This window comes from Bos indicus, chromosome X (assembly GCF_029378745.1).
Source record: "Bos indicus isolate NIAB-ARS_2022 breed Sahiwal x Tharparkar chromosome X, NIAB-ARS_B.indTharparkar_mat_pri_1.0, whole genome shotgun sequence".
NCBI classification, from domain to species: Eukaryota; Metazoa; Chordata; class Mammalia; order Artiodactyla; family Bovidae; genus Bos; species Bos indicus.
This window is the reverse complement of record NC_091789.1, coordinates 63,831,736-64,120,093: the sequence shown is the minus strand read 5'-3', so window position 1 is coordinate 64,120,093 and position 288,358 is coordinate 63,831,736. Positions and strand designations below refer to the sequence as shown.

General features: G+C 42.3%; 1 protein-coding gene, 2 long non-coding RNA genes and 1 other non-coding gene across 6 annotated transcripts; 2 read left to right on the top strand and 2 right to left on the bottom strand.

The window, feature by feature from the left end:
* The first annotated feature begins 29,186 nt into the window (after positions 1-29,186).
* Positions 29,187-29,849, top strand: LOC109555441 (protein FAM209-like). The gene has a single exon (XM_019956334.2). The coding sequence runs from the start codon at positions 29,187-29,189 to the stop codon at positions 29,847-29,849; it is 663 nt and encodes a 220-aa protein (XP_019811893.2).
* A 70,569-nt stretch (positions 29,850-100,418) lies between these two features.
* On the top strand, positions 100,419-107,458 carry LOC109555396 (uncharacterized). Of its 3 annotated transcripts, none has more exons than XR_011565328.1 (3): positions 100,419-100,789; positions 101,854-101,921; positions 104,371-107,458. It is a non-coding gene; the product is annotated as an uncharacterized lncRNA (long non-coding RNA). The 3 variants fall into 3 exon arrangements; XR_011565329.1 differs by lacking the exon at positions 100,419-100,789 and adding an exon at positions 100,796-100,963; XR_011565327.1 differs by lacking the exon at positions 100,419-100,789 and having other exon boundaries at positions 100,974-101,921.
* On the bottom strand, positions 104,077-220,329 carry LOC139181332 (uncharacterized). Its single transcript, XR_011565326.1, has 3 exons — positions 220,036-220,329; positions 170,102-170,197; positions 104,077-104,497 (listed from the first exon to the last, which is right to left on the bottom strand). It is a non-coding gene; the product is annotated as an uncharacterized lncRNA (long non-coding RNA).
* TRNAW-CCA (transfer RNA tryptophan (anticodon CCA)) lies at positions 126,656-126,727 on the bottom strand. The gene has a single exon. It is a non-coding gene; the product is annotated as a tRNA-Trp (tRNA).
* Positions 220,330-288,358: the final 68,029 nt, after the last annotated feature.

The following is a 288,358-nucleotide window of genomic DNA, read 5'->3' as shown; positions in this document are numbered from 1 at the left end:
TTTTCCCTCTTCCATGGAGTCTTCCTCCCTGTACACAAGTACCTCCCAGACTAAGTTAGAAGCCACCTGCTCTGAACTTCCAGAACTTGTTAAGAGTGGGGGCTTGAGAGTCAAACCTGTGTTTGAATATCACAGCTGTACCCTCCCAGTTCTGTGATCTTAAATAAGTCACCGATCTTTTCAGGGCCTGATTATCCTTATCTGTAGAATGGAAATAAAATTATATAAGATATTTCAAAACACCTAACTGAAAGTGAGTCAGTTTTTTTATATCAGGTGGCCAAAGTATTGGAGCTTCAGCTTCAGCATCAGTCTATCCAATGAATATGCAGGGTTGATTTCCTTTAGGATTGACTGGTTTGATCTCCTGGCTATCCAATGGACTCTCAAAAGTGTCCTCCAGCACCACAGTTCAAAAGTATCAATTCTTCGATGCTCAGTCTTCTTTATGGTCCAACTCTCACATCCATACATGACTACTGGCAAAACCATAGTTTGAGTATACGGAACTTTGTCGGCAAAGTGATATCTTTGCTTTTGAATATGCTGTCTAGGTTCATCATAGCTTTTCTTCCAAGATGATCTGATTTACTATTGTCTAATATCAATAACCTCAGATATGCAGATGACACCACCCTTATGGCAGAAAGTGAAGGGGAACTAAAAAGCCTCTTGATGAAGGTGAAAGAGGAGAGTGAAAAAGTTGGCTTAAAGCTCAACATTCAGAAAATGAAGACCATGGCATCTGGTCCCATCGTTTCATGGGAAATAGATGGGGAAACAGTGGAAACAGTGTCAGACTTTATTTTGGGGGGCTCCAAAATCACTGCAGATGGTGATTGCAGCCATGAAATTAAAAGACGCTTACTCCTTGGAAGGAAAGTTATGACCAACCTAGATAGCATATTCAAAAGCAGAGCCATTACTTTGCCAACAAAGGTCCGTGTAGTCAAGGCTATGGTTTTTCCAGTGGTCATGTATGGATGTGAAATTTGGACTGTGAAGAAGGCTGAGCGCCGAAGAATTGATGCTTTTGAACTGTGGTGTTGGAGAAGACTCTTGAGAGTCCCTTGGACTGCAAGGAGATCCAACCAGTCCATTCTGAAGGAGATCAGCCCTGGGATTTCTTTGGAAGGACTGATGCTAAAGCTGAAACTCCAGTACTTTGGCCACCTCATGCGAAGAGTTGACTCATTGGAAAAGACTCTGATGCTGGGAGGGATTGGGGGCAGGAGGAGAAGGGGATGACAGAGGATGAGATGGCTAGATGGCATCACTGACTTGATGGACGTGAGTCTGAGTGGACTCCAGGAGTTGGTGATGGACAGGGAGGCCTGGCGTGCTGCGATCATGGGGTTGCAAAAATCGGACACGACTGAGCACCTGAACTGAACTGAACTGAATATAGCTCTTGCTGCTATGTGGAGGGCATGAGTGAAAGAAGAGAAACAACTTCAGGGTGACCTAAACTAAGCTGGTGCCTGATGTCCCTTTCCATTTAGACAGAAACCTGAGAGCAAAATACAAATTCTGCTCAGATAAACACAGACTCAAGGCCACTGTTTTCTGGAAACCTTCCCAAAGCTATGATTCCATAGATTGCTAGCTCTGTGACCAGTGGCTCAGTGGTTGGAATATGTATGCCATGTCCAGCCCTACGGACAAGGCCCCCTTGATCAGTAAGGCCCCCTTGATCAGTTAATGGGAAAGATGGTTACTAACAAGAACACAATACAGTGATAAAGAGATTTTAAGATGTGATAGCAGCATTCATTCATCGAAATTTTAAAGAGCCCCACTAATCCCCAGCACTGGGTCTTTTATGCTTTCTAGTTGGTAGGGTGCTAGGTGCTAGGGAGGAGAAGAAAGAGAGAATGGGAGAGAGAGAACTCAGCTCACAAGGGAGCTTATACATTAGAGGAGGAGATCAAGACATGAACACAAACAGAAATCACACAAAATATATTGAGGTTAAGTATCCAAAGGGAGATAGAAATACAATAAATAATTGTCATTTATTTAACACTCAATGTATGTGAAGCACTGTGTTAAGTTTTACATACATTCTCCTGTAAGAGTCATAAGTCTATGGAATAGGTAATATGATCACCCATGATGCTATAATAGCAGCTAACATTTATTAAGTGCTTTATATCAGCCAGGCATTGGGTTAGGTGTTTTGAAATATCTTATATAGTTTTATTTCCATTCTACAGATGAGGATAATCAGGCCCTGAAAGGATAGGTGACTTATATAAGATAACAGAACTGGGAAGGTACAGCTGTGATATTCAAACACAGGTTTGACTCTCAAGCCCACACTCTTAACATGTTCTGGAAGTTCAGAGCAGGTGGCTTCTAACTTAGTCTGGGAGGTACATGTGTATAGGGAGGAAGACTCCATGGAAGAGAGAAAGTGTGAAGATGAGAAGGAAAGAAACTATACAGGGCCTGGCAACTGGCCTCACTTGGCAGAGCTGGCGGTATGTGATGGGGAGAACCTGTCTATCACTCCAGACTTGGTCTTGGGGTACCTTGGTTCTTGGTTCTCCTAAGGCCCCAGAGAGTTCAAACATCTTTAACTACCCTTCAAAGAAGGATAAGGTTTAGATTTGCAAACTCAAAACATGATGAGCAAGGAGTTGGCAGACCCTTCTTTAGTTTATGTCTTCGGTAGAAGCAGCCTTTGACATTCATAACATTGAAAACAAGATCCCAGACGGACAGGGAATCCAGGGGAGGCAAAACCCAGCAACCAACACCACATCTCAAGCCAGCAAAGAAAGTTCATCATGCATCACTGCTTACACAACAGCAAAAATTCGCCAGTGATGTAAAGCTCCATCAATATGGGATTGATGAGTTAAGTTAGGATGCATCTGCAGAAAAGAACACTGTGTTGTTCAAAAGGATGAAGTGAAACTATATATTCTGACAAAGAAAGACATTTCCAAAAGCTTATAAGGTAAAAAAGTAGGTCACACAACATTCTCTGTAGCATGATTCGATTTATATCACAGATCTGTGTTTATGAATACACAAAACCATGAACCACAGTTATCCAGAAGTTGGTCATCACAAAGAATTACAGAAGGACTTTCTAATTCATATACTTTTGAATGCTGCTGACCTTTACATGCTTATATTGCTTTTATCATTGGAAAAAGTACAATAGTTTCCATTTTACAAAACAAAAGAAACCTTCTTGGATCACCTTCCATCCATCCTGACTTTTGTAACTACAACATATCTTAGGTTCATCAGTGCATCTGAAATTATATCCTACCACTTTCCCACAAATGACTTAAGACAAGACAGCGATATATTAACCAGGTTATAACACAGGTGAAATAGACTGGCAATTGATCAAAAATTTTACACAAAACATAGGTAGCAAGCAGGAGAAAAGTCACCAGAGAAAGGCCACAGGGCTTTTCCACTTTTACTAGTAACTTAGATCAGTGATCCCCAACCTTTTTGGCACCAGGGACTGATTTCCCAGAAGACCATTCTTCCATGGACTAGGGAGTTGGGGGGCGGAATAGTTTCAGGATGAAGCACGCACATAACATTTATTGTGCACTTTATTTCTAATGTAATGGTGCTGCTGATCTGACAGGAGGCACCAGTCTGTGGCCTGGAGGCTGGGGATCCCGGACTTAGATGACACAGAAAACGTACTTACCACGTCTGAAGATGACCCAAAACTGGCGGGGATATCAAATTTGTTGAAGAACAGAACTGAGATTCAAAATGAGCTCAGAATGGCTGGAGTACAGGGCTAAAATTAAAAGAAGTAATAAGGTGAAAATTATAAGATAAAGAAAAATATTCTCAAAAATTTAAAAGTCTATTTTGTGAGGCCAGAATAAGGGAAGCATGGCTTGGCAGCAGGTCACATAAAAACAGGCAATTCAAAAAAGATCTAGCAGTTCAAGTTGACCCATAGCATAATGTAACTAAATTATGTAGCTGCTAAAAATGGAGCAAATTTTAGGTTGTATTAATTAAAGTATGGCTTCTAGACCCCAGAATATAATTGTCACACTTCAGTCTCTGCTGTTCTCTCCAGAGTCTCCTGTTCCAACCTATGCCCCACATTGCAAGAGGATCATTAACAAAGGGAAACATCTCCAGAGGATGGTCACGAACTTGACAAAGGAGCTGGAAACCATCCCATAACAAGAGTGGCTCTTGAAGGGACCAGAGACACAGGGTCTAAAAAAGAGAAACATCCCATATAGGATACCCGCATGCTTTCCAATCTCGGAAGCATTCCCATATACGTACTTAACTGGGTTGCTCAGGTGACAGAACTAGGACTACTGCCACCTAGTGGTAGCAAGGAGGCAGATTTTTCAGTAAACCTGTCAAAAAAGGCTTTCTGACCTTGAGAGGGTCCTGCAGGACGTGGAGTAGCCTGGTAAGACTGTTATTTTAAGACAAGGATGGATGAACAGATACCCAGTGGCAGAATCACAGTAACCAGGGCCCTTTCAGCTTTAAAAGATTACATCTTTCTCCTATGAGATCGCCATGTCCTCCCTGGATCAATGAGCCTCTCTCTGTGGTCTACAGAGTGGTAAGGACAGCTGGACAGGAACTACTGAGGCTGTCCCCTCTTGCTTATTGTTATCCAAGACCTGGGTGGGCAAAACTCACTGCTTATCTTATATTTTTATTTGACTTATTTAGTTTTGTTTCCTATCCTCATCTAATGGGCTATAAGTATAAGCAGGGATCCTGTATGTCCTGTTTTTGGCTAACTCTCAACCTCTGGAATATCAGTAGCAGATGGTAGGTGCTCAGTAAATATTTAACGAAATGAGTGCTGCTGCTGCTGCTGCTGCTAAGTCGCTTCAGTCGTGTCCGACTCTGTGTGACCCCATAGACGGCAGCCCACCAGGCTCCCCCGTCCCTGGGATTCTCCAGGTAAGAACACTGGAGTGGGTTGCCATTTCCTCCTCCAATGCATGAAAGTGAAAAGTGAAAGTGAAGTCGCTCAGTCGTGTCCAATTCTAACGACCCCATGGACTGCAGCCTACCAGGCTCCTCCGTCCATGGGATTGTCCAGGCAAGAGTACTGGAGTGGGGTGACATTGCCTTCTCTGAACGAAATGACTAGTGCATCCCAAATTGACATCATTTTCAGAAGTTTTAATTTTCTCAATAAAAGACATTTCAGATTTAAGAACCAGATCTCACAATAATAACAAGCAGTTGTATCTTAGTAGTAGGATTCCAGGTGATTTTGTTTGTTTCTCCATTTCCCCAATTTTTTTTATGCAATCATATTGCATTACCTAGCCATCGTCATTGTAATAGCTAACATCTACTGAGTGCTTTCCTTGTGCCAGGCATGGGGATAAGCACTTTACTTGGATTAATTCATTTAAGCTCACAATAGCCTTTTCAGTTGGCACTAGTATTACTCCCATTTTAAAGACAGGAAACTGAGAAACAGGGAGTGATATGACTTGCCCAAGGTGATGCAACTAATATCAGGCAGAATTCAAAGGCCATGTTATTACCCCCTGACATCAATGTAAGATGAAAAATGATTACGATGAGAATGACAACTAACATTTCTTTAGTCCTAATCATGTATAATATGTGTTAGTCACTCAGTCATGTCTGAGTCTTTGTGACCCCATGGACTATAGCTCTCCAGGCTCCTCTGTCCATGGGATTCTCCAGGCAAGAATAATGGAGTGGCTTGCCATTCCCTTCTCCAGGGGATCTTCTTACCCCAGGGATTGAACCCGGGTCTCTCACACTGCAGGCAGATTCTTTACCATTTATTTGTATAAGGTTCTGTGCTGTTTCCAAAACATGACCTCCTTCAATGCTCAGAACAGTCCCTTAAAGTGGGAACTATTATTATGACCATTGTACAGTATCAGCCCCTTCTGTAACGTAATCAACCATGTCCACTGCCCCACCTGGACTCTATTTTGATTTCATGAGAATCATACTTTTCTTGATTGTCTCTTCTGCATTCCAGCCAAGTGAAGAAGTGATTATCTGCCAGTCACTACTTGAACCCTCCACTCTATGGAGATTAGGTCTCCAACATAGATAACTGTGCTGTTGTCCCTTTCTAGAATGTCCTTCTTTCCTCTTTCAGCACAATCCTACTAATTTTTTTTTCCAAACACAGCTCAAATGCAACTCCCTCCAGGAATCCTTCAGTGATCAGCCCTTTCCACCACAATCTCTCTTATTATACAGCCTGTACATTTCATTCAGCCTGGTCATCTCTGGCTTGGTAGTGCTGGCTCTCCTTCAACTCACATATGTCCCTTTTTCTCAGTTAGACTAGAGCTCACAGAGGCAGCTAGGTCTTGAGTTTCTTGGCATGCCCTGAATAAATGGTCTCTTAGCTTCCCCTTAGTAGGTGCTCAGTAATTATTTTGCTGATTTCATAATGATAATCTCACCTCACAGCTGTAAAACATTGTCTTTTCCAATAGGTCTCATACATATTGTCTCACTTTTGCTTCAAAGGAGACAGACAAGATTTTACTTTTCTCATTTTCACAGTAAAGTAAGTTGAAGGCCAGGGAGGCTAAGTAAGCTGTCTCAGGTCACACATCTCAGAATTCAGCCCAGCCCTCTGGACTCGAAGCCCCAGATTCTTTATCCTAGAACACACTGATTCTACTGGAAGGTACCGCTGGCTGGGAGTAATGCTAATAACATTCCTATAAAGACCTTATCTTGATCCTATCACTGGAGCGAAAGCAATAAAGAGTGACAAGAGGCCGTATCCACGGTTGAGATTGGGAAGGCAGGTAAATTCACACACTCTGTGCCGAGAAGTGCCTGGTGCTTATCAGATGGGTGGTGATGACTGTGTTATATCCCCTGTGAGGAGGACACTTGGGACTGAACAAAACATTGTCCTCCACAAAGGCCAGCGTGGCTCAATCCTCAGCAGAAGTGGGGCAGTCCAGCAGGCACGGGGTGAATGAGAGAGAGCACTAAGAAGCAAGAAAGGTGGGTTCAAGATCCCGCTCTGATCCTATCTAGCTGTGTGACCACAGGGAAGGTGACCAGCCTCTCTGAGGCTGTACTTCCTTCCTCACTAGTCGATGTCCCATGACAAAGCCTCTCATAGACCCTGTGTTCCACGAACTGGTGATCCACAAACCAAATTTGGGCCAGGAACATATTTTCTTGGGCCCAAATACTGTTTAAAATTGTTTTGATCTGGTAAGCAACACTTAAAAATCAGAAGATTTTATAGAAATATTCAGTTTCCAAGCTTTCTAGAAAAAAATAGGAAGACCTGGCAACATTAAAAAAGTGGAAGACTTTACATAAAATTTGATTTCCAGTCTTTCTAGAAAACAATATCTGGATATACGTGATTATTTTTGTACATTGTTTATTCTTTACAATATAACATGATAGGTTTTGATAAGTAGCACAGAGAAAATATAAAGCAGATAGGGAGTTCTGAAGTAGTAGGGCAGGGGAATCCAGCAAGGCCTGCAGTTAACAGAAGCTGCTCTGAGAAAGCCTCACTGCCAAAGGAAGCTATTCCCAGGACCACAATGGGCTGGAGTCCAGGTGTTTCGGCTCCCTTTAGATGGCGCGTGTAGGGAAAGGTTTAGGAGTGCTAATGCCCTTTACATACCAAGTAGGGAGTAAGAAGACACTGACCTTGGCTGATGTGAATTGAAACACAATTTTAAGCTTATTTTTTGATTTCACAAAGGCAACAAAAGAGTTTCAAGTGGTAAAATAAGTATCAAAGTCTGAGAGAAGGAGACAAGCAAATTGTATTTACAAAGCATTCGCTAATCAAGAGCAACTAAACACCGTCATTCACCCAGATGCATTTTCTGTCTAATGGGGGTCAAAGCAATTAGCCTGATACCTGTAGCAATATCCTGCCTTGCCCTTACATCTCAAGCCAGGGCCATTACAAGGTATCAGAACTCATTCTAATCAGAAAACAACCAACTCTGTCAACCCAAGCACAGCATGGCAGAGACGTGAAGAGGAGAAATGGATCCTACTCCATTCTCTTGTTGGCCATTTATTGTCTGGGCTGGGACCTGACAGGTGATTTCTCTGGATACCAGTGTTTCTAAATGGAACATAGCACCCATTAGTACACTCCAACATTTTGGGTCATGATCTACAGTAAGAAATATGTTTGTCATTCATATAGCACACATTACTAAACATATATATATATATATATATGTAGATAGACAATAAACATATCATGAAGCAATCCTTACCCTTATTGTGTGTATTGTGCATTATTATTTCCCGGTTCATCCCCCCCTCCTTTTGTTAATCCTGATCACTACTCACTAAATTGATATTCTTAGCCGTGGGTAATAATTGGCAGCTTGAAAAACACTGCTTCAGACTAATGGTTCCCAAATCTGGTGCCACATCAGAGTCCCTTGGAGTCCTTGTTAAATACATATACTTCTGCTCCCTTCCAAACCTACAGAATCAGAATTTCTTCAGCGTGAGACCTAAGAATCTATATTTTCTTTTACCAAGGACCAGCCATACACTGGCATTAAGACATCACAGTTCTCCTCAAGACGTAGAAGCAAATAACAGCAATCACAGTCATTACTATCAAACACCTACTTCATGCCAGTGCTGCCAGCATAAGCACTTTCCATTCATTGACTCACTTAAATCCTCAGAGCAACTCCACTTTATAGATGAGGAAACTGAGGCTCAGAGAGTCTCCACTTTATAGATGAGGAACTGAGCTCAGAGACATAGATAGAGAGGTCAAGGAAGTGGTGGGGCTATGATTCATGGGGGCTCTGTTTCCATCCTTACTGATCCCTCCACCCTCTCCCCTCTGTAGCTCCAGAGACCTTGGATCTATGCTAGATGTTCTATACCAATTCAAGTTCAAGACCATACCCCAAGGGTTCCAACCAACAAAGGCAAGAAAAGGTGTAAAACAAAACAATAAGAGTTGCACTTATATTGAATTTTGACTGTCCAAAGCATATGTGTGTCTATTTTCTCCACATTTATTCCTTTCAGGTATCCTGTGAGGCAGAAAGTGTTAGTCAAAGTGTTAGCTGCTCAGTTGTGTCTGACTCTTTGCAACCCCATGGACTGTAGCCCGCCAGGCTCCTCCGTCCATGGAATTCTCCAGGTAAGAATACTGGAGTGGGTAGCCATTCCCTTCTCCAGAGGATCTTCACACCCCAGGTATCAAACCCAGGCCTCCTGCATTGCAGGCAGATTCTTTACCATCTGAGCCGCCAGGGAAGATGGCAGAAGAGGCAGAAAAAAAAATACAGAGACACAAAGAGGGGAAGTGACTTACCCAAGGTCTGACAGCAAATCAAAGAAAAGCTATCCCAGGCAGGGTCTACTACTGACTCCCCAGGCAGGGTCTACTACCGACTCCCCAGGCAGGGTCTACTACCAACTCCCCAGGCAGGGTCTACTACTGCTCTTGGGCTGGCTTTCTCCAGGGTTTCTAGATCCACCCCACTTCAAGTCTATCTCCCTTTAAAGTAGAAAAGGAAGAAGACCTGGTACTTTCTGCCTCCCTCTTTACAGGATTTACTATCAACTTCTGAAATGAGCACACTCTGTATACACACTGCCTGAGGGACAGGTTGCCCCAAACCGCCTACACAAGGCTGTACTGAAAACTGGCAGTATTTCTGTTTTTGCCATATAATTTGGAAACAGAAAACTCTGCACCATGCTTCAAAGAAAACTAATGGATTCAAGGATGAAAGGAAAAGGCATTATCCCTCCCACACAAGGTAAATGCCACCAGCCAAGAGTGAGGCAGTGGTTGGAAGTCACTGCCGAGCAAAATGTTGTGAGCCCACAGAAAGCCAAGGCGGTGGACTGGATCAATCTCTGTGATGGCAGAAAGGGGCTGGAGGGATGAATGACCCCCATTTAGCTTCCGTGGCTGAGACCCTTCCTCTGTTGAGAACATCCCTTCTGTTTCTGCCACAGAAAGGGGTGTTGTTCACAATGTGTATACATTTATGTGACACATGACTAGCTCTTTATCAAACACTCTTATTGATTCTAACATTTTTCTTCACCCCTTCCCCTTCACCATGCAGGTTGTTCCCTCTCTCCCCTTAACAAATCCCAAGGATCATCTAACACACACACTATTTGGTGAAAATAAAAGCAAGCCATCCTTCTCTTGGCCTCCATCTCCCCATCTCTAAAGTCAATTATTGTTGCTTAGCAGCTAAGTCATGTTCGACTCTGTAACCCGCCAGGCTGGACTATACCCCGCCAGGCTCCTCTGTCCATGGGATTCTCCAGACAAGAATACTGGAGTGGGTTGTCATTTCCTTCTCTAGGGGATCTTCCTGACCCAGGGATCGAACCCGAGTTTCCTGTGTCTCCTGCACTGGCAGGCAGGCTCTTTACCATGCACCACCTGGGAAGCCCACATAAAGTCAATGAGTTAAACCAAATGGTCTGTTAGGTCCCTTCTCTAGTTCTAGGATGCGGATAAAGTATGTAGGTAAAGCCCTACATATAGCCCACAAATGTGACTCAGGATCTGAGCAGGGAGGGGCAAACTGATTTCAAATTGTGTTTTAAACAGTTGTCTTTTGTTAAAGGGGGTCCAAAAGGTGGGATAAAGAAAAAAAAGAAACATTTCTACCATGCCCATGATCGGGCTAACATCCTAACAACGAAGGTCACTCTCCTTTTTTCTGTCTCTTGCTTTACTTTTTGTTCTCTCTACACGTGGTTGCAAAGCCTGCCTAGTCAGTTGCCTCTTCCCTGTGTGTCAGTTTCACATCCCAGGTGAAGGTGCAGGGAGCAATCTGGCCCTGTAATAGCCGAGGTTACAGCCACGCAGAGCTTCAAGTTAATGCCAGTCTCACCTCCACAGAAGCACTCCACTTGATGTCAGAAAAATTGGAAGAGGTGTTAAATTTGCTTTGTGATTGCAACTCCTTTTTAGTTGGGGGAGGCTGGCTTAGGATTTGATGGTTTTATAGATTTCAATATCAAGAAAGTAGAAAAGATCTCAGCTTTTTAATTTACATTGTCAATCACCAAAGTGGCTCCTTCCCCAAGGGGATGCTAACTAGATCAGCACTTGCTGCGGTTTTGCCAACACAGCATGGGCACCTCTCCCACCTGCTTCCTGGGGCTGGGTTCAAGATGATGAGACTGCATAAGGGAAACAGTTCCAGGGCATTTAAAAAAAAAAAAAAACAGAGGAAATAAAAATACTCTCACCCTTCCACAGTACAGCAGATGCACTTCAGTCAAACCGCCACCATTTGAATCAAGTTACAGACTCTCCTGGGTCTCAGGTTGCTCATCATCAAATGGGAATAATATTAATAATACCTCCAAAGGTTATTGTGGAGAGTAAATGGGTAAAGTGCCTAAAGCAATGCCCCACCACATGCTAATGCCTCAATAACTGCGGTTATGCTGACTATTATAATTTCTCTTGGCCAAACCAGTCTCTAACCAGCATTTTCTGGTCATCTCATTTCACCTGAGTGAAAGTCACTCAGTTGTGTCTGACTATTTGCGACCCCATGGAATAGCCCATGGAATTCTCCAGGATAGAATACTGGAGTGGGTAGCTGTTCCTTTCTCCAAGGGATCTTCCAACCCAGGTCCCCCACATTGCATGCAGATTCTTTACCAACTGATCCACCAGGGAAGCCCTCTCATTTCACCAGAGGATCTAAAAGCACACTAGCGATGAGGTTGAGCTGAAGTGCATCTTGGAGCCATTTGGGTGGGTTGAAGCTGCCCATTTTCCAGTTCCTGCCCTGCTGTTTATTCACTCAGCAAATATTTATTGACCACCTATTACACGGCAGGCACTGTACTAGGTGATGAGATACTAGTGAACAAGATAAAGTCCTTGCTTCATAGTGTAAACACTCTAGAAGGGTCGGAGGGGGTGCACGGTATGCAGACAAGAAATACAATGAATGAGACAGGGATGAGCTCTCATGATCCGGAGATCTAAAGCCAGTAAGGCTGGGGTGGGGGTTGGGGCATGGGAAAAGGGTGGTGTGAGATGAGACTGCAGAGGAAGGCAGGGGCCAGATCAGTAGAGCCTTTCAGGCCAGGTGAGGAGTTTTATCTTCATCCTAAGAACACTGGGAAATAAATGGAAGATTTCAAGCAAAGGGTCAATACACTATGTGTGGCTGAGAGGAAGAGGAACATTGTAGGTGAAAAATTATAAGTCGTGCTTTGAACAGTGCATCGACTCTGGCTGCCCAGGTAAGCAGCTGATCTGTCAGTTTCTGTATCTTAAGTTCCTTCCCGCTGAGGATCTCAAAGCATGAGGGGCCTCTGGAAAATTGGTAATCCCTGCTCCTTATCTTTGGCTCAGCAGGTTTCTTTTTGTGCCTCCTTTGGCCGAAGATGAAATAATGATTTCAGTTTGTTCCTACCAGTTTTCCAAGATTCTTCATTTATTTACAGGATCCTGATACTTCTCAATCTCTCTCACATACATGCACATGCTCACGTGCGTGCTCACACACACACACACATTTATCATTTCCCAATGTTGCTTTTTATCTGATCACTCTTTGTCATGACCTGAAAACCTTCCACTTTGGGGCATACACCTTCATTCAAGGACAAGGATTCTCCATCTGCTGCCACCAAGAAATCGCCCAGAGTTTCACAGCTTCACCCTAACCCTCTCCCCGTGACAGGAGAAAAATATGTGGAGCAGAGCCAAGTGAGCTGAGAAAATGAGTCTAGCACTGAGAAATTAAAGAAAGTAATGTTGACTGGGGCAGGGGGATTAATCAGGAAATCTTAAGGTCACTGTGATCTCTTTGATTGCATTAACATCCAGTAGCAGAAGACTACAGATTGATCAGTGTTACAGCAGCAGGGAGGGGGAATGAACCTGGAAGTCTAATGCCCAGAGCTCCATCTTCCTAATGCCCACTAGCCTTCAAGCCAGTGGCTCAGCTGATAAAGAATCCACCTGCCAGTGCAGGAGACTCAGGAGATGCGAGTTTGCTCCCTGGGTTGGGAAGATCCCCTGGAGAAGGAAATGGCAACCCACTCCAACATTCTTGTCTGGGAAATCCCATGGACAGAGGAGCCTGGCGAGCTACAGTCCATGGGGTCACAAAGCCAGACATCTTCCATAGGGAGAATTAATGCCAGTAGATGAAGCCAGATCTCTTCATTTCTGAGCCGGTCACACTCCCTTAGAACCCACTTCCTCCCTAGAAGTGTATCAGGTCATCTATGCTCCATGCTAAATCATTTCAGTCATGTCTGACTCTTTGCGACCCCATGGACTCCTCTGGCTCCATGGAGCTCACCAGGCTCTTCTGTCCGTAGGGAAGAATGTTCTCCAGGCAAGAATACTGGACTGGGTTGCCATGCCCTCCTCCAGGGGATCTTCCCAACCCAGGGATCGAACCCATATCTTTTACAAGTCCTGCACTGACAGGTGGGCTCTTTACCAGTAGGCACCAGATAGCTTTCATTAAATTGCCCCCTTGCACACTGCGCCCATTCTTCACATTCGATCAGACTATCCTTTCCTCCAAATAGCCCTTTCTCCAGATGGCTTAGGGAAGACTCTTGAAGAACTAATCACTCATGGTGAGCCAAGTACTGGGTTGGCCAAAAGGTTCGTTTGTGCTTTTCCATAACATCTTTATGGATAAGTCTTCGGGGCCTGCCCTTGCTCCATCAGCTCGGACACTTACTTCCTAGAGTCTCTTGCACCTTTTTCTTAATTTGTCCATATTTCCAGAAGAGAAAAGCAGTCTGCCTTCTGCAGTGACAGGTTGTAGACCTGGCTCCCATAAGCAGAAGACACCAGGCTGGTTTACCTTTGCCTCTTTCTAGTCAGCAAACCACAGCAACCTGAACTGATCTGTACAGGCCTTTGAGGAGAAGGGTTACTTAATGAGGACAAGCACATGAAAGGAAATATCAATCAATAACAATTGTAGGTCTGGTTTCTCCAGCTCCAACCATGTGCCAAGCACAGGGCTAAGAGCTCTAAACAGATTAACTCTCATAGGAAGGCAGGTGTGGTGCAGATCACTGTTTCATAGTTGCAAAAAATGAGGCTCAGAGACATGAAGGAACTTGTTTGAGAGCCCACAGCTAGCAGTGAGCAAAGCTGGGGTTTTAAACCCATACCTGTCTGATATCAGAGCAAGTACTCATAATCAGTTGAGTGTGCCATGCTAGAAGTGGGAACACCCTTCTGTTTTCAGCCTTTCTTCCCTTCACATGAGATGTATCCAGAATCATTGTGATGACTCCCACATCTCTGGCTCCAGCCTTGACCTATTTGGTGTCAGTCTTAACTAACTCCTTTCTACTGGATAGTTCCTTTCCACTCATGTCGCCTAGTTACTCAAACTTAACATGCCAAGAGGTTATTTTTTCACCAACCAGCTCTCCATCTCAATTTGCCTCTTTCTGTCAGTTAATCCCCATTCCCAAGCTCCTACCTTCAGGATTCTCTCCAACTACTCTCTCTGACCTCATGTGTTCTGGCACCAAATTGTGGTGATTTCCTATCTACACTGTCTCTTGAGTCTACCCCTTCTTCCATTTCAAATGCTTGTTACACATGTGTGCATGCTCAGTCATGTCCAGCTCTTTGCAACTCCCATGGACTGTAAGCTGCCAGGCTCCTCTGTCCATCGGATCCTCCAGCAAGAATACTGGAGTGGGTTGCCATTCGCTTCTCCAGGGGATCTTCCTGACCCAGGGATCAAACCCACATCTCCTGTGTCTCTGGCAGTGGCAGATGGATTCTCTACCACTGAGCCACCTGGGAAACCTCCTGTTGATTGAATTAAACACACACACAGACACACAATGTATAATCTCACAGTTCCCATGCGTGAGTCTGAAGTCCAGGCATGGTACACCTGGATCTTCTGCTCAGGGTCTCTCTGGGCTGAAAAGGTGTCAGCCAGGGTTGTGATTCTCATCTCAAGTTCTACTAATACAAAGTGTAGAAGCGTAGTATAAAGAATTTTCATATACTTTTCACTCAGATTCCTCAAATGTTAACATTTTCTAACATTTGCTTCATTCTTTTCTCTTTTAATGGATATTTATACTCACATACACAATTATTTTTTTCCGAACCATTTGAGAGTAAGTTGCAGGCATCATGCCCCTTTATCCTTAAGTAATTCAGTGTTTATTTTCTAAACAAAAGAAGGGTAATTCTCTTATGTAGCCACTGTAAAATTATTAAAATCAGGAAATTAATATTGATATAACATTATCATGTAATCAAAAACCTTCTTTCAAATTTCATCAATTATGCCAATATCATCCTTTAAAACAAACAAACAAAAATAAAACCAAAATTTTTCTGCTATAGGACTCAATTTATAATATAAATTTATACATCAGATCAGTTCAGTTCAGTTGCTCAGTTGTGTCCGACTCTTTGTGACCAAATGAACTGCAGCATGCCAGGCCTCCCTGTCCATCACCAACTCCCAGAGTCCACACAAAACCATGTCCATTGAGTCGGTGATGCCATCCAGCCATCTCATCCTCTGTCGTCCCCTTCTCCTCCCGCCTTCAATCTTTCCCAGCATCAGGGTCTTTTCAAATGAGTTAGCTCTTCCCATCAGGTGGGCAAAGGATTGAAGTTTCAGCTTCAACATCAGTCCTTCCAATGAATACCCAGGACTGATCTCCTTTAGGATGGACTAGGTTGGATCACCTTGCAGTCCAAGGACTCTCAAGAGTCTTCTCCAACACCACAGTTCAAAAGCATCAATTCTTTGGTGCTCAGCTTTCTTTATAGTCCAACCCTCACATCCATACCCGGCCATTGGAAAAACCGTAGCGTTGACTAGATGGACTTTTGTTGACAAGGTAATGTCTCTGCTTTTTAGTATGCTGTCTAGGTTGGTCATAACTTTCCTTCCAAGGAGCAAGTGTCATTTAATTTCATGATTGCAATCACCATCTGCAGTGATTCTAGAGCCCAGAAAAATAAAGTCTGACACTGTTTCCACTATTTCCCCATCTATTTGCCATGAAGTGATGGGACTGGATGCCATGATCTCAGTTTTCTGAATGTTGAGTTTTAAGCCAACTTTTTCACTCTCCTCTTTCACTTTCATCAAGAGGCTCTTTAGTTCTTCTTCAATTTCTGCCATAAGGGTGCTGTCATCTGCATATCTGAGGTTATTGATATTTCTCCCAGCAGTCTTGATTCCAGCTTGTGCTTCATCCACCCCAGCGTTTCTCATGATGAACTTTGCATATAAGTTAAATAAGCAGGGTGACAATATACAGCCTTGACATACTCCTTTTCCTATTTGGAACCAGTCTGTTGTTCCATATCCAGTTCTAACTGTTGCTTCCTGACCTGCATATAGGTTGTTCAAGAGGCAGGTCAGGTGGTCTGGTATTCCCATCTCTTGAAGAATTTTCCACAGTTTATTGTGATCCACACAGTCAAAGGCTTTGGCATAATCAATAAAGCAGAAATAGATGTTTTTCTGGAACTCTCTTGCTTTTTTGATGATCCAGTGGATGTTGGTAATTTGATCTCTGGTTCCTTTACTTTTTCTAAAACCAGCTTGAACATCTGGAAGTTCACGGTTCATGTATTGCTGAAGCCTGGCTTGGAGAATTTTGAGCATTACTTTACTAGCGTGTGAGATGAGTGCAATTGTGCGGTAGTTTCAGCATTCTTTGGTGTTGCCTTTCTTTGGGATTGGAATGAAAACTGACCTTTTCCAGTCCTGTGGCCACTGCTGAGTTTTCCAAATTTGCTGGCATATTGATGCACCACTTTCACAGCCTCATCTTTCGGGATTTGAAATAGCTCAACTGGAATTCCATCACCTACAGTAGCTTTGCTTGTAGTGATGCTTTCTACGGCCCACTTGACTTCACATTCCAGGATCTGGCTCTAGGTGAGTGATCACACCATCATGATTATCTGGATTGTGAAGATCTTTTTCTGTGAGGTTAGGTAATACTATTATTCCCATGTTACAGATAAGGAAACAGAGGGTAAGAGAGAATAAATAATTTGATTTGCTGAAATCATGACAGCTACTATGTATCAGATTTACACTATGTGCCAGTGTTAGTCACTCAATCATGTCTGACTCTTTGTGACCCCATGGTCTGTAGCCCACTGGGCTCCTCTGTTCATGGAATTCTCCAGGCAAGACTACTGTAGTGGGTTGCCATTTTCTTCTCCAGGGGATTTTCCCAACGAAGTGATTGAACACGGCTCTCCTGTATTGCAGGAAAACTCTTTACTGACTGAGCCACCAGGGGAGCCCTTACACTATGTGCCAGGCACTATCATAATCATGTTACCTGCTTTGCCTGATTTTAACTGACTGTAACCTGTGGTGAGCTGTGCTTAGTTGCTCACTTGTGTTTGACTCTTTGCTTCCCCATGGACTGTAGCCCACCAGGCTCCTCTGTCCATGGGGATTCTCCAGGCAAGAATACTGGAGTGGGTTGCCATGTCCTCTTCCAGGGGATCTTCCCAACCCAGGGATTGAACCCAGGTCTCCCACATTGCAGGTGGATTCTTTTACTGTCTGAGCCACCAGGGAAGCCGGTAACCTGTGGAGATGGGTATTATTAATATTTTAATCTCCATTTGTAGATGAAGAAGCAGAGGCACAGAGAGGTTAAGCAACTTGCCCAAGATCACACAGCTGGTAACAAGCAAAGCCAGGATTGAAAGCTGGGCACAGTGGCTTCAGGGTTGGCATGCTTACACACAGTGCATGTGGCCTCCTTAAGAAGATATGCTGTCATGTTAAATCACTTCAGCCACATATGACTGTTTGCAACCCTATGGACCATAGCCACCAGGCTCCTCTGTCTACAAGATTCTCCAGGCAAGAATACTGGAGTGAGTTGCCATACACTCCTCCAAGGGATTTTCCCAGCCCAGGCACTGAACCTACATCTCTTACATCTCCTGCATTGCAGGTGAGCTCTTTACCACTAGCACCAATGAAGCACATAAATAAGAGTCTTAAAGCTTTGAGCCTCACAAATGCTGAATTCACACAGAACCACTGCTGGTGTGTCCTGGCTAGAACCTCCTCTGTCAGAGCAACTTTGACACCCCCAAATGCTTTCCTGTGTCCCACAAATCCCTCATGCTAAACCTCTGAGGCCAGCTGACATGCCTGCTGATACTCAGCGGCCAGCTGCATGACCCAGATCGCATCACGGGAATTGCTCTGCAGACTGCTCTCCTCCAGCCCTGCCAGGCTACAGCCTTCTGGCATTTCAATCCCTTGATTGGCTTCTTGTGCAACCTCTGGACCTTAAACTTGGGTTTGGTACTGAGTCTTTCTAGTATCCCACCTTTATTGTTCTCCGAAGGAACCCCTCCCAGGTGGTTCTCCAAGTTTTGTGGTCCAGCTTGTATTAGCAGGAATGGCCACTCTCCGTCCAGGGCTGCAGGACCAAACCTGGGCTGCTTTCCCCTCTTCCTGGGTGGGCTGGTCTCCACCTCTAAGTCCCATAGAATGGGGACTTGAATAAGTTGCCTCCAACTCTGGGCTGCTTTGCAGAGCTTTCACCTGCCGTCTGGGGAGAAAAAAAAAAAAGTCCAATTTCTCTTGATGGTGCTTCCTCCTAACAGCTCAGCTGGCCACAGATTGGCCAGAGCTGCTCCTCTGCGGGTGGTGACGCCTCAGAGTGCAACCGCCAAGGGACCTCAACCTTGCCCTTACTCCACCCTCACGCCACCCTCTGGAGAAAAGAGGAAGTGATCTCAGGGGGGAAAAAAAAAAGTAAAGAGAATCTAAAGCTGGAGCAACATCTGGCCCCCTGCCCCAGCTTTCCCACTTTGTGCAGGAGCCTGGAATACAGGGGAATAAGAAGCAGAGGGTGGGTGTTGTTCTAGTAACCAGTCGGCTCCCTTTCAGGGCATTCTGTGGATTTCTAGATCCTCCTCTTCTAGGAGCTTGCCTGAGAGGGGTTAGCCAGAGCTGCAATCTGCAATTCCTGGCTCCAGGATGTTCTAATACAGGGCTTCTTTTTTTATCATTTTATTTTATTTATTTATTTTGGGCTGTTCTGGGTCTTCATTGCTGTGCAGGCTTTTTCTCTAGTTGTGGTGTGCAAGGGCTACACTCTAGTTGCTGTGTGTAGATTTCTCATCATGATGGCTCCTCTTGTTGCAGAGCACCTGCTCTAGGATGCATGGGCTTCAGTAGTTGTGGCACCTGGGCTCAGAACCAGCTCCCTGGCTCTAGAGCACAGGCTCAATAGTGTGGCACATGGGCTTAGTTGCTTCATGGCACTTGGGATCTTCCCGGATCAGGGATCGAACCTGTATCTCCTGCATTGGCAGACGGATTTTTCTTTTTTACCACTGAGCCACCAGGGAAGCCCAGTGCATGACTTCTTAACCTGGCCTCCAGACACGGGATTCATCCACAGAGAGGATATGATAATTTGGGTGCAGAAAATGCATCCTTGTCATCACTAATCTCTAACTTCAATTTCCTTTAATTCAACGTAGCATTTCCTTCGGTTATAAACATAAGCAACAACCCACAGTGGTATTAGCAGTACCTGGGACTTTGTCATCAGTGGAAGTCACAGATGGTTGCATATTGCATTACAACAGCTGCAGATCTCTTCAAGTAATGTTTGTGCTCATCACTGCTTTGAAAACATGGTAGTAACAAGACCTTCCACTAGATATTGTTGCTTAATGTGTCATAAAGAAGCACAGATATTGGTATATCACAAATTCATTTTCAATAGTTTATAACTGTATTTCAGTATAATAGGTTTTCTTTTTATTTCTATATAGTTTGTCTTATGCATTTAAAAACATGGTTCTATCTTTCTACATTGTTGGTGGGAATGTAAATTGGTGCAGACATTATGGAAAACAGTATGGAGTTTCCTTACAAAGCTAAAAATAGAGTTGCCATATGATCCTGCCATCCCATTCCTGGGCATATATCCTGACAAAACTTTAATTCTAAAAGATATAGGCACCCCTATGTTCATAGCAGCACTATTCACAATAGCTAAGACATGGAAGCAACCTAAATGTCCATTGACAGATGAATGAATAAAGAAGATGTACAAATATACAATGAAATACTACTCATCCATAAAAAAGAATGAAATAATGCCATCTGAAGCAACATGGACCTAGAGATTATCACACTAAGTGAAGTAAGTCAGACAAAGACAAGTATCATATAATATCACTTATATTTGGAATCTAAAATATGACACAAATGAACCTACCTACGAAACAGAAACAGACACAGACTCGTGATTGCTGGGGGCGGGGGTGGTAGGGGAAGGGATGGACTGGGAGTTTGGGATTAGCAGATGAAAAATATTATACACAGAATGTATAAACAACAGGTCCTATTATATAGCACAGGGAACTATACTCAATATCTTGTAATAAACCATAGTGGAAAAGAATATTAAAAATGTATATACATACATAAATATGTGTGTAACTGAATCACTGCTGTAAAGTAGAAACTAATGCAACATTGTAAATCAACTATACTTCCATAAAATTAAACTTTAAAAAATGGTTCTAAACAGAGGTTCTGTCAGGTTCATAGGTCTACTAAAGGTTTCCATGGCACCCCAAAGTCAAACTCCCAGCTCTTAGGAATTCTGTGTGAGTCTGGCCCAGGAACTAGATGGATGTATCTGTGCTTAGGGCTCATGCTGGGTGCTGGGATGCTGTGAAAGGAACAAGTCTGCAGGCAGAACAGAATAGAAACTCAGGTGTGGAGCTGACCACCACACCACAAGGCCAGGCCTCACCTCCTCACCGTTGCCATAGGAGCCCATCTTCCCTCCTCCAGGAAGCTGGAACAGCTCTGTGGCAGGTTCAAACTCATTCCCCATGGCACGGCATATGCCACCAGATGGCACCATTGTAGGTGCCCGTGGCCAGGAGGGGCTGCCATGCCAAAGGCTTTCATAATTGTAATCCAGTCTAATACAGTCACTGTTCCCAAGCTGTTGGGCTTGTTGTCCAGGCCCACTTAGGACCCTCAGAGACCTGAAAGCATGCAAAAGACTATGATGTCTACCTCATATGCAATTTAAAACAAAAGCAAAACTAAACTGTAAATGATTCTGCTGAACTTCCAGTGACATTTCCAGATTTCCTGAATGTGAAATTCCAGTCTTTGAAGTTGAACTTTCTTGTGCCCTAGATGTAGCAAGTCTGCCCATCAGGAAGACCAGCCCGTCCTGCTGGCAAAGGGTTAACCAAGCCGAATCCAGCTCTGGATGCCAACAGAGACCTAGCATCCCTCTGCCCTCAGTCACAGTGTGTCAGACACTGGCACATCCCAGGATATATGGTAACTACTTCCAAATTTCTGATAGACTAAAAGGTTTTGGAACACTCTGTGGACCCTGCCCAGCCAATTCACATGGTTTAAACCAGCCCCAGTGTGGGTGAACCCCACTCTATGATTCAGAAAAATAAGGATCACTGAGGTATAGCAAGGGGCTTGCCCGGTGGCTCAGTGGTAAAGAATCTGCTTGCAATGCAGGAGCAGCAGGAGATGCGGGTTCAATGCCTGGGTTAGGAAGATCCTCTGTAGGAGGAAATGGCAACTCCAGTATTCTTGACTGGAGAATCCCATGAACAGAGGAACCCGGTGGACTGAAGCATCATTTCTCCCATGAGGTATAGGAAAAAGTTCACATGTGGCATTATGCAAATGTTCTGGCTAGATATCGTGTCACTTGCAAACTTTATCTCTCAGCTCCACCCTGCTTCTTCATCCCTGACTTCCTCTGACTATAAAGCCAAACTTCTACCATCCTCAGGGCAACTGCATCCTGTACATCTCAGGATTTTGCTCACATTTGCCTCCACAAACATTCCAGCATGAGTTTTTGCCAATCTTCACCAGATCCTCTACCTCCCCAGAAGGTATACAAAGAATATATACAAAGAATAGTCTTTGTAGAAAGAAAAATCAACAACTCTGACTCTGGTGGCTCAGTGGTAAAGAATCTGCCTGCCAATTCAGGAGACTCAAGTTCGATCCCTGGGTTGGGAAGATCCCCTAGAGAAGGAAATGGCAACTCACTCCAGTATTCCTGCCTGGAGAACTCCATGGACAGAGGAGACTGGTGGGCCCCTGTCCATGGGGTCGCAAAGAGTCGGATACAACTGCAACACTAAGCACCTAATTCTGCCAGAACTCTGTCTGCAGTGTCAGTTCTGTAACCATATGGAAACGTTCTCAATTTTGTTAATTCCCAACTTCCCAGACAAAGCCCCATGGGATCCAAGGCTATGCAGAGTTAGACTTCCAGGTCACTGACACCCCTGATCAAATCTCGGAGGGTGACCAAAACCCTCTGCTATTTCAGACAGTTCCTGCATCTGATGACAGCCTGAAGCTTGCACAAAAGCTTTTCAAACAGCTGATGAACCAGATCTCATGAGACCCCCTGTATTCAGGCTTCATCTTTACTGCTTCTCTACACCATCAAATCCTTGGCTCAGGCAGCTGTGGACCTGCCACAGCAGCACTCGCACTGGTAAATGAATGTTTGACAAATGGAGAACTCCTTGGCCTCTTTCTGCCTGTCTAGGGCATCTGTGTGGAGTCTGGCAAGAAAGAATTCCACTAATCTGGAAAGGGATCCCCTGAACCCTTAAGGGTAAATGGCAATTCCCGCCTGCCACTGGGTACTATTTCAGTTTTCTACTCATACTATCCTATTGCCACCAAGTACCAGAAGGCAATTTAGTTGGGATGAAGAGTGTCCTGGAGAGGACCATGGCCTATTATCACATGAACCTGGAAAAGACTGCCCTTAGGAGAGCTGGAAGTCAGAAGGGTGACAGGAGTGGTATCTAGTCTGTTGCAACCTGGAGCCTTCAAGCCAGTGCAGCTTCTGCCCCATGCCAGCCACTATCAGTGACTGAACTGAACTGAGAATACTTGTACATGAATCCATGTCTTGCAGTGGATAAGTCGCCTCATGTGTGTCTGACACTTTGCGACCGCATGGACTGTAGCCTGCCAGGATCCTCTGTCCATACGGATTCTTCAGGCAAGAATACTGGAGTAGGTTGCCATTCCCGTCTCCAGGAGATCTTCCTGATGCAGGGATCGAATCCTGAGGGGTCAAATCCCAGTCTCTTATGTGTCCTGCATTGGCAGGTGTCTTTACCACTAGGGTCACCTGGGAAGCCCTAGTGTTACTATAGGTATTATCATTTTTATTATGTACCATAGGAGGTATTAAGAAAGTTGGACACTTGTAGCCATAGTGTTTTATCATTTTTAATATGTACCATAGGAGGTATTAAGAAAGTAGGATACCTGTAGCCATAGTGTTTTCAGCTTCCCTGCATGTCTAATGCAATCAGTTCAGTTCAGTCTCTCAGTCATGTCTGATTCTTTGTGACCCCATGGACTGTAGCACATCAGGCTTCCCTGTCCATCACCAAATCCCAGAGCCTGCTCAAACTCATGTCCATCGAGTTGGTGATGCCATGCAACCATCTCATCCTCTGTCGTCCCCTTCTCCTCCCACCTTCAATCTTTCCCAGCATCAGGGTCTGTTCTAATGAGTCAGTTCCTTGCATTAGGTGGCCAAAGTATTGGAGTTTCGGCTTCAACATCAGTCCTTCCAACGAATATTCAGGACTGATTTCCTTTAGGATTGACTGGTTGGATCTCCTTTCAGTCCAAGGGACTCTCAAGAGTCTTCTCCAACATCATAGTTCAAAAGCATCAATTCTTTGGTGCTCAGCTTTCTTTATAGTCCAACTCTCACATCCATACATGACTACTGAAAAAACCATAACTTTGACTAGACGGACCATTGTTGGCAAACTAATGTCTCTGCTTTTTAATATGCTGTCTACGTTGGTCATAGCTTTTCTTCCAAGAAGCAAGCATCTTTTAATTTCAAGGCTGCAGTCACACCCTCGTCCAAGGTAAGCAGCAATGGCTGCGCTTTGCTGGAGCAGCCGTGAAGAGATACCCCATGCCCAAGGTAAGAGAAACCCAAGTAAGACGGTAGGTGTTGCAAGAGGGCATCAGAGGGCAAACACACTGAAACCATACTCACAGAAAACTAGTCAATCTAATCACACTAGGACCACAGCCTTGTCTAACTCAATGAAACTAAGCCATGCCCGTGGGGCAACCCAAGATGGGTGGGTCATGGTGGAGAGATTTGACAGAATGTGGTCCACTGGAGAAGGGAATGGCAAACCACTTCAGTATTCTTGCCTTGAGAATCCCATGAACAGTATGAAAAGGCAAAATGATAGGATACTGAAAGAGAAACTCCCCAGATCAGTAGGTGCCCAATATGCTACTGGAGATCAGTGGAGAAATAACTCCAGAAAGAATGAAGGGATGGAGCCAAAGCAAAAACAATAACCAGCTGTGGATGTGATTGGTGATAGAAGCAAGGGCCGATGCTGTAAAGAGCAAAATTGCATAGCAACCTGGAATGTCAGGTCCATGAATCAGGGCAAATTGGAAGTGGTCAAACAAGAGATGGCAAGAGTGAATGTCGACATTCTAGGAATCAGCGAACTGAAATGGACTGGAATGGGTGAATTTAACTCAGATGACCATTATATCTACTACTGCAGGCAGGAATCCCTCAGAAGAAATGGAGTGGCCATCATGGTCAACAAAAGAGTCCCAAATGCAGTACTTGGATGCAATCTCAAAAACAACAGAATGATCTCTGTTCGTTTCCAAGGCAAATCATTCAATATTACAGTAATCCAAGTCTATGCCCCAACCAGTAATGCTGAAGAAGCTGAAGTTGAACGGTTCTATGAAGACCTACAAGACCTTTTAGAACTAAAACCCAAAAAAGATGTCCTTTTCATTATAGGGGACTGGAATGCAAAAGTAGGAAGTTAAGAAACACCTGGAGTAACAGGCAAATTTGGCCTTGGAATACGGAATGAAGCAGGGCAAAGGCTAATAGAGTTTTGCCAAGAAAATATGCTGGTCATAACAAACACCCTCTTCCAACAACACAAGAGAAGACTCTATACATGGACATCACCAGGTGGTCAACACCGAAATCAGACTGATTATATTCTTTGCAGCCAAAGATGGAGAAGCTCTATACAGTCAGCAAAAACAAGACCAGGAACTGACTGTGGCTCAGACCATGAACTCCTTATTGCCAAATTCAGACTTAAATTGAAGAAAATAGGGAAAACCACTAGACCATTAAGGTATGACCTAAATCAAATCCCTTATGATTATACAGTGCAAGAGAGAAATAGATTTAAGGGCCTAGATCTCATAGATAGAGTGCCTGATGAACTATGGAATGAGGTTCATGACATTGTACAGGAAACAGGGATCAAGACCATTCCCATAGAAAAGAAATGCAAAAAAGCAAAATGGCTCGCTGGGGAGAGAGAGCCATTACAAATAGCTGTGAAAAGAAGAGAAGCGAAAAGCAAAGGAGAAAAGGAAAGATATAAGCATCCGAATGCAGAGTTCCAAAGAATAGCAAGAAGAGATAAGAAAGCCTTCTTCAGCGATCAATGCAAAGAAATAGAGGAAAACAACAGAATGGGAAAGACTAAGGATCTCTTCAAGAAAATCAGAGATACCAAAGGAATATTTCATGCAAAGATGAGCTCGATAAAGGACAGAAATGGTATGGACCTAACAGAAGCAGAAGATATTAAGAAAAGATGGCAACAATACACAGAAGAACTGTACAAAAAAGATCTTCACGACCAAGATAATCACGATGGTGTGATCACTGACCTAGAGCCAGACATCCTGGAATGTGAAGTCAAGTGGGCCTTAGAAAGCATCACTACAAACAAAGCTAGTGGAGGTGTTGGAATTCCAGTTGAGCTATTCCAAATCCTGAAAGATGATGCTGTGAAAGTGTTGCACTCAATATGCCAGCAAATTTGGAAAAGTCAGCAGTGGCCACAGGACTGGAAAAGGTCAGTTTTCATTCCAATCCCAAAGAAAGGCAAGGCCAAAGAATGCTCAAACTACCGCACAATTGCACTCATCTCACACGCTAGTAAAGTAATGCTCAAAATTCTCCAAGCCAGGCTTCAGCAATATGTGAAGCGTGAACTTCCTGATGTTCAAGCAGGTTTTACAAAAGGCAGAGGAACCAGAGATCAAATTGCCAACATCCGCTGGATCATAGAAAAAGCAAGAGAGTTCCAGAAAAACATCTATTTCTGCTTTATTGACTATGCCAATGCCTTTAACTGTGTGGATCACAATAAACTGTGGAAAATTCTGAAAGAGATGGGAATACCACACCACCTGATCTGCCTCTTGCGAAATTTGTATGCCGGTCAGGAAGCAACAGTTAGAACTGGACATGGAACAACAGACTGGTTCCAAATAGGAAAAGGAGTACATCAAGGCTGTATATTGTCACCCTGCTTATGTAACTTCTATGCAGAGTACATCAGGAGAAACGCTGGGCTGGAAGAAATATAAGCTGGAATCAAGATTTCCAGGAGAAATATAAATAACCTCAGATATGCAGATGACACCACCCTTATGGCAGAAAGTGAAGAGGAACTCAAAAGCCTCTTGATGAAGGTGAAAGTGGAGAGTGAAAAAGTTGGCTTAAAGCTCAACATTCAGAAAATGAAGATCTTGGCATCCGGTCCCACCAATTCATGGGAAATAGATGGGGAAATAGTGGAAACAGTGTCAGACTTTATTTTTCTGGGCTCCAAAATCACTACAGATGGTGACTGCAGCCGTGAATTTAAAAGACGCTAACTCCTTGGAAGAAAAGTTATGTCCAACCTAGATAGCATATTCAAAAACAGAGACATTACTTTGCCAACAAAGGTTCGTCTAGTCAAGGCTATGGTTTTTCCTGTGGTCCTGTATGGTTGTGAGAGTTGGACTTTGAAGAAGGCTGAGCGCCGAAGAATTGATGCTTTTGAACTGCGGTGTTGGAGAAGACTCTTGAGAGTCCCTTGGACTGCAAGGAGATCCAACCAGTCCATTCTGAAGGAGATCAGCCCTGGGATATCTTTGGAAGGAATGATGCTAAAGCTGAAACTCCAGTACTTTGGCCACCTCATGCGAAGAGTTGACTCATTGGAAAAGACTGATGCTGGGAGAGATTGGGGGCAGGAGGAGAAGGGGATGACAGAGGATGAGATGGCTGGATGGCATCACTGACTCAATGGACGTGAGTCTGGGTGAACTCCGGGAGTTGGTGATGGACAGGGAGGCCTGCCGTGCTGCGATTCATGGGGTAGCAAAGAGTTGGACACCACTGATCGACTGAGCTGACCTGCAGTCAACTCTGCTGTGATTTTGGAGCACAAGAAAATAAAGTCTGTCATTGTTTCCATTGTTTAATGTAGTTTTAATGTCTGGTGTTATAAAGAGGGCCAATAGCTTCATTTAGAGAAACAAAAGCTAGCATGTTAAGCACTTACTATCTTCCAGGAGTAAAGGCCTGGCATACATGATCTCATTTAGTCCTCACAGCAATCCCATGAAGTAGGTACTGTTTTTCCATTTTAAAGTTGGGTATGTGAGGCTCAGAGATGTTAACTAACTTGCCCAAGGTAACACAGTAAGTCGTTAGCATCAGAGTTTACCAGCAGGAGACTAGCTCTAGGATTCTGTATCCTTATCTCTGTGCTAAAAGGCGTTTGAAAAAGCACACTCAAGACACACATACCCCCAAGTGGTAGACGTGGATCTCTAAGAGGGAGACACCAGTTTCACCCTTTGGGCTCCATACACGGCTGGCTGTAGGAGAAGACCCCCAAGCAAGCGGACCACTCCAGCTGGGAGTGATTGTGGAGAGAAGTGGGCACTTGGATGCTTGGGGGTGGGGTGCTGTGGGAGTATCTGGCTTCCCAATTGGGAAGACTAGGCTCAGGACAAGAGTGACAGACCAACTCTGAATTGCAGAAACACCCAGAGTAGCAGTTACCAACTTCATCGCATCCTTGTGCCTGTGAGGCAGCTACAGGCACAGAGAGGTGCTGAGGCTTGCCTAAGGTCACACAGCTCGCAAGAGGGCAGGTGCAGTGTAGAACCCTGGTCTTTAGGCTCCAGTTCGGTGCTCTTGCTGCCACTCCACTCCCACTGGCCCCTCAGGTCCAGTGCACAGCAGTCAGAGGGAAGCCACGTCTTTGTGAGTGAAGCCATTGTCTGGAGGGTGGTTCTCAGTGTTGCCCAGAGACCTGCAGAAGTGGCAGTCTTCAAGTCCCACCCAGGACTGACTGAGGACTGAGATCCAGCAATATGGGACTTTGCAAGCCCTCTAGGTGACCCTGATACACACTCAAGTCTGAAAACAACCAGCCCAGACAGAAAGGCAAAGTGCCAAGTGCTGCAGCCATACACATGCATTCGGACTGTCAACTCGCACAGCACAAAGAAGGGTCGTCTTCCTAGAGAAGGAAGGAACACAGCTCTCAAGCCACACCTGCAGAGCAAGGTCACCTTCAAACACATGTGGCAGTTAGACATGCACAGACGGGGAGGAGGAGTGCAGCCAGTACTTGCTCATCCACAGGTGCATCAGAGACAGTGTAGTTTTGCCAACTCAGCAACTCCCAAGAGATGTGCCAGTTCCACTGCTTGTTGCCCAGGAGGTGCATCCCTGCCCTCTGGGAAATTGCCATGCAGGATCATAGAACCTCTGATCTGGGAGGGATCTTAGAGAGTACCTACCTCATTGCCCACCCCTACTGCATCACTGGTGATGCCCCTGACTTTCCTTCTCCAGAGGAACCTGGCAGGCTACAGTCCATGGGGTGGCAAAGAGTCAGACAGGACTTAGCACTGAGCACAATCATTTTTAGGACAGTGGTAGGCCACACAAAACATCAGTGGCTCCTAGTTTGTGGCCTCTGGTTTAATATCTTTCTTTCCCACTTGGCTTTCTGCTCCACAGGGGCACATGCCCCTAGTTCTGCTCTGCTCACCACAGTGTCTGGATTCAACAAATGGAAAAATAAAAATAGAAGATGGACCCACCCTCCCAGTAGAACACCAGGTTCAGAAAGAATACACTGGCATGGGGATGGCACTCTGTCACTCCTCGCCTCGTTTTCAATTGCCCACTGGAAATGTCCCCATGTCCCTCTAAACCCTACTCCCGGTTGACCCCTGCAGGCCTCCTTACCCTCTGCCCTGAAGTCATACCCTGGCCACATGGGTTCTGGTGGGGGTGGGGCCCTCTGTGATGTCACCAAGGGCCAGCCCTGCCTGGTCCTCAGTCTCCAGGTGCCAGCGCAGACCAGCGCACCAGGAGCCACTTGGTCTCAGCTCACGATGCGCTCTGTAATATGGTTATTTTTTTGGCCTACGTTTATCTCATTTGTCTTTGCCTATGTGTTTTATGTTCTGAGAGATGAAGCCGAAGAACTGCCGTGGATGATGCCCAGTGGAAAGCACTTCCGTGTTCGGCAGAATCAACCAGAGCATGTCTCAGGCTGGTTTGGGAGCAAGTCACACTGGCTGTTAATCTTCCTCATGTTTTTGGTGATCCTGAAATTTCCTGGAGGCGATGACAAAAGTATCGCGGGCACTCCTCCTGGCCGTCAGGGCTGTTCATCTGGCTCTCCAGGAAGAAAGAAGATAAGGGCTTCCCCCTACAAAGACTCTATGTGCGGTGCCTTAACCCAGGTCGAGACGACACTGGTGAACCTTGTGTCCAGGGTCCGGAGTCTGAAACTCACTGCTGCAACCGGTGATCAACGACAATGTCCCAATATCCAGGTTCTTGCTGCCGGATGGAATAACATTACGATATATGAGATATGGGACACCCGAGCCCCCGATGAAGTGGATTTTCGCATCAAAGAAGAAGAATAGTTGAGTGTTGACAAACTGTATCCAAACTAATAAAAGTATTTTGCAGCAAAAGGAAAAAAGCCTCTGATATTTTTTATTCGCGCTACAGTTTTACCTTTTCCAGAATGTGGTATAATTGGTATCATGCAGTGTTTTCCAGACTGAGAGACCTGCGTTCGATACCTGGCTTGGGAAGATCCCCTGGAGAAGGGAAAGGCTACCCACTCCAGTATTCTGGCCTGGAGAACTCATGTGCATGTTTTTGTGTGGGCATTAGCTTTCAAATCATTTGGTGAACTATCTAGGAGCAAAATTGCTAGGTCATAGGGTATGACAGTGTTTAGCTAAGTAAGACATTGCTTCCAAAAATGACTGTACCATTTTGCATCCCCATTAACAATGAATGAGAGTTCCTCTTGTTCAGCTGAACAATAGCAAGGCTGGCCTATCACCCACCGAAGTACAGAGTAGTACCCCACTCAGGGTGCCCCTTTAAGTGCCTGACACGCTGATCCACAGAGTAGGACCCCAGCAGGGGGGCGGGGACCCTCTATGTGCCTGACATTCAGATCTACAAAGTAGGACCCCACCCAGGATGCCCCTTTAAATGCCTGACGCGCCAATCCACAGAGTAGGACCCCAGTGGGGGCAGGAGGGGGTCCTCTATGTGCCTGACATGGAACAACAGAGAAGGACCCCAGGCAAGGGAACTGTCTAAATGCCTGAACCCGCAGAGCTATGGAGAAAGACTAGCCAAAGAGGCCTTCTGATTGCTAGCTACCAGAGGCTCAACAAACAAACAAACAAACAAAAACAAACTCTGATAGGGCCATAACTCCCGTGGCTGAGGCAGTCTGTGTCCCTGCAGATTTGGTGTCATCAGGGTCCCCGTGACCCAAGCAGCTGCATCACCTTCATGCTCAACCCTCACTGGGGCAGAGCTTCCACAGGCTCTGCATCTATGCACACGGTGTCACTTTGGTTGTGTCCACCTCTTTGAGACCCTGTGGGCTGTGGCCTGCCAGGTTTCTCTGTCAGTGGGGTTCTCCAGGCAAGAATACTGGAGTGTATTGGCCAATACTGGTTCCCCATAGTCTTCTAGAGTACTATACCTCCTGCTGCCCTAGCTGCCAACTCCCCTGAGTATCTGGTGCTGCCAGAACCCCTGTGACCCAAGCAGCTGCACCACCTCCATACCTGGCCCTCACTGGGGCTGACCCAAGTCCTCCAGTGCAGCCTCAGGAGTAAAGTGCAGTGGACGACCCACCTGCAGAGGTGGAAATAAAACCACAATTGAAACCCAGGGGCAGTGTGGCTAAGGAAGACCCAAAACCATCCCACCAGCTGTACAAGCTGCAGATTAAATCCACACAATCAACTAGGCAGATTCTCTGTCTACGGAATATATAAAAGGACCCTGAGAGCTCCTACATAAGAAAATGTGCTAGTTCTGACAGCTGTGGACATTGGAAGCAAGCAGACACAGGAGTAGGACCAGATTAGAATCTAAGCTGCCCGCATAGCAGGCCAGAGATCAACACAGTGTTGAAGGGCAACCTACGGAGGTGAGGTGGACTGTGTCCCTATGAGATGGCTGGATGGCATCACTGACTCGATGGACGTGAGTCTCAGTGAACTCTGGGAGTTGGTGATGGACAGAGAGGCCTGGTGTGCTGCGATTCATGGGCTCACAAAGAGTCGGACACGACTAAGTGACTGAACTGAACTAATGATCCCGTTGCCATTTACTTTATTGTTTTGGGTTTGAGTTTATACACCCTTGTTGTGTTTCCTGTCTAGAGAAGATCCTTTAGCATTTGTTTGAGAGCTAGTTTGGTGGTGCTGAATTCTCTCAGCTTTTTCTTGTCTGTAAAGATTTTGATTTCTCCTTCATATTTGAATGAGATCCTTGCTGGGAACAGTAATGTGGGCTGCGGGTTATTTTCTTTCATCACTTTAACTATGTCCTGCCATTCCCTCCTACCCTGAAGAGTTTCTATTAAAGAAAGATCAGCTGTTATCATATGGGAATCCCCTTGTGTGTTATTTGTTGTTTTTCCCTTGCTGTTTTTAATATTTGTTCTTTGTGTTTGATCTTTGTTAATTTGATTAATATGTGTCTTGGGGTGTTTCGCCTTGGGCTTATCCTGTTTGGGACTCTTGGGTTTCTTGGACTTGGGTGATTATTTCCTTCCCCATTTTAGGGAAGTTTTCAGCTATTATCTCTTCAAGTATTTCCTCATGGTCTTTCTTTTTGTCTTCTTCTTCTGGGACTCTTATGATTCGAATGTTGGGGCGTTTAACATTCTCCCAGAGGCCTCTGAGATTGTCCTCATTTCTTTTAATTCATTTTTCTTTTTTCCTCTCTGATTCATTTATTTCTACCATTCTATCTTCTACCTCACTAATCCTATCTTCTACCTCTGTTATTATCCTGTTCATTCCCTCTAGAGTGTTTTTAATATCATTTATTGCATTATTCATTATATATTGACTCTTTTTTATTTCTTCTAGGTCCTTGTTAAACCTTTCTTGAATCTTCTCAATTCTTGTCTCCAGGCTGTTTATCTGTGATTCCATTTTGTTTTCAAGATTTTGGATCATTTTCACTATCATTATTCAGAATTCTTTATCAGGTAGATTCTCCATCTCTTCCTCTTTTGTTTGGTTTGGTGGGCATTTATCCTGTTCCTTTACCTGCTGGGTATTCCTCTGTCTCTTCATCTTGCTTATACTGCTGTGTTTGGGGTGGCCTTTCTGTATTCTGGCAGTTTGTGGCGTTCTCTTTATTGTGGAGTTTCCTCACTGTGGGTGGGGTTGTATGGGTGGCTTGTCAAGGTTTCCTGGTTAGGGAAGCTTGTGTCGGTGTTCTGGTGGGTGGAGCTGGATTTCCTCTCTCTGGAGTGCAATTAAGTGTCCAGTAATGAGTTATGAGATGTCAGTGGGTTTGGAGTGACTTTGGGCAGCATGTATATTGAAGCTCAGGGCTATGTTCCTGTGTTGCTGGAGAATTTGCATGGTATGTCTTTCTCTGGAACTTGTTGGCCCTTGGGTGGTGCTTGGTTTCAGTGTAGGTATGGAGGTGTTTGATGAGCTCCTGTCGATTAATGTTCCCTGGAGTCAGGAGTTCTCTGGGGTTCTCAGGATTTTTACTTAAGCCTCCTGCTTCTGGTTTTCAGTCTTATTTTTACAGTAGCCTCCAGACTTCTCGATCTATACAGCACCATTGATAAAACATCTAGGTTAATGATGAAAATTTTCTCCACAGTGAGGGACACCTGGAGAGGTACACAGAGTTACATGGAGAAGAGAAGAGGTAGGAGGGAGACAGAGGTCATCCGGATGAGATGAGGTGGGATCAAAAGCGGAGAGAGCAAGCTAGCCAGTAATCACTTCCCTATGTGCTCTCCACAGTCGGTATCCCTCAGAGATCTTCACGGAGTTACACAGAGAAGAGAAGAGGAGGAAGGAGACAGAGGTGACCAGGAGGATAAAAGGGGGGAATCAAAAGGAGAGAGACAGAGCCATTCAGTAATCAGTTCCCTAAGTGTTCTCCACACTTAGGGACACTCCAGAACACACAAAGAGATTCACAGAATTGGGTAGAGAAGAGAAGGGGAAGGGAGGAGATAGAGGAGACATGGTAGAGAAAAAGGAGAGTCCAAAGGCGGAGAGAGCAATCAGGCCAGGGATCTCGCTCCCAAGTAAAAATGGGTAATGAAGATTGGGTTCTTAAAGGTACAAAATTGATAACAAATACAAAAAAGCAAAGATTAAAAATCTAGAGTAGAGGTTGGTTTTTCAAAAATACAATATTAAAGAAAAAAAAAGAAAACAAAGTCACAAGAATTATAATATATATATATATATATATATATGAAGTTTGCTTTAAAAAATAGGGTCTCTCTTTTTTTTTTGCAAAGTAATAGGAGGTTATAAAAATGAAAATTAAAGGAGTAATATAGGACTTAAAAATAAAAAAATTAAACAATGATAGTAAAAATATATCTAGGACTTTCTCTGGTTTGTTGTGGGCAGTGTGGGATCAGTTCATTTTCAAATAGTTCCTTGATGCAGCTTATATTTCTCAAGAGCTATAGGCCCCTTCCTATGTAGTCTGTACTAACTACAGGGTTTTAATTGCACCTGTCATTTCCACGAGGTTCCCTCTGTTTTAGCTTCTTCTGTTTGCTGGTCTCTTCAGTGTCTAACTTCCACTCTGACACAAGGCGGTGGTGGTGGACACTTTTTCAGGCTCACTTATTCAGTCGTGCTGTGGGGAGGGAGGGACGCTGCAAACGAATAACACCGGCACATGCTCCCAGTGTCTCAGCCACACTGGCTATGCCCCCGCTCACAGCGTGTGTGCTTTCCCTGTCTACACTGCTTAGGCTCTAGGTTGCTCTGCAGGGAACTGTCTGAGGCCGGCCCTGGGTTGTATGCACTTCCCAGGTCTAAGCCACTTAGGTTCAGGTACTCGGGTATTCTTCAAAGGCGCAGACTCGGTTGGGCCTACGTTTTGTGTCCTTCCCAGGTCTGAGCAGCTCAGGTTACCAGGTGTTTGGCGAGCATGGTCGCTGCAACTTATGGCCTCCCCTGTCCCTGTCACTTGGTTTTCTGGGTGTACAACCGGCGCACATTCTCAGGCGGATGTTAACCATCCAGAATCCCAAGAAGTCTTGGTTAGCAAAGAAACCTGCTTGCAGTTTGGTAGATAATGCCTCTCTGGGGCTGCTATTGCCCACTTCTGGCTCTGGCTGCCCTCCCCTGCCTTTCACCAGGAAGGGGGATGGGCCGGGCTAGCTCTGCTCAGTCCTTTGTTCTGTGAGTGGGCCTGATGGTGTCTTGCTGCTGCTACTGCTAAGTTGCTTCAGTCATGTCCAACCCTCAGCTACCCCATGGACTGCAGCCTACCAGGCTCTTCTGTCCATGGGATTTTCCAGGCAAGAGTACTGGAGTGGGGTGCCATTGCCTTCTCCAGATGGTGTCTTAGGCTAGGGCTTTTCACGTGGTAGCTATCCCACAGTCCGGTTTGCTATACCAAGTTGGTTCCCTCAGATTGACCTTGGGGCATTCAGGCCCGGTCCTTACTCTAAGCAATGCAGCCCACGCCTCCCTGCCCAACCCCCACTTGCTAGTGGCAGATGCAGGCATCTGCGCTGCTTCTCCACTGGGGGAATTACGGTTGGGTACGTAATCTGTGGGTTTTAATTATTTACTTATTTTTCTTCCCAGTTATGTTGCCCTCTGTGGTTCCAAGGCTCGCCACAGACTCGGCAGTGAGAGTGTTTCCTGGTGTTTGGAAACTTCTTTCTTTTTTAAGACTCCCTTCCCAGGACGGAGCTCCATCCCTACCTCTTTGTCTCTCTTTTTATCTTTTATATTTTTTCCTACCTCCTTTCAAAGACAATGGGCTGCTTTTCTGGGTGCCTGATGTCCTCTGATGGCATTCAGAAGTTGTTTTGTGGAATTTACTCAGCGTTCAAATATTCTTTTGATGAATTTGTGGAGGAGAAAGTGGTCTCCCCGTCCTATTCCTCCGCCATCTTAGGACCACCCCCGCATTTCTATTCTTTCTATCTTTCCTTTCTTTTTCTCACCATATTCGTTAGTTTTGTTTTCATTGCTGTATTCCCCAGTTGACACCTTGCTTTACTTTTATTTTCCAGTTTGTGCTTTAGTTAGTTTGTTCTTAACTGGTGGATATCATTTTTGGTTTCCTTTGTTCACTAGGTCAATCTATTGTGCTTTATTTTTGTTGGACTGTTTTGATTTTGACTAATGGGTGTATATGTATATGTATATATTCCATTATTTTAATTATTATTTGCCTGATTTTGTAACTGCCATTTGTCTGGCGCTCATCTTTCATTTCTCATTTTTGGGTATTTGTTTTAATCTCTTTTAATGCCATAACAAACTGCCTGTTGAATCTCCATTTCTGGCCAGAGATCAAGCCCTGACCTTTGGAGTGGGAGCACTGACTCCAAGACACTAGACTACCAGAAAACTCCTAACCCTAGAGAGTATCAAGTAGTGAGAACTCCCACAAATGAAACCACTTCAGTACAAGACCTGGCATCCCCCAACCACCAGTAGCACTCTGTGCAGGACACCTCATCCAAACAACAAAGAAGACAAAAATACAAACCCAATCATCAGCACACAGGATTACCACCTCACTCAGCCTTGCCCATCAGAGAAAAAAAAATACTCAGCACAAATATCATCCTAAATGAAGCTTACACATACCACGGGACCAATCTTAGGAGGGCAGAAACCAAAAGGTAGAAAGAATTCAACCCTGAAGCCTGGGAAAAGGAGATCTCAATCACAATAAGTTTTAAAAAAGTAATGAAAAGTCAGAGAAATACTGCACAAATGAAGGAACAAACTAAAAGCACTAAAGTCCAAATAAATGAAGAAGAAATAGGCAAACCACCTGAAAAAGAATTCAGAATAATGATAGTAAAGATGATAAAAAAAAAAAAAACCTTGAAAACAGGATGGAGAAAATGCAAGAATCAATTAACAAAGACCTAGAAGAATTAAAGAATAAACATACAGAGAACAACACAATTACCGAAATTAAAAATACTTTAGAAGGAATCAATAGCAGAATATCTGAAGCAGAAGAATGGATCAGTGAGCTGGAAGATAAAATGGTGGAAATGACTGCTGAAGAACAGAATAAAGTAAAAAGAATGAAAATAACTGAAGATAGTCTCAGAGATCTCTGGGACAATATTAAATGCACCAACATTTTGAAAATTTCCCCAACATGGAAAAGGAAATAGTCAAGTGATAAAGAACAATCTCAAGTTGAGTCTATCTGGACTACGTTCCCTCTGCCATGGTAAGAGGACAGTGAAAAAGTTGGCTTAAAACTCAACATTCAGAAAACTAAGATCATGGCATCTGGTCCCATCACTTCATGGCAAATAGATGGGGAAACAGTGGAAACAGTGTCAGACTTCATTTTGGGGGGCTCCAAAATCACTGCAAATGGTGACTGTTGCCATGAAATTAAAAGATGCTTACTCTTTGGAAGGAAAGTTATGACCAACCTAGACAGCATATTAAAGAGCAGAGACATTACTTTGCCAACAAAGGTCCGTTTAGTCAAGGCTATGGTTTTTCTAGTAGTCATGTATGGATGTGAGAGTTGGACTATAAAGAAAGCCAAAGAATTGATGCTTTTGAACTGTGGTATTGGAGAAGACTCTTGAGAGTCCCTTGGACTGCAAGGAGATCCAACCAGTCCACCCTAAAGGAAATCAGTCCTGAATATTCATTGGAAGGACTGATGTTGAAGCTGAAACTCCAATCCTTTGGTCACCTGATGCAAAGAGCTGACTCATTAGAAAAGACCCTGATGCTGGGAAAGATTGAAGGCGGGAGGAGAAGGGGATGACCGAGGATGAAATGGTTAGATGGCATCACGGACTCAATGGACATGAGTTTGAGTAAACTCTGGGAGTTGGTGATGGACAGGGAGGCCTGGTGTTCTGCAGTCCATGGGGTAGCAAAGAGTTCGGCACGACTGAGCAACTGAACTGAACTGAATTAAGTTGAAGGCTAACCACAATTAGACATCTTTGCCACGATGAACAAAATAATTTTGCCAATTCTCTTGCCACTCTCTAGTTCATTCTGTGATAGTCTAGGCAAAGTCCATCTTCCTTGAAATCACCAAAGATATCAAGTCTGACATTTTGGGACATGGCAATTCTTCTTTGAAACCTATTTTCACAAAGAAAAAAAAATGTTTCATGTGTTATGAAACAAAATAAGAAGCTTACTTACAATTAGTTCCCCAGTGACTGCATCAAACCCCACGTGAATCATATGTTCAAAGTCTGAAGGATGAGAAAGATCGCTATAATCTCTTCAAAAATTTTCTCATACCCTTTCTTTTTCTCTTCTTCTGGGACCCCTATAATTCAAATGTTGGTAGTGCTGGGTTTTCTTTGCTACATGTGGGCTTTCTCTAGTTGCAGCAAGCAGGGGCCACTCTTTACTGCAGTGCACGTGCTTTTCATTATAGTTTCCTCCCTTGTTGCAGATCATAGGCTCTAGGTGTGTGGGCTCAGTAGTTGTGGTGCACAGGCTTATCTGCTCTGTGCAAGTAGAATCCTCCCAGACCAGGGACCGAACCCACGTCTCCTGCATTGGCAGGCAGATTCTTATCTACTGGGCCACCGGAGAAGTCCCTAAAATTTTTAAATATTTTAACAAATATTTTTCGCAATGACTGTGTGCCAGGCACCTTTCTTAGCCCTTCACATATAATAAATCGTTTTATCTTTACCACAACTGTCTGACAGAAGTAATGTTTTAATTTCCATTTTAGAGATGAGGAAACTGAGGCACAGAGAGGTAAAATAAATCACCTGAGGTTCAACAGCTAGGAAGAGACAGAGTCAGAATTCAGACCCAAGAAGCCTGGCTCCACATCCTGAGGGCTCATTCACTATCCTGTGCCACTCTTGTGACAATACCCTTGGCTTCCCTTTTAAGTTCTAGTCCACAGCGCCCCCTTGCGTTCTATTTATTCCCAACCATTCTGAATAATTGTCCTGCCTATCCCCCACCAAGACTTCCTCCAAGCCGAGTTCCAGAACTGGTAGTCCCTCCCCTCCATCAGGTGTAGCCAAGCTCCCAGGATGGGATCCAAACACAGGTGAGTGATGGTGATGGGCTGAACTCGCAATCATATCTGGCCATTATTTTCCTGGCAGTAAAACTGTCGACTAAAAAATACAGTCACAACCTGAAAGTAGAGAGTTATTTTATTTGGTGGGAATGTTTAAGACTCCAAGCCTGGGAGACAGCATCTCAGTAGCTCTGACAAAACTGCTCAGAGGAGTTTGCAGGAGGGGAAGTCAGGCTATATACAAGTTTGCGACAAGGAGAGCAGGCAGTCTGATCATCAAAGATCAGGTATCAAGTTAAGGAATTTAGCATTCTTTTTTTTTTAATTTTATTTTATTTTTAAACTTTACATAATTGTATTAGTTTTGCCAAATATCAAAATGAATCCACCACAGGTATACATGTGTAAGGGCAGATGCAAGCCTCTGGGCTCGCTGGATTCACTCCCTTCACATGCAGCTCAGCCTTCGGGGGCAATCCTGTGTACTTGTTCACCTTGCTTCTTGCACCCCCAGTTCCTCAGCAATCACGGTGGGGGTGGCAGCATCCCCTGGTTTGCAGTTTTGGAAGCCCTCATTCACATTTGGAGGCCAGAAATCGCTGATGGCTGTGACATTTCTTGTTCATTAATATGGCTGAGGTATTTTCACTTTACAGTCGGATCAGCGGTAAAGAATCCGCCTGCAAACAAGAGCCTCAGGAGACACAAGTTCTATCCCTGGGTTGGGAAGATCCCCTGGAGAAGGAAATGGCAACCCACTCCAGTATTCTTGCCTGGAGAATCCCCGTGGACAGGGCAGCCTGGCAGGATATAGTCCATAGGGTCACAAAAGAGTTGGATAGGACTGAAGCGACTTAGCACGCACAGGGAAGAAGGAGAGGCAGCAGATACAAGAGGAACTTCCAAGGAAAAATCAGCAGTATTGTGAGGCATGAGGAAGTAGAGGCTCCTTCAAGGCCTGAGTGACTGGGCAGGTGAATGGTATTGCCACTCACTGAGATGCGGGTACAGAAGGAAGAGCAGGTGGGCAGGGAAGGTAGTTATAACAGCAGGCATCCATGGCGCATGCATCATGGGCGGAGCAGGCAGACACTGATCACTGTGCTCACTTTACTGAGGAGGGAGTGTGAGGTTCTGAGACCTGAAGAAACTTTCCCAAAGTCACAGAGCGAGTAGCAGGGTTGGATTTGAACCCAGGTCCTTCTGACTACATGTCTGTGCTTTTAACTGGTTGGATGAAAGGCAATCAGCCTATGCTCAGACCCTCTTCCCTTGTTCTGCCTGCTATTTCAACCCTGATTATTGTCTGTCTTCATGCCTCCTGATTTGCTGCCTTTCTAGAACTTTAATTTTCTCTTGGGCTCTGACCCTGGCTGCCAACCTCTCCATGACTCTCAGCCTTTCTTTAATCTTCAGGGTTTAGATAACTGCCTTCCCACCACCCCATCCCCCTGAAGGCCACACTCTACCCTCTCCCCATGCATGCTTCACCCAGACACATGACTCAATTGACTCTACAGCTTATAAGACCCTTTTCCATTTCCCGTCCAACACTAAGTCTCCATCCCCGGATTCCTGTCTTCTAGTCTCACCCTGTAATGAACAGCAGGGCTGTGACTCAGTTTCTACCTTGAAATTTTGTGTCAAGAGATTGTTGAATTCCATGCTCTGCACGCATGTGAGTGTGTAGAGATTGGTTCCATATACTAGCATTTCGTGGACAGAGGCTGGATGTCCCCAACATGCTGGACAGTCTTATATAGTGAAGAATGCCCTGGATTCTGCCTAAATTTTGAATGCCACCACCCCCTACCCAGTTTTTCATGTAGCTGAAAAAAATCTATTTATAATGATCTATGCCTAGAACATAACTCTGCTTTGCACATTAAAGATTTTTTGCATGGTTTGAGTATTTGCTTGAAATTTCCAGGAATACAACTACTGTGTAAATGGAAAGAAAATTGGATTTTGTTTTGTTCAGAACTCTCCCAAGAGTTGTTTACCATTTTTGAAGATCAAGTTGCTGACAGCAATGCTGCTCATGGTAAGGGAGTCACTAATGCAATGCCCTGGAAAGGTCTGTATTTGTAGCATAATTTGCCCCTATGGGGTTTCTACACAAAGGTGCATGTTTCTGCCTATTTCCTTAAATCTTCTAATGTGGTGCCACCTGAACCTTTACAGATGGATTAATTACAAACATTTTCCTTTCATTTCTCCTTAACACCATGGTTAGGCCTTTCTGTCTGTCTGTCTCTATGGGTTTCCCTCTGTCTCTCTCTCTCTCTCTGACACACACACATAAATACATAAATTTGTGTATATATTAGATATATTACATTGTCCATGACTTTCCTTGTTTCCTTGATTCACTGTTTTCAGGATAGCAAATTATTTGTTAAAAAGGCAAGCACTTACTAAAGTGCCCAAAGCTGTTTCAAATTCTTTGTATGTATATCTCACTTAATCCTCACAAAAACCGAATGAGGTAAGGCTAATTTACACTTTTATTTTGCAAATGAAGAAACAGAGACACAGAGAGGTAAAGTAATTGGCCAAAGTCACACAGCTGGCAAGTGATGGAGCTGCAAACGGAACCCAAATCTGTTTGACTTCAAATGCAGTGTGCATTCAGTTGCTGGATATGTGGTAGATTATCTGTCATGCTTCTAATCAGTGTTAGAACGGACTCAGAATGATTCTAAGGGCAATATGTTCCAAAATCTTTGAGGGTTCCTAGAAAAAGTACATAGAGCTTCAGGAGGATGGCAAATACTCTTGTATACATCTGGGTATGTTTGCTTGGAGGCTTCCCTCAAGGCTCAATGATAAAGAATCCACCTGCCAATGCAGGAGATGCAAGAGACACAGGTTCCATCCCTGGGTCGGGAAGATCCCCTGGAGAAGGAAACAGCAACCCACTTCAGTATTCTTGCCTGGGAAATCCCATGGACAGATGAGCCTGATGGGCTGCAGTCCATGGGGTCACAAAAGACTTGGACACAACTTAGCAACTAAACCACAAGAACATGTTTGCTTGCCACTCACATATCCAGTCAACTGATCTGAGTCAAGTTGAATGGTGTCTTATTCCTTAACTGCTTCTTGTATCCAATCAGATTGTATAAGGCCCAAGAGTAGCTCTGGGCCAACCATACTTTCCATTTGAAAAAATAACGTACAGTATTTGACACAGAATACGGCAATGGGACCAAAGAGGTTCCATCTGGACTCCTAAATCCCTACCCTATCAGCAGCCAGCCAACTTTATAAGACTTGGTGACTACTGAGATACTCACACCTTTATTTTTCTCAATTAACAAGCTATCTCAGGTGAAAACGCATGTTACGTATCTGCCTTATTCAGAGAAACGGGCCATCCGTCGTGCTTTGTGTAGGTGCAGCCTTCGCACCCCATTGAGAACTACAAAGCTCATGTTCCAGCAGCTCTGACGTCCACCACGAGATGGCAGCGTTCTCCAGGCTTTGAATGACAGAAAAGGCCAGCTTCGTTTAATGCCAGTTTTTCATGAGTCATAGGTCAAATGAACCATCTTTCCTCCCACTAGAAGAATGCCTACATGTTTTCCATGCTGCAGTTTCTGGAAAGGTAACTTGCTTTTGGCAACTTGTTGACATTTGAACAATAATCTGAAGCCGGTTCCGGTACAGCTGGGTCTCCTCTGTTTTAGTACAAATATTCATTGACCACATGCTGCTGCTGCTAAGTCACTTCAGTCGTGTCCGATTCTGTGTGACCCCATAGACAGCAGCCCACTAGGCTCCCCCGTCCCTGGGATTCTCCAGGCAAGAACACTGGAGTGGGTTGCCATTTCCTTCTCCAATGCATGAAAGTGAAAAGTGAAAGTGAAGTCGCTCAGTCGTGTCCGACCCTCAGCGACCCCATGGACTGCAGCCTTCCAGGCTCCTCCGTCCATGGGATTTTCCAGGCAAGAGTACTGGAGTGGGATGCCATTGCCTTCTCCTATTGAGCACATACTATGTCACAAGTGCCTTCACTACCGAGGGGCCTGGGTTCGATCCCTGGTTGGGGAACTATGATCCCACAAGCTGCATGGTGCAATGGGGGAGAAAAAGGAAGAAAGTCACCGTCTCATTGGGGACATTGATCCCTGAACAAAAAATTTCTATGATAACATCGTAAGCACTGTGATGGAGTAAGCAGAAATGTGGTACCTACCTCAATCTGGAGGCTCAGGGAAGTCCTTCTGGAACAGGTGACACTGAAAACTGAATTGTAAAGAAAGGGCAGTTAATAGCCAGGGACGAATGTGGGAAAGGGGATTTGAGATAGAGGAAACAGACTGAGCAGGAAGCTTGCGACAGGATGATGTGTGCTGAGGAAGCAGGTGGGAGCTAGTGGGCACAATAAGAGAATATGGAATGAGGTGCAGGGTAGGTAGAAGTGAAGTTTAGAAATGCAACAATGATATCACAACCAGGAACTGATACATAAAACCATGTTCTCTTTCCAACTACCTCTTGAGATAAGACCGTCACAATCTTACCTTGAGAAAGCACAATCTCTTCATTTCTCACAATGTCACGGTGCAACTCAAAATAACTTTGGCAAACATTTATTCAACCTCTACTAAGTACTGAGCACTATGCTAAGAGCTGCTTCGTGCATTGCAATAATCTAGGCGATGGATACTTTGAGGCTATTATTATTCTCATTTTACAGATGAGGAAACCTAGGTTCAGAGAGGTTAAGCGACTTGCTCAGGATCACATAGCCAACAAGTGATGGAGCAGGAATTTGAATTGAAGCATGAATTAAGTACAGAGGAAGTACAGGAAAGAGAGAGAAACACAAATAATGTCAGTAGGCATGGGCTGAGTGACAAGGAGGACTTTCTGACACAGCCAAGGCCCAAGATGGGTTAAGTTAAATGGATAATAATAATAGAGTAGTGAAAACACATAATGTTTTTGAATATGCATAGGCTCTGTACTGTTTCCACTGTTTCCCCATTTGCCATGAAGTGATGGGTCTGGATGCAATGATCTTAGTTTTCTGAATGTTGAGCTTTAAGCCAATATTTTCACTCTCCTCTCACTTTCATCAAGAGGCTCAAGAGGGACATAAGGGTGGTGTCATCTGCATATCTGAGGTTATTGATATTTCTCCCGGCAATCTTGATTCCAGCTTGTGCTTCATCCAGCCTAGTGTTTCTCATGATGTACTCTGCATATAATTTAAATAAGCAGGATAACAGTATACAGCCTTGATGTACTCCTTTTCCTATTTGGAACCAGTCTGTTGTTCCATGTCCAGTTCTAACTGTTGTTTCCTGACCTGCATACAGATATCCCAGCAGGAAGGTCAGGTGGTCTGGTATTCCCATCTCTTTAAGAATTTTCCACAGTTTGTTGTGGTCCACACAATCAAAAGCTTTGGCATAGACAATAAAGCAGAAGTAGATGCTTTTCTGGAACTCTCTTACTTTTTCAATGATCCAACGGATGTTGGCAATCTGATCTCTGGTTCCTCTGCCTTTTATAAATCCAGCTTAAACATCTGGAAGTTCATGGCTCACGTATTGTTGAAGCCTGGCTTGGAGAGTTTTGAGCACTAGTCTACTAGCATATGAGATGACTGCAATTGTGCAGTAATTTGAGCATTCATTGGCATTGCCTTTCTTTGGGATTGGAATGAAAACTGACCTTTTCCAGTCCTGTGGCCACTGCTGACTTTTCCAAATTTGCTAGCATATTGAGTACAGCACTTTCACAGCCTCATCTTTTAGGATTTGAAATAGCTCAACTGGAATTCCATCACCTCCACTAGCTTTGTTCATAGTGATGCTTCCTAAGGCCCACTTGACTTCACATTCAAAGATGCCTGGCTCTAGGTGAGTGATCACACCATCGTGATTATCTGAGTAGTGAAGATCTTTTTTGAATAGTTCTTCTGTGTATTCTTGCCACCTCTTCTTAATATCTTCTGCTTCTGTTAGGTCCCTACCATTTCTTTCCTTTATTGAGCCCATCTTTGCATGAAATGTTCCCTTGGTATCTCTAATTTTCCTGAAGAGATCTCTAGTCTTTCCCATTCTATTGTTTTCCTCTATTTCTGTGCATTGATTGCTGAGGAAGGCTTTCTTATCTCTCCTTGCTATTCTTTGGAACTCTGAATTCAAATGGGTATATCTTTCCTTTTCCCCTTTGCCTTTCACTTCTCTTCTATTCACAGCTATTTGTAAGGCCTCCTCAGACAACCATTTTGCTTTTTTGCATTTTTTTTTTCTTGGGGATGCTCTTGATCCTTGTCTCCTGTACAGTGTCATGAACCTCCGTCCATAGTTCATCAGGCACTGTATCTAGTCCCTTAAATCTATTTCTCACTTCCACTGTATAATCATAAGGGATTTGAACTTCCAGATGTTCAAGCTAGTTTTAGAAAACGCAGAGAAACCAGAGATCAAATTTCCAACATCCGCTGGATCATGGAATAATCAAGAGAATTCCAGAAAAACATCTATTTCTGCTTTATTAACTATGCCAAAGCCTTTGACTGTGTGCATCACAATGAACTGTGGAAAATTCTGAAAGAGATGGGAATACCACACCACCTGACCTCCCTTTTGAGAAACCTGTATGCAGGTCAGGAAGCAACAGTTAGAACTGGACATGGAACAACAGACTGGTTCCAAATAGAAAATGGAGTACGTCAAGGCTCTATATCGTCACCCTGCTCATTTACTTATATGCAGAGTATATCATGAGAAACGCTGGGCTGGATGAAGCACAAGCTGGAATCAAGATTGCCAGGAGAAATATCAATAACCTCATATATGCAGATGACACCACCCTTATGGCAGAAAGTGAAGAGGAAGTAAAAAGCCTCTTGATGAAAGTGAAAGAGGAGAGTGAAAAAGTTGGCTTAAAGCTCAACATTCAGAAACCGAAGACCATGGCATCTGGTCCCATCACTTCATGGGAAATAGATGGGGAAACAGTGGAAACAGTGTCAGACTTTATTTTTGGGGGCTCCAAAATCACTGCAGATGGTGAGTGCAGCCATGAAATTAAAAGACGCTTACTCCTTGGAAGGAAAGTTATGACCAACCTAGATAGCATATTCAAAAGCAGAGACATTACTTTGCCAACAAAGGTCCGTGTAGTCAAGGCTATGGTTTTTCCAGTGGTCATGTATGGATGTGAGAGTTCGACTATGAAGAAAGCTGAGCGCCGAAGAATTGATGCTTTTGAACTGTGGTGTTGGAGAAGACTCTTGAGAGTCCCTTGAACTGCAAGGAGATCCAACCAGTCCATTCTGAAGGAGATCAGCCCTGGGTGTTCTATGGAAGGAATGATGCTGAAGCTGAAACTCCAGTACTTTGGCCACCTCATGCAAAGAGTTGACTCATTGGAAAAGACTCTGATGCTGGGAGGGATTGGGGGCAAGAGGAGAAGGGGACAGCAGAGGATGAGATGGCTGGATGGCATCACTGACTCGATGGATGTGAGTCTGGGTGAACTCCGGGAGTTGGTGATGGACAGGGAGGCCTGGCGTGCTGCGATTCATGGGGTCTCAAAGAGTCGGACACGACTGAGCGACTGATCTGATCTGATACGTTTAAAGTGTAGGATATGATGATTTGATGTATGTACACATTGTGAAATGACCACCACAATCAGGTTAATTAAAACATCTATCACCTCACATATTTACCTGTGTATATTTCTGTGTGTGTAGTGAGAATGTTTAAGATCTGTTCTCTCAGCAATTGTATTTGTCCTTCTCTGTTTGGCTTATTTTACTTTAGCATAATGTTCTCTAGTTTCATCCATGTAAATAGCAGAATTTTATTTTTTATGGCTGAATTATGTGTGTCTCTGTGTGTGTGTGAGTCACTCAGTCATGTCCGACTCTTTGCACCCCATGGACTATAGCCCACCAGGCTCTTCTGTCCATGGGCTTCTCCAGGCAAGAGTACTGGAGTGGGTTGTTTCTTTATCCATTCATCTGTTGATAGGTTGTTTCCCTATTTTAGCTATCAAGAATAAGACTGCAAGAAACGTGGGAGTACAGTTATCTCTTCAAGATCTCTTCTTTTTCTTTTTTAAATGTTTATTGGAGTATCATTGATTTAAGATACTGATTTCTTTTCCTTCAGATAAATACCCAGAAGTGGTATTTATCTGGAGGAAATGATCCAGGATTGCTGGATCATATGGTAATTCTATTTTTAACATTCTCAGGAAGCTCCATACTGTTTTCCATAGAGGCTGCACCAATTTATACCCCACCATCAGTGTATGGGCGGAGGGGTTCGGGTTCCCTTTTCTCCACATCCTCGCCAACTCTGTTTTTTCTCAGTGTAAAGTGTGAGGTATTAGGTGATTGATTTGCATTTGTCTGATGATTAGTGGTGTTGAGCACTTTTTTGTGTGCCCATAGGCCATTTGTATGTCTTCTTTGAGGAAATCTCTTTGGGTTCTCTGCCCATTTAGTTACTTGATGATGATGATGATGTTGCTATTTTGTTGTAAGTTCCTTATATCCTCCTATCAGATACATGGTTTGGAAATATTTTCTCCCATAGATTTCTTCTTCACTCTGTTGATTGTTTCCTTCTGCTGTGTAGAGCCTTATTATTTTGATGTATTCTCACTTGTCTGTTTTTGCTTTTATTGCCTCTGCTTTGGTGTCATATCCAAAAAATGATTGTCAAGACCAATCAAGGAGCTTTACCCTTGTATTTTCTTCTGGAAGTTTTATAGTTTCAGGTCTTGCATGCAAGTCTTTAACCCATTTCAAGTTAATTTTCATAAGTGGTGTAAAATAGAAGCCCAGTTTCATTATTTTGCATGTGGATATACAGTTTTCCCAATACCATTTATTCAGAGACTACTCTTTCCCCATTATGTGTTATTGGGCACCTTGTCAAAGATTTTGCCATTGTTGTTGTTCAGTTGCTAAGTCATGTCCGACTCTTTGTGACCCTGTGGACTGCAGCACACCAATCTTTTCTGTCCTTCACTATCTCCTGGAGTTTGCTCAAACTCATGTCTATTGAGTCGGTAACTCAATTACCCCTTCTCTGTTACCCCTTCTCTCCTGCCCTCAGTCTTTCCCATCATCATGGTCTTTTCCAATGAGTCAGCACTTCCCAAAGTGTTGGAGCTTCAGCTTTAGAGATTAATTGACCATATATGTCTGATTTTATTTCTTGGCTCTTCATTCTGTTCCATTGGTCTATGTGTCTCTTTTTGTGCCAGAACCATACTCTTTTGATTACTGTGGCTTTGTAATATAGTTTGAAGACAAGATGTGTGATGCCTCCAAGTCTGTTCTTCTTTCTCAAGGTCACTTTGGCTATTTGAGGTCTTTTGTGATTCTATACAGATTTTTTTAGGATTCTTGGATTCTTGCAAACTCTTTGTACCCCACAGGTTGTTGTGGGAGTGACTCTACATGAGTCCTGAGGCTAGATCAGAAATGTGAGTCCTGAGGCTAGATCAGAAAAGGTCCTTTCATTTCCACTTTGCTTGCTGGAACACTTACTCTCAGAGCCTTGAGTCACCATGTAAGAAGTTTGACTACCTTGAAGTCACTGTACAGTGTGGTAGCCAGTCATGTGGACAGGACACAGGTAAGCCCTTTGGTTGGCACTTCTAATCTTTGAGTCCTCCCGGCCCAGGCACCAGGCATGTGAGTGAATAGGATTGTAGATGATTCCAGCCCCTGGCCATCAAGTCACTCTCGGCCTTCAAGTTTTCTACATGTGGAGCACAGAAAGCTTTCCCCATTGTGCCCTTTCTAAATTCCTGACCTGTTGATTCCATGAGCATACAGTCATGGTTGTTTTAAGTTGCTAAATTGGTTGGTCATTTGTAACAGCATGTTTGACATAGTTTGTAATTTTTCCCATTCTGTATTTATTTTTAAATTGAGGTATATAATTGACATATAACATTATATTAGTTTCAGATGTGCAATATAATGATTTGATATTTGCATATATTGCAAAATGATCACCACATTGTCTAGTTAACATCCATTGTCATACATAGTCACAAAAATTGTTTTCTTGTGATGAGAACTTTTAAAATCTACTCTCTTAGCAACTTTCAAGTATGCAATACAGCCACCATGCTGTACATTACATCCTCAGGACTTATTTATTGGGAGTTTGTTCTTTTTAATCATCTTTACCCATTTTGCCCACCCCTCACTTCTTGCTTCTGGCAACCACCTATGTTCTCTGTATCTAGTTCATTTTAAAAACTACTGTTATTTCATAATTTTTTAAAAAAAGAGATCAGTAAAAGGGTCAGCCCCCCATCATGCTGCCACCTTAATTAAGATTTGGACAGGAGGTAAGAACAGTGAGTCATGTTGTGATGTCATTTGAAGGGCATTAAATCTCCAAAACCCATAACTCCATTCTAATGTCTAAAATGCCCCCAATCAAGATGTTTGAAGTCTTTTACTTCCAAGAGTCCACTATTAACACATTATTGACCTGAGATGTATTAACACTACAGGCATTAGTTTCTGCAAAAATCTCCTGGACAATAATGTGTTAAAAAGTAGTTAACCCCCTCAAAAGGATGGAGATGGGGAACAAGGAAGGAGGGCATTTAACCTGGGCAATGAATTCACAAACGTCTTCAACTTTAGATTTTTGAAGTTATCCCTGAGTGAATTTCTCAATATACGGTGTTCAGTCATGTGACAAAAGGAAGATATTCATCATATTTGTTGTTCAGTTGCTAAGGTGTGTCTGACTCTTTGTGACCCCATGGACTGCAGCTTAAATCTTTAAACTTTTGTCTCATCACCTGGTCCACTACCTGTACTGCACTGTGAATTAATTTTTAAAATAAATCTGGCAATTAAGATGTGATTAGCAAAATACTATTGTAGAACATTGCCATCTGCCATGGAACATTTAAATTAGAACTGTGTTATAGCTTATGAGTTATTCATGGTCATCAGCCAAACCCCTAATTGGCATAATAGTCACTGTTATATTAAATATCCCATGACATTATTTAGCTGCAAAGATTCCAAACTTTTGCATCAGTCACAAGATACAGTAATTATTAACTCTTAGTGAGCAGATAGAAACAAATGGATGTGTATATATTTTTTAAAGTGTAATCATGTGCTATGTAAACATTGAAAATATAGCCCAATTTGAGCTATAAGTTTGGTATTTAGAATAAGTTATGCATGAAGAGGGGGCTTCCCAGATGGCGCTTGTGGTTAAGAATCCGCCTGCCAATGCAGGAGACACAGGAGACGTGGGTTTGATTCCTGGGTTGGGAAGATCCCCTGGAGTATAAAATGGCAACCCAGCCCAGAAATCTTACCTGGAAAACTCCATGGGCAGAGGAGCCCAATGGGCTACAGTCTATGGGGTCACAAAGAGTCGGACAAGACTGAGAGACTGAGCACATATACATGTATGAAGAATCTTAGTTTCTGGAAATTGCCATTGTGAGTTTGGCTTGCTGAGAGGCCCCAGCTGATACTAAAACCTATCATTTGGGGAGGTGTAGGGCATTAAGAATGCTCAAATTACCGCACAATTGCACTCATCTCACACGCTAGTAAAGTAATGCTCAAAATTCTCCAAGCCAGGCTTCAGCAATACGTGAACTGTGAACTTCCAGATGTTCAAGCTGGTTTTAGAAAAGGCAGAGGAACTAGAGATCAAAGTGCCAACATCCGTGGGATCGTCAAAAAAGCAAGAGAGTTCCAGAAAAACATCTATTTCTGCTTTATTAACTATGTAAAAGCTTTTGACTGTGTGGATCACAATAAACTGTGGAAAATTCTGAAAGAGATGGGAATACCACACCACCTGACCTGCCTCCGGAGAAACCTATATGCAGGTCAGGAAGCAACAGTTAGAACTGGACATGGAACAACAGACTGGTTCCAAATAGGAAAAGGAGTATGTCAAGGCTGTATGTTGTCACCCTGCTTATTTAGCTAATATGCAGAGTACATCATGAGAAACGCTGGGCTGGAAGAAGCACAAGCTGGAATCAAGATTGCCGGGAGAAATAGCAATAACCTCATATATGCAGATGACACCACCCTTATGGCAGAAATTGAAGAGGAACTAAAAAGCCTCTTGATGAAGGTGAAAGTGGAGAGTGAAAAAGTTGGCTTAAAGCTCAACATTCAGAAAACGAAGATCGTGGCATCTGGTCCCATCACTTCATGGGAAATAGATGGGGAAACAGTGTCAGACTTTATTTTTTGGGCTCCAAAATCACTGCAGATGGTGATTGCAGCCATGAAATTAAAAGACGCTTACTCCTTGGAAGAAAAGTTATGAGCAACCTAGATAGCATATTGAAAAGAAGAGACATTACTTTGCCAACAAAGGTCCGTCTAGTCAAGGCTATAGTTTTTCCAGTGGTCATGTATGGATGTGAGAGTTGGACTGTGAAGAAAGCTGAGTGCTGAAGAATTGATGGTTTTCAACTGTGGTGTTGGAGAAGACTCTTGAGATTCCCTTGGACTGCAAGGAGATCCAACCAGTCCATTCTAAAGGAGATCAGCCCTGGGTGTTCTATGGAAGGAATGATGCTAAAGCTGAAACTCCAGTACTTTGGCCACCTCATGCGAAGAGTTGACTCATTGGAAAAGACTCTGATGCTGGGAGGGATTGGGGGCAGGAGGAAGAGGGGATGACAGAGGATGAGATGGCTGGATGTCATCACTGACTCGATGGACTTGAGTCTGAGTGAACTACAGGAGATGGTGATGGACAGGGAGGCCTGGCATGCTGAGATTCATGGGGTCGCAAAGAGTCAGACACGACTGAGTGACTGAACTGAACTGAACTGAACTGAGGGCATTAAGATAAATGTTGGAGTTTGATGCAGGAATTACCTTTGAGGTCTAGTAATGTTGGAGTCAATAAAGCCCCCTGGTGGAGTAATGTGAGGTGTAGGAAGGGGAAGGCTTAGAGACTGTAGAATTTCTTCTGTCCAATATTCCTCTCTCCATGTTTGCCTGGGATTTCCAGAGGGAGGGGGCCCAGGAGCTGGGACAGACTGGATCCATCTTTTCTGAATGTGGCTGTCCTGATGCAAAATTCAGGACAAAATTCTCTCCCTTCTGTGAATCCAAACAGGGTAGCCGCATACAGGGTTACCATGGCTACTGCTCTACTGCACAAGCTCCCCGCTTATGCCAGGAAAGGGCATGTGCAGACTGAGGCTGGCCTATTCCTTGCAGCTCTAAGCCGGCCTCAGCCTCAGAAGCTCTCTGATGGGCTGGGCAGTGCCAACAAGCAGAGGGTGCCACTCAGCCTGCTCTCCAGCCCCAGAGACAGCCCTGAGAAGCCTCACCCTGACGTGTAACTGATGCTGCAGCTGCTGCCATCTTGTGTCCAGCTCCACCTTTCAATGGGAGAGAGCAATCCCAAGACAGGGTTGTCTCCTGTCTCCCACTCCCACCTCTCCCTGCACCAACTGGGTCCTCCCAGAATTGCTGGGTGAGGGCTACCCTCTTCGATGTGCCTTTCTTCTCTTCTCATCCCTGTTCTTCCTCTTACTTCTCTCTTCTGAGCTCTTTGCTTCTTTCTCCACTAGCTTTCTCCTTCCCATCTACCTCTTGGACTTCTCACAACCCCTCCCCCTTCCCTCTTGTATTGCCCTTTATTTGATCCTTCACTCTTTTTTGACTTTTTTTTTGGGGGGGGTAGCCAGGTTTCAGGTTCTTAGTTCCCCCCACTAGGGATTGAACTCGGGCCTTCAGCAGTGAAAGTGCCTCAATCCTAACCACTGCCAAGGAAGTCCCTACGTCTTTTATTTTTTAATGTCTCCTTTCCTCTCTTTCTTGTTCTCTGATTCTTTATTTCTCTCTTCTTCATTTCTTTTTATCTGCCATTCTTCATCCAAAGGTTGCAAACTGGTGACTGGTGAGCCAAATTCAGCCCATAATTGGGCTTTACTTGGCCCACAGGGTGGTTTATTTTTCCTAGTATTTTTTTTTTTTTTTTTTGCTAACATTAAACAATCATGAGATTTTCTTTTTTAAAAATAATCTGGATTTTGAACTTTACTTGAAAAACAGAAAATGTGGTAAACCTGGCCCACATTACTACAAGGTGGCCATCAGCTGGAGCTGAGTCCAGCTGCCTTTAACAAGGCAAACACTCTTCAGGGCCCACAGGCCCAGCCAACCGCCTCCTGAGCATCTGTTCCCTGATGATCCCCTGTACATATGAGGATTTCAGGTCCTATCCCCAGCATCTCTTCTTCTTCCTTCTCATGGCTTCTGTTGGGAGGTAGTAAGCCAACTGGTTAAGCTCTCAACCTTTAAGGTTACTCAGATCTGGGGTCAAAACTGCATTTTATCAAGCTGTATGACCTAGGACAAGTCTCTCAATTTCTCTGAAGCTCACTTTTCTCGTCTGTAGAATTTGGGCCTATTAATGCCTATCTCTTGGGTTTATTGGTGGGGGAAGAGGGTTGTCACATGAGAAAATGCTTATTAAGAACTCAGCACAGTGTCTGGAATACAGTCCAGTTCAGTTCAGTTCAGCCGCTCAGTCGTGTCCGACTCTTTGCGACCCCATGAATCACAGCACACCAGGCCTCCCTGTCTATCACCAACTCCCGGAGTTCACTCAAACTCACATCCATCAAGTCAGTGATGCCATCCAGCCATCTCATCCTCTGTCGTCCCCTTCTCCTCATACCCTCAATCCCTCCCAGCATCAGAGTCTTTTCCAATGAGTCAACCCTTTACATGAGGTGGCCAAAGTACTGGAGTTTCAGCTTTAGCATCATTCCTTCCAAAGAACACCCAGGACCGATCTCCTTCAGAATGGACTGATTGGATCTCCTTGCAGTCCAAGGGACTCTCAAGAGTCTTCTCCAACACCACAGTTCAAAAGCATCAATTCTTCAGCGCTCAGATTTCTTCACAGTCCAACTCTCACATCGATACATGACCACAGGAAAAACCATAGCCTTGACTAGATGGACACAGTAGGTCCTCAATTAGTTTTGTTTTGTTTTTTACATATTATCTTTCTGCTCTTATTTGCATCTTCACTTCTTTTCAGCCTCCCTTCTTTCCTTTTCCTATATAATTTCTTGTTTTTCTCTCCCTTGTCTCTCTGTCCATTTATGTTTGTGTATGTTTCTAAGCTTTATCATTCTCCTTATTTTCTGCTCTTATTTCCTTTCATTCTTTTTATTCCCCTTCATCTTTGGAGCTTATTCAAGTCTTTCAGTCTTTCTTCCCTCCTTACTTTCTGTCTGGTTCCCTACCTTGTTCTCCCACCTCCCAATATATACAGGCCCCAATTCCTCATAGGTTTAGAAGTATGCTGTTCAGTCACTCAGTCATATCTGACTATTTGCAGCTCCATGGACTGCACCATGCTAGGCTTCCCTGTCCTTCACTGTCTTCCAGAGCTTGTTCAAATTCATATCCATTGAGTCAGTGATGCCATCCAACAATCTCATCCTCTGCTATCCCCTTCTCCTCTGGCCTTCAATCTTTCCCAGCATCAGGGTCTTTTCCAAGGAGTCAACTTTTCTCATCAGGTGACCAAAGGATTGGAGCTTTGGTTTCAGCATCAGTCCTTCCAATGTTTATTCAGGGTTGATTTCCTTTAGGATTGACTGGTTTTATCTCCTTGCAGCCCAAGGGACTCTCAAGAGTCTTCTCCAACACTATAGTTCAAAAGCATCAATTCTTTGGCACTCAGATTTCTTTAAGGTCCAACTCTCACATCCATACATGACTACTGGAAAAACCATAGCTTTGAATATATAGACCTTTGTCGACAAAGTAATGTCTCTGATTTTTAATATGCTGTCTAGGTTTGTCATAGCTTTTCTTCCAAGGAGCAAGCATCTTTTAATTTCTTGGCTGCAGTCACCGTCCTCAGTGATTTGGGAGCCCAAAGAAATAAACTCTTTCACTGTTTCCATTGTTTGCCTATCTATCTGCCATGAAGTGATGGGACCAGATGCCATGATCTTAGTTTTTTGAATGTTGAGTTTTAAGCCAGCTTTTTCACTCGCCTCTTTCACCTTCATCAAGAGGCTCTTCAGTTCCTCTTCACTTTCTACCATAAGGGTGATGTCATCTGTATATTGGAAGTTACTGATATTTCTCCCAGCAATCTTGATTCCAGCTTGTGCTTCAGCCAGCCTGGTATTTCTCATGATGTACTCTGCATATGCAGGGTGACAATATACAGCCTTGACGTACTCCTTCCCCAGTTTGGAACCAGTCAGTTGTTCCATGTCTAGTTCTAACTGTTGCTTCTTGACCTGCATACAGATTTCTCAGGAGGCAGGTAAGGTGGTCTGGTATTCCCATCTCTTTCAGAATTTTCCACAGTTTGTCACGATCTACACAAAGGCTTTAGCGTAGTCAATGAAGTAAAAGTAGATATATTTCTGGAATTCTTTTGCTTTTTCTATGATCCAACAGATGTTGGCAATTTGATCTCTGGTTCGTCTGCCTTTTCTAAATCCACCTTGAATGTCTGAAAGTTCTCAGTTCATGTACTGTTGAAGCCTGGCTTGGAGAATTTTGAGCATTACTTTGCTAGCATGTGAGATGAGTACAATTGTGTGGTAGTTTGAGCATTCTTTGGCATTGCCCTTCTTTGGGATTAGAATGAGAACTGACCTTTTCCAGTCCTGTTGCCACTGCTGAGTTTTCCAAATTTGCTGGCATATTGAGTGCAACACTTTAACAGCATCATCTTTTAGGATTTGAAATAACTCAGCTGGAGTTCCATCACCATCACTAACTTTGTTTGTAGTGATGCTTCCTAAGGCCCACTTGACTTCACACTCCAGGATGGCTGGGTCAAGATGAGTGATCACACCATCATGGTTATCCGGGTCATGAAGATGTCCTTAATATAACTCTTCTGTGTATTCTTGCCACCTCTTCTTAATATCTTCTGCTTCTGTTAGGTCCATACTGTTTAGAAATATGAAGTTCCAGAATTTGGGGATATGTGTGTACATAATATTATGGTACTGCTCACTGCCAGACCTTGAAAGGGATTTAGAATAGCCAAGAGGAAATAAAGACTATAAATTGAAGGATTCTCCCTTGTGAGCAAGAATGATACACTCCCACTTCTAGATTCTTCAGACCTTAGTACAGTAAGCACAGTGCTGCAGGCTGATCTCTCTCCTCTTTTTAAGATAGCACAATCCCTAGGAGAACTATTATTAAAAAAAAAAATTCAACAAATATTTATTTATTTATTTATTGGCCATACCATTCAGCATGTGGGATCTTAGTTCTCTGACCAGGAATCAAACCCATGTCCCTTACAGTGGAAGCACAGAATCTTAACCACTAAACAGCCAGGAAAGTCCCCGTAGGAGTCCCTTTAAAATATGTATTGTGAAATATTTAAGATGTAAAAAAGCTGAATGTACTTTCTTGTTTAACCACCAACCAGCTTAAGAAATTAAATATTATCAACATAGTTGGAGCTCCCAGTGCACCTTTTTCCAATCACACCCCCTTCTCTTCCTCCAGAGGTTACTTCTATCCTAAATCTGGTGATTATCTTTCCATGAATTTCTTTATTCTTTTACTACATATGTATGTAGCCACAGTAGCCTTTTTAAGGGCTTTACCAAATCCCTAGTAGCATGTCCTCATCATTTGGGCAGAAATGACAGAAGAAGGAGGTTTTGGTGATAATTTGGGGCAGATGGCTTTCAGCTTCACACACAGTCTAGACGCTGCAGACTGCCAGTGGTTAGCAGACATGTGATGGTTAAGAGCATGGACACTGCAACCACACTGTCTGGGTCTGAATCCCGATGCTGTACTATTGGTTATAAAACCTTATAAAGTCATCAGGACAGTATCTGGCACATAGAATTGCTCCATACTTGTAAGCTGTTGATTATTAATAGTGAAGGGCACTTGCCAGACAATGAAGGTGGGAGCCTTCTTATTTTGATATCAGCAAAGAAACTTCAGCTAGATATCCAATGGTCTCTGGGACTCCAGATAGGAAAAGAAATGTCATGGATCTGGGTGAAATTGAGCCTGAGTGGGAGTTGTTTGGGGCTTCCCAGGTGGCACTAGTGGTAAAGAATCCACCTGCCAGTGCAACAGACATGAGACACGGGTTTGATCCCTGAATTGGGAAGACCCCCTGGAGGAGGGCATGGTGACCCACTCCTGTATTCTTGCCTAGAAAATCCAATGACAGAGGAGCCTGGTGAGCTATAGTCCATGGGGTTGCACAGAGTCAGACTTAGCAGGCATGTAGGAGTTTCTGGGGACTTGCCCTACCCCAGCTGATATCTTATAAGGTGTTTTGATTCTCACAACAGAATTTCTCCAGACCCTTTCATATTTCCATCTAAGAGTGCATGCCTGATAAGGGCTTGGAGATGGTGCTGTGATAATGTCTATTCATGATAACAAAGCAAGCTTTGGTGTACCACTCTCTCCCTCCTCTGGGGGGAAGAAAAACCAACCACAAAAAACAGCAACAACCACAACAAAACAGAAACAAACAATGGATTCTTCCTAATTTGTCACTGTGGACTTTGAGGTTTGATTCTGGGATCCTGGAGGTTATGGTGGCACCACTAATATATGTGGAGAATTTGATGTGGGGAAACAATTTAGAGTGAAAGATGCCCCTAAGTTTAGATCCTTTGAGCTGAAGATGAAGATAGTGACAGATTGTGTAAATGAAAATGCTCTCTAAACAGCTCTGTAAAGTAGGAAACAATTGCTCCGTTTGCTAATTGAGCAAATAAGCGTTCAGGCAAATGAAGTAATTTTATCAAAATAAAGATCAATGGTTCTACAATTTTAGTTTGTATCTATTGGTGGTGATAGGGCTCAGAGATATGCATTTTACATAGTATTTCAAGTGACTCTGCTACACATGGTCTTTGTAAAGGGCACACTGTGAAAATTCCAAATGCATACTGTGGGAGGACTTTCATCTCATGAAGATGGTAGAGTCTCAAGATGATGCAAGAGGAAGTGGGTCACAGACCAATCTGGCCAGCTCCTCACAAATGTTGGCTAAGGAGCAGCCCAGGCCAATCAGACTTTTGGCTGATAAGTGTGCCTAGTGCCTTCCTTCCTTTTCAATGCAGTCTTCTCTGGTCTGACTGGGTAAAAAGATCATCTGTTTCCTTGAACAATTAAGTCTCATCTTTGGTTGTTGGTGTCTGGCTTGGGGGATATGGGGAATAATCAGTACAAGGGGAGTGTTTGGTGCATTGGGCTAGAGCAATTGGAATGGAGATGGAGATGTGGGCTCTGAGTTTTGCATTGAACTTTCCCAGGATAACAGTCTCAAAGCTTATCACTTTGAGAGATATTGGTCTCACTCAGGATAATAGATCATTATTATAGATATACATTTCAGAGATATTAGCAAGATGATAGTTATACCTCCACTACTTGAAGTGAAATGATTTGGCAACTACACTATTTATTTTTCAGTATAGACAAATGATCTGGATAGTTCAGGCCATTCAGAAGGATTGTATGAACTACATAATGGCCAACTCACCATCTCACTTCAGATTATGGTAAACATGGTTCCAGTTACCACTCGGCAACATTGCCTTGGGAAAGATCAAGTGAAAAGTGAAAAGATCCAGATAACGTGAGCTGTGCTTGAAAAGCCGTGGCACTGAGGGTTGTGATGAGATTGTAAAATCAAAGGCACGCTTGGCCAAAAGAGGCATAGACTGGGGGAGGACAGTTTGAAGCTGTTTAAATTTCTGGAGGGACCAATAAAAACCAACTGACTTCTTCCCTTCCCTATAATCCACAAACAAAGGGGTCACTCAATGAAATGGATGGCAAATAAACATGGAAAAAGTAAAACAGATTATGTCTTCTTGTAATATGTCACCCTCTGTGCAGGGCACTACTGCAAGAAGCTGCAAGTGGAAGTGTCGGGACCATACTTTAAAAGCAGATTGGATAACTTCATAATCAGCTCTAATAATATTTGCATCTTTGTCCCAAGTTGGGGAGAATTCATCTCCAGGCTTCAAGTTCCAAGCCATAACTTGGTGGGTTGGGGGAGGTGTGCAGCTTTAAGAAAGATTCATGTCTCCTAAGAAGAGCAATATACATTTAGCATGCACTCTGGGTTCTCTTTGGCTGGTTTGGGTCAGTGTGCAGGAGGTTAGATCAACTTGACTTTCACTTCTCTTGGAGATGCTTTTAGCTTTGCTGAATTTGTGATTCATAGAACCACAGTGCCACACAATTCAGAGTTGGAAACGAGCTTAAAGACGACCCAGTTAAACCCTATCATTTTTCAGATGGGATTCAGAGTGAGGAAATGACTTGCTTAAGATCATAAACCTGGTTATATGCATGGACAGAGGTAGCAATGTATTCAGACTAGTTATTTAGTGTGGTACAGATAAAAGATTCAGATGCTTATCTGAACTGAGAGCGGTTCTCAGCACTGGCTGCAGAAGTGGCATTCGAAGTATTTAATAATGGGCACAGTACTGGGCACTGACTATTTAGAATGAAATCTGGCTAAATGCTGAAGCAGGGTTCTGAAGGACTCTTGCTGGACAGGCATTAACCATTTAATAACTGATTGTGGGAATGTCTGGGGGCTCTGGGTGGAAGAGATGAGGTGTCCAGGGCACTCAGGTCTCAGGGCATTTAACAACTTCATCGAAAGTATTTCTCAATATCTTCACAATGGGTATGGCTATACCAGTTAATCCCAATGGGATAATCCAACTTGTTTGCCCTGCACACTAGAATCATTTTGGGAGCCTTTAAAAACATCAGTGCCCAGGTAATTTTAATGTGTAGCCTAACAGAAGCAGAAGATATTAAGAAGAGATGGCAAGAATACACAAAAGAACTATACAGAAAAGATCTTCATGACCCAGATAATCAAAATGGTGTGATCACTCACCTAGAGCCAGACATCCTAGAATGCAAAGTGAAATGGGCCTTAGGAAGCATCACTACAAACAAAGCTAGTGGAGGTGATAGAATTCCAGTTGAACTATTTCAAATCCTAAAAGATGATGCTGTGAAAGTGCTGCACTCAATATGCCAGCATATTTGGAAAACTCAGCAGTGGCCACAGGACTGGAAAAGGTCAGTTTTCATTCCAATCCCAAAGAAAGGCAATGCCAAAGAATGCTCAAACTACTGCACTGCTGCTGCTAAGTCACTTCAGTCCTGTCTGACTCTGTTCGACCCCATAGACGGCAGCCTACCAGGCTCCCCCGTCCCTGGGCTTCTCCAGGCATGAACCCTGGAGTGGGTTGCCATTTCCTTCTCCAATGCATGAAAGTGAAAAGTGAAAATGAAGTCGCTCAGTCGTGTCCGATTCTTTGCGACCCCAGACTGCAGCCTACCAGGCTCCTCTGTCCATGGGACTTTCCAGGCAAGAGTACTGGAGTGGGGTGCCATTGCCTTCTCCAAACTACTGCACAATTGCACTCATCTCACACACTATCAAAGTAATGCTCAAAATTCTCCAAGCCAGGCATCAACAGTACGTGAACAGTGAACTTCCAGATATTCAAGCTGGATTTAGAAAAGGCAGAGAAACCAGGGATCAAATTGCCAACATCCACTGGATCATTGAAAAAGCAATGAGAGTTCCAGAAAATCATCTACTTCTGTTTTATTGACTATGCCAAAGCCTTTGACTGTGTGGATCATAACAAACTGGAAAATTCTGAAAGAGATGGGAATACCAGACCACCTTACCTGCCTCTTGAGAAATCTTTATGCAGGTCAAGAAGGAACAGTTAGAACTGGACATGGAATAACAGACTGGTTCCAAATCATGAAAGGAGTACATCAAGGCTGTATATTGTCACCCTGCTTATTTAACTTATATGCAGAGTATATCATGAGAAATGCTGGACTGGATGAAGCACAAGCTGGAATCAAGATTGCTGGGAGAAATATCAATAACCTCAGATATGCAGATGACAGCACCCTTACAGCAGAAAGCAAAGAACTAAAGAGCCTCTTGATGAAAGTGAAAGAGGAGAGTGAAAAAGTTGGCTTAAAACTCAACATTCAGATAAAGAAACTGAAGTTGTGAACTTGGGTGATTCACCCTAGTAAGTAATAGAAACAGTATTCAAACTGAGACCTGTACCTTTCCAGTGTCCATATTCTTTAAATTTTATGCATTTATGAATACATAAATTTTAATGTATTTTATGCATTTATGAATACATTAAATTTTATGTATTTTATGCATTGATGAATACATAATATTCTTTAAATTTTATGCATTTATGAATACATAAAATTTTTCTATTTATGAATATAAAATAATTTTGTAAAACTTTTATACATTAAAAAAATAAATGGAATAAGTATCTTGATAAAATAAAAAATATTTTAATAAAGTTCTGTTGAAATTGCAAGGTAACACCCTAAAAAGAAAAAATAAAACTCAACATTCAGAAAACTAAGATCGTGGCATCTGGTCCCATCACTTCATGGCAAATAGATGGGGAAACAGTGGACACAGTGACAGACTTTATTTTGAGGTGCTCCAAAATCACTGCAGATGGTGACTGACTGCACCCATGAAATTAAAAGACGCTTGCTCTTTGGAAGAAAAGCTATGACGAACCTAGACAGCATATTAAAATGCAGAGATATTACTTTGCCAACAAAGGTCCATCTAGTCAAAGAGATGGTTTTTCCAATAGTCATGTATGGATGTGAGAGCTGGACTCTAAGAAAGCTGAGTGCCAAAGAATTGATGCTTTTGAACTGTGGTGTTGGAGAACTCTTGAGAGTCCCTTGGACTGCATGGAGATCCAATCAGTCCATCCTAAAGGAGATCAGTCCTGAATATTCATTAGAAGGACTGATGCTGAAGCTGAAACTCCAATATTTTGGCCACCTGATGCAAAGAACTGACTCATTTGAAAAGACCCTGATGCTGGGAAAGATTGAAGGTGGGAGGAGAAAGGGATGGCAGAGGATGAGATGGTTGGATGGCATCACTGACTCAATGGACATGAATTTGAGAAAACTCTGGGAGTTGATGATGGACAGGGAGGCCTGGCATGCTGCAGTCCATGGAGTCACAAAGAGTCAGACACGACTGAGTGACTGTACTGAATTGAACTGAAGGGTATGAACCACTGGACTAGGTGTTCTGGCATCCAGTTCTGGAGGTTTTGGAGACTTATTTCCTTTTGAGTTGACTCACAACCATCACTCAGGAACATAAAGATGAGAACCAGTGATCAAGCCTGTTGGCTTTGTAAGACCTCTGAACTTCATCTTGGTTCCTAAACAAACGTATCATGGTTTGTCTGGGAGGGCCCTGTGGACACTACCTGGACCCTGATTTCTGTACAGTCTCTGAAATAAACTGAGGTCAAATGCTTGATCTAGATATAAGGTAAAACAAAAGCCCCACACAAGGACATCTTCAACTGTACAGGCCAAGATGGATGCTTTTGTGTGTCCATTGCGATTTCCTCTGCACTGTGAGCTTGTATCTCTGCAAGCTAATCCTTTTCAGTGGGAGCCAGGGAGCACTATTGGAGCCTGAGCTGGGAGGTTCCATCCAATGGGATAGTGTCCTTGGAAGGGTCCAGTGGATAAGTTGATCACATCCCTTATCCGTGGATATTCTGAAATGGAGTTAGTGAGGGAGATGTGAGTTATGGGAAACACTGGGGAGTGAGAAGTGTGAGGGTACAAGCCATAAGCCAGGAATAAAATAAGAGAGGGCAATTCAGATCCTAAATATGGGTGAGCGTTAAGAAATCAGACAGAGGAAGAGATGTGGGGAGATAAGGGACATCTGGATAAATCATAACCACCATTATTTTGTCTCTAATATTTTATTAATATTTAAAAGCAAAGAAGTTGAAAGAATTTCACAGTGAACACCTATATATCAAACACCTATATTCTACAGTTTATATTGTATTATCACACACTTCATCTCTCTATCCCTCTATCATTTATCATCCTTATTATTTTGATGCATGTCCAAATAAGTTACAGATGACAATACACTTCTTCCTAAATACTTCAGCATTAAACTAGAGTTCAGCATTGGTTTAGGGTACATTTTTTTTTATATTAAAGTTACATAAAAATGAGATGCATATATCTTCATTAAACCACCAGTGAGAAATGAAAAATTAATATACATGTAACCTGGACCTCTTTCATGATATAGAACGTTACCAAAACTTCAGAAAGTTCCTCATGCCCCTCTGCATTCAATTCCTCCTCTTATCCCTGCCTGCGTTTTGTTTGTATTTTTATCATAGATTAACTTTGCCTATTCTAGAACTTTATGTAAATAGAGTCATGAAGTTTATACTCTTTTGTTTTAGGATCCTTCATTCAGCATAATATTTTAAAGTTTCATCCATGTGTTGTGTGTATCAGTAATTCATTCCTTTTTATGCTGAGTAATATTCCATTGTATGACTATACCAGTTTTTCACCTACTACTGGACCCATGAGTTATTTCCAGTTTGGAGGTATTATGAATAAAGTTGCTATGACCATTCATATACAGGTTTTGTATGGACTAATGATTTCATTTCTCTGCAAGATACTTTTCCAAAGTGGTTCTACCAATTTACACTCCCACCAAAAATGTATGCAAATTCCAGTGGCTCCAAATTCTTGACAACTTTTGTTGTTGTCAGTCTATTTAATTTTAGCCATTCTTGTGGATGTGTAGTGGTATTGTGGTTTTATTTATTTTTTCATTGTGATTTTAGTAAATGATTTCCTAATGACTAATGATGTTGACTACATATTCATGTGTTTATTGGCCATTCATATATCTTATTTTGTGAATATTCTGTTCAAATATTTTGCCTGTTTTATTCAATTATTCATCTTTATATATCCCAGATATCAGTCCTTTATCAGATACATTGTAAATATTTTCTCCTAATACGTGGCTTATGGGCTTCCTTGGCGGCTCAGTGGTAAAGAATCCATTTGCAATGCAGCAGCCACAGAAGACATGGGTTCATTCCCTGGGTTGGGAAGATCCCCTGGAGAAGGAAATGGTAACCCACTCCAGTATTCTCGCCTGGAGAACCCCATGGACAGAGGAGCTTGACAGGCTACAGTCCACAGAGTTGCAGTCAGACACGACTGAAGCGACTTAACATGCACACACACATGCAGCTTATATGTATTTTCTTAATAGTATCTTTTGGTAAAAAAAATGTTTTTAATTTTCATGAAGTTTCATTGATCAGTTTTTAAATTGTATGATTATTGCTCTCTGTTTCCTATCTAGAAAACTGTTGCCTACCCCCAGGTCATAGCGGTACACTTCTGTGCTTTCTTCTAAAAGATTTATGGATTAAGTTGTTACATTAAGTATATGTACCTACTCATATAAATTTTTGAGTATGACTTGAGATAAGGATGGAGGTCTACTTTTTTTCTGTTTGGATATCCAGTTTTCCTTAACTTTTCATTGTCTACTTAGACATAATCTTTTGTCTTTTCACATAAAATATAGAACCATTGTAGCTATTTAAGTCAATTTACTTCAGTTCCCATCTGTGTGCTCTAGTTATCAGATACATTACACCTCCATACATTTAAAATATTTTTAATTGAAATATAGTTTAATTTCAATGTTGTGCTAATCCCTGCTGTACAGCAAAGAAACTTTACACGTATAGACATTCTTTTTTTTTAATTTAATTTTATTTTTAAACTTTACAATATTGTATTAGTTTTGCCAAATATCGAAATGAATCTGCCACAGGTATACCTGTGTTCCCCATCCTGAACCCTCCTCCCTCCTCCCTCCCCATACCCTCCCTCTGGGTCGTCCCAGTGCACCAGCCTCAAGCATCCAGTATCGTGCATCGAACCTGGACTGGCGACTCGTTTCATACATGATATTATACATGTTTCAATGCCATTCTCCCAAATCTCCCCACCCTCTCCCTCTCCCACAGAGTCCATAAGACTGATCTATACATCAGTGTCTCTTTTGCTGTCTCATACACAGGGTTATTGTTACCATCTTTCTGAATTCCACATATATGCATTAGTATACTGTATCGGTGTTTTTCTTTCTGGCTTACTTCACTCTGTATAATAGGTTCCAGTTTCATCCATCTCATTAGAACTGATTCAAATGTATTCTTTTTAATGGCTGTCCATACATTTTGCATCCAACACAATATAGTCTTTGCTTTAAACAGCTATATGTTTTTAAGAAACTAAGAGGGAAATAGTTTTCACATTTACTAGATATCTACCATTTCTGAAATTCTTCATTCCTTTCTGAAGATTCCAGTTTTTATATGGTATCATTTCCCTCAACCTGAAGAACTCCTTTTATCATTTCTTGTAGTACAAATTTGCTGGACACAAAATCTTAGTTTTCTTCTCTGTAAAACTATTTTCATTTTACTTTTATTCTTTTTTTTTTTTTTTTTTTGGTCTTTGTTTTTTTTTTTTTTAATTTTATTTTATTTTTAAACTTTACATAATTGTATTAGTTTTGCCAAACATCAAAATGAATCCATCACAGGTATACATGTGCTCCCCCTCCTGAACCCTCCTCCCTCCTCCCTCCCCACACCATCCCTCCAGGTCGTCCCAGTGCACCAGCCCCTATTCTTGATGGATAATTTCTCTGGATATATAATTCTAGGTTAAGAATTTTTTCCCTTTTAACACTTTAAAGATATTATTCAACTGTCTTTTGCACTCCATTTTTTCCCTGCTAATTCCAACATATAGATCATTTCTAGATTATTGAATCATTAGTCCCCTATATAATGCATCATTTTCTTTGCCTGTTTTCAAGATTTTTCTCTTTATCTTTGATCAACCAGTTTGACTATGATTTTCCTAGGAATGGCTTTCTTTGTATATATCCCTCTTGGGTTTACTGAAGTTCCTGAATCTGTAAATGTATATCCTTCAGTAAATTTGAGATATTTTCAGCCTTTATTTCTTCAAAGAAGCTTTTCCCCTGCTTCACTCTCCCTCTCCTTTCCTTCTGAAACTCAAGTTACACAAAAGTTAGATCTTTTGATATTGTCTCACTGACCCTTGAGGTTATGTATTAGTTTATGGGCTTTTATTTTCCATTTTTTTCTTTTTTCTTCAGATTGGATAATTTCTATGGGTCAATCTTCAAGTTCACTGATTCTTTCCTTTATCACCTACACTCTACGCTTGAGTTTCTTTACTATTTTATAAAATGTTTTTGATATTGTATTTTTCAGTTTAAAGAATTTAATTTATAGTTTCTGTTTCTCTGTTGAAATTCCCAACCTTGGCATTCATTTTAGGCATGTTTTCCTTCATTGAGCATAGTTACAATAGCTGCTTAAAAATCCTTGCTTACTAATTTGACATGAGTCATTTCAGTTTTGGTCTTCACTGAAGGTTTTTTCTCAAGAGAATGGGTCATATTTTCCTGATACTGCATCTATCACATAGTTTCAGATTGTAACTTGGGTTTCATGAATGTTAGATTGTGGGAACTCTGTTTAATGTTATATTTCCTTGAAGAATGTTGATGTTTTTGTTCTAACAGGCAATGTTATTGGCTGAACTTCAACAACAAACTCTGACTCCTGAGTGGCAGCTTGATCTCAGATCCATTCTTTATCCTGAGCTGAACTTCTTGGAGTCTATGTTGTACCTCTAAAGTTCAGTAGTCAACAGAAGAATTTATACACAGAATTTGCACCTTCTCTTTTCAACTTTCCTTTCTGAGAGTTGTCCTGCACTTTCTAGCAGCTGTGGTTGCCCCAAACTCTACCTTGTGGTTCCTCAATTCTGAAAACCTTCTAGTTTTGTATCAGAGTATTAGTTGGCTCAATATGGCAAAGACGAGGGCCTGCCCTCAGCCAGAAATTGTAAGAAAGGAAACATCCTCTGTCATTTTCTTTGACCAAGTATTAAGCCACCAGAATCTGCTCGCTTTCTGTTGCATTTTAGTTGCTTGATGGAGTTGTTTTTCAAATTTTGTCCAGAGTTTATATTTTTATCTTCAGGAGGGTTGGTCCAATAGGCATTTAGTTGGTCTTTACCAGAAGTAGAACCTATTAGTTTCTCCAAAAACTATTTTAAATTACAGATATAATACATGGCTAAATCCATTATTCTCCTTATTAACTTTTCAAATCATAAGACAGAATGAATGATGTCCCTCTTGGCCTATGTCATCTCAGTTCCACAGTCCAAGATAACCACCATTACCAGTTTGATACACATCCCTCCAAATCTTTTCCTGTGAAGTAAAATATATATGAATATATACTAATATAAAAATTGAGGGTTTACTTGTGTAAATGATGTAAGTGGTATCATAGGAAAGTTAAAAGCATAGGTTCTAGTGTCAACCTGCCTGAATTCAAATCCCCATTTTAGCCCTTACCACTTATGCATCATTAGAGAATTTCCTCAAATATTCTTTGCCTCCATTTTATCATCTGTAAAGTAAGAGTAAGGATACTGCCTACCTCAAAGGCAGGGATGTAATGATGGTAATAATACTTGCTAGGGTAATAGGCCTAGCAAGATCTGGTCCCACTGCAGTCCTTATATTCCACTACATTCCCCATCTCTCATTCTGCTCTTATCACACTCAGCCTATTTAATAGTGCAAATCACCCTTTGACTTCAGCACTCCTGAGAGTAATAAAGTACTTGGGACAATGTCTAACATACATTTACCCCTCAGTTAATGCTAGCGATTACTGTTATTCTGCAACTCACTTTTCCTCCTTAAAAGTGCCCTGAATATTTTATGACTCCACTCCTCCCTCCAGCTATGGCTCTATTTTTCCCCCTTATAGAAAAACTCCTTGGAAAGGGTTGTCTCTACTCTCAGACCCCCATTTCCTTCCTTCCATTTTAATAACGCATTGACTCCCTCTACTTCTTTAAAACTGCTCTGATCAAGGTCACCCACTGATGATGTCACTCATCTATATTATTAAATCCGAGGATTATTTCTCAGTTCTCATCTTGCTTGACCCCTGAGTACACTTTTTCACAAATGGTCACTCACTCTTCCTTGAAATGCTTTCCTCACTTAGCTTTCAGGATGCTATACTCACTTCTATATCCCCTTACTTCAATGGCCACTTCTCAGTTTCCTTTGTTGATTTCTCCCCATCTTCCTGTCCTCTAAATGTTGGAGTGCCCAGGGCTCAGTTGTGGTAACTCTTCTCTCCATCTACACTTGCCCCTTAGAGGATCTCATTCAGGGTGTTAATTTTATATATCATCAATACAGCACTGACTCCAACTACCTATTTGACATCTACACTTAGATGTTAGTTAAGTATTTTAAACTTAATATGTCTAAATGCAGTTCATGATCTTCCTCCCCCAAACCTACTCTTACACATCTCAGTAAATTCACATCTCAGTAAATGGCAACTCTTTATTCCTTCTGGTAAGATCCAAAACCTTAGGGGTAACCCTAACAGCTGATCTATCAGAAAATTTTTTCAGCTCTACCTTCAAAACTGATTGAGAATCTGAGCACTTCTTACCATATTCTGCCATCCTGGTCCAAGTCACCATCATATCTCTCATGGATTATTACAATAGGCTTCTAACTGATGTTCTTGCTTCAGCCCTGCATACCGTAAGTATATACTCAACCTAGGAGCCATAATGATTCACTGAGAACACAAATCAGATGACACTCTTCTGCTCAAAATCCTCTAACAGTTCAACATCTCCCTCATAGTTAAAATCAACATTCTGATTATGATTTCCAAAGCCCTCCATGATCTGGCCCTGTTCCCTCTATGACCTCATCTCGCTACCACTTTCCCCCTCAGTCTGTCTTCTCCAGCCACACTGGTCTCCTTGCTGTTCCTTGACCACACCAGGCACTGTCTCACCTTAGGGCCTTTGAATTTGCTACTCCTTCTGCTTGGAACACTCTTCTTCTAGATATCCACATGGCTCACTTTCTTGACCTGTTCAAATGTCATCTTCTCAATATGGTTATCCTAAGATTGCAAACCCCACCCCCACCCTCATTGTATACGTTTCCTATCTCCCTCTCTGCTTGATCTAATATAGTATATTTTACCATCTCTAGAAGGTATTCTAATAAAGTATATTGCACCATTGCTGCCCTGCAAATAGGTTCATTAGTACCATTTTTCTAGGTTCCATACTTATATGTGTGTGTGTTAATATACAATATTTTTCTCTTTCTGACTTACTTCACTCAGTATAACAGGCTCCAGGTTCATCCACCTCACTAAAATTGACTCAAATTCATTTCTTTTTACTGCTGAGTAATACTCCATTGTATATATATGTACCACAACTTCTTTATCCATTCATCTGTTGATAGACATCTAGGTTACTTCCATGTCCTAGCTATTGTAAATAGTGCTGCAATGAACATTGGTACATGTGTCTTTTTCAATTATGGTTTCCTCGGGGTATGTGCACAGTAGTGGGATTGCTGGGTTATATGGTAGTTTTATTCCTAGTTTATAAAGAAATCTCCATACTGTTTTCTATAGTGGCTATATCAATTTACATTCCCACTAACAGTGCAAGAAGGTTCCCTTTTCTCCACATCCTCTCCAGCATTTATTATCTGTAGATTGTTTGGTGATGGCCATTCAGACTTGTGTGAGGTGATACTGCATTGTAGTTTTGATTTGCCTTTCTCTAATAGTAAGTGGTGTTGAGCGTCTTTTCATCTGTTTATTAGCCATCTGGATGTCTTCTTTGGAGAAGTGTCTATTTAGGCCTTTTGCCCACTTTTAGTTGGGTTGTTTGTTTTTCTGATGTTGAGCTGCATGAGCTGTTTGTATATTTTGGAGATTAGTCCCTTCTCAGTTCCTACATTTGCAGTTATTTTCTCTTATTCTGAGGGTTGTCTTTTCATCTTGTTTATGGTTTCCTTTGCTGTGCAAAAACTTTTAAGTTTAATTAGGTCCATGAGTCCTAATTTAGATGTCCAGGTTGAATGAACATCTGACCTAACTGGAGCTAGGTATCAGAAGCCAAGTTCTTTGACTTTTTGTAGGAAGTAGTAAACAAAGTAAGAACTTCAGCCACCATGATCTGAGTTCAAATATTAGGTTTACCATTATATGACCTTGATTGAGCTATTACTTAACCCATTTGAGGCTTAATTTCCTTATCTGTAGAATGGGGATAAAAAGGGGAGAGTTGGAAATTCCCTAGCCTCCCAGCGGTTAAGACTCTGTACTTCCATGCATGGGGTGTGGGTTAGGTCCTTGGTTGGGAAACTAAGATCCCACAGGCTGAGCAATGTAGTCAAAAAGAAAAAGAGGGAGTGTTTTGAGAGTAAATGAAATCAAGCATACTTAGCTCAATGATGGTGTATATTACTATCATAATTATAATTATTCCATAACCATCATTCTAGCACATATGCATTTATTTGGAACCCTACTGCCTAATAAATATTAGATAATGCATAAATATTATTTAATGTATGAAGGAATTCAAATTTGAGCCAAGATGATCTGCTTATTATCACATATCTAGAGCCCATCAGCAACAATTATTTTTTCTTTTGCACTTATGAGCTGTAACACAGACACCAAATGTACCTTTCGGGAGCACTGGGGGATAGGAAATCAGTGAGGATAATCAGCATTTTTATTTATGCTACTGAAGCAGCTGAAAAATGGGTCAAATCATTAACATTTCATGAAAGGAGATAAGAAATACAAAATAAAGACCAAACTATTTACTGTAATTAGAGTATTTTCAAATCAACTGAAATCTATCTCACATCAAATATATGTTGTGAATGGAAGATGGGGGGAGTCCATTTTCCGTGGGAATTCTTAGTGGTGCAATCTCCTTGGCTATGTTAATACAGAATTGGTACACAAATAGGCTCTTATGACCTCCAAACAACCAAAAGATCTAGTCAATACAATGAAAAAGTCACTTAGAGCTATTTGCTTGGTTAGACATAGTCAAAGCATGTATTTGATTTAATTTTTCACTTCTCAGCCAATTCCTTGGGTGATGGGAAGACAAAGCCCAAATTTGCTTTTCTCTTCTTTTCATTTTATACATCTGATGCCTTGTTTCGGAAATGGAAACATCTAAAATCTTAACAGGTCACAATCAATTTGTCATCTTAGCACAAGCAACACAGAAAGCTTGAGACATTTTTGAATGAAACCAAGAATGCCAACATTCAGCTTTGAGAACAAAGCTTGATGGAGAATCAGCTCAGTCTGATTGGCACATAATCACCTTCTTACTCTTATTAATAAGTGGACCTTGCCTAGAATAGCTTTTCCATCCCTTTGCCCCTAAAGGAATCTTCACATGTGTTATCTCATTTGCTTCTCAAAGCAATTCCTTGAGATGAATAAAGTTAAGTAAAACTCTCCAATTTTATAGATGATGAAATGGAGGCAGAGAGCCAGTGAGTGAATTCTAGAAGGTCACATAGGTGTCAAGTAACAGTGTTTAGACTGAAACTCAAATTCACTAACTGCTGGTCCAAAATTTCCTCTAAATCACTGTGCCTCCTTACACCATGATTACTTTACACATTTTCCTGAGCTTGGCCTGCATGGTGATCCTCAGGGAAAAAGTCCTTCTGACAAAACTATACAAGATTATCGGACTCGTTTAGAAGTCTCCTCTAAATACACAAAGATAGAAAAGGAGAGCAAGGGAAAAAATGGGAGATGGAGGAAAAGGAAAAAGAGAAAAAGAACAGAAGGGAAGGAGGGAAATAAAGGAAGGTGGGTGAGAGAGGGAGGGAGGAAAGAAGAAACTTTGCATTGGGGTCTAATCAGGGTGTCAGGATAGCATCACTGACTCAATGGACATGAACTTGAGCAAACTCTGGGAGATAGTGGAGGACAGGGAAGTCGGCATGCTGCAGTCCACGGGATCACAAAAAGTAGTACAGGACTGAGCAACCGAACAACTAATCTGGGCGTTACAGATAGGAAGATTCGTATATTTTTGTTTCCTACTCTTGAGTTCATGGTGATTTTTTTCTCTCTCTCACTTGGCTACTGAGATGGAGATTTCCTGATAGTTATTTACCTGCTAAGGTAAGATGGAGATAGTCCAACAAAAGAATTTTTTTTTTCCTGCATCACTTGTGAAATTTTAGTCCCCTGAACCCAGGCCCTTGGGAGACAGAGTGTGGAGTCCTAGCCAGTGGACCACCAGGGAATTCCCCCAAAGAACTGTTCTTGGTGTTAACAAAATATTGTTAACTGGTATGGCAGTAGAGTCAGGGTAGGCAGAAATGAGGATGGGTGCTCTGAGAGTCAGGTGCAATTTGGATTCATTTTGGGGCTCTTTGTATTCTTCTGCATTCTTGATAACATTTGTGGCTCCTTAAAAAATATGAAAAAAGCCTCCTTTAATTAATCAGTTAGCTAATTATTCCCAACCTCCCATCACCCGCTCTTCCTTACTGTCATTCCCTGAGAAATGCACACAACTGCAAAATCCAATGAGTAATTTGCTTTAGGAATGAAGGGCCTTCTCTCAACTGTTTCTCTAATTTGTTGGTTCTTTCCATTTAAAATACATATTTCTAACTGTGAGGTATCCTGGATGGATGCCTGGAACTGAAAAAGGCTATTAGTTGAAAAACTGATGAAATATGAATAAAAGCTGAAGTTTATTTAATAGTAATATACCAATAATATTAATCTCTTCATTTTGGAGAATGTGCTATAGTTGTGTAAGATACTGGCATTAGCGGAAACTGAGTGAAAGCTCTATGTGAACTCACTGTGTTGTCTTTGGAACTCTTATGTAAATGTAAAATTATTCCAAAATAAAAAGTGCATTAAAATATACTTACAATAATACAAAGTGTTTAAAACACTGTACTTGTAAAGGTATAGTAACTTTGAAATTAATCTGTATATATTATCACTCTGCTGACAAAGGTTCATATAGTCAAATCTATGGCTTTTCCAGTAGTCATGTATGAATGTGAGAGTTGGACCATAAAGAAAGCTGAGCTCTGAAGAACTGATGCTTTTGAACTGTGGCATTGGTGAAGACTTTTGAGTCCCTTGGACTTCAAGGAGATCAAACCAGTCAATCCTAAAGGAATTCAATCCTGAATATTCATTGGAAGCACTAATGCTGAAGCTGAAGCTCCAATACTTTGGCCACTTGATGTGAAGAGCTGACTCGTTAGAAAAGACCCTGATGCTGGGAAAGATTAAAGGCAGGAGCATATGGGGACGACAGAGGATGAGATGGTTAGATAGCATCACCAACTCAATGGTCATGAGTTTGAGTAAGCTCCTGGAGATGGTGAAGGACAGGGAAGCCTGGCATCCATGGGGTTGCAAACAGTCAGACGCAACTTAACTACTGAACACACACACACACGTCTCTCACCCAGAACTGTGTGTGTGTGTGTGTGTATACACACACACACACACACACACACACACACACATATATATATATATATATATATATATATATATATATAATACATATTTATCATTATCAGTAGCATATTTCTATGAGTTGGCCTAAAAGTTTGTTTGGGTTTTTCTGTAAGATGTTGTTGAAAAACCTGAACAAACCTTTTTGGCTCACCCAATATTTCTCCCTCTACTTTTTTGGTAACTCCTTGTTGGTGAGGGATGAATAACAAATAGTATCCCCCGATAATTTTTAACCCTTTTTCTCCTCTGAAGCACCTATTTGCCAACAAATGCCTCTTGGAGCTGTAAGTTCATGGTGTCAGTCTGAAGAATAAGCTTCGTATTGACATTGGAAGTTAAATTAAAGTAGTAGAAATCAACAGCTGGCTACGCACTGGCTGAAGAAGATACACAGTGAGTATCATACACCCCTCCCTACCAACAAGTTGCCTGATCTTTTCCTTGAATCAAGTTCATAAGCCATAGACTAAATGGACAGAAGATCCTCACAGCAAACCCCATCTTTAATTTGGTAAACCATATAAGCCACCTTCCTTCCTTTTATAAACATATTTCACACCCAGAATCTTCAGTAAAATTCTTCATTTTCAGTATTTTGACTCTAAGTGACACTTTTCAGTATCAAGAGATACTTAATTGTGACAGAGAAAGGGAAATATGTTAAGAAATCAAGATTGGGTTGCATTGGCACTAATGATAGTAAAACTTTAGCAGAGTCAGTGTTCTTTAGTAAATGGGGAGATAATCTAAAACATGACTAAAGGATACTCATGGTAATGGAGAGCCAGGAACCACATTCTTTCTTAAATTTTCCCTAAGCCGCCTAACCTGACTTCTGAGCAAAATTGTCAGGAGAAGAAAGACGAGGAGAAAATTGGCTAAGTGATATACTGTATTTTTACTATAAATATTCTATTCCTACAAAATAAGTTCTCAGTACCCAGGCTCAGCTTCAAGGAACCATCCCTGCCCCCTCCTCTCCCCCCACCCCTTAGATTCTTCCTTTTGACCAGTGAATGCCATGCTTAGGGTTTGATTAGGTAAAAAAAACTTTGCGTTTGCATCTGCATGTATTAACCAAAGTTGCATTTTCCATCTAGGTGTTTCCTGTTATTCCATTACCTTTCTCTCATTCATGCTGATTCGCTCAGCCTCAGTATCCATTGCTTCCAAGTAGGAACACCACAGCATAAATAGTAGATGAAGGGAAAGAGTCAACTCCTGGCTTTTAAAGTTCACATAGAAACAAACCAAATGGCTGTCACTGTAGCGCCTAGATGAGTAGGCTGTCGTATTCTTCACATGGTGAAACATTGTGCAGCCATCAAAATAAATGATCTAGAGTCATGCACAACAATATCGATGAAGTTAGCAATATATTAGGTGAAAAAAATGAAGTCCAAAAAGATTTTCATAAGACATGATGCCTTTTTCATAGAATTAAAAACAGTCATGGCTTTAGAGGTTAAGTACTTTCTATCATACATGTAAATGTATTAAAGTTAAATCAACAAAAATGCAAAAGCATGATGAGCATGGGATTCAGGATCATGGTCACATCAGGTGAGGTTGGCAAGGGGAAGCAGGGATACGATGGGGGGAGGGTCACATGGCTAGATGTAGGTTATTATTAAGGTTCTAAATTTCTAGTGTTTGTTTTGAGTGGGGGTGTTTAGAGTGTCTATTACCATTATTAAAACTAAATAGCTAGTTAAATCAAAGAGGGTCACATGTGGAATGATGATAAGGTGTTACTTAAAGCAAGGATATTGATGAATCCATTTCTGTGAACTTAAGGACACAGAGAAGACAATGGCACCCCACTCCAGTACTCTTGCCTGGAAAATCCTATGGATGGAGGAGCCTTGAAGGCTGCAGTCCATGGGATCGCTGAGGATCGGACACGACTGAGTGACTTCACTTTCACTTTTCACTTTCATTCATTGGAGAAGGAAATGGCAACCCACTCCAGTGTTCTTGCCTGGAGAATCCCAGGGAAGGGGGAGCCTGGTGGGCTGCCATCTATGCGGTTGCACAGAGTCGGACACGACTGAAGTGACTTAGCAGCAAGGACACATTAAAAATATTAAACAGCAACAAGCTCACAGAAGACATAACCATTTGAGAGAAAGAGGTTTAAAAAAAAACTTTTTATTTTGTATTGGGGTATAGCTTATTAATCACAACAATGCTGATATAGTTTCAGGTGAACAGCGAAGGGATTCAGCCGCACGAATCCATTCTGCCCCCAACCCCCCTCCCATCCAGGCTACCACATGACATTGAGCAGGGTTGTCTGTGCTATACTGTAGGTCCTTGTTGGTTATCCATTTTAAATATAGCAGAGTGTAAATGACTTCCCCAAATTCCCTAACTATCCCCTCCCCCCAGCCTTCCCCCAACCCCAACACCAGCAGCCATAAGCTCTTCTAAGTCTGAATGAGAGCAAAATGTCTTGAATTTCCTTATCCCTTGGGCTGAGACTTTGGACATTAAACAGAGGATATGGGGGCAAGACTCTTCTGTCCTCCCACATCAATGTAAAGATCTTCCAAATGGGGGAGTCAGAGATGCAGTGAAGAGACTGGTAGTGAGTCAGCATAGCAAGCCCTGCATGAGGATCCTGTGTCTGACACTTCACTGAGAGGGATCCTGGGGGCAGGAGGAGCCATGAACTTCCCCACTAGTTTAGGGAACCCAAGAGGAAACTGGTCCTGTGGGTCTGGGAAGGGCATAAGAGTAGTAGTTTGCCATAGTCCACATTATGTGGAATTGGAAGAAATGTCTCCAAATGGGTCTGAGGCAGCCTCTCTGAATTTCTTGAAGCTCCAAAGAGACAAAGGGGGACATCCTGTGTCCCATGGGCCCGAGGGATATGGAAGTAGCTGAGAGAGCTGGACCTGGGGGATCCTGGTGGTGGAGAAGAAAGGCCAGTGCAACAGTCGCCTTGAATCCACAGTCAAGGACCAGAAAGGATGCTGCACATGTGAGTAGAAGCTAGCATCTCCACCCCTACCCCCCAGCCCACACATCTCCCCAGCCCCATTCTGGGCAAACTCTGAAAATCCTCTGAACTTGCATACAACTCAGGAGGAAGAAGAGGGCTGGAAATGACTGAGAGAACCAGAAGTGACTAAGATTGAGAGTCTACTACTGGCCTGAAGGAACTTTTGATATAAAAATTAGGTTTCATTATGGAAATTTTAGGAGATGTAAGTAGACATGGATTCAATCCCTAGGTCGGGAAGATGCCTTGAAGGAGGGCATGACTACCCACTCCAGCATTCTTGCCTGGAAAATCACATGGATGGAGGAGGCTGGCAGGCTACAGTTCATGGGGTCACAGAGTTGGACATGACTGAAGTGACTTAGCATACATGCATGCATGGGAGATTTAAGAAAATTACTTTTCCTACACAACGGGGATTCCCTGGTGGCTCAGATGGTAAAGAGTCTACCTGCAATGTGGGAGATCCAGGTTTGACCTCTGGGTCAGGAAAATCCCCTGGAGAGGAAATGGCTACCCACTCCAGTATTCTTGCCTGGAAAATCCCATGGATGGAGGAGCCTGGCAGGCTACAGTCCATGGGGTCTCAAAGAGTCAGACACAACTGAGTGACTTCACTTTTACTTTCACACAACTGAGCTTGTGACCTGAGATAAGAAACCCCTGCATGTATACGTTATCTAGTCAATTCCTTTGGCTACCTGGGAATATGAGCTATGGAGGCAAAGCATACATATCAACCCAGCCTTTTTCCCATCTTTGGCCTTGTGACCTTTGACAAATCTCTGGGCCTCAGCCTCATTCATATAAAACAAGGGTGGTAAAGTTACTATACTCTAATAAAAATTAATTTAGAAATACAAATAATTTAATTTAAAATAAGGGTGATGGCTGCAATTCAGGTCAAGGTCTGACTCTGTCAGTGGCTCAACTGTGTGACTTTGGATGGGTCTCTTTCCTTCTCTGGGTTCTCCAGTTCCTCATCTGCAATACAAGGGAAAGAGGTGAAAACTATATGTTCCTTTTAGCTGCAACCATCTAGAACTTAAATTTCATATAGGCTTCTTTGGACTTTGAATGCACTAGATACAGCTAAAAACCCTGGTTTCACTAACTCTTAATATGAAGATAACTCCTTTTTTTTTCCTTCTAAGAAGCAGACAGCCAAACTGAGTTTATGGAAGATCATTTACCCATATCTATAGCCTGTCGCTCAGATGGCTAGAAACAGCTGAGATATTAATATTTAGCCATGAACAAGCAGCAGGGTTCCATTGCAGAGCTAAATGCAGTCATTTTTTTGGTTATTTTTCTAAATATTACTGGTTTGGCTGTCTCTGCTTGAGAATGGTTTCTGGATAATGAATATATTCAGACATCCCTCTTCTTCTAACCCAACCTCTAAAGAGAGAAGGTAGGAGGTGGTCCTAAGATGGCAGAGGAAAAGGACGGGGAACCACTTTCTCCCCAACAAATTCATCGAAAGAACATTTCAACGCTGAGTAAATTCCACAAAACAACTTTTGAATGCCGGCAGAGGACATCAGGCACCCAGAAAAGCAGCCCATTGTCTTTGAAAGGAGATGTTTTATCAACGGTGCTATACAGGTGGAGAAGTCTGGAGGCTACTATAAAAATAAGACTGAAAACCAGAAGCAGGAGGCTTAAGTAAAAATCCTGAGAACACCAGAGAACTCCTGACTCCAGGGAACATTAATCGACAGGAGCTCATCAAACGCCTCCATACCTACACTGAAACCAAGCACCACCCAAGGGCCAACAAGTTCCAGAGCAAGACATACCATACAAAATTCTCCAACAACATAGGAACACAGCCCTGAGCTTCAATATACAGGCTGCCCAAAGTCAATCCAAACCCACTGACGTCTCATAACTCATTACTGGACACTTCACTGCACTCCATAGAGAAGAAATCCAGCTCCACCCACCAGAACACCAACACAAGCTTCCCTAACCAGGAAACCTTGACAAGCCTCCTGTCCAATCCCACCCACAGTGAGGAACCTCCAACAATAAAGAGAACGCCACAAACTGCCAGAATACAGAAAGTCCACCCCAAACACAGCAATATAAACAGGATGAAGAGACAGAGGAATACCCAGCAGGTAAAGGAACAGGATAAATGGCCACCAAACCAAACAAAAGAGGAAGAGATAGGGAATCTACCTGATAAAGAATTCTGAATGATGATAGTGAAAATGATCCAAAATCTTGAAATCAAAATGGAATCACAGATAAACAGCCTGGAGACAAGGATTGAGAAGATGCAAGAAAGGTTTAACAAGGACCTAGAAGAAATAAAAAAGAGTCAATATATCATGAATAATGCAATAAATGAGATCAAAAACACTCTGGAGGGAACAAATAGTAGAATAACGGAGGCAGAGGATAGGATTAGTAAAGTCGAAGACAGAATAGTAGAAATAAATGAATCAGAGAGGAAAAAAGAAAAACGAATTAAAAGAAATGAGGACAATCTCAGAGACCTCAATGACCATGTTAAACGCCCCAACATTCAAATCATAAGAGTCCCAGAAGAAGAAGATGAAAAGAAAGACCATGAGAAAATACTTGAGGAGATAATAGCTGAAAACTTCCCTAAAATGGGGAAGGAAATAATCACCCGAGTTCAAGAAACCCAGAGTGTCCCAAACTGGATAAACCCAAGGTGAAACACCCCAAGACACATATTAATCAAATTAACAAAGATCAAACACAAAGAACAAATATTAAAAGCAGCAAGGGAAAAACAACAAATAACACACAAGGGGATTCCCATAAGGATAACAGCTGATCTTTCAATAGAAACTCTTCATGCCAGGAGGGAGTGGCAGGACAAACTTAAAGTGATGAAAGAAAATAACCTACAGCCCAGATTACCACACCCAGCAAGGATCTCATTCAAATATGAAGGAGAAATCAAAAGCTTTACAGACAAGCAAAAGCTGAGAGAATTCAGCACCACCAAACCAGCTCTCCAACAAATGCTAAAGGATCTTCTCTAGACAGGACACACAAAAAGGGTGTGTCCTGTCGAACTCGAACTCGAACTCGAACCCAAAACAATAAAGTAAATGGCAACGGGATCATACTTATCAATAATTACCTTAAATGTTAATGGGTTGAATGCCCCAACCAAAGACAAAGACTGGCTGAATGGATACAAAAACAAGACCCCTATATATGTTGTCTACAAGAGACCCACCTCAAAACAAGGGACACCTACAGACTGAAAGTGAGGGCTGGAAAAAGATATTCCACACAAATAGAGACCAAAAGAAAGCAGGAGTAGCAATACTCATATCAGATAAAATAGACTTTAAAACAAAGGCTGTGAAAAGAGACAAAGAAGGACACTACATCATGATCAAAGGATCAATCCAAGAAGAAGATATAACAATTATAAATATATATATGCACCCAACATAGCACCACCATATGTAAGACAAACGCTAACAAGTATGAAAGAGGAAATTAACAATAACACAATAATAGTGGGAGACTTTAATACCCCACTCACACATATGGATAGATAAACTAAACAGAAAATTAACAAGGAAACACAAACATTAAATGATACAATAGACCCGTTAGACCTAATTGATATCTATAGGACATTTCACCCCAAAACAATGAATTTCACCTTTTTCTCAAGTGCATATGGAATCTTCTCCAGGATAGATCATATCCTAGGCCATAAATCTAGCCTTGGTAAATTCAAAAAAATTGAAATCATTCCAGGCATCTTTTCTGACCACAATGCAGTAAGATTAGATCTCAATTACAGGAGAAAAACTAGTAAAAATTCCAACATATGGAGGCTGAACAACACGCTGCTGAATAACCAACAAATCACAGAAGAAATAAAAAAGGAAATCAAAATATGCATAGATGAATGAAAATGAAAACACAACAACCCAAAACCTGTGGGACACTGTAAAAGCAGTGCTAAGGGGAAGGTTCATAGCAATACAGGCATACCTCAAGAAAAAAGAAAAAAGTCAAATAAATAACCTAACTCTACACCTAAAGCAACTAGAAAAGGAAGAAATGAAGAACCTCAGGGCTAGTAGAAGGAAAGAAATCTTAAAAATTAAGGCAGAAATAAATGCAAAAGAAAAAAAAGAGACCATAGCAAAAATCAACAAAGCCAAAAGCTGGTTCTTTGAGAGAATAAATAAAATTGATAAACCATTGGCCAGACTCCTCAAGAAACAAAAGGAGAAAAATCAAATCAATAAAATTAGAAATGAAAATGGAGAGATGACAACAGACAACACAGAAATACAAAGGATCATAAGAGACTACTACGAGCAATTATATGCCAATAAAATGGACAACTCGGAAGAAATGGACAAATTCTTAGAAAAGTACAACTTTCCAAAACTGAACCAGGAAGAAATAGAAAATCTTAACAGACCCATCACAAGCACGGAAATTGAAACATTAATCAGAAATCTTCCAGCAAACAAAAGCCCAGGTCCAGATGGCTTCACAGCTGAATTCTACCAAAACTTTAGAGAAGAGCTAACACCTATCCTACTCAAACTCTTCCAGAAATTGCAGAGGAAGGTAAACTTCCAAACTCATTCTATGAGGCCACCATCACCCTAATACCAAAACCTGACAAAGATGCCACAAAAAAAGAAAACTACAGGCCAATATCACTGATCAACATAAATGCAAAAATCCTTAACAAAATTCTAACAATCAGAATCCAGTGACAAATTAAAAAGATCATACAGCATGACCAAGTGGGCTTTATCCCAGGGATGCAAGGATCCTTCAGTATCTGCAAATCAATCAATGTAATACACATTAACAAATTGAAACATAAAAGCCATATGATTATCTCAATAGATGCAGAGAAAGCCTTTGACAAAATTCAACATCCATTTATGATAAAAAAAAAAAAAAACTCTCCAGAAAGCAGGAATAAAAGGAACATTCCTCAACATAATAAATGCTATATATGACAAATCTACAGCAAACATTATCCTCAATGGTGAAAAATTGAAAGCATTTCCCCTGAAGTCAGGAACAAGACAAGGGTGCCCACTCTCACCACTACTCTTCAAAATAGTTTTGGAAGTTTTGGCCACAGCAATCAGAGCAGAAAAAGAAATAAAAGGAAACGAAATTGGAAAAGAAGAAGTAAAACTCTCACTGTTTGCAGATGACATGATCCTCTACATAGAAAACCCTAAAGACTCCACCAGAAAATTACTAGAACTAATCATTGAATATAGTAAAGTTTCAGGATATAAAATCAACACACAGAAATCCCTTGCATTCCTATACACTAACAGTGAGAAAACAGAAAGAGAAATTAAGGAAACAATTCAATTCACCATTGCAAAGAAAAGAACAAAATACTTAGGAACATATCTACCTAAAGAAACTAAAGACCTATATATAGAAAACTATAAAACACTGGTGAAAGAAATCAAAGAGGACACTAATAGATGGAGAAATATACCATGTTCATGGATCGGAAGAATCAATATAGTGAAAATGAGTAAACTACCCAAAGCAATCTATAGATTCAATGCAATCCCTATCATGCTACCAACGGTATTTTTCACAGAGCTAGAACAAATAATTTCACAAATTGTATGGAAATACAAAAGACCTCGAATAGCCAAAGCAATCTTGAGAAAGAAGAATGGAACTGGAGGAATCAACCTGCCCGACTTCAGGCTCTACTACAAAGCCACAGTCATCAAGACAGTATGGTACTGGCACAAAGACAGAAATATAGATCAATAGAGCAAAATAGAAAGCCCAGAGATAAACCCATGCACCTATGGACAACTTATGTTTGACAAAAGAGGCAAGAATATACAATGGAGAAAAGACGATCTCTTTAACAAGTGGTGCTGGGAAAACTGGTCACCCACTTGTAAAAGAATGAAAGCAGAACACTTTCTAACACCATACACAAAAATAAACTCAAAATGGATTAAAGATCTAAACGTAAGACCAGAAACCATACAACTCCTATAGGAGAACATAGGCAAAACACTCTCAGACATAAATCACAGCAGGATCCGCTATGACCCACCTCCCAGAATATTGGAAATAAAAGCAAAAATAAACAAATGGGACCTAATTAAAATTAAAAGCGTCTGCACAACAAAGGAAACTATAAGCAAGGTGAAAAGACAGCCTTCAGAATGGGGGAAAATAATAGCAAATGAAGCAACTGACAAAGGACTAATCTCAAAAATATACAAGCAACTCCTTCAGCTCAATTCCAGAAAAATAAACGACCCAATCAAAAAATGGGCCAAAGAACTAAACAGATATTTCTCCAAAGAAGACATACAGATGGCTAACAAACACATGAAAAGATGCTCAACATCACTCATTATCAGAGAAATGCAAATCAAAACCACAATGAGGTACCATTTCACCCCCGTCAGAATGGCTGCTATCCAAAAGTCTACAAGCAGTAAATGCTGGAGAGGGTGTGGAGAAAAGGGAACCCTCTTACACTGTTGGTGGGAATGCAAACTAGTACAGCCACTATGGAGAACAGTGTGGAGAGTCCTTAAAAAACTGGAAATAGAACTGCTATACGACCCAGCAATCCCACTGCTGGGCATACACACCGAGGAAACCAGAACTGAAAGAGACACGTGTACCCCAATGTTCATCGCAGCACTGTTTATAATAGCCAGGACATGGAAGCAACCTAGATGTCCATCAGCAGACGAATGGATAAGAAAGCAGTGGTACATATACACAATGGAGTATTACTCAGCCATTAAAAAGAGTACATTTGAATCAGTTCTAATGAGGTGGATGAAACTGGAGCCGATTATACAGAGTGAAGTAAGGCAGAATGAAAAACACCAATACAGTATACTAATGCGTATATATGGAATTTAGAAAGATGGTAACGATAACCCTGTATGCGAGACAGCAAAAGAGACACAGATGTATAGAACAGTCTTTTGGACTCTGTGGGAGAGGGAGAGGGAGAGGGTGGGATGATTTGGGAGAATGGCATTGAAACATGTATATTATCATATATGAAACGAATTGCCAGTCCAGGTTCGATGCATGATACAGGATGCTTGGGGCTGGTTCACTGGGGTGACCCAGAGGGATGGTACGGGGAAGGAGGTGGGATGGGGGTTCAGGATGGGCAACAGGTGTATACCCGTGGGCGGATTCATGTTGATGTATGGCAAGACAAATACAATATTGTAAAGTAATTGACCTCAAATTAAAATAAATAAATTTATATTTTTTTTAAAAAAGAGAGAAGGTGGGTCTATTTTTTAGGAGCCAATGTATGATTTTTGGCTTCCTGCCTATTCTATTTATTTGCCTGTGAAACACCAGGAAGATGGGGAGGTGGTGAGTGAGGAATCTTGAAATAGGAGAACCAGAGAATTCACTATCAGGGAGTGTGGGGAAAAGAAAAATAGAGGCATTGGTGCAAACCAAGACGTGTGTAGACACATAGCCTGCAGTCTTGGACACATGGAGCCACAGCTGAGGGAAAGTGAGGAGGTTAGAGCATGGGTCTTAGATTCAGCAGCCATGAGTTTGAGTCCTGGTTATACTTCCTACTATACCTATGTTACCATCCAGATTTGTAAAAAATCGGATGACAACAGTAATACTTACCGCATAGGGTTGTTTTGAGGCCATTTAGAATACACGTACATGAATCCTTGTGCAGCAGAGGCTAAGTCGCTTCAGTCGTGTCCAAGTCTTTGTGACTGCATGGACTGTAGCCTGCCAGGCTCCACTGTCCATAGAGATTCTCCAGGCAAGAATACTGGTGTGGGTTGCCGTGCCCTCCTCTAGGAGATCTTCCCAGCCTAGGGATTGGACCCACGTCTCATGTCTCCTGCACTTGCAGGCGAGTTCTTTACCACTAGCACCACCTGGGAAGCCCATGAATCCATGTAAGTCATTCAAAATGCATTTTGAATACATTCAAAAGAACACATGGAAAAGTATTTGGTTGGCCAAAATGTTCGTTTGGGTTTTTCCATAAGATTTGGCCAACCAATGCTTAGCATCACACCCAACACACAGTGAGTACCTGATAAATTGAAGGTAGGCTTCTGATTAGGCTTCCCTGGTGGCTCAGATGGTAAAGAATCTGCCTGCAATGTGGGACACCTGGGTTCTACCCCTGGGTTTGGAAGATCCCCTGGAGAAGGGAATGGCAACCCACTCCAGTATTCTTGCCTGGAGGAGTCCATGGATGAAGGAGCTTGGCAGGCTCCAGTCCATGGGGTCACAAAGAGTTGGACACGACTGAGTGTTCTAATTATTAATTATGATGATTAATCCGTAGAATTTCAAAGCCAGAAGGAACCCCAGATATCACTTAACTCAGTCCTTTGATGATATAGGTGAAGAATCCAAGACCCAGGGAGATGAAGGGACATGTCTGAAGTAGACAGCTAATGACAGCACCAGGACTAGTTCTGGTCTTCTGATGTGGGTCCGCAAGACATTTTACCCCAAGGCACATACATAATTTGACAGCATCATGATTAGGTCACTTTGGTCTTTTATGTCCTTCCACCCATCCTTTCCCCATTATGGTCTCAATCAAAAGCCCAGGTGATTCCTATCTGGGATATATTTAAGTCCCCCCAGAGCTGGCCTACACTTAAGGAAAATCATGGCTGAGGAGAGTGGCAAGAGCAGCTTCCTCAGCAGCTGAAATTACCTGCTACCATGCACACCTCAGGAGAAGGCAATGGCACCCCACTCCAGTACTCTTGCCTGGAAAATCCCATGGACAGAGGAGCCTGGTAGGCTCCAGTCCGTTGGGTCGCTAAGAGTCGGGCACGACTGAGCGACTTCACTTTCACTTTTCACTTTCATGCATTGGAGAAGAAAACGGCAACCCACTCCAGTATTCTTGCCTGGAGAATCCCAGGGACGGGGGAGCCTGGTTGGCTGCTGTCTATGGGGTCTCACAGAGTCGGACACGACTAAAGCGACTTAGCAGCAGCAACAGCAGCAGGAGCATGCACACTTCCTGCATACTCACTTCCGGCCAGCCCTTGTACTAGATGCCATGCTCTCTACCCAGGGAGCTGGTGGCAATGCCAGTGCTCATGGCTTCAGGGCTGCCCTGAGGAATGAAACAGATTCCTGGTGTTTTTCTCATGAAGATCCTGAGGGGCTTTTCTCAGTATGTTTCTCCTCATCACCACCAGCAATGAAGGTATCATTTTGTGATGTGCTTAGTTGCTGTTGTTCATTTGCTAAAGTCGTGTCTGACTCTTTGCAACCCCATGGACTGCAGCACACCAGGCTTCCTTGTCGTTTACCATCTCCCGGAGTTTGTTCAAATTTATGCCCATTGAGTCAGTGATGCCATCCAACCATCTTATCCTCTGTCATCCCCTTCTCCTCCTTCCTTCAATCTCTCCCGGCATCAGGGTCTTTTCCAGTGAGTCAATTCTTTGCATCAAGGGGGCAAAGGGATTGGAGCTTCAGCTTCAGCATCAGTCCTTCTAGTGAATGTTCAGGACTGATTTCCTTTAAGATTGATTGGTTTGATCTTCTTGCAGTCCAAGGTACTCTCAAGAGTCTTCTCCAACATCACAGTTCGAAAGCATTAATTCTTCTCGCTCAGCCTTCTTCATGGTCCAACTCTCACATCCATATATGACTACTGGAAAAACCATAGCTTTGACTATATGGACCTTTGTCAGCAAAGTAATGTCTCTGCTTTTTAATATGCTGTCTAGGTTTGTCATAGCTTTTCTTCCAAGGAGCAAGCGTCTTAATTTCATGGTTGCAGTCACCATCCACAGTGATTTTGGAGCCCAAGAAAATGAAGTCTGTCACTGTTTCCATTGTTTCCCCATCTATTTGCCATGAAGTGATGGGACCAAGTGATTTCCAAAATACTTACCTTCTGGTCCAGCTTGGGCAATAACCAACCAGAAAAGATGCTGGAGGACCATGGGTACAGGATACTAAAGGCCTTCTGCTGTGCCAGCCATTTACCCTTTAGCTGTGGATCATAGAGAATGCTCAAGGGTCCCAGAGGAGGGGCAGAAGCAGTGGAGTCTGCAGGGGACACTTGGGGAAGCCTGAGATAGCTGCACTGTACCCAGCGTCTAGGAAATACTTCAGTGCTATAACAATGGTACAATTACATAGGAGCATACTGCTTAGTTGGGCTTCCCTGGTGGCTCAGACGGTATAGCATCTGTCTGCAATGCAGGAGACCTGGGTTTGATCCCTGGGTTGCGAAGATCCCCTAGAGAAGGCAATGGCAGCCCACTCCAGTATTCTTGCCTGGAAAATCCCATGGACCGCGGAGCCTGGTAGGCTATGGTCCCTGAGTTCGCAGAGTCGGACACGACTGAGCAACTTCACTTTCTATACTGCTTAGTCAGCCTGGATGTGGAGCTGACAAAGAAAACCAGTGAGAGTGGGTCTGGCACTCTGGAAGCTTTCATATTAGACCACTATGCCCATGCCAGGGCTCTAAGACAGCTGAGTAGAAGTGGAAACCCCCCACCTGCTGACAGCTGAGCACTTTATAGCCATGCCTCGTTCCCAAGCTTGAGAAGTCTCCTTGCTGCCACTGTCTCTGCCTTCAAGGGTGTTGACTGGGAAACACTTTGGGAGTCTTTAGACATTGTACTTAATACTTTTAAACAAGGAGTCTTTTTTTAACTGGAGGATAATTGCTTTACAATGTTGTGTTGGTTGCTGCCATACTACCACATGAGTCAGTCATAACTATATATATATATATAGATATATAGATATATACATCCCCTCCTTGAACCTCCCTCCCACTCCCCTATCCCACCCCTACACTAGCTTGTCACAGAGCACCAGGCTGGGCTCCCTGTGCTATTAATACATAGCAGCTTCCCACTAGCTAGCTATTTTACATTTGGTGATGTATGTATGGCAATACTACTTTCTCAGTTCGTCCCACCCTCTCCTTTCCCCGCTGTGTCTACAAGTCTGTTTTCTACATCTGCATCTCCATTCTTTCCCTGAAGATAGGTTCATCAGTACCATTTTTCTAGATTCCATATATACATGTGGGTGTTAATATATGATATTTGTTTTTCTCTTGCTGAAGTCACTCTGTATAACAGGCTCTAGGTACATCCACCTCACTACAACTGACTTAAATTCATTTCTTTTTATGGCTGAGTAATATTCCATTATATATATGCACCATAACTTCTTTGATCTATTGATGGACATCTAGGTTGCTTTCATGTTCTGGCTATTGTAAATAGTGCTGCAGTGAACATTGGAGTACATGTGCATTTTGAATTATGGTTTTCTGGGAGTATACACCCAGTAGTGTGGTTGCTGGGTCATATGGTAGTTTATTCTTAGTTTTTAAAGTAATTTCCATACTGTTCTCTGTAGTGGCTGTATCAATTTACATTCCCACCATAGACAAGGAGTCTTTTTATTTTTAATTTTTATATAGTATAGCTGATTTACAATACTGTGTTAGTTTCTGGTGTATAGCAAACTGATTCAGTTACATATACATTTATTACATATGTATATATATTCAGATTCTTTCCCATTGTACTTTATTACAAGATATTGAATATAGTTCACTATGCTATACAGTAGGACATTGTTGTTTATTTATTTGATATATAGTAGTTTGTATCTGCTAATGCCTAACTTTTAATTCATCCCTGAGCCCGCCCCAGGAGATGAGGAGTGTTTTTTGCAGTGGATTGGTCTGGCATGGTTTTGAACAGGAACTGAGAAGGTACTGGTCTGTGGGGGACACCAATATCTTCTTGTTTTTAATATTTATTTGGCTGCACTGGGTCTTAGTTGTGACAGGAGGGATTCCTAGCTGTGGCATGCAGGGTCTCTAGTTGCACCATGGAAACTCTTAGTTGTGGCATGAAGGATCTAGTTCCCTGACCAGGGATCAAACCAGCCCCTCCCCACGTTGGGAGTGGGGAGTCTTAGCCACTGGACCACCAGAGAAATCCCCAGTATCTTTTTTGACCCCAACAATTTACCCTAGAGTCACTCTATTCCTCCTCTTATGTGGTAAGTTGCCCCGAGAAACCACAGTAGCACTGGCTCTCCAAGATGACGCTCCAAATGGGGGGCCTGAAGCCCAAATTAAATTAAATTAATCCCAAGCACTACCATTATGGGATTGGCTGATTCCATAGGTAGCTAAGACACACTGACTACCATTTTCCCTGCTGGACACAGTGACATTTTGGTTAGGGATGAATACGTAGTAAGAGCAGCACAACCCTGTGCACAGAAGGAACTCTTCTTTATGTGTCCTGTAAATCAAGAGGCAGGACGGAGGCCCTGCGTGTGCTCTGGCCTGCTGCCCCTTTCCCCCGCCCTGAATGCTCCTGACTGTGCTGTGCCACAATTAATCAGGCTTTCTAGGTTTTAGTTAATTTCAGGACCCCAATAAATTGGTTTGTACTGGCATTCGTCCAGCCTTGATAATTTCACAGCCATGTGCTTAGGAACTGTGGCAAGTTTGCACAGGACTTAGCAAGCATGGAGCAGAGGGGTAGAAGGAATAAAAGGAACTCTTGTTTGGCTTAAGTTCCATTAATATTGGGGAAAGCTGAAATCTAAATGACAGAAAAGCATGGCTGAGCACGTGGGCTTTGCAGCTGGGAGCGGGGGGGTTTCTCTGTGTTTTTTCCACCCTCCCTCCCAACTCAGGGTGGATTTGAAAACATTAAAATTAAATAAACCCAAACCTTTGCTTGACATTTCTCTTTGTCTGATTGTTGTCAAGTTTTTGTCTCTGATTTCATAAGACTCCCCTGAGGAATAAGCACTGGAGCCCATAATCTAGTAAAAGGTTCATTTGGGTTTAGGCTTTTTTATTTTTTAAGATACGATTCTTGGAGAATTTTTTTTTTTCAATTACAGGCGGCTTTTATGACTGAGAGGTTACCAGGAAAATTCAAAGGCAGTGAGAGGAGAAGTCTGTCATGAGTACAGACATTTGGGGCCTGTCTGTATAAATTAGCTGCTGTGGAGAATAAGCCCAACAAGCAGAATTTCAGAGGTTCAGCCATATATCTGGCACTTGGCTTCTAGAATGCTCTGTGGCCAAGAAACACAGGTTGGAAGAGGCCAACAGGCTGAGTGACTGGGCACCCAGAATATGATTTTACAATCAAAGAGCTTGAAGGAACAGATGGGGAAACTGAGGTCCACAGGAAGATCAGGATATGACCCATCCAAAGCAAAGTCATGACTGGAGCCCAGAATCCTGATCTCAGTTCAAGGATCCATCCAGGTTCTGATGCTTCTTCTCTTGTAGCAAGAACATATTTTCTCTAATATGAAAAAGGCAAGAAAAAAAAAAAAAGACTTGGACACTTGGTTATAGGGCTAATGTGAGAGTGGCTGTTTAGATTTTCAGATTTTCTTGGCAAAACTCCCTGGACGTGCAGCTTCTCTGCTAGGTTTTAAAACCATCCAAACACAGGGAAAACTGGAGATGAGTGTTTGACTGTGTCTACATGATGCCTAAACAGACAGTTGATTCAGTCAAAAAATATTATTCATGTTGCTGGTTTGGCAACACCACCCATTTGTGGACTGAATCTTTCACTTTTTAACTCCTTGAGAGACAGTGTTTAGTAGAAAAAAAGGTCTGAGCCTGGTGGTCAGAAAACCAGGCTTCTAGACCCAGCTGAGCCACCTACCCACTCTCTGCCTCCTCCCTGGGCCTCAGCTTCTCCACATGTAGGTTAATCAGATTTGGATTAAGTTGCCTTGAAGGTGTGTAGAGTTTTCACCTTCTAGAATACTGTTCTAAGCATGGGGTGTGAGAAGAGGATGTCCCTATTTGTGGTCTTTGCCCTCTGCATTTGAGGTCAGCAGCCCTGCAGTTCTGGTGTGAGAAGAGGTTTCTGGATGTAATTCACAGCCTATTTCCCTTTCACTGCCAACTTGGCTTCTAAATGGGTAGCTCACTGCCCTCCCTGGTCCCCTCCCTTAGTCTCCTCATAAGGAGAAAAGCAGTGTACTATTCAGCTGAAAAGAACGACTCAGCGGCACTGTCAGGGGGCCTGTATTTTGTCATCTGACCTCATCAAGCTAGTGCCAACCCTTCATCAGTCCACACCTCCCTTGCATATTACCCATGCTCCCAAACTGGATAATTTGCCTGTGGGATTTTTAAAAAGAGGTAGGGAACAAGGAAGAAGTGTTGACTTAATGATGGGTTCCATGTCAGGTGTTGAACCTGACTTTTTCTGGTTGATTTCTGACTCTTAGCCTGTGAATAAGAATTCCTAGCTCACACCCTGGTCATCCCACTTGTTTTGCTGAAGCTTTTTTGAGTGGGTTCGAGCCAGCGGTGTTCTGATGCCAGCTCCCATCAGCTTGGGAGGGGCAATTATGTGCATCTCTTAACCGCTCTGTGTTAAATGACAACACATTGGTAGTTTGAAATCGGCCATATTGGGGATATTTATATAACAGAAATCGGAAATTGTCAGTTTTTTTCCCTAGAGAGTCACTTGTTAAACAGTTATCACTGTACACCATGGTTCAAGTTTGAATGACTGTTGGCCTTCCCTGATGGCCCATTGGTTAAGAATCCGCCTGCCAACGCAGGAGACACAGGTTTGATTCCTGGTCTGGGAAGAGGCCACACGCTGCAGAGCAACTAAGCCCATGTGCCACAAATACTGAAGCCCACATGCCCTAGAGCCCGTGCTCCACAACAAGACAGAAGCCACTGCAATGAGAAGCCTGCAGACTGCAAAGAAGAGTAGCCCCCACTCACAGCAACTAGAGAAAACCTATGCAACAATGAAGACCCAAAGCAGCCAAAAATAAATAAATAAAGTTTAAAAACTCCAAATGGCTCTAGAGACTAGAAAAGTAATCTGAATGAATAAAGCAGGCCTGAAGGTAACAAAAGGGACACAATGGGACAGGTAGAGACTGTGGCAGTTGATGAGCACATATGCTATGTGAAAGTAGCAGCCACTCCTCTGTTCCAGAGTATGTTACTAGGCAGAGATATCAGCCCATTGTTGCCAGCAATTCTAATTTTTCAAGAGGAAGTTGAGACCAAGGTTTTATGTGAAATATCCTAATAATAAACACTAAAGATTGTTTGGAACCAATTCAAATTTTGAAAAAAAAAAAAATCTCTGTTCAGTCCAAGCAAAATATGTGTGCAGGCTCTCGTCAGCCTTTGGGTCAGCATTTTGCCATCTTTGCTCTTTAGATCTTCTGTTTCCTGCCCTTATTCCCTGGGTTATAACTGATGCTGAGTTGTCAGCATCATTTCCTAATGAGAAACAAACTTTCTTTCCTTGAGAACTGGAAGAACAGGGAATTCGGATGTGAGGATATGCAGGTGGCTTCTCATGATTCTACTCTGGCCTGTGTCTTGTTTTCTAGTCCATGTGCCATGAAGCCAGAGAAAAGGATGTTAGGCCCAAATCTGCATCGAATATTTTATGATGTTCTCCCAGCACCAGGACGATACCCAGTGCTGATGCACCTGTGTGTGAGGACAGAGTGACTTCCATTTTGGCATGTCTCTTGACTATTCCACTTGAAGGCATGTTGGCATTCTACTCCCCAACTCACTCCCTGCCTGTAAGAAGAAGGTGGAAAGTTGGACTAATTATTGATGTATTCTTCCTGCTTTTATCCCCACTCTCTTCTTCAGACAGGGAACTAAATCTTAAGTAGCTAATAAAGGACTTTACTTAGTGTGGAATAGCTCTCACATTTGGCCTAAGGAATGGGGGCGGGGAGGAAAAGTGGGGATGGAAAGAACTAACGGGCATTATGTAAGGCATTGTGCCAGGCCCTCCTCATACATTAGGCCACTGAACCTCCATAGCAGCAATAATATCATCTTCTTTTTACATAAAAGGAAACAGACTCAGAAAAGTTATATGACTTGTTGGGACTCAAACTCAGAAATGCTTGATTCTAAAACCATGTGAAGATCTTCTGGAAAAGGGGATGGCAACCCACTCCAGTGTTCTTGCCTGGAGAATTCCATGGACAGAGGATCCTGGTGGACTACAGTCCACGGGGTCACAAAGAGTTGGACATGACTGAAGTGACTTAACACGCAAAGCACCAAAGACAATGAAACAGTCACTTCTGTGGGTTCTACTAAAGAATAATAGTGGATCACTCTATTCTTGCCTGGAAAATCCCATGGATGGGGGAACCTCGTAGGCTACAGTCCATGGTGTCGCAAAGAGTTGGACACAACTGAGCGACTTGACTTTCTGCTCCCTAGCTTTGTAATAAACACAAATACTGTGAGCAGTTCATGGCAGTTCTAAAGAACTGTGGGTACCTTGAGATCCTATTGTAAGCTATTTAAGCAAAGACAATTTAAAGTGATTAAATGCTTTATAGCAATAAAGCTACTAGGGAGGCAATTTTTATTCCACCAGATTGCATTTTTCTATACACAGTATAACACTTGCACACACTTGATCTTCAGTTTATTTTTATGATGTCCCTAGTGAACAAAGTTTGCATACCTTTATGAGACTGCTTGAAAATGTAATTAAACTACGTGAAGAATCCTCAACCAGAAGTGAATGTATTTTATGTTCTACCCATTTGACTCACTCATGGTGATTGTGGGCATGCTATGATTTTGAGTCAAGAATACACTCCCTTTCATCTTTTACATATTTACTATAATCCTGCACAGTGTGATGAGTTTAAAATACATATGTTCCTGAAATTTCCTATAAACCAAATCTTGCTTTTTCAGTGGCTTTATGATAAATCTGGAGATGTGCTTCTTTGGGAAGAGAATGATGTAAAATTCTCCCATAATTCTCTTAAAGTCAGTTAAAAGGAAAAGCATTTCTATAAAATGATATTCAGATATAACACAAAGCACAAATCAAAAAATTCCTTGGGTAATTGTTGTTTGATACAGTAACTGAAAGGCATAAATGGAAAATGACAGCTTAGCTAAAAAGAACACACAGAACCAAAAAATAATGACTTCTATTAACTCTGTTTCCAGGATTCGATAGGCTGCTCTGTTTACTTCTCTGGTTTTCACAAAATACAAGGAAACAGAATTGTTTTTACTGGTGGTATCAGTCAGAATTGGACAGATTACACTGCAAAAAGAAGCAACCTCCAAATCTCAGAAGCTGTGCTGCACAAAGTTCCATGTATCACACACTTTTGATTTCCAAAATAATTCTGCTGGGATCTTTGCTCATCTTAGTCACTCTGAAACTCAGGCTTCATTTCAACATATGAATGGAACAAATCATGCACTAACTCTTTATTCCCACACATCACTTCTCCTAAGATTTCAATGACCAAAGCAAGCTATGGTTTTCCCAGTAGTCATGTACAGATGTGAGAGTTGGACCATAAGGAAGGCTGAGTGGTGAATAACTGATGCTTTTGAATTGTGCTCGAGAAGACTCTTGAGAGTCCCTTGGACTGCAAGGAGATCAAAGCAGTCAATCCTAAAGGAAATCAACCCTGAATATTCATTGGAAGGACTGATGCTGAAGCTCCAGTCCTTTGGCCACCTGATGCATAGAGCCAACTCATTGGAAAAGACCCTGATGCTGGGAAAGATTGACGGCAAAAGGAGAAGGGGGCAGCAGAGGATGAGATGGTTAGATAGCATTATCAACTCAATGGACATAAGTTTGAGCAAATTCCAGGAGATAGTGAAGGACAGGGAAGCTTGGCATGCTACAGTCCATGAGGTTGCAAAGAGTTGGACTCAACTTAGTGACTGAACAACAAAGCAAATCAGATGGTGGTGCTCATAGTAGGAGGTGAGGGTAAAGTTCTACATGAATCTTAAAGAAAGAAAGATGGAAATATTAGGTGAACCACACTATTGACAGCCAATTCTGTGTTCTAGCACTTAGAGTACATCATGAAAAACGCTGGATTGGAAGAAACACAAGCTGGAATCAAGATTGCTGGGAGAAATATCAATAACCTCAGATACACAGATGACACCACCCTTATGGCAGAAAGTGAAGAGGAACTAAAAAGCCTCTTGATGAAAGTGAAAGTGGAGAGTCATTTAGAAATGACTAGCAAGAAGAAAATATAACAAAGACAAAAATTCCATAACAAACATGAATACATACAAGTGATAAATGGGGTCATATTAAGTGCAGCTTAAGGGTCCTCAAAGGTCAACTTCTAGATACTGAATCAAGTATTTGATTAATACAAACTTCAGGTTGGTCTGATTTTCTGTATAAAGAAGTAAACATATGCCATAATTTGCTGTGTGCTGTGCTTAGTCACTCAGCTGTGTCCAAATCTTTGTGATCCCTTGGATTATAGCCTGTCAGGCTCCTCTATCTATGAAATTTTCCAGGCAAGAATACTGGAGTGGGTTGCCATTTCCTTCTCCAGGGCATCTTCCCAACCCAGGGATCAAACCTGCGTCTCTTGTGTCTCCTACATCAGCAGGCTGATTCTTCACTGTGCCACCTGGGAAGCCCCATGCCATAATATACTTCTTCTTAATCTCTATATGCCCTGCTAGTTTTTGAAAGATCATCAAATAACCAGATTTTCCAGGTTCAGATAGGATGAGAAGGATTTAAAATGCTAAAATCTATATTCTCAGAACATTGATCAATATTATTCATTCCATAATGCTTCCATTTTTACATTCACTTCTTCTACTTTTGACAACATGGATGGACCTTGAAGGCATTATGCTAAGTGAAATAAATCAGACAGAAGAAGACATATACTGTATGATCTCATTTATCTGTGGTATCTTTAAAGAAAAAAAAGCCAAACTTTGGGACTTCTCTGGTGGTCCAGTGGCTAAGAATCCTGGCTTCCAATGCAGGAGGCCCAGGTTCGATCCCTGGTCAGGGAACTAGATCCCACATGCTACAACAAAGATCGTACATGAGGCAATGAAGATCTCCAGTGCCACAACTGAGACATAGTGCAGCAAAATAAATTTTTTTTAAGCCAAACTTTGAAACAGTAAAATGGTGACTGCCAAGAGCTGCAGGATGAGGGAAATGGGGAGATGATGGTCACAGGGTACAAGCTTCTAGCTATAAAATAAATAAGTTCTGAGACTCTAAGGCACAGCATGGTGACTACAGTTAGGATATAATTAAATATATAATATAACCCTCTTATATACTTAAAAGTTGCTAAGAGTGTAGATCTTAAAAAATGTTCTCACCATAGACCCCAAAAATGTAATTATGTGAGGTGATGTGAGGTGATGTACATGTTAACTAACATTATTGTGGCAATCATTTCACAATATATACATGTGACCGATCATCATGTTGTACATCGTAGACTTACACAATGTTCTAGGTCAATTAAATTGCAATAAAGCTGGGAAAAAATAAAGTGACTGTGTATTCTACAGCACACTTTATACAAGATTAGCACACAACAATCAATTGCATTTGTATATACTAGCCGTGAACACTGGAAATCAAAATTAAAACCACAATAACATTTGCAATTGCTCCAAAGAAAATAAAATATGTAGGCATGAATCTAACAAAATGTGTACAAGATCTATATGCTGAAATATAAAAAGCATTGATATATGAAATTGAGAAAGACCTACAGAAATGGAGAAACATATTGTATTCATGGATTGGAAGACAAGACACATGAAAGCTGTCAGTTCTTCCTAAATTGATCTGTAGGTTTAATGCAATTCCTAGCCAAATCTGAGAAAGGATTTTGTAGACATAGATGAGCTTATTCTAAAATTTATACAGAAAGGTATGGGACCCAGAATAATTAAAACAATCTTGAAAAGGAAGAATAAAGTGGGGGAACCACTCTACTTGATATTAATCCTACTATATAACAATAAAAACTGGATGCTGTTCATAGAGGGATAGACATAGAAACTGATATAAGGAAAGAGACAAACTAGGAACGGACCCATACAATACCCAACTGATGTTTGACCAAGGTGTAAAGGCAGTTCAATGGAGGAAAGATAGTTATTTTTAAAATGATGCTGGAGCAACTGGACATCCACAGGCAAAAAGTGAACCTCAATCAAAATCTCATGCCTTATATAAAAATTAACTCAATGAATCACAGATTTAAATGTAAAACTTAAAACTATAACACTATAAAATATAGGGGAAAAATTGACCTAGGGCTAAACAAAGCATAACTTATATGCAGAGTACATCATGAGAAATGTTGGGTTGGATGAAGCAAAGCTGGAATCAAGATTACTGGGAGAAATATCAATAACCTCAGATATGCAGATGACACCATCCTTATGGCAGAAAGCGAAGAAGAACTAAAGAGCTTCTTGATGAAAGTGAAAAAGGAGAGTGAAAAAGTTGGCTTAAAACTCAACATTCAGAAAACTAAGATCATGGCATCTGGTCCCATCACTTCACGGTAAATAGATGGGGAAACAGTGGAAACAGTGACAGATCATTTTCTTGGCTCCCAAATCACTGCAGGTGGTGACTACAGACATGAAATTAAAAGACACTTGCTCATTGGAAGAAAAGTTATGACAAACTTAGACAGCACATTAAAAAGCAGAAACATTACTTTGCCAACATAGGTCCGTCTAATCAAGGCTATGGTTTTTCCAGTAGTCATGTATGGATGTGAGAGTTGGACTCTGAAGAAAGCTGAGTGCCGAAGAATTGATGCTTTTGAACTGTGGTGTTGGAGAAGACTCTTGAGAGTCCCGTGGACTGCAAGGAGATCCAACCAGTCTATCCTAAAGGAAATCAGTCCTGAATATTCATTGGAGGGACTGATGCTGAAGCTGAAACTCCAATACTTTTGCCTCCTGATGCAAAGAGCTGACTCATTGGAAAAGACCCTGATGCTGGGAAAGATTGAAGGCTCGAGGAGAAGGGGACGACATAGGTTGGATGGCATCACTGACTCAGTGGACATGAGTTTGAGTAAACTCTGGGAGTTGGTGATGGAAGTCCATGGGGTCACAAAGAGTCGTACAGGACTGAGCAACTGAACTGAACTGAACTGAAACAAAGCATTCTTAGACTTATTGTCAAAACACAATCCATAAGAGGAAAAACTGACTAATTGGACCTCATCAAAATTAAAAATGTTTGTTCTATAAATGCTTAGGGGAAGAGGATGCAATCTGGTGGAAAACATTTGCAAACCATGTATGCAACAAAGGATCAGTACCCAAGTAAAGAACTCTTAAAAATTGACTGTAAGAAACTATTCAATTAGAAGATGCCAAGATATATGAAGAAACATTTCACTGAAAAGGATATACAGATGTTAAATACACACAAGAAAAGATAGCAGCTGTCATTAGGCATTAGGGAAATGCAATTTAAAACCACAATGATATATATCACTGTACTCCCATCACAATGGCTAAAATGAAAAATAATGACAACAACAAATGCTGACAAGGATGTAAAGAAACTGGATCTCTCATTCACTTCTGGTGGGAATGTAAATAGTGTAGGCACTCTATAAAAGCATATGGCAGTTCTTACAAAACTAATCATGCACTTGCCATACAATCCAGGAACTGTACTATTGGGCATTTATTCAGGGGAAATGAAAATTTAGGTTATGCAAAATCTGTAGACAAATGTTCATCGCCCCTTTATTTGTAATTGCCAAAATTTGGAATCAATCCAGATATCCTGCAATACATGAATGGTCAAACAAGCTGTGATACCTCCATACCATGGAATACTCCTCCGCAGTAAAAAGAACAAACTCTTGACATTGGAACAACTTTAATAGATCTCCGGAGAATTATGTTGAGTGGAAAAAGCCAACTTCCAAAGGTAACCTATGTATGATTCCATGTAATATTCTTAAATGACAAAATTACAGAGATGGAGAACAGTTTAGTGGTTGTCAGGAAGAGAGGGACAGAAGATGAGTAACAGTGGAGACCCTTGTGGTGTTGGCACTGTTTAGTATCTTGACTATGGTGGTGATCACATCAACCTACACGTGATAACATTTCTTAGAGCTGTACACACAGGCAGATGGATGCATATAGAATTGTTGAAATTGGAATAAGGCAGATAGATGGTACTGATGTCAATTTCCCGTGTGTAATATTGTACTGTAGATATGCTCTGCCAGGTGGCCCTGTGGTAAAGAATCCACCTGCCAGTGCAGGAGACATGGATTTGATTTCTGGGTTGGGAAGATCCCCTGGAGGAGGAAATGGCAACCCACTCCAGTATTCTTGCCTGGGAAATCTCACTGCCAGTAGTCCATGGGGTCACAAAAGAGTAGGACACGACAGTGACTAAACAACAACTATAGATATACATGATGTTATCATTGGGAGTGAAAGGTATTTGAGATCCCTGTGAATTATTTCTTACAATTGCATATAAATCTATGATTATCTCAAAGTAAAACTTCTTAAGAATGACTATGAGATGATCTATGCTTGATCCCCCATTTAATAAGTAGAGAAAAATAAAGCATAGAGATAATCATCAGTTCAGCTTGAAAAAGACCTGGTACGAAGTCTAGGTTAGGACCCACGTTGGAGTTCCCAATTCAGAAATCAGGACTGGAATGAATATAAGGACCACCAGCATTTACACTAATGAAGAACCTTTCAGAGCATTCCAGCACCCCCTTATACAGTTGCCAAGGGTACAAGATATCCTGAGCAAAAACTGCCCAGTTGAAAAGAACCATTTGATCATAATAAATCATTGGAAGCTTTTAAGCCACTAGGTTTGGGGATGGTTTGTTATGGAGTAATCAGAATACTACATCAAGCGAGGGGAGCCAGTGGTTGTAGCCAAATAGATGAGTTGTTAAATCTCAGTGAGTCTACGGATTTTTAATACTGGGATCTATGCTTGTCCCCGTCTGTTCCCTGACACCCATTTTCCTGAATACTCTCTAAGCACATTGGGAGTGATGATGGGGGTTGGGGGATGCAGATACAAAGGAAATTAAACAACCAGTCCTTGGCCTTGAGGAACTCAGTATAGTGAGACAAAACATCAGTGCCTTAAGTGGCATGAGAATGGTTATGAGGCAACAAATCAGCAAGTTCAAACTAATATAGTATAGCACAAATTGAATGCATGTGGTAATGTGTGGCTACCTAGGTAGCAGGATGGAGCTAGACATTTTGGGCCCTGAAGGCAACATTTCAGAAAGGGCCAAGTTTTCTTTGTTAACACTGAAATAAACATCCCCAGCAATTCAGGGCTAGTTGGATGATATTAACACTTGTGAAGAAAGAAAAAAAAAAAGACAACTTCCAGGGATAATTATTTTTGTTTTCATTCTCCTTTGTTCTCTCTTCGTGATATATGATATGGTTTTGGCAAGCACAACTGCTCTGAGCATCAGTTTCCTCATCTATAGACTGGCGATAACAGCCAGAGAGCAGTGGGTTGAAAGTCAGGAAATCCTAACTGGAAGGTCAAATCTATCTAGCGCGGCCTTCCATACATCAGGTCTCCGGCTCCCTCCTCCATCAGTTTCTTCTGTGACAGGAAGAGGTTGAGATGAATGGTCCAGAAGTTCCTCGCCAACTTCAACACTTGAGGCCACGGACAGATCATTCGGTTTGTTGTGAAAGTTTAAAAAGTAATGATGATGCATAGGAAAGTACTCTGTAAGCCATAAAGTGGCATGTTGATGTTAAGAGTATCAAATATAAGGCAGTTCCACCTTGAAAAAATCCTGCAGCTCTCCTTTAAATTTAGGAGCTCAAAATATAAATGGGTACTGTCTGTCAAGGCACCGCTTTCGGGCCCTTAGAGAATTCTGATAATTTGTACCTCTTGCTCATGGAATAAACTCAAATCTGGACTAGTCCATCTCGGGTTCACCAAGGGGTCAGCAGTGATATTGCGATTTCACGGATGGGTTCTTGGTGAGCCACTCCCAAGTTTTCTTCAAGACACCTAACAGTTACTGGAGACCCTTTCCCTGGGTCTTAGGAACTCTCTTGGTGAACGAAAGCAGATTTCTAAGTCGTCCCTTGTCCCTCCACAGACACACACTCATCGCCATCCTGCCTTGAAGGGCACCAACGTTTTGTCACTTTACTAGCCGCGATGTGGATTTGAGATACACCCCGAAATGATCAGCAGCCTGCTATAGGGCATCATTTTCGAGGCCAATTCATCCCGCGTCCCGCGCAACGGCTGGGGACCAGACCAGGTGCACGCAGAGCGGCCGTGGTGCCGGAAGAGAGGGGGCTGAGGGCTTCCAGCAGGGAAGTCGGAGGGCAGCCGGGGTCATCAGGCCGTGAGCAAGCGGCGGGGAGCTCCTAGGCGCCTCCAGCGCGGAGCGGGAGGAGGGGCCGGAGGAGATGTGCGGTCCCTTTAAGACCCTAACGCTCGCTTAGCCAGAGGAGCGGGGGTTGGGCGGGGGGGGGGGGCGGCTGGCGCTGCGTGATGGGAAAGTCTCCGGCTGAGCCTCACACTTTCTCCCGATTTCTTAACTTTCGGGTCGGGGGATAGGGGAGAAAGCGGCGGTGTCCGGGAGGCGAGGGGGTGCGGGCTTGCAGCTGCTGCGTGGTCGCGGACTTCCCTCCCGCGCCGAGCCGCCGGCCTCGCTGGCCAACTGGGGAGCGGGCGGTGGGCGGGCAGGTGGCCCCGGGCCGCCGCACCCGCGCCTTGGCTCTGCCCCCGGGAGCCGAGCGAACCGCTGCTCCCTCGTGGTGTGAGGGCGGTGATGTTTTTCCTCCCACCCACTTTCGAGTCCCCCCTCCCCCCTCGCACGCACTCTAGCTCTCGCCACAACCTGCGAATCCCAGACCTCGGAGGAGCGCCCCGGGGAGCTTGGAACGCCTGCACGGAGGCCGGTGGCCAGGTCAGTGAGAGGTGCCTGGCGCCTGCTTTCCCACTCTTCCTTTCCAGCCTTTGCGCAGGTGGGCCGTCTTCCCCCACGGCACCACAAACTTCCCCGAACCTGCCACCCCAGCCGGCTCCCTGTTCCAGCTGCCCACGGCCCGGCTGGAGGTGGGGCCCAGGGCGCTGCACCAAGGTAGGTGGGTGGATGGGGGGGGGGGGGGTCGGCTCCCTCCGGATTCGAACTCGCCACTCCCGCTTGGCCTGCTTAGTTCCAGGCTCTGGAGCTGCGGGGAGGCCCCTTGGGTAGCCATCTAACAGGTTCTGCAGTCCCCTTAGTGATCGCCTGTGTCCCGAGTCTTTTTTGCTTGCTTGCTGAAGTGCCCTGGACCAGTAGGTGGTTCCGAGGTACTCAAGTTAAGGAAACAGAGCAGAAGGGGCTGGAGGCGCCTCTGTCCTCCTTGTGGACATCTGCCTCATTTTCTGGCCCGGACCACTGGGGTCAGAGTTGGACCCGCTAAGCTCAGGGTGCAACGCAGTATTGCCAGAACTCAGGGCCTGGAAAGCCTGCCTTCTAGTTCCTGCCGGCCCTGCCACTAACTTTATGAGAATGGGCAGTTGAGTTCTCTGGGCTCCAGGATGCCCATTTTGAAGGTGGAGTTGTTGTGGGGAATCAAAAGGAAATGATAGATAGCATGGTGTTTTGCAAACCAAACTCCAGTCGTTGTTTGTCCGTCATAGCGACGAAGGCATCTCAACTCAGACCAGAGACACCCTGGCCTTGAAGCTGCCATTTTTCAGAGCCAGCCCACCGCCAGTGAATGGAGCTTTTCTTGTTGGGTGGTAGATTGGGGAGAGGATTTTAGCTGATGGACTCTGGCCTGCGACTCCAGTGTCCTCTTACTGTTTGTCCAAAAGAGAATTGTTACCCTGGGGGCTGTCCCACAGACAATAGTGCATGTAAGATTACAAGGGTAGTGAAGCCTCTAGGAAGGATTAAAGGAACACTGTGGGGCATGAAGAGCTGGCTGACCTGCCCGTCCTTTAGCCTTCCTTTGGGAATGTCTCTGATTCTATTCTACCCAGGAGACCTCTTCTGAGAACGGACAGAGCCTTGACACTTGGCGGCCCAGATCCCTTGCAGTCACAGCCAGGCAAGGAGCCCTTGATCCCCTCCCTTGTTGCAAATGAACTTGGTGAATGCTTGTTTTACGAAGGCACCTTAATGGGTACATTTCTTTAGGATCTTACGTGTTTCTTAGACTCCTGTAAAGCCCACTCACCCTCCCCAGCTCGGCAGCGTTGGTCTCAGAATTTTTGTTTTCTTTGTTGTTTTCTTGTTGGAGCCTGGCTTTCCCCCAGATATGTCAATGGCTACATTTCTAAGTAACCTGTAAAAGAGCCAGTGCAAGTTCAATGGCACAACGGCCTGTGTGAAGCAAACAGAGAGTTAATGCCGAAATAACTCCAGTTAACTGGGTCAAAGTATAATTTGAAAAATTAAGGACAGTTTGGCTCTTTGCAAGTGTAAGAGTCGGCATGTTTGCTGAGCAATGCTCACTCGTGTTTATTGCTGCAGCCCCAACAAATGTCTTGAACTGTTCTCCTCCCCCCAAAAGAAAAAGTTAAAGGGATAAAGAGAAATTTAACAGAGACCTGGGGAGGGAACTCTTCTAGGTTTATAGCTCCATACAGAACATAAAGGCAGGACTTCAGGATCTTGTAAAGCAAAAGTGATTATTTATAAAGAGATTCATTTTCTGATGTTCTTCAGCCCAGCCAGGGAGGCCACACAGATGACAGGAACGCCAAAAGAGATTAATTGCTCTCTAGTCACCAACTTTTCTCTTCGCTCATACCATTAGTTGAGACCCAAGAAAAGCAAAAAAAAAAAAAAAAGAAAAAACAAAAACCAAAACCTAAGAGCCGTTTTCTTGCCAGCTTGAGTTATGAGGCAATGCTACTGTTCACCAAATCACCCAACCATTGTACAAGAAAAACAATCCAGTTGGTTCTTGCATGGGGAGACCCGAAAACCATGGCTTCAGAAATCCCCCCTGAGAGCCATATGTGATTATGATAAATTGAATTTCAGTGGTTTAAGAAAAATCTTTCTCCTTTGGAGACTTGGGGGATAAGCTTATTAAAGAAGGCTCGGGAAGAACCTCACTGGGGTGAGTCGCTGTGTTAAAGCTGTTCATGGAAATGATTTGCTTCGAGGGAACCTGGTAACTCTCAGAGGACAGAGATGGACATTCTGAGTGATTGAAGAAGGGCCAGAAACTCCCAGACGGGATCTGGTCATCAGAACCCAGGTCTTTTGAAGGCTATGAACATGTCCCAGGAAAATTTAGTTGTCGTTTAAGGAGCAGGAAGGAGGTAGAGCGGCAAACCGGTCCTGCAAATCCTGGCTGATAGCATAAATTATTCTCTGTGACCAGTTCTGCTTTGGTTACATACTCTTAATTTGAAACCATGGATTTTAAATTATCTGGCCAACTTCATAATATTTAAAGTAAGAGTGGTGGCATTCACATCGTGGCCCAAGGACAATTCAGTTCTCCAGAATGATCATCTTGTATTCCATCCAGTTCTCTATACTCAATATTTAGGTTGGACCTGCTGAAAAGATTGTTGAACTCACTTCCCATCCAGTGTTAATCCCAGACTGAAATATGGTGTTTCTTGAATTATTTAAATATTTTCAAATCCCCCTTTGGAAGAGTTTTGCCAGCTCTAAAGTCGATGGAAATGACCTGTGGCTGGATATAATCTATAGCAAACCTTCTGTGTTCTAAGCCTCAAAAAGCTTTCCACTCCTGAGACTGGAAATGCAGTTCTCCTATTTTTAGGAATGATAGGTGCTTTTGGGGTGGTCTTTTGCGTGGTGATGCAATGTGAACATATTACCTACTTAAGTTTGCCCAATATTCCTTAAATGGTCCATTTAAAATTTCCATTTCACAGGGGACTTCATGTGAGAGGAGTATGTCTGAACCATTCAGGTGCTTACATCACATCCATTTGCTAATCACATCTGTCTTTTCCAACATAAGTAGCCAAACTGAAAATCCTTATAGATCTCATAAGAGACACAGGCGAAACACTGATCAATGCTTGCCCCATCCCTGAAGGATTAAAAATAATGGTAGTCTTGAAGCTAAGATCAGTTGACTTTGGTTTCAGAAATTGTTTGGGTCACTGCCTATTATTTTTATCTTGTTTGCCAAAATGGCCATTTTGCAAACCCCAGTTTCCCTTTCTCCCAAAGAAAATCTCTTGAGAAATCAACTTTAATTCCCTTAGAAATGAGGATTTCAAAGTTTATTTTTTCTTTCCTATGACTTGCCTGTAAGGATTTAGCCTTAGCGTTGGATAGGAATGTATGTTAGTCCACTTACATTTTCCTCCACAGTCTTTGCAAGGCAGGAGAGGCCTTTTCTTTCTTTGCAGGAAAACAGTGCTTATTACACATGTAAATTCCCCCAGCCCTTCCCGCCCCCCAGTAGGTTAGAAGCCTGAGATAAGAGGTCTCCATCGGTTGATCTGGTCTCCATCCAGTAGATCTGTTCTAAGTCTTTTTGTCTGCTTTCTTCCCAACAGCTTGAGTACACGGGGCCCTGAAAGTTTCAAGTTGCCTTTTGCACTGGCTGGAATGAGAAAAAAGTGGAAGATGGGCTGCATGGGAGGCATGAGATACATCTTTTCCTTGTTGCTGTTCTTTCTTTTCCTAGAAGGAAGCAGAACAGAGCAAGTAAAACATAAGTGTCTTGAATTAAAAAAAAAACAAAACAAGATACTTTCTTGTCATTTCTTTGAGAAGGTGCTTATAATCTGAAGAGATTGCGAGTTAGCCCAAATGTGGCCCTGCCACGAATCTAAGAAAGTGAATGTTACTGGTTTATGTGTGAGTTGATAAAAGGAGAGCTTTGAATCAGGCCAATGAATTTGGGGCTGTTTTTCTGATTATCATATAGTTTTCATCTCATAGAACACATGACACATTAGTTATTTTCCATTTCCTATTCTGAACTGTACAAATTTCATTCCATTTTACATAATTCTAGAAATATCTGACAGATGAGCTGGATTTTTTCCCAAATTTCAGACTCTTCAGCAAAGGATTTCACTTTATGAAAAAGAATAACACAGAAAAGAAAAAGAAAAAAAAAAGTAAAGCAGGCTCTGCCTATTCTCTTCTGCTGAAAAATGAAGAAGGAAAAAACCTTCACACGAGCTGGATTGAGATGAAAAATCCTTTGAGGAAATTGAGATTCCAGGGACCGTGAGCAAATTGGATGCCATTTGTTGAATGGAACGTCCCTGCAAAGCCAGGGAATATTTCTAGAAAATCAGTGATCCGTGTCATGGGCTGACACATTGGAGAAAGCCGAGTGGCAGGAAAGGGGGGTAATTAACCCTCCTTGCGGCCACATTTGGGAGACCTATGAGTAACCATTGACATCTCTGCCCTTGTTAGGAGCTGTCTGCCTGCCTTCGCCCACTGTGAGCCTCACCATCTTTGGGCCATTCGCAGCCACCTCCAAGGTGGACCCTGGCTCTGCATTTGAAGGAAAAGCCCTCTCTCTAGTTCCCCTTTTTGGCTGCATCAAAAGAAGCACAATGTGGAACTGGTCCAAGACGGGGCATTCTCTGCTCCACTGAACTTATTCATGAGAAGGAAGTGTGTAAGTATGCCTGGTAGGAACTGAAACAGCATCTGAAGCCCATCACTTCAACACGTATCCCCTTTATCAGCTTAAGTTAAATATATTGGGCATGAGGCTCTCTGTTAGGGAGAACAGTGCCGAATCTGTTCCACTGTTACCTGTCTTTCTGCTTCACTATGGTTTTCATAGTAAAGTGAGTCTCCTTCCTGGGAGAAATGGGGCTTTTGATTAGGCTTTTAAACATGAGTGATCCATTGTAATCTCGTATGATTGAGACACAAAAAAGGAAGTTTGAGCAGGGCACAGTAGGAGCAAGAGAGCTTAAATCAGCCTCTTCTCTTGTAGTCCTCAACCGACCTTCTTCTGCTTGAATACGTAATCCACCTCAGAACCCTCGTCTTCCAGAAGTTTGCCTTGATTTAAGTGGATGTGAGAGAAAAGTCCAGTCCATTCTCAGCTAAGCTCACAAGCAGCTGGACTTAAAACTCCTTTGTTTCTTAGGGAGAAACTTCCCTTATGGCCTTGTGGCAGCATGGGGAAGCTTGCAACTCTTAGGAGACAATCTTCTCTGGGAACCCTTCCATATTAATGAAGAATTGAGTAATATTGTCCATAGAAATAGACAATTAGAGCTTAATTGACAAACCAAAGAAAAAATGTGATTGAAAACTGATTGACAGACCCCAAACTATCACTCTCTAACATTTCCTACTGCCTGTGAGTCTGTCCCAAGCCCTTTGGATATTCAATTGGTGTCAAAATGATTATGTAACAGATGGCCTAAGGGACCAGTTCTGGGCTAGTATTTCCAGCTTATAGTCAGATAATGAGGCTTAGGTCATCGTCATTCCCTAAATGAGCCCTCAGCATCATTCTTTGGGGCCTGACCCAAGCTAACTGTCTCAAAGATATGTGCAAAGTTATCTCCACTAAAAGCAGACTCTAAAAGTCTATGCCTTAGGTATGTTGCCTCAGCACACATACACACTCACACACCCATACACTGCACACACACATACACTGCATGCACAGAAATTTATATTGCAGCTCTACAAGACATTAGAAACACTAGGAAACGGTTGCATAAATGATCCTTGTAATGCATTCTCATGCTACCAAACACTCCTTATTGCAAATGATAGCCCTGGAAAATGGTTATATTAGCTTATTTTGAAATTTCTTAAATTGTGAAATGAATACTACTCACTGAACAAAATGATGTGAAAGTATCTGAACTTCATAAAGAACCTGTTTCTCTCAACTCCCATTCCCGCACCTCAGGGATGACTGTTACTATTAATAATAGTAATAGTTTTCTGTTTCTTCCATGCTGTTTTCTCTCTGTGTTATCAAAACATACATATCTATAGGGATTTTTTCTTTTACAAAAATTGGATATTATATATATATATATATATATTTTTTCCTTATAACTTGCTTTATTCAGCAGTGTGTCCAGGACATCCTTCCATGTCAGAACATTTCAGTGTAACAGTACCATGTTCATTCTAATGCCTACATAGTACCCGGTTATATGAGTGTGCCATGGATTGTTTAGATAGTCCCTCTTTGTAGATATTTAGATTGTTTCCAGTTTTGTTATTACTATAAGTAAGGCATTAGTGAATGCCTGAAAGCACTTAAGCAAGTGTTTGTGAGTAATTGTCAGGTCAAAGTGTATGCTCAGTTTTAATCTTGGCAAAAACTGTCAAATTGTCCTTCCAAAAAAAGTATCAGTTTACACTTCCACCATATATGTATGCATGTCCATTTCTAATTCCTTCACTAAAAGTATTCTTAATCGCTATATTCATGGGCCAGTTTACTAGAGGAAATCCTATTTCAGTTGTGCTGTGAGAGTTTCCTGTTACTGGAGTGTATTTTCAATTACTTTTAATTCAATTGTATTTCTCCAGTGAATTGGCTATTTTTCAGTTGGGTTGCTTGTCTTATTGATTTGCAAAAGCTTATTTATTAACATTTTGTTATTTCAAATGTTGTTATTAACCTTTTGTATTTCACGTATTGTTTTCCCAGTCTGCCATTTCATTCAAACTTTGTATAAGCCGTATTTTCCCACATAGAAGTTTTAAATTTTTGTGTAGTCAGATCTGTCATTCATTTCCTTTATGGCTTGTGGATTTCTTCTTATTCCTAAGAAGGTCTTTCCTACTCCATATTCTTATATTTTTTCTACTGCTTCTGTAGTTTGGGGTTTTACCCATAGTTCTCTCTTCTACCTGAACTTTATATTCATGCTTGGTGCACAGTGAGGCTTCCCAGGTGGCTCGGTGGTAGAGAATCCACCTGCCAATGAAGGAGAAAAAGGTCCAATCCCTGGGTCAGGAATATCCCCTGGAGAAGGGCATGGCAGCCCCACTCCAGTATTCTTGCCTGGAAAACCCCATGGACAGAGGAGCCAGCCTGGCAGACTACAGTCGATGGGGACACAAAGAGTCAGACACGACTGAGCATGCACGCACACACATGGTGTGCAAGAGGGAACTAATTTTTATCTCTGGGTAGTAGTTTCATGACTGTTATTTTTGTTCATTTTTATACTTCTGTTTATTCCAAAGATTTCACAATTGGCAATATTACTTTGACAACAGGAAAAAGTCCTTTGAAGTAAAAGGAAATCAGGATTCCCATATTGTGCTGTTGAGTTCTAGAGAAGAGTAGGTATAGGAATGGAAGAAGCAAAATGAGGGGAAAAAAATAACAGAAAAACTTCAAGAAATGTGTAAGGATCATAAAGTTTCATGTCGCTCCTTGCTGCCTGATACTGTTTTACCCAAGGAAGCCAAGGTTTTTTCTCACTCATGGGCTGGTTTGAGTATAAGCATGTTGGTCAAGGCAGATGCTCGGTAGCCTGTTTGCTCTCGCATTTTAGGCATCAGGATGGAATGAGGGGTGATGCTATTATGGTCAAAGACACTCACTCAACTGGTGTAGAATCTGAGGAGGTCTGGAGGAAATGCTTTCAAAGCAGAAAGCTGTTTGCACAAGGAAAAGTAGAAGTGGGTGCTGCCACTTGCTAGTAGCTAATTAGCCAGAGTTACCTTGCTCTCACAGGAGGGAAAACCCGCTGAGGAACCCGGGAAATATGGACAGTGCCATCACAGTGGATGAATGAGCCATTTATGGCTTATATAAAAGTTTGTTCCTGTCCAAAAGCAGCGAGGATGGAGATCTTTAGCTGGGAAAGTGTCTTTCTATAATTCCATTATGCTCCATTGTTAAAGTTGTAGTCAAAAGAGGCCAGGAAGTTCTTTTGAAGTTCAAAGAAGCATAATATTCAGTGCATAATATTCATGCAAATGTAGGACAAAATGAGCTGAAGAGTTTGCCTCTTTTGGCACATCTGACTTAGGTAATGAACTATTGATCAAAGTGAGGTAGAATAATTGAGTTGTTAAGAATATTTAATTATATATTTCAAATGAACCAGCCTGTGCCAAGGCTGGCAAAAGTCCTTGGGAGAGAAATGGTTGGTGTATTTCATGGCTTCTGTGCCTGCTTTATAAGATGGGTTAGCTGGATCTTCCAAGGGACTAGATTCTCACTCATTTTTCTCCTTTGGATAAAAGCTTCTAACATTTGTATTTGGCTGAAAATGGGCCTCTGAACTTCCCAGGAAGGATGAGTCCCCAAAAGATTGCAGAGAAGGAAGAAGAGAGTGAAATTTTGAGACACAGGAAGCATGGTCTTATGGAGCCTACCCAGAGCCTCTTTATTGTGAAAGTCAAGGGCTTGAGTCCTTCACCTCCAGGTTATCACTTGGACATTTGAGGTGATTATTTGACAAGACAAAGAAATGAGCAGAAGAATAGACGTATTCACATCTTAGAAGTTCAGATAGGTAGAAGTAGAGTAAATGAGAATGCTTTAAAATTAGCTTAATGCCTTTCAAGGTATATTCTTAATTATTTGTTATGTTGGGAGGGACCAGTGGTGTTGGCTATGGAAACTCTGGAGTCCACTTTGATCCAAACCCCAGATCCACGACTTCCTTACTTACTTTGGGAATGTTGCTTAATCTCTCCAGCTTTAGTGCTCTTATCAGTACAGTAGGGGAAATAATAGTGTATTGATTGTAAACATGGTCATCTAAAGACTCGATCATATTGTGCACACAGAGGGCTGTGTGACAGTGGCTGGCACACAGTTTTTAATGAATGGTAGCTTCCCTGATGGCTCAGACAGTAAAGAATCTGCCTCTAGTGCAGGAGACCCGGGTTTGATCCTCGGGTCAGAAGGATCCCCTGGAGAAGGGAATGTCAACCCACTCCAGTATTCTTGCTTGGAGATTCCACGGACAGGGGAGCCTGGCAGGCTACAGTCCATGGGGTTGCAGAGTCAGACACGACTGAGTGACTAACATACGCACACACAGCAATTAAAGTAACTCTCTTACAGGCCCAATGATATTATCACCTTAATTTTCAAATGAGAAACTTGAAACTGAGTGAGGCCAAGTGACTTTGTACAAAGCCAGACAGCAAATCCAGGGCAGCACCAGAATGAAAACCCAGGTCTCCAGATCCGCTGTTCTGTTCACAACACCAGTTTGTGTCTAGCAGTTCTTTGAGGAAGCCAGTGCCTTCTCTTGAATAGAAGCCCAGTGCTTTGCACATGTGGAGAAGGAAATAGCAACCTACTCCTGTATTCTACCCTGGCGAATCCCATGGACAGAGGATCCTGACAGGCTACAGTCCATGGGGTCCCAAAGAGTCGGACACAACTGAAGTGACTTAGCATGGCATGCACAGCTTTGCACATGGCAGCCACTTAACATGTGAGATGATCTGAGTAGATGAATAAAGAACTTTGTAATCAGAATTCCAAAGACAGGCAGTATACTATTTGGGAGTTAAAAGATAGAGTCTAGGACTAAAGTTATTCTGGAACCTAAATAAGCTAAGCCAAAGGAAATGTGTGAGGGAGGCTAAAAATATGTGCCTTTATGTGCATGCTTCTTAGATTTCCCTGACTTATCAGAAGGATTGGAATGCCCTCATAGTCTAATGGAGAGGGAACTGTGCTCTAAGTCAGGAGACCTGGCTTCTGGTCAGTTCTATTGCTCACTGTGTGGTGTTGGTTGAGTCATTCACGCTCTCTCTGAACTAAAGATTCTCTACTCTCTGAGAGGAATTCTTCCCTTCTGGACAGCAAACTAAAGGATGGGAGAATAAGGGGTTGTGCAGCGGGGAGGGCAGGGGAAACCAGAAAAATGAAAGTGGAAGTGTTAGTCCCTCAGTCACGTCCAACTCTTTGGACCCCATAGACTGTAGTCTGCAAGGCTCTTCTGTCCATGAGATTCTCCAGGCAAGAATACTGGAATGGGTTGCCATTTCCTCCTCCAGGGGATCTTCCCGACCCAGGGATTGAACCTGTCTCCTGAATTGCAGGCACATTCGTTACTGTCTGAGGCATCAGGGAAACCAAGGCTCTGTCTTTAGTATTTGGAGCACACCTGGACTTTTATCATTGTCACAAGGTCTTTGCCAAAAGCCTTTTACTCATTTAAGATTTATAGCGTGCTACTTCCCAAAAGAGTAGTTATAGGTTATATATGAAAGAATGGGATTCCCTGGTAGATCAGCTGGTAAGGAATCCACCTGCAATGCAGGAGACCCTGGTTCAATTCCTGGGTTGGGAAGATCCCCTGGGGAAGTGATAGGCTACCCACTACAGTATTCTTGGGCTTCCCTGGTGACTCAGATGGTAAAGAATCCACCTGCAGTGTGAGAGACCTGGGATCAATCCCTGGGTTGGGAAGATCCCCTGGAGGAAGGCATGGGAACCTGCTCCAGCATTCTTGCCAGGAGAATCCCCATGGACAAAGGCACCTGGCAGGCTACAGTCCATGGGGTCACAAAGAGTCGGACACCCAGCGCATCACAGCATATATGAAAGAATAGTTGCAAGATAACTTTTTAAAAGCTGAAGCAAAAAAATAGAGGCCATCTGACCAAAGTAGAAAGGGTAGGTATTTTTAACACCTGATTTGGTATCATGAGGCTTCCCAGGTGGCTCAGTGGTAAAGAATCCACCTGCAATGCAGGAGATGCAAGAGATGTGGGTTCCATCCCTGGGTCAGGAAGATCCCCTGGAGAAGGAAATGGCAACCCACTCCAGTGTTCTTGGCTGGAAAATTCCATGGACAGAGGGGCCTGGTGGGCTATAGTTTATGGGGTCTCAGAGAGTCAGATACAATTGAGTGACTGAGCATGCACAAAGGTTGATACATTACAGTATTCATGTTTCTAAGTTGGTGTATGCTTCCTGAAAAGATAAAAAGAGAAGCTTTCCATTGGTTGGCAAGAGAAAGGTACAATTTCATCTACCTCCCACTTATTCAAATGGTATGAAAGAAGAATCATATTTGGCATTTCTCTATTAACCCTCTGTAAAGGAATAGGGCAAACATTAAATTATAGCTCAATATAAGTTTTTTTATAAGTGCTAAGTTAATGTAGTCCAGATAGTTTAACTTTGAATGATATAAGCTAATCGAAGGCTAGAACATGGAAATGTTATACATATGGTTGTTTAATATGTCTAGTAGACTGCATTGTCAATTATCAGATACCCTAAGCAAAGTTTACATCAACGTGATTTTTTTCTATTTAAAAATAGATGTCATTTTTCAACATTCAGAAGAAAATAAAAGTATTAGAGAAACAAAAGTCATTGGTAATCTCAACATTTATGTTAATCATGGTTAATTGGTATATAGACTTAGAGTCTTTTTTTTTTTTTTTTTTGCAGCTACACACACACACACACTCATATGTGAGCCTCCATGGTGGCTCAGATGGTAAAGAATCTGCCTGCAATGCCAGAGACCCAAGTTCTATCCCTGGGTTGGGAAGATCCCCTGGAAAAAGAAATAGCAACCCACTCCAGTATTCTTGTCTGGGAAATCCCATGGATAGAGGAGCCTGGTGGGCTACAGTCTATGGGGATCACAAAAGAGTTGGACATGACTTAGCAGCTAAATGACAACAACAACACAAAAAATTATTTTATAAAAATGAAGCACTCAGGCAGGGTATGTGCCCAGTAGTGGGATTACTGGGTCATATGGTAGTTTATTTCTAGTGTTTTGAAAAGAATCTCTATACTGTTCTCCATAGTGGCTGTGCCAGTTTACATTACCACTAACAGTACAGGGGGGCTCCCTTTCCTCCACATCCTCTGCAGCATTTATTGTTTATAGATTTTTTTTTTATGATGCCCATTCTGATTGGAGTGAGATGATACATCACTGTAGTTTTGATTTGCATTTCTCTAATAATGAGCAGTGTTAAGCATTTTTCCATGTGTTTATTGGCTATCTGGTTGTCCTCTTTGGAGAAGTATGTGTTTAGGTCTTCTGCCCATTTTTTGATTGAGTTGTTTGTTTTTCTGATATTGAGCTGCATGAGCCATAATTCAAAAAGACACATGTACCCCAGTGTTCATTGCAGCACTATTTACAATTGCCAGGACATGGAATCAACCTAGATGTACATTGACAGATGAATGGATAAAGAAGTTGTGGTACATATGTACAATGGAATATTACTCAGACATAAAAAGGAGCAAGCTTGAGTCAGTTCTAGTGAGGTGGATTAACCTAGAGCCTGTTACACAGAGTGAAGTAAGTCAGAAAGAGAAAAAGAAATATCATATATTAATGCATATGTATAGAATCTAGAAAATAATACTGATTAACCTATCTGCAGGGCAGGAATAGAGATGCAGACTTAGAGAGCATACTTGTGGACAGAGCAGGGGAAGGAGAGCGTGGAATGCACTGATAAAATACTGTTGAAATATATACATTACCATATATAAATAAGCCAGCTAGGTGGAAGTTGCTGTATAACATGGGGAGCTCAACCCAGTGTTCTGTGACGACTTAGAGGGGTGGGAGGGAGGCTCAAGAGGAGGGGACGTATGTATATTTATGGCTGATTCACACTGGTGAATGGCAGAAATCAACACAGCATTGTAAAGCAATTATCCTCCTATTAAAAATTTTTTAAATGAAGCACTGATTCATCATGGATTCTCTAAAGTGCACCTGTAGTGGAGATTTAGCCTATGTTGTCTGAAGTGAAAACTGGATAAGTTAGGTATCAGTTGTGGGGCACACAAAGTTGTTTCTGTTGTGAAAAGTTCAAGAGCACAACTTAAATTCTTGACCAAATAGTAAGTAAACCTCCTTTAGCAGAGATTTGTGCAGCTGAGGTGCTGATAGAAAGAACAATTTGTTTTTTTCAGACAAGAGATTTAATTTTTTGCCCAAAGTCCTATGCCAGATGACAAGAGATTATTTTAGCCAGAAAAATTATTCAGATCAGGTTTCACCAGTTGAGCAGCCTTTCTGTAAAAGTATCTCCCATGGCCTTGAGAATACCACCAAGTCTCAGTTATCCATGTTAATGGGAGATAGAAGGGCACAATGAATTGAAATTTCATGGAAAATCTTCATTTCTCAACTTAGCCAATGATGTTGCCTTGCTCAACTCTCAAACCTCTTCGAAATATGGACCTTTTCTTCTCATTGAGTTTGCCCACCTGCTAGTAGAAAAGCTAGTAGAAAAGGCAGGTAGTGGGAAGCCCAGGCTGTGCATAGGTCACTCAATATATATTAAGTTGAATTAATTTTGGACAAATGATCCAACAAGTAGGAATAAGATAATTAACTACCAGATAAAGAGAAATAAGCTGTATACTCAAAAGTGAAGGACTTGGGTTTTTCTTGACTTTCTGCTTTCACTGGCTTCGGTAGCCTGAAAATGACGTCTTAAAGCCCTGAGGAATTCTGACTGAGACTTCAGTTCTAGAAACCCAATTTCCAGAGAAATAGGACATTTTTTTTCTGTAATGACTGCTCCATCATGCCCTTTGTCCTGCTTCAAGTTAGATAAATGTCAGAAGAGAAGTACTTATGCTTTTAATTTTTTCTTCACTATTATAGTAGCCTTTAAAAAAATACTCCAAAAGGAATTTGTTTACTTGATTTGTCCTCTTATGTAATGAACAGCAAAGATTCATCTCTCCCTGTCCACTGACTGTGTGTGTTATAATAAAATAAATATTATTGTAGTACTTAACATGATGATGTGTCTACAGTAATAGCTCTTATCGAAAACTGTTCATGGGAATGTTTCTTGCCTTTAGACTGGTGATGAAGTTATTGAACTTTTGACCTGGTGCTCGGTGCTAGACAGTAATGGTTGGGGAAAACATTGATGGCATAGAAGCACATCTTTGTTGTTTACTTTTTGTCATCATTTCTGTTAACAGGGGCCCTTAAAGTATCAGGGATTATCACTTTCAATTAGGGCCACATGAACCCATTTGAAAAATAGCTGTGATGATACAGGTTGAAGGTCCATCTCAAATGTTCATTGAAATTCCCTTGGGACCAAGTTCTACTCTACAGATACCATGAGTCAGTGGTAAGTCATGAAGTCTCTGGACTTCGCAGGTGGCTCAGTGGTAAAGAATCTGCCAGTGCAGGAGCCACAGGAGACAAGGGTTCAATGCCTGGGTTGGGAAAATCCCTTGGAGATGGAATATGGCAACCCACTCCAGTACTCTTGCCTGGGAGATCCCATGGACAAAGGAACTCAGCAGGCCACAGTCCATGGAGTCACAAAGAGTTGGACATGACTGAGAGACTGAGCACTTGAAGTCTCCAGATGGTATCACTCAGGTACTGGCAAGTGATAAGTTTACTTTGCTTACTTGCGTCTCCTTCAAGTTGGTGAGGTATCACTGTTTCAATAAAATCAACTCACTTGTGCTTCTTGTCCAAGATAATATACTGGAACTTGAGGTGTGGTCAATGTTGCTGTGTAACTCATGAAAGTTTTTTAAAGTTCAGACTTACAAGAATGTGCTGAAATGGACTTTATCATAGTTTCTGAAAATTGAGCATTGTTCCATGCACTCATGGAGAAATCAGCTGTAATTCAGCTAAGCACCCAATCTTGGACAACCATGGTAAAACATGTCTTAAAGATTATAGTTAAAAAAATATATATATAGTGTTTACTTTTGCTATGTAGTTGAAATCAGTGTCAGTAATTGCAGAAGTGTTGTTTTATAGCACCAGTGATATTACCGTTTAGCTCCTTGTCTCTGCCTTCAGTTCCTGAATTTGCTCCTTCCAGGAATTTGTGGATTTCTCTTTGGAGCATAATTAGCCAAATCCCATGTTGCTGAGGTAATGAGACCAGAGTACTTGATGCAAACCACTATGTTTGCATTTATGGTCAGGTTTTGATGCATAGTTAGTTTTTGAGTGAGATGTTTTCATCCTCAAGATGCATAGTTGGGAAGACACTAGTATGGCGCTAGTGGTAAAGAACCCGCCTGCCAATGCAGGAGACATAAGAGACGTAGGTTCAATCCCTGGGTCAGGAAGATCCCCTGGAGGAGAGCATGGCAACCCACTCCAGTATTCTTGCCTGGAGAATCCCATGGACAGTGGAGCCTGGCGGGATATAGTCCACGGGGTCGCACAGAGTCGGACACGACTGAAGCAACTTAGACCTTGACCTAGTATTGTAATGTGAGATAAATGCCATGTATTGTGAGAAAAATGTTGATGGGTATAAAGAGAATGAAAAAGAACTTTTAGCTGAGTTACTCTTCTCTTCCCATCTCTATTTCATAGCTCTTGGAAGCATAGGCACTATGTCATACTTTATAGTCTGTCCTTGAGATAAATACCAAAAAATGCAAAATGAAGTCTTCCAGTTGTATCGTTTCCTATAGTCATTTGAGTATGACGTGTCTTCACTACGGACAACACCTGATTCTTTAAAAGGTGAGCAAAGCTGTGTTTCCAGGTAGGGTGGGAAGGGTGGTTTGAGAAAAAGTTAGGCAAGAATGTGTGGAAGCCCTTTATTTTTTAAGTTCTAAAAGTGGGTGACATGCACTTTACACTCATGTAGCAGGACAGGCAAAATGCTACTGTGGTTTCAGTCCTTGGTTCTGAGGCCAGCCTTCTTAGATTTGAATCCCACCTCCATACCTTGACTACTTAGGTCAACTTAGGCAAGTTACCAAACCTCCCTGTGCCTCATGTCTAAAATGGGGCTAATAATGGGATCTAGCTTGTAGGGTTGTGGTAAGAATTTTTGAATTCATGGATGTAAAACCCTTAGCTTATAAGACATGTTCAACAAATTTTGTTGTTATTTTTCTTATTACTGTTATCATCATGCTCAAATGGCTCAGTGTTCTTCAGGACCTGGTTTCTTGGCTTCTTTTTACCTTTATCTTCTACCTCCTTAGCCTTGAGCCAAATTTGGAGCAGGCAAATTCAGATCAGTCAGTTTCACACATTGTCTAACAGTACCCTGTCTAGAGGCTGAATTTGGGGCAAACAGAATCTGTTGGCTGAAACAAGTTATTTGGATCATCTGTGGTTGTCATGAATAGTGGTGAGCTCAGATATATTGAAAGGATCCATTTAAGAGTTTCTGTAAAGAAATCTATTTTAAAGATATTTTAGAGAGGTGATAGCAACGTGTTTAACAGCTGTAGATAAAGAATACCCTCCTTGTGGCATTGGTGTATACCGTTCCTTTGGAAATTGACTTGCCTGTAAGTTAGAATCTTAGCAATTTGGAAATGAGTTTTAAAATACGTAAATGCACATGAAACCCACATTTTGATAGCTTGCCTTATTTTGGTGCTTGCTTAGTCTTTCAGGGGTGGGTCCTTATCTTTTATTATCCCATCTCTTTATCATCCAGAAAGGAATAAATCACCCAACCATGCAGATCACATTGCTAATAATGAAAGCTCATCCAGTTTCATATTTGAAGTAGGTAGTTCTCATGTCAGCCTCTGAGGGAGCTGATTATTTCTGGCAAAATAATCCAGAATCAAATATGTAATACACAGGTTCCATCTTACTTTGCAATGTGAATTTAAATCAACAAAGTAATTTCCAGCTTACCTCCATCCAAGTATTAGCAATTGAAGAACCATACAAGGCAATTTATGCCAGCCTAATAATACCACCTAAATAGCCTCCTTCATGGATTTGCTTCTAAGTGTATACTCAGATTTTTCTGAAATGTCTAGGTAAGTTGTTGATATGAAAGGCAAATAACTTAGGTGTTTTAAAGATTATGAATTTATCAAATTTATTTTAGAGAAACGGTCATTCTCTTCTCACCAGTATGTGGAAGTTTGCAAAAGGTGCCTAATTTATGTTTATTTTGGGAAATTCATGATTTGTCTGTCTTCAGTTAAACATGCAGGGATTGTTAAAAATATTTCCTACTTCCTTCTATAACACTGTGGAGCAGAGGTCTAATTTGTGTATTTACCAAAAAAATTGTATTCCTGAGACTTGGGTGAAAAATATATAACTTTTGCCTACAAAGTAATTTTGATTTTTCGGAGTTCTTTTAATCAATAAATGGTCTTGAGCACTTACATTTAGTCCAGAATGTAGCTTAGGATAATAATATTAACAATAATAATGGTAATATCATAAAAAGAGAAATTAAAAGTTACTGATAAAAAAATATATATTGTTTCCATTTTCCCTCACCAAATTTGCGAAGTTATAAGCAATTAAAATATCCAGTGTTGGACATTTTCACACACTGCAATTGGGAAGTAAATTAGTGCAGCTTTTCTGGAAGGCAGCTTGACAGTATAGATTGGGAATTTAAAAGCGTTCATTACCTTTGACTCAATAAATCTACCTCTAAGAATTTATATTTAGTAAATAACCAGTATTACATACATTAGTGTATATGCAAGGATATTTATTTTTTGTTTATTTTTTGGCCACACCTAGAGGCATATGGCAGAGAAGGCAATGGCAACCCACTCCAGTACTCTTGCCTGGAAAATCCCATGGATGGAGGAGCCTGATAGGCTGCAGTCCATGGGGTCGCTAAGAGTCAGACACGACTGAGTGAATTCACTTTCACTTTTCACTTTCATGCATTGGAGAAGGAAATGGCAACCCACTCCAGTGTTCTTGCCTGGAGAATCCCAGGGACGGGGGAGCCTGGTATGTATGCGAGCCCCAGTGTATGGGGTCGCACAGAGTTGGACACGACTAATGTGACTTAGCAGCAGCAGCAGCAGCAGAGGCATATGGGATCTTAGTTCCTCGACCATGGATCTTCTACTGTCTCCTGCAGTAGAATCTGCACAGAGTCTTAACTACTGGACAGCCAGGGAAGCCCCTATATACAGGGATATTTATCATGGAATTTTTTTAAAACAAAGAAAAGGACACAAATTGAACCCTCAAATAGGGGATTGGTTAAAGAAATTATGTTTCAACTGTGTTAATGAAAAATCATGTCACTAGGCATGTAGTATAGGGGGAATATTTAATGGCACAAAAATGTACACAATGTGTTAACTTTAGAAGTAGTTTATAAAATGTATATTGTTATATGTTGTTAATTATATAAATAGAAAACTTTATATACCTTTATGCACAGAAGAGAGACTAGAAAGAGCTTGTAGTTTCTTAACATGTAAAAAGCTTAGAAGTTGTCACTCCAGTTGTCACAAGAACAAAGGCTTAAGGACATGAAAATCAGCAAGTCCTCTTAAAATCACAGAAAATTGAGGTCACAGGGCAAACTGCCTTGTGGTTTTTACCTTGAAAACTGGAAAGACAGGTGAATACAATCACCACTGCTGGATCCTGGTTGGAGCACTTAACGGGTAATCAGGTAATCAACTAATTGCTGGAGAAGGAGCATGTTCTAGCTTCAGAGAGAAAAACTCCTTTTTGTGAGTTTTTACCTTTAGGATCCCCACCAGGTTCTCAGGTTTGGTGAAAAACTTATAATTGTTATAGGTAGAGGAGGGGGAAATGTAACCATTTAAAATAAGCCTAGAGTTCTTTATTCTCATTAACTAAGGCCTGGCCTCAGTTGAGTTCAGTTCAGTCGCTCAGTCGTGTCTGACTCTTTGCGACCCCGTGAACCGCACCACGCCAGGCCTCCCTGTCCATCACCAACTCCCAGAGTTTACTCAAGCTCATGTCCATTGAGTCGGTGGTGCCATCCAACCATCTCATCCTTCTCTGGTCCCCTTCTCCTCCTGCCCTCAATCTTTCCCAGCATCAGGGTCTTTTCAAATGAGTCAGCTCTTCGCATCAGGTGGCCAAAGGATTGCAGTTTCAGCTTCAACATCAGTCCTTCCAATGAACACCCAGGACTGATCTCCTTTAGGATGGACTGGTTGGATCTCCTTGCAGTCCAAAGGACTCTCAAGAGTCTTCTCCAACACCACAGTTCAAAAGCATCAATTCTTCGGCGCTCAGCTTTCTTTATAGTCCAACTCTCACATCCATACATGACTACTGGAAAAACCAAGGGAAATGATTTTATCTTAGACTAACTAATTTGGGTTTTATCAGAGTCTAACCACCCTGGAATGTCTTCACTGGTGGCTCAGTCAGTATAGGGTCTGCCTGCAATTCCAGACACATGGGTTCTATCCCTGGGTCAGGAAGATCCCCTGGAGAAGGAAATGGGAACCCACTCCAGTATTCTTTCCTGGAGAATTCCAGGGCAGAGGAGCCTGGTGGGCTACAGTGAAATGGAACCACCCTGGAAGAAGGAATATATGCCCAACTCCACTAGCTTTCCTGTCTTACCTACACTGGTGGGCAGGAGCAATGTTAATTAGTGCTTTTGAAGGTCACAACTCAGGGACATGGATCACTAAAAACTGAGAGCTAATTATATGATTATAGAACATTTCTCCTTCCCCTACAATTTGCTACGCCTCAATTGGGATCCTATATAATAACAGGAGATTGAAAGACCTGCAGGCCTTAGACACTGTTTAAGAAGAAGAATCTAGGGAAACCCAATAACAATGGAGAAGATAAACAAAGACACTAGGCAGATTTTAGCCTCTGACCCCATGGCTACAAAAAACAGTAAAACTAGCCTAACTCCTAGAGAGCTTAACATAAGACCTCACACTAATGCTCCATTTACCTCAGTTACTTTTACTCAGTACATCATGTCTGAGTTTCAACAAAAAAGTACTGGGCATTCTAAAAGGCAGAAAAAAAAAAAATCAATCTGAAGAGACAAATCATGCATCAGAACCAGGCTCAGGTATGGCAGATATTTTGAAATTATCAGACTTGGAACTTAAAATAAATAAGATTAATGTGTTGAGAACTCTAATGAAAAAAGGAGGCAAAATGTAAGCATATATGGGCAATGTAAAGAGAGATGTAAAATAAGAATCAAAAGGAAATGTGAGAAATCAAAAACACTGTAACAAAAATGAAGAATGCTTTTGATGAACTCATCAGCACACTGGACATGATTGAAGAAAGAGTAAGTCATCTAAAGATATGGCAAGTGGCTTCCCTCGTGGCTCAGTAGCAAAGAATCTGCCTGCCAATCCAGGAGACACAGGTTTAATCCCTGATATGGGAAAATCCCACAGATTTTTTTTCCAGCATCTGGGAAAACGCTGCAGAGCAAGCAACTAAGCCAATGTGTCACAACTATTGAGTCTCTGTTCTAGAGCCTGGAAACTGCAGCTACTGAGCCCATATGCCACAGCTACTGAAGCCCATATGCCCTAGGGCCCATGCTTTACAGCGATAGAAGCCACAGCAATGAGAAGCCCGCGTACTGCAACAAAGAATAGCTCCCTGCTTGTCACAACTAGAAAAAACTGCATGCAGCAACAAAGACCTAGCACGGCCATAGATAAATAAATAAATAAATAAAGTATGCCAAGAGAAATGTCCCAAACTGAAAATGTGATCAAATTCAATAGAATATTCAAGAACTGTGGGAAAATTACAAAAAATGTAACACGTATGTAATAGGAATGACGGAAGGAGATGAAAGAAAGGAAAAAATTAATGAGTGAAGTGATAATGGCTGAGAATTTTCCAAAAGCAATGACAAACACCAAAGCAAAAATCCAAGAAGCCCAGAGAACACAAAGCAGGTACATGTGAGAAAACTTACACCTAGGCATATCATATTTAAACTGCAGAAAATCAAAGACAAAGAGAACATCTTGAAAATGGAAAAACACATTACATATAGAGGAATGAGGTTAAGAATTGCATATGATTTCTCTTCAGAAACCATGCAAGCAGTAAGAGAGAGGAATGAAGCACTTAAATTGTTGAAAGAAAAAAATCCAGCAAACTACAATTCTGTATCCAGCAAAACTATGCTTCAAAAGTGAATGAGAAATATTTTCTCAGACAAACAGAAATTGAAGGAATTTTTCACCAATTGACCTGCCTCACAAGAAATGTTAAATTTTTTAAGAAAAATGGAAATAACGTCAGAAACTCAGATCTATATAAAGAAGGGAAGAGTGTTAAAGAAGGAATAAAGGAAGGTAAAGTGAAATCATTTATTTTTCTTATTATTAACCTAACAGAATAAAGTTTGCTCAAAATAATAATAGCAACAGTGTACTGAATAATTACATGATCCGCTGGATCATGGAAAAAGCAAGAGAGTTCCAGAAAAACATCTATTTCTGCTTTATTGACTATGCCAAAGCCTTTGACTGTGTGGATCACAATAAACTGTGGAAAATTCTGAAAGAGATGGGAATACCAGACCACCTGACCTGCCTCTTGAGAAACCTGTATGCCAGTCAGGAAGCAACAGTTAGAACTGGACATGGAAAAACAGACTGGTTCCAAATAGGAAAAGGAGTACGTCAAGGCTATATATTGTCACCCTGCTTATTTAACTTCTATGCAGAGTACATCATGAGAAATGCTGGACTGGAAGAAACACAAGCTGGAATCAAGATTGCCAGGAGAAATATCAATAACCTCAGATATGCAGATGACATCACCCTTATGGCAGAAAGTGAAGAGGAACTAAAGATCCTCTTGATGAAAGTGAACGTGGAGAGTGAAAAAGTTGGCTTAAAACTCAACATTCAGGAAATGAAAATCATGGCATCCGGTCCCATCACTTCATGGGAAATAGATAGGGAAACAGTGCAAACAGTGTCAAACTTTATTTTTTAGGGCTCCAAAATCACTGCAGATGGTGACTGCAGCCATGAAATTAAAAGATGCTTACTCCTTGGAAGGAAAGTTATGACCAACCTAAATAGCATATTCAAAAGCAGAGACATTACTTTGCCAACAAAGGTCCGTCTAGCCAAGGCTATGGTTTTTCCTGTGGTCATGTATGGATGTGAGAGTTGGACTGTGAAGAAGGCTGAGTGCCGAAGAATTGATGCTTTTGAACTGTGGTGTTGGAGAAGACTCTTGAGAGTCCCTTGGACTGCAAGGAGATCCAACCAGTCCATTCTGAAGGAGATCAGCCCTGGGATTTCTTTGGAAGGACTGATGCTAAAGCTGAAACTCCAGTACTCTGGCCACCTCATGTGAAGAGTTGACTCATTGGAAAAGACTCTGATGCTGGGAGGGATTGGGGGCAGGAGGAGAAGGGGACGACAGAGGATGAGATGGCTGGATGGCATCACTGACTCGATGAACTTGAGTCTGGGTGAACTCCGGGAGTTTGTGATGGACAGGGAGGCCTGGTGTGCTGCGATTCATGGGGTCGCAAAGAGTCGGACATGACTGAGCGACTGAACTGACTGAACTGAACTGATTGAATAATTATAGTTTATGGAAAAGTGAAATGAATGACAGTGATTTTATAAAGGATGTATTCTACTACAAAGTACCTGCAGTGCCTGTGAAGCAGTATAGTGTTATTTAAAAGTTTATTTATATTTGTGTAAATGTGTATTGTAAGCTCTATGACTACTACTAATTAAAAAGATGAGTATAATTAATATACTAAGAAAGAGAGAAAATAGAATAATAGTAAATGCTCAAAAAAAGCCATAGAAAGCAGTGGAAGAGTGGAATACACACACATAAGTAAAAAATCAAGGAAAATGAATAGAAAATGATTACAGATATTGTCAGTATTAACCCAGCTGTATCAATAATCACTTTAAATGTGAATGGTCTATATACACCAATTAAAAGACAGACTATCCAAGTGGATTATAAAAAAAACAAGACCCAACTATATGTTATCTACACACTTTAAATGTAAAGATACATATAGATTAAAAGTAAAAGGATGCTAAAAGATATCCTCCAATTAAAAATAAACAAATTTTAAAAAGTAAATAGATGGAGAAACATATAACATGCTAACACACTAATCAGATGAAAGTGGGAGTAACTATATTAGTTTTAGACAAAGCAGATTTTAGAGGAAGGAAATTATGTGTATATTTAACAGAGCATCAAAATACATGATGTGAAAATGGATAGTACCTGAAGAAGATACAGACAAGTCCACTATTTTAATTAGAGAGTTTAAAACCCCTTTATTAGTAATAAACAGATCCAGCAGGCAGAAAGTTAATAATGGTATAGTTGAACTGAACCACACCAGCAGTCAACGGGATCTAATTGTCATCTGCAGAGTATTTCATCCAACAATAGCAGAATACACATTCTTCTCCAGCTCAATGGAACATTCACCAAGATGGACCACATTCATGGGTCATAAAACAGATCTTAACAAAACTTATAAGAATATAAATTATATCAGTATGCTCTCAGAACATAGTAGAATTAGACTAAAAAAATCAATAGCAGAAAGATACCTGTAAAAATATCAAAATATTTAGAGATTAAACAGTATACTTCCAAATAGCACATAGGCCAAAGAAGTCTCTAGTGAAGTTTAAACACATTTTGGATTATATGAAAATAAAAATATTTAAAAATTCTAAGCAGTGCTTAGAGGGAAATTTATAGCATAGAATTAATATATTAGAAAAAAAGACCTGATATCAATAATCTCAGCTTCCACCTTAGGAAACTAGAAAAAGAAGAGTAAATCAAACCCAAAGTAAGCAGAAGAAAAGAAATATTAAAAAATTAAAGCAGAAATCAATGAAAGTTATACCAGGAAAACAAAAGAGAAAAATCAATGAAACCGAAGTCTGGTTCTTTGAAAAGATCAATAAAATAGATAAACCTCTAGTCAGATTAACTAAAAACGAAGGCACAAATTACTGATTTCAGAAATGAAAAAAAAAGGCCATCACTACCACCAGAACCCGAAGATTAACAAAAATTATCTTCCACAGCTAAAGATATAAAGGAATCACAATGAGATGGGTAAGAAGAATTGGGACAGAGTATAGTCAAGACCCACATCCCTGGGTAGCTGACTCACAAACAGGAGAATAATCACAATTGCAGAGGTTCTCTCCAAGGAGTGAGGGGTCCAAGCCCCACAGTGGGCACCCCAGCCTGGGGGTTCTGCCCCAGCAGGACAAGTGCCCAGAACATCCAGCTTTGAAGGTCAGCAGAACTTGCATACAGGAGAGACTGAGGGCTGTAGAAAACAGAGACTCTGCTCTTTAACAGTTTGCACAATATCTCACATGTTTCAAGTCCCAGTGCAGAGGCAGTAATTTGAAAGGAACCTGGGTCAGATTCGCTTGCTGATCTCAGAGAATGACCTGGAGAGGCAGAAAGCAACTGGGACTCTCCCCAGGGACACAAATACTGATAGCAGCCACTTTTTGGAGCTTGTTTACCATAAGGACACTGGAAAGTGCCATTTTCAAGTCCTCCTTCTAGCCTATTAGTGCCAGGGTCTTATCTGCCCACCAGTGGGCTGGCATCAGTCTTAGACCACCATCCTGCCCCATAGCCAGGGATCCCAGGACCTAGCCCTGCCCAACATCAGGCTGGGACAAGACCCAGGCCCCCTGGCTCCCCAAATCAGCCAACTTGGGGCCCGACCCCACCCACTAGTAGGTCAGCACCTGCTTCTGGATCCCCCCTGACACAACGGCCAGCCAACCCAGGACCCAACCTGCCCACCAGCCAGCTGGCACCAGCCCTGGGACATTTCGAACCATGCAACCAGTCAGGCTGTGACCCAGGCCACCAGCAGGCAGCAGCCAACCAGACTGGGGGCCAATCCTACCTACAAGTGTGCCCACAGTAGTCAGCTCTGCCACAAGAGAAGGGCCCACATAGCCCACAGAGGGGACAATCCTAGAGAATATAGCTCTGGTGACCAGAGAGGAGTTTGCCGCTGGGCCGGATTAAATGTCTCCTGCATAAGCCCACTTCTCCAAGAACAGGAAGTGTAACCAACCTACCTCATCCTTAGAAATAAACACAGAAAATTAGGCAAAATGAGGAGACAGATAAATATGTTCCAAAGGCAGGAACAAGACAAAACCTCAGGAGAAGAATAAAATGAAGTGGAGCTAGGCAATCTGCCTGACAAAGACTCATGGTAATGATCATAAAAATGCTCAACAAACTCAGGAGAAGAACTGAAGAACACAGTGAAGTTTAACAGCTAGAAAATATAAAGAAGAACCAAACAGGGCCTGAAAAATACAATAACTGAAATTGAAAGTTCATTGGAAGGAATCAACAGTAGACTAGATGATACAGTGGAATGAATCAGCAAACCGTAAGACAAAGTAGAGGAAATCACCCAAGTTGAACAGAAAAAAAGGAATTAGGGAAATGAGGATAGTTTAAGAGCTCTCTAGAATTACATCAGGCATACCAGCATTGGCATTATAGGGGTACCAGAAGGAAAAGACAAAGGGGCAGAGAACATATTTGAAGAAATAGTGGCTGAAAACTTCCCTAACCTAGGGAAGGAAACGATATCGAGGTATAGGAAGCACAGAGAGTCCCAAACAAGATGAACCCAAAGAGGTCCCCACCTAGACCCATTATAATTAAATTGGCAAAAATGAATGATAAGGAGAGTCTTAAAAGCGACGAGAGAAAAGCAAGTGCAAGGGAATTCCCATAAGGAATTCAGCTGACTTTTAAGGAAAATTTTGCAGGCCACAAAGAGTGGAATGATATATTCCAAATAATGAAAGGAAAAAAACCTAAACCCAAGAATACTCTACATGGCAAGGCTATCATTCAGATCTGTGAAAGAAAGTCGTGTCCGACTCTTTGAGACCCCATGGACTGTAGCCTGCCAGGCTTCTCTGTCCATGGGATTTCTCAGGCAAGAATACTGGTGAAGGTGAAGGTGAAGTCGCTCAGTCGTGTCCGACTCTTTGTGACCCCGTGGACTGTAGCCTACCAGGCTTCTACCAGGCTTCTCCGTCCATGGGATTTTCCAGGCAAGAATACTAGAGTGGGTTACCATTTCCTTCTCCAGGGGATCTTCCCAACCCAGGGATCGAACCCGGGTCTCCCGCATTGGAGGCAGATGCTTTAACCTCTGAGCCACCAGGGAAGCCCAAGAATACTGGAGGGGACTGCTATTTCCTTCTCCAGGGGATCTTCCTGATCCAGGGATACATGGGTCTCCCACATTGCAGACAGGCTCTTTATGGTCTGAGCCACCAGGGAATCCATTCAGATCTGAAGGAGAGATAAAAAGTTTTACAGACAAACAAAAGCTAAAAGAGTTCAGTACCACTAAACCAGCTTTACAAGAAATGTTAAAGGGACTTCCCTAAGCAGAAAAGACCGCAACTATAAATATAAAAATTATAAAAGGAAAAATTTAATTGGTAAAGGCACATGTAGAGTAAAAATAGTGGACTAACCATTTATAAAGCTAGTAGAAAGGCTGAAAAAGAAAAGTAGTACAATCACCTATATCCACAACAGTTAAAGGGACACACAAAACAATTATATGTAAAATGTGATGTCACAAACATTAAAGATGGGAGGGAGTGAAAATGCAGGGTTGTTAGGATTCATCCAAACTTAAGAGATCATCAACTTAAAACAATAATACATATATATATATGAAACCACAAACCAAAAATCTGTAGTAGCTACACACACAAAAAGAGAAAAACATCCAAGCATAACACTAAAGATAGTCATCAAAGCTCAACTTAAGAGATCAAAGGAAGAAAACAATGAACAAAATGGCAATAAGTACACACCTATCAACGATTACTTTAAATGTAAGTGGACTATATGCTCTAATCAAAAGACACAGAGTGGCTAAGTGGATATAAAACACAAGACCCATATGTATGCTGTATATATGAATATATGGCACTTAATGCAGATCTAAAGATGCACACGGATCTGAATAAACATTTTTCCAAAGAAGACACACAGAAAGCCAGCAGGCACATGAAGAAAAGATCAATATCGCTAATTATTATGAAAATGAAAACCACAATGGGATATCACCTCACATCTGTCACATGGCTATTAGCAAAAAGACAACAAATAATAAAAGTTAGAGAGAACGTGGAGTAAAAGGAATCCTTGTGTGCTGTTGGTGGGAATATAAACTGGTGTGGCCACTATGGAAAACACTGTGGAGATTCCTCAAATAATTAAAACTAGAACTAACATACAATCTGGCAATTCCACCTCTGGGTGTTTTTCCAAAGAAAACAAAAACACTAATTTGAAAAGATAAATGCACCCTTATGTTCATTGCATCATCATTCACAACAGCCAAGATATGGCAGAAATTTGTGGCCAATGATAAATAAATGGATAAATATGTACACATATACAATGGAATTTTACTCAGCCATAAAAAGAATGAAATCTTCCCATTTGCAACAATATAGATGGACCTATAGGGTATTATGCTAAGTGAAATAAGTCAGACAGAGAACGAAAAATACTGTTTGGTTTCAGTTACCTGTGGGATCTAATAAAACAAATGAATGAAAATAACAAAAACAGAAAATCCCCTGGTGGTCCACTGGTTAGGACTCTGCACTTTCACCGCCGAGGGCTGGGGTTCAGTCCCTGGTTGGGAAACTAAGATCCCACAAGCTGAGAGGCGTGGCCAAAATAAATAAATAAGCAAATTAAAACAACTTGTTTTTTAAAAATTTAAAAAATAGCAGAAACAGAAATGGTGTCAGAGATACAAAGAACACAGTGGTGGTTGCCAGAGGAGAAGGGATTGGGGGTGGGGAGTGGGATGAGTCAAATTGGTGAGCATGATTAAGAGGCACAAATTTCCACTTCTAAAATAAGTCATAGGGATGTACAGCATAAGGAATATAGTCAATAATGCTGTAATAACTTTGTAGGGTGACAGATGGTAACTAGACTTACTGTGGTGATCATTTTGCAATGTATGAAAGTATCCAATCACTATGATGTACACTTGAAACTAACATAATATTGTTAACCCAATTATACTTGAACAAAACAATTTGGACCTTGTGATCTCTCCATGTACACTCTAGGACACACGCATGTTTTGAAGTAGCTAAGTCACTTCAGTCGTGTCTGACTCTGTGTGACCCCATAGACAGCAGCCCACTAGGCTCCTCTGTCCCTGGGATTCTCCAGGCAAGAATACTGGAGTGGGTTGCCATTTCCTTCTCTATTTGAAGTAGGCAAGCTATCAAAATTTGTCTTTGGGATTTTCCATGTCTCCATTCAGTTATTCTGGGACTGTCTCTTCCTGCCCCAGGCAGCTAGTGCACTTTTAATCCTACCAGCTAACATTTTAGACAGTTTATGCTATCTGGCACAATGCTCCCACCTGCTCCCATGTAGCCGCCTCTTCCTGACAGTGCCCTGTGCTCTCTTTTCACCTCTCCCAACACCTTCTGTCTTAGGGCCCAATTCCAAATGGCTATACTCTTAGCTTCCAGTTAACTGAAAAATAGAATTTTGCTAAGGTACTTACGGTTGATCAATTTCATTATTTTTTAATTGAAGAATAATTGCTTTACAGAATTTTGTTGTTTTCTGTCAAACCTCAACATGAATCAGCCATAGGTATACATATATCCCCTCCCTTTTGAACCTCCCTGCCAACTCTCTCCCCATCCCACCCCTCTATGTCGATCCAGAGCCCCTGTTTGAGTTTCCTGAGTCATACAGCAAATTCCCATTGGCTATCTATTTTACAGATGGTAATGTAAGTTTCCATGTTACTCTTTCCATACCTCTCACCCTCTCCTCCCCTCTCCCCATGTCCATGAGTCTGTTTTCTATGTCTGTTTCTCCATTGCTGCCCTGTAAATGAATTCTTCAGTACCATTTTTCTAGATTCCATATATATGCATTGGAATATGATAGTTATCGTTCTCTTATTGAGCACATGCTCCATGAGAATACAGCCTTGCTGATAGCAGCCTGGGCAAGAACCACCTATCAGGGCACTTCCTTCCTCTGATGACAGAGCAACCCGTTTCACCCTTCATTGGTTGTGTACTAGTCTTTTTATCTTGCTTGCCATGCATGAGAAGTCGCCTCAGTAGCGTCTGACTCTTAGTGACCCCGAGGACTGTGGCCTACCAGGCTCCTCTGTCCATGGAATTTTTCAGGCCAGAATACTGGAATGGGTTGCCGTACCTTCCTCCAGGGGATCTTCCCAACCCAGGGATCAAACCTGCATCTCCTTCAACTCCTGCACTGCAGGTGAATTCTTTACCACTGAGCCACTGGGGAAGCCCTCTCTTTATCTTACTCTCTCCACAATTCCCTACCTTTAGATCTCCCAACAATTCTGCCCTTGATAGACACCCCACGGCCTCTGCCTTAGCTCAGACTTTCATGACCTCATGTCTGAGCTATCCTAATAATAGGTAACTTTTATCAACTGCATGTGGTGGTGGTTTAGTGGCTAAGCCGTATCCGACTCTGCGACCCCATGGACTGTAGCCCACCAGGCTCCTCTGTCCATGGGATTTCCCAAGCAAGAACATTGGAGTGGGTTCCATTTCCTTCTCCAATCAGCTGGTTACTAAGTGCCAAACAGTGTTCTAAGAGCTTGACACAATTTAATCTTCACATAAATCTTTGAGATGAGTACTATTATTGTCCTCATTTTACAGATAAGAGACCTGAAGCACAGTAATTAGAGTCACATGGCTAACAAGTAGCAGGGCTGGGACACAAACTCATGGAACCTTGGCCTCACAGTTCACACCATGAGACTTCTTTAGCTAGAAGGAGAACATAAAAACAGTCTCTGTGGCAATCTCTTCGCTGAACAGCTTCTGTCTCCATTTTTTTGGTTGTTATTTGGAAGATAAAGTCATCATAGCCCTGAGAATCGAGTAGTCTGTGAAGCAAGGTAGTCAGAGAAGCTTTCTTGAAGTAGCTTGTCCTTGAAGGGTGAGTGCAATGAAGGAAGAGAGAACAGCAATGCATATGTCAGGAAAAGGTAAAAAGTGGGGAATGCTGGGCTTCCCTGGTGGTCTAGTAGTAAAGAATCCACTTTTCAATGCAAGGGACCCCAGTTTGATCCCTGGTCTGGAGAGATTCTACATGCCTCCTGGCAACTAAGCCCACAAGCTGCAACTCCTGAGCCTATGGGCCACAACTACTGAAGCCTGGGTGCCCAGAGTCCCTGTTCTGCGACACAAGAAGCTACCACAATGCGAAGTCAGAGCATCGCCACTGGAGAGTCGCCCCTACTCACTGCAACTAGAGAAAGCCCACACACAGCAACGGAGATCCAGCACAGCCAAAACTAAATAAATATTTTTTAAAGGGTGGCTTTAAAAAAAAGAGAAAGTTTTTGTTAAAAAAAAAATGTGGAGAAAGCTCCAGCTGTGTGGAGACCAAACTGCTGAAGCAAATTCCTTTGGGAGAAAGTTGGAAGCCCAACAGGAGATGCATGTTAGGGCCGGGGTAGTGCATTCTTGAATACCAAGTTAAGCCCTTTGAATCTCAGGAGTAAGTCAGTGATCTCCACACTGTGTTCCCTGAGGCCAAGGGAAAAAAGGAGGCTCTGTGTCCTCCCTCCTCGCTTCAACTAAAGCACAGCTCCTTTTTTTGGAGCATGTCACTTTTTTTTATCTGCTTTTCACTTGGAGGTTTCAGATACCTAGTATTTTGCATGAAAAAAGCATCCCCTGGTAACTGGAAACCAAAGAATGAACGAATGAACAAATAGACTTTGAAAACTACAACTCCAGGCAATGGAAAGCGAGCTACGGTTTTTGACCAAGGGTATGACATAACCAGAATGGTGTTTTAGAAATAGAATCCTGCTGGTAGAATGCAGGGTGAACCACAGGATATCAATAATAAGTAGAGGGACCTGTTGGGACCTTGTGGTAACTGTTGAAGTTGATCAGGCCAGGGGCAGTGGGAATGATTAGAAAAGGGATAGATGTCCACAACATTGCAAAAGATATTCACAGAGCATGGTTAATATAGTATGCTAACTAACAGGATGTGAGAGTCAGAAAGGAGGAGGAGGAGTAGTGTTAGTCATTCAGTCGTGTCCCACTCTTTGTGACCCCATGGGCTGTAGCCCACCAGGCTCCTCTCTCCATAGGATTTTCCAGGCAAGAATACTGGAGTGGATTGCCGTTTCCTTCTCCAGAGGGTCTTCCTGACCCAGGGATCAAACCTGGGTCTCCTGCATTGCAGGCAGATTCTTTACTGTCTGAGCTATAGGAAGCCCCTAAAGGAAAGAAATAGTATCTATGAAAGTGTAAGTCACACAGTCGTGTCCGACTCTTTGCGACCGCATGAACTATAACCTGCCTGGTTGTTCTCTCCATGGAATTCTCCAGGCAAGAATACTGGAGTGGGTTGCCATTTCCTTCTCCAGGGGATCTTCCCTACTCGGGGATCGAACCCAGGCCTCTTGCATTGCAGGCAGATTCTTTACCAACTGAGCCACGAGGGAAGCCCAGTCAGAAAGGAGTAATATCTCTAAAAGGGATATTTTCGCTGATAAAGAAAATATTTGGGATCAAAGAGACCATTCCAATGTGCTTCAGACTATAACATTTTAGGTGAGATGTACTTCTGACCCCTCAGAAGAGAAAACTAGCCTCTATTTGTTTTTCTGGAAAACAAACGGACATATTCATCTATCTTTAAGACTGAATTGGGGAAAAAGAGCATTTAAACGTCGAGTAAATTCCACAAAACAACTTCTGAATGCCGGCAGAGGACATCAGGCACCCAGAAAAGCAACCCAACTCTTCGAAAGGAGGTAGGAAAAAATATTAAAAACAAAAAAAAAGAGACAAAAGAGGGAGGGACGGAGTTCCGTCCCGGGAAGGGAATCTTAAAAAGAGAGAAGTTTCCAAACACCAGGAAACCTTCTCACTGCCGAATCTGTGCCGAGCTTTGGAAGCACAGAGGGCAACAAAACAGGGAGAAAAAATAAATAAACAATTAAAACTCGCAGATTGTGAGCCCTACGGTAACTCCCCCAGCGGAGAAGCAGCGCAGACGCCTGCATCCGCCATTAGCAAGCCGGGGCTGAGCAGGGAGGCGCGGCGTGGGCTGCATCACTGAGAGTAAGAATCTGGCCTGAATACCCTGAGCGCTATCTGAGCGAAATAATTTGGGCTAGCAAACCAGACTGTGGGATATTTACCACGCGAAAAGCCAGCCCTAACCTAAGACCGCCAGGCCCGCGCACGGAACAAAGGACTGAACAGAGATAGCCGGCTGCAGATCTTCCCCCTCCGGTGACAGGCAGCCAGAGCCGGAAGGGGGCAATCGCAGCCCCAGAGAGACATTATCTATAAAACTGTAAGCAGGCTTCTTTGCTAACTAAAACTTCTTGGGGGTCTGGACGGTCAACATCTGCCTGAGAAGGTGCGCCGGTTTTAACACCCAGATAACCGAGTGGCGGGGAGGCGATAAGTCGCAGCATTGGCGCTCGCCAAACACCTCATCACCTGAGCTGCTCGGACCTGGGAAGAGCACAAAACGCAGGCCCAACTGAGTCTGCGCCTCTGAGGACTACCCGAGTGCCTGAACCTGAGCGGCTTGGACCTGGGAGGTGCATGCAGCCCAGGGCCAGCCTCAGATTGTTCCCGGCGGAACAACCTAGAGTCCGAGCAGTGTGGACAGGGAGGCTACACGCGCCGTGAGCAGGGGCAGACCCAGGGTGGCTGAGGCACTGCGAGCCCACGCCAGTGTCATTTGTTTGCAGCATCGCTCCCTCCCTCCCTCCCCACAGCGAGACTGAACAAGTAAGCCTAAAAAAAAGAAAAAAAAGTGTCCTCCACCGTGCCCTTTGTGTCAGGGCGGAAACCAGATACTGAAGAGACTAGCAAACAGAAGAAGATATAACAGAGGGAAACGCCTTGGAAGCTACAGGCAATAGATCAAAACCCTGTGGTTACTACGGACTACATAGGAAGGGGCCTATAGATCTTGAGAAATATAAATCTGACCAAGGAACTAGCCAAAAATGAACTGAACCCACAACACCCACAAAAAAAAACCAAAAAAGTCCTAGATATATTTTTATTATTTTTACGATCATTCTTTCCTTTTTTTTTTTAATTAAAAAAAAATTTTTTTAAGTCCTCTATTGTTCCTTTAAATTTCACTTTTATAACCTATTACTTTGCAAAAAAAAAAAAAAAAAGACCCCATTTTTTTCTTCTTCAGCAAACTTCATATATATATATTTTATAATTTTTTGACCTTGTTTTTTGTTTGTTTTTGTTTTCTTCTTTTCTTTAACATTGTATTTTTGAAATTCCAAACTCTACTCTAGATTTTTAATTTTCACTTTTTGGTATATGTTATCAATTTTGTACCTATAGTTTTGTTTTTTTTTTTTTTTTATAATTTCTAACTTTTTTTTTTTTTTCCTTCTCTGTTTCTTTCTCTTCTTCTTTTATATAACATTGTATATCTGAAATTCCAAACTTTACTCTAGATTTTTAATTTGTGCTTTTTGGTATTTGATATCAATTTTGTACCTGTATTTTCTTTATAATTTTTGTGACATTGTTTGTATTTGTTTGTTTGTTTTCTCTCTTTATTTTTCTTCTTCTTCTTTTTTTTTTTTTTAACATTGTATTTTTGAAATTCCAAACTCTACTCTAGATTTTTAATTTTTGCTTTCTGGTATTAGTTATCAATTTTGTACCTGTACTTTCTTTATAATTTTCGCGACCTTGTTTGTTTTTGTTTGTTCGTTTTTTCTCTCTTTCTTTTCCTTCTTCTTTTCTTTAACATCATATTTTTGAAATTCCAAACTCTACTCTAGATTTTTAATTTTTGCTTTCTGGTATTAGTTATCAATTTTGTACCTGTACTTTCTTTATAATTTTCGCGACCTTGTTTGTTTTTGTTTGTTCTTTTTTTCTCTCTTTTCCTTCTTCTTTTCTTTAACATCATATTTTTGAAATTCCAAACTCTACTCTAGATTTTTAATTTTTGCTTTTATGTATTTGTTACCAATTTTGTACCTTTAAGGACCCAATCTTCAGGACCCATTTTTCACTAGGGAGTGAGATTACTGGCTTGACTGCTCTCTCTCCCTTTGGACTCTCCTTTTTCTCCACCAGGTCGCCTGTGTCTCCTCCCTAACCCCTCTCTACTCTACCCAACTCTGTGAAATTCTGTGTGTTCCAGACGGTGGAGAACACTTAGGGAACTGATTACTGGCTGGATCTGTCTCCCTCCTTTTCATTCCCCCCTTTTATCCTTCTGGCCACCTCTGTTACCTTCCTCCTTCTTCTCTTCTCTGTATAACCCCGTGAACATCTCTGAGTGGTCCAGTTGTGGAGTGCACATAAGGAAGTGACTACTGGCTAGCCCACTCTCTCCACTATTGATTCACCTCATCTCATTTGGGTCACCTCTAACTCCCTCCTCCCTCTTCTCTTCTCCATGTAACCCTGTGAACCTCTCTGAGTGACCCTCACTGTAGAGAAACTTTTCATCTTTAATGTAGAAGTTTTATCAATGGTGCTGTATAGAAGGAGAAGTTTTGAAACTACTGTAAAAATAAGACCGATAACTGGAAGCAAGAGACTTAAGTCCAAACCCTGACTCCAGGGAACTCCTGACTCCAAGGAACATTAATTGACGGGAGCTCATCAAATGCATCCATACCGACACTGAAACCAAGCACCACACAAGGGCCAATAAATTCCAGGGCAAGACATACCAAACAAATTCTCTAGCAACAAAGGAACACAGCCCTGAGCTTCAAGATACAGGCTGCCCAAAGTCACCCCAAAACTATAGACATCTCATAAATCATTACTGGACATTTCATTGCACTCCAGAGAGAAGAAATACAGCTCCACCCACCAGAACACCGACACAAGCTTCCCTAACCAGGAAACCTTGACAAGCCACCTGTACAAACCCGCACACAGTGAGGAAACGCCACAATAAAGAGAACACCACAAACTGCCAGAATACAGAAAGGACACCCCAAACTCAGCAATTTAAACAAGATGAAGAGACAGAGGAATACTCAGCAGATAAAAGAACAGGATAAATGCCCAGCAAACCAAACAAAAGAGGAAGAGATAGGGAATCTACCTGATAAAGAATTCCGAATAATGATAGTGAAATTGATCCAAAATCTTGAAACTAAAATGGAATCACAGATAAATAGCCTGGAGACAAGGATTGAGAAGATGCAAGAAAGGTTTAACAAGGACCTAGAAGAAATAAAAAAGAGTCAATATATAATGAATAATGCAATAAGTGAAATTAAAAACACTCTGGAGGCAACAAATAGTAGAATAACAGAGGCAGAAGACAGGATTAGTGAATTAGAAGATAGAATGGTAGAAATAAATGAATCAGAGAGGATAAAAGAAAAACGAATTAAAAGAAATGAGGACAATCTCAGAGACCTCCAGGACAATATTAAACGCTACAACATTCGAATCATAGGGGTTCCAGAAGAAGAAGACAAAAAGAAAGACCATGAGAAAATACTTGAGGAGATAATAGTGGAAAACTTCCCTAAAATGGGGAAGGAAATAATCACCCAAGTCCAAGAAACCCAGAGAGTCCCAAACAGGATAAACCCAAGGCGAAACACCCCGAGACACATATTAATCAAATTAACAAAGATCAAACACAAAGAACAAATATTAAAAGCAGCAAGGGAAAAACAACAAATAACACACAAGGGAATTCCCATACGGAAAACAGCTGATCTTTCAATAGAAACTCTTCAAGCCAGGAGGGAATGGCAAGACATACTTAAAATGATGAAAGAAAATAACCTACAGCCCAGATTATTGTACCCAGCAAGGATCTCATTCAAGTATGAAGGAGAAATCAAAAGCTTTTCAGACAAGCAAAAGCTGAGAGAATTCTGCACCACCAAACCAGCTCTCCAACAAATACTAAAGGATATTCTCTAGACAGGAAACACAAAAACGGTGTATAAACTCGAACCCAAAACAATAAAGTAAATGGCAACGGGATCATACTTATCAGTAATTACCTTAAACGTAAATGGGTTGAATGCCCCAACCAAAAGACAAAGACTGGCTGAATGGATACAAAAACAAGACCCCTACATATGTTGTCTACAAGAGACCCACCTCAAAACAGGGGACACATACAGACTGAAAGTGAAGGGCTGGAAAAAGATTTTCCATGCAAATAGGGACCAAAAGAAAGCAGGAGTAGCAATACTTATATCAGATAAAATAGACTTTAAAACAAAGGCTGTGAAAAGAGACAAAGAAGGTCACTACATAATGATCAAAGGATCAATCCAAGAAGAAGATATAACAATTATAAATATATATGCACCCAACACGGGAGCACCACAGTACGTAAGACAAATGCTAACAAGTATGAAAGGAGAAATTAATAATAACACAATAATAGTGGGAGACTTTAATACCCCACTTACACCTATGGATAGATCAACTAAACAGAAAATTAACAAGGAAACACAAACCTTAAACGATACAATAGACCAGTTAGACCTAATTGATATCTATAGGACATTTCATCCCAAAACAATGAATTTCACCTTTTTCTCAAGCGCACATGGAACCTTCTCCAGGATAGATCACATCCTGGGCCATAAAGATAGCCTTGGTAAATTCAAAAAAATAGAAATCATTCCAAGCATTTTTTCTGACCACAATGCAGTAAGATTAGATCTCAATTACAGGAGAAAAACTATTAAAAATTCCAACATATGGAGGCTGAACAACACACTGCTGAATAACCAACAAATCACAGAAGAAATCAAAAAAGAAATCAAAATTTGCATAGAAACGAATGAAAATGAAAACACAACAACCCAAAACCTGTGGGACACGGTAAAAGCAGTCCTAAGGGGAAAGTTCATAGCAATACAGGCACACCTCAAGAAACAAGAAACAAGTCAAATAAATAACCTAACTCTACACCTAAAGCAACTAGAAAAGGAAGAAATGAAGAACCCCAGGGTTAGTAGAAGGAAAGAAATCTTAAAAATTAGAGCAGAAATAAATGCAAAAGAAACAAAAGAGACCATAGCAAAAATCAACAAAACCAAAAGCTGGTTCTTTGAAAGGATAAATAAAATTGACAAACCATTAGCCAGACTCATCAAGAAACAAAGGGAGAAAAATCAAATCAACAAAATTAGAAACGAAAATGGAGAGATCACAACAGACAACACAGAAATACAAAGGATCATAAGAGACTACTATCAACAATTATATGCCAATAAAATGGACAACGTGGAAGAAATGGACAAATTCTTAGAAAAGTACAACTTTCCAAAATTGGACCAGGAAGAAATAGAAAATCTTAACAGACCCATCACAAGCATGGAAATTGAAACTGTAATCAAAAATCTTCCAGCAAACAAAAGCCCTGGTCCAGACGGCTTCACAGCTGAATTCTACCAAAAATTTAGAGAAGAGCTCACACCTATCCTGCTCAAACTCTTCCAGAAAATTGCAGAGGAAGGTAAACTTCCAAACTCATTCTATGAGGCCACCATCACCCTAATACCAAAACCTGACAAAGATGCCACAAAAAAAGAAAACTACAGGCCAATATCACTGATGAACATAGATGCAAAAATCCTTAACAAAATTCTAGCAATCAGAATCCAGCAACACATTAAAAAGATCATACACCATGATCAAGTGGGCTTTATCCCAGGGATGCAAGGATTCTTCAATATCCGCAAATCAATCAATGTAATACACCACATTAACAAATTGAAAAATAAAAACCATATGATTATCTCAATAGATGCAGAGAAAGCCTTTGACAAAATTCAACATCCATTTATGATAAAAACTCTCCAGAAAGCAGGAATAGAAGGAACATACCTCAACATAATAAAAGCTATATATGACAAACCCACAGCAAACATTATCCTCAATGGTGAAAAATTGAAAGCATTTCCTCTAAAGTCAGGAACAAGACAAGGGTGCCCACTTTCACCATTACTATTCAACATAGTTTTGGAAGTTTTGGCCACAGCAATCAGAGCAGAAAAAGAAATAAAAGGAATCCAAATTGGAAAAGAAGAAGTAAAACTCTCACTATTTGCAGATGACATGATCCTCTACATAGAAAACCCTAAAGATTCCACCAGAAAATTACTAGAAATAATCAATGACTATAGTAAAGTTGCAGGATATAAAATCAACACACAGAAATCCCTTGCATTCCTATACACTAATAATGAGAAAACAGAAAGAGAAATTAAGGAAACAATTCCATTCACCATTGCAACGGAAAGAATAAAATACTTAGGAATATATCTACCTAAAGAAACTAAAGACCTATATATAGAAAACTATAAAACACTGGTGAAAGAAATCAAAGAGGACACTAATAGATGGAGAAATATACCATGTTCATGGATTGGAAGAATCAATATAGTGAAAATGAGTATACTACCCAAAGCAATTTATAGATTCAACGCAATCCCTATCAAGCTACCAACAGTATTCTTCACAGAGCTAGAACAAATAATTTCACAATTTGTATGGAAATACAAAAAACCTCGAATAGCCAAAGCGATCTTGAGAAAGAAGAATGGAACTGGAGGAATCAACCTACCTGACTTCAGGCTCTACTACAAAGCCACAGTTATCAAGACAGTATGGTACTGGCACAAAGACAGAAATATTGATCAATGGAATAAAATAGAAAGCCCAGAGATAAATCCACGCACATATGGACACCTTATCTTTGACAAAGGAGGCAAGAATATACAATGGATTAAAGACAATCTCTTTAACAAGTGGTGCTGGGAAATCTGGTCAACCACTTGTAAAAGAATGAAACTGGACCACTTTCTAACACCATACACAAAAATAAACTCAAAATGGATTAAAGATCTAAACGTAAGACCAGAAACTATAAAACTCCTAGAGGAGAACATAGGCAAAACACTCTCCGACATACATCACAGCAGGATCCTCTATGACCCACCTCCCAGAATATTGGAAATAAAAGCAAAAATAAACAAATGGGACCTAATTAACCTTAAAAGCTTCTGCACATCAAAGGAAACTATTAGCAAGGTGAAAAGACAGCCTTCAGAATGGGAGAAAATAATAGCAAATGAAGCAACCTGACAAACAACTAATCTCAAAAATATACAAGCAACTCCTACAGCTCAACTCCAGAAAAATAAACGACCCAATCAAAAAATGGGCCAAAGAACTAAATAGACATTTCTCCAAAGAAGACATACAGATGGCTAACAAACACATGAAAAGATGCTCAACATCACTCATTATCAGAGAAATGCAAATCAAAACCACTATGAGGTACCATTTCACACCAGTCAGAATGGCTGCGATCCAAAAGTCTACAAATAATAAATGCTGGAGAGGGTGTGGAGAAAAGGGAACCCTCTTACACTGTTGGTGGGAATGCAACCTAGTACAGCCACTATGGAGAACAGTGTGGAGATTCCTTAAAAAACTGGAAATAGAACTGCCTTATGATCCAGCAATCCCACTGCTAGGCATACACACTGAGGAAACCAGAAGGGAAAGAGACACGTGTACCCCAATGTTCATCGCAGCACTGTTTATAATAGCCAGGACATGGAAGCAACCTAGATGTCCATCAGCAGATGAATGGATAAGAAAGCCGTGGTACATATACACAATGGATTATTACTCAGCCATTAAAAAGAATACATTTGAATCAGTTCTAATGAGGTGGATGAAACTGGAGCCTATTATACAGAGTGAAGTAAGCCAGAAGGAAAAACATAAATACAGTATACTAACGCATATATATGGAATTTAGAAAGATGGTAACAATAACTCTGTATACGAGACAGCAAAAGAGACACTGATGTATAGAACAGTCTTATGGACTCTGTGGGAGAGGGAGAGGGTGGGAAGATTTGGGAGAATGGCATTGAAACATGTAAAATATCATGTAGGAAACGAGTTGCCAGTCCAGGTTCGATGCACGATGCTGGATGCTTGGGGCTGGTGCACTGGACGGCCCAGAGGGATGGTATGGGGAGGGAGGAGGGAGGAGGGTTCGGGATGGGGAACACATGTATACCTGTGGCGGATTCATTATGATATTTGACAAAACTAATACAATTATGTAAAGTTTAAAAATAAAATAAAATTAGAAAAAGAAAACTAAAAAAAAAAAAAAAAAAAAAGACTGAATTGGGCAAAATGAGGGTGATTTTTCAGGACTACTCAAACACCAGTTACCAGATATTCCTGTCTGACAAGAGATTCCCTTAGGAGTCCATACTGGTGAGAAACAAGCTTAGAGAGGAGACATGTTCCTATAAACCTCTACTGTCTATTCAGAGCAAGAACTATTTTAGATTGGCTTCAACAAACTGAGATTGGGAGCTATAGGGCAGCAGCCAGATCTAATTCTACAGTCTCTGGAACACCTAGTACATTACTGCTGCTCCATCAGTGTTCAGTCAGTCATGGAAAGAAGCATAGATCTGTATGCCTAGACTAAGAGAAATTGGGTTAAGCCAAATGAGACTCAAACAGAGGCCTAATGAAAAATGGAATGAAGATATCATTTTATACCCCTTTCCTACAAGTGAAATGAACACTGGATTCAGGATCCCATAGTCAAAGCTTCACACTGTTGCCAATCATGTATACGGTGTTGTTGTTTAGTCAGTAAGTTGTGTCCAGCTCTTTGGTGACCCAGTGCGCTACAATCTGCCCAGTTCCTCTCTCCATGGGATTTCCCAGGCAAGAATCCTAGAGTGGGTTGCCATTTCCTTTTCTAGGGGATCTTCCTGACCCAGGGATTGAACCTGCATCTTGTGCATCACAGGAAAATTCTTTACCACTGAGCCACCAGGGAAGCCAATTATATATGAGACTTTGGACAAATCATTTACTTCTCCAGGCCTCATTCTCTCTGTTGTCCAGTGAGAGTGATTTCTGACACACAAGGCTGCTGTAAGAGTGGAGTTTGAGTTTTAAAGTGCTTTAAAAAGCATCAAGTATATACACAGTAAAGTATTTTGATATGGATCTTATATGCCCAGATAATGGTATGTGACCAGAATTTTTGTAACTCAAACCACATATCAATATTTTCACACTTTGTTATACAAGTTTGGAAGAACTTTACAGTGGACACCCATGTCCCCACCATGTCCTTGATTTTTAAAGGCACTGTTCAACGATAGTTTTGCAAAAGAAACCAGCTAAGCAGATTGATATTCATCATTTTCTGTAATTTGTGCTCATCTTCCTAGTGTGGCCACTCTAGCCCTTTTGCATTGTCTTGCAAAGGAATCTTTACCTGGGGGAGAAGCCAGAATGTGTTTGCTCCCAACAAAATGTAGTTTCTCTTTGCTTATCAAGGTTGCGCCTAGAATGCTCATGGCTAGAAGGCAGGAGAATAACTGGACTAGATCAGTGAAGGAAGGAATCAGGAAGATGTGGTCCAGTTGGATAAATTGTAATCCACCTCTTCCTGGGATCACACAGGAAAGAAGATGCTATCTTTGGATGTCCATTCCTTACAAAAGTCCTTTTCAGTTCACACCCTCTACTATGGGGCAATACATGGATTACTGAGAAGGCAAGTGAGATCCGCTTAACAGATGAACAATAAAATTTTTGATAATAAAAGGAGAGAATCAGAATTCTGTTTATGAAAACCAGCCAAGCAATCTTGCCATAGGTAAATTAAAGCCCTCTGAAACCCAGCAATCTTCTTAACCAGCCTTGGTAAATATGCTGAGATGAGTGGGGATTGTGACCTTTTTCACAGGAATGACCACAAAGTTCTAGACAACTTGAGCCCTCCTCAGTAGACAAATGGCTGAATAAATCCTAGTAGAATCATGTTATGGAGTATTATGTAGCTATTTGAAGAGATGAGCCAGATCTATGACTACTGGTATGCTGGGAGGTCTGTGATGTACTCATTTTTTTTTTTTTTTTTGGTCATTGTTGTTTGTTTTTATTGGGGTCTAGTTGTTTTACAACGTTGTATTCATTTCTGCTGTACAACAAAGTGAATCAGCTATATGCATACATATATCCCCTCCCTCTTGGACCTCCCTCCAGCCCCCATCCTACCCATCAAAGTCATCACAGAGCACTGCGCTGAGCCCCCTGAACTATATAGGAGGTTCCCACTAGCTGCCTATTTCACAAATGGCAGTGTCTATGTGTGTGCATATGTGTCAATCCTACTCTCCCAATTTGTTCCACCCTCCCCTCCTCCCCCATGTACACACATCCGTCCTCTATATCCACATCTCTCTTCCTGCCCTGCAAATAGGTTCATCTGTACCATTTTCCTGGATTCCACTAAAAACAGAACTACCATATGGCCCGGCAATCTCACTACTAGGCATATATACCCTGAGACAACCCTAATTCCAAAAGACACATACACCCCGATATTCACTGCAGCACTATTTACAATAGCCAGGACATAGAAGCAACCTAAATGTCCATCAACACAGGAATGGATAAAAATGTGGTGTAATGGAATATTACTCAACCATAAAGAGGAATGAAATTGGGTCATTTGTAGAGACATGGGTGGAACCAGAGCCCATCATACAGAGTATAAGTCAGAAAGAGAAAAATATCACATACTAACACATATATGTGATGTACTTAAGTGCATAAACCAGGCTGCAGAGCAATGTGTATCTCATGATCCCATTCTAGTACAAACACCAAAATCTCCAACCACAGGCTCTGTGCCTGCATACCTTCGCATGTGCACAGGAAGGCAGAGGGAGGATTCAGACGCAGGCTGTTACTATTGCTTATTCTGTAGAGAGGAAAAGGAGAGGGGAGCACATTGCTTATTTTGCTTCATATGCCTGTGTATTGTTTCACTGGTTGCACTGAAGGTGTGGAACGTTTATAATTTCTGAAAACGTTGAATTCAATTCCTATTAAGAAAAAAGAAAACTTTCCATGGGTCTTAGAGGACTCCTCTCCCCTCCACTGCATCCCCGGCTTCTCTTCTCCCCTGTCGTTCATGTCTACAGTTAGGGACAAGAGAAGTTATTTCTTGCTTGGAGAGTCTTGCCTCCTTTGCTGCTGAAGCATTTGTATATCAGGAGAGGTGAAAGGTGAAGGGTGAGGGAGTGGGGAGAGCTTTAACTAGGCTTCATCCCCTTGCCAACATTCCTGGGAAACAGAAATAAGCTACATGGAAAGTCAGACACAGCCTGGTGCATAAACTGTTCCGGAGTGAATAAGAAGCAACTGTGTTTGGGGCGACTACCCTGGTGCTCCAGCGGCTAAGACTCCCACACTCCCAATGCAGAGGGCCAGGGGGTCAGGGAACTAGATCCCACATGCCACGACTAAGCATTCAAATGCTGCATCTAAAGAGCTCAAATGCCACAATGAAGATAGAAGATCCTATGTGCAGAAACTAAGACCTGAAGCACTGAAATAAACAAATTTTAAAAGGAAGCAACTGATCTAATGAGGTGGATGAAAGTGGAGCCTATCATACAGAGTGAATTAAGTTAGAAAGAAAAAGACAAATACTGTATGCTGCTGCTGCTGCTGCTGCTAAGTCGCTTCAGTCGTGTCTGACTCTGTGTGACCCCATAGACGGCAGCCCACCAGGCTCCCCCGTCCCTGGGATTCTCCAGGCAAGAACACTGGAGTGGGTTGCCATTTCCTTCTCCAATGCATGAAAGTGAAAGGTGAAAGTGAAGTCGCTCAGTCGTGTCCGACTCTTAGCGACCCCATGGAGTGCAGCCCACCAGGCTCCTCCGTCCATGGGATTTTCCAGGCAAGAGTACTGGAGTGGGGCACCATTGCCTTCTCCCAAATAGTGTATATTAACCCATATATATGGAATTTAGAAATAAGGTAACAACGATCCTACAGGCAGGACAGCAAAGGAGACACAGATGTAAAGAACAGACTTTGGGGCTATGTGGGAAAAGGCAAGGGTGGGATGATTTGAGAGTATAGCAGTGAAACATGTATATTACCACATGTAAAACAGATGACCAGTGCAAGTTTGATGCATGAAGTAGGGCACTCAAAGCTGGTGCTCCAGGACAACCCACAGGGATAGGATGGGGAGGGATGTGGGAGGGGGGTTCAGGGTGGGGAGACACATGTGCACCCATGGGTGATTCATATCTACAACAATCTTCACAGTACTGTAAAGTAATTATCCTCCAATTACAATAAATTAATTAATTCTTTAAAAAGGAAGCAACTGAGTTTCAAAGTCACACCTTCATTTCAAGGAAAGGGGGGAATTGGCAAACCTTGTGGTCCAGGAGGACCAACAGCCCAAACTGCCTGCCCCTGGCTGCTACCTCCCTCTTCCTTTTGCATTCTGCCTTCCCTCCAAGAAAAACAAGTCACAAAAAGAGTCATCACCCTTTGAGCGTGTGCTGTGAGGCCAGCACTGACACCATGCAAGGCATTGTCAGCCATATCATGTCAAGTTAATGTGCTTGACAACCTCTGTGATAGATAGGCTGTGATTTTAGGGAAATGGACTAGGCCAGAGCCATCTTTAAAAGACTTCAACCGCCTTTATTTAATCATTTGCTGTACCAAACCCTGAGGAGTCCCCTAGTGCTCTCCCAACTCTACTTGATGAAAGACATGGAAGGGAGTTCAGAGAAGTTCAGTTCAGTTCAGTCGCTCAGTCATGTCTGCCTCTTTGCGACGCCATGGACTGCAGCACCCCAGGCCTCCCTGTCCATCACCAACACCCGGAGCTTGCTCAAACTCAGGTCCATTGAGTCGGTGATGCCATCCAACCATCTCATCCTCTGTCGTCCCCTTCTCCTCCTGCCTTCAAACTTTCCCAGCATCAGGGTCTTTTCCAAGGAGTCAGTTCTTCACATCAGGTGGCCAAAGTATTGGAATTTCAGCTTCAGCATCAGTCCTGCCAATGAATATTCAGGACTGAAGAGTTTGTAGTAATCCCTTTTGCATTGTCTGCTGTCCCTGGGGCCACTGGAGGGCGAAGCGACAATGGGTTGTGCCTGTTTTCATCCGTATCAAAAAGTGGCTTTACCAGCTCCAACCTGAACTCTGTTGGTGCCACCCTTCAGAGCTGGCACCTTTCCAGTGGGTCAACATACTCCCTCCCTCTCCCTAAATGTAGATGTCAGCCAGAGACACCTACTCCTGTCTCCCTAAAAGGTAGAAGGGTGCAGAGAGACAGGCCCATTGGAAAAATGGAGGGGGAGGAACCAGGTGGGAATGGAGACAGGTATGGTACAGTGACAGGAAGACTGACAAAAACAAATGAGGGCTGCCTCCTCTGGATACAGCCAGTTGAAAGGGGAAACCAACTCTAAAGAACTCAGGGGGCAGGGGGCAGCCAACACGGTGACTGTACTAAATGCCACTGAACTGTTCACTTTCGAATGGTCACTTGCAGGAACTTTGCTGGTGGTTAAGACTCTGAACTCCCAATGCAGAGGGCACGGGTTTGATTGCTGGTCAGGGAACTAAGATCCCACAGGTCGCACAACATGGCCAAAAAAAAATGGTTAATTACATGTTATGTGGATTTTACTTCCATATAAAAAAAAATCCAGGGGCTCACGGCACCACAGTCCCAGAGAGAATTTTTTGCAGAAATGGGCCCTGGCCTGAGGTTCAAAGAGCTTCCAACAGGCAATGAATGCCTATTTGTGTCTCTCCTGTAACCTGTCCTCTCTGGGCTGCCCACTCGTGTGGTGATAGTGTATGCGTGTGTATGAGTGTGTGTGTGGTTTCTCAAAGCAGCTCCTATGACTCTCGACTGCAGGAACTTTTGCAAATAACACTTAATCCTTGTTAAACTCCCATTCTAAGCCCATCTTTAATCCTCACAGCAATCCTCAGAGGTAGGGACTATTATCATACCCATTTTACAGATGAGAGAATGGAGCCCCAGAAAGGTTCAGGAGTTGCTACAAAGTCACCTAGTAAGTGAAGTGTACAGGTTCAAACCCAAAGCCAGGCACTGAAGCTCTCCACTTCCTGCACCAAACACCTATACTCTTTCAGGTTCAGAACAGTATAAAGTATGTTTATACATATGGGTCTTCCCTGGTGGCTCAGACAGTAAAGAATCTGCCTGCAATGCAGGAGACCTGGGTTTGATCCCTGGGTCAGGAAGATCTTCTGGAGAAAGAAATGTCAACCCACTCCAGTATTCTTGCCTGGAGAATCCCATGGACGGAAGAGCCTGGTGGGCTACAGTCCATGGAGTCACAAAGAGTCGGACATGACTGAGCGACTAACACACACATATGTCTATACATAGAAGAAACTCAATAAATCCCCATCAAATGAATGCCTGTCTTCCATCTAGTAAGCTCCTGCTCAGCTCTCTAACTCATTTGATGTTCAGTGCCCTATGAATTTAATGCTATCATCAGCCCCACTTTACAGATGAGGAACCTAAACCTCAGAGATGTTAAATAACTTGCTCAAGTTTATACAGCTCTTCGATGGCAACACTCTGATCCAAACTCAGACCTGTCAGCCAGGTCTTTCTCAATTGTCTTCCAGAAACTTCTCTGGGGCTGCCTGCTCAGTAAAGCCCAGCTGGGTCCTTCTGTGCACCCGTTAGTTGGCCTTGATTTGGATGTAAACAGGGGAGATACAAATAACTGACTGGCCTCTAATTCAGTGCATGGAAAACATGATCACAGCAGGCAGGCAGAGGGGAAGGGCGCTGCCATGAGGGAAAGGAGGGAGGCAAGGCCTGGAAAATTCTGATGGAGGCAGGGGCTATGCTCCATCTGCTCCCACCAGGGGAGAGACATTTTGGCTCCTCTTACAGCAAAAGCAACAAACTCGAAGCATGCCACAGTCAGCATGAAACGAGAATCTTCCTTGGACATCTAACTCTAAGAAATGAGTCTCCACGCTGGAGGAGGCAACCAGATTCAGGCAGCCTGTACCCAGACACCTCATCAGAATTATGCTGCTCTCTGCTGGAGCCTCAGCTTGGCCCCAACTGCCACCCACCAGGAGGGGCTGAACTTCCCCTGTGACCTGTATCATGGGCTGTTTTGCTTTTTACCCCCCTTCCATGTGCTGCCAGCCTTTGTTTCAGCTTCTTCCGCTGGGCTCCATTCTGTTCTGGGGATCAGAGTGACTCTGACAGGGCCAAGCCGCATGGCTCACAGGGTGATGCCATAGTCCAGAGGTCAAGATGGATGGACTACCTATCCACAGAGCTCTGCAGGCCCACCCTACTTCACTTGGAGTAGCAGTCCCCAACCTTTTTGGCACCAGGGACCTGTTTCGTGGAAGATAATTTTTTCCATGGACTGGGGGGTGGGGGGAACAGTTTCTGGATGATTCAAGTACATTACATATTACATTAGTGGTGCAGTTTCTTTCTATTATTATTATTACATCAGTTCCACTTCAGATCATCAGGGGTTAGATCCCAGAGCTTGGGATTCTCCTACACTGCTGAGCCCAGAGGAGATGGTTCCAAAAAACATGTTGATCGATTGACAGGTGGATGGCAGGGTGATTCAGTCGTAGAGCTTTGCTATTCTAGGTGTGGCCCATGGACCAGAGGCACTGGCATCACCAGAGAGTCTATTAAAAATGCAGAATCTCAGGCCTCAGCTCAGACTTTCTGAATCAGAAACAGTTTTTAACCAGACTCCCAGGAGATTTACATGACCATTAAAGAAGAGAGATGAACTGGTGTAGGACAGTGACTCAGAAAGGCTTGCACTGTAACCGCTGTTTAATAGGTACTCATTCTCTGTTTTTCTGAATCCAGTAGTTTCTAAATGTTGTTGTACATTATTTCATCTAGGGTACTTTTTAGAATTTTTTTTTTTTATTTGGAAATCATTTTAAACTAACAGAAGAGTTCTAAGAATAGTACAAGGAACCCTTGCCAGCAGGGTAAGCCCTCACCCAGATTTGCCAAATGTTAGCATTTTGCCACTTACTGTATCCATCCCTTGTTATGTTTCTGCATGGTAGTTCCCCCTTTAATCCATTCACTTAAATTGCAGACATCATGTTCTTCACTCCTAAATATGGTAGCATGTATTTCCTAAGAACAAGAACATCCTTCAATAAAAAAAAAAAAAAAAGAACAAGAACATCCTCTTAGGTAACCACAATCTAGTTATCAAGTTCAGGAGTTTTAACATTGACACAGCAATATGATCTAATAAAACGTCCATACTCAAATGTGGTCAATCAGCTCAATGATGTCCTTTATGGCAATTCTGGTTTTCATCTGGAGAGCTTTTAAAGTGCCGATGCCATGGTCCTATCCCCACACTGATTAAGAACGATTCTCTGAGGGAGGGGCTTGTGCCTATAATAAATTTTCATTGGAATATAATTGCTTTACAATGTTGTGTTAGTTTCTGCTGTACGACAATGTGAAGCAGCTATATATATACACACATACCCCCTCCCTCTAGAACCTCCTTCCCACCTCCCCACATCCCACCCACCTAGGTCATCACAGCACTGAGCTGAGCTCCCTGTGCTATACAGTTTTAGGCTTTCCAGGAGATTCTAATGTGCAGCCAGGTTTAAGAACCTGTGTGCCATACGCTTTTTCTGTGGTCCCTAGAGATCACAGGGGTGAAAGAGTGAGCCCTGAGTATAATTTGTCTAAGCCCCATGTCTCCTTTAATCTGAGTTCTGCCATCAGTCATTGCCTATAAGGTTCTTGGACCTTTCTTCACTTCTTCTGATGCCACTACCCTGATGGGAAAAAAACAGTTATTTTTCCATGCTGCTATTTCCCCTACAGCCACTTGGCCCCATCCTTCTTTCTTTATAAGAAATGAAGCCTTGAGTGGTACCTGCTCTGGGCTGTGTTCTCCACGAAGCTGCGTCTAACAAGTTGGCTACAACACCTGGAATTACAGAAGAGCAAGGGCAGGTGGTGGAAAAGAATGCCAGAGATGCAGCAAATCAATTCAGAAGAAGGCCAAATTTCTCTTTGGGCTGGTCACAAAGTTTCTCCAGAGTTCAAAGAAGCTTGATTAGAACTAGGCGGTTCTCAAATTACCTTGGTTTGGAAAACAAGCCACTGAGGTGAGCAGATGTAGCCATCCGCAGCTAGAGTGGACCCAAAGGTGATGTACAGATGGGGAGCAATTGGGAAACTCCAGCTAATCCCAGGAGCCAGCAGGCTTTTGCATTTCCTGAAAGAATTTGGGTCAATCTAACTTGTGGCTTTAATTGATTCAATGGAGCTCTTCTGTTTCCAGCCATGAGCAGATGAAGGGGAAGCCTGGCATGTCTGTGAGGGAGTTCATGTCATTTAGTTAGCTGGGTCACCCATTTCCCCAGCCTTGAAATAGCATGGCCACCATCACCTCCACCCCTCCTCCCACCCAAACATCTGTGTCACTGCAGCCAAAGAAACTCAGTTTACTTTGAAAAGGCTCCATCAGAGGAGGCCGAGTCCAGATTTGCATGTGTTGGTGAATATATTTTGGAAGAAAGGTGAATGCACAAAGCAGATCATTTGGCTTCAAAGCAGCTTTGTCAATGCCTGACATATCGACTCGCTTTTAGGATGTATTGACATTCTTTACTATTCGAGAGAACTAGTCTACTCAGATGGATGGCTTTAACAGATACATCTTTGCAGTTTAGTCAATGACAAAATATTTGTGAGTGGTTAATGTCTTTCCTCTTCACAGGAACTTAATAATGTCCCAAATGAGATCATTCCCCCTGGCCCAGGACTTGAGAACATTTTGAACTGTGCTCATCCTGACTGGGATTCCCTGGTGGCTCAGCTGGTAAAGAATCCGCCTGCAATGAGGGAGACCTGAGTTTGATCCCTGGGTTGGGAAGATTCCCTGGAGAATGGCTACCCACTCTAGTATTCTGGCCTGGAGAATTCCATGGACTGTATAGTCCATGGAGTCTCAAAGAGTCAAACACAACTGGATGATTTTTCACTTCACTGATTGGGAACCAAAGAATACTCAACTTACTGCCAGAGTCCAAATGGAGGGCACCCCGTATTACTAGATAACCGTTAGAAAATTCCTCAATTAGGACCCCATGTGCACTGTCATTGCCATTTCTATCATCTCCCCCATCAGAGGACTCCTTGTCTGATTACAGATTTTGGTCCCTGCCAGTAAGACAGAATGTGCTTAAATTGATCAAAGATGTGTGAATTGCACATATCTCAAATTTTTGTAACAAAAGGCCAGCTTTGGGAAATGTTTTCATAGAGTATATTTCACATCGCTTAATGCAAGCTAGCAAAGGCATTGTCTTTCACATTAGAACTATTAAAACTTGGTTAATATTCTCTCCAACCATGAATTTTCATTTTCTGGTTACTTAATATGTATATTAAATATATACATTGTATGTATCCCCTGGAGAAGTAAATGGTAAACCCAACCAGTATCCTTGCCTGGAGAATTCCATTGACAGAGGAGCCTGGTGGGCTATAGTCCATGGGGTCCCAAAGAGTTGGCCATGACTGAGTGACTAATACTTTTACTTTCACTGCATAGCCAGAAACGAGCCAACACTAAACAAACTTTAAAAGTGCACAAGGCTTGTTCTTCCAAAACTGGTATCTCCCACATATTTTTGAAATACAATGGAACATCCTGAATCCTAGGCCTATACCTATACTCAAAACTATCTCCAACCCCACCTTTTTCTTGGTGTCTCATTCCCGTAGGATCTTATTTGCTACTAGAAAATTACTAAATTCATAGGCTCAGTTCAGTTAAAAATTGCAAGGATATATTTGAGAGAAATGACTAATGATATGAGCATTTTGGCATGCAAAATTAACAGTGGGAAAATAAGCTTCTTTCATGAAGTTCCAGAGTTATTCCTGAATAAGATATGTTGTCATTTTCAAAAAATTAATGTGCTATTTTTTTTATAACTTAAAACATCCAATAAGAAATGTGTAAAAGAACTAAGACCACATGCATTGCAGGAAAGTCTTTGTTTCTAATCTCAAACTTATTAAGATTCTACAAAGAGATAGCCATCAGGGCAAAAGAAATCTGTCATCAATAACAGGGTTAAGATTGCATATAAACAGTTAAAAAAACAACATTGTAAATCAACTATGTGCTCTGCTTAGTCCTCAGTCATGTCCAACTCTTTCCGACCCCATGGACTGTATTTCAACTTTAAAAAAGAAGATTGCCTGTAAAATACATGAAGAATGTATATTTTGAAGATGTGGCTAAAAACTCACCATGTCCACTTTAAACACTGCATTGACTAATAACAAGATATAATTCTGGGCATGATTTTCTCAATGTCAGTTCCACAGAGTCTTAGATTTCTTATATTAGTGACAAAAATGAAAAATATAGAACAAGTTAGTGTTCTTTCTAATTCCATGTATGTTTAGTTAACTGAGTTCTTTTTCCCTCTGCCTGTTTTATCTCCATAGTCCTTAGTGATTACATGATATATTTGGCTTCTTTGCTTATCTCTACCTAAATTGAGAATAAAATATAAATTCCATGAGGACAAGGAATTTTTTTACCACTGTATCTCCAGTGCCTGAAACACTCTGACACATAGTAGGTGCTTAACAAACATCTGATATATGAAAGAGGATACCACTATATTAAGAGAGACAACAAACAGATTCTATTATAATGGACAACATACAAGGAGATGAATGGTTGATAAAAATGCCATTATTGTTTGTATCTATATCTGAATATGCATTTATATGCCTTTATGTGAAAGAGCAATGCTGAGTTAATTTCCTTCCATTTCAAATAATGACTATATTTATATTGATAAAGCTAGTATACCGTGAAGTACAATAATATTTTGCCTCATTCTCAATGTTTTTTAGTTTATATTGCTATCTTTGTCTTCTATGAAAGTTTATTTTCTTTTTAAAAATTTTTAATTTTATCAGATCAGGTCAGTCGCTCAGTCGTGTCCGACTCTTTGCGACCCCATGAATTGCAGCACGCCAGGCCTCCCTGTTCAACACCAACTCCCGGAGTTCACTGAGACTCACGTCCATCGAGTCAGTGATGCCATCCAGCCATCTCATCCTCTGTCGTCCCCTTCTCCTCCTGTCCCCAATCCCTCCCTGCATCAGAGTCTTTTCCAATGAGTCAACACTTCGCATGAGGTGGCCAAAGTACTGGAGTTTCAGCTTTAGCATCAGTCCTTCCAAAGAAATCCCAGGGCTGATCTTCAGAATGGACTGGTTGGATCTCCTTGCAGTCCAAGGGACTCTCAAGAGTCTTCTCCAACACCACAGTTCAAAAGCATCAATTCTTCGGCACTCAGCCTTCTTCACAGTCCAACTCTCACATCCATACATGACCACAGGAAAAACCATAGCCTTGACTAGATGGACCTTTGTTGGCAAAGTAGTATATTGGAGTATAATTAGTTAACAATGTTGCATTAGCTTCAGGTGTACAGCAAAGTGATTCAGTTACACATATATCTATTCTTTTTCAAATTCTTTTCCCATTTAAGTTATTACAGAGTATTCAGCAGAGTTCTCTGAGCTATACAGTAGGTCTTTGATGGTTATCCATTTTAAATATAGCAGTCTGTACATGTCAATCCCAAACATTTAATACATCTTTTATCATAGGTCACTTTAAATCAGTGTTGGAAGTAAACAGAATGTATGTTTTACTAATGATAACATATTAATTAGAGAAATATTCATTAGGCACAGTACCAGACCCTTGAAAACAAGTGTCTTAAGATTTCTGTTTTCTTGAAAATCAAAAGCATAGGAAAATATTGATTAAAATAGTCTTCCCCCCAAGAAAACTAGCACATTCTCTTTACTGACAGAAAAACAAGAATGTTGATAACTGAACCATAACAAGACTCTGAGTTAGACTAGTTAAAACCGAACATTAGATTTTCTATAAATCTATGCTCGATTGAGGTCCTTGCTAATATATCTTCTCTGATTATATAGACTATATGCAAGAATAATTGGACTTTCATAATTACAAAATACACTGAGAGAAAATTATTTTTGCTAGCAAATAGCAAATAGTTTAGTTACTGTTCTTTTAAAAATATATCTCCCTTAGTAACTATATCAACATATTTTATGATTATTCCCTCTATCTAACATTATATAAATGGATTCATTTGAATCTCAGTGGAGAAAAGGCACAAACTATAAAAATACTTGAATAATGAGCATATAGCTTCTCAAAACCATACAAAGAAGACATAAGATAAAGTCAATATTCTGATAAAATACATATATGCTTGTAAGTAAAACTTCCAGGGTAAACGTACTACTGCAACTGCAACTGGTACTAATATAACTTTGGTTACCATCTAGCAAGTATATAAGACAATCAAACCAAAAAAAAAAAAAAAAAAGGAAGAAGTTAATGCTGAACTTAAACTTTTGTGTGGAGCCACTAAACTTTAGTGGACAAAGCAATACTCAAGAAAAGAAAATGTGGTCAGTATTGTCAATTAAAAATAAGTATTTTCCAATATACATGATTTAAAGTTATGAGTCGTTCATGAAAAAATTATTAGAGGACTAATTTAGCAAAGTAATAACTGATGGTATAAACAGCAGCAGAAGTTTCCCTGAGCAGATGATCTATTTAAACCTCAGATTAAAGATAAAACACCTGAAGAATTTATGGTAATAAAACACAATGGAAATGCTACAATGGAAATATGGAATTAAGATAACTTTTCAGAGTAGACTGGTGAAAACAAAACAATGAGATACCATTACACACTAATTCAGTTCAGTTCAGTTCAGTTCACTCGCTCAGTCGTGTCCGATTCTTTGTAACCCCATGAATTGCAGCACGCCAAGCCTCCCTGTCCATCACCAACTCCCGGAGTTCACTCAAACTCACGTCCATCGAGTCAGCGATGCCATCCAGCCATCTCATCCTCTGTCATCCCCTTCTCCTCCTGTCCCCAATCCCTCCCAGCATCAGAGTCTTTTCCAATGAGTCAACTCTTCGCATGAGGTGGCCAAAGTACTGGAGTTTCAGCTTTAGCATCAGTCCTTCGAAAGAACACCCAGGACTGATCTCCTTTAGAATGGACTGGTTGGATCTCCTTGCAGTCCAAGGGACTCTCAAGAGTCTTCTCCAACACCACAGTTCAAAAGCATCAATTCTTCGGCACTCAGCTTTCTTCACAGTCCAACTCTCACATCCATACATGACCACTGGAAAAAACCATAGCCTTGACTACACGGACCTTTGTTGGCAAAGTAACGTCTCTGCTTTTGAATATGCTATCTAGATTGGTCATACCTTTTCTTCCAAGGAGTAGGCGTCTTTTAATTTCATGGCTGCAATCACCATCTGCAGTGATTTTGGGGCCCCCCAAAATAAGGTCTGACACTGTTCCACTGTTTCCCCATCTATTTCCCATGAAGTGATGGGACCAGATGCCATGATCTTAGTTTTCTGAATGTTGAGCTTTTTTTTTGAAAAATATTTTGAATTTTACTTTATTTTTAAACTTTACAAAATTGTATTAGTTTTGCCAAATATCGAAATGAATCCACCACAGGTATACATGTGTTCCCCATCCTGAACCCTCCTCCCTCCTCCCTCCCCATACCATCCCTCTGGGTCGTCCCAGTGCACCAGCCCTAAGCATCCAGTATCGTGCATCGAACCTGGACTGGCAACTCGTTTCATACATGATATTATACAGGTTTCACTGCCATTCTCCCAAATCTTCCCACCCTCTCCCTCTCCAACAGAGTCCATAAGACTGCTCTATACATCAGTGTCTCTTTTGCTGTCTCGTACACAGGGTTATTGTTACCATCTTTCTAAATTCCATATATATGCATTAGTATACTGTATTGGTGTTTTTCTTTCTGGCTTACTTCACTCTGTATAATAGGCTCCAGTTTCATCCACCTCATTAAGCCAACTTTTTCACTCTCCTCTTTCACTTTCATCAAGAGGCTTTTTAGTTCCTCTTCACGTTCTGCCATAAGGTTGGTGTCATCTGCATACCTGAGGTTATTGATATTTCTCCCGGTAATTTTGATTCCAGCTTGTGCTTCTTCCAGTCCAGCATTTCTCATGATGTACTCTGCATATAAGTTAAATAAGCAGGGTGACAATATACAGCCTTGATGTACTCCTTTTCTTATTTGGATCCTGTCTGTTGTTCCATGTCCAGTTCTAACTGTTGCTTCCTGATCTGCATACAGGTTTCTCAAGAGGGAGGTCAGGTGGTCTGGTATTCCCATCTCTTTCAGAATTTTCCACAGTTTATTGTGATCCACACAGTCAAAGGCTTTGGCATAGTTAATAAAGCAGAAGTAGATGTTTTCCTGGAACTCTCTTCCTTTTTCTGTGATCCAGCAGATGTTGGCAATTTGGTCTCTGGTTCCTCTGCCTTTTCTAAAACCAGCTTGAACATCTGGAAATTCATGGCTCATGTACTGCTGAAGCCTGACTTGGAGAATTTTCAGCATTACTTTACTAGCATGTGAGATGAGTGCACTTGTGTGGTAGTCTGAGCATTCTTTGGCATTGCCTTTCTTTGGGATTGGAATGAAAACTGACCTTTTCCAGTCCTGTGGCCATTGCTGAGTTTTCCAAATTTGCTGGCATCTTGAGTGCAACACTTACACAGCATCATCTTTCAGGATTTGAAATAGCTCAACTGGAATTCCATCACCTCCACTAGCTTTGTTCATAGTGATGCTTTCTAAGGCCCACTTGACTTCACATTCCAGGATGTCTGGCTCTAGGTGAGTGATCACACCATCGAGATTATCTGTGTCGTGAAGATCTTTTTTGCACAGTTCTTCTGTGTATTCTTGCCACCTCTTCTTAATATCTTCTGCTTCTGTTAGGTCCCTACCATTTCTGTCCTTTATCAAGCCCATCTTCGCATGAAATGTTCCCTTGGTATCTCTGATTTTCTTGAAGAGATCTCTAGTCTTTCCCATTCTGTTGTTTTCCTCTATTTCTTTGCATTGATCTCTGAGGAAGGCTTTCTTATTTCTCCTTGCTATTCTTTGGAACTCTGCATTCAGATGCTTATATCTTTCCTTTTCTCCTTTGCTTGTCGCTTCTCTTCTTTTCACAGCTATTTGTGAGGCCTCCCCAGACAGCCATTTTGCTTTTTTGCATTTCTTTTCCATGGGGATGGTCTTGATCCCTGTCTCCTGTACAGTGTCACGAACCTCAGTCCATAGTTCATCAGGCATTCTATTTATCAGATCTAGTCCCTTTGAAATGGCCAAATACAAAAATCTGACAAAACCAGTTACTGGCAAAGATGAGAAACAACAGGAACTCTCATTTGTTGTTAGTGGGAATGCAAAATGGTACAGTCAGTTTGGAAGCAATGTCTAACATAGCTAAACATTGTCATACTCTATGATCTAGCAATTTTGCTCCTAGATAGTTCACCAAATGATTTGAAAGCTAATGCCCACACAGAAACATGGACATGAATTTTATAAAGCTTAACTCATTCCCTCTCTCTCTCTCTCACACACACACACACAAATTGGAGGCAACCAAAATGTCCTTTACTAGCAGAATGTTTAAACTAACTACAGAACATCAATATAACAGAATATTATACAAGAATAAAAAGAAATGGGCTATCAAATCACAAAAATAAACGGATGATACCTTAATGAATGTTATAAAGTATAATAAGCTACTCTGGGAAAGGGTATACACTGTGAAAGTGAAAGTCACTCAGTCGTGTCCGACTCTTTGTGACTCCATAGACTGTACAGTCAATGGAATTCTCCAGGCCAGAATACTGGAGTGGGTAGCCTTTCCCTTCTCCAGGGGATCTTCCCAAGCCAGGGATCGAACGCAGGTCTCTCAGTCTGGAAAACACTGCATGATACCAATTATACCACATTCTGGAAAAGGTAAAATTGTAGCACGAATAAAAAATATCAGAGGCATTTTTCCTTTTGCTGCAAAATACTTTTATTAGTTTGGATACACTTTGTCAACACTCAACTACTCCTCTTCTTCTTTGATGTGAAAATCCACTTCATCGGGGTCTCCGGTGTCCCATACCTCAAGTATTGTAACATTATTCCGTGCGTCACCAGGAACCTCGATATTGGGACATTGGCATTGATCACCGGTTGCCGCAGTGAGTTTCATATTCTTCACCCTGGACATAAGGTTCATCAGTGACGTCTCGGACTGGGTTAAGGCACCGCACATAGAGTCTTTGTAGGGGGAATCCCTTATCTTCTTTCTTCCTGGAGAGCCAGATGAACAGCCCTGACGGCCAGGAGGAGTGCCCGCATTACTTTCGTCATCGCCTCCAGGAAACTTCAGGATCACCAAAAACATGAGGAAGATTAACAGCCAGTGCCACTTGCTCCCAAACCAGCCTGGGGCATACTCTGGTTGATTCTGCCGAACGCGGAAGTGCCTTCCACTGGGCACCATCCTCGGCAGTTCTTCGGCTTCATCTCTCAGAACATAAAACACATAGGCAAAGACAAACGAGATAAACGTAGGCCAAAAAAATAACCATATTACAGAGCGCATCGTGAGCTGAGACCAAGTGGCTCCTGGTGCGCTGGTCTGCGCTGGCACCTGGAGACTGAGGACCAGGCAGGGCTGGGCCCTTGGTGACGTCACAGAGGGCCCCACCCCCACCAGAACCCATGTGGCCAGGGTATGACTTCAGGGCAGAGGGTAAGGAGGCCTGCAGGGGTCAACCGGGAGTAGGGCTTAAAGGGACATGGGGCCATTTCCAGTGGGCAATTGAAAAAGAAGCAAGTGACAGAGTGCCATCCCCATGCCAGTGTATTCTTTCTGAACCTGGTGTTCTACTGGGAGGGTGGGTCCATTTTCTATTTTTATTTTTCCATTTGTTGAATCCAGACACTGTGGTGAGCAGAGCAGAACCAGGGGCATGTGCCCCTGTGGAGCAGACAGCCAAGTGGGAAAGAAAGATATTAAACCAGAGGCCACAAACTAGGAGCCACTGATGTTTTGTGCGGCCTACCACTGTCCTAAAAATGATTGTGCTCAGTGCTAAGTCCTGTCTGACTCTTTGCCTCCCCATGGACTGTAGCCTGCCAGGTTCCTCTGGAGAAGGAAAGTCAGGGGCATCACCAGTGATGCAGTAGGGGTGGGCAATGAGGTAGGTACTCTCTAAGATCCTTCCCAGATCAGAGGTTCTATGATCCTGCATGGCAATTTCCCAGAGGGCAGGGATGCACCTCCTGGGCAACAAGCAGTGGAACTGGCACATCTCTGGGGAGTTGCTGAGTTGGCAAAACTACACTGTCTCTGATGCACGTGTGGATGAGCAAGTACTGGCTGCACTCCTCCTCCCCGTCTGTGCATGTCTAACCGCCACATGTGTTGGAAGGTGACCTTGCTCTGCAGGTGTGGCTTGAGAGCTGTGTTCCTTTTCACTGTCCTTCTCTAGGAAGACGACCCTTCTTTGTGCTGTGTGAGTTGAAGATCCGAATGCACGTCTATGGCTGCAGCACTCGGCACTGTGCCTTTCTGTCTGGGCCGGTGGTTTTCACACTTGAGTGTGTATCAGGGTCTCCTAGAGGGCTTGCAAAGTCCCATTTTGCTGGATCTCAGTCCCCAGTCAGTCCTGGGTGGGACTTGAAGACTGCCACTTCTGCAGGTCTCTGGGCAATACTGAGAACCACCATCCAGACAATGGCTTCACTCACAAAGACGTGGCTTCCCTCTGACTGCTGTGCACTGAACCTGAGGGGCCAGTGGGAGTGGAGTGGCAGCAAGAGCACCGAACTGGAGCCTGAAGACCAGGGTTCTACACTGCACCTGCCCTCTTGAGAGCTGTGTGACCTTAGGCAAGCCTCAGCACCTCTCTGTGCCTGTAGCTGCCCAACAGGCACAAGGATGCGATGAAGTTGGTGACTGCTACTCTGGATGTTTCTGCAATTCAGAGTTGGTCTGTGACTCTTGTCCTGAGCCTAGTCTTCCCAATTGGGAAGCCAGATACTCCCACAGCACCCCACCCCCAAGCATCCAAGTGCCCACTTCTCTCCACAATCACTCCCAGCTGGAGTGGTCCACTTGCTTGGGGGTCTTCTTCTACAGCCAGCCCTGTATGGAGCCCAAAGGGTGAAACTGTTGTCTTCCTCTTAGAGATCCACATCTACCACTTGGGGGTATGTGTGTCTTGCGTGTGCTATTTCAAACGCCTTTTAGCTCTGAGATAAGGATACAGAATCCTAGAGCTAGTCTCCTGCCAGTAAACTCTGATGCTAACGACTTATTGTGTTACCTTGGGCAAGTTAGTTAACATCTCTGAGCCTCACATACCCGACTTTAAAATTGAGAAGCAGTACCTACTTCATGGGATTGCTGTGAGGACTAAATGAGATCATGTATGCAAGCCTTTACTCCTGGCACATAGTAAGTGCTTAACATGGTAGCTGTTGTTTCTCAAAAAGAGGATAATGGCCTCCTCTATAACATTAGAGATGCAGGAATGCTGAAAACACTATGGTTGCAGATGTCCTACTTTCTTAATTCCTCCCATGGTGCATAAGAACAATAATGGTAATACATATGTAGTGACACTAGGGCTTCCCAGGCGGTTCTAGTGGTAGCGAACCTGCCTGCCGATGCAGGACATGTAAGAGGCTGGAATTCGACCCCACAGGATTCAATCCGTGGGTTGAGTAGATCCTCTGGAGAAGGGAATGGCAACCCACTCCAGTATTCTTGCTTGGAAAATCTCATAGACAGAGGAGCCTGGCGGGCTAGCATCCATAGGACTGCAAAGAGTCAAACCCGACTGAAGTAACTTAGCATGTGTGCATAGCAATACCTTACAGAAATGGATATTTCACATTTTTGAGAACACTATCCACTAGATCCTCTCATTCCATCTTTATCACACTGTAAGAACAAGGCCACCACATTGGTGTGGATCTCAGGATGAGCTGAGATGTTCTGAAAACACTGCTGTCTACAAGCCTCCCATCAGTAGGCTGCTTTTCCCTATGTGGATTTCTGCTCCTGCATGGGAGAGAGAGCATCCTGGGCCATGGCTGCCAGCTGGGGAGGCTCCAGGGACCCCATCTGGTACTCAGCCCGTTTTTCTCAGGTACACATCAGGCCTAGAGGCTGCTTCCCATGTGGCAAGATTGCTCACGCTCTGTTTACTGCATGCCTTGCTGCTGCTGCTGCTAAGTCACTTCAGTCATGTCTGACTGTGTGACTCCATAGACAGCAGCCCACCAGGCTCCCCCGTCCCTGGGATTCTCCAGACAAGAACAGTGGAGTGGGTTGCCATTTCCTTCTCCAATGCATGAAAGTGAAAGTGAAGTCGCTCAATTGTGTCCGACTCTTCTCGACCCCATGGACTGCAGCCTACCAGGCTCCTCCGTCCATGGGATTTTCCAGTCAAGAGTACTGGAGTGGGGTGCCATCGCCTTCTCCGTTCTGCATGCACTACTAGGCCCCAAATATCCAAATGATGCTAATTGGATGACTCGGGGACTTCTGATACTACACATAAATGAAACCAGAATAATGCTCTGGACTTTTTCAGTTCCACTTATTAGGACAAGAAAAATCAGACCACCCTTCTATGCTGCCAATGACACTTACTAAGGCAAAATCATGAAGATGGCTCTGGCTGTGGTGTTACCACCACACTCAGCATTAATTAGAGTTCACTGATTTGTGAGGAATCAAGCACAGGAGATTCAGAAACTCATTATGGTGCTTAATAATGATTTGTTTCCTCACCAGAAATTGGATAAGGATTCTAGATTTCAGTGATTTCACTTCCCTGCTCTTTTCCTTCCCTTCATGCTTCTGTCATCACTGACTCAGCTGGAAACAGAGGTCAATGGCAGGTCCTCTGTGTGCATGCTAAGTCGCTTTAGTCGTGTCTGACTCTTTGCAACCCCCTGGACTGTAGCCCTCCAGGCTCCTCGGTCCATGGGATTCTCCAGGCAAGAACACTGGAGTGGGTTGCCATGCCCTCCTCCAGGGGATCTTCTCAACCCAGGGATCGAACCTGCATATCTTACACCCCCTGCACTAGAAGGTGGATTCTTTACCATGGAGTCACCTGGGAAGCCCTGTCTGATGTTATTTCATGGTTAAATTAAGGTTGGGTATTTGAAGCAAGAATACCACTGAAGTGAAGTTGTGCAGGGTGGGGTTTTTTGATTGTTCCTTGCCGTAGCCCCAGTTGACTAGATCAGGCCCTGACATATGGGAGGTGCTCAGTACTCGTGAAGACACAAAGGAATCAGACCCCAGGCACTTGCACTCCTTTCTGACCATGGGAAGATTATGTTCTTGGAACATCACATTCGTTGGGAACCTCTTATACCTTTGAGGAAGAAGGAAGTAAGCAAACTGGGTATGGAGAAGGTTCCCTACCACAAAGTTAAACAACAACAGGTGAAGGAACCCAAGTAGCATAGGGCCCAGTGAGAGGAAAAATGCTATAACACTTAGAGAAAATGATAGAAAAAGTATTGCTACTTTAAAAAAATAATAATAACCTCCCACCTACTATAGACTGAAGGTTTGTATCCCCTCAAAATTGGTATGTTGAAATTTAATCCCCAATGTGGTGGTATTTGAATGTGGGTCTTTGAGAGGTGATCAGGCAATGAGGATGGAAACCTGATAAATGGGACAGTGCCCTTATAAGAAAAGGCCCACAGAGCTCCTTTGTCTCCCTCTGCCACGTGAGATTATAGCGAGAAGATGGTCATCCACAACCAAGGAGTGGCCTCAGTAAATTTGCTGGTACCTTGAACTTTATACTACAAAAAATAAATTTCTGTTGTTTATAAGCCACTCAGTCTACAGTATTCCGTTGGAGCCACCAGAACAGATAAAACATTCACCCAAACAAAACATTTTACCTTTCATGTGAAAGTAAATGGCTCAGACCACAGGTTCTGAAGTCAGATTGGTGGATTCTCAATTTGGCTCTGACACTTACTAGCTAGGTAATGATGAACAAACCTCTTAACCTCTCTGTGCCTCATTTTCCTCATCTGCAAAGTGGACATACGATTACTAGTAATACAGTAGTGTTTTTCTGGGGAATGATGGAGGTAATACAGGTGAGCAGCTTAATGTGTTCAGCTGCTTCAATCGTGTCCAATGTTTTGTGACCCCGTGAACTGTAGCCCTCCAGGCTCTGGTCTATGGTGTTTTTCAGGCAACAATACTGGAGTGGGTTGCCTTTTCCTACTCCAGGGGATCTTCCCAACCCAGGGATCAAATCCGTGTCTCTTGCGTCTCTTGCATTGACAGGCAAGTTGTTTACCACTAGCACCACCTGACCCACTCCAGTATTCTTGCCTGGAAAATCCCTGTGGACAAAGGAGCCTGGTGGGTTACAGTCCATGGGGTCGCAAAGAGTCAGACACGACGGAGAGACTAAGCACAACACAGCACAGCGCCACCTGCGAAGCCCTGTCTGATGTTATCTCATGGTTAAATTAAGGTTGGGTATTTGGAGCAAGAAGCTTAGAGCCATATCTGAAACATAGTAAGCACTCAACTTTCCAGAACACTATCCAATAAGTCATCTTATTAGATATTCAGAGCAATCCCTCAAGAGCAGATATTATGACTTTCATTGACCAATAAAGAAATTGAGCATTAGGGAGTTCCCTGGGGTCCAGTGGTTAGAATTCAGTGCTTTCATTGCTGTGACCCAGGGTTCAATCCCTGATCAGGGAACTACAATCCCACGAGCTGCATGGCATGGCCAAAAAATAAAAAAACAACAGAAAAAAAAAGAAGAAGAAGAAGAAAGAAACTGAGGCTTAGAAAAGTGAAGATTTACCTTAGGCCTCCTAAGCTACTGAGCGAGAAAGCTGGAGTAAGATACAGGTCATATCTTTCCTAGTCCAGTGCTGTTTAGATTTATCTCTTAGCATCACACTCTTCTTGGTACTGGAGAGGATCTGGGATACTCTCAACCTTCTAGAATCTTCCAGCACAAGTGAGAAAGAGAGAACAAGCGTTCTAAGATAGCCCAGCAACTCTCCACGGAACAGTGGTCATACTGACAACCACAGGCAGCTTCCACCTTATACCGACAGGGCTTCTGGGATGGTTGTTTGAACCATGGGAGGTATTTTCCAAGGGAGGTAACACTGTGAGCAAGGGTAGGCACCCAAGCCAGCCTACCAAACATACTCATAGCAGATCACGGCTGCTGGTACAGAGCCTGGCTACTGATGCGGTTCCTGGAGCACAGTTTTTTACAGGGGTGGGGAAAGGAGGCAGAGGCTGGGGAGGAAGGTACAGCCTGGGTTCTGCCAGGCCTTGATGGCCCAGGAAGAAAGTCGGCTTTGGTTCTACATGTGATGGGAAACCACTGGAGGCTGTCAAGCCAAGGAATTATTTTATCTGATTTACTTTTGAAAGAGCACTTTGATGCTATAGTAGAGAACCATGCAGAACTGATTCTGTCGTGAGACAGACCTGGACTTGAATTTCAACTCTTTCCCTTCATAGATTGAACTTTTTCTGTGTAACAGAGACAATAATAGTATTAGGAGGATGGGATTGACATGTACACACTGTTGTATATAAATTAAACAACCAATAAGGACCTCCTGTATAGCACAGGGAACTATACTCAATAATCTGTAATAACCTATATGAGGAAACAATCTAAAAAAGAGTGACTATATATTATATATCTCTATAACTGATTAACTTTACCTTATACTTGAAACTAATACAACATTGTAAATCAATTTACAGTTCAATTTTTAAAAATAGCATTTACCTCACATGTGTGCCGTAAGGAGTACAACAGATAATATATATAAAGTGCTTAGTCCAGTGGCTGGCCCATAGTAGGTGTTCAATGTGTGTCAGCTGCAATTATTATTATTAGTTGTTGTTGTTGTTTTATTATTATAGTAACAACTTTGAGAAAATACACAGGATGTGATTCAGATTAAGTGTTAGGTCAATGTGGGTTGAAATAAACTCTTTGGACTCCTAAGACCTGACACGATAGTGGACTCTTCAGGTGCCAGGTGGGGAGATGGAAAAGGTCTGTCTGGGGGTACTGCCAACTAACTACATCCTTTCTTCCCAGCCCAGGACATGCTCTTGCCTGTGGCTGTATCGCTGCACAGGACTATGTCTGGGCACTGAGTGAGATGACAGGGAAGGCATGGATAAAGAAGCACTCTTTCCTCACCATTCGTATTAGTTCCCAGAGTCCCAAAGGGTCCATTCATTCAAAAGTGCCTCCTGTGTGCTAGTCCGATACTGGGCCATGCCATCTTTCCAGCAACGGCTGAGTCACAAGAACCCTGGGGGAAGCCCCAGTGCGCTGACCATCACCTTACTCTGTGAGGATTATGCAATGTGGCAACTGGGAGGAGCCAGGGCCAAGGCTTCTGGTGGCTGCTTGGCCATCGGCTTCTCCTTGGACTCTGGTTTAGCTATTCCTTGGCATGAGCAACAAGAGGTTATGAATCACCCTCCAGCCAGGAGGGGCAGACTGGGATAGCACTGCGACCCATGTCTCAAATGTGCCCTGTGCCACAGATTGACCACGCCCAAAGAATGGTGATGAAGTGCAGGGGTTTCTCTTCTGGCACACTCCTGAGCTTTGCTGTCTCATCTGGCTGCACCCAGTTCTTACAGTCCCAAAGCCTGTCTGCTTCGTGGAGCAGAGGATTGCAGAGATACAGCATGCCCTCTCAGCAAAGGGAGTTGTGTCATGCCAACCCATGTCTAGGCTGTCTGGCTCTTAGGTAAGCTTGGTGTGCCAGGAGTGTGGCAGGAATGACTGGGACTCAAGCCAAGGTTCTATGCAATTCACCTGCCACTTTATCCTGCTATTACTTCTTATTCAATGCTTTAACATTTACTTCCGTTGATTTTTTCTGTTTACTATTTGTTTGGCTGCATTGGGTCTTAATTGCATCATGTGGGATCTTAGTTCAGGCATACAGGATCTAGTTCCCTGACCAGGGATCAAACCTGGATCCCTGCATTTGGGAGCAAAGAGTCTTAGTCACCAGATCACCAGAGAAGTCCCTAGTTCCATTAATTCTTTCAAACATTTGATCATTCACTTAATCAACAAGATTTTAAAATTTTCATTGTCATTGAAGTATGTAGTTGATTTACCATGTTGTGTTAGTTTCTGGTGTACAGCAAAGTGATTCAGTTATATGTAGATATGTATGTTCTTTTTCATCTTCTTTTCCATTATGGCTTATTACAGGATATTGGATATAGTTCCCTGTGCTATACAGTAGGACCTTGTTGTTGACCCATCCTATATATTAGAGCTTACATCTGCTAATTCCAAACTCCTAATGTGTCCCTTCCTCATTCCCTCCCTTCAACAACCACAAGTCTCTCTCTATGTCTCAACAACAGTTATGGAATTCCAACTCCGTGCTAGGCACTGTGGAAGGTGGCACAGACACATGAGACAAAATCCCTGCCCTCAAGGAACTTACATTCTGAGGTCTGAGACTAGATCATTCATATTATTTATTTCTCTTCAACTCTAACCCCACCTCCAGATACTACTACTGCCCCACTGCTGCCGTGCTCCTTATATTAAAACCTTGAAGCAGCTGTTTATACTTATTGTCTCCAAGTCCTCTCCTCCCCCTCCTTCTTGTTGTTTAGTTGCTCAGTCATGTCCAACCCTTTCCAGCATGATAGAATGCAGCATGCCAGGCTTCCCTGTCCTTCATTATCTCCTGGAGTTTGCTCAAACTCATGTCTATTAAGTTGATGATGCCATTCAATCACCTCATCCTCTGTTGCCCCCTGCTTGTCCTGCCCTCAATCTTTCCCAGCATCAGGCTCTTTTCCCTCTTCCATGGAGTCTTCCTCCCTGTACACATGTACCTCCCAGACTAAGTTAGAAGCCACCTGCTCTGAACTTCCAGAACTTGTTAAGAGTGGGGGCTTGAGAGTCAAACCTGTGTTTGAATATCACAGCTGTACCCTCCCAGTTCTGTGATCTTAAATAAGTCACCGATCTTTTCAGGGCCTGATTATCCTTATCTGTAGAATGGAAATAAAATTATATAAGATATTTCAAAACACCTAACTGAAAGTGAGTCAGTTTTTTATATCAGGTGGCCAAAGTATTGGAGCTTCAGCTTCAGCATCAGTCTATCCAATGAATATGCAGGGTTGATTTCCTTTAGGATTGACTGGTTTGATCTCCTGGCTATCCAATGGACTCTCAAAAGTATCCTCCAGCACCACAGTTCAAAAGTATCAATTCTTCGATGCTCAGTCTTCTTTATGGTCCAACTCTCACATCCATACATGACTACTGGCAAAACCATAGTTTGAGTATACGGAACTTTGTCGGCAAAGTGATATCTTTGCTTTTGAATATGCTGTCTAGGTTCATCATAGCTTTTCTTCCAAGATGATCTGATTTACTATTGTCTAATATCAATAACCTCAGATATGCAGATGACACCACCCTTATGGCAGAAAGTGAAGGGGAACTAAAAAGCCTCTTGATGAAGGTGAAAGAGGAGAGTGAAAAAGTTGGCTTAAAGCTCAACATTCAGAAAATGAAGACCATGGCATCTGGTCCCATCGTTTCATGGGAAATAGATGGGGAAACAGTGGAAACAGTGTCAGACTTTATTTTTGGGGGCTCCAAAATCACTGCAGATGGTGATTGCAGCCATGAAATTAAAAGACGCTTACTCCTTGGAAGGAAAGTTATGACCAACCTAGATAGCATATTCAAAAGCAGAGCCATTACTTTGCCAACAAAGGTCCGTGTAGTCAAGGCTATGGTTTTTCCAGTGGTCATGTATGGATGTGAAATTTGGACTGTGAAGAAGGCTGAGCGCCGAAGAATTGATGCTTTTGAACTGTGGTGTTAGAGAAGACTCTTGAGAGTCCCTTGGACTGCAAGGAGATCCAACCAGTCCATTCTGAAGGAGATCAGCCCTGGGATTTCTTTGGAAGGACTGATGCTAAAGCTGAAACTCCAGTACTTTGGCCACCTCATGCGAAGAGTTGACTCATTGGAAAAGACTCTGATGCTGGGAGGGATTGGGGGCAGGAGGAGAAGGGGATGACAGAGGATGAGATGGCTAGATGGCATCACTGACTTGATGGACGTGAGTCTGAGTGGACTCCAGGAGTTGGTGATGGACAGGGAGGCCTGGCGTGCTGCGATCATGGGGTTGCAAAAATCGGACACGACTGAGCACCTGAACTGAACTGAACTGAATATAGCTCTTGCTGCTATGTGGAGGGCATGAGTGAAAGAAGAGAAACAACTTCAGGGTGACCTAAACTAAGCTGGTGCCTGATGTCCCTTTCCATTTAGACAGAAACCTGAGAGCAAAATACAAATTCTGCTCAGATAAACACAGACTCAAGGCCACTGTTTTCTGGAAACCTTCCCAAAGCTATGATTCCATAGATTGCTAGCTCTGTGACCAGTGGCTCAGTGGTTGGAATATGTATGCCATGTCCAGCCCTACGGACAAGGCCCCCTTGATCAGTAAGGCCCCCTTGATCAGTTAATGGGAAAGATGGTTACTAACAAGAACACAATACAGTGATAAAGAGATTTTAAGATGTGATAGCAGCATTCATTCATCGAAATTTTAAAGAGCCCCACTAATCCCCAGCACTGGGTCTTTTATGCTTTCTAGTTGGTAGGGTGCTAGGTGCTAGGGAGGAGAAGAAAGAGAGAATGGGAGAGAGAGAACTCAGCTCACAAGGGAGCTTATACATTAGAGGAGGAGATCAAGACATGAACACAAACAGAAATCACACAAAATATATTGAGGTTAAGTATCCAAAGGGAGATAGAAATACAATAAATAATTGTCATTTATTTAACACTCAATGTATGTGAAGCACTGTGTTAAGTTTTACATACATTCTCCTGTAAGAGTCATAAGTCTATGGAATAGGTAATATGATCACCCATGATGCTATAATAGCAGCTAACATTTATTAAGTGCTTTATATCAGCCAGGCATTGGGTTAGGTGTTTTGAAATATCTTATATAGTTTTATTTCCATTCTACAGATGAGGATAATCAGGCCCTGAAAGGATAGGTGACTTATATAAGATAACAGAACTGGGAAGGTACAGCTGTGATATTCAAACACAGGTTTGACTCTCAAGCCCACACTCTTAACATGTTCTGGAAGTTCAGAGCAGGTGGCTTCTAACTTAGTCTGGGAGGTACATGTGTATAGGGAGGAAGACTCCATGGAAGAGAGAAAGTGTGAAGATGAGAAGGAAAGAAACTATACAGGGCCTGGCAACTGGCCTCACTTGGCAGAGCTGGCGGTATGTGATGGGGAGAACCTGTCTATCACTCCAGACTTGGTCTTGGGGTACCTTGGTTCTTGGTTCTCCTAAGGCCCCAGAGAGTTCAAACATCTTTAACTACCCTTCAAAGAAGGATAAGGTTTAGATTTGCAAACTCAAAACATGATGAGCAAGGAGTTGGCAGACCCTTCTTTAGTTTATGTCTTCGGTAGAAGCAGCCTTTGACATTCATAACATTGAAAACAAGATCCCAGACGGACAGGGAATCCAGGGGAGGCAAAACCCAGCAACCAACACCACATCTCAAGCCAGCAAAGAAAGTTCATCATGCATCACTGCTTACACAACAGCAAAAATTCGCCAGTGATGTAAAGCTCCATCAATATGGGATTGATGAGTTAAGTTAGGATGCATCTGCAGAAAAGAACACTGTGTTGTTCAAAAGGATGAAGTGAAACTATATATTCTGACAAAGAAAGACATTTCCAAAAGCTTATAAGGTAAAAAAGTAGGTCACACAACATTCTCTGTAGCATGATTCGATTTATATCACAGATCTGTGTTTATGAATACACAAAACCATGAACCACAGTTATCCAGAAGTTGGTCATCACAAAGAATTACAGAAGGACTTTCTAATTCATATACTTTTGAATGCTGCTGACCTTTACATGCTTATATTACTTTTATCATTGGAAAAAGTACAATAGTTTCCATTTTACAAAACAAAAGAAACCTTCTTGGATCACCTTCCATCCATCCTGACTTTTGTAACTACAACATATCTTAGGTTCAGCAGTGCATCTGAAATTATATCCTACCACTTTCCCACAAATGACTTAAGACAAGACAGCGATATATTAACCAGGTTATAACACAGGTGAAATAGACTGGCAATTGATCAAAAATTTTACACAAAACATAGGTAGCAAGCAGGAGAAAAGTCACCAGAGAAAGGCCACAGGGCTTTTCCACTTTTACTAGTAACTTAGATCAGTGATCCCCAACCTTTTTGGCACCAGGGACTGATTTCCCAGAAGACCATTCTTCCATGGACTAGGGAGTTGGGGGGCGGAATAGTTTCAGGATGAAGCACGCACATAACATTTATTGTGCACTTTATTTCTAATGTAATGGTGCTGCTGATCTGACAGGAGGCACCAGTCTGTGGCCCGGAGGCTGGGGATCCCGGACTTAGATGACACAGAAAACGTACTTACCACGTCTGAAGATGACCCAAAACTGGCGGGGATATCAAATTTGTTGAAGAACAGAACTGAGATTCAAAATGAGCTCAGAATGGCTGGAGTACAGGGCTAAAATTAAAAGAAGTAATAAGGTGAAAATTATAAGATAAAGAAAAATATTCTCAAAAATTTAAAAGTCTATTTTGTGAGGCCAGAATAAGGGAAGCATGGCTTGGCAGCAGGTCACATAAAAACAGGCAATTCAAAAAAGATCTAGCAGTTCAAGTTGACCCATAGCATAATGTAACTAAATTATGTAGCTGCTAAAAATGGAGCACATTTTAGGTTGTATTAATTAAAGTATGGCTTCTAGACCCCAGAATATAATTGTCACACTTCAGTCTCTGCTGTTCTCTCCCAGAGTCTCCTGTTCCAACCTATGCCCCACATTGCAAGAGGATCATTAACAAAGGGAAACATCTCCAGAGGATGGTCACGAACTTGACAAAGGAGCTGGAAACCATCCCATAACAAGAGTGGCTCTTGAAGGGACCAGAGACACAGGGTCTAAAAAAGAGAAACATCCCATATAGGATACCCGCATGCTTTCCAATCTCGGAAGCATTCCCATATACGTACTTAACTGGGTTGCTCAGGTGACAGAACTAGGACTACTGCCACCTAGTGGTAGCAAGGAGGCAGATTTTTCAGTAAACCTGTCAAAAAAGGCTTTCTGACCTTGAGAGGGTCCTGCAGGACGTGGAGTAGCCTGGTAAGACTGTTATTTTAAGACAAGGATGGATGAACAGATACCCAGTGGCAGAATCACAGTAACCAGGGCCCTTTCAGCTTTAAAAGATTACATCTTTCTCCTATGAGATCGCCATGTCCTCCCTGGATCAATGAGCCTCTCTCTGTGGTCTACAGAGTGGTAAGGACAGCTGGACAGGAACTACTGAGGCTGTCCCCTCTTGCTTATTGTTATCCAAGACCTGGGTGGGCAAAACTCACTGCTTATCTTATATTTTCATTTGACTTATTTAGTTTTGTTTCCTATCCTCATCTAATGGGCTATAAGTATAAGCAGGGGTCCTGTATGTCCTGTTTTTGGCTAACTCTCAACCTCTGGAGTATCAGTAGCAGATGGTAGGTGCTCAGTAAATATTTAACGAAATGAGTGCTGCTGCTGCTGCTGCTGCTGCTAAGTCGCTTCAGTCGTGTCCGACTCTGTGTGACCCCATAGACGGCAGCCCACCAGGCTCCCCCGTCCCTGGGATTCTCCAGGTAAGAACACTGGAGTGGGTTGCCATTTCCTCCTCCAATGCATGAAAGTGAAAAGTGAAAGTGAAGTCGCTCAGTCGTGTCCAACTCTAACGACCCCATGGACTGCAGCCTACCAGGCTCCTCCGTCCATGGGATTGTCCAGGCAAGAGTACTGGAGTGGGGTGCCATTGCCTTCTCTGAACGAAATGACTAGTGCATCCCAAATTGACATCATTTTCAGAAGTTTTAATTTTCTCAATAAAAGACATTTCAGATTTAAGAACCAGATCTCACAATAATAACAAGCAGTTGTATCTTAGTAGTAGGATTCCAGGTGATTTTGTTTGTTTCTCCATTTCCCCAATTTTTTTTATGCAATCATATTGCATTACCTAGCCATCGTCATTGTAATAGCTAACATCTACTGAGTGCTTTCCTTGTGCCAGGCATGGGGATAAGCACTTTACTTGGATTAATTCATTTAAGCTCACAATAGCCTTTTCAGTTGGCACTAGTATTACTCCCATTTTAAAGACAGGAAACTGAGAAACAGGGAGGTGATATGACTTGCCCAAGGTGATGCAACTAATATCAGGCAGAATTCAAAGGCCATGTTATTACCCCCTGACATCAATGTAAGATGAAAAATGATTACGATGAGAATGACAACTAACATTTCTTTAGTCCTAATCATGTATAATATGTGTTAGTCACTCAGTCATGTCTGAGTCTTTGTGACCCCATGGACTATAGCTCTCCAGGCTCCTCTGTCCATGGGATTCTCCAGGCAAGAATAATGGAGTGGCTTGCCATTCCCTTCTCCAGGGGATCTTCTTACCCCAGGGATTGAACCCGGGTCTCTCACACTGCAGGCAGATTCTTTACCATTTATTTGTATAAGGTTCTGTGCTGTTTCCAAAACATGACCTCCTTCAATGCTCAGAACAGTCCCTTAAAGTGGGAACTATTATTATGACCATTGTACAGTATCAGCCCCTTCTGTAACGTAATCAACCATGTCCACTGCCCCACCTGGACTCTATTTTGATTTCATGAGAATCATACTTTTCTTGATTGTCTCTTCTGCATTCCAGCCAAGTGAAGAAGTGATTATCTGCCAGTCACTACTTGAACCCTCCACTCTATGGAGATTAGGTCTCCAACATAGATAACTGTGCTGTTGTCCCTTTCTAGAATGTCCTTCTTTCCTCTTTCACCACAATCCTACTAATTTTTTTTTCCAAACACAGCTCAAATGCAACTCCCTCCAGGAATCCTTCAGTGATCAGCCCTTTCCACCACAATCTCTCTTATTATACAGCCTGTACATTTCATTCAGCCTGGTCATCTCTGGCTTGGTAGTGCTGGCTCTCCTTCAACTCACATATGTCCCTTTTTCTCAGTTAGACTAGAGCTCACAGAGGCAGCTAGGTCTTGAGTTTCTTGGCATGCCCTGAATAAATGGTCTCTTAGCTTCCCCTTAGTAGGTGCTCAGTAATTATTTTGCTGATTTCATAATGATAATCTCACCTCACAGCTGTAAAACATTGTCTTTTCCAATAGGTCTCATACATATTGTCTCACTTTTGCTTCAAAGGAGACAGACAAGATTTTACTTTTCTCATTTTCACAGTAAAGTAAGTTGAAGGCCAGGGAGGCTAAGTAAGCTGTCTCAGGTCACACATCTCAGAATTCAGCCCAGCCCTCTGGACTCGAAGCCCCAGATTCTTTATCCTAGAACACACTGATTCTACTGGAAGGTACCGCTGGCTGGGAGTAATGCTAATAACATTCCTATAAAGACCTTATCTTGATCCTATCACTGGAGCGAAAGCAATAAAGAGTGACAAGAGGCCATATCCACGGTTGAGATTGGGAAGGCAGGTAAATTCACACACTCTGTGCCGAGAAGTGCCTGGTGCTTATCAGATGGGTGGTGATGACTGTGTTATATCCCCTGTGAGGAGGACACTTGGGACTGAACAAAACGTTGTCCTCCACAAAGGCCAGCGTGGCTCAATCCTCAGCAGAAGTGGGGCAGTCCAGCAGGCACGGGGTGAATGAGAGAGAGCACTAAGAAGCAAGAAAGGTGGGTTCAAGATCCCGCTCTGATCCTATCTAGCTGTGTGACCACAGGGAAGGTGACCAGCCTCTCTGAGGCTGTACTTCCTTCCTCACTAGTCGATGTCCCATGACAAAGCCTCTCATAGACCCTGTGTTCCACGAACTGGTGATCCGCAAACCAAATTTGGGCCAGGAACATATTTTCTTGGGCCCAAATACTGTTTAAAATTGTTTTGATCTGGTAAGCAACACTTAAAAATCAGAAGATTTTATAGAAATATTCAGTTTCCAAGCTTTCTAGAAAAAAATAGGAAGACCTGGCAACATTAAAAAAGTGGAAGACTTTACATAAAATTTGATTTCCAGTCTTTCTAGAAAACAATATCTGGATATACGTGATTATTTTTGTACATTGTTTATTCTTTACAATATAACATGATAGGTTTTGATAAGTAGCACAGAGAAAATATAAAGCAGATAGGGAGTTCTGAAGTAGTAGGGCAGGGGAATCCAGCAAGGCCTGCAGTTAACAGAAGCTGCTCTGAGAAAGCCTCACTGCCAAAGGAAGCTATTCCCAGGACCACAATGGGCTGGAGTCCAGGTGTTTCGGCTCCCTTTAGATGGCGCGTGTAGGGAAAGGTTTAGGAGTGCTAATGCCCTTTACATACCAAGTAGGGAGTAAGAAGACACTGACCTTGGCTGATGTGAATTGAAACACAATTTTAAGCTTATTTTTTGATTTCACAAAGGCAACAAAAGAGTTTCAAGTGGTAAAATAAGTATCAAAGTCTGAGAGAGGAGACAAGCAAATTGTATTTACAAAGCATTCGCTAATCAAGAGCAACTAAACACCGTCATTCACCCAGATGCATTTTCTGTCTAATGGGGGTCAAAGCAATTAGCCTGATACCTGTAGCAATATCCTGCCTTGCCCTTACATCTCAGGCCAGGGCCATTACAAGGTATCAGAACTCATTCTAATCAGAAAACAACCAACTCTGTCAACCCAAGCACAGCATGGCAGAGACGTGAAGAGGAGAAATGGATCCTACTCCATTCTCTTGTTGGCCATTTATTGTCTGGGCTGGGACCTGACAGGTGATTTCTCTGGATACCAGTGTTTCTAAATGGAACATAGCACCCATTAGTACACTCCAACATTTTGGGTCATGATCCACAGTAAGAAATATGTTTGTCATTCATATAGCACACATTACTAAACATATATATATATATATATGTAGATAGACAATAAACATATCATGAAGCAATCCTTACCCCTTATTGTGTGTATTGTGCATTATTATTTCCCGGTTCATCCCCCCCTCCTTTTTTTAATCCTGATCACTACTCACTAAATTGATATTCTTAGCCGTGGGTAATAATTGGCAGCTTGAAAAACACTGCTTCAGACTAATGGTTCCCAAATCTGGTGCCACATCAGAGTCCCTTGGAGTCCTTGTTAAATACATATACTTCTGCTCCCTTCCAAACCTACAGAATCAGAATTTCTTCAGCGTGAGACCTAAGAATCTATATTTTCTTTTACCAAGGACCAGCCATACACTGGCATTAAGACATCACAGTTCTCCTCAAGACGTAGAAGCAAATAACAGCAATCACAGTCATTACTATCAAACACCTACTTCATGCCAGTGCTGCCAGCATAAGCACTTTCCATTCATTGACTCACTTAAATCCTCAGAGCAACTCCACTTTATAGATGAGGAAACTGAGGCTCAGAGAGTCTCCACTTTATAGATGAGGAACTGAGCTCAGAGACATAGATAGAGAGGTCAAGGAAGTGGTGGGGCTATGATTCATGGGGGCTCTGTTTCCATCCTTACTGATCCCTCCACCCTCTCCCCTCTGTAGTTCCAGAGACCTTGGATCTATGCTAGATGTTCTATACCAATTCAAGTTCAAGACCATACCCCAAGGGTTCCAACCAACAAAGGCAAGAAAAGGTGTAAAACAAAACAATAAGAGCTGCACTTATATTGAATTTTGACTGTCCAAAGCATATGTGTGTCTATTTTCTCCACATTTATTCCTTTCAGGTATCCTGTGAGGCAGAAAGTGTTAGTCAAAGTGTTAGCTGCTCAGTTGTGTCTGACTCTTTGCAACCCCATGGACTGTAGCCCGCCAGGCTCCTCCATCCATGGAATTCTCCAGGTAAGAATACTGGAGTGGGTAGCCATTCCCTTCTCCAGAGGATCTTCACACCCCAGGTATCAAACCCAGGCCTCCTGCATTGCAGGCAGATTCTTTACCATCTGAGCCGCCAGGGAAGATGGCAGAAGAGGCAGAAAAAAAAATACAGAGACACAAAGAGGGGAAGTGACTTACCCAAGGTCTGACAGCAAATCAAAGAAAAGCTATCCCAGGCAGGGTCTACTACCGACTCCCCAGGCAGGGTCTACTACCAACTCCCCAGGCAGGGTCTACTACTGCTCTTGGGCTGGCTTTCTCCAGGGTTTCTAGATCCACCCCACTTCAAGTCTATCTCCCTTTAAAGTAGAAAAGGAAGAAGACCTGGTACTTTCTGCCTCCCTCTTTACAGGATTTACTATCAACTTCTGAAATGAGCACACTCTGTATACACACTGCCTGAGGGACAGGTTGCCCCAAACCGCCTACACAAGGCTGTACTGAAAACTGGCAGTATTTCTGTTTTTGCCATATAATTTGGAAACAGAAAACTCTGCACCATGCTTCAAAGAAAACTAATGGATTCAAGGATGAAAGGAAAAGGCATTATCCCTCCCACACAAGGTAAATGCCACCAGCCAAGAGTGAGGCAGTGGTTGGAAGTCACTGCCGAGCAAAATGTTGTGAGCCCACAGAAAGCCAAGGCGGTGGACTGGATCAATCTCTGTGATGGCAGAAAGGGGCTGGAGGGATGAATGACCCCCATTTAGCTTCCTTGGCTGAGACCCTTCCTCTGTTGAGAACATCCCTTCTGTTTCTGCCACAGAAAGGGGTGTTGTTCACAATGTGTATACATTTATGTGACACATGACTAGCTCTTTATCAAACACTCTTATTGATTCTAACATTTTTCTTCACCCCTTCCCCTTCACCATGCAGGTCGTTCCCTCTCTCCCCTTAACAAATCCCAAGGATCATCTAACACACACACTATTTGGTGAAAATAAAAGCAAGCCATCCTTCTCTTGGCCTCCGTCTCCCCATCTCTAAAGTCAATTATTGTTGCTTAGCAGCTAAGTCATGTTCGACTCTGTAACCCGCCAGGCTGGACTATACCCCGCCAGGCTCCTCTGTCCATGGGATTCTCCAGACAAGAATACTGGAGTGGGTTGTCATTTCCTTCTCTAGGGGATCTTCCCGACCCAGGGATCGAACCCGAGTTTCCTGTGTCTCCTGCACTGGCAGGCAGGCTCTTTACCATGCACCACCTGGGAAGCCCACATAAAGTCAATGAGTTAAACCAAATGGTCTGTTAGGTCCCTTCTCTAGTTCTAGGATGCGGATAAAGTATGTAGGTAAAGCCCTACATATAGCCCACAAATGTGACTCAGGATCTGAGCAGGGAGGGGCAAACTGATTTCAAATTGTGTTTTAAACAGTTGTCTTTTGTTAAAGGGGGTCCAAAAGGTGGGATAAAGAAAAAAAAGAAACATTTCTACCATGCCCATGATCGGGCTAACATCCTAACAACGAAGGTCACTCTCCTTTTTTCTGTCTCTTGCTTTACTTTTTGTTCTCTCTACACGTGGTTGCAAAGCCTGCCTAGTCAGTTGCCTCTTCCCTGTGTGTCAGTTTCACATCCCAGGTGAAGGTGCAGGGAGCAATCTGGCCCTGTAATAGCCGAGGTTACAGCCACGCAGAGCTTCAAGTTAATGCCAGTCTCACCTCCACAGAAGCACTCCACTTGATGTCAGAAAAATTGGAAGAGGTGTTAAATTTGCTTTGTGATTGCAACTCCTTTTTAGTTGGGGGAGGCTGGCTTAGGATTTGATGGTTTTATAGATTTCAATATCAAGAAAGTAGAAAAGATCTCAGCTTTTTAATTTACATTGTCAATCACCAAAGTGGCTCCTTCCCCAAGGGGATGCTAACTAGATCAGCACTTGCTGCGGTTTTGCCAACACAGCATGGGCACCTCTCCCACCTGCTTCCTGGGGCTGGGTTCAAGATGATGAGATTGCATAAGGGAAACAGTTCCAGGGCATTTAAAAAAAAAAAAACAGAGGAAATAAAAATACTCTCACCCTTCCACAGTACAGCAGATGCACTTCAGTCAAACCGCCACCATTTGAATCAAGTTACAGAGTCTCCTGGGTCTCAGGTTGCTCATCGTCAAATGGGAATAATATTAATAATACCTCCAAAGGTTATTGTGGAGAGTAAATGGGTAAAGTGCCTAAAGCAATGCCCCACCACATGCTAATGCCTCAATAACTGCAGTTATGCTGACTATTATAATTTCTCTTGGCCAAACCAGTCTCTAACCAGCATTTTCTGGTCATCTCATTTCACCTGAGTGAAAGTCACTCAGTTGTGTCTGACTATTTGCGACCCCATGGAATAGCCCATGGAATTCTCCAGGATAGAATACTGGAGTGGGTAGCTGTTCCTTTCTCCAAGGGATCTTCCAACCCAGGTCCCCCACATTGCATGCAGATTCTTTACCAACTGATCCACCAGGGAAGCCCTCTCATTTCACCAGAGGATCTAAAAGCACACTAGCGATGAGGTTGAGCTGAAGTGCATCTTGGAGCCATTTGGGTGGGTTGAAGCTGCCCATTTTCCAGTTGCTGCCCTGCTGTTTATTCACTCAGCAAATATTTATTGACCACCTATTACACGGCAGGCACTGTACTAGGTGATGAGATACTAGTGAACAAGATAAAGTCCTTGCTTCATAGTGTAAACACTCTAGAAGGGTCGGAGGGGGTGCACGGTATGCAGACAAGAAATACAATGAATGAGACAGGGATGAGCTCTCATGATCCGGAGATCTAAAGCCAGTAAGGCTGGGGTGGGGGTTGGGGCATGGGAAAAGGGTGGTGTGAGATGAGACTGCAGAGGAAGGCAGGGGCCAGATCAGTAGAGCCTTTCAGGCCAGGTGAGGAGTTTTATCTTCATCCTAAGAACACTGGGAAATAAATGGAAGATTTCAAGCAAAGGGTCAATACACTATGTGTGGCTGAGAGGAAGAGGAACATTGTAGGTGAAAAATTATAAGTCGTGCTTTGAACAGTGCATCGACTCTGGCTGCCCAGGTAAGCAGCTGATCTGTCAGTTTCTGTATCTTAAGTTCCTTCCCACTGAGGATCTCAAAGCATGAGGGGCCTCTGGAAAATTGGTAATCCCTGCTCCTTATCTTTGGCTCAGCAGGTTTCTTTTTGTGCCTCCTTTGGCCGAAGATGAAATAATGATTTCAGTTTGTTCCTACCAGTTTTCCAAGATTCTTCATTTATTTACAGGATCCTGATACTTCTCAATCTCTCTCACATACATGCACATGCTCACGTGCGTGCTCACACACACACACACACATTTATCATTTCCCAATGTTGCTTTTTATCTGATCACTCTTTGTCATGACCTGAAAACCTTCCACTTTGGGGCATACACCTTCATTCAAGGACAAGGATTCTCCATCTGCTGCCACCAAGAAATCGCCCAGAGTTTCACAGCTTCACCCTAACCCTCTCCCCGTGACAGGAGAAAGGTATGTGGAGCAGAGCCAAGTGAGCTGAGAAAATGAGTCTAGCACTGAGAAATTAAAGAAAGTAATGTTGACTGGGGCAGGGGGATTAATCAGGAAATCTTAAGGTCACTGTGATCTCTTTGATTGCATTAACATCCAGTAGCAGAAGACTACAGATTGATCAGTGTTACAGCAGCAGGGAGGGGGAATGAACCTGGAAGTCTAATGCCCAGAGCTCCATCTTCCTAATGCCCACTAGCCTTCAAGCCAGTGGCTCAGCTGATAAAGAATCCACCTGCCAGTGCAGGAGACTCAGGAGATGCGAGTTTGCTCCCTGGGTTGGGAAGATCCCCTGGAGAAGGAAATGGCAACCCACTCCAACATTCTTGTCTGGGAAATCCCATGGACAGAGGAGCCTGGCGAGCTACAGTCCATGGGGTCACAAAGCCAGACATCTTCCATAGGGAGAATTAATGCCAGTAGATGAAGCCAGATCTCTTCATTTCTGAGCCAGTCACACTCCCTTAGAACCCACTTCCTCCCTAGAAGTGTATCAGGTCATCTATGCTCCATGCTAAATCATTTCAGTCATGTCTGACTCTTTGCGACCCCATGGACTCCTCTGGCTCCATGGAGCTCACCAGGCTCTTCTGTCCGTAGGGAAGAATGTTCTCCAGGCAAGAATACTGGAGTGGGTTGCCATGCCCTCCTCCAGGGGATCTTCCCAACCCAGGGATCGAACCCACATCTTTTACAAGTCCTGCACTGACAGGTGGGCTCTTTACCAGTAGGCACCAGATAGCTTTCATTAAATTGCCCCCTTGCACACTGCGCCCATTCTTCACATTCGATCAGACTATCCTTTTCCTCCAAATAGCCCTTTCTCCAGATGGCTTAGGGAAGACTCTTGAAGAACTAATCACTCATGGTGAGCCAAGTACTGGGTTGGCCAAAAGGTTCGTTTGTGCTTTTCCATAACATCTTTATGGATAAGTCTTCGGGGCCTGCCCTTGCTCCATCAGCTCGGACACTTACTTCCTAGAGTCCCTTGCGCCTTTTTCTTAATTTGTCCATATTTCCAGAAGAGAAAAGCAGTCTGCCTTCTGCAGTGACAGGTTGTAGACCTGGCTCCCATAAGCAGAAGACACCAGGCTGGTTTACCTTTGCCTCTTTCTAGTCAGCAAACCACAGCAACCTGAACTGATCTGTACAGGCCTTTGAGGAGAAGGGTTACTTAATGAGGACAAGCACATGAAAGGAAATATCAATCAATAACAATTGTAGGTCTGGTTTCTCCAGCTCCAACCATGTGCCAAGCACAGGGCTAAGAGCTCTAAACAGATTAACTCTCATAGGAAGGCAGGTGTGGTGCAGATCACTGTTTCATAGTTGCAAAAAATGAGGCTCAGAGACATGAAGGAACTTGTTTGAGGGCCCACAGCTAGCAGTGAGCAAAGCTGGGGTTTTAAACCCATACCTGTCTGATATCAGAGCAAGTACTCATAATCAGTTGAGTGTGCCATGCTAGACGTGGGAACACCCTTCTGTTTTCAGCCTTTCTTCCCTTCACATGAGATGTATCCAGAATCATTGTGATGACTCCCACATCTCTGGCTCCAGCCTTGACCTATTTGGTGTCAGTCTTAACTAACTCCTTTCTACTGGATAGTTCCTTTCCACTCATGTCGCCTAGTTACTCAAACTTAACATGCCAAGAGGTTATTTTTTCACCAACCAGCTCTCCATCTCAATTTGCCTCTTTCTGTCAGTTAATCCCCATTCCCAAGCTCCTACCTTCAGGATTCTCTCCAACTACTCTCTCTGACCTCATGTGTTCAGGCACCAAATTGTGGTGATTTCCTATCTACACTGTCTCTTGAGTCTACCCCTTCTTCCATTTCAAATGCTTGTTACACATGTGTGCATGCTCAGTCATGTCCAGCTCTTTGCAACTCCCATGGACTGTAAGCTGCCAGGCTCCTCTGTCCATCGGATCCTCCAGCAAGAATACTGGAGTGGGTTGCCATTCGCTTCTCCAGGGGATCTTCCTGACCCAGGGATCAAACCCATATCTCCTGTGTCTCTGGCAGTGGCAGATGGATTCTCTACCACTGAGCCACCTGGGAAACCTCCTGTTGATTGAATTAAACACACACACAGACACACAATTTATAATCTCACAGTTCCCATGCGTGAGTCTGAAGTCCAGGCATGGTACACCTGGATCTTCTGCTCAGGGTCTCTCTGGGCTGAAAAGGTGTCAGCCAGGGTTGTGATTCTCATCTCAAGTTCTACTAATACAAAGTGTAGAAGCGTAGTATAAAGAATTTTCATATACTTTTCACTCAGATTCCTCAAATGTTAACATTTTCTAACATTTGCTTCATTCTTTTCTCTTTTAATGGATATTTATACTCACATACACAATTATTTTTTTCCAAACCATTTGAGAGTAAGTTGCAGGCATCATGCCCCTTTATCCTTAAGTAATTCAGTGTTTATTTTCTAAACAAAAGAAGGGTAATTCTCTTATGTAGCCACTGTAAAATTATTAAAATCAGGAAATTAATATTGATATAACATTATCATGTAATCAAAAACCTTCTTTCAAATTTCATCAATTATGCCAATATCATCCTTTAAAACAAACAAAAAAAATAAAGCCAAAATTTTTCTGCTATAGGACTCAATTTATAATATAAATTTATACATCAGATCAGTTCAGTTCAGTTGCTCAGTTGTGTCCAACTCTTTGTGACCAAATGAACCGCAGCATGCCAGGCCTCCCTGTCCATCACCAACTCCCAGAGTCCACACAAAACCATGTCCATTGAGTCGGTGATGCCATCCAGCCATCTCATCCTCTGTCGTCCCCTTCTCCTCCCGCCTTCAATCTTTCCCAGCATCAGGGTCTTTTCAAATGAGTTAGCTCTTCCCATCAGGTGGGCAAAGGATTGAAGTTTCAGCTTCAACATCAGTCCTTCCAACGAATACCCAGGACTGATCTCCTTTAGGATGGACTAGGTTGGATCACCTTGCAGTCCAAGGACTCTCAAGAGTCTTCTCCAACACCACAGTTCAAAAGCATCAATTCTTTGGTGCTCAGCTTTCTTTATAGTCCAACCCTCACATCCATACCCGGCCATTGGAAAAACCGTAGCCTTGACTAGATGGACTTTTGTTGACAAGGTAATGTCTCTGCTTTTTAGTATGCTGTCTAGGTTGGTCATAACTTTCCTTCCAAGGAGCAAGTGTCATTTAATTTCATGGTTGCAATCACCATCTGCAGTGATTCTAGAGCCCAGAAAAATAAAGTCTGACACTGTTTCCACTATTTCCCCATCTATTTGCCATGAAGTGATGGGACTGGATGCCATGATCTCAGTTTTCTGAATGTTGAGTTTTAAGCCAACTTTTTCACTCTCCTCTTTCACTTTCATCAAGAGGCTCTTTAGTTCCTCTTCAATTTCTGCCATAAGGGTGGTGTCATCTGCATATCTGAGGTTATTGATATTTCTCCCAGCAGTCTTGATTCCAGCTTGTGCTTCATCCACCCCAGCGTTTCTCATGATGAACTCTGCATATAAGTTAAATAAGCAGGGTGACAATATACAGCCTTGACATACTCCTTTTCCTATTTGGAACCAGTCTGTTGTTCCATATCCAGTTCTAACTGTTGCTTCCTGACCTGCATATAGGTTGTTCAAGAGGCAGGTCAGGTGGTCTGGTATTCCCATCTCTTGAAGAATTTTCCACAGTTTATTGTGATCCACACAGTCAAAGGCTTTGGCATAGTCAATAAAGCAGAAATAGATGTTTTTCTGGAACTCTCTTGCTTTTTTGATGATCCAGTGGATGTTGGTAATTTGATCTCTGGTTCCTTTGCTTTTTCTAAAACCAGCTTGAACATCTGGAAGTTCACGGTTCATGTATTGCTGAAGCCTGGCTTGGAGAATTTTGAGCATCACTTTACTAGCGTGTGAGATGAGTGCAATTGTGCGGTAGTTTCAGCATTCTTTGGTGTTGCCTTTCTTTGGGATTGGAATGAAAACTGACCTTTTCCAGTCCTGTGGCCACTGCTGAGTTTTCCAAATTTGCTGGCATATTGATGCACCACTTTCACAGCCTCATCTTTCGGGATTTGAAATAGCTCAACTGGAATTCCATCACCTCCACTAGCTTTGTTCATAGTGATGCTTTCTAAGGCCCACTTGTCTTCACCTTCCAGGATGTCTGGCTCTAGGTGACTGATCACACCATTGCAATTATCTTGTTTGTGAAGCTCTTTTTTGTACAGTTCTCCTGTGTATTCCTGCCATCTCTTCTTAATATCTTCTGCTTCTGTTAGGTCCATACCATTTCTGTCCTTTATTGAGCCCATCTTTGCATGAAATGTTCCCTTGGTATCTCTAATTTTCTTGAAGAGATCTCTAGTCTTTCCCGTTCTGTTGTTTTCCTCTATTTCTTTGCATTGTTCCCCGAGGAAGGCTTTCTTATCTCTCCTTGCTATTCTTTGGAACTCTGCATTCAGAGGCTTATCTCTTTCCTTTTCTCCTTTCCTTTCCCCTTCTCTTCTTTTCACAGCTATTTGTAAGGCCTCCTCAGACAGCCATTTTGCTTTTTTGCATTTCTTTTCCATGGGGATGGTCTTGATCCCTGTCTCCTGTACAATGTCAGGAACCTCCGTCCATAGTTCATCAGGCACTCTGTCTATCAGATCTAGTCCCTTAAATCTATTTCTCACTTCTACTATATAGTCATAAGGAATTTGATTTAGGTCATACCTGAATGGTCTAGTGGTTTTCTCCACTTTCTTCAATTTCAGTCTGAATTTGGCAATAAGGTGTTCCTCATCTGAGCCACAGTCTGTTCCCGGTCTGACTGTATAAAGCAGATCACATTTATTCAAATCAGATTGATTATATTCTTTGTAGCCAAAGATGGAGAAGCTGTATACAGTCAGATAAAACAAGACTTGGAGCTGACTATGGCTCAGGTCATGAATTCCTTATTGCCAAATTCAGACTTAAGTAAAGAAAATGGGGAAAACCACTAGACCATTTAGGTATGACCTAAATCAAATCCCTTACAATTATACAGTGGAAGTGACAAATACAGTCAAGGGATTAGATCTGATACACAGAGTGCCTGAAGAACTATGGATGGAGGTTCATGACATTGTACAGGAGGCCATGAACACGATCATCCCCAAGAAAAAGAAATGCAAAAAGGCAAAATGGTTGTCTGATGAGGCGTTACAAATAGCTAAGAAAAGAAGAGAAGCCAAAGCCAAAGAGAAAGGGAAAGATATACCCATTTAAATGCAGAGTTCCAAAGAATAGCAAGGAAAGATAAGAAAGACTTCCTCAGTGATCAATGCAAAGAAATGGAGGAAAACATAGAATGGGAAAGACTAGAGATCTCTTCAAGAAAATTAGAGATACCAAGGGAACATTCCATCCAAAGATGGGCTCAATAAAGGACAGAAACGGCAGGGACCTAACAGAAGCAGAAGGTATTAAGAAGAGGTGGCAAGAATACACAGAAGAACCATACAAAAAAGATCTTCATGACCCAGATAACCACGATGGTGTGACCACTCACCTAGAGCCTGACTTCATGGAATGCGAAGTCAAATGGGCCTTTGAAGGCATCACTATGAAGAAAGCTAGTGGCTGTGATGGAATTCCAGTTGAGCTAGTTCAAATGCTAAAATATGATGCTGTGAAAATGCTGCACTCAATATGCCAGCAAATTTGGATGTGAGAGTTGGACTACAAAGAAAGCTGAATGCTAAAAAATTGATGCTTTTGAACTGTTGAGAAGACTCTTGAGAGTCTCTTGGACTGCAAGGAGATCAAATCAGTCAATCCTAAAGGAAATCAGTCCTGAACATTCATTGGAAGGACTGATGCTGAAGTTCAAGTTCCAATCCTTTGGCCACCTGATGCGAAGAACTGACTCATTAGAAAAGACCCTGATGCTGGGAAGGATTGAAGGTGGGAGGAGAAGAGGACAACAGAGGATGAGATGGTTGGATGGCATCACCAATTCAATGGTGAACTTGGGCAAACTCTGGGAGTTGGTGATGGACAGGGAAGCCTGGTGTGCTGCAGTCCATGGGGTCGCAAAGCGTCGGACACAACTGGGCAACTGAACTGAACTGATCTGATAGGACTCAAACAGGGAGGAATACTTCAATTTAGGCATCATATCTCTTTAGTATCCTTTAACTGGAAATAGTTCCTCAGTCTTTCTTGTCATTCATGACCATGACATATATGAAGAACACACTGGACTCTGATATTCATACATTTTACCTCACAGTGGACAGAGGAGTAGAATATTCCAAAACTTCCTAACTAAAGAATCATAGAATATAGAAGAAATCTGAAAATGAACTACTTGTTTATCTAGGTCCCAGGCTATTTTCATACACACCTCGCAACTGTGGCCATATCATTTACCCAACATTTTTCTTTAAATGAATTCACTTTTAAACTGTATTTCTGTGGTAGACAAAATTCTAAATATGATCCCTAATGATCCTTCTCTTATATAATCCCCTATCCTGAGTGTGGGTGGAACTATCAATTTGATGAGAAATTACTCCAGTGATTATACTCCATTATATGGGCTTCCCTGGTGACTCAGATGGTAAAGAATCCGCCTGCAGTTCAGAAGACCTGGATTCAATTCCTGGGTTAGGAAGATCCCCTGGAGGAGGGCATGGAAACCCACTCCAGTATTCTTCCCTGGAGAAGCCCCATGGACAGAGGAGCCTAGTGGCTGCAGTCCATGGGGTTGCAAAGAGTCAGACAAGGTTGAGCAACTAAGCATACATGTGGCAAAATAGAGATTATCTGGATGAGCCTAATCTAACCACATGAAGCTTTTAATAGCAGAGAGTTCTCTCTGGCAAGTAAGCAGAAGAGGAAGTCAGAGATATTTGAAGTATGCGAAAGATTTGACAGGCCAGGGTGCCAGGTCACTGGCTTTGAAGATGGAGGGGGCCATGTTAGAAGGAACTGCTGGTGGCATCTAGGAGCACAGGGTGACACCTGGCTGACAACCAGCCAAGAAATGGGGACTTCAAACATATACCCCCACGGAACTGAATTCTGAAAAATATCTGGATGAGCTTGGAAGCAGATTAATCCACAGGACTTCTAGGTAACAGCCCAGCCCAGCTTACATCTTGAACAGAAAACCCTGTCAAGTCTACCAGAACTTCTGACCTACAGAATGGAATGAAGATGAAAATACAACAAGCTACACTGAAAATCCAAAGTATCAACAGGCTACGCAAGAAAAATGGTATGACCATGAAAATTGATGCAAGAGAGTATTTGACAAAATCCAACACCCATCCATGATTAAAAAAAAAAAAAAACTCTCAGAAAGCCAAGAATAGAGGGGAACTTCCTTGACTTGATAAAGAACATCTACAAGAAAAATTAAAAAAATAAATAAATAATAAACAGGTGAGACTGCCACAACTAGCAAACTGAATCAAGAAATATCTAAAAAGGATTATATACCATGACCAATTGAGATTTATTCCAGGAGTGCAGAGGTGGCTTAACATCCAAAAACTAATTAATGTAATTTAATAGAATTATACTTCAATAAAGGACAAAAAACCACGTTTATCTCAATAGATACAGAAAATGCACTTGGCAAAATGCAGCATCTCTTCATCATAAAACGCTCAACGAACTACAAATAGAAAGGAATGTCCTCAATCTAGTAAGCAGCATCTATGAAAAACCCGCAGCTAATACCATACTTAATGGTGAAACAGTAAAAGCTTTCCCCCTGAGATTAGGAAAAATTCAAGGATGTCAACCACTGCCATCTCCATTCAACATTTTATTGGAGGTTCCATTTGGAACAATTAGGCAAGAAAATAAAAGGCCTCCTGAATGGAAAGGAAATAATCACAGATGACATGATCCATATCGAGAAAATCCTAAGGAATCCATGGAAACCAAATTAAAACTAGTAAGTTTATTTGTTCAATATTATATAACAATCTAAATGGGAAAAGAATTTGAAAAAAATAGATACATGTATATGTATAACTGAATCACTTTGCTGTACACCTGAAGCTATCACAACATTGTTAATCAACTGTATTCCAATATGAAATAAAACGTTAAAAAAAGCAAGGTTGCAAGATACAAAATACAAAAATTTTCATTTCCACATAGGAGCAATAGGCAAGCTAAAATTAAAATTAATAACTTAGCTTCATTTACAATAGCATCAAAGATAATAAAATACTTAGGACTGAATTTAGAGACATAAATATAAAACTTATCATCTGTACCATACTAAACATGGTTGAAGGAAATTAAAGAAGACCTAAAAGAATGGGACCTAACACTAAATTTATGGAAACACATCCCATGTTCATGGATTGGAAGATACACACACACACACACACACACACACACACACATATGTACATATATACTTATAGAACAATAGAATAGAGTTTAGAGTCCAAAAATAAATTCTCACATTTATGACCAATTGATTTTTGACACGCATACCATGAAATTTCAATGGGCAAAAATTTCCTCAATAAATGGTGCTGGGACAACTGTATATCCATGTGCAAAAGAATGAAGTTGGCCTCTTCATTTCATATGAAAAAATTAACTCAAAGGGATCAAAGGTGACCCAGGGAATGAACTTAGATCTCCCGCATTGCAGGCAGACTCTTTACTGACTGAGCCACCAGGGAAGGCCTAATGTAAGAGCTAAAACTATAAAACTCTAGCCTTGAATCAGGCAATGGTTTCTTAGATATAACACTAAAAGCACAAGCAACTGGACATCATTAAAATTAAAAGAATACAATAAAGATAGTGAAAAGGCAATTCACAGAATGGGAGAAAATATTTGCAAATCATATATCTCATAAGAGACTTCTCTAAAATATTTAAAGAACTGTTACACCATAATAAAAAACAACCATGACAGTCAAGAAGTTGAAACAACACAAATGTCCATCAACTAATGAATGAATAAACAAAATGTGATATGTGTAAACAGCGACATATTATTCAGCAATACTGGAGAGGGAAATGTCAGCCCACTTCAGTATTCTTGCCTGGAGAATCCCATGGATAGAGGAGCCTAGTGGGCTATAGTCCATAGGGTAGCAAAGAGTCGGACATGACTGAAGTGACTTAGCACTCTCGCACACCGCATTCATATAGTGACAGTGTCAATTCTCTCAAAATTGATGCACACATGTAGTGTAATTCTTATCAAAATCCCATCAAGATTTTAGTGGATTTAGGCAATATTCAATAATACATTTGGAAATACAAAAGACAAAATAGGTAAATAATTTTGAAAAAGAATAATAAAGCAAGGGTAGTTGCTTCACCCAATATTAAGGCTTAATATATAATTTCAGTAATTAAGAGAGCACCATTATTGGCAGAGAATAGACACAGATATCAATGGAACAGAATAGAAAACCCAGAAATAGACCCACACAAATATGCCCAACTGATTTTTGACAAAGATGCAAAAACAATTCAGTGGAAAAAAGATAGCCTTGTCAACAAATGATAATGGAGTAATTTGACATCCATAAGCTAAAAAAAAAGAAAAGAAAAGAAAACTTGACCTACACTTCACATCTTATACAAAACTTGACTCAAAATAGATCATAGATTCTGTACAGTTTTTACAAACTATGTAGAGTTTACAGAAGATATTTTTTCATTTCTGTGAAGAAGTTTATTTTTTAATGCAGAATATTTTTTATAGAAGACTTCTGATAGAAAAATAGGAGAAAATCTCAGGGACCCAAGGCCTGGTGAGGAGTTCTTAGGCATGACACCAGAAGTATAATCCTTAAAAGAAAATCAATAAATTGGACCCCATACAAATTAAAACTTTGCTCTGTGAAAGACTTAGTTAAAAGAGTGAAAAGATAAATCAAATACTGAGAGAAAATATTGTCAAACCATGTATCTGACAAAAGACCAGTATCTAAAATATATAAAGAATTCTCAATACTTCAACAGCAAAAAACACAGAACTATATTAGAAAGCGGGCATAAGACAGTAAAAGGCATTTCACTGAGGAGGATGTTTAGATAGCAAATAAGCACATGAAAAAGTTGTTCAACATTTTTAGCCACGATGAAAAATGCAAATTTAAAAGATACCACTACACACCTGAGACTGGTGGACTAAACATTAGTGGAAACATCAAATGTCGGCAAGGATGCAGAGAAACTGGATTACTCATTATTACTCATGAGAATGTAAAATGGTACAGTCACTCTGGAAAACAGTTGGGCAGATTCTTAAATTGTAAAACTAAACATGCATCTACCTCTGTTGTTTGATCACTAAGTCGCATCTGACTCTTTGTGACCCCGTGGACTGTAGACCACCAGGCAGGCTCCTCTGTCCATGGGATTTCCCAGGTATGAATACTGGAGTGGATTGCCATTCCCTTCCCCAAGGGATCTTCCAGACCCAGGGACCAAACCCACATCTCTTGCGTCTACTGCATGTGTCTACTGCATTGGCAGGTAGATTCTTTACCACTAGCACCACCTGACCCAGCAATTACCCTCCTGGACCTTAATCCAAGAGATGAAAACTCCTGTCTACATAAAAACATGTACACAATTGTTCATAGCAGTTTTATTTATAATAGCCAGAAACTGAAAACAGCAACAATGTCCTTCAACAGAATGATTAAACAAACTCTGATCTATCCATATCGTGAAATACTAGTCTGCATTAAAAAGGAATGAATTATTAATATATGCAACAACTTGGATGGGTCTCTGGGGCATCAAGCCAAGTAAAAAAGTCAATCTCAAATGGTTACATATTATTGCAGTTATATAACATATTTGAAATGACAAAACTACAGAGATGGAGAATAGATTAGTAGTTGCCAAGGGTTAGCGATGGTGGGGAGAGAAAAGTGGGTATAACTAATTAGAGGTAGCAGGAGGACGATCTTTGCTGTAATGAACTAATTTTGTACCTTAACTGTGGTGCTGGATCCATAAAACCATACAGGAGATAAATTGACCTAGAACTATATATACACACACATTGTGTCAAAGTTCATTTCCTGGCTTAATAGTGTACAATGGTTATGTAAGATATAACCCTGCGGCCACAAGGAAACTAAGTGGAAACTAAGTGGAGGGCACACAGGACCCCTCTGTACCATCTTTACAACTTCCTGTAAATCTATAATTATTTAAAAAGTAAAAGTCTAGGGACTTCCTTGGTGGTCCAGTGTTTGAGACTTTTGAGACGCTGCACTTCAACTGCAAGGGGCATGGGTTTGATCCCTGGCTGGGGAATGAGGATCCAGCATGCTTCACAGTGCGGCCAAAAATAATAAAAATAATTTTTCAAAAAAGTCTAAAAAATTGTGGGCTGTATGTGCATTTTGTTTCAACTTTTAAAAAAGGTTGAGAGATTTTGTATAAACTTCTGGATTTCTATTTTCTCTTGAAAATTCAGTCCTAAGACATGGAAACCCTGGCCCACATTGCCAGGCTTTTTTTATGTGGGAATTGCTCTCTCTAGCCATCAGAGTCCTCACCGAGGTCCTGGTAGTCGTTTACGCTATGGCCTGGCCCTCCCAAAGGCATTTGAGCTTGTGGCCTCTGGTCATGCCTTCATCCCCAACCCTCTGCCTGCCTGAACTTTCACCCATTTCTAACAAGGCCATGCCCCAAATAGGAACTCTGCATGAGAAGCCTCCAGTTCAAGAAAGATACCTCTAGTCCTCACCTTTCTGTTATCAGTTCTGAGCACTCTCACTCATAATTCTTAATTTATTTGCTTTGGCCCCACTCGCTCAGCCCTGTTCAGGTTCTTGCCAAATACGGCAAACCTTTAGGATGTTAACTGTACTGCTGGTTTCCTGAACCACAGTCAGGGACACAGGGTGTTTTAAGGTCAGGGCTCTCCTTCCTACCTACCTGACTGGGCAGGAAGATTATACACTCTTGAAGTGAGAGTTGAGCATATGTCTGAAAGCTCTCTGAGGCCCTGTTGAGTGGTTTAGCACTCCCTTGCACACAAGGAATGCTCTTTGGCAGGACATAAAGGGCTTCCCCAGTGGCTTCACAAAAAAGAATCCACGTGCAATGCAGGAGACGTGGGAAACATGGGTTCAATTGCTGGGTCGGGAAGATCCCCTGAAGTAGGAAAAGGCAACCCACTTCAGTATTCTTGCCTGGAGAATCCCATGGACAGAGGAGTCTGATAGGTTCACAAATAATCAGATATGATTCAGTGACTGAGCATGTATGCAAAGGACATTTGAAAGCATTGCTCTCGAAGACGGGGGGCAGAATCCATCCCTGACACAGACTATAAGACATATCCTGCCCCTAGTTTTTTCTCTTCCTTAAAAGTTGTTTAAATTAAAATAATCACACATACGCATGTGGAATTCTGGTGACATTATAGGGAAAAATTAAAGAAGCAAAATAATCTGCAACCTCACTACGTACAGATAATTACTATTAACATATTGATGAATTTCCTTCGGTCTTTTTTCTGTGTTTACTGAGACACTCCAAAAGAGCGTCACACTCAATATATTTTGTAGCCTGCCTTTCTCAATCAGACACTATGAGCATATTTCTTTGTCAAAAATTCTTACAAAACATTTACATTTGAATGGGGCTGTTGGTACTATTTTCCCTTCTCATTTTTCTAAGACAGGGGTCTCACTCCCTCTCTCTCACCCACTCCTTCTCTACCTCCTTTTTCCCTTCCCTCTCTCTTTCCTACTCTCACTTTCTTTGGCATAGTAAGTGAATCAAATTTATAAGGATAAAGGTTTGGTTGGGGGAGCAGTGGGCCTATGGAAGGTGTAGATTGAAGAGGAGGCGGTTTGGTGAGTAGAGGTGAAAAGCTGCTCTGGACATCAAAACTGGTCTACTAAGTCAAGTAGCAAGATGAATTGACCCCTCTCTTCGTGTGTGAGTGAACAGAGCTGGAGCCCTGGGGCCAACAAAGACTACCGTTCTTTCCATTATGGAGACTCCAGTTGTGGAAATCCATTTTTCATATAAGAAAAATATATTCCTTTTCTAGGTGACACATATTTAGTCATTCATTGGCTACATCAGCTGAATGAATCATAACCGCCCCTTCTACAAGACATTTACATGTGCCGGGCACTGTGCTCATCACTCTCCATGAGTCTGTGCAGTGGAGGAAAGCGTAGTACTTAAGAGGCAGCCTCTGGAACAGGCTGCCCCAGTTTGATTCTCAGCTCTGCCGCTTACTACCTGTGTGACCTTGGGCAAGTTAACCCTTTTTGATCCTTGGGTTTTGCATCTATAAAACAGCGATAATCAGAGTACCTATTTCACAGGGTTATGGTGGTCATGTGAAGTGCTTAGAAGAGGGCCAGGTCCATAGCAGGTGCTTCCCAGTGTTAGCTGTCATTGTTAGTGGTAATAAATCTTCACAGTAGCTCCACGACAGAGGTACTGTTGTTATCTTTCTAGGAGAAACTTGGGTTTGGAGAAATCAAATGATGGCCTAAGATCATGAGGCTACTAAGGAGTCAAGATCCGGCTCCAAGCTGCCTTACTTTGGAACTGGGCTTGTAAACCGCAGGGCTAATAGGTCTCCCCTCTTTCTCTGAATGGCAGCTGATTGTCTTGTTCCCAAAGCCTGGCACTGAGGCTGAGGAGGAGAAAGGGGACAATGAGACAAGGAGGGCCTTCCCACAACCTTGGCCACTTCAGCAGAGCTCAGGCCATGGGGGTCAAAGCAGCAACCCCCAGTCAGAGAAGGGGTGCTTGGGCCTAGTTCCCTTGGTTTTGATCTCCTGCTGGGAGACTGTGGGCTTAAGCTCCCAGCCCTCTGACTCTCTGACATTTTGACCTGTCCCAGAAAAAATGCTACCTGGATTTTTTATTTTCCTCTGTCCTGTTTCCACTTCAATCTCACCTCCTTGAGGCCCACATGGCCTTCGGGGCAGTCAGCCTCATGCTGGCTAGAAGAGACAGCTGTCTGGAGGCCGGCCCCTTTGTTCGACAGAAGCTGGTAAATCAGCAGTAATCCCTGATTCACAGTGATAATCAGCTCCCTGTCTGGACAGTCAGGGCTGCACAAAATAACAAGTGGGGCCCGCACCTGTTCTGGGGGTCTGGCACTCAGAAAGAAAGCTGCTATGAATGGCCCAAGCCCCCACCGAGCAGCAGCTGCAGCCTGGAATCACGGCTTTGTTAGCATAAGAATGGATCCAGCCACACCAGCCAGCCTGCTAACCAGCCAGCCTGCCAGCTTCCTTTTTTCCCTCTTTCCCAGCTCGCCTTGAACACCAAATGGGCCACCCTCATTGTGAGCAGACCCGCTTTATGTTTCTTTTCTCAACTGGGATGATCAAATTTTCATTTGTTGGGGAACGGAAAGCCCTTTCCTTTCTTCAGACTGGGTCCCAGTGGATGAAGAGTCTGTTGATCTGCTCACTGTTCCTTGGGGTCTCACTCCAGACTGGGGGTTACCCCAGTATGGGACCCCAGGAGGCACACTGCACAGAGCAGAATGCAAATGGTGCCCCCTGGAGTTTTGCAGGGCACAGCCTGTGTGGCCCAACCCCTAGAGCACATGGAGCCCGGGGCTTCCTCTAGAAAGGCCTCTAGCCTCTTGCTACTCAATGGGGTTCAAGGATCCGCTCTATCAACAGCATCTGGGATCCTGTCAGAAATGCGGAAGCTCAGACCCTAACCTGAATCAGCAATCTGGTTTTAGCAAGATGTGGTGATTCAGCTGCTCATCAACATTTGAGAAGCCTAGGGTAGGAAATCAGAGAAGGCAATGGCAACCCACTCCAGTACTCTTGCCTGGAAAATCCCATGGACAGAGGAGCCTGGTAGACTGCAGTCCATGGGGTCGTGAAGAGTCAGACACGACTGAGCGACTTCACTTTCACGCATTGGAGAAGGAAATGGCAACCCACTCCAGTATTCTTGCCTGGAGAATCCCAGGGACAGCAGAGCCTGGTGGGCTGCCATCTATGGAGTCGCACAGAGTCAGACACGACTGAAGCGACTTAGCAGCAGCAGCAGCAGCAGGGTAGGAAATAAGTTTCCACTTTTCACATATTTGAAAGTGGTTGAGCTTTTTGAATGAGAAAAATCATGGTTCCAATCTTAGCTCCATCACTTACTAGGTGTGTGACCTCAACTGAGTCACTTCCCAGAGCCTCAGTTTCCTCATCTGTAAAAGGGCAACAATGATAATAATGGCAGGGTTATTGTGAGAATAAATAACAAAAATGTTTACGAAGGTCACTAGCATACTGCTGGCATATGATCCTGTCTCAATAAATAATAGCTGTTCTTCTTTTGCTCCCGATAAACAACACTCATCTGCCAACTGCAGATGAGTCAGATGCTGACTTGCCCAGTTGTCTATTCCTCAGGAAGGGCCCATTATTTCTTCTGCTGCTGTTATGGGAACTTAAAGCAGTAACTTTAATTAAGAACACCCCACAACTATATAGCATTTTGAACTTTTTAAAGCATCTTTCACACTCATTGCCTCCTAGCATTGAAGACTCAGGGTATTGGAACTGAAGGGGTGTCTAGAGATCACCTCACCCAACATCCTCCTTGTTCAGGGAATGATTGATTGTTCAGTGAGTGCCGAAGGTCATACAATACATGGGCTGGCACAATCACCATTAAAATCTGGTTGCTGCTTTTGTGCTTATACTATCAAGCAGTTTTAACTTGGCTTAGGGAAAATTGACACTAGAGGCTCAGGTCAAGCCAGGGTGTGGCTACCGCCGACTCACCAGTGAACATTCTCTGAACTAGACAGATTAAGACTATTTTACAACATGGAACTGGGAACCACCAGATTTGCCAATGCCAAGATTCCCTTTTTATAAATGACGATGTGCATGTTCCCTTTTCCTGAAGGCAGATGAAAAGCCTCCAGGCTGAACTCAATCCCAGTTTGGAAGAGTGTAATCAGGGCCATGGTCCATGAGCTGGCCTGAGAACTAAGCTCACGGAGAATCAGTTTTCACTAAGAGCACAGCATGGGGCTGGACAGGGTGTCTTAAGGTTCTCCTAGTCCTGAGAAAGTAAACATGGAACAATCTTTGATTCAATGGGCTCTTCTACAGGTTTTAAAAAGACTCTTTAATCATTTGGAAGGATATGAGAGATAATGTCAAAGAGAAAAAACGCAAGTTATGGAACAGGGTGTAGTTTAGTATCTGAGACTGACTAGGGATGGTGCCTGCATCAAGGCCCTGGGTGTTCTCCAGGCAGAGTTCAATGTTCATGTCCATGACAGGCACCAGGCACCCCAAAGGGAGGAGGAAGGGCCTTAGCACAATCACCAAAAGTCACATCAAGCTGTGAGAGCTCTCAGTCTGGTCTGGACCTTGGCAACCAACTACACACATCTGGAAGGGTCAAAGTTCCTGAATACAAGCTCTATGAAGCTTTCATACTCTTGATATAAGAGATACTCTTCTATTCCTGATAAACAGTGAACTTGTTACAGTCTGTTGTGAAGATCAAGGTCAATGGCATTCAAATTTTTTCTTCTGGCTACAGAATTTTCACTCTAATGGAAAATGTCCTCGGTTGCCCAGAATAATACACACAAAGCACAGTTGCCCTGATTAAAGAGTTTCACCCTGGTGAGTGGTCCACTCAGCCCACTGCCCCTCACCTTGACTCCAGAACACACACAGGGATCCCTGTAGCATAAACTTGAATCATTATTCAAGTGAGTCCCTGGGAGTTGCTGATGACATATGAGCAGAGCAGAAACACAATAAGTTTTCCATGGGAGAAGGATTATTTGGGTTCCAAAGACAGCTCTAAGGAGGTTGCTATAGAGCCAGGTGCTCAGTTAGGAAGATACTACAATGGTACAGGTGACAAACGATGGGCGTTCAAAGAAGGGGCAGTCAAGATGCCAAGAACAAACATATGAGAGATGGTTGAGAGATAGACTTGGGAGGAACTGGTCATTGTTGAAACTGAGGAAGATGAAAGAAGAATCTTGGATGACTCAGATTTCTCATTTAGTGGAGCCAGAATATATAAAAGGTCACATTCAGTTTTGGACATGTTGAGTGGAATTTCTAGGCAGAAACAGCCCATAGCCACTTTTATAAACAGATCTAGGGCTCAGGAGAGAGATCTGTGGTGAAGGGACACATCTGCGAGTTATAAAATGTAGGTGATAGCTGAAGTTGCAGGCATGGATAATATTTCCAAGAAAAAATGTGAAGGAGTAGGAAAAGAAGGGCTTCCCAGTGGCGCTAGTGGTAAACGATCCTCCTAAGATGAAGAAGACCTAAGAGACGTGGATTCAATCCCTGTGTTGGAAAGATCCCCTGGGGGAGAGCATGGTAACCCACTCCAGTATTCTTGCCTGGAGAATCCCATGGACAGAGGAACCTGGTGGGCTACAGTCCATAGAGTCACAAAGAGTCAGACACGACTGAAGTGACTTAGCATGCAAGCACACAGTAGGAAAACAGAAAGAGCTTCCTGGGAACACTGATGTTTTGGGTTTGGGAAAAGAGAGCGAAGCTCCAAGAGCAGCCACAGAAGTAGGAGGTGAATCAAGAAAGAACAGTGTCATGGAATCCACTGGAGAATAAATTTTCAGGAAGGCAGGCAGTAAAAATTAATGATTCAGAAACACCAAGTAAGTCAAAAGACTGAGAAATGTTCATTAGATTTGTCAGTTGGGAAATCACTGGTGTCCACAGCAAAAGATGTTTCAGGGGAGTGATGAGGACAGAAACCAGATTCCACTGTGGAAATAAATGGAAGCAGAGGGGATGGCACAGGCTGAGGAGATTCACTGTTCAAGAAATATAGATCAATGGAATAAAATAGAAAGCCCAGAGATAAATCCACGCACATATGGACACCTTATCTTTGACAAAGGAGGCAAGAATATACAATGGATTAAAGACAATCTCTTTAACAAGTGGTGCTGGGAAATCTGGTCAACCACTTGTAAAAGAATGAAACTAGACCACTTTCTAACACCATACACAAAAATAAACTCAAAATGGATTAAAGATCTAAACGTAAGACCAGAAACTATAAAACTCCTAGAGGAGAACATAGGCAAAACACTCTCTGACATACATCACAGCAGGATCCTCTATGACCCACCTCCCAGAATATTGGAAATAAAAGCAAAAATAAACAAATGGGACCTAATTAAACTTAAAAGCTTCTGCACATCAAAGGAAACCATTAGCAAGGTGAAAAGACAGCCTTCAGAATGGGAGAAAATAATAGCAAATGAAGCAACTGACAAACAACTAATCTCAAAAATATACAAGCAACTCCTACAGCTCAACTCCAGAAAAATAAACGACCCAATCAAAAAATGGGCCAAAGAACTAAACAGACATTTCTCCAAAGAAGACACACAGATGGCTAACAAACACATGAAAAGATGCTCAACATCACTCATTATCAGAGAAATGCAAATCAAAACCACTATGAGGTACCATTTCACACCAGTCAGAATGGCTGCGATCCAAAAGTCTACAAATAATAAATGCTGGAGAGGGTGTGGAGAAAAGGGAACCCTCTTACACTGTTGGTGGGAATGCAAACTAGTACAGCCACTATGGAGAACAGTGTGGAGATTCCTTAAAAAACTGGAAATAGAACTGCCTTATGATCCAGCAATCCCACTGCTGGGCATACACACTGAGGAAACCAGAAGGGAAAGAGACACGTGTACCCCAGTGTTCATTGCAGCACTGTGTATAATAGCCAGGACATGGAAGCAACCTAGATGTCCATCAGCAGATGAATGGATAAGAAAGCAGTGGTACATATACACAATGGAGTATTACTCAGCCATTAAAAAGAATACATTTGAATCAGTTCTAATGAGGTGGATGAAACTGGAGCCTATTATACAGAGTGAAGTAAGCCAGAAGGAAAAACATCAATACAGTATACTAACGCATATATATGGAATTTAGAAAGATGGTAACAATAACCCGGTGTACGAGACAGCAAAAGAGACACTGATGTATAGAACAGTCTTATGGACTCTGTGGGAGAGGGAGAGGGTGGGAAGATTTGGGAGAATGACATTGAAACATGTAAAATATCATGTAAGAAACGAGTTGCCAGTCCAGGTTCGATGCACGATACTGGATGCTTGGGGCTAGTGCACTGGGACGACCCAGAGGGATGGTATGGGGAGGGAGGAGGGAGGAGGGTTCAGGATGGGGAACACATGTATACCTGTGGCGGATTCATTTTGATATTTGGCAAAACTAATACAATTATGTAAAGTTTAAAAATAAAATAAAATTAAAAAAAAAGAAAGATAATTCAATAATAAAAAAAAAAAAGAAGAAGCTTGGCTATGAAGGGGAGAAGAGACATAGGGCAGGGCTAGAGAAGAAGGATATGGGATTGACAAAGTCTTGAAAGATAAAACATTGCAAATATTCTGAAGGGAGCCCATGGTAAGAAACATGTTGAAGAGCCTCAAAATAGAGGAAAGTTTTGGTAGAGGTGGATGAGACAACTGAATAAAAGTGGAGAAGAAGAAGAGGGAAACAGAGGATGAGATGATTGGATGGCATCACTGACTCAGTGGAACTCCAGGAGATAGTGAAGGACAGCGAAGCCTGGCATGCTACAGTCCATGGGGTGGGAAAGAGTCGGACACAACTGAGCGACTGAATAACAAGAGATGCATCTAGGCAGCAAGACAGGAATTTGAGGCCATGGAAGCCTCTTATTTTCTCTATGAAATGGAAAATGAAGCCGCCTTCTAAGAGAGACATGGACAGGTGTGGGGTTGGAAGCTGGGTGAGGGTAATTTACCCATCAAGAGGAATGCGAGATGTAGCTTACTAGGGTCACACTTTGTCAGATTACCCAGTAGTTTTAGGGAACAACTGAGATTGGTTTCCTGCCCAGGTGCAGAAGTATAGGATAAGAGCCTGTCACTTGATTAATCTGGTGGTTCATTAGAATCACTGACAGAGCTTAAAAAGACCAACTTAGGGGCCCCATTCTAGGCCAATGAAATCAGGCATCAGCACATTTTAAAGCATCCCAAGTGATTCTCATGTGCAGCCAAGATCCACTGGAATGATCTATGGTTTGGGCTTTGCTGAACTACCAACCAGACCAGAAAGTTAACACATGACAATTGCTAAAAAAGTTGCACTATGGGGTTTAGGAGGGAGAGGAAAAGAAGAGAAGCCAGAAGGACTAATAACCAGGAAGAACTCAGTAGAGTCAAGAGATGAGAGATTTAGCTAAGGCGCAAGAGAAAGCATAATTAGAACGAAGTGGTGGGTGTAGAATCTTTAAGTTACCTGATAGGTCAGTTGGTGAAGAACCTGCCTGCAAAGCATGAGACCCCAGTTCGATTCCTGGGTCAGGAAGATCTGCTGGAGAAGGGATAGGCTACCCACTCCAGTATTCCTGGGCTTCCCATGTGGCTCAGCTGGTAAAGAATCCACCTGCAATGTGGGAAGCCTGGGTTTGATCCTTGGGTTGGAAAGATCCCCTGGAGAAGGAAAAGGCTACCCACTCCAGTATTCTGGCCTGGAGAATTCCATGGACTGTATAGTCCTTGGCCTCACAAAGAGTCAGACAGGTCTGAGCGAAAACGCTTTGCTCTCATACTACTTGAGTTTAAGATTTCAGAGGCAATGAAAAAATACATGAGCTGGCAATAGGGACACATGATCAAAGTGGAGTAGAGATGAAGGTGAGTGGAGATGAGTGAAATCAAGTAAACTTCAAATGTAAGTCAGACTCTATTCCATTCTCCAGCCAGAACCCTCCCTTCCAAAGGCTCACCGTCTCAATTCAGAGTAAAAGCCAGAGTCTGTACAAGTTCACACAAGGCCTAAGAAGACCTTGTCTTCTACTCTCCCTCAGGAACTCAGCTTCAGACATATCGGCCCCTTCCCAGCCAGGTACGCTCCTGCCTTAAGACATCTGCACTCTCGGTTCTCTCTGCCTGTAATGCTCTCCCACAAGATATTTACATGGAAGCTCCCTCACTTCCTCCAGGTCTTTGCCCAAATATCATCTGCTCAATGAAGGCTACCCTTGTTGAAATTCCTTCTCTCACATATAAAAGTGATTCTTCTCTCTCATCATTTCCTACCTTGTTTCCCTGCTTCATTCTTTTCCATCTGTTTATCACCAACTGACATTCTATGCATGATTATTTGTTTGCTGATGGGTTAACTCTCTCCCCTACTCCTGTCCTCCTGATGGTAAGGTTCTTGTGGGCAGGAGTTTTTGTCCATTTGTTCATTGCTATAGCCTTCACATCATACCTCTGACAGTGCCCAGTATATCACAACACTCCATAAATATTCATCAAAGGCACAAGCCATGAGTCCAAGGTGCTGGATGGATTGTACACTGGCGCACTAAATTCTTCCAGGATAAAAGCAGGGCTCATGTTTGAGAGGAAAGTAATAAACCAGGCATTAAAACTCCAGGAAAAGTGTGGGTGAAAGAGGAGGAAGAGTTGACAAAAAGAAGAGTGGATAGTATAAGCAGCACATGCCTCAAAGGAGCATTTATTTAATTTTATTTCATTTTTAAAACAATCTATCTTTTAGACTGTGATGACTTACAGGGCTGGGATTGGGGGGGTGGGTGGGACAGACGCACAAATGGGGTGGGGTGGATAAATGTATATTTATAGCTGATTTGGGGCTTCCTGGGTGGCTCAGGGGAAAGCATCCACCTGCCAATGCAGGAGACACAAGAGACACGGGTTCGATCCCTGGGTTAGGAAGATCCTCTGGAGAAGGAAATGGGAACCCACGCCAGTATTCTTGCCCAGGAAATCCCATGGATAGAGGAGCCTGGTGGCTACAGTCCATGGGGTCCAAAAAAGTCGGACATGACTGAGCAACTGAGCACACATGCAGGCATAGCTGGCTCACACTGTTGTGCAGCAGAAACCAACACAACATTGTAAAGCAATTATCCTCCAATTAAAAATAAAAAATAATAAAAAATCTTTTTAAAACTATAAACAATACATTTAGTTGTTATTGAATTCTATTATCTGTTGGCTTGTTTTCTTTTCTTTTTTTTTTTTAAGATGGACAAAAAAGGCCTGAAAACAGTGTCAGAGAATAAGAGCATGTGGACATCACCCCTCAGCAATGTGGTATGTGCAGCCCCATAGAATAAGCAGCTGCAAGAGAATGGATATGTCCTCTAAGGCAAGCAGGTGTCAGGAGTTTGTAAATCTGGCTGCACATCAGCATCACCTGGGGTGTGGCTCTTTAAAAAGTAGAAGCGCCCAGGCCCCACTTCAGGCCGGTTGAATCAGAATCTCCCCAGCGAGGGAGTCCAGGCTTCAGTCCTTGTTAAAAATCTTCCCAGGTGACGCTAATGTGTAGCCAGCACTGTGATGCTCGGAGGTGGATGACACAGCAAGAGGGAAGAGCCATGGGACTTAGTCGATGTGCAACCTGAGTCTCAAAGGACACAGACAAAATCATGGGCGGAATGATGGGGGTGAGGAAAAGAAAGTACAAACATGCATGGGGATGAAAAGCCCCAGGAGAGTGGGAAGGGGCTTACATTTATGACGGTGGCAGAGGATCACATGAATGGAGAGTCTTTAAAAGGTCTCAAAATTCGGAGTTGACTCCTTTTAGGAGAAAATCACTGGGTGAAGCTGTCCCAGGCTTGAAACAAGCTGGGGAGGTGTTGATTACCACCTAGGCCAGTTCCAGATTTGGGGAATTCAGATGATACAGTCAGGTCCAAGGTGGATAGAAGGTGGGGATGTGATAATAGCTTGCAAGTTTCTCCTGGTGGCTTTGGAAAATAGGAAGTGAAGTGGACCCCTAGATGTTCATTGTTATAGGCTGTGTGTTCTGCAAATGATGACCAGGTCAGTCTTGGGTCTCCATCAGGAGAGGCTGAAGGCAGGGCAAGTGGGAGCAGTGATGTTGGACCTGCTTAGAGTTAACCCCATGGACAGTTGGAGGAAGGTGGTTTCCATTCTGTCTGGACTACAGGGGGTGGATGCAAAGCAGGTTTTGGTTAGGTAGGAAGCTGGGCTGACTAGACCAGAATCAGGTCTCGGGAGGCAGGGAGCTGCTGGGTACCCTTAATCCCACTGAGATGCTAAATTCATACCCATCCCCCTCCAATACCCTTGGTCGGGTATTACCAGAGTAGGTAGCCTCTCCATTCTCCAGGGGATCTTCCCAAACCAGGGATCAAACCCGGCTTGCATTTGTAGCTTTTGCATTGTAGGCAGATTTTTTGCCATCTGCGTCATGAGGGAAGCCCATTAGAGTACAGGGCAAGGCCCGGCTCAGTTCCTCATTGGAAAGCAACCTTAGCAGTCTGTGGGGACCAGCCAGGGTGCTGCCTCTGCAGACTAACCCACCACCTAGCAACCCCTTAAGGCCTTCGCTAAAATGGACCTGTGTGTACGCATGCTTCTCAGTGGAGTCTGACTCTTTGCAAACCCAGGAACTGTAGCCTGCCAGGCTCTTCTGTCCATGGGATTTTCCAGGCAAGAATACTGGAGTGGGTCGTCATTCCCTTCTCCAGGGGATCTTCACAACCCAGGGATCAAACCCCTGTCTCGTGCATTGGCAGGCAGATTCTTTACTACTGAGCCACCAGGGAAGCCCAGTCAGTTCCCAGGTACAGCTACAAAGTTATGGATTCTGACTTCCTGACCCTTCCCATTCTGGTGGTCAGGACTGTTACATCTCTTTTTCTGTCAATCATCTGGGTGCCCATGCATGTCTACATCTGTGTGTGTAGCTCCTGGGGCTCCTGAGGATGACTCTGGACCTCCTACAAGAAGGGAGCAGGGATGGGCCAGGTTGTCCCCAAGGAGCTAGCTGTACACACTTTCAGTTCCAGGGCTGATCTCTGAAGCCAGGACATCTCAACGTGTGATCCAGGGATTACCTGCACCACCATTCCCTGGGATGCTTGTAAAAATGCAGATTCCTGAACTCCTACCTCAGAACTATAGGATCAGACAACTCCCTGGAGAACTGCAAGAATCACATAAACACTGCATAGGGCACCTCCTTATTTTATCTTGTCTAGATGCTGCAACCCCGCTATATTTTGTCTATTCTGTGATGGACTCTAAGGTCCACAGCATGCTACCATAGTACGTGCTTACCCATGGCCATGAAAACCCACACCTGCCTGAGCAACTGAGGCCCTTAGGTCACTTCTCGTCTTCCGCTCTGCCCATCCTGAGCTAGCCTGCACATTCCCATGAAGCCACACTTCTGTGAACGCAGAGGCTTCACTGCATGGATGAAGGATGATCTGAGGACCAAGGTTAGATGTGCCCTGTGCATCATGCTGACACAGCAGCAATTGTTCAAAAGGGGATTAATGATTAAATGCAGTTCAAAGTCTATCCAGGCACATATCTTTTTCTTTTTTAAAGAAAAGCTTGATCCATTCATGTCTGATGCCTTAGTGAGAAGAGTAAAATAGAAAAATAAACAAGTTCCTTCCCTTAATTGATCAGTCTTCAACACATGATGTCTTGGGTGCTTTGGGGAATACAGACATGATGAAGACATAGTCAGTGTCCTCAAAGAGTTTAAAACCTACCTAGGGAGACAACGGGGCTTCCCAGTGGCTCAGTGGTAAGGAATCTGCCTGGAATGCAAGAGATTCAGGTTTGAACCCTGGATCAGGCAGATCCTCTGGAGGAGGGCATGGCAACCCACTGCATTATTCTTCAGAGAATCCCATGAACAGAGAAGCCTGGTGGGCTACAGTCCACGGGGTCACAAAGAGTTGGAAACGACTGAAGCGACTGAGCATGGAGGGACAGAGAGACAACAAATACTCTCATGTTAGTTATCATCAAAACAAGGTAGTGCAGTATATATGCTACATAACCGTTAGAGACCGAATGTGGCACGGGACAGCTAAAGTCTGAATTGGCTTCAGGCTACATCCCCATGTCCGTTAGTGGTACTGCCATCTTCCTCACTCAAGTCAGACACATGGAAGTCCCCCTTGATTGCTCCCTCCCCTTGCCAGCATATCCAGTCCACCAGCAAGTCCTTTTGGCTCTAGCTGTAATATGTATCTTAAACCTGCTCACTTCTCTCCATGGCCACTGCCACCCCTTAGTCCAAGCCACCAGAATCTCTCTTCCTGAACTAGTATCCCAGCCACCTAATCTTGGCCTTCTTTCCCTTCAGACCTCTCTACAGGCCAAGTTTGTGTAGCAGCCAGAGGACTATTTTAAACGTATGAATTAATCATTTTGATCCCTGATTTAAACACATCCATGGCTTCCCAATGCACTCGACATAAAGAGGGAACTCATTACCATGGCCTGCAAGCCCCCACGTGGTCTCCAGTCTCACTGAGCACCCCTTTCTCCATGGTTCACTAACTCTTTGAGTCAGTTGAATATGGCCAGCACCCACCTCAAGTGTCTGCCCACGTTGGTCCCTCAGTCTGGAATATTCTTTGTTATTATTTATTCATCTTTCCAATCTCAGCTTAGATGTCACTTCCCCCAGAAAGACCTTTCTTCATTCCCTCCCATCTAAATTGTCTCCCTTGTAACCATCTCTCATAACCACCCTTTCTTCTCCCTTACAGCACTTATCACAACTTACACATTTGACTCTTGAACAACATGGGTCAGAGTGATGTGGGTTCACTTACATGTGGATATTTTCTGATGTGGGGGGACTTCCCAGGTGGCTCAGCAGTAATGCAAGAGACAAGGGTTCAATCCCTGAGTCAGGAAGATCCCCTGGAGAAGCAAATGACAACCCACCCCAGTATTCTTGCCTGGAAAATTCTGTGGCCAGAGGAGCCTGGCAGGCTACAGTCCATGCGGTCGCAAAGAGTCAGATATGACTGAGTGACTGAGCACAAATACCACAGTACAACATGATCAGTGGTTGAATCCATGGGTGGGAATTGCAGATAGGTTGGGATCACATATATGGAGGGCTGACTATAAGTTATACACATTTTTTCAGTGACACAGAGGTTGATGCTCCAAACCTCATATTGTTTGAGGTTCAACTCTAATTATATATGTCTCTGTTGGTTTGCTTAATGTCTGTTTCCTGCACTAAATTGTGAGCTTGATGAAGGCAGAGTATATGTCTGTTTAGTTTATAATCACATTCTAAGTGCCAAGCACAGCACCTAGTATATAACAGATGCTCAATGGGTCCTTGGGATGAAAGAAGGAGCAAAGAAGTGAGATGTTCTCAGAAGGATTTTTGGAGAAGAACCAGTAGGAGAGCACCATGAACGGAGGCATGGAAATGGATATTTATGTGCAAAATGTATTCTGGGGATGAGGGTAGCCTGGTGTAGCTGGAGTATGGGGTCTGTGTTAAGTAAATACTATTGGAAATGTGTGTCATAATCAATTATCTAATATAATGTGTGTGTGCTGTCATGTCTGACTCTTTATGACCCCATGAACTGTAGCCCAGAAGGATCCTCTGTTCATGGGAATCTCCAGGCAAGAATATGGGAGTGGGTTGCCATTTCCTCCTTCAGGGGATCTTCCCTACCCAGGGGTCAAACCCACGCCTCCTGTGTCTCCTGCATTACAGGCAGATTCTTAACCACTGAGCCACCTGGGAAGCCCATGTAATAGAAAGTCTGAAACTTCGGGCTAAGAAGTGTGATCTTTACTTGGTCATGTTCACCACGGGGCTACCCTAGCCTGATCCCAGCTAGTATCCAAGCAACCCCAGGGTGGGTCAGATGCAAAAATCCTCCTGTGCTGCAAGTGGTTAGAGATGGTATGGCTCCCATATCTCCAGCCATGGCCAGAGGCCCAGCAGGATTCAGAATGTGCAACATCTGCTGTGTCCAAGTCAATCAATTGAACATTGCTGTACCAATGTCTGCTGTACAAGTGGAAAAGTGGAAGGGGTGGCATAGAAGGGCTTCTTGGCCAAGTATTGGGTTGGCCAAAAAGTTTGCTGGATTTTTCCATAAGATGTTATGGAAAAGCCCAAAAGAACTTTTTGGCTAACCCTAACACATCAAAAAGTCCCCTTGGGTCATGTAACCCCTTCTGAATATTTTATAGGTGTCCAAGATCCCATCTGGACCCTTAACACTCCAGGCTAACCAACATCTCTAGTAGTACTAATACCGCCTCCTACCTGAAATGGTTATTAGGAGGATGGAATACGAAAGTACATATGAAGTACTTAGCATAGTGCCTCACACACAGGAAGCACTCAATAATGTTAGTTATTCCTACTGTTATTAACAGCTTCAACAGCAGCAACAATAATATTGACCAGTTCAGGAAAGAAAGAAATAAGGGCTGAATAAGGCAAAGTCACTGAGGAATCTGATGAGGACAGCATATGCCTGAAATGGGCAGTCACTGTGGGGTCCCTGAGGTGCAGATAAATGTATAGAGAAAGGCTTCAAGGCTGGTGCCCAGCCAGTGGTGGGCAGGGCAGGTTGCTTGGTCACCAGGCTGAGGTAGGCCATGCCCTGGGAGGTAGCCCCCCTCAAGGCAGGCCCTGTCACCAGGGTTCAATTCCCAGCTCTATTGATCTGGTAGGAACTGTCACTATGGCAGCATCTGCTTGCCTTCCTTGACGTGGGAGGAGACGCAGGGCCCTCTGGCCTGTTGTCTTGGAGGAAGGCCAGAAGGGAATACGTGCCTGGTGGGGCTGCCAAAGGAGGAAAGGGAGGGGCAGCTAACAAAACTTGGTGCTGCCTTGGGCCAGGTTCCTATGGGAGCTGATAAGCAAGGTCTGCCTTGTCCTCATTTTTGTCACTTTGTGAACCATTTGGGGTCCTAGGAATCAATCAGATGCTGTCCAGAAGCATCCCAGGTGACACAGCCCGGGTGCAGGGTTTTCGCAGGAAGCTCTCAGGAGGTCTCCAGGCAGAAAGGCTGTCTCCTCTGCTCACCCTCAACAACAGGCATCAGAAACCTCTGCTGGGGTGGGAGTTAGGTTCAGAGGTGGCCCAGACATGGAGAAGCCAGGGGCCAAAGAGCCTACAGGGCCACTAAGTTGGCAACTGACAATACTTTCTTGAGCACTTCTATGGGCCAAGCAGTGTGCTGAGAACCTTGCAAGAATGAGCTTGTTTATTCCTCAAAAAACCCTATGAGGTGACTACTGTGAGTGTTCCCATTATACAGGTGAAGAAACTTAAGTTTAAGGAGGCTAAGCGAGTTACCCAAAGTTGCTGGACTAGGATTCAGGTGCTCATCATCATAAAAGAAATAGCTGCTCTTTACTGAGCACTAACTATGGGGCAGACCCTTGCTATGTATTATCTCTTTGGTTCCTTACTATTGCTCTATGACATAGGTGTAATTATTACTCTTTCCATTGTACAGAGCTAAGGCAATTAGGTGGTTAAGAAACTTTCCAAGATCGCATAGTTAGTAGGAGACAGAACAGGAATTTGAACTTAAGCAAATGATTCCAACTCTCAGCCCTTGAACCTTCTACTACTTCTCTCTCTCTCTTTTTTCCAAAACAGCTCTTTTACCAGGGAAAACCTGAAGACAACTACAATCATCTATCTTGGACCATTTGCTTTCAATGATCTGCTTGCTCTAATATCCCCATGGAAACTGGAGAGTCGGGATCATTACAGATGGGAGAACTGAGGCCTAGGGAGACCAAGTGACTTGTCAGGCATTAGACATGGAGCAAGTGACTGAGGCCTTAAGAGACCCTTAGGCCCACTGACTCCCATGACTGAACATGACAATAAAAAGGACAAACCCTGCAGAAAAGAGGTAGGAGTCTTCGTCTGGCATCTCCAACTCAAAAGAGATTTTAGAGAAATTATAGCCAGTGTAAGATCTTTCCAGGAAGGAGCTAAGAAAAAGAAAAAAAAATGTTTTTCTGTAGTAATGTTAAGTCAATCCATGCACTCCAGTCAAAGTGAAAACTTGGTCTCCTTCAAATGGGGTCTTAGGTTATGGCTCCAAGACAGACTTGCTCCCATGGGAATATTCTGGAAATCTCTGGGCATGGATTTGTTGTACCCATGAGTTTGAGTCACATCAACACGAATTCAATGAGTCTGTATTGGTGGATGCCAAATATTCCTTGCCTCGTGTTGCAAGTTTGATAATGAGAATCAGACAAGAAGGACTTGGGTGAGCTGGAAACCCAAGAATCCAAGCCAACAAGAATGTTGTTTAGCCTACTCTGGGCCCCTTTCCTGGCTCTCTCCCCTTTTGCAGGCCCCTTTTAGCTGAGAGCATCCAGGAAGTCATTCCCTACCTCTGCTCTTGGCACTAGCTTCCGGAAGGGAGTGGGAGGAAGAAAATACCAAGTATGTTTCACATCCCCAGGGTCTATGAAACTAACAATAGTCACAGGGGTCTCAGGAATGTACTTCTCAATGCCATAGTTGCAGTTTTACTCAGTTTTCAGTTCTCAAGAATCAAAACCAGGTTCCCAGGCCCACCCCTACAATGATACTTAATAACCCTGGCAACATTATTCTGCCATTAAAACCAACTCCCCCTTCTTTCTTGGTGTTTAAAGTTACTGAGGCTCTTCAGGGCTCAGACTCTTCACACCCAAGAAAATCTCTTGCTGCATAGATTGGCCTCCAGTACAACCCAGCCTGATACACACCACAAGGTAGGAGGTAGATACTGTATGCGTGCGTGCATGTTAAGTTGTATTCAACTCTTTGTTACCCCATGGACTGTAGCCCGCCAGAATCCTCTGTCCATGAGATTTCCCAGGCAGGAATACTGGAGTGGGTTGCAATTTCCTCTTCCAGGGGATCTTCCAGACCCAGGGATTGAAGCCGCATCTCCTGCATCTCCTGCATTGCAGGCGGATTTCTTACTGTTTGAGCCATCATGGAAGCCCGATATACACCATGGGGAATCCTTAATAGCAGAATACTCTGTGTAATCATGCAGGCCCTAGGACCAGACAGATAGATCCACTTTGCTACTCACCAGCTGACTGAACTTGTACAAGTCCCTTAGTGGCTCTGTGCCTCAGTTTCCTCCTCTGGGATATGGGAATACTAAGAGTGCCTATCTGATGGAGCTGTGGAAGAGATTCAGTGAGATAATGCATGCCAGGACAGTGGCACAGCACCTGGCACTCGGCTTAGTAAATAATGGCTATAGGCAAAGAGGAAGACTTGCTGTCTCAGAAACTTTGCCTTGAAGAAGCATTTCTCTGGCTCCAATTTCCCCTGTTTTGAAGTGAAGGGCTGAAGGCTGAGACCCGAGGAAAGAAGTGGAGCAAAGGGGTGTGTACATTTGTATTTTTTGGTCCCTCTGTGCAGGTGGTGGAATCATAGGTCCCCAACCAGGGACTGAACCCAGTCTGGCAGTGAGAGTGCTGAGTCCTAACTACTGGACCGCCTGGGAAACCCCCAAAGGCGTGTATCTTGATGCTGACCCCTTTCCTTTCGGCACTTAGAGAACAGGACAATATTGAGAGAGGGCCTACGGTTGAAGGAAATGAAATCAGTAATGTGATGAAGTGAGGGGTGATGGGTGGGGAGAAGCTGTTTAAAGAAGGGTGGGGTGGTGGGAGATGAGGGCCTAAAAACTCAGAGGTTGAAATCCCATGAAACAAGAGAACCCACAGCAACACCATGAGCTGAATGAAGGAAAGAGAAAGAAAAGTTTACAAAGTCAAAGAAGGGATAGAAGAAGGAAGCTTCAAAAGGGATTCACAGGAGAGCTTGGGCAGAAAGGTCTGAATTCTGGGAACCGCTTTGGTCTTTCTCAGAAATGCCTTGACCAAAGATTTTGTGCCAAAGGGCCTGAAATATGCTCATTATTGAATAAATGGTCAGTTTGTTCACTCAGACTTGCTCTTATTAAAAAGAACAGTGTGCTCTCCACTCACCTCTGCAGAAACTAGCCCCAGGGAACAAGGTCGCAAACCAGCCTCCCCAAATGAGGTCTCATATCACAGGTTTCTAAGCCAGAGACACCCGGACTTTCCCACTTTGGAAAATGGGTTTCATTCCCTCAGGCTGGAAAACTCAGTTCTTGCCTCCAGAAAGTTACCACAGGAAGGAGTTACAGCCATCTCTGAATCGTCAAAGGAGCTGGTCAACAAATAGTTTAGCTGGGTCCACTCTTGGAGTTTCCGATTCAACTGGTTGAGGTGGGGACTCCAACATATTTTTTAATGTGCCCCCAAATGATTTTGGACTTCCCTGGTGGCTCAGATGGTAAAGTGTCTGCCTACAATGCGGGAAACCCAGGTTCAATCCCTGGGTCAGAAAGATCTCCTGGAGAAGGAAATGGTAACCCACTCCGGTATTTTTGCCTGGAAAATCCCATGGACCGAGAAGCCTGGTAGGCTACAGGCCATGGGGTCGCAAAGAGTCGGACACAACTGAGCGACTTCACTCTCACTTTCACTTTCAAATGATTTTGTCACTAAGCAGGTTTTGACTTTGGAGACAAGTATGCTTTGCTTAGATGAAGGGGACTACAATATAATCTATTCGTAACAAAGACTGAGGAATCTGAGGCTCAGAGACATTGAACACTTGTTCAAGGTCACACAGCTAATTAGAACGAAACCAGAACTGGGATTCAGGTCTCTGCCTCTCAATTTCCTGTAAGCTCCACTAACTGACTGACTTTGCTTCTTAATAAGATTGTCCTTTCAAGTTTAAGTATGGGAACAGTAGATATCCCCTCCAGGTTCTAATGAGTTAAACAGCAATGCTACGTTTGGGGAATAATCCTTAGAAAACAAAACATGACAATCCCCAGTTCTATGAAAAGCATCAAGCAGAGTTTTAAAAAGAAAAGAAAATATAGCCCTTTCCATTATGACCACCCATAAGGAGAAATTCATCACATGATTTATGTGTAGAGACCATATTTGTGGCTATAATGTTTCAGTTATAAATTATTCAGCATTGGAGAGTTCCCTGGTGGTCCAGTGGTTAGGACTAGGTGCTTTCACTGCTGTGGCCCTCGGTTCAATCCCTAGTCAGGGACCTAAGACTGTGTATGCCATGTAGCACAGCCAAAATAAGTAAGTAAACAGACAAATAATTCAGCATCAAAGAAGGGACACCCTAGCTTTAAGATGAGTGTGTGTGTGTGTGTGTGTGTGTGTGTGTGTGTGTTCAGTCATGTCCAACTCTTTTGTGACCCCATGAACTGTAGTCTGCCAGGCTCCTCTGTCCATGGGATTTTGCAGGCAATAATAATGGAGTGGGTTACCATTTCCTACTCCAGGGGATCTTCCTGACCCAGGGATCGAACCTGCATCTCTTGTGTCTCCTATGTTGGCCGGCGGGTTCTTTACCAATTGAGCCACCAGGGAAGTTCCAGGACATTCATTAATTTAACAGCCAAAGCCAATTTTTTTTCAAAGCAGCAAAGAGCAATAATTACTGGCCATCAGTTTGAAGCCTTTAAAAGAAAAAACCCATTTATATTAGATAGGATCTAAAGTCATTTTCCAAATACCAAGATTTTGAGGTAAATGGGAAACCACAAATAATAACTGGCTATAGTTCAAATGCAGACTTCCCTGGTGGCTCAGAAGGTAAAAGTGTCTGCCTACAATGTGGGAGACCCAGGTTCGATCCCTGGGTCAGGAATATCCCTTGGAGGAGGGCATGGCAACCCACTCCAGTATTCTTGCCTGGAGAATCCCAGGGACAGGAGAGCCTGGTGGGCTGCCGTCTACGGGGTCACACAGAGTCAGACATGACTGAAGTGACTTAGCAGCAGCATCCATCCCTAGAGGAGAAAAGTGGCCAGATTTTTAACTAGCATGTGTTGGAGGTATGTCAGGAGACTTTTCCAGCACATCCAACTCTCAGAGCATTTCTCCTTTCCAGATGTGTCTTCTCCATCTGTAAAATGGGTACCAACTATCACTGCTCTTTCATAGCCCACAGCATGCTCAACCACCCCCAAAGGATTTAAAGGTTGCTACTGCTGCTCTCACTCTTCAGACTAAAGACAGTTCTTAAGCCACACAAATGACTGCTCTGATATCCACCTTCTCCTAATCCTACGTGTGGCCTAAAGCAAACACCGAAATTCCCTTGACCATACCTGGATGTTGGCAGCAAAGAGATGCAAGATGATGAAGCAAGCCCAGGCAGAGTAACAAGAAAAGCTACACCTGTACCTGTTTGTCACTATTCCCTTTGCAGAGGGTGACATCACTGTTTATTTCTATTAGAATAACTCCTCATGGGAGGGCCTCAAACTTGTCCTCTTTGCAGGAAGGCAAGTCGGAGAGAAGCCGACTCCTACTCAGTGCTCAGCCTCTGGAAAACTCTGGAACCAACCTAGCTGACCTCTGAGTTCAGGGACGATGCAGCAGTAGCTTTGTTCCAAATGTCTTACAACATACACCTCTAAAGTTCCTTTGCCATTGTCTGCTGCTGCAGCGGCCACCAGCAGAAATGACCCTAAATAGCCATTCACTTCACAGTGAATTTAGAGGGACTTGATGCTGGAAAATGCTTTTGACACAGTTCTAGTTGGAGATGAATTAAAAACATGTTTGCTTAAATAATTGAAGGTGAAATGTGTATTGCGTGTGTTTCACATGCAGTTAGGGATTTCTGCCCCAGCCTTTGGTGATGCCAATTATGAGTTTCTGCCTAGCACTTGATTTAAGATGCAAAACCTGAATTATCAGAAGATCTCAAGAGAAGGAATAAAGTATACTTTGATATACTGCAGTTGGAGTACAAATTGGTTTAAAAAAACACTTTAGAAAGCACTTTAGCAATGTGTATATATATATATATATATATAAAACTGAACAAACCCAATCCCAGGAATTCATCTTAAGGAAATAGTGAGCCAAACGCATATAATAGAGTCCACAGACGTTCATGATGGCATTGTTGAAGTGCTCATAAAGGAACAGAGTGGCAATGATTATTTTTTAAAATCATAAACATCTCTGTGTGATGAAAGACACTAAAATCAAAGTCAAGATAAATAGTAGACTAGTTACTGTATTTGCAATATAGATCACAGTTAAATTATTACTACTCAAAATATAGAGAGATTCTGGTTATCACAATGAGAAAGAACAACCCAGTAGAAAAATAGGCAAAGGATATGAAATGCCAATGCAGAAGAAGAAATGCAGATGTGCCATACACATACTTCAGCCTCACTAGCACTCAAAAAAATACACAAAGGAAAAGGAGACTTTTTTCCAGCAATCACTTTGTCAAAGATTGAAAGGATCAACCAACCTAACTGAAATGGGTGAGGAAGAGCATGGAGAAATGGCCATTTTGGGGGGAGAAGGTAAGTCACCATCAAGTTCCTGGAGGCAAATGAGCAGGCTCTCTAAAAAATAAAAGAGATGTGCAAACTAAACTCTTTGAACCAATAAGGTCACTACTGTGAATCTGTGTGTGTGTTCAGCCACTCAGTCAAGTCCCACTTTTTTGTGATCCAACGGACTGTATCCCGCTGGGCTCCTCTGTCCATGGAACTTTCCAGGCAAGAATACTGGAATGGGTTGCCATTTCCTCCTTTGGTGGAATCTTCCCAACCCAGGGACTGAACCTGTGTCTCCTAAGTCTCCTGCATTGGTGGGCAGATTCTTTATCACTGAGCCACCTGGAAATTCCACTGTGAATTTACACTACAAAAATTATGGCCACAGTATGGAGAGACATATGTAGAAGGAAGTAGGCTGCACCACTATTTAATAATTTGTAAAACTTTGAAACAATGTAAAAATTCACCAATAAAGCTTGGATTAAAAAAAAAATTAGGTCACAACTGGATGACAGAATACTATGCAACTGCTAAAAAGAATGAACTAGCTAGATGTATACTGGCAGGCAAAGACCTCCAGACACAGTGTCCAGTGAAGTGCACACTATAGAGCAGTATATGGTGTCTTGGTCACATCTTTTATGACTATTTTAGGCACATGAATACATATATGAATATTCATAGAAACACACACTTAACTATACATACCAAACTGTGAACATAGTGGGTAATCAGTGGTGGAGAGGCCAGGAACATTCTACTTCATATTCCTATTTTTACAAGCCATAAGCATGTATTATTTTGATCATAAAAATGCTTTCTTTAAAGAAGGAGTGAGGCAAGCTGTACTACTCCCCCACAATGTCCAGCTCCCACTCCAAACCTCTAAAAATGTCCCCTTCAAGGACATGGTGTTCCAGAATCTAAGACAATTTCTAATTCCCAAAGACATGAGCTTTTGCTGTTTAGAAGTTGAACTAGGACGAGAAAGTCTGGAAAGAGGTAGAAGCGTTGTTGCCTTTTTTCAGAAGAGCTTGTTTCATGTAGTGGTGACATTATGGACATCCTTTCTAGAACGATCTCCCTCTCCCATTCTTCCAAGTCTCCCACCTTTCTTTATGCCATGCCTCCTTTTCTCCTTATCTCTTTCATAATGTTTGGAGAAAGGGAAATGGCTAGCTCATTTCAGTTCCTTTTTTGTTTTTCCTTCAACTCCAGGATTCAATCCCATTCTTTCATCCTAAAGAAATTTCACTCTAACCTCTATACCACCCCAGTCTATTTGGCACAAGGCTCATCCCAGTACTTCCAATTTCCCCTTAAATAAGACTGACAATTCCAGCTCTGGGAGTCTTCAGAATTTAGGGAGCATCTACATGTGATCCTAGGCTGTGTACCAACACCAACAGCCAGCAGACCAGGAGCTACAAACCTAGATGACGCTGGCATTACATGCCTGTGGTAGCGGATGTGGGCCCTTCCCTGGGGAGTGCATCAGTAGTTTTCATCAGGCTTTCAAGGAGGTCCTTGGTCCATGCAATGTTAATAATGACCAAGGTAGAGGGACTGGGATGATTTAATCACCCACTGGGTATCTTGGCAGAACACCCAGGCCTTAGGTTTCCAGCTAGCTGCATGGCTTGGTGAATCAGACAACCATACGCTCAAAAGGAATGGAGATCCGGAGATACAAGGAAGCAGGCCTTTGAGGCCTCCCAGAGAAACCTGTTCCTCTGCTACAGCCCACACAACTCAGCCTTGGACATGACCTCCAAGTCCCACTGAATGAGCCAATCCACACTCAAATATACAAGACTATAGCTGGGCAGGCTCCTTTGTACATGGAATTCTCCAGGCAAGAACACTGGAGTGGGTAGCCAGTCTCTTCTCCAGGGGATCTTCCCAACCCAGGTATCGAACCCAGGTTTGCTGCATTGCAAGCAGATTCTTTACTGTCTAGTCACCAAGGAGGCCCCATACAAGAACACAGCTGGGTATGAAGCTGTGTAAAGAGCATAAGGAGGCAGCAGATCTGATTTTTAGCTTTTAGGAGGACTTCTGTTCTGACATATGGTAGCTGTGTGACCTTGGGTAGCTTACTGCACTTCTCTGGGCCTCATTTGCCTCATCCAAAGAGAACGTTTGAATCAGGTGAACTTCACGAGGCACTTGCAGCTCTACCGTGCTATGACTCGCCCCTCTCGGATAGGCATTTCCACCAAGCTCTCCAGGACAGAGAACGACTTCACTCTCACTTTCCAGCATCACATCTTAAAGTCACACAGTTTCCTCTTGTGGTTGAACCTAAATGCTTCCTACTGCGATGGAAGCTTGCCGCTTGCATGTGGGAAATTGCTGGTCCATGTACAGAGCACGGTAGACTGCTAACTCTAATGCCCTCACCTCAGTCTCTACCTCAAACCCAGTCTGCAATGATTATTCAGTGGTTAATCCTCAAGAACTCTATCCTTTCAAGGCAGCTTGTAAGGAAAAGAAGGAATTAACAAAGAGTCACGGGAATCAGGAAGGGTCAATGGTCATGAGAGTGGTTTTGCTTTTGCTTTAAATTTCCTTAAAGATGGCCATGACTTCCTACTGGCAAAAGGGACCCTGGAAACTAGTCAAGAAACCTCTCCTGCGAACAGGACTCTGGTCCAGATGGAGCACTGGGGCCACTGGAGAGGACCCCATAGCATTCAGCTTCCAAGATGGTCCTTTAGAACTGCTTCTGCAGGAGGATGAGTCTGAAGGATAAAAGCAATTTTCCAACTACATTTAATTCCCACCTCCAGGGCTCTCTGGTCAGCAGGGTGCATTCAGATTGATGGGATTTCCTTGAGGCTGCACTGATGATACCTCTGGACCAGGAAATTAAAGGCCGTGCTGAAAGTGTCAGGATGTGAAAGGAAGTAACCCCAGAGAACTGAGTCACGCAAGGTTGGATGAGGATATAGGTTTTTTGCAGTCAAAGCAGAGCAGAGAACTGAGGCAGACTGCCCAATAAGGCAGCAGAAAAACAGGACTAGGGCCCGAACTATTGAGATAATTGCCTTAATTCTTCACTTCCCTTTCATAATAACCTTGAGTTTATATAGAGCCTTTCTTCTAAGGAGCTCAAAATACTTGCAGGGATATTATCTTAGTTGTCATCACACCATCACAGTCAGTGAGAGCAATGATCATTATCAGCTTCATTTTACACATGGGGGAAGGAAAGCCTAGAGGGCTGAAGGGAGTCATCCAAGTTTACTCAACAAGACAGTGACAGCCTCCAAACTCAGTGCAAAAATGCTCTTGCCTGGCATTGCCCAAAGAATGTTCTTCCCCACACCAGCTCCGCCAAATGCTTGCTGGAACACCAGGTTCTGTGGGCAAAGATATACACTGGCTTAGTGATGGCTTTTAGAAGCCCTGCAATAAACAAAACTGTTTCTGTTTAAGCAAGAATTTCTCAAAGTTAACTTAACCACAAAACTCAGTGGGTGTGTGTGGGGGGGTGGGTGGGTGTGAGTGGGGGGATAGGTGGGTGTGAGTGTGTGTGTAACACCTACTACCATCCTATGGAACTAGTCTTTTCAGAACCCGCCTTAGGAAGCACTGTCCTAGCCTTTAGGCTAATCTGAGTATCACCATAGTAACAGATCACTTCCGTTCTAGCCCAAGCTGTAGAGGATGTTTCTTAGAGAAACGCCCCATACCTTCTGATACTGACAGCCAGTGACCAAAGGACCTTGATGCACCCAAAGGACCTCAGGGCATCATTTCCTCTGCAGCAGGGCACTGGCCAGATGAGAGGAAGCCGATTCAAGCTTGCCTACTTCTGCTGGCACACCACATCTTTCAAATAGAAGCCAGAGCTATTTTGGGTCTTCATTGAAGGGAGTAAATGCCTGGGATGCTGGTCCAAACGTTCAAGGTCCACACTCTTAACTAGCAGAATATTGTGCTCACCAGGCACTTCCAGTAGAAATCATCCATCTCTTAGGTTCATTCCTAGTGCCATTCATCAGCCCATGTAATCAGTGCCCACACAACAAAACAGAAGACTCAGAATCTGCCCCTCTTCTGGCTTCATTGCATGAGTATTAGAGTGGTCATCATATATCCATTTTAGAACTAACACACGGCACAGAAATATTGTGCTATTATTAATTACCAGTGACACTACTAAAAGTACCTAAAATGTAAAACTCCCTGAAGACTCTGTCCTGATTAATTTGTATTTTATATACAATTCGGGGCTTCCTAGGTGGCGCTAGTGGTAAAGAATCCACTTGCCAATACCGGAGACATAAGAGACACGGGTTTGACGCGGGTCAGAAAGATCCCCTGGAGGAGGGCATGGCAACTCTAATATTGTTGGCTGGAGAATCCCATGGACAGAGGAGCCTGGTGGGCTATGGTCCGTAGGATCTCAAAGAATCAGACACAAGTGAAGTGACTTAGCACGCACGCATATAAAATTCAAATGATAGAAGATCACAGAGGATTTCATATTTACTACTGCCATTTTCACGTTTTCTTTTAGTGTTTATTAAACATCCACACCATGAGGGAAAACACTTCCACTGAAATTGGTAAATTTGTACGCAAAAAGTAAATGTAATACAAATATACCTTTCTGTATCCATCCATTGTTATGGGAACAATTTTGTATAAATTGCTTTTTGGTATAATATTCACTGTAAAGGTCACAGGGGCACTGTTATTTAAGATGATCTGATTATGAATCCTTTTGTAAAACAACAAATTCTGCAATGTGAATACTGTCGCCATCTAGTTCATTTGCCTTGTTAATCCATAATTATATATATCAGATTTGCTTAAAGCAAAACACACTAATATTAATAAACGAGCTAGACATTTCTTAAGATGGGGATGTATTCTGATCTGTATCAGTCTGCAATACTGGCTCCTTTTGAATTCACTATTAATCACCATCCCAGTCCAAGGAGATTCATCCTAACTTTGTTGAGAATGTAACAGTGACCCGTCCAAGGATTACTCTATCTTTATATATGCTGTCACTTCAATGTAACCACCTGGTGAATTAATTCTTCAAAACCCATTCAAATGTCACTTCCCCCATGAAACCTTTCTTGGTCTTCTCCCCACTCCTCTAGGCAGGCTTCCCTCTTCCATGGTCTTACAGTACCCTGCCCAGGCCTTGTCAAACTCTACTGTAATTATCTGTTTACACCTTCTCTCTCGCCTACCAGACTGTACACTCCCTGAGAGCTGAGATGATGTTTCATTCATTTATTCATTTCTATACTTCCAATACCTAACACCTCTGGTGCATAGCAGGTGTTTAATAAATGTCAGTTGTTTGACTAAATGATCACTGTTCTTAATTGTACATTTTTCGACCCTGAAAAACAACACTTTATTAAAATCATAAATTAAAATGTCAAAGAGGAGGCTTACTAGTTCTGTTCATTTTTATTGAACTCTTCTCTCTTTGGTAAAAAAAAAAAAAAAAAATTGCCATGCCAATTCACACCTTATGGATCAACCAACAAAAAACCCTCTAAACCAAATTCACAACTAATGCATAATGCTTTTAGTATGTCCGTTTTCTCCAAACATAATACAGCTACGTCCTAACCCACTGCTAACATCACTGCAGTAAAGACATGAGGATTCACTAATTAAAGGGGTGGGGTGAGGAAGCGGGGTGGGGGAGTTACTGCAGGGATCACTGTAAGAGCTTTGTATCCTCATTGGCTGAGAAGAGAAGCCTGTTAAGAAAGTTGGGCATCTTTGGGGGAACAATAATGATGTCCAGTAGGACTTGGCCAACCTGGCTAGAGATTCCACATCCAGAATGTCCTAAGCGACAGCCCCAGCTGGGGGGATTTCCATGACTTTGAAACCATCATTACCCTTCTGATGTGGACAGAACAGGTTGAACCTGATCTGCCTGTGTGTTACTGCAATCTGGCTTGGCATGGGATGATACCCAAGGACATGTAATGCCAAGAGTAGCCCAGCCCCGTGGTGCAGACACACACACACACACACACACACACACACACACACACACACCCCACTCCAAATCACGCTCAAAAACCCCACACAAAACCTGCACCATCTCCCTCCCAAATTTGCATTCCTGTGTGCCAGTCACACACAGGGAGTGCCCCTCACATTCCCTCACTTCCCCAGACTGCCCCATCCACACCCCACTCTACCGGCAGACTGTAGCCTAGCCTGGAACTGGAAGCTGGTGGGGACTGGTTTTGTTGTAGGCAACAAAGCCTCATGCACCCAGGCGTCCCGCTGACTCTATCCATCTCTCCCCGCCCCCACCCATGAGCGCCCCCAACAAGAGAAAGCTCAGCTCTGGGAAGTGGATGTGGGCACTGGGGGCCCAAAGAAAGAGAGCTTTAGAGGTGGGCAGGGTCACGAGTCCGGGCAGCTACCGAGCTCTCTCCATGAAGCCACAGGGACGGCGAACTGGCAAAGGGACCGGACTGCCCTCCCACTGCATCGCATCCCATCTATTCATAGAAAAAGACCAAAACCTGAGAAATAATCTTACCCTCCCGTCTGCCCCGTGCCCTACCCCCCTCCCCACCCCCGCCCCAACGGCTCTTGGAGCCACTGGCGTTCCAACAGCCTGCAACAAAGCGCCCCCGACACAGACCTGTTCCAGCCTCTTCGTGGCCCGAGCAGAGGGGAGCCGTTGCCGAGGGTTCTGCCCTTCGGCGCCGGGCAGCAGGCGCCGGGGATGGAAGGAGGAGCAAGTACTGGGAGAGGAATGAGGACAAGAGGGGATGGGAGTCACAGCAGCCGCGGCGGTGGCCGTAGAAGGAGGAAGAGGAGGAGGTGGACGAGGAGGAGAAGGAGGAGGAGGCGGCTTCTGTGGCAGCTGCGGAGGATGCTCCGGCGAGGGGCAGGGCTGGGCGCGCGGGGCGTGGGCTCACGTGCGCCCCATGGCCTGGGGATGCGCGCGCGCCTGTGTGTGTAAGAGCATCTGGGTGTATTTTGACTGCGATTATTCCAATTCCGACCTAGTCTGGAATTTATGGTTCCTGCAGCCAGGCGGAACTGAAGCCCTTTCAGTCTCCCAAACCTGATTATGCTGGTCTGGGGATCGGGGTTGGAGGTGCAATGAGCGAGATGGGGGAGAAGGGGCTCAGCACTAGGGTGCCAGGCCTGCCGTTAATGAACACGTCCTTACCTTCAGTCTTCTTTCTGGGCACTGATAAATTGCATCCTTTAACACGTATCTTTGGAAAACCTATAGCTAAGGAGACTAAGACACCAAGAGACCAAGGATAGTCACCATCACATGGTATTGAGTGAGCTGCTCGATTTGTCGGCGCTGTCTGGACTACCCAGAAGGCAATTTCTGTTCTAACTTGGGGTTAACTTTCAGGAGTTGAGGCACCATAACTTCATACAGGATCTGAGTTTCCGCCTTTTCTCCTATCTCTCACTCCATTGCCAAATCTCTGTGCTTGTACCAAGGTGTGAGGGTAGGTGGGTACTAAGTCCAGCTTCAGCCCTGTCTCACCCTATGGATCATAGCCTGCCAGATTCCTCTGCCCATGGGATTCTCCAGGGAAGAATACTGGAGTGGGTTGCCATGCCCTCCTCCAAGGGATCCTCCCAACCCAGGGATCGAGCCCACATTTCTTACATCTCCTGCATTAGGCAGGTAGGGTCCTTACTGCCAGCGCCACCTGGGAAGCCCTGTAACCAAGGTGGCATGCAGTCGGTTCTCTACTTTTTAGTCTGCTCATCCAGCCAGTATTATCCAGATGCCTGGTTTCACTGGTGTCAAGCAGTCACTTCGTCCTCATGCCACTCTCCCTCTAGAAGTGGGGCACTCAGTTTAGATGAGAACCAAGACTTGTTTCCTGGAAGTCAGAGGGGTGAAGAATATCAGGCATCCAGCTGGAGACTATTTGGATCTGCACCCCTCAAGCTAAGATAAAGTGAATCCAATTGAAAGACACATAATTTTTCTCCATGACCGAATCCTTGATGAACCCCTTTCTTTGAGCCCTGCTGAAGGTCTCTTTCCCACTCATGACCTTTTGAGCATTCCAATTCATCTTGTCCAGTGGCTTCTGCTTGTAGATTAACAAAGCACTTCCTAATAGTGGTATCGCTACCATGTCACCTCTGTGAATTAAGCAAGGAAAATATAATTATTTGCATTTTACCGATGAGGAAACAGATTTAACAAAATTAAGTGTATTTGCCTAACATTATGAGGAACCATGTACCAAGGGCACAGGATAAAAATCTTTGGAACTGACCAAGCCCCATAGCAACTGTTGTCATGAGCCTCCAGATCTAAACTGACCAGTTCCCCTGACCCCGTATTAGGTAAAATACCCACCCTATAGCATCCTAACCAATCACCTAATACCAGCATTCCAGTAGGAATTTTCTCTATCTTAAGGCTATAAAGATTGAATGCTAGCCTGCTTAAAGGGTTTGGCTCTTCCTTGAGCCAGCCCCCTGTTCTAACAGCATCTCCCCCTCTAATAAACTTTACTCTCCTCTCATTCTCCCTCATCTCTGGAAATTCTTTTCCAACCCGCACATGGTCCACAACACATTACAGGCTAATAAGGGTTCTTCAAGGGTCACTGGTAGTAAAGAACCTGCCTGCCAATGAAAGAGACTAAGAGATGTGGGTTCAGTCCCTGGGTTGGGAAGATTCCCTGAAGAAGGGCATGTCAACCCACTCCAGTATTCTTGCCTGGAGAATCCCATGGACAGAGGAGTCTGGTGAGCTATGGTCCATAGGGTGGCAAAGAGTCAGACACGGCTGAAGTGACTTAGCACATACACACAGGCTAATAAGTGGCAGATCCAGAATTGGGACTCAAGTCTTCAGATTTTTAGGGCAAAGCTCATTTTTTCCCCTTGTCTTTTTTTTTTTTTTTCCTGCACCATGGGCCTTGTGGGATCTAAGTTCCCCAGTGACCAAGGATCAAACCCAGGCCCTAGCAGTGAAAGCACTGAGTCCTAATCACTGAACCACCAGGCAATTCCCAAAGCTCCTATTTTAAATGACACCTTGCAAAGAAATTTCAAATTCATCTATTGATCTCCATGTTGGAAGGTAATGGTTTAGTGCATTGTCTAAATAGAAATTAAGTAAAATGAGATTTTGAAAAAGTATTTCAGTTAGTTGGATGCATTCAGGTGCAACTCACAAGTTAGGAAACAGAAAAGAGGTAATAACTTTTAGGTCTCAGTCCCCAACCAGCATACAAAAATGTTTCTTTTGATTCTGCTACCAACATCTTCTGTAAGAATAATTTGGTACAGAAAGGACAGTAGAAAGAGGATGTATTTTAATTTCCTGGGGGTGATAACCTTATGAATATTTCCCCCATGAGCTAGGTCTTTGTCTTCTAAGTCACGAGAAGAAACCATCATTTGTCATCAGGGGAGGAACCCTGTCTCCCACACAGCAGCCCAGGCAGTCCCAAGAGTATGCAGATGGCTATCAGGCAGAAGAGGCTGGCAGTGCTGGGGGCAAAAGCTGTGCTCTGGGGCCATACAGCTCTAGCTGAAAAATCTTGGAGAACGACAGTATGGATGCATGCATGCTGCGTCGCTTCAGTCATGTCCGACTCTTTGTGACCCCATGGATTGTAGCCCACCAGGCTCCTCTGTCCATGGGATTCTCCAGGCAAGAATACTGGAGTGGGTTGCCATCCACTTGTAAAATAGGTGGAGAGATGCGAGAACCAAATGGAGTGATACTGTAACTGAGCAGGATGCTCTGGGGCCTTCTCAGGATAGATCCTCTCTCCCATATCCTCTGTTGCAGTGCCTCTCTCTAAAGTACCCAGATAATAGTATCTCATTCATATTTCCTGAGTTTTTCAGATGCTAAAACCACCACCTAATGGAAGAAATTAACTACTTGATGATCAGGAGAATGTAGCACCCCCCACCCCCACCCACCTACCAGCGCCTAAGGATGTTAACTGCCCTGTAGCCTCAACATCAACCAGAGAGTTGTGCCGGAAATCATCACATTCTTTGAGACGCTCATCCCCCATCTTGCTTTTAAAAATGCTTTGCTTGGGGACTTCCCTGGTTAGAACTTCCAGTGGTTGAAATTCAGCATTTTCACTGCTCAGGCCTGGGTTCAATCCCTGATTGGGGAACTAAGATCCTGCATGCCGTGTGGCATGGCCAAAAAAGAATGCTCCCCAGTGGTGCAGTGGTAAAGAATCTGCCTGCCAATGCAGGAGACACAGGAGACTCGGGTTTGATCCCTGGGTCGGGAAGATCCCCGGGGGGAGGGCATGGCAATCCACTCCAGTGTTCTTGCCTGGGAAATCCCGTGGACAGAAGAGCCTGGTGGGCTACTATCCATAAGGTCACAAAGAGTCAGACACGACTGAAGCGACTTGGCAGGCATGCACAAAATCCTTTGGAAATTCAAGGTTTTGGGGGGCATGAACCCCTCCCCCTGGTTCTCCTTGCTTCCCTGTGCAATAAACCTCTGTGTGCTCCAAACTCTGACCTTTCCATATTTATATTTGTTTGGTCTCACAGTGCCTTGGGCACACAAACTTGCCTGAGACATAGCAAGACTCAATAAATGATAGGTATTATTGTTAGAGAGAGAAAAGCAACAACTACATTAATGAGTCTTTCTCCATTAAAAGCAGAAACTCTTTATCACTGTGGTACCTCAACACTGAGAGCATGCGGAAGAAGAGATTGCTTTTCTCCAGGATAGGAGGATCGAGTGCTGGTGACAGGCGATAGGCAAGATAAACAGAGAGGGATTTCCTGCAACTACTGAGGACCAGCATGGAAGAGAACAGGATTAGAAGACAACGATGAAAAAGAGGGTGTCTAAGATTGGGCCTGTAGGCCAGTTCACAGTTTTGTAACAATGTACATGGTTTACTCAAAGGGGTGTTTTGGCTTTTCTAAACAAGTTCCTTTTATCAAAAGACTTAATAAAGAGCTCCATTCAGAATCTGTCAGAAATACCTGAATCTGACATTTAGCTAGGGACTCCCTGTTCTGATTTGGTACCAAGCAGAGATTATTCTTGTTTGAGCCTTGCCAAGCACAAAGAGCTTGAGTCATAACAATGCTCAGAGCCAAGCTGCAGAAAAATTGTAAAGGAGGTAAAATTTGTCTCTGACACCCTTCGAGGTCTCTCTGTGTTACATACACCCTTATCTTCCCACTTAAAAATCCTTGGACATCAAAATCCCTGACTTTCCCAACCAGGAAAAATGACCTAGATTTAGAATGAAGTGCCTTTATATGCTTCTCAAAAGGAAGACTAGCAGGAGGAAACAACGCTAAGCCCAATGAAATGGATCACTAATGGAAGAAGGTCAGGCTTTCAGGGTGGTAAAGATACCTCGGGTGCCCTCATACCTTTTAGGTATGAGATGTTCCATGAATAAGACCAGGCCTTGGAAATGTAAATTCACATCATAACAGAAACCCAGAACAGGAAGAGGCATTAGTTATTATTTCCAGCCCAACTCCTTTGTTTCCCAAGTATTGATTAAACCAAGGCTCAGAAAGGTTAAGTGACTCTTCCATGACCACAGAGCTCCCAAGGAGAGTCAGGACTTGAATTCCAGGCACAAATCTATTTCCACTACAATGTCTTACTCCATCTACCAGGAAGAAAACCAGGAACAATTGCTTAGGATCGATATCTGAGACTGTTCTGGGTACATAAGGACGACGTGAAAATAAGAACAGAGGACCAAAATTAAGGCGCAGTCCTGCTTCTTGCTTCCTTTAGCTTGTTCCTGACAAGTAATTTTTCTGAGTCTCTATTTCAAACAAGATTGACATGTAGAATCATCTATGTGATGCCAGGCACCTTACTCTGGAAATGATATTAGAGGTATAAGACTATACTGAGGGTGGACAGAATCCTGGTCATTCCCTGAATCTTTTATTTATTATTGTGATAAGAATGTTTAATATGAGACCTACCCTTTTAAAAACATTGTTTAAGTATACAATGTGTGTGTGCTAAGCCGCTTCAGTCATGTCTGACTCTTTGTGACCCCATGGACTGTACTCCACCAGGCTCCTCTGTCCATGGGATTCTTCAGCCAAGACTACTGGAGTGGGTTGCCTGCCATTTCCTCCTCAAGGGGATTTTCCCAACCTAAGGATCGAACTCAAGTCTCTTATGTCACCTGCATTGGCAGGTGGGCTCCTTAACACTGGCACCACCTGGGAAGCCCCAAAATTGTTAACTATAGGCACAATGTACAAAAGATCACTGGGATTTAGTCATCTTGCATCACTGAAACTTTATACCCATTGAATAGCCCCTAACCATTCCCCCTCCTCCCAATACCTGGCAACAACCATTCTATTCTCTGGATATTGGTGCCCATTGGGGTGCTGATAGGCATTGCATTGAATCTTTAGGCCACTTGGGGTGATATAGACATGTTAACAATATTAAATATTTAAATCTATGAATACAAGATGTCTTCCCATTTACTTGTGTCTTTTCACATTTCTTTCACAAGTGTTTTGTAGTTTTAAATGTATCAATTTTTGATCTCTTTGGTTAAGTTTATTCCAAAGCAATTTATTATTTTTGATGTTACTGTAAATGATATTGCTTCCTTAAATGCCTTTTTGAATAGTTTCTTCTTGGTGTATAGAAATGCAACTGGTTTGTGTATGTTGATTTTATATTCTGCAACTTCAATGAATTCACTTATTAGCTCTAACAGTTTTGGCGGGGATGTAGGGGGAGTCTTTAGGGCTTTCTACAAAGAGGATCATGTCATCTGCAAACAGAGAAAATTTTTACTGGTTCTTTTCCCATTTGGATCCCTTTTTGTTCCATCCAGTTGCTCTGGCTGGGACTGCCAGTACTATGTTGAATAAAAGTGGTAAGAGTAGGCATCCTTGCCAGGTTCCTGATCTTAAAAGAAAAGTCTTCAGTTTTTCACCACCGAGTATGATGTTAGCTATGGGCATTCCATATATGGCCTTTATTTTATTGAGGTGATTTCCTTTTTTTCCAGCTTTATTAAGGTATAATGAACAAATAAATATTGTATGTATTTAAGATTGTACATCAGTACTCTGTGAAAAGAAGAGAAGGGAAAAGCAAAGGAGAAAAGGAAAGATATACCCATTTGAATTCAGAGTTCCAAAGAATAGCAACGAGAGATAAGAAAGCTTTCCTCAGCAATCAATGCACAGAAATATAGGAAAACAATAGAATGGGAAAGACTAGAGATCTCTTCAAGAAAATTAGAGATACCAAGGGAACACTTCATGCAATGATGGGCTCGATAAAGGACAGAAATGGTATGGATCTAACAGAAGCAGAAGATATTAAGAAGAGATGGCAAGAATACACAGAAGAACTGTACAAAAAAGATCTTCACGACCCAGATAATCACGATGGTGTGATCACTGACCTAGAGCCAGACATCCTGGAAAGTGAAGCCAAATGGGCCTTAGAAAGCATCACTATGAACAAAGCTAGTGTAAGTGATGGAATTCCAGTTGAGCTATTTCAAATCCTGAAAGATAATGCTGTGAAAGTGCTGCACTCAATATGCCACCAAATTTGGAAAACTCAGCAGTGGCCACAGGACTGGAAAAGGTCAGTTTTCATTCCAATCCCAAAGAAAGGCAATGCCAAAGAATGCTCAAACTACTGCATAATTGCACTCATCTCACACGCTAGTAAAGTAATGCTCAAAATTCTCCAAGCCAGGCTTCAGCAATATGTGAACCGTGAATTTCCTGATGTTCAAGCTGGTTTTAGAAAAGGCAGAGGAACCAGAGATCAAATTGCCAACATCCGCTGGATCATGGAAAAAGCAAGAGAGTTCCAGGAAAACATCTACTTCTGCTTTATTGCCTATGCCAAAGCCTTTGACTGTGTGGATCACAATAAACTGTGGAAAATTCTGAAATAGATGGGAATACCAGACCACCTGATCTGCCTCTTGAGAAATTTGTATGCAGGTCAGGAAGCAAGTTAGAACTGGACATGGAACAACAGACTGGTTCCAAATAGGAAAAGGAGTACGTCAAGGCTGTATATTGTCACCCTGCTTATTTAGCTTCTATGCAGAGTACATCATGAGAAACGCTGGACTGGAAGAAGCACAAGCTGGAATCAAGATTTCCGGGAGAAATATCAATAACCTCAGATATGCAGATGACACCACCCTTATGGCAGAAGGTGAAGAGGAACTAAAAAGCCTCTTGATGAAAGTGAAAGTGGAGAGTGAAAAAGTTGGCTTAAAGCTCAACATTCAGAAAATGAAGACCATGGCATCTGGTCCCATCACTTCATGGGAAGTAGATGGGGAAACAGTGGAAACAGTGTCAGACTTTATTTTTGGGGGCTCCAAAATCACTGTAAATGGTGATTGCAGCCATGAAATTGAAAGATGCTTACTCCTTGGAAGGAAAGTTATGTCCAACCTAGATAGCATATTCAAAAGCAGAGACATTACTTTGCCAACAAAGGTTCGTCTAGTCAAGGCTATGGTTTTTCCCGTGGTCATGTATGGATGTGAGAGTTGGACTGTGAAGAAGGCTGAGCGCTGAAGAATTGATGCTTTTGAACTGTGGTGTTGGAGAAGACTCTTGAGAGTCCCTTGGACTGCAAGGAGATCCAACCAGTCCATTCTGAAGATCAGCCCTGGGATTTTTTGGAAGGAATGATGCTAAAGCTGAAACTCCAGTACTTTGGCCACCTCATGTGAAGAGTTGACTCATTGGAAAAGACTCTGATGCTGGGAGGGATTGGGGGCAGGAGGAGAAGGGGACCACAGAGGATGAGATGGCTGGATGGCATCACTGACTCGATGGACATGAGTCTGGGTGAACTCCAGGAGTTGGTGATGGACAGGGAGGCCTGGCGTGCTACGATTCATGGAGTGGCAAAGAGTCGGACACGACTGAGTGACTGAACTGAACTGAACTGAGGAGCATATTATAATGAAAATGAAAGTGAAAATCACTCAGTTGTGTCCAACTCTTTACGACCCCATGGGCTATAGTCCATGGAATTCTCCAGGCCAGAATACTGGAGTGGGTAGCCTTTCCCTTCTCCTGAAGATCTTCCTGACCCAGGAATCAAACCAGGTCTCCTGTACTGCAGGCAGATTCTATACCAACTGAGCTATGAGGGAAGCCCTATTATAATGAGACTCTCCTTAAAATAGAGTACCCAGAAAGAATCTAGTTAGTGAAGGTTTCCAGTTTATTAGGATCCTGTTAATTAAAGTTTTACTGTAATCTCAAAACAGAGAAAATATTGAAAAGAACCTCATCTTTAAAAAAATAGAACATAAAGCCCAACACTATTTAGTCTGTCTTCTTTTTTATTGTAGTATTTCCTATCTTAGCTGTTGACTGATTTTTTCCCAATAAACTGTGGAAAATTCTGAAAGAAATGGGAATACGAGATCACATGACCTGCCTCTTGAGAAATTTGTATGCAGGTCAGGAAGCAACAGGTAGAACTGGACATGGAACAACAGACTGGTTCCCAATGGGAAAAACAGTACACCAAGGCTGTATATTGTCACCCTGCTTATTTAACTTATATGCAGAGTACCTCATGAGAAACGCTGGACTGGAAGAAGCACAAGCTGGAATCAAGATTTCCGGGAGAAATATCAATAACCTCAGATATGCAGATGACACCACCCTTATGGCAGAAAGTGAAGAGGAACTCAAAAGCCTCTTGATGAAAGTGAAGGAGGAGAGTGAAAAAGTTGGCTTAAAGCTTAACATTCAGAAAACTAAGATATTGGCATCTGGTCCCATCACTTCATGGCAAATAGATGGGGAAACAGTGGAAACAGTGACAGACTTTATTTTGGGGGGCTCCAAAATCACTGCAGATGGTGACTGCAGCCATGAAATTAAAAGATGCTTGCTCCTTGGAAGAAAATGTAGACAGCATATTAAAAAGCAAAGACATTACTTTGTCAACAAAGGTCCATGTAGTCAAGGCTATGGTTTTTCCAGTAGTCATGTATGGATGTGAGAGTTGGACTATAAAGACAGCTGAGCACCAAAGAATTGATGCTTTTGAACTGTGGTGTTGGAGAAGATTCTTGAGAGTCCCTTGGACTGCAAGGAGATCCAACTAGTCCATCCTAAAGGATATCAGTCCTGAATATTCATTGGAAAGACTGATGTTGAAGCTGAAACTCCAATCCTTTGGCCACCTGATGGGAAGAGCTGACTCATTGGAAAAGGCCCTGATGCTGGGAAAGATTGAAGGCAGGAGGAGAAGGGGACGACAGAGGATGAGATGGTTGGATGGCATCACTGACTCAATGGACGTGAGTTTGAGTAAGCTCTGGGAGTTGGTGTTAGACAGGGAGGCCTGGTGTGCTGCAGTCCATCAAGTCGCAAAGAGTCGAACATGACTGAGCGACTGAAACGAACTGAAGCTGTTGAGAGCTATCTGGGATTAAAAAGTTCTCACAATATATGTGTAGCTGATTCACTTACCTGTATAGCAGAAACTAACATAATACTGTAAATCTACTATATTTCAATAATTTTTAGAAGTTATCACAAAATTTAGTAACTAGTCTCTCTATTCCTGTATATGTTCAAAACTTCCTATAATACAAATAATAAAAAAAGACATGGTCCCTGTAGTCTGAGAACTGGAAGGAGCTCAGCATTAGATTGATCATGGATTTCAATTGCTGCTCTATATAAATAAGTATATAAAAATTATATATATATTAGTATGATTTCTCTAGAGGGCAAGGTGGCAATGTATATAAAAATTTTTTAAATTTCTGTTTTATGACAGTAAAGTTTCCCCAGGCTATCTCCTGAATTCCATAATTAGAAAAATAGTCAGGGGGCATGGTTGACGAGTTATTTCTATGAATAAGTTCTTTGTTTTGGACCCAATTTCTTGATCTACAAAATTGGTAATAATTTTTTAAACACATCTCTTTGCAAAACTGGGAAAAATGAAAGGCTTGTGGGAATAGTACTACATAATTCATAGTTTTCAGATACTGATGCTGAAGGCAAAATATGTTGGGTATGGATAATGTGTATAGTGCTTTGAAATTTAAATTATAAAGGAAATGAAAATTATTAATTTTAGACTATTTAAAGCATGCATGTTAAAATGGCAATAGCGAGCAGCAAAAGAATAGACATGTAATATATAACTTTCAAATTAGTAGAGAGAAAAGTGGAATGCAGAAGAAAAAAAAATCTTAGTCTAATAGAAGCTAAGGGAATTCCCGGGCAGTCTAGTGGTTAGGACTCAATGCTTTCACTTCCATGACTTGAGTTCAATCCCTGACCAAGGAACTAAGACCCTGCAAGCTGCTTGGCATGGCCAAAGATAAATAAATAAATAAAGCCAAGAAAAGAGGAGGAGGAAAATGAAATAGTAAAAAGGACAAATAAAAATCACATAAGGGGATAAGAATAAATCCAAATATATCAGTAGTAGCTCTGAATATAAATAGGCTGAGGTACTCAATAAAAATGTCAAGGATTGTCAGGATAAATAAATGAACAAAACCCAGTTATATACTGTTTAAAAGAGAAATAATTTCATTTAGACTTCAATGTAAGGACATGGAAAGACTATATATCAAAGGATAGAAAAATGTACTGGGCAAAAACTGACCAAAGAAACATGAAGTAGCTATTTTCATATAACACTTTTAAATGTATGGTAAAGTGTTATTAGAGGTGAAAGAAGTCACTTCATAATGGAAAAAGTCAATTCAACTAAGAAGATATAATATTTCTAAATGTGTAATTGCCTGTTAACATAGCCAAGGTTTTCTTCAAAACAACAATTGACAGATCTACAAGGATAAATTTATAGACCCACTATCATAGTGGGAGATTCTAACACATCTTTTATAGTAACTGATAGATCAAGCAAAAAATAAACAGTAAAGATATTAAAAGACTTGAACAGCATAACTAGCAAGCTGGATAAAATAGATATATATGTATAAAATTTCAACAATTAGAGAGTATACATTACTTTCAAGTATATTTGAAGCACATACAAAAATTAACCACATGCTAGCTTCAACAATGGAGAAGGCAATGGCAACCCACTCCAGCACTCTTGCCTGGAAAATCCCATGGATAGAGGAGCCTGGTGGGCTGCAATCCATGGGGTTGCTAAGAGTCGGACACGACTGAGCGACTTCACTTTCACTTTTCACTTTCATGCATTGGAGCAGGAAATGGCAACCCACTCCAGTGTTCTTGCCTGGAGAATCCCAGGGATGGGGGAGCCTGGTAGGCTGCCGTCTATGGGGTCACACAGAGTCGGACACAACTGAAGCGACTTAGCAGCAGCAGCAGCTTCAACAAATTTCCAAGATTTGGTGTAGTATTAGATCACCTTCTCTAATTATAATGCAACTAAGTTATAAATCAGTATTTTTAAATGACTATGAAAAATTCACTTGTTTAGAAACTTGAAACACAATATTAGATAACTTATAGGTGAAAGAAAAATTATAATGAACATTAGATTTAGGACTGAATACTTGGATATGAAACATAATGAAAAAATGCTGCATATCAAAATTTGTGAGGTCATCTAAAATGATATTTACAAGGAAATGAATAGACTTAAAAGCTTTCACTAGAAAAAAAGGAAGGCTCAGAACTAATCTGTGAAACATGAAATTAAACATGTCAGACTAATCCTCAGGAAAGCAGAAGGAAGGAAATAATAAAGGTATAAGTAAGAGTCAATGAAATATAAAGCAAATATATAGACAGAAGTATCAACAAAACCAAGAATTATTTCTTTGAAAAGACTAATAAAATACAAAACCTCTAGAAAGATTAATCAGTGTGGAAAAAGACAGATGATGCATATATACATTTTAGAATTTAAAAAGTGAGAGATACAGATGCTACAGAGATGAAACATAACAGTAAGATAATATAAAGAACTTCATATCAATACACTTGAAAACTTGGGTTTAAAAATGAGCTTATTCTTTGAAAAATACGATTACTAAAAGTGAATTTAGAAATAGAGAATCCAAAATGTCCTTTAACCACTAAAGAAAATGTCAGTACATAAAATTGTACCCCGGGGGTGGAGGGGAAACACTGGATGCACAGTTCTTGACAGGCTTGGTTGGTTGGTTCTACCAACCACTGAAGGAAAATATCATTCAATATTTCTCAATTTTTTCCAAAGAAAAGAAAATTAGTACACTCCTAGAGTTATTTTGGTACCAAAACCTAACAGAGGAATGATACAAGTCACTCTTATTCATGGTTGAGACATAAAAATTATTTTAAAACTTAGCAAACTAATGGCAGCCCACTCCAGCATTCTTGCCTGGAAAAATCCATGGACAGAGGATTGCAGGCGGGCTGCAGTCCATGGGGTTGTGTGACTGAGGACGCATGCATGAGGGTATAGGGAAATGGGTTGGTAGCAATAAACTGGTAAAACTAAAAAACAAAACAAAAACCTTAGAAAACTACATTTAGCAACGTATTAAAATGATAATGAATATTTACCAAGCTGGGTTTACACCAGAAATGCAAGGTTAGTTTGGAGAATTAGCATAATTCATCGTATTAACTGATTAAAAAGAAAAAAATCCCATATGATCATTTTACCAATATGGAAAACACATTTAATAATACTTAACATTCATTCATGATTTTAAAAGTCCCTTAGCTAATTAGGAACAAAAGGGCTCTTCCTATACCTGATAAAGTGCCCTATGCCAATAAGTATAGCAGACATCATCCCGGGGAAATCTTGAAAGTATTTCCTTTAAAATCAGAAACCAGACAAAGATGCCTCCTGGCACAATCCTTGTTCAGCCAGTGGAGGTTCCAGCAAGTACAGTCAGAGAAGGAAAAAAAAAAAAAAAAGGTGGAGGAAAAAAAGAAAGAAATGGTAATTATTTGAATTTTGTGTGGTATATTTTATATCGATTATATGTCAATAAAGCAGTTAAAAAAACTTTCTGCCTTGATCCTGGCCTAACCTGAGCCAACCTGGCCTTACTTAATTTAAACTAACACCTTCGGTATTCAGGTAGAGTGATCCTGTAACAAGAAGATCTCAGCCCAAGGACTTCCACCTCTGTGCCTCTCTCTTAGGTTAAGTACTTGGTGTAGGAACAGGAACTGCTGGCAGTTAGAGCTGCCTTTGAAGCATGGAGTCTCTGCGTCTATAATGATGTAGACCAAACTATGCATTATGATACCATCGAAGCAAAATTGGATGCTCAGTTTTGCCAGGTGAAGTGGCACTATTCCAGAAGGGGTAGACTTTTCACATCCAATCTGTTCCATTGAGTACATACCCAGTCGAGTAGGTCTGGGTGGAGCCAAGACCCCACCTCAAGAGAGCCTCTGACCTAGGCATTTTACCGCCATTATAGTCTAATTGAGGCAAGTGAAACAGACAACAGGCAGATGCCCCTATGCAGGAGCACTGGCTGCTTCTCAAAGAACCAGCTTTTGGTTTCATTGGTTTTCTCTACTGTCTTTCTGTTTCCTATATTATTGATTTATACTTTAGTCTTCATTATTTATTTTCTTCTAATTACTTTGCGTTTGTTTTTCTAATTTTTGAGGTGGAAGCTGAGATCATTGATTTGAGATCTTTCTTATTTTTAATTTAATTTTATTTTTAAATTTTACATAATTGTATTAGTTTTGCCAAATATCAAAATGAATCCATCACAGGTATACATGTGTTCCCCATCCTGAACCCTCCTCCCTCCTCCCTCCCCATACCATGCCTCTGGGTCGTCCCAGTGCACTAGCCCCAAGCATCCAGTATCATGCATCGAACTACTTCTAGTTACATACCACAAATTCTGTACATTATATTTTCATTTTCACTCAGTTCAAAATATTTTCTAATTTCCCTTTGATCTCTTCTTTGACTCATGGATTATTTGAAATTGCCTTATTCAGTTTTTAAATATATTTAAACACTTCTCAGATGCTTTTGTTATTAATTTCTACAGTAATTCTATTGCCGTGAAAGAATATACATTGTATCACCTTAATACCTTAACATTTATTGAGACATTTTGTTCAACAGGGGCTTCCCTGGTAGCTCAGACAGTAAAGAATCTGCTTACAATGCAGGCAACCTGGGTTCCATTCCTGGGTTGGGAAGATCCCCTGGAGAAGGGAATGGCAACCCACTCCAGTATTCTTGCCTGGAGAATCCCATGGACAGAGGAGCCTGGTGGGCTACAGTCCATGGGGTCACACAGAGTTGGACACGACTGAACGCCTAACATACTACACTGTTTTGTACAACAGTATGATCTATCTTGATAGATGTTCCATCTGCACTTGAGAAAAATGTGACATCTGCTGTTGTTGGGTGGACTGTTCTATATGTGTCAAACAAGTTCATTGATACTGTTGTTTAAGCCTACAATACCATTGCTTATTTTCTCTCTACTTATTCTGTTAATCATTGAGAGAATGTTGTTGAAATCACCAACTATAGTTGCAGATTTCTCCTTGTTGTTCTATCACTTTTTACTTCATGTATTGTTTAGGAGCATAAGCATTTAGGGCTGTTGTGTCCTCTTGAAGAATTGATCCCCTTATCATTATGAAATGACCTTCTCTGTCACTGATAATACTTTTTCTGCTTTCAAATTCACTTTGTTATGAATGCAATCGTGTCAACTTTTTTTGGCTGGGTTAGCATGGTGTCTCATGTCATCCTTTTACTTTTCACTTGTTTGTGTCTTTATATTTAAAGTGTGTAAAGCATACTTCATTTTACTGTACTTTTACTGCCCTTCACAGATATTGCATTTTTTAATAAATGGAATGTTTGTGGCAACTCTGCATTGAGCAAATCTATTGGCACTGTTTTTTCAACAGCATTTGATCACTTTGTATCTCTGTATCACATGTTGAAAATTCTCCCAATATCAATATTTCAAACTTTTTCATTATTATTATATTTGTTATGGTGGTCTGTGATCAGTGATCTTCGATATTGGTATTGCAATTTGTGTTTTTAATTTTTAAATTAAGGCATGTACATTACTTTTAGACCTAATGCTATTGCACACTTTATAGACTCCAGTATAGTTTAAACAACTTTTATATGCTCTGGGAAACCATAAATTTAATGTGATTCCCTTCATTGTGATATTTGCCTTATTGTAGTGGTATGAAATCAAGCGTGCAATATCTCTGAGGTATACCTGTATATTAAATTCAGCAATATTTGAATCTTATATTTTTATTGAATCTGACAATCTTTGTGCTTTAATTAGGGAGATTAGACCATTGACTTCTAATGTGATTATTGTTACATTGGTGCTAACTCTATCATCTTGCTATTTGTTTTCTCTTTGCCTCATCTGTTCTTTGTTCCCTTTACCTCTTTTTCTACCTTTTTTGGGAGTATTCTTCATTGTTAATTATCATATTTGATCTTCTTTGTTGGTTTATTAGCTATAGCTATTGTTATTTTACAGATTGATTCAAGATTTACAGAAGCATTTGTAAGTGATTAACAGTCTACTGTCAAGTAAATTAATACCCCTTCACCTCAGAGGAGCCTGGCGGGCTACAGTCCATGGGGTCGCAAAGAGTCAGACACGACTGAACGAATAACACTTTCACTTTATTCACTAGTATAAGAACCTAACAACACTATAAATCCATTTCTTCCCTCCCAGACTTTACGTTACTGTCATACATCTTGGTTTTACCTATTTACAGTGAAAGTGAAGTCGCTCAGTCGTGTCCGACTCTTTGCGACCCCATGGACTGTAGCCTACCAGGCTCCTCCATCCATGGGATTTTCCAGGCAAGAATACTGAAGTGGGTTGCCATTTCCTTCTCCAGGAGATCTTCCCGACCCAGGGATTGAACCCGGGTCTCCCACATTGTAGGCAGACGCTTTACCATCTGAGGCACCAGGGAAGTCTTATTTATAAGACTTTATTTACTTATTTATAAACCCCACAATTCATTGTTATTTTATCTGTTTAAAGAATCAGCTATCCTATAAAGAGATTTAATTATTATGGAAAAATATGTATTTACCCAAGTAGTCATCATTTCCAGCACACTTTATTCCTTTGTGTAAATACACATTTCCATCTGGTATCATTTTTGCTTGACTTGAAAGACATCGTTTAATATTTCTTGTAGTGTGGGGTTGATGGTGATGAAGTACCTTAAGCTCTGTGTGTCTGAAAATGTCTGTCTGTCATCTTCATTTTTAAAAGGTATTTTCCCTGGGTATAGAACACTAGGTTAACACATTTCCTTTCAGAACTTTAAAGACATTATTTTCATTCTCTTCTCACTTGCACCATTTCCCATGAAAAATCTACTGTGACTCTTATTTTTGATCTTCAGTGCATAAACTTGTCTTTTTTCTCTGGCTGCTTTTAAGATAATCTCTTTATCATGGGCTTTGATAAATTTGATTAGGATGTCGTTTGGTATAATTTTCTTCAGATTTCACGCTTGTGAGAGTCTCTGAGCTACCTGAATCTGTGGGTTTATAGTTTTCATCACGTTTGGAACTTTTTCGACTATTGTTTCCTCACGCATTTTCCCTAACGTTTCCTTGCTCTCCTTCAGTGACTCCAATTACTCATATATTAGGCTGCCTAAAGTTGTTTCACAGCTCACTGATGTGCCTTTCATTATATTGATTCTTTCTGTCCTGTGTTTTCCAAAGGTAGTTTTTAATTGTTGTATCTTTTAGTTTACTAATATTTTCTCCTGCAGTGTCTAATCTGCCATAAATCCCATTTTGTTGTTCAGTCGGTAAGTCATGTCCAAGTCTTTGTGACCCCGTGGACTGTAGCACACCAGGTTTCCCTGTCCTTCACTATCTCCCAGAGTTTGCTCAAACACATGTCCATTGAGTCGGTGATGCCATCCAGCCATCTCATTCTCTGTTGCCTCCTTCTCCTCCTGTCTTCAATCTTTCCCAGCATCAGGGTCTTTCCCAGGTAGTTGGCTCTTTGTATAAGATGACTAAAGGACTGGGGGCTTCGGCTTCAGCATCAGTCCTCCCAGTGAATTTTCAGGGTTGATTTCCTTTAGGACTGACTAGTTTGATCTCCTTGCTGTCCAAGTGACTCTCAAGCATCTTCGCCAGCACCACCATTTGAAAGCATCTAGTCTTTGGCACTCAGCCTTCTTTATGGTCCAACTCTCACATCCGTACATGACTACTGGAATCCAATTTAGTATGTTTTTAATCTTATACATTATAGTTTTCATCTCTAAAGTTCTATTTGGGTCATTTATAATTTTTTCCATGTCTCTATGAGACACTGTGAATATATGTAAATCACACAGTCATATCCAACTCTTTGAAGCCCCAGGGATTGTAGCCCACCAGGCTCCTCTGTCCAGGCAAGAATATTGGAGTGAGGAACCATTTCCTTCCCCGGAGGGGGGAGTCTTCCCGACCCAGGGGGTCAAACCTGGGGTTCCTGCATTGCAGGCAGATTCTTTACCATGTGAGCCACATATGTACTACAGTTAAAGTAACTGTTTTAATGTCTTTGCTAATTCTCGTGTCTGTGTTAATTTTGGGTTAGTTTTTAATTGATTCCTTATTCTTATTAGTGGTTAAGTAATATTACATTGTATGAATGTACCATAATTTATTTAACCAGTCCAGTATTGATGCACATTCTATTCTTTTCAGTCTATTACTAATACAATTAATGCTACAATGGACATCCTTATGTTTGTGTCTTTGTGCAAATATGTTGGTAGGAAAAATTTCTGAAATCAAATTGCTGAGCTAGAGAGTATGTGCATTTACAATTATTTAGTTAGTTGGTTATTTAAATTTTTAATGTGATAGTCATTCTGGCCCCATAAAAAGGGACCTGGCTCATTCATGCAAGTGATATCTGGAACAGGTATAGTCCCAGTGTCCATTGTCACTTGGTTCCTGTTTTTAATATTCATTCAGATACCACGCATTTGGTTTTCCCACACCTGCCTAATTTATGCTTTTCCTCTTGTCTTTCTTAGTTCTTCCCATTTGACACTGCCCCTCAACTTCCACTGCTTTCCTAAGACTCTTGCATCACCACTTATTTTAGATAGGTTTTGTTGTTGTTGTTGTTTACATATAATTTTGTTATTTCTTCCTTCCAGATCCATGCGCAGGAGCTTCAGGAAGAAGCAGCTCCTGTTACCCATCTATGATTTGTGGGGCTAAATCACTAGGTTGCTCTGCTTCCTACCCTCCACATTATGAGAAGAACATCAGAAAGTATTTAGAGGGCAACTTTCTCTTTAGGCACGGATACAGGGCTGCATGTTACCTACCACCTACTAGGACGAAGCTTTGGTCACTGTGTTGGAACATGTCCTAGCTTGATAAAGATTCATGCCACCAGCTTTGGGCTCCAGATGCTGGTACATATGAAGATATTCAGTCATCTTTCACAGCAGAATCAAAGAAAGCTACTTTTCTTGAATTGAAGAAAGTAGGGAAAACCACCAGGCCATTCAGGTATGAAGGTGAAAGTCACTCAGTCATGTCTAACTCTTTGTGACCCCATGGACTATACAGTCCATGGAATTCTCCAGGCCAGAATACTTCTCCAGGGGATCTTCCCAAGTCTCTCAAATTGCAGGCACATTCTTTACAACCTGAGCCACAAGGGAAGCCCAAGAATATTGGAGTGGGGTAGCCTATCCATTCTCCATTGGATCTTCCTGACCCAGGAATTGAACTGGGGTCTCCTGCATTGCAGGTGGATTCTTTACCAACTGAGCTATCAGGGAAGCCCTTAGGTCACTCAGGTATGACCTAAATCAAATCCCTAACCTAAATCAAATCCTTACTGTATAATATACAGTGGAAGTGACAGACAGATTCAAGGGATTAGATCTGATAGAGTGCCTGAAGAACTATGGATGGAGGTTCATAACATTGTATGGGACACAGTGGTCAAAACTATCCCCAAGAAAAAGATATGCAAAAAGGCAAAATGATTGTCTGAGGAAGCCTTACAAATAGCTGAGAAAAGAAGAGAAGCAGAGGCAAAGGAGAAAAGCAAAGATATACCCATCTGAATACAGAGTTTCAAAGAATAGCAAGGAGAGATAAGAAAGCCTTCCTAAGTGATCAATGTAAAGAAACAGAGGAAAACAATAGAATGGGACAGACTAGAGATCTCTTCAAGAAAATTAGAGACACCAATGCACCATTTCATGCAAAGATGTTTTCAATAAAGAACAGAAATAGTATGGACCTAACAGAAGCTGATGAGATTAAGAAGTGGCAAGAATATACAGAACTATGCAAAAAAGATCTTAATGATCCAGATAACCACGATGGTGTGATCACTCACCTCGAGCCAGGCATCCTGGATTGTGAAGTTAAGTGGGCCTTAGGAAGCATCACTATAAACAAAGCTAGTGGAGGTGATGGGATTCCAGCTGAGCTATTTCAAATCCTAAAAGATGATGCTGTTAAAGTGCTGCACTCGATATGCCAGCAAATTTGGAAAACTCAGCAGTGGCCACAGAACAGGAAACGTTTCAGTTTTCATTCCAGTCTCAAAGAAAGGTAATGCCAAAGAATGTTCAAACTACCGTACAATTGCACTAATTTCTCATTTTAGCAAGGTAATGCTCCAAATCCTCCAAGTAAGGTTTCAACAGTAAATGAACCAAGAACTTCCAGATATACAAGCTGGATTTAGACAAGGCAGAGGAACCAGAGATCATATTACCAACATCCGTTGGATCATAAAAAAACAAGAGAATTCCAGAAAAACATGTACTTCTGCTTCATTGACTACAATAAAGCCTTTGACTGTGCATATCACAATAAACTGTAGAAATTTCTTAAAGAGATGGGAATGCCAGACCACCTTACTTGCCTCCCATGAAACCTGTATGCTGGTCAAGAAGCAACAGTGAGAACCAAACATGGAATAACAGACTGGTTCCAAATTGGGAAAGAAGAATGTCAAGGCAGTATATTGTCACCCTGCTTATTTAACTTCTATGCAGAGTACATCATGCAAAATACCAGGCTGGATGAAGCACAAGACAGAATCAAGATTGCCGGGAGAAATATCAATAATATTGCATATCAGATAGGCAGATGACATCACCCTTATGGCAGAAAGCAAAGAAGAACTAAAGAGCCTCTTGATGAAGGTAAAAGAGGAGAGTCAAAAACCTGGCTTAAAACTCAGCATTCAAAAAACGAAGATCATGGCATCTTGTCCCATCACTTCACAGCAAATAGTTGGGGAAACAATGAAAATAGTGACAGACTTTATTTTTTTGCACTCCAAAATCACTGTGGCTGGTGACTGCAGCCATAAAAGATGCTTGCTCCTTGGAAGAAAAGTTATGACCAACATAGACAGCATATTAAAAAAGAGAGATGTCATTTTTTGGACAAAAGTTGATGTAGTCAAAGCTATTCCCTTGGACTGTGAGAAGATCCAACCAGTCAATTCTAAAGGAAATCAGCCCTGAATATTCATTGGAAGGACTGATGCTGAAGCTGAAACTCCAACACTTTGGCCACTTGATGTGATGAATTGACTCATTTTAAAAGAGCCTGATGCTGGGAAAGATTGAAAGTGGGAGGAGAAGGGGACGACAGAGGATGAGATGGTTGGATGGCATCACCAACTCAACGGACATGAGTTTGCATAAGCTCCGAGAGTTGATGATGGACAGGGAAGTCTGGTGTGCTGCAGTCCTTGGGGTCTCAGAGTCGGACACAACTGAGTGACTGAACTGAATTGAACTAATGGTTTTTCCAGTAGTCATGTGTGGATGTGAAAGCTGGACCATAAAGAAGGTTGACCACTGAAGAATTGATGCTTTCAAACTGTAGTGTTAGAGAAGACTCTTGAGAGTCTCTTGGACTGCAAGGAAAGCAAACCAGTCAATCCTAAAGGAAATCAATCCTGAATATTCATTGGAAGTACTGATGCTGAAGTTGGAGTTCCAGTCCTTTGGCCACCTGATGCAAAGAGCTGACTCATTAGAAAAGACCCTGATGCTGGGAAAGATTGAAGGTGGGAGGAGAATGGGATGACAGAGGATGAGATGGTTGGATGGCATCACCAACTCAATGGATATGAGTTTGAGCAAGCTCCACGAGATGGTGAAGGACAGGGAAGCCTGGTGTGGTACCATCCATGAGGTAACAAAGAGTTAGACACGACTGAGCAACTGAACAGCAACAATAAATTATGTCCTGTATGCCTATAGACATGGATGAGTAAGATTTATACTTCTTGCAAGTTCAGAAAGTACTTGGCCTGTTAACTAATCTGAGAAATATATTTGGTGGCCCAGCTTGTCAAAAGGGAGCCAGTGTACCCTGCCACTTAACTGAGGATAGGATATACTCAGGACTCGTTACTGCTTGGTAGACCAAACCCTGATCAATGAACCCCGTTGCCTATTTAACCCATACTCACCACTATGTGAACGACTATCACCAATGCATCTTTCTAACTGGGGACTTTCAAGATCACCTCATAGGTAAGTATATAGGAGGGTGTCACTGGGCACTGCTGCCCATTGGCCACTATCCTATCTCCCTTGGTCCTTGACTTTGCTTTCCTTGACTCTGAGGACCCAGCCACTGATATAGTGGTGACGTTTCAGTGGATGGGATATAGAAAGGAATGGGGGTAAATGGGATAGATAGATTCATATAAAGGGGTTAGCTGGAAACCTATTGTGTCAGTAATGTTCATTACCTTGAGTGCCCCATACGGTGGTGTTTTTGTATGTGTGATTGTCTCCCATGGTGACGTTCTCTTCAAGGATCCAGAATTGTCCAGTACGCTTCATGATCTGACCTTCAAAGTGCTGGTAAACTACAGCTTCTTATGTCTTATATAGTATGGGACAGTGAGGAAGGCAGGGAATATAAAAGTCATAATTACTGCAAAAATAAGTTTTTCTGGCTGGATGAATGTGATAAGTTATGAGAAAACTGGGGAATAGTAAGGAGGGAAGCCAGTATGTTGCTAGTAAAAGATGAAACTGCAGAGGTACTCCTCTAGATAGCACTTGGTTGATGTTTTCAATCTCACTTCCACATCTAGGAGCAGTAGATAATTCACAAATAGATACAAATGAGAAGGACCTTGAATGGAACCCTCCAAAACTGGGATGATTATTGACAGCAGTAACCAAAGACCATATAGCTGGATAGTTTGGAACCAGAAGAATCTTTTGATAAACAAAATAAACACAGCTGAAATAGATAGGGAGCTGGTGCTAAATACACATGATTGATTTTTTCCCCCAGGGCATCTGCCACTCTGAGGATTTTGTGAAGTTATAAAAAGGGAATATGCTAGAAATAGCTGACTGTGAGATGTTTGAGATCCCAGAGGTGTTTGGAGATCTGAAGTGGAGGCAGAAGACTTTTGGATCTCCTAGTCTACTCCTCGACTTAGGAGCAGCTATCACAAGTGATGACACATTGGAGATGTCTTGTCAGTGATGGAGCCCTACTAAAAATCATGTTCAAGGTCTTGACTTGAATGGATCACAGTGGCCATCAGAGCTGGTTCATGGTACAAGAGAAATACTTGTGTGTGAGCTTCTCCAGCTAGGAAATATAATTGTTCCCTCTCAGAGAAGAGGTAGTTACAATATTCTGTGCCTATCAGGGTTGGATCTCAGCCAGGTGTAGCTATGAGTAGGCATCCATCTACAGCCTGCTCTGGATCATGTAAGCTAATTGTAAACTGTGGTGGTGTGGGGCTTGGAGTCCAAGAGACCTGAATCCCAAACCTAGCTCTTTGAAATTAGACAAGTCACTTATTTCTTCAAACATTAGTCTCCACATCTCTAAAAATGTGAATGACAATAGTACTAAAATGTAAAGGATTGTTATGAGGACTTTTGTATTTTCTACCAGTTTTGTAGAGATATAATTGACCTACAGCACTGTATAAGCTTAAAGGGTACAGCATAGTGTCTTGCTTACTCCATGAAACGGTTACCACAATACATTCAGTGAACATCCATGAGGATTTAAATGAAATAATTTGTGCAAAGCATTTATCCCAGTGCTTGGAGGATGGGATTAACGTCAGTTATTATTTTTCTTGGGTCTAGATAACCAAGGTCTGTGGGAGAACCTACCAGGGTGAGGCTGCCTCCATTTTTCCCTCTTATTCCGTTTTTTTCTGAAGTAATGTTGGATTTCTCCTTGCAGATAAGCAGAGCTCTGGAGCAACTGGATTTAGACTGGAGTGTGCTGTCACTGGGCTTCCCAGGTGGTGCTAGTTGTAAAGAACCCACCTGCCAGTGCAGGAGACATAAGGGACCCATGTTCTTCAATCTCTGGGTCAGGAAAATCCCTTTGACGATGAAATGGCAATCCACTCCAGTATTCTGGCCTGGAGAATTCCATGGACAGAGGAGCCTGCCAGGCTATGGTCCATCATATGACAAAGAATTGGACACGAGTGAGCGACTTAGCATGCATCTGCTGTCACTGGAACTTGTATTGCCCACAGGGATAGTGCTGGGCTGGAATGCAGTCTGCAGAAGATAGAACAGAGTTGGCCCATCCAAGTGGCAACATTATGGAGAAAAATTGAAATGAAGGCCAGGCAAATAGTCAAATCTAAATATCAGTCCAAATAGGCTGGGTGGGAACATCTGTGATGTAGGTAACAGAGTAGAGAGCGGGGAAATAACCTAAAAGCCAGAGAGGGCTTGGTTATAACTCAGTTCCACCACAGGCAAGTTGAGTGGCCTTGAGCATCTTAATTAAACTTGTGTTTCATTCTGAGTTTGCCATTTCCTTAGCTGTTGGCCTTGGATGAATTACTTACCTTTCTGTTCTACAGTTTCCTCATCTGGGAAAATAGAGATTAAAAAGGATACGTAAGTCATAGCATACTGCGAGAATTAAAAATGGCAGTCTCTACAAAGTACATGTTACATTTAGTGCTTGGCACACAGTAAGTTCGCAATGAATGTTAGTTGTTGCTGTTAAACAGAGGGCAGAAAAAAAGCCTGGAAAAATTCCCCAAGCTGTGGCTCACACACACAACCAAGTTTTCTAGGATGCCTTTGACCACAGTGTGAGCAGAAGGAGTTAGAAAGGGCATTGACTTAGATGGGGTGTCCTCCAAGCTGTCTTGCAAGCTGGCTTGATATATAATGACAGTAACAGTTCAAAATGTGAACCACTATATCCACAACAGGCTTCCCAGATGGCACTAATGGTAAAGAACCCACCTGCCAATGCAGGAGATGGAAGAGACATGGAATCGATCCCTGGGTCAGGAAGATCCCCTGGAGGAGGGTATGGCAACCCTCTCCCGTATTCTTGCCTGGAAAATCCCATGGACAGAGGAGCCTGCTGGGCTACAGTCCATGAGGTTGTAAAGAGTCAGACATGACTAAAGTGACTTGGCATGCAAGCATATCCACAACAGAGATACCGAATTACTCCAAAAAATGTCAGTCTTCATCTTGGAAAGCTGAGCTGCTGGGTCTTTCTCCATTGTTCTAGCTCTTGGAGTCTATGCCTATCAGTCATGGGTATTGGATACCCTTGAAGTAACATGTCTAGGTTTCTAGGTTAGCCTTCATGGCCAGTACCCTTCACACATACACAAAGTTGGTATATCACAGGCAGAGATATTTCCTTCCTAGAGAAGCAGGCGAGTAAAATGACAGTGGCCTTCCCTGGTGGCAGTCGTAAAGAATCTGCCTGCCAATGCAAGAGGCACAGGTTAGATCCCTGGGTCAGGAAGATCCCCTGGGGGAGGAGATGGCAACCTATTCCAGTATTCTTGCCTGGGAAATCTCATGGACAGAAGAGCCTGGAGGGCTACAGTCCATGGAGTGGCAGAGTCAGACACAACTGAGCAACTGAGTGCACACACACACACACACACACTCAATGACAGTGATGCAGCCAGGGTTGTAAGTTAGATAGGCATTGATTGTTGTTTTTATGATATTGGTTGGGGGGGTGGGACTAGCTATGTCTAGGAGGGCAGCATGAGGTCAGAGACGAAAAGTGGCTCCAACTGCTAGAGAACTAGGGCCATGATGAGAACCAGATAAACACTTTCCTCTTTTGAGAAAGTTAACCTGGAGGCCAGTGAATGTAGTAAAATGGGGTAGAAGGCCTTAGCAATTCTCCATCAACTTCAGATATCAATAGACCACTTTGAATGACCTGAGGGTCCCAATCTGGTGGGGCTGGAACTTTGTCAGGCACTATGTAAATGACTGGGGGGGGTCAAGCCTTCATTTAAGAAAGTCACCTCTGAGGGAGGAGGGTTCAGGATGGGGAACGTGGGTATACCTGTGGCGGATTCATTTCGATATTTGGCAAAACTAATACAATATTGTAAAGTTTAAAAATAGAATAAAATAAAAAAAAAAAAAAAGAAAGTCACCTCTGGGTTTTTCAAGGTCTTCCCAGAGGTGGTGCTACTTTAGATGACCCAGAACTGCCCAGACTTGGGATTCTTTCAAGGTCAGATCATGGGAATAAATTAGGATATCCTCCAGATAGATAACAAACGTTCTGTTGATGAGGTTTATAATATCCAAAGTCAGCAAACTAAGGCTCATGAGTCAAAATCAAGCCACTCTTTGGTTTTATTTAGCCCATGAACTAAGAATATTCTTCCCCCCTCTTTGCCCATGCCGGGTTCTTTGTGGGGTCTTAGTTCCCCAACCAGGGATTGAGCCTGGGCCTGGGGCAATGAAAGCACCGAGTCCTACCCACTAGACTGCCAAGGAATTCCCTAAAAATCATTTTTATAGATAAGCATTTGCAATTTATTTAATGGCAGGTTGGAGGAGGCAATGGCAACCCACTCCAGTACTCTTGCCTGGAAAATCCCATGGGCGGAGGAGCCTGGTAGGCTGCAGTCCATGGGGTCACGAAGAGTCAGACACGACTGAGCGACTTCACTTTCACTTTTCACTTTCATGCATTGGAGAAGGAAATGGCAACCCATTCCAGTATTCTTGCCTGGAGAATCCCAGGGACGGCGGAGCCTGGTGGGCTGCCGTCTATGGGGTGGCACAGAGTCAGACATGACTGAAGCAACTTAGCAGTAGCAGCAGCAATGCTAACTCAAAATCAAATTGAGTGAAATGTTATTTTTAAAAAAGTTTTCCATTTTTCTCATTAGTTGGTTTATATTATCAAAATGTGCTTCCCAGGTGGTGCTAGTGGTAAAGAACCCACTTGCCAGTGCAGGAGACATAAAAGACCGGGTTCAATCCCTGGGTCAGGAAGACCCCCTGGAGAAGGGAATGGCAACCCATTCCAGTGTTCTTGCCTGGGAAATCCCAAGGACAGAGGAGCCTGGTGGGCTACAGTCCATAAGGTTGCAAAGAGTCAGATACAACTGAAGTGACTTTGCACATATCAAAAATCATACCCAATCATTATTGTATTTAGAATTTTTTCAATAAAAATTTGGGAATCATTTTACTTTCTTATGATGAAAGTACATCATAAGTGCTTATGATGCTTATGATGAAGCTACATAATAATATTCTTACATTTTCTCTTGGCCTACAAAGTCTAAAGTATTTACTATCTGGCCCTTCACAGAAGAAAAAGTTTTCTACCCCCTGGGTAAGATAATAAATACAATAATAAATAATGCTAGTTAATACTGAGTACTTATTATATACTCAGGCATCACTCTAAGATGTTTACATGGATGATCACATTTATTTCTCACCGTATTCCTATTTGCCATTATTCTGATTATGTTCATTTTATCCCTGTTACAATGGAACCACAGAGAAGTTACATAACCGACCCAAAGATGCAAAGCCAGGGTGTGGCGGAGCCAGGATTTGAATCCGCAGTCTACCTCTGGAACCCAAACTGTCAATTGTTGTGCTATATAAACAATGGATCAGGCATCACACAGGCCCAAGAGCTGAACAAAACTTTCAAACTAGTCAAGGTCCTAGACTGGTGAGGAAAAGTCAGGCTCCACCTCTTGCTCTTTCCGTCCAAGTCATAGGACTCCGTAAGGGCAGTCCATGCTCTGAGAGGTCAACAATCAAAGGAGTAAGTGTACTACAGCAGCAGGAATCCTGGCAGATGTAGCCTGTTCACTTTCTCACAAGGAGCAGCAGAGCTTTTGTGGGAATTAGGAGGCTGGGTGAAACCCTCCCACACCCTGGCTGCTGCAGACATTCACACAGCCTGGGTATTGGGTTCTAAGGGTTACATGCCTGACAGACAAATGAGCCCTGAGTACTGGGGTGATCTCCCATCACATTCATGAGAAGGCAGCACTTATTCTTCCCAAACACCTCGGGTCCCAAGTATTCAGGTGACAAATGAGTTAGGTCCCAGGGGGTACAAACAACCCTGGCAGCAGAATAGAGAAGTAAAGTGAAGAATATGCATTTTCATAGTGAAAGGAGATGAAATATGGTGTTCTGGCCAGCAGAAGTCAAGGGCCAAAGGTAGTTCTCTCTGAGAAGCTGAATTAGCAGGGAGTCAAAAACCTCCGGCCAAAGACATTTGAGGCTCTCTAGGCCCACGCTAGTTATTGGAAATAATCTGGTTACCCAGCAGGTCCAAAACTTTGAGGAATGGCTGTGGAGTTCTTAGGATGAAAGAGGACTTTGGGTTTTAATGGGTTCAAGAGATTTTAATATTGTTGTATCAAAGAGATACAAACTCAGGCCCAAGAAGCGACTCCAGTAGATCTCTGTAGCTCATTCAATGCCCGAAACACAACCTGCATGACCTTTTTTTTGTCCTCACTCCAAGCTAGCAGTCTTTGTTTTTGCAGCAACAACTATGCTCCAGTAGGAAGGGCTCGGCTTGCCCTGTGTCACTGTTACCATGGACTTCAACTCTGGCCTCCTTTCCTCTTAAGACCCCGACACAACAACAATAATAAATAACCCAAACACTTGATATCACACTTAGAATGTCCCATGCACTGTTTTAAGTAATAGATGTATATGTGTGTCTTTCAACACCATCTCACAGAACTGGCTCATTACCTCTGTCTCAAGGGCCTACCTGGATCCGACACTATTACTCTATTCATCTTGGATCTTCTGTCTTCACAGGCTACACTGAGTACAGATTTACAACCAGGCATACTTGTGTTTGAGTTGGGGCTTTGGTCATTTAGTAGCTGTATGTGCTCAGTTACACATTTGTGTCTGACTCTCTGTGCCCTCATGGACTGTAGCCCACCAGGCTCCTCTGTCCATGGGATTCTCCAGGGAAGAATACCAGAGTGGGTTGTCATGCCCTCCTCCAGTGGATCTTCCTGACCCAGGGATTGAACCTGCGTCTCCTGCATTGGCAGGTGGATTCTTTTCCACTAGCGCCACCTGGGAAGCCCTAGTAGCTGTATGACTCTGGGCAACTTAATTAAGCTTTCTGTGCCTCAGTTTCCTCATCTGTAAAACAGGGATAACAATAGTTCTGATTTCATATGGTTGTTGTAAAGTCTGGATTAAAGTAGTTAATCTAGCTAAAGCACTCAGAACAGTGCTTTGTAAACTCTCAATACACATTAGCTCTTGTTATTACAGTGCATCAGGTACTGTGCTAGACATAGATACTGCATATCCACTCAGATGTATTTCCTAGTAGACTGTAGGCGATGATGTGCCAATAAACACTTAACAATGAGCTCTCTTGGGAAAGAAAAAAAAGGCCCTAATTTGTAGAGCTTAGTAATTTCTGTGGAATAAATCCTCTGACCATAGCTGATTTTAGTTATCTATTAATACATGATGACGTTGAACCAGAGTCAGGAAGGAATGTTACTGCAAAGGATTTGAAGGCAGGGCTCTGTTCTTGGCAGTCAAAGTTTTAGCACTCAACACCCTACATCTTGAGAAAACTGGGGTGCTTGATCACCTGGGGCTGATTCAAGTTATTCTGGTAATAGACCCAGTCCCAGCACAGCATTTGGCATAGAGGACTGTTCAAGAGATACAGATGAGTTGTAAGATTGGTAGGCATTTTTTAAGATACACTGAAGCAGGTATGTCTGGTGGCCCAGGGTATGGATTTGACCTCCAGACACTGGCTCTGCCACTTCATAACTGCTTTGAGCCTCAGTTCCCCCATCAGGAAAATCAGGATGAAAGTACTCACCACCTAGGAATGCTGAAGGGTTAAATAAGGTAGGGAGTGAGAAAGTGCCAAGAGCATTTCCAGTTTCATAGTATTCACTCAGGAAATGCTAATTAACAAACAATATCCACCCTGCCCTTCTTTATTCTCCTCTCAGGCCTAATAGTAGGTGATTTATTTTATTCTTCTGGTTTCATTCTACACATTGCACTTGGATTGAAAAGAAAAAAAATGAGGTGGAGCCAGGGATTGAAGCTGGAGGGCTCAGGATGGGATTTTCTTTGGGAGTCCAAAACTCACATTGTTTTGGCTGAGTGGGCAACACATGAGGTTATCTGAGGGACCTCCCAGACCCAGGGGCTCCCATGCTGTGCTATTCTGTGCTTAGTCACTCAGTTGTGTCCAATTCTTTTTTTACGACCACATGGCCTTTAGCCCGCCAGGCTCCTCTGTCCATGAGGATTCTCCAGACAGGAATACTGGAGTGGATTGCCATGCCCTCTTCCAGGGGATCTTCCCAACCCAGGGATTAAATCCAGGTCTCCCGCATTAGAGGCAAATTCTTTACCATCTGAGTCACCAGGGAAGCCCCAGAAGCTCCCATAGGTGGGCACGATTCCTATCACAGATTTCCCCCATCAGCTGCCAAGCTATTTGGGAAAGCATGTCTTATAAGGACCACATACTAAAATGTATAAGCCTGAATCCTAGTGAACAAAGATGAACAAAGTTGAACAAAGTGAACAAAGATGAAGGACATGTGGGAATAAACCATGGAATCCTGGAATGAGGGAGAGAGGAGAGAAATGGAAAGGGAGAATGAAAACCCGTCAGTGACACACTTCTCAAAACCAACTCTCAGCTTTGCTGAAAGCTGGCCCTGTTGACACAAATATAGAGCTTTCTTTTTTTTTTTTTTTTTAAGCAAGAAATGCTTTTCTGAAGAGAGGGAAAAAAAAAAAAATCCTCAACTCTCCAGAGTTAGCTGACCGTGCTGCTGAAATAAGATCCACATGTGACTCATATCCAACTTATGAAAGCATTTGGAAATCAACTTGCCACCCTTTATTTGCTAGAGTAAATACCTATCAAGCAAGGAGATCCCTGCTAGAAAGGAGAAGAATGATGTGTCTGCCAAGCTGGCTAACAATTGCACATCAACTCCTTTGGGGGCAAGAAGACTGCAATCAAACCACTGGAGTGAGAGAAAGTCCCATCTGAGAAGGTGACACAGAGTTCTCTGTAGCCTCTGCCTGTCAGCTCCCGGGTTCTCCTGGGATGAGGATATACCATTCATTGAAAAATTGGCGGTGCCTTATCGTGTAATGTTAGAAGAAATTGTAGGGAAATAACAATACCTAACATTTACCATCGAGAAGGAAATGGCAACCCACTCCAGTATTCTTGCCTGGGAAATCCCATGGATAGAGGAGCCTGATAGGCTACAGTCCATGGGGTCACAAAGAGTCAGACACGACTGAGCAACAAACACTTTTACAACATTTATCAAGTGCTTATTACATGCCAGATACCTTATATATTGTCTTCTTGAGTCCTCACGACAACCCTGGGAGATACTATATCCAGTTTACAGAAGAGGAAAATGAGGCTTGGCAGAGGGAGGGTGGTAAAGCTACCTAAGTTTGTACAGCTAGCAAGCAGTGGCTGTGGAATTTGAATACTGGCCAGTTGGACCCTAGAGTCTAGCGCATCACTACTGCTGACCTTCCCCATCATGTAATCCTTGGGGCCTCTTCTGCCCATGCTTTCCAAAGAGCCCAGTAGTACCCTTCCTATCTGGTGCTAACAATGTTACTCCCCAGAACCCAGAAGAAAAAATGGACATTCCTCAGCTTCTTTCTGGGTTGTCTTAAATGGAAAACAAACACAACCTGTTGACATGCTGATATTCACTGTGTCAAAGTGAAGTGCTGGTGGTTTAAGGGTTACCTTTGCCAATGTAGATGTGTGCCCTCCAGCCCTCCTCCAGACAGTAGCTTCCTGATTTGCCCAGCTCCGTTCTTTTACTTTTCTGCTGTGAGCAATGTCATCGATCTCCAGACCAGAGTCTCCAGCAGCACATATACCATCACTGGGTGAATTACAAAGAGGGAGCCCTGCTAGGGGGACAAACACAGGGAAAAGTGTGCCTTTCTCAGGGATGATGCAAACCCAAGCCAGAACACAGAGCTTAGGAAATGGGGATTACAGAGTGTATTTCAGGTCCCACTCCCTTCCCTCCAGCACCCTAGTGGAGGAGACATCTACTTAATCTTCTACCGCCTTGGAGCAGCCTTGCTCCAAGCCCACCACCCCTAACCTACAAGGCTCTCCTCCTCTTTTGACTTTGAAGGACTCCTTGTGTATTGGAGCTTTAGAAAATGGTTCCCTAAGAAATCATCCCTGGATTTCTCCCCAAGTAGATAATAAGATATTGAGAGCAAGGCTGATCAGGTATCTATTGCTGTACTTCTCATAGGACCTAGCACTGGTCTGGGTGCCTAGGAACCAGTCAATAATAAATATGGAAAGAGACAGAATTGTGGTCTGTGGAGGGGAAGGGCCACACAAAAATGGACATTGTCTGTCCCCAGAAATGATGCTACATGAACATTCAGCAACATCTGCCTATATCTTATCCATTCCACCTCACCACATCCATTCTGTAACACCCTGACACCCAGGCTCAGCCTTCTTATATATCCCAAGTCTCCCCACTTCACAGGGAGGAAAAAAAAAAAAAAAGAAGTCCAAACCTTATTAAAGGCAAATTCTCCTTGGAAACCGCAAAGACTGTGATCAGCCTAACTCTGATCAAGTGGATTTGAGTATCTTTTGTTGTTCTCTTTGAGCCCAGGGGTGAGTGTTGGAGTGATTGGCATTTTCCTAATATCCACAGGAACCTCTGCCCACCAGGGCCCAGGTAACTCAACCACGTCTGTGTGTGCTCACTGTAGCAGGAAACACAGACTCTGTCTATAAAACAGGAGAATACCTCAGGGAAATGAATACTCCTGAGAACGGCAAGGTTCATATCTTGAAACTACATTCACAGGCACTGAGGAAATCTATATTAATCAACTGAAATGGAAGGCCATTTTATTTCAGAGTCAGACTGGAGTCAATAGCTGAAAGGATTTTCAAGCAATAGATTCTATTAAGCACTGAATTAGGTACCCAAGTGCTAGAGGATGGTGGGATAGAGTCCTGTGGGATGAGAAAGGAAAGAGAGTATTCTCGGGTGTTTAAAGAACTATTAAGGAAAAGAGAAGAAAGCCCTACACTCTTCCAGTCCTAATCTATGTTGAAATTCTTTCTTCCTTGGGATTTTGAAAAATTGGGGTAACATGCACACAACATAAAATATACCATCTTAACCATTTTTAGGTGTTCAGTTCAGTTGGGTTAAGAGGTCCCCATTATTGTACAATCTCTAGAACCGTTTTCATCTTACAAAACTGAAACTCTGTACCCTCATTTCCCCTGCCATTCAGCCCTTGTCACCCACTCTTTCTGTGTCTATATTTTGACAACTCTAGGAACTTCAGAGAAGTGGAATCACACACTTCCTTGGGACTTTTATACACACAGTAGAGTCCATTTCTTACAAACATTTCTGGTTATAATGCCCAAATTGAGTCACAAAAGACTCCCTTTAGCAAATCCCTTAACTCCTAATAGATTTGGTCTGTAAGAAGGCTTTCTTCTTCTGCCCCTTAAGTGTGAGTGATTTCTTCAGCCTCTATCCTGGTTCCTCTGTTCTTCTCACTCTACAGGTCGTTCTGAGCAATTCTACCCATAAGCTTTATGGCTTCAGCCTCCTGAATTCTGTATCCTAGGTCTCCCTCCTGTGCTCTACACCAATATGTTCAACTGACTACTGGGGACCTACACTCGGATGTATCCTAGGTTCCTCAGACCTGACATGTCCAAAGCTGAACACATCACCCATCCCAGTGCAATCTGCTCTTCCATTTGTGTTCCCTAGGTCAGAGAATGGCAATACCATCCACTTGACTGTCCAAGCAAGAAACTTAGGACCATCTTTATCTCCTACCTCTCCACCAATCCTAGCATCCACTCAGTCATCAAGGCCTATGGATCTAGTCTTCTCCATTTCGTGCAACATCTGAGAATGATGATACAAGGAAAGCATAATTCACTCTGCATAGAAAGTAGGCAGAGCAGGCCTCAGAGAGCAGATGCTCCAGTCAAGTACTGAAGAATGAGGAGAAATATATCCAATGAACAGGTGGCTGGATCACTGCAGGCAGACAAAGTAACCCCTATACAGCTACATAGAGAAGAAAGAGCATTTGCAGAGAACATCAAATAGTTCAGCGTCCCTGGAGCATAGCGTGAAAGCTGGGAAACATGAACGGTTCGTGGAGTGCTTTGAATTCTGTGTTGGAGTCATATTTTGCAATGGAACAGCAATAAAAACCCCGTCATGGATCACAGATTTGTTATGGCAATGGGGCTTGCATAACTCAACGAGCCATGCCCTGCAGGGCCACCCAAGATGGATGAGTCACAGTGAAGAGTTCTGACAAAATGTGATCTACTACAGAAGGAAATGACAACCCACTCCAGTATTCTTGCCTGGAGAATCCCATGGACAATGGAGTCTGGTGGGCTACCATCCATGGGATCGCAAGGAGTCAGACATGATTGAAGTGACTTAGCATGCATGCATGCACTCAGTCTTCACCCCTAGCATTAACTTCCCATCCTCCAATCTCACATCAGTACTTGCCCTTAGCCGAATTTAGCTGGAAGTCCACTATTATGGAAGTCTGGGAAATGTAGTCTGCAGAGTTCAGTCCACCTGTGACACAGAGCACATCAGGAGATGAGCAAGGAATAAATTGAAACGTGATGTAGGCACAAGACCAGTATGCTTAGTACTTGAAAAGATCTGCCAGCCATTATTTTTCAATTTACCAACAGTACAGTCCTCTTCTTCCCCTAGAACAATGGAGACCCAGCAGCCAGGCAGTACCTGTGAGAACATGAGCCTCTTAAAAGCACCTATTAGGATGTCCTGCTGTACAAAAAGGGCTGAGTATTTCAAAGGGTATCAAGTTCCAAGGGCAGGCGTCCAAGTAGGAGTTTCTGGCTGAATCTCTGTCAAACATATATCCATTCTGTGCCCTTGTTGGAAACTTTAGGATCATTATCTGAGCATCTTTAAGGTAACTGACATCAATTTCATGGTCTTCCCAACTAAGCCTCTCTCTTCCCTATGCCTCCATCCCATCCTCCACTGTACCTCGCCCGGTCTGGGGCATCCAAGCCCTGCTCTGCTACCTTTTCTAAACTACTGTCATGGATTAAAAAAAAGATCCCAAAGACACTGTGACCAGCTACAGTGCCTTTTTGTGGCAAGTATTCAATAAGCATCTGTTGAGTGAATGAAACACCAAGAAAACTGAAAACTGGTCATGAGAAACTAGCTCGTGTTTCCTAAAAGTACTGGATTGAGGTAGGCCTTTTACCAGTTGTACATAGGGAAGCACAACCCTGCCATGTCCTGCGCAGCAGAGGAGTTCTGAGCAGGGGACAGGTCAGTGTAGTGTAGTTGCCTTTACTAGCTCCCCGTTTTCAACATGTGAAGCTATTGGTTTTCCACTCTGGTCACATTTCTTTGGCTCGGGAAAATTCTCTCAGGTTCTGACTCCCACCATCTGCTTGGCATCCTTTCATTCTTGACTGGTTCCCTTCATACCTGAATTCTCCCCCTCTGAGCTCTCTTCTGGCTTGACAACCTAGATGAACCATTGATATGCCTGCATTTTGGTTTCAGTCTTTGGAAGAGTTGGATGACTCACATTTCAAACACTGCCCTTCACCATGGGTGAGGTTGACCCACCCCATGCCTAGTTGAAGCTCCTGACATGACATCCCCATCTAGAGCAGATGGGAATATAAGATGAGTGCATGGAGTTACTGCTTTGTGTGACCACCTGAGAAAGTCACATCTTGGAGAGGAAGTGAAGCAATGAGCCACTGCACTCTCTTGCAATCTAGAAATGGACAGTTCAGGGAAGGATTAAAGGGATTTCCTGTAAACCCCCCAGAGATACATGAATGCTCTGCATCTCTTAAGAGTTTCAACACCACAATCTGCTGATTCAGTCTATGGTGAAAGATAAGGTACATTCAACAGCCCCATATGTAAGCAGCTAAAAATAGCTCAGAGAAGACCAGTTCTGAGATGGTCTCAGTGGACTCCACAATGAATAGACACTGTGTCCAAATCTCTCAGTCTTTTGGAAATTCAGAGACATCTACATGGTGTTATTTTGTCACCCACCAACACTTTTTACTGCACCACAACACCTACTAAAACAGTGGACGAGATGGGCAAGTATATGAAACAACTAGAGGACTGGTGTTAACCTCTGGGATTGGTTGGGCCTAAGCCTTAACCATTCTTGCACCCTGCTTTACTCCTGTAGAATTTCAAGCCATGGCATGTGCCTTTATGTCTGGGCCCCAGGAGACTTCTGACTAATGGACACTTTTACAAATGAAGTCTTTATGTAGCTGACCACACAGCCCAAGCCAATCTTGAGTTGCCACTCATACCGCTTTGCTGTAGGAGCCATGTTTCTCAGGAAACCTCACAATCAAACTGGGATTAGGGGAAAATTCTAAGAGTAAAGAATCCTATTATTCATGTGGCATAATACTGCCTTTGCAATTGTACCCCAGCTGTGCCAACCACTGCTACCAAAATCATCAAGGAAATTTTCTGTCTCTAAGGACTTGACATAAATTCAGTCTCTCACTAGAAAGCCATGTTTGTATCCCTGCTTTGGAGGGTACCACTCAAAGTTCTCCACTTTTGCATCTACCTATCACCATTGGCAGATGGGTGGTCAGATGCATCCTTTAAATGAGCTCTTGGAGGCATCCCTCTGTGCTACGCCTACTATGCACAGCAGGGACATGTTTCCTAACCTAGTGGACTTAAGAGTCACATGGAGAAAGTCACTGAATTGCCACGACGAATGCTCCATTTCAGAGCAATCAGTTTTCTCTGTAGCACTTCTGTCACTCCACTGACTGGTCAGAACTTAGAAGATAGACAGGCCAACCAACAGAAATTCTAGGCTCCCCTTCTGGTGGGTCTAGGATGAGAACAAGAAGGATGTGGGCTAGTCCAGGGGGAGCTTGTCCTCCTGCCTTTGCCCCCAACTGAAGAGTGGCTACCTGAAGCCCCTAAAAGACATGATCTGCTTTTTCCTTCTACTAATCCTGGGGTTCTTCATTTCTTCCTTTTCTAGTTGCTTTAAGTGTAGAGTTAGGTTATTTATTTGACTTTTTTCTTGTTTCTTGAGGAATGCCTGTATTGCTATGAACCTTCCCCTTAGCACTGCTTTTACAGTGTCCCACAGGTTTTGGGTTGTTGTGTTTTCATTTTCATTCGTTTCTATGCAAATTTTGATTTCTTTTTTAATTTCTTCTGTGATTTGTTGGTTATTCAGCAGCATGTTGTTCAGCCTTCATATGTTGGAATTTTTAATAGTTTTTCTCCTGTAATTGAGATCTAATCTTACTGCATTGTGGTCAGAAAAGGTGCTTGGAATGATTTCAATTTTTTTTTTTTTAATTTACCAAGGCTAGATTTATGGCCCAGGATGTGATCTATCCTGGAGAAAGTTCCATGTGCAGTTGAGAAAAAGATGAAATTCATTGTTTTGGGATAAAATGTCCTATAGATATCAGTTAGGTCTAACTGACCTATTGTATCATTTAAAGTTTGTGTTTCCTTGTTAATTTTCTGTTTAGTTCATCTATCCATAGGTGTGAGTGGGGTATTAAAGTCTCCCACTATTTTTGTGTTATTGTTAATTTCCCCTTTCATACTTGTTAGCATTTGTCCTACGTATTGTAGTGCTCCTATGTTGGGTGCATATATATTTATAATTATTATATCTTCTTCTTGAATTGATTCTTTGTTCATGATGTAGTGTCCTTCTTTGTCTCTTTTCACAGCCTTTGTTTTAAAGTCTATTTTATCTGATATGAGTATTGCTACTCCTGCTTTCTTTTGGTCTCTGTTTGCATGGAATATCTTTTTCCAGCCCTTCACTTTCTGTCTCTATGTGTCCTTTGTTTCGAGGTGGGTCTCTTGTAGACAACATATATAAGGGTCTTGTTTTTATGTCCATGCAGCCAGTCTTTGTCTTTTGGTTGGGGCATTCAAACCATTTACGTTTAAGGTAATTATTGATAGGTATGATCCCATTGCCATTTACTTTACTGTTTTGGGTTCGAGTTTATACACCTTTTTTGTGTGTCCTGTCTAGAGAAGATCCTTTAGCATTTGTTGGAGAGCTGGTTTGGTTGTGCTGAATTCTCTCAGCTTTCGCTTGTCTGTAAAGCTTTTGATTTCTCCTTCATATTTGAATGAGATCCTTACTGGGTACAGTAATGTAGGATCTAGGTTATTTTCTTTCATCACTTTAAATATGTCCTGCCATTCCCTCCTGGCCTGAAGAGTTTTTATTTATTTATTTTTTTAGTTCTTTTTTTTTTTAATTTTAAATTTCTTTTTTAACTTTACAATATTGTATTGGTTTTGCCATATATCAAAATGAATCCACCACAGGTATACATATGTTCCCCATCCCGAGCCCTCCTCCCTCCTCCCTCCCCATACCATCCCTCTGGGTCGTCCCAGGGCACCAGCCCCAAGCATCCAGTATCGTGCATCGAACCTGGACTGGCGACTCGTTTCATATATGATATTATACATGTTTCAATGCCATCCTCCCAAATCATCCCACCCTCTCCCTCTCCCACAGAGTCCAAAAGACTGTTCTATACATCAGTGTCTCTTTTGCTGTCTCGTATACAGGGTTATTGTTATTATCTTTCTAAATTCCATACATGTGTGTTAGTATACTGTATTGGTGTTTTTCTTCCTGGCTTACTTCACTTTGTATAATAGGCTCCAGTTTCATCCACCTCATTAGAACTCATTCAAATGTATTCTTTTTAATGGCTGAGTAATAATCCATTGTGTATATGTACCACTGCTTTCTTATCCATTTGTCTGCTGATGGACATCTAGGTTGCTTCCATGTCCTGGCTATTATAAACAGTGCTGCAATGAACATTGGGGTACACGTGCCTCTTTCAATTCTGGTTTTCTCAGTGTGTATGCCCAGCAGTGGGATTGCTGGGTCATAAGGCAGTTCTATTTCCAGTTTTTTTAAGGAATCTCCACACTGTTCCCCATAGTGGCTGTACTAGTTTGCATTCCCACCAACAGTGTAAGAGGGTTCCCTTTTCTCCACACCCTCTCCAGAATTTATTGCTTATAGACTTTTGGATCGCAACCATTCTGACTGGCGTGAAATGGTACCTCATAGTGGTTTTGATTTGCACTTCTCTGATAATGAGTGATGTTGAGCATCTTTTCATGTGTTTGCTAGCCATCTGTATGTCTTCTTTGGAGAAATGTCTATTTAGTTCTTTGGCCCATTTTTTGATTGGGTCATTTATTTTTCTGGAATTGAGCTGTAGGAGTTGCTTGTATATTTTTGAGATTAGTTGTTTCTCAGTTGCTTCATTTGCTATTATTTTCTCCCATTCTGAAGGCTGTCTTTTCACCTTGCTTATAATTTCCTTTGTTGTGCAGAATCTTTTAAGTTTAATTAGGTCCCATTTGTTTATTTTTGCTTTTATTTCCAATATTCTGGGAGGTGGATCACAGAGGATCCTGCTGTGATGTATGTCGGAGAGTGTTTTTCCTATGTTCTCCTCTACGAGTTTTATAGTTTCGGTCTTATGTTTAGATCTTTAATCCATTTTGAGTTTATTTTTGTGTATGGTGTTAGAAACTGTTCTAGTTTCATTCTTTTACAAGTGGTTGACCAGTTTTCCCAGCACCACTTGTTAAAGAGATTGTCTTTAATCCATTGTATATCCTTGCCTCCTTTGTCAGAGATAAGGTGTCCATATGTGTGTGGATTTATCTCTGGGCTTCCTATTTTGTTCTGTTGATCTATATTTCTGTTTTTGTGCCAGTACCATACTGTCTTGATGACTGCAGCTTTCTAGTAGAGCCTGAAGTCAGGCAGGCTGATTCCTCCAGTTCCATTCTGCTTTCTCAAGATTGCTTTGGCTATTCGAGGTTTTTTGTATTTCCATACAAGTGAAATTATTTGTTCTAGCTCTGTGAAAAATACCGTTGGTATCTTGATAGGGATTGCATTGAATCTATAGATTGCTTTGGGTAGTATACTCATTTTCACTATATTGATTCTTCTAATCCATGAACACAGTATATTTCTCCATCTATTAGTGTCCTCTTTGATTTCTTTCACCAGTGTTTTATAGTTTTCTATATATAGGTCTTTAATTTCTTTAGGTAGATATATTCCTAAGTATTTAATTCTTTTCGTTGCAATGGTGAATGAAATTGTTTCCTTAATTTCTCTTTCTATGTTCTCATTATTAGTGTATAGGAATGCAAGGGATTACTGGGTGTTGATTTTATATCTTGCATCTTTACTATATTCATTGATTAGTTCTAGTAATTTTCTGGTGGAGTCTTTAGTGTTTTCTATGTAGAGGATCATGTCATCTGCAAACAGTGAGAGTTTTACTTCTTCTTTTCCAATTTGGATTCTTTTTATTTCTTTTTCTGCTGTGATTGCTGTGGCTAAAACTTCCAAAACTATTGAATAGTAGTGGTGAAACTGGGCACCCTTGTCTTGTTCCTGACTTTAGAGGAAATGTTTTCAATTTTTCACCATTGAGGATAATGTTTGCTGTGGGTTTGTCATATATAGCTTTTATTAAGTTGAGGTATGTTCCTTCTATTCCTGCTTTCTGGAGAGTTTTTATCAAAAACAGATGTTGAATTTTGTCAAAGGCTTTCTCTGCATCTATTGAGATAATCATATGGCTTTTATGTTTCAATTTTTTAATGTGCTGTATTACATTGATTGATTTGCAGATATTGAAGAATCCTTGCATCCCTGGGATAAAGCCCACCTGGTCATGGTGTATGATCTTTTTAATGTGTTGTTGGATTCTGATTGCTAGAATTTTGTTAAGGATTTTTGCATCTATGTTCATCAGTGATATTGGCCTGTAGTTTTCTTTTTTTTGTGGTATCTTTGTCAGGTTTTGGTTTTAGGGTGTTGGTGGCCTCGTAGAATGAGTTTGGAAGTTTACCTTCCTCTGCAATTTTCTGGAAGAGTTTGAGTAGGATAGGTGTTAGCTCTTCTCTCAATTTTTGGTAGAATTCAGCTGTGAAGCTGTCTGGACCTGGGCTTTTGTTTGCTGGAAGATTTCTGATTACAGTTTCAATTTCCATGCTTGTGATGGGTCTGTTAAGATTTTCTATTTCTTCCTGGTCCAGTATTGGGCAGTTGTACTTTTCTAAGAATTTGTCCATTTCTTCCACGTTGTCCATTTTATTGCCATATAATTGCTGATAGTAGTCTCTTATGATCCTTTGTATTTCTGTGCTGTCTGTTGTGATCTCTCCATTTTCATTTCTAATTTTATTGATTTGATTTTTCTCCCTTCGTTTCTTGATGAGTCTGGCTAATGGTTTGTCAATTTTATTTATCCTCTCAAAGAACCAGCTTTTGGCTTTGTTGATTTTTGCTATGGTCTCTTTTCTTTCTTTTGCATTTTTTTCTGCCCTAATTTTTAAGATTCCTTTCCTTCTACTAATCCTGGGGTTCTTCATTTCTTCCTTTTCTAGTTGCTTTAAGTGTAGAGTTAGGTTATTTATTTGACTTTTTTCTTGTTTCTTGAGGAATGCCTGTATTGCTATGAACTTTCCCCTTAGGACTGCTTTTACAGTGTCCCACAGGTTTTGGGTTGTTGTGTTTTCATTTTCATTCGTTTCTATGCATATTTTGATTTCTTTTTTAATTTCTTCTGTGATTTGTTGGTTATTCAGCAGCATGTTGTTCAGCCTCCGTATGTTGGAATTTTTAATAGTTTTTCTCCTGTAATTGAGATCTAATCTTACTGCATTATGGTCAGAAAAGATGCTTGGAATGACTTCAATTTTTTTTAATTTACCAAGGCTAGATTTATGGCCCAGGATGTGATCTATCCTGGAGAAGGTTCCATGTGCATTTGAGAAAAAGGTGAAATTCATTGTTTTGGGGTGAAATGTCCTATAGATATCAATTAGGTCTAACAGGTCTATTGTATCATTTAAAGTTTGTGTTTCCTTGTTAATTTTCTGTTTAGTTCATCTATCCTAGGTGTGAGTGGGGTATTAAAGTCTCCCACTATTTTTGTGTTATTGTTAATTTCTCCTTTCATACTTGTTAGCATTTGTCTTGCATATTGTAGTGCTCCTATGTTGGGTGCATATATATTTATAATTTTTATATCTTCTTCTTAAATTGATCCGTTGATCATTATGTACTGACCTTCTTGTCTCTTTTCACAGCCTCTGTTTTAAAGTCTATTTTATCTGATATGAGTATTGCTACTCCTGCTTTCTTTTGGTCCCTATTTGCATGGAAAATCTTTTTCCAGCCCTTCACTTTCTGTCTGTATGTGTCCCCTGTTTTGAGGTGGGTCTCTTGTAGACAACATATGTAGGGGTCTTGCTTTTGTATCCATTCAGCCAGTCTTGTCTTTTAGTTGGGGCATTCAACCCATTTACGTTTAAGGTAATTATTGATAAGTATGATCCCGTTGCCATTTACTTTATTGTTTTGGTTTCGAATTTATACACCCTTTTTGTGTTTCCTGTCTAGAGAATATCCTTTAGTATTTGTTGGAGAACTGGTTTGGTGGTGCTGAATTCTCTCAGCTTTTGCTTGTCTGTAAAGCTTTTGATTTCTCCTTCATATTTGAATGAGATCCTTGCTGGGTACAATAATATGGGCTGTAGGTTATTTTCTTTTATCACTTTAAGTATGTCTTGCCATTCCCTCCTGGCTTGAAGAGTTTCTATTGAAAGATCAGCTGTTATCATATGGGAACCTGCCTGTGTGTTATTTGTTGTTTTTCCCTTGCTGCTTTTAATATTTGTTGTTTGTGTTTGATCTTTGTTAATGTGATTAATATGTGTCTTGTGGTTGTTTTGCCTCGGGCTTATCCTGTGTGGGACTCTCTGGGTTTCTTGGACTTGGGTGGTTATTTCCTTCCCCACTTTAGGGAATTTTTCAGCTATTATCTACTCAAGTATTTTTCTCATGGTCTTTCTTTTTGTCTTCTTCTTCTGGGACTCCTATGATTCAAATGTTTGGGCATTTAACATTGCCCTAGAGGTCTCTGAGATTGTCCTCATTTCTTTTAATTCATTTTTCTTTTTTCCTCTCTGATTCATTTATTTCTACCATTCTATCTTCTACCTCACTAATCCTATCTTCTGCCTCCGTTATTCCACTGTTGGTTCCCTCCAGAGTGTTTGTGATCTCATTTATTGCATTATTCATTATATATTGACTCTTTTTTTATTTCTTCTAGGTCCTTGTTAAACCTTTCTTGAATCTTTGCAATTCTTGTCTCCAGGCTGTTTATCTGTGATTCCATTTTGTTTTCAAGATTTTGGATCATTTTCACTATCATTATCTGGAATTCTTTATCAGGTAGATTCCCTATCTCTTCCTCTTTTGTTTGCTTTGATGGGCATGTATCCTGTTCCTTTACCTGCTGGGTATTCCTCTGTCTCTTCATCTTGTTTATATTGCTGTGTTTGGGGTGGCCTTTCTGTATTCTGGCAGTTTGTGGTGTTCTCTTTATTGTGGAGTTTCCTCACTGTGGGTGGGGTTGTATCGGTGGCTTGTCAAGGTTTCCTGGTTAGGGAAGCTGGTGTAGGTGGAGCTGGATTTCTTCTCTCTGGTGTGCAATGAAGTGTCTAGTAATGAGTTATGAGATGCCAATGGGTTTGGATTGACTTTGGGCAGCCTGTATATTGAAGCTCAGGGCTATGTTCCTGTGTTGCTGGAGAATTTGTGTGGTATGTCCTGCTCTGGAACTTGTTGGCCCTTGGGTGGTACTTGGTTTCAGTGTAGGTAGGTATGGAGGCGTTTGATGAGCTTCTATTAATTAATGTTCCCTGAAGTCAGGAGTTCTCTTGTGTTCTCAGGACTTGGACTTAATCCTCCTGCTTCTGGTTTTCAGTCTTATTTTTACAGTAGCCTCAAGACTTCCCCATCTATACAGCACTGTTGATAAAACATCTAGGTTAAAGATGAAAAGTTTCTCCACAGTGAGGGACACTCAGAGAGGTTCAGAGTTACATGGAGAAGAGAAGAGGGAGGAGGGAGATGAGAAGAGGTGACCTGGATGAGATGAGCTGGAATCAAAAGAGGAGGGAGCAAGCTAGCCAGTAATCACTTCCTTATGTGTGCTCCACAGTCTGGACTGCTCAGAGATGTTCACAGAGTTACACAGAGAAGAGAAGAGGAAGGAAGGAGACAGAGGTGGCCAGGGTGATAAATGGGGGAATCAAAAGGAGAGATACAGATCCAGCCAGTAATCAGTTCTCTAATTGTTCTCCACTGTCTGGAACACACAGTGAGATTTACAGAGTTGGGTAGAGCAGAGAAGGGGGAGGGAGGAGATAGAGGCAACCTGGTGGAGAAAAAGGAGAGTCCAAAGGGGGAGAGAGCAGTCAAGCCAGTAATCTCGCTCCCAAGTAAAAATGGGTACTGAAGACAGGGTTCCTAAAGGTACAAAATTAATAACAAATACCAAAATGCAAAGATTAAAAATATAGAGGTTGGGTTTTCAAAAATATGATATTAAAGAAAAAAAAGTCTCAAAATTATAAAAAAAAATATATATGTATATATATGAAGTTTGCTTTAAAAAAATAGGGTCTCTCTCTTTTTTTTTTCAACGTAATAGTAGGTTATAAAAATGAAAATTAAAGGAGTAATAGAGGACTTAAAAATTATAAAAATTAAAAAAATAAAGAATGATAGTAAAAATAGTAAAAACATATATAGGACTTTCTCCGGTGTTGTTGTGGACAGTGTGGGGTCCATTCAGTCTCAGATAATTCCTTGATCTAGCTTATATTTCTCAAGATCTATAGGCCCCTTCCTATGTATTTGGTACTAACTACAGGGTTTTAATCTATTGCACCTGTCACATCCAAGGAAGTTCCCTCTGTTTTAGCTTCTTCTGTTTGCTGGTCTCTACAGTGTCTAATTTCTGCCCTGACACAAGGGGGTGGTGGTAGACACTTTCTTAGGCTCACTTGTTCAGTCGTGCTGTGGGGAGGGAGGGACACTGCCAACAGATAACACTGGTGTGTGCTTGCAGTGACTCGGACACACTGGCTATGCCCCCACTCACAGCGTGTGTGCTATCCCTGTCTACACTGCTTAGGCTCTAGGTTGCTCTGCAGGGAACTGTCTGAGGCCAGCCCTGGGTTGTATGCACTTCCCAAGTCTAAGTCGCTTAGGTTCAGGTACTCAGGTAGTCCTCAGAGGTGCAGATTCGGTTGGGCCTGTGTTTTGTGTCCTTCCCAGGTCTGAGCAGCTCAGGTGACCAGGTGTTTGGCAAGCATGGTCGCTGCAACTTACTGCCTCCCCCTTCTGTGCTGCTCAGTTTTCTGGGTGTACAACCAGCAGCACACCTTCTCAGGCGGATGTTGACCATCCAGAATCCCAAGAAGTCTTAGTTAGCAAAGAAGCCTGCTTGCAGTTTGGTAAATAATGCCTCTCTGGGGCTGTCATTGCCCCCTTCTGGCTCTGGCTGCCTGTCACCAGAGGGGGATGGTCTGCAGCCGGCTAGCTCTGCTCAGTCTGTTGTTCTGTGAGCAGGTCTGGCGGTGTCCTAGGTTACGGCTTTGTGCGTGGTAGCTATCCCACAGTCTGGTTTGCCATCCCAAGTTAGTTCCCTCAGATTGCCCTCAGGGCATTCAGGCCCAGTCCTTACTCTAAGCAATGCAGCGTGCGCCTCCCTGCCCAGCCCCCGCTTGCTAGTGGCGGATGCAGGCATCTGTGCTGCTTCTCCACTGGGGGAGTTACCGTTGGGCATGTAATCTGTGGGTTTTAATTATTTATTTATTGTTTCCTCCTGGTTATGTAGCCTTCTGTGGTTCCAAGGCTCGCCACAGACTTGGCAGTGTGAGTGTATCTTGGTGTTTGGAAACTTCTCTCTTTTTTAAGACTCCCTTTCCAAAAGCTTCTTGATGAAAGTGAAAGTGGAGAGTGAAAATGTTGGCTTAAAGCTCAACATTCAGAAAATAAAGATCATGGCATCCAGTCCCATCACTTCATGGGAAATAGATGGGGAAACAGTGGAAACAGTGGCAGACTTTATTTTTCTGGGCTCCAAAATCACTGCAGATGGTGACTGCAGCCATGAAATTAAAAGATGCTTACTCCTTGGAAGGAAAGTTATGACCAACCTAGATAGCATATTGAAAAGCAGAGACATTACTTTGCCAAAAAAGGTCCATCTAATCAAGGCTATGGTTTTTCCTGTGGTCATGTATGGATGTGAGAGTTGGACTGTGAAGAAAGCTTTTCGCCGAAGAATTGATGCTTTTGAACTGTGGTGTTGGAGAAGACTCCTGAGAGTCCCTTGGACTGCAAGGAGATCCAACCAGTCCATTCTGAAGGAGATCAGCCCTGGGATTTCTTTGGAAGAAATGATGCTGAAGCTGAAACTCCAGTACTTTGGCCACCTCATGCAAAGAGTTGACTCATTGGAAAATACTCTGATGCTGGGAGGGATTGGGAGCAGGAGGAGAAGGGGACAGCAGAAGATGAGATGGCTGGATGGCATCACTGACTTAATGGACGTGAGTCTGAGTGAACTCCGGGAGTTGGTGATGGACAGGGAGGCCTGGCATGCTGCGATTCATGGGGTCACAAAGAGTCGGACACGACTGAGTGACTGAACTGAACTGAACTCCCGGGACAGAGCTCTGTCCCTACATCTTTTGTCCCTCTTTTTGTCTTTTATATTTTTTTTCTACCTCCTTTCGAAGACAATGGGCTGCTTTTCTGGGTGTCTGATGTCCTCTGCCAGCATTCAAAAGTTGTTTTGTAGAATTTACTCAGAATTCAAATGTTCTTTTGATGAATTTGTGGGGGAGAAAGTGGTCTCCCCGTCCTATTCCTCCGCCATCTTAGGACCACCTCCCCACTCCAGTTTTCTTGCCTGGGAAATCCCATGGACAGAGGAGCCTGGCAGGCTACAGTCCATGGGGTTGCACAGAATCGGACACGACTGAAGCAACTTAGCACACACACTGAATTATGATGAGGGATCCATAGGACAATCCAGGGGAAATTGTTCCAAGCAGGAAGAACAACAGGTGTGAAGACCCTGACTCAGGAATGAGTGGTGCTTGCTTCCATTGTAGTGGTTAAGAGGGCAGTTTCTGAACGCAGTCCACTTGGAATCAGTACTGACCCAGCCATCTGCTCTGTGACCCTAGGCAAATCATTTCATTTCTCTGTGCTTAAGTTTTCTTATCTTTAAATTAGGGATAAAAGTAGAACTGGCATCACGAGTAGAAGCTTAAGTGAGATAATGCATATAAAGTGTTAAGCACAGGGCTGGAACATAGTAAGTTACAAATAAATTTCACCTATTGCTACCATTATTTTATTAAAATTCGATATTTCTTAAGATTTGATTTTGTAAGCTACTTCACTAAGGTATGATCAACACACAAAAAGCTGTACATATGTAATGTATGTAACTTGATGAGCATGGGAATAAGTATACGCTCATGAAGTCATCACGGTAATCAAGGCCATAAAATTTCCATCACCTCCAAAAGTTTCTTTTGCTCCCTTTACTTTTTAAAATTTATTTTAAAAATAAAAAAAAAAAGCTTTTCTCTTGCAGTAAGGGCATTTAACATGCAACCTACATTTTAGCAGAATTTTAAGTATGCGATTGCAATATTGTTACCTGTAGACCCCAGGTTGTATGGTAGCTCTCCTGAACTTATTTATCTTGTATAACTGAAACTTTGTACCCTTGACCGACACCTCTCTATTTTCCCCTCCTCTAACTCCTGGTAACCACTAGTTTCCTCTCTGGTTCTTTGAGTTTTACTATTTTGGATTTCTCATGAAAGCGGGATTGTGCGGTATTTGTTTTTCTGTCTGGTTTATTTCATTTAGTATAATGTCCCCCAGGTCCATCCATGTTGTCAAAAATTTCCTTTTTTCAGGATGCATAATATTCTACCCTGTGAACACACCACACTTTGTTCATCCATTCTTCTGTTGACAGACATTCAGGTTGTTTCCACAACTTGGCCACTACTCACAGTAGTTGCTACGATGAACATGAGAGGGCAGGTATGTCTATGAGGTCCTGAAAGTAATTCCTTTGGATGTACCTGGGTATGGACTTTCCAAATAAATGGTAGTTTTCTTTTTCTTTTTTTTTTTGAGGAATCACCATATTGTTTTCCACAGTTGCTATACCAATTTACATTCTCATCTTATTATTGCTATTATTGACACCACTGCCTGTGGAAGGGATCAGTAACTATGGAGATCTTCCACTGAGTTGTGAATGGGAGAAAGTGCCCAGGGGCTGATTTTCCCTCCCCCTGGGCCCTCAGCTTTACATGGCTTGAAGTCCTCGAAGTGGACTTCTTCAAAACTCAGACTTTGTTCCAATTTATAACAAAACAATACAGTTACCCAACATCTCATGTGTCCTCTCAGCCCTGGATCACCCAGAACACTGTCCACCCTGAGAGACTGGGGTAGCAGGTAGAGAAACTACCCTTACTCTGAGGGCACAGCCATTCCTTTCAGCCTGGACTCCAGGGCTTAGGTCACTGCTCAATGCTTATATTCTGCATTAGAGCCCAAGGATAAGACACCAACTTGCTGCAGGGATTCATTTGATTCCCTTAACGAGACCCCAGTTCTCTTTCTGATTTGGAAAACTGAAGAGTTCCACCTTTACCTGAATGACAATGACCTTGACGTGATCACCACTACCTGTGCATGCTGATTGCCATTCTCTGGGACCAGCTCCGTGAGTCATCATTATGAAACTGGACCTCTAGAGGCTCACAGTTGTTTTTATTTCCTAGAAGGTAACAGATAAAAGTTGTACCTTAGCTGAGGCAAATTGACCATAATATGGTTTAACCAAAGCAGCATCCTGTATCTTCTAACACACAGTGGAATAGAAAAGAGTACAACATTGAACAGTGGTGTACCATATTTTTCAGAGTATGACATTTATCATCAGACTACCTTGGTTCAAATCCCAATTCTTCCAGTCACTACCTATATGACCCTGGGGTAAGTTACCTAAGCTTTCTGTATCTTAGTTTTATAATTTATAAAGTAGGAATAGAATAAGAATAGAACCATGGATGTAATAAATGCTCAATAAATATTACCTATTATTTTAATGATCAACAGCTTCTATGACCTCCTACACATACAGCCTGTTGTCTATCTGGATAGCATCACATTTTATTTATTGACCTGCTTTTAGAAAAAAAGCAAAATAAAACAAAGCAAATATATTGTCTGGCAGGCTCAGTACTGCCTGTAGTGGCATCACCCTTGAACTCACACTGCAGATGCCGAAGTCCAGAAGCAGAATTCTTTTTTCCAGTTTTATTGAGGTATAATTGAAAAACACTGTATGTATTTAAGGTGTATGACACTATGGTTTAATATACATATACATTAAGAGATGATTACAACAATCAAGTTAATTCACACATCCATCATCTCACGTAGTCATCTCTCTCTCTCTCTCTCCCCTTTCTTTTGGTGTAGTGGGAACACAATATCTATGCACTTGAAGTAGAAAGTAGAAAATTTCAAGTATACAGTACTATTTATATATTCAATTTCTATTTTTTAACGCCAAAAACATTTTGTATTGGGGAATAGCCAATTAGCAATGTTTTGATAGTTTCAGGTGAATAGTGAAGGGACTCAGGATACATATACACGTACCCATTCTCTCTCCAACCCCCTTCCCATCCAGGCTGGCACATAACAATGAGCAGAGTTCCATGTGCTATCCAGTAGGTTTCTGTTGGTTATCCATATCCAATATAGCAGTGTGGACTTCAGGAAGGTCATGTACAGTACTATTAGCTATAGTCACCATGCTGTTCATTAAATTCTCAGAACTTATTCCTTTTATAACTACAAGTTAGTAACCTTTGACTAACATCTCCCCATTTTTCACACCCCCAGCTCCATTAACCAATGTTCTACTCTCTTGTTTATATGTTCTGCTTTTTTAGATTCCAGAGGTGGAATTCTTGAACCAAATCCTGTCTAGCCTAGATGCCAACCATTCAGCTGTAATAACCCCTTAGATCAATTAACCGTAACTATAGATGTCTGAGGTTCACTAAATACTGCTGAGCATTAGTCCCCACTTCTCTGCCCTGACATGGCTAATGGGGGACCTCTTACCTAAGGGAAATGGGTTCCTCTAACCTATGACAATAGCCATGGCTATGAAGACTCTGCTAACTCTATTCAGTCTCTGGTCTATCAAACTAGGCCATAACTTGGTGAAGCTGATTCTTATAGCATCAAGGTATGGGGCCATTCTATCAGAATCCCAGTACTGGTGCCCACATTTCTGTCTGATTCTCTCGCAACATTTATGTGAACACCATCAAGGTCTTTGTTTGCAAAAGAAAGCTACTGACCATCAGAACTCTCTTAGAGGTATGTTGTTACTTCCTAGAATCCAGGTGTTTGGTGACAGAATACTCAGATCACTGAAGTCTAGAGCATCTTAAACACAGTGGCTGCTTACTGCTTCTTGACTCTCTAGACACATTAGACATTTACTTAAACTATGTGTTAGTCTCTCAGTAGTGTCTGATTCTTTGTGACCCCATGGATTGTAGCCCACCAGGCTCCTCTGTCCATGGAATTCTTCATGCAGAATACTGGAGTGGGTTGCCGTTCCGTTCTCCCAGGGGTCTTCCCCACCAAGGGATCAAACTTGGGTCTCTTGCATTGAAGGCAGATTCTTTACCCTATGAGCCACCAGGGAAGCCCACCCAACGCATTTATTTAAGAGACTAGCAAAGGAGTGGTTCCAATAAACTAAGAAATATATCTGTAAAAGGGCTTCCCAGGTGGCGCTAGTGGTGAAGAATCTGCCTGCCAATGCAGGAGACACAAGAGACACAAGTTCAATCCCTGGATGGGAAAGATCCCCTGGAGGAGGGTATGGCAACTAACTCCAGTATTCTTGCCTGGAAAATTCCATGGACAGAGGAGTCTGGCAGGCTACTGCCCATGGGGTTGCAAAGAGCTGGACACGACTGAGCACTATTTGAAAAAGAAATGCTATATAATTTTTTAAAGCACCAAACTAGTATCTCAAAAAAAGTTTGCACTTTTTTGAACTTCTCTAACACCTATTTATAGTTTGTTATTGTTTGTATTTTCGGTCATAATAGGGAGGACATACACATTGCTGTGCTTTAGGGCTTCTAAAGGTTTTAACCTAGCCCCTATGTGCCACATGACTCAAGTGCTTAGAGTTTTTCATCTGCTATATCCCAAACAGCTAGAATTTCCTAGGCGAACCTAGACTCTGGAGTACTATGGGATGGGGAGGCAAACTCACCCAAGGATATTTAGGTAACAGAGATTTAGCAGTTGTCAAGGTGCAACCAAAACTCGCAGAGGTGGCTTAGCAGGGCCACAAGGAGTTGACTATGCGGAGAAGCATGTCACTGAGGTTCGTGGTCACTCATAGTTGGCCTTAGGATGTGAGGGGTTCTCACTTCCTGACATTATTCTAACTTCCAGTTGTTTGTGGCTCATCCCAACCCTAAATACAGGGCCTACAGGAAACTCTGCAACTGACATGACACTCCCCAGAATACCATGAACTCTGACACCTATATCTAAAGTCAAATATAGGTCCAAGCAACTCAAAGCCCAATTCTTCCACTCCTGACACCAAATGTTCCTGGGACACCATTAAGTTCAAGTTTCTTCCCAAAATGGCATATTTCATAGCTACAAAGTCATCCTTGTGATAGCAGTGGTTTCTTAACAACAACAACAAAAAAATTATGTTATATCGTGACTCTGACTCCCATCCACATCTGCATTCATTTATTTGTTCAATAACTGTGTATTAAGTGTTTATTGTTCTGGGTATTGTGGAAACAGTATTGAAATGGAATAATAAGGTCCTTGATCACATAGATGTGAAGGAGGGAAAAGAGGAGAAAACAAGCATATAAACAAATAGTTAAACACACAATCAATTTGTGGAGGCTGATAAATTTCAACAAAAAACATTAATGAACTGATGTGAAAAAGTCATTGGCAGAAGTCAGCTCCAGACAAAATGATCAAAAAGACTTTTTTGAGGAGGTAAGACCTGAAGGATGAAAAGGAACAAGCCATGCAAGGAACATGCAAGTAGACGGAAGAGTGGGTGCAAAGGCCCAATGGCAAGAAAGGGCCTAGGTTTCAGGAACAGAAAGAAGATGCTGAAATATGCTGAGTGAGTGGGAGACTGGTACAAAATGAAGATGTAAAGGTGGGCAGAGGATACCACCACCTTGTTTATCTTACAAGATCCTTTGCCTCTCTGGATGTTCCAGCCATCTGACCCAGCTTCATCCATCTGTATACCATCCACCTACAGACTGAGTCAAAGAGTTTAATCAGTCCAGTGCTAGAAGAATTTCTCTGCTGCTATTCCGCCTACCAGCCACATGATCCACCTACTTCACCACAGCAGAAGCTGCGTATAACATCTCCCTGTATTTCTGGTTTGGAAGCACCTCCTTTCATAATAACTCCAGTCCTGGCCTTCATTACTTTTTACATTTCTAATATCAGGGACATCTTGCAGCCAGTTTTTACCCTGGGGAGCTATAGGATGCCTAGAAAGGGCACTTTCTGGTAGGCCAAAGACCAGTCCAAAGAGAGACCTATTGGTTCTGGGCATGAGAGGGTAGAGAATTGATGGGGAACAATGTGGAAGACAATGTTTGGGTTATTTCTAGGCATGTATGCACCATGGAAGCTCAAGGATCCCTGCTTGTAAACTTTTAAGAATATCTATTACCTATAACTAAAGATTATCATACTAAGTGAAGTAAGTCAGAAAGGGAGAGACAAATACCATATGATATCACTTATACAAGGAAGCTAAAAGATGGCGCAAATGAACCTGTCTACAAGACAGAAACAGACTCATAGACACAGAGAACAGACCTGTGGTTGCCAAGGGGAGGGCCGTGGAGGGGGGATGGAATTGGAGTTTGGGATTAGTAGATGAAACTATTACATTTACAATGGATTAATTACAAGGTCCCACTGCATAGCATAGGGGACTATATTCAATATCCTGGGATAAACCACAATCAAAAAGAATACAAAAAGAATGTATATACATATATAAACATGTATATGTATATGTGTATAACTGCCACTCTGCTGTACAGCAGAAATTAACACAATGTTGTGAATCAACTACACTTCAACAAAAAAAGAGAGAAAAAAGACAGTGAATATCTATTATCAACCCTGTAGCTCTCTGACACTAGCTTTCCAGACATGTTCCTCTCTTCACTTAACCCATTAAATCTCATTTTCCATTTTGCACTCAGTGGCTCTCCCAGATAACCTAGGAATAAAATTATTAATATTTCATAGAGAGAGTAGGTATAGGGTTCATGTTGATTGTATGGTTAGATCTATGCCTGGCCTGATGGGAGGGTCACAGACAGTGGCCTGGTCTTAGGATTCTACCTCACATTCTACCTGGTCAGCAACAGGCCAAAATTCATAAAACCAACACAAAAATCCTTGTATCCACCCCTTGCCAAAAAAAGTTTGGAAGAAAATAGTGTCTACACTGTTGTCCATTTTAATACTTCCAGAAGAACCATGATGGTGGTCATGGCATCTGATGAAAAACCACAGGAGTCATCTGTATCCTGGTGTAGTCATTACTCCAGGCTTCCTTCCCACCCCATCTCTGCATACACAACCTATCTCGCTCATCTTCGATCCCCATCTCCCTCAAATTCATACCTTGATTGTTTCTCTAAACTATGTGGATTAGAAACTTGAATTTGGACTGTCTTCATGACTCTGACCTGGAATTTCCTTAGGACAATTCTTCAAGTAACTTCTCCCAAACTCCATTCAGTACAATAATCATAATGAGGAAAGAGAAGAGGAGGAAGAGGGGAGTTAACATTCACTGAGCTACTACTACACATCAGGCATTGGGCTGAGCATTTCATGTTCATTATCTCATTTAATATTTTAAAATCCCTATGAAATACTTACTATCATTATTCTCATTTTATAGATGAGAAATGTGAGGCTCACTAAGGTTAAATGACTTATCAAAATCCTACTAGTAGACAGAGACACAAAAAGCTAGGGTTCCAGCCCAGATGCATTTGAATTCAGAACCTATACTCTCAACCATATTCTGTCACTGCTACATGCCCAGCCAGGCCTGCAGCAGAAGGGAAGTCAGACATTACAGGCACCTTTAATACTTCATTCCTTCTAAATGCAGTCAGTGTGATCATACCCAAGGTCATGGGCACTGCAGACAAGGATGCTACTGAGTGAATGAAGGAAAATGATTCAAAGTTTGCCTTTCTCCCACCTCTGCAAACCTCTTGTCTTGGTCCCTCTTCTGGGTCCCTTTGTATCTTGGGTTCTAGCTTTCATCCAGACCCATTTGTGTTTAGTGACCTTGTAGCACTAGATATTATCACTTCCAGGGACTTCCCTGGTGGTCCAGTGGTTAAGACTCTATGCTGCCAGTTCAAGGGGTATGGGTTCAATCTCTGGTACTGACCTCGGTGAGGCAGGAACAAGTGTTGGTGAGAAACAAGATCTTAATTCCCTGTCCAAGAATTGAACCTGAGTAGCCTGGATGAAAACTAGGAATCCTAGCCACAAGACCAGCAAAGGCTAGAGTTTAGAAGCCAGTTTTCCCTAGATCTTTGCCCCCTGCAAACAATACAGGTATCACAGAGGCAGAAACTGTAAATGCATGTACACAGTTTATTATTAAAGACATAGCACAACAAGTGGGAGAGCACAAAGAGAAACAGTTTGTTTAGATGAGACAGAAGCAAGGCAGAGATGCACACCTGGAGAGAAAGGGTGTGGGCTTCCCACCTAGTCAGGAGGAGTGCAGTAAAGAGGCGTTTAAGTCATTTATAGAGGACAGTTCTTCTGGGTCTTTGTCTACCTTTAGCCAATTATCTGGTTTCTTTTCCCACACCTGACCTACCCTGGTACACTACCCTGTGAGTGCATGCACTCCTCAGCCAAGATGGATATCAAAGGGAAGGTTTCTGGGAAGAGCAAGACTCATTATGGTCTGGCATCATCCCCTGACTTTTGACCCACAAGGAACCTTTCTGTGCATGTGTAGTGTCTCCTTTAGGGGAGAGTGGAGAACCCTTAACTTTACTCAAAGTTTGCCCCTCTTTGTCCTTGCCATGACGTACCTTAAGGTGTTTATAAGAGACAAACACTGGCTATTTACCCTGTCTCTGTTGTTACTTCCATTTTGGAGGGAGAACAGGAGGCTGATTGTAAATGTTTTAGCCAGAGCCTACTTAACTCTTATCTCAGAAAATGCTAACAGTTTTAAGTATCCAGCCTGAAGCCCACTTCTTTGTGCCACATGAAATGTAAACAGGAGGCCAGTTGTAAATGTCTAACCTGGAGCCCATCTATCTCCTACAACAGTTAGGGAACTAAGATCCCACATGCCATGCAGTGTGGCCAAAAGATTTTTTTTTAAAGATATTATCACTTCCAGTTACTGGCTGTAGGCAAAGCCTCCTAAAAACATAGGTGAGAAACATTATTACCTCAGCATCTAGCCTAGGCATATGAGACAACACATACCACAGGCCTTAGGCTGTGGGTACCATACTTTGTCCTGCAGAAACCACTGGAACTAGGGACTTTGGCTTCCTGCTGGCAACCACTGAAGTTTAGTGTCTGTGTTTGTAGTACAGTTTGTCTGTTTATATCTTCTGAAGGGACCTAGAACATGGCTGCCATTTCTCCTATCTTGAAAGTAATGACTTGTTCCTCCAACCACCCTGTGAAGGCCTAGCAATGATAGATCAACCCTGATGGCAATGCCTGTGAGCCACAAGATGGTCATATCAAAGTGAAAGTGAGGGAGCAAATCAAGACAGTCTTTATGGTCAATTTTTATCAAATACAGTTAATCTTTTGATGAAACACAACTCTACTTAACTCTTTCAATAGCTCACCCTTACTTGTGTGGAAATGTCCAAATGAGTTCATACAACTTCCAGGTCCCTGTATGATGTGTGTGTGCTAATTTACTCAGTCATGTTCAACTCCTTGCGACCCTATTACCACTAATTAAAGAAAATCAGACATCTCAAGTTAATGAATTAATCCCTTTTCTATGTATGGGAAGATGCAAGAGTATAGGCTCTTGCATACTGAGCCTGCCAGGCTTCTCTGTCTATGGGATTCTGCAGGCAAGAATACTAGAGCAGGGCTGCCATTTCCCTTCAGGGGACCTTCCTGACCCAGAGATCGAAGCCACATCTCCTGCATTGGCAGGCAGATTGTTACCACTGAGCTACCTCGGAAGCCCGTCCTGAATGATAACTTTCAGATGTTTTTTAGGATCAACAGTAAAAACTGCTGCTGCTGCTGCTAAGTCGCTTCAGTCGTGGCTGACTCTGTGCGACCCCATAGACAGCAGTCCAACTGGCTCTCCCATCCCTGGGATTCTCCAGGCAAGAACACTGGAGTGGGTTGCCATTTCCTTCTCCAATGCATGAAAGTGAAAAGTGAAAATGAAGTCGCTCAGTCGTGTCCGACTCTTAGCAACCCCATGGATTGCAGCCTACCAGGCTCCTCTGTCCATGGGATTTGCCAGGCAACAATATTGGAGTGGGGTGTCATTGCCTTCTCCTACAGTAAAAACTACATTTTACCAACTTTCCACATTTACCATTGGTCTTTCAGGGTTTTGGTGCTAGAAGGCCACAAATTTAGGCTGCTTTCTGGAAACACATTTTCTTCCCTGTATGAGGTCCACCCTTCTCCTAGGCTCTGTAGTATCTGTCTCTCCTAGACCTTGTGATGAAAAGTGTTGCCCGCTTTCTCAGCAAAGGATGTGGCCATCAAGCCATCAGCCATTACCTCCTCCCTGAATTGAGCCTGAGGGAACTCAGGATGGAAACCACTCATCCACTACCAATGGTTCACCCGGAGGGCACTCAGAATGGGAAAGAACAGGATACTGGCCCTAGATAGCTGAGGGGCATAGTCAAAGGAGCAACTTCAGTGAGCCCATACTCTTGCATCTTCCCATACATAGAAAAGCGATGAATTCATTAACTTGAGATGTCTGATTTTCTTTAATTAGTGGTAATTTTTGATGTTCTGACTATCCTGTTTTTGTTTCAAAAACTCCTAAATATTCTGGCTCCTCCCTCACCTGTTTGGAGCCATGCTTCAGAGCGATCTGAGAGGCTGTCTGCTTCCCGGGCTTGTTGTCCTCAGAACGTCTGTCTTTCCCCAGTTGACAAACCTGGGAAGCAATTCATCCATATGAAAACAGATTTGCTTCTGGAACCCAGGTCCCTATGTACCCATATCCTTCTCTTAACTAAACACCTAGGCTTTCTGTAAGAATGTGGGCAACTGGTACTATATACCTTAATGATTAAGCACAGAAATTTGGGGTCCATTAAACTAGAGTTTGAATCCTGACTCTGCCTCTCATTAATTACATGACAGTTTCTGCTTCAATTTCCCTCTGTAAAATGGAAATGATGATAAGAGTTGTGCCTCTTTTATAATGTTGTTCTGAAAATTATATGAACTGATGCATATAAGTCACTCAGGGTCTTACTAGTCATTTAGCTTGTTTCCCTACTGTTGGACTTCCCTAGTGGCTCAGGTGGTAAAGAATCTACCTGCAATGCAGGAGACCTGGGTTCAGTCCTTGGGCTGGGAAGATCCCCTGGAAAAGGATATGGCTACCCACTCCAGTATTCTTGCCTGGAGAATTCCATGGACAGAGGAGACTGGCAGACTACAGTCCATGGAGCTGCAAAGAGTCAGACAATATTGAGCAACTAACACATTCACTTACTTACTTACTTTATGATAATTCCATGTTTAGTGTTTCAGGAAATCAAACTGTTTCCACAGTGGCTGTACCATTTTACACTCCCACCAGCAATGAATGAGGGTTCCAAGTTTTCCGCATCCTCATCAGCACTTCTTGTTTTCTACTTTTTCATTATAACCACCTAGTGGGTGTGTTGGAGAAGACTCTTGAGAGTCCCTTGGACCACAAAGATATCCAACCAGTCCATCCTAAAGGAAATCAGTCCTGAATATTTGTTGGAAGGATTGATGTTGAAGCTGAAACTCCTATATACTTTGGCCACCTGATGCGAACAGCTGACTCATTAGAAAAGACCCTGATGCTGGGAAAGATTGAAGGCGGGAGGAGAAGGGGATGACAGAGGATGAGATGGTTGGATGGCATCACCGACTCAATGGGCATGTGTTTGAGTAAACTCAGGGAGTTGGTGATGGACAGGGAGACCTGGTGTGCTGTAGTCCATGGGGTCACAAAGAGTCAGACACGACTGAGCGACTGAACTGAACTGAACTGAGCGGGTGTAAAATGGTATCTTATTGTATTAATACCTTTTGCAACTTGCAATAGGGACTTGCAATTCCCTAATGACTAAAGCTACTGAGCATCTTTTCATCTGTTTCTTGGCCGTTGTTTATCTTTTTTTGGAGAAATGTTTATTTAAATCACCACAACAGAGATGTACTCAGATCACTGTAGCTCATCCCTCAAAACACGCTTTCTTAGTAACCAGTTTCCACTGCTACTATTACACTTTCACTGGAGGCAGATAATCCTTATAGGAGCTAGGAACTGCTCTGAAACAAACAAAAAACAACTGTCACCTTATAAAACATTGGTAGAAGAAGAATGCCAAATAGTACCAAACGCAAGGAAGGACATTTGAATGGACTATGCCATTCAAATTCTCTACTCAGTTATTCTCTACTCAATTATTTTAGAATCTGGAGGGTTACCGTTTGGGACTGAGGTGACAGAGGTGGTCAAGTCCAAGTTCTTCTAGTTCAAGCAAACCTCCCCTATACATATCCACTGAGTATTGCTCTGCTAACAAGTGGGCAAAGGGTCAACAATCTGAGTTGAGAAGGTGTTTATTAAGCAAAATGTGCTGGGTTCAAGAAAAGCTCTAGGAAAGTGCTAAATGGTGCTCCTGGCATTGTGCAGTACACAGCATGACTTTACAGTTTGCAGAGGTACATTCTAATCTCTGGATCCTCCCAAGCACTTTAAAGCTTTCCACTAGGCAAATTCTGAGGGAGCGATGGCTCATTCCACCTGCAACAGAAGCCTGTAGAGAAAAAGTGGTGCTCTTTACACATTGATCCCTTTAACTTCTCCCAGCATGCCTATGCCAAAGGCCCTGTCAAGTGTCTGAATGCAAGCCAGTCCTTCTGGGTTTTATCCGGCCTTTCCCCTGCTTCAAACCTCACACAATGGCCTCCCCTGGCCCTCCTTGTATCTCCTGTCTCATCCAGTGCTACTCTTTCTCTTTGATCATTGTACTCCAGCCACAACGGTCTCCTTTTTGTTTTTGATATGCCCAGCTCTTTTCTTGCCTCCAGGCCTTTGCACTAGGTGTCCTCTTCCTGAGACCCTCTTTTTCCCCATGCTTCACTCCTTCTCATCCTTAAGGGCTCAGCTTAAAGATTACTTCCTCAGAGAGCCCATCTGTGACTGGATGGATTAAATCACTATTCTTTTCCATATCTACTCTATTCTTCTCTCATAGCACCCTGGACTTTTCCCTGCAGCACTTACCACATTCATTCAGATTTTGTTTATTTCCTGTCTATTTCACTAGCCTGAACTCCATGAAGGAGGTGATGGTGCTGATTTTTTAAAATTTATTTTTAATTGGAGGAAAATTGCTTTACAATGTTGTGTTGGTTTCTGCCATACAACAATGAGAATCAGTCATAATTATACATCCTCAGAGAAGACAATGGTACCCCACTCCAGTACTCTTGCCTGGAAGATCCCATGGATGGAGGAGCCTGGTGGGCTGCAGTCCATGGGGTCACGAAGAGTTGGACACGACTGAGCAACTTCACTTTCACTTTTCACTTTCATGCATTGGAGAAAGAAATGGCAACCCACTCCAGTGTCCTTGCCTGGAGAATCCCAGGGATGGGGGAGCCTGGTGGGCTGCCGTCTGTGGGGTCACACAGATTCGGACACGACTGAAGTGACTTAGCATAGAATATACATCCTCACTCTTGGGCCTCCCCCTTCCCATCTCACCATCCCACCCTCCTAGGTCATCACAGAGTGCCAGACTGGGCTCTCTGTGCTATTTGTTCATGATTATATTGTATCCTCCATGTCTAACACAGTGCCTGACACATGATATGCCTCCAAACATATTTTTCAAATAAAGGAATGTGTACAAATTTGAAGTGTCTTCCTTATGATACACAGATTAAATTAGCCTGAACATTTAATTTTGAAAAGATCAGCTGTCAATACGTACTTAATTGGATTCTAACACCTTTTCTATGGTTAATTTGATCTAAGGTGGTTAAATTTTCTGATGAAACACAAATTGGATCATGTCATTACCATGTTTAAAATCCTTCAAGAGGTTGCCATGGCCTACAGGAAAAATGTCCAAACATGTCACCAAGATTGACAAGTACCTTTGTGACAGTGGATTTCAAACCTTTTTGACTGTGACCCACAGTACAAAATACATTTTATGTTGTAGCCTAATACCCACTGCTATAAATGTGCACATAAGTAACAAATTTTTTCACAAAAGAATTTTTACCTTTACTGCAGGCAATACATTATATTTTCTATTCTACTATAGTCCATATCATTTAATAAGATGTTGTTCATGACTCACCAAATCAACCTCATAAAATAGTAATGGGTTATAAGCTGCAGTTCAAAAATGATGCCATGTGGTTTGAACTCAATCTCCAGCCCCTCAAACCCTGCTAAGCTCCTCACAGATCCCCTCATATGCCATACCATCTCATCATATTGCTTCCCTGGTGACTCAGATGGTAAAGAATCTGCCTGCACTGCAGGAGACCCTGGTTAGATCCCTGAATACAGGATTTGATCCCTCCTCCCTTGGAGGAGGGCATGGCAACCCACTCCAGTATTCTTGCCTGGAGAATTCCATGGACAGAGGAGCCCGGCAGGCTACAGTTTATAGTGTCACAAAAAGTTGTACACTACTGAACAACTAATGCCTTCACTTGTAGGACACATTTGGTTTTCAAAACTCAGTTCAAGACTCAGTGAAGCTGTTGTCTTCCTAAACAAGTGATGACTTCCTCCTCTGGGTCTACCCAATCCCAATCTTCAGAGCCTCATATCGGCATTCTTTATCAAAGTCCTTAACAAAGTGTATTATTTGTGTTTACTTACGTAGTTTCAAGAGATTGACAAGGTGGGAGTATAAATACATTGAATAATGGAAGGTTCTTGGTCCTTTCTTGTCTAGCGAAGACATTCAGTGATCCTTGGACATCATTAGATACCCTCGTTGTGATTTCCATTTTTCAACCCTCACTACCTTGTTAACAAACAACTCTTGAAAGCAAGTCTTGGTGTGTGCTCCAGTGGAAGAACTTAATGAGTTCCCATACACTGCTGGCATGGATGGTGAGTTTTTATACTTTTTATTCCATACTGTACATTTATCATTCGGTCTAGTATTCTTTCCCAGATGGCTAACGGCTGGAGAGAAGATGTGAAAGACCTAGACGGTGATACCTGGCGGACTTGGGTTGGACATTATATTTGGTTCAAGTCGTACCATTCTGACTTTGGACACTATTTCCTGATTTGGATTCTGTTCTTACCCCTTGTGATTGAAATCCATACTCGGTTTCCTTAGCTTGACCTCCTACATTGCACTCCATATGTTTGAATTGTCTTCTTTGGCCTTTTATGTTCCTGACTGTCTCAGGGTGAGGATGGAAGTGTCCTCTGCTTGTCATGATGGCACTTCCCTCTGTCTGGAGATAAGATACTATACCCAGCCATTTTTCCTGCAGAAGTCACATTTATTTGTTTTTTAATTAATTTTTATTAGAGTATAGTTGCTTTACAATATTGTGTGAGTGTCTACTCTACAGAAAAGTGAATCAGTTGTGCATATACATATGTCCCCACTTTTGTGGATTTCCTTCCCATGTAGGTAGCCACAGAGCACTGAATAAAGTTCTCTGTGCTATACAGTAGGTTCTCATTTTATACATAGTAGTATATGTATGGCAATCCTAATTTCCCAATCCATTCCACCCTTTTATCTCCTTGGTATCCATACATTTTTTATGGCTGTATCTCTATTTCTGCTTTGCAAATAAGTTCATCTGTACCATTTTTCTAGAATACACATATATGTGTAAATATACATTTGTTTTTCTCTTTCTGACTTACTTCACTCTGTATGACAGTCTCTAGGTCCATCCACATCTCTGCAAAGGGCACAATTCTCTTCTTTTTTTATTACTAAGTTGTACTACATTATATATATGTACCACAGCTTCTTTATCCATTCCTCTGTTGATGGACATCTAGGTTGCTTCCGTGTCTTGACTATTGCAAATAGTACTTCAATGAACATTGGGGTGCATGTACCTTTCTGATTTATAGTTTCCAAGCCTTTCTTAGGCAGTATAGCATTCAAGAAACCATAGGTCTCTCAATGTTTAAAGTAAACCTCTGAATGTGGCTCTCTAACCTACCCTCCCCAGATCCTAGTACTTTTATGAAAAAGAAGAAAATAAAGCTGAGGATGTATCAGAATGCTTAGACTATCAAAACAATGATAACAGAAGATCACAACGTTTTTTTTGCTGTGCATTAGAGTTTCAGATCAACTTAATGGACTGGGTATTCATAATCCTAAATCTAGTGGGGAGCACACAATACCATCTAAAAGAAAGAGGAAATGAATAAAAGCAGGATTTCAGACTTTCTTACAGGTAATTAAATTACTTGATGATTCCCTTTGAAACAGGCAATACCCCAATGATATATGCACACCTTATGAATGGCATCATCCATGAAACTGAAATTGATTGATTTCTTCAGGAATATATTGATAAAACATGGTCCACTGGAGAAGGGAATGGCAAACCACTTCAGTATTCTTGCCATGAGAACCGCATGAACAGTATGAAAAGGCAAAAAAGATAGGACACTGAAAGTTGAATTCCCCAGGTGCCCAATATGTTACTGGAGATCAGCAGAGAAATAACTCCAGAAAGAATGAAGAGACGGAGCCAAAGAAACAACAACACCTAGTGGCGGATGTGACTGGTGATGGAAGCCAAGTCCAATGCTGTAAAGAGCAATACTGCATAGGAACCTGGAATGTTAGGTCCACGAATCAAGGCAAATTGGAAGTGATCAAACAGGAGATGGCAAGAGTGAACACCGACATTTTAGGAATCAGTGAACTAAAATGGACTGAAATGGGTGGATTTAACTCAGATGACCATTATATGTACTACCGTGGGCAAGAATCCCTTAAAAGAAATGCAGTAGCCATCATAGCAAACAAAAGAGTCCGAAATACAGTACTTGGATACAATCTCAAAAACGACAGAATGATCTCTGTTCGTTTCCAAGGCAAACCATCCAATATGAGAGTAATCCAAGTCTATGCCCCGACCAGTAATGCTGAAGAAGCTGCAGTTGAACGGTTCTATGAAGACCTACAAGACCTTCTAGAATGAATGCCCCCAAAGAGATGTCCTTTTCATTTTAGGGGACTGGAATGCAAAAGTAGGAAGTCAAGAAACACCTGGTGTAACAGGCAAATTTGGCCTTGGAGTACAGAATGAAGCAGGGCAAAGGCTAATAGAGTTCTGCCAAGAGAACACACTGGTCATAGCAAACACCCTCTTCCAAAAACACAAGAGAAGATTCTACACATGGTCATCACCAGATGGTCAATACCAAAATCAGATTGATTATATTCTTTGCAGCCAAAGGTGGAGAAGCTCCATACAGTCAACAAAAACAAGACCAGGAGCTGACTATGGCTCAGATAATGAACTCCTTATTGCCAAATTCAAACTTAAATTGAAGAAAGTAAGTGAAACCACTAGACCATTCTGGTATAATCTAAATCAAATCCCTTGCAATGATACAGTGAAAGTGAGAAATAGATTCAAAGGATTAAATCTGATAGACAGAGTACCTGAAGAACTACGGATGGAGGTTTGTGACATTGTACAGGAGGCAGGTATCAGGACCATCCCAAGAAAAAGAAAGGCAACATGGTTGTCTGAGGAGGCCTTACAAATAGCTGTGAAAAGAAGAGAAGTGAAAGGCAAAGGAGAAAAGAAAGATATACCCATTTGAATGCAGAGTTCCAAAGAATAGCAAGGAGATTTAAGAAAGCCTTCCTCAGTGATCAATGCAAAGAAATAGGGAAAAACAGTAGAATGGGAAAGACTCTTCAAGAAAATTAGAGATACCAAGGGAACATTTCCTGCAAAGATGCACACAATAAAGGACAGATATGGTATGGACCTAACAGAAGCAGAAGATATCAAGATGAGGTAGCAAGAATACTGAGAACTATATAAAAAAGATCTTCATGACCCAGATAATCACAATGGTGTGATCACTCACCTAGAGCCAGACATCCTGGAATGTAAAGTCAAGTGGGCCTTAGGAAGCATCACTATGAACAAAACTAGTGGAGGTGATGGAATTCCAGTTGAGCTATTTCAAATCCTGAAAGATGATGCTGTGAAAGTACTGCACTCAATATGCCACCAAATTTGGCAAACTCAGCAATGGCCACAAGACTGGAAAAGGTCAGTTTTCATTCCAATCCCAAAGAAAGGCAATGCCAAAGAATGCTCAAACTACCACACAATTGCACTCATCTCACACGCTAGTATAGTAATGTTCAAAATTCTCCAAGCCAGGCTTCAACAGTATGTGAATGGTGAACTTCCTGATGTTCACGCTGGATTTAGAAAAGGCAGAGGAACCAGAGATCAAATTGCCAACATCTGTTGGATCATCAAAAAAGCAAGAGAGATCCAGAAAAATATCTACTTCTCTTTAATTGACCTTGCCAAAGTCTTTGACTGTGTGGATCACAACAGACTGTGGAAAATTCTTCAACAGATTGGAATACCAGACCACCTGACCTGCCTCTTGAGAAACATGTCTGCATGTCAGGAAGCAACAGTTAGAACTGGACATGGAACAACAGACTGGTTCCAAATAGGAAAAGGAGTACATCAAGGCTGTATATTGTCACCCTGCTTATTTAACTTATATGCAGAGTACATCATGAGAAACACTAGGCTGGATGAAGCACAAGCTGGCATCAAGATTGCCAGGAGAAATATCAATAACCTCACACATGTGGATGACACTACCCTTATGGCAGAAAGCAAAGAAGAACTAAAGAGCCTCTTGATGAAAGTGAAAGAGGAGAGTGAAAATGTGGCCTGAAAACTCAACATTCAGAAAACTAAGATCATGGCATCCAATCCCATCCCTTCATGGGAAATAGATGGGAAAACAGTGGAAACAGTGTCAAAATTTATTTGGGGGGGCTGCAAAATCACTGCAGATGGTAACTGCAGCCACGAAATTAAAAGACGTTTGCTCCTTGGAAGAAGTTATGACCAACCTAGACAGCATATTAAAAAGCAGAGACATTACTTTTTCAACAAAGGTCCATTTAGTCAAAGCTATGGTTTTTCCAATAGTCATGTATGGATGTGAGAATTGGATTGTGAAGAAAGCTAAGCACCAAAGAATTGATGCTTTGTAAACTGTGTGTTGAAGAAGACTCTTGAGAGTCCCTTGGACTGCAAGGAGATCCAACCAGTCCATCCTAAAGGAAATCAGTCCTGAATATTCATTGTAAAGGGTGATGTTGAAGCTGAAGCTCAAATACTTTTTGCCACTTGATGCGAAGAACTGACTCATTAGAAAAGACCCTGATGCTGGGAAAGATTGAAGGTGGGGGGAGAAAGGGACGACAGAGGATGAGATGGTTGGATGGCATCACTGACTCAATGGACATGAGTTGAGTAAACTCCAGGAGTAGGTGATGGACAGGGAGGCCTGGCATGCTGCAGGGTTTTGGGTCGCAAAGAGTCAGACACGACTGAGCGACTGAACTGAACTGAACTCAGTGACTTCAGAAGGGCCACCAAACACATGGGAGACAATATGGCATAATTACACTCATACTCTTGGGGAGGTGATCCATTATATTAGTTTCTACTTGCATTGCTTATACTGTTGACTTTCAACTTTGTATTTTCAGTCTGGACCTTTCCTGTCAACAACAGACAGGACAAACCCGTTCTCAGATCTCAGTTCTGCCACTTAGTAGCAGTGTGACCTTGGCTAATATGCCCTGATCCTCAATTTCTTGCATGACTCATAGGGCTGATGTAAGAATTTTAATGTGATAATCTATGCAAAGCCCTTAGTATAGTTCTTGCCATATAGAGAGTAGAATTAATGTATAAAATGAGTACTTATGAAATATTTTCTAAAATGCATATTTGAAAATAAAGAAGATGAATTTTTTAGCCATGTTTGGTTGAGGCTGGACATGTCATCTTCAGATGTAAAAATAGCAAGATCTCAAAATCAGCAAAGGAATAACAGATTCTTTGGGGCTATAAGGTATTTCATAGGGGACTTGGAGTCTTGTCCATATTCTCAGTTTAGACACCCCTCTGCATGATCTCTAGAAGAAGAGATGAAGCTTCCTCTGACTCCAGCTATGTCTGAAGCTATTCACCTCCACACTCCTTGCACATCTTGACTCACCTCACCCATGACTCTTTGCCATATTGACCATTCTGTCTCAAGAGATTCTCCAAGAGGGATCTTCCCAGAAGATGTTTTGAGTCTAACTTTGCTGGACTTTCATCTGGAGGTAGAAATAACTGACCACTACATCCAGTGGCCAGGAAGGCCCCAGTGGCTCAGCAGGTAAAGAATCTCCCTGTGATGCAGGAGACATAGGAGAAGCAGGTTCAATCCCTAGGTCAGGAAGATCCCCTGCAGGAGGAAATGGCAAGCCACTCCAGTATTCTTGCCTGGAAAATTCCACGGACAGAAGAGACTGGAAAACTACAGTCCATGGGGTCACAAAGAGTTGGTCACTGAGCCCACATAGAGCACAAGCCCAGTGGCCACTGGTGAGAGCTCAGAATCGTTATGATGTGGCCTTGAAGGGATGGGATGTGGAGGTGGTGACACCTCAGCATGGTGGCTCTCAACCTGGAGCTTGCATCTGAATCACATGGAGTTCTTGTGAAAACACTCATTGTTGATATCCACCTCCAAAGTTTCTGATTCAGTAGGTCTGGACTAGGACCTCAGTATGTGCATGTCTAATAAGTCCCCAGGTGATATGTTGTGGCTGGGGAGTCGAGGGACACACTTTGAGAACCGCTGCTCTAGTCCAACCTTCATATAATCATCCCTAAGCCTGAGAACTGGATTCAATAGGTTTGGGACCCAACCAGGAATCTCAGTTTTAAGCAAACACTCTAGATTGTTCTGATGCAGGGGATCTGTGGACCGACTACACTTTGTGATGCCTGGTATTTGTGATCTCAGAACTTACCCCTTGAGATACTGGTTGAGTAAGTTCTATGGTATAACCCAAGGATCCATGTGTTGAACAAGTCCTCAAGTGGTTCTGATGCACAGTCAAGTTGAAAGCCATCGGTTTATCCTGTCATCAGTTAACCAGACTGATGGGGCACAACCAGAAGCTGTAAAGAGAAGGGATGTCCACATTACTAGTGAGAGTTTGCATGAAAAAGGCTTTTGAGATAACTCCTCTTGAGAATAAGGGCCACTGTGTAGGCAGAGGTACTGGGGAGGAGGATGTAAAGTAGCTTCAAGGCCAAAGAAAGTCCTGCCAACTTTTAGTCACTTAGGCAAGGAACTGCTTTGATAGCAGTATAGGAAGGCCAACTCCTATTCATCCTTCAAGACCCTACTCTGAAGCATCTATTGCCTTACACTGACCTCAGAGGCTTCCCTAGGGTCAATTGATCCCTAAGTGTCTTTTGGATCACCCCTCATAGACAATTCTAAGAGCCTGGATGAAGAGGAACCTCAGAGATCATGCACCTGGCTTCCCCCCATGGCATGAGGGATGTGGAGACTGATGCCCAGAGAGAGAAATCAACTAGGGAGATAATAAAAGACCACACGCCTACCAGAAGAGGGGTCCCAGACATGATCTACTAATAGAAGCTAAGGATGGTGCTGAGCATTTTATATACATTATTTCATGTAACCATCACAAGAATCTCATTAACTAAGCACTACTGTTATCCACACTACACCCTGAGACCTAGAGAGGTTTCTTCACCTGGGTGTATGCGTGCACTCGAGTAGCTTGCTACCAGAGCATGAGCTGGAGAAAGCAAGAGCCGAGTAAACACTATCAGCCCCTTGACTGGTCACAGCAGTGAATTCCAGCCACTGTAACAAATGTGTTTGATGAGGAGGATTGGTAGCCATTTCATGACAGGGGCCTGGGGAGGAAAGGAGACAAAATGGCTGCCCATGTGCTAATGGCACATGTGCAGTAAGGAGGAGCAGGGGGCAGCTCTTCATGAGGAGGCTTTCCTCTGCCCAGATGGTTGGGAAGAGGGGTGGATGTGCATTTGGGACAGGGCTATGTAACAGGGGAGTCCAGGGGCCCAAGCAACAAGTTGGCAATGATGCATTTTAGAGGTGGGGGCTT

What these genes read in the sequence shown, in the direction of transcription:
- LOC109555441 (XM_019956334.2), top strand. Translation starts at nt 29,187, where the DNA reads ATGGGTTCTGGTGGGGGTGGGGCCCTCTGTGATGTCACCAAGGGCCAG.